Raw genomic sequence first — 288,358 nt, forward strand, 5'->3', positions numbered from 1 at the left:
TGGGAAAAATATGCAGCCAAGAATACTTTATCCAGCAAAGCTGTCATTCAGAATAGAAGGAGAGATAGTTTCCAAGACAAGCAAAAACTAAAGGAATTTAGTTTACTAAACCAGCCCTGCAAGAAATTTTAAAGGGGACCCTCTGAGTGGAGAGAGAGACCAAAAGTAACAAAGACCAGACAGGAACAGAGACAATCTACAGGAACAGTGACTTTACAGGTAATACAATGGCACTAAATTCATATCTTTCAATAATTACTCCAAAAGTAAATGGACTAAATGCTCCAATCAAAAGACATAGGGTATCAGAATGGATTAAAAAAACAAGACCCATCAATATGCTGCTTATAAGAGACTAGTTTTAGACCCAAAGAGACCTCCAGATTGAAAGTGAGGGGATAGAGAACCATTTATCATGCTAATGGACATCAAAAGAAAGGTGGAGTAGCCATCCTTATATCAGTGAAACTAGATTTTAAACCAAAGAACTGATATAAGAGATGAAGAAAGACACTATATCATAATAAAGGGGTCTATCCAACAAGATCTAATAATTATAAATATTTATGTCCCTAACTTGGGAGCAGCCAAATATATAAACCAAATAACAAAATTAAAGAAACTCATGATAATAATATAATAATAGTAGGGGACTTTAACACCCCACTCACAGCAATGGACAGATCATGTAAGCAGAAGATCAACAAGGAAACAAGGGCTTTGAATGACACTCTGGACCAAATGGACTTAACAGATATATTCAGAGCATTTCATTCTAAAGCAGCAGAATACACATTCTTTTCAAGGGCACATTCTCCAGAATAGATCACATATTGGGTCTCAAATGAGGTCTCAACCAGTACAAAAAGATTGAGATCATACCATGCATATTTTCAGACCAAAATGCTATGAAATATGAAGTCAACCATAAGAAAAAATTTAAAGGACCACAAATACATGGTAGTTAAAGGATATCTTATTAAAGAATGAATGTGTCAACCAGGAAATTAAAGAAGAATTTAAAAAAATACATGGAAGCAAATGAAAATGAAAACACTCTTCAAAACCCTTGGGATGCAGCAAAAGCGGTCCTACGAGGAAGTATATAGCAATACAGGCCTTCCTCAAGAAGCAAAAAATGTCTCAAATACACATCCTAACCTTATACCTAAAGGAACTGGAAAACAAACAGCAAATAAAGCCTAAATCCAGCAGGAGAAGAGAAATAATAAAGCAGAAATAAATGATATAGAAATAAATTTAAAAAAAAAAAAAAAACAGTAGAACAGATCAATGAAACTAGGATCTGGTTCTTTGAAAGAATTAATAAGATTGATAAACCCCTAGCCAGACTTATCAAAAAGAAAGAGAAAGGACCCAAATAAATAAAACCATGAATGAAAGAGGAGAGATCACAACCACCACTGAAGAAACACAAACAACTATAAGAACATATTATGAACAACTATATCCCAACAAATTAGGCATTCTGGAAGAAATTGATGCATTCCTAGAGATGTATAAACTACCAAAACTGAAACAGGAAGAAATAGAAAACCTGAATAGACCCATAACCAGCAAGGAAATTGAAGCAGTAATCAAAAATCTCCCAAAAAAACAAAAGCCCAGGGCCGGATGGCTTCCCAGGGGAATTCTACCAAACATTTAAAAAAGAACTAATACCTATTCTTCTGAAGCTATTTCAAAAATAGAAACGGAATGAAAACTTCCAAACTCCTTCTACAAGACCGGCTTTACCTTGATCCCAAAACCAAAGACCCTACCAAAAAGGAGAATTACAGACCAATATCCCTGATGAACATGGATGCAAAAATTCTCACCAAGATACTAACCAATAGGATCCAACAGTATATTAGAAGTATTATTCACCAAGACCAAGTGGGATTTATTCCTGGGCTGCAAAGGTGGTCCAACATTCTCAAATCAATCAATGTGATACATCACATTAATAAAAGAAAGGACAAGAACCGTACAATGCTCTCAAGTGACGCAGAAAAAGCATTTGACAAAGTACGGCATCCTTTCTTGATTAAAACTCTCCACAGTGTAGGGATAGAGTGAACATATCTCAGTATCATAAAAGCCACATATGAAAAGCCCACAGCGAATATCATTCATAATGGGAAAAGCTTAGAGTTTCTCCTAAGGTCAGGAACCTGACAGGGATGCCCACTATCACCACTATTGTTCCACATAGTACTAGAAGTCTTAGCCTCAGCAATCAGACAGCAAAAAGAAATAAAAGGCATTCAAATTGGCAAAGAAGAAGTCAAACTCTCCCTCTTTGCAGATGACATGATACTCTATGTGGAAAACCCAAAAGACTCCACCCCAAAATTGCTAGAACTCATCCAGGAATTCAGCAAAGTGGCAAGATATAAAATCAATGCATAGAAATCCGTTGCATTTCTATATACTAACAAATGAGACAAAAGAAAGAGAAATTAAGGAATCGATCCCGTTTACAATTGCACCCAAAACCATAAGATACCTAGGAATAAACCTAACCAAAGAGGTAAAGGATCTGTACTCTGAAAACTATAGAACACTCATGAAAGAAATTGAGGAAGACAAAAGAAATGGAAAAACATTCCATGCTCATGGATTGGAAGAACAAATATTGTTAAAATGTCTATGCTTCCTAGAGCAATCTATACATTCAAAGCAATCCTTATCAAATACCATCAACATTTTTCACAGAGCTGAAACAAATAATCTTAAGATTTGTATGGAACCAGAAAAGATCCCGAATAACTAAAAGTTGAAAAAGAAAACCAAAGCTGGCGGCATCACAATTCCGGAATTCAAGCTATATTACAAAGCTGTAATCATCAAGAACAGTATGGTACTGGCACAAAAACAGACACATAGATTCATGGAACACAATAGAGAACCCAGAAATGGACCTTCAACTCTATGGTCAACTAATCTTTGACAAAGCAGGAAAAGAATATCCAATGGAAAAAAAGAGAGTCTCTTCAACAAATGGTGTTGGGAAAACTGGACAGCCACATGCAGAAGAATGAAACCATTTTCTTACACCATACACAAAATAAACTCAAAATAGATGAAAGACATAAATGTGAGACAGGAGTCCATCAAAATCCTAAAGGAGAACACAGGCAGCAACCTCTTTGACCTCAGCCACAGCAACTTCTTGCTAAACATGTCTCCAAAGACAAGGGAAACAAAAGCAAAATTGGGACTTCATCAAGATAAAAAGCTTTTGCACAGCAAAGGAAACGGTCAACAAAACCAAAAGACAACCTACAGAATGGGAGAAGATATTTGCAAATGTTTTATCAGATAAAGGGTTAGTATCCAAAATCTATAAAGAACTTATCAAACTCAACACCCAAGGAACAAATAATCCAATCAAGAAATGGGCAGAAGGGGTGCCCGGCTGGCTCAGTCGTTAAGCGTCTGCCTTTGGCTCAGGTCATAATCCCAGAGTCCTGGGATCGAGCCCTGCATGGGGCTCCCTGCTTAGCGGGAAGCTTGCTTCTCCTTCTCCCACTCCCCCTGCTTGTGTTCCCTCTCTCGTGTTCTCTCTCTCTGTCAAATAAATAAAATAAAATATTTTTTAAAAAAAGAAAGAAATGGCAGAAGACATGAACAGACATTTCTCCAAAGAAAACATACAAACGGCCAACAGACACATGAAAAAAATGCTCAACATCACTCAGCATCAGGGAAATACAAATCAAAACCACAATGACATACCACCTCACACCAGTCAGAATGGCTAGTATTAACAAGTCAGGAAACAACAAATGTTGGTGAGGATGCAGAGAAAAGGGAACCCTCTTACCCTGCTGTTGGGAATGCAAGCTGGTGCAGCCACTCTGGAAAACAGTATGGAGGTTTCTCAAAAAATTGAAAATAAAGCTACCCTGTGAACCCAGCAATTGCACTACTAGGTATTTACCTCAAAGATACAAATGTAGTGATCCAAAGGGGCACGTGCTCCCCAATGTTTATAGCAGCAATGTCCTTGATAGCCAAGCTATAGAAAGAACCCAGATGTCCACCGACAGATGAATGGATAAAGAAGAGGTGGTATATATATATATACAGACACACACACACACACACACACACACACACACACACACACAATGGAATATTACCCAGCCATCAAAAAGATGAAATCTTGCCATTTACAATGACGTGGATGGAACTAGAGGGTATTATGCTCAGCGAAATAAGTCAATCAGAGAAAGACAATTATCATATGATTTCACTCATATGTGGAATTTAAGAAACAAAACAGGGGAGCATAGAGGAAGGGAGGGAAAAATAAAACAAGATGAAATCAGAGTGGGAGACAAAGCATTAGAAATTCTTTTTTTTTTTTTTTTTTTTTTTTTATTTATTTATTTGACAGAGAGAGACACAGCGAGAGAGGGAACACAAGCAGGGGGAGTGGGAGAGGGAGAAGCAGGCCGCCCACGGAGCAGGGAGCCCAACGCGGGGCTCGATCCCAGGACCCCGGGACCATGACCCGAGCCGAAGGCAGACGCCCAACGACTGAGCCACCCAGGCGCCCCAGCATTAGAAATTCTTAACCATAGGAAACAAACTGAGGGTTGCTGGAAGGGAAGTGGGTGGGGGAATGGGGTAACTGGGTGATGGGCATTAAGGAGGGCATGTGATGTAATGATCACTGGGTTTTATACAAGATTGATGAATCACTGAACTCTACCTCTGAAATTAATAATACATTATATGTTAATTAACTGAATTAAAATTAAATTAAATTTTTAAAAAAATGAAATCTTGCCATTTGCAATGATGTGGATGGAATTAGAGGGTATTATGCTAAGCAAAATAAGTCAGTCAGAGAAAGACAAATACCATATGATTTCACTCATATGTGGAATTTAAGAAACAAAACAGATGAACATAGGGGAAGAGAAGGAAAAATAAAATAAGATAAAAACAGAGAGGGAGGCAAACCATAAAAAACTCTAAACTATAGGAAACAAACTGAGGGTTGCTGGAGGGAAGGTGAGTGGGGGGACAGGGTAATTGGGTGATGGGCATTAAGGAGGGCACACGATGTAATGAGCACTGGGTGTTATATGCAACTGATGAATCACTAAATTCTACCCCTAAAATTAATAATACACTATATGTTGACTGAATTTAAATTAAAAAAATTTTTTAAAGAATATTTCAAACCTGTTGTGACTTTTTCATCACAAATTAATATATTGTAATACTTGTTTCGTAGATAAATCTTATGAGCCTGATGTATGTGAATCTGGCCCTGGGGGATGGATATGCTTTTTGAAACTGGAAAACCAAGAGATAGACCTTAGATTATGGCAAATCCACAGGATTAATAACAACCCCAGAGTCAGATATAGTAACATTACCTCTCCCTTCAACCTCTACATAGCTTTGCTTGTATAATGTCACTTTTTTATTAATAATTCTATAGTGGACACTACCTGCTTGAGTGATGTTTCAGTGTAAGGGGTAAGCCAAAAGAGGTGTTGCCTAAAGAGCTGACTGTCTGAAGGTAAAGCCTTCTAACTTCCTTAACTCTAATCTTGCCCCTTAGATCCATCGCGCACAGGGCTGCTGGATGGATCTATCCAAAACGTATATCAGACCGTATCATTTCCTTGCACTTCCTTCAGTAGTGCCTCTATAATATATTGAGTCTACATTGGTTAAAATCTCATTCATGGTCTTTTGTAACTTGGCTCTTCCTCCCTCTCCAATTTCATTTTAACTACACCCACATTTTAGCAATACATAAATATGTGTTTATATCTGCACACACCACATTCTTCTATACCTTTGTGCCCTGATCCTGTGAATCTACTGAGTTTTCCTGGAACCCCCTTTCCTGTACTTCCTGGTTAAATCTCACTTATCCTTAAAGATTCTACTCCGGGGTATCATCTTCTCCAGGAATCCTTTTCTGTTTCCCCCAAAGCTCAATTTTATGCACCAAGTTTCCATAACATCCTGTACATTAAACTACCAGAGGGCAGCACCTCCAAAGGCTCAGAAGGGTCAGAAAGCTCCAGCTCAGAAAGCACCTGCTCCAAAGGCATCTGGCAAGAAAGCATGAAGAGCATAAGAGGCTATTAAAAACAAGTAAGAAAGGTTCTTTGTGACAAAAAATAAAAATAAAAAAATAAACTACTGTAGCTTTTATCTCATTATACTAAAATTATAACCTTATGACCTGTGTGACTGTGAGGGCAAGAATCTTCCCTCTACAGTAAGTCCCTGGAACGCCTCACTGGGCCTGTTATGAACTAGAGTGCCACAAATGTTGACCACACTAAACTGAACTGAATTTCCCTCTTTTTCTGTTCTCTGGAGCCCTATATTTCCATGCTGGAAATAGATGGATGTACTGGATTTCTCCTTCACACTCACAGTGATGGCCCTTGCATGTTTCCCCCCATTGGGTTTGTGCTTCGCTTCTTACAGATATGAGTGAGAAAAGGAAAGGTGGGCTGAGGATTTGCTCACAGTTATAAGTAAGGCTGAATATTTGTCACATGCCAGATTCCTGACCAGTGTTGCAGAAGTGCCTTTCTCCACAGTGCCTTACAAAAACCCATGGAGATAAGGACAGTCCAGTTTGTTACAACTGTGCCAAGAAATTTGAGGAGGAAGAGACTTAATTGTCCATGGGGAAAATCATGTTTTGTAGACAACCTGGCAGAGACTAAGGAAGAACGCAAGCTATCCCTGGGGACTTCTGGGCACTAGTCCCAGTGGCATTAGGGCATCTTGAAAGCAAGCACTGAGACCTTTCTTCCCTGTGTGTGGCCAGAGACCCGTTCCAAGCCAACATCTCCTCACAGAATGTCCTAAGACTCCAAGCATAATCAAATTTTGCTGAAGGTAATAAATGGATTCACCTGATTACACAGCCCCTTCCAGGCAGATGTGTCTCTTGATCACTTGGAACAACCAGGTCTCATTTCCCTCTCTGAACTTCTGCAGGTGCAGAGAGTGATTTCTTTATTATCCTCATGTTGAAGGAGCTGTTATGTGTAACCAGCTGGATTCTTCCTGCTTGGGTTGGAAGTTGGGTTTGGTCTGAAGTCATCTCTCAGAGCCTGTAGAGTCTCAGAGAGACTGAAACTATAATCTTACCCTCACTCTATGCCCTGCTCCAATATACAATTAAGGAAACATAGTGAAAGGGTAAAGTGTTCTGGACCATGTTCTAGAAGAGCCAAAATTTAAGGCAAGTTTTGCCAGTAACAGAGGGGTTGTTGTGCTCAGGCCTTCATTCCTCTGGTCTGAAGTCCCCCAGTTGTTAAGGAGCAGGCAGCAATGTACTCTCACCCTCTAACATCAGTGGGTTCCCCCATCAGCTCTATAGGGAAGATCCAATTTAATTAAGGCCAATGACTGGCCATTAATGGCATAGTGAGTTGTAAAATTCTGTCTGAAAACTACTTAGCAAAAATACTACTTCTAAATGGTTCGTGCTAGACTGTGAGATGGTTGGGGATCTGGAACAACGGTATAAAATGCCTAATGGGAGGATCAAAGCAGGAGCTAGTTGTCAATTGATATAGAAGTATTTCAACATTTTAGTAACCTGGTGCATATTGGCTGAATATCCATACCTGACCCTTATCTGAAATTTCACCAAAGGAAAAATGATATGTCTGCTAGAACAATCAGGTTCTTGGTAATTCTATCAGGATTTGGGAAGTATATAGGCCACCCACAGGGATATTGGGAAAGGGAGGAAATTGGCAGAGGGCCCAACTTATACAAATCTGATTTAAGAAAAACAATAGTACATTAGGGAAGCACCAACTTGCCTGAGTCTCTGTTGTTCTTTTCCCATCCCCCTCCTCATGCAATTCTTTTGACTTATAGGAGTATACCAATCTGGTCAAGCCCCTTCTCTTTTAATGATAAAGAGAGGAAAAAGCAGAACTAACAATGACCAAAAACCCACAGTCCTTTTTTTTAAATTTGTCATCTCCATGTCATTTCTCCATATGATAACTTTATAACAAGGTACATTTATTTTTGTTTTACAGATAAATAAACCTAGATGCAGAGAAATTAGGTAATTTATCCAATAACACATAACTTACAAGTAGCAGAGCCCAGATGCCCATGCAAATCTAACAGAAGCCAAGATTTATGTTCTTTCCACTGTACCATAGGGCCTCCTTCAATGGAACATTGTTAGAGAAGTTTTGGAGCTTATAAAAAAGACCATCCTATCTCATTTATTTCCATTTGGATCCCCTCATTGAAGTATCTGAGCATGGACCCTATACAGAGTGAATCTTCTTTGATCTTTCCTACTGAATGAGACTTGGTTTCCGCATGTCTCAGCTCCTGGAAGTCAAGCACTGCAATAGCACAGCTTTCATGCCTCTGATGCAAAGTTTATGACTTCTTTATTATTTTGCCTTTTTTATCCCCTATTTGTCTTGAAAATCTTCTCTTTTTCTTGGGTAGGTTGAAGACCCTGACAGATATTTCTAACATAAGGCCAACCTCTGTAGCAGACAATAATAGCAAATAATGGATAAGAGTCAGGTCACTTTGGTCCAAATCACAACTCTTTTGATTGTATCTCATCTCCCCAGGCATCAATTTCCTCAACTATAAACTATAGATTAAAATATACCTACCATATATAAGTATGATAAGAGGAAAACTAGAATGAACACTAGGATTGTTCTATTAGCATTGAAGATAATATAAATAAAAAGTGGTGTGTATGTATGGTGTGTGTTTGTGTTGTGTGTGTATATATATATATGTATATATATATATATATATACATATATATATATTTCTTAGCTCAGTCCACTGAGAGGGTCTGGACAAAAAGCACTCTAATAAAAATGAGCACATCTAGAACCCAGATCTTGGCTTCTAAATACCAGTCTCCACCAAACAAAAGGAGATATTCTTGAATAGATGGCTGATTACAAGTCTAGGACAGGGAAAGAACAAGATAAGATAAGCCTGGAAAAATGTGTTGTGCCAGAAAGTAATAAAGTGCTCAAGAAATAATAGAGACATGTCAAAAGGAAACAGGGACTGGCCGAACTGGGAAAAGTTAAGCATCAAAATAAATAATGATAATAATAGATTAAACCTCATTGAGTAAAATAGCAATTCATGAGTTCACACTCATATACATACATACATTTGGAAAAGACAAAGCCTTTCTCACAGTAGAATGCCAACTAATAAATGTAGACATAATAATGGAACTTTTAAAATCACCATTTAGTAACATTTTATAATAATTCATACAAAAAAAATCAATAGATGTACAAGCTAGTGAGTAAAAGTGGAATGAAAACAGTATTTTACATTGCCCCAGAGTGCATTTAACATTTCTCCACCCACAAAATATTTATTAATTATGAAAAAGAAAAAAGTAACTTTAGAGTGGAAAACTTGCAAGATACAACCTTAACAAGGGAGCAAAATTAATGCCACTAATGATGGGACAAATCACCTAACAATGAGAAGAACACAATTTCACTTCTAGGATATTCTGACAAAAAAAGGGCGGGGGTGGGGGGCGGTGTGGAGAGTGCATCATCAAGATCCAATCATGAAGAAAATTCAAACTGAAATTGAGAGACATTCTACAAAATGATTAACCAATACACTTCAAAAGTGTCAGGGCCATGAAAGTCAAGGAACAGTTGAAGAACTGTTTCAGATTAAAAGAGATAAAGAGATGTGAAAACTGAACGTAATGCATGGTCTTATACTTTCTTCTGCTACAAATGACATTACTGGGGCAGTTGGAGAATCTTGAACAGGATCTCTGGGTTAAGGGTAAACAGGGACTCTTTTTACTATTCTTGAAGTTCTTCTGTAAGTTAGAAATTATTTCAAAATTAAAAGTTTATAAAATGACCCACCTCAGAGCGTTACGAAGATTAAAGGAGCACCTGTATATAAAACACTTAGCACAGTGCCAAGCATATGGTAACCCTCAACAATGGCAGCAAGAAAGAAAAGGAATGTTAACTTCCAATTCCAGAACATATATTAAATTTAAATCAATAAATATGTTTTGAACTTCGTTCATAGCATTACACTGAAACTAGAGAGTACCCACTTATGTGGAAGACTAGACCTAACCCTATCTGAGTTTACAAACTGCTTAAGAAAATAAGACTTACAGGAGGTTGCAGAATAATGCCAAAATGAAAGGCAATATTTAATAAAATGGAAGAATAGTAGTAACAATATAATCACTACAGGCCAGCAAGGGAGGAAATAGACTTGTGTCTTCTCTACTACATGCCAGGAAATCACTAGTCATTTTATAAGCTTTCTCTCCTTGTGTCTCCTTAAAGACGATATTCTTTGATTTTTTAGGTGAAGACATTGAGGTCAGGGAAGTATGACAACAATTTCTAAACTCCACTTAAGAACCTATGGCTTGACAATGCAATAGAATGATTCAAAAGAGACTGTCCTGACAAATTCAAGATTTCTGGTTGGCAGTTTGACAGATTTGCTATACCTAGCGACCTTCTGTTGATGGTCTTTTCTTCAATTGATTAAAAAGGAAATGTAAATTGAGTGAATACAAAAGAATTAGTAATAAAAAAGGAACTGTAACTGGACCCTGAACTATAAGAATTTTCTGGGTGGAAGAATCATGCATAAAGATGTGGTGGAAAAGTTCTACTGTGTTCCTGGGGAAACTAAGGTTGTTTGTCTAAAAATAAAGGTATATCTTGGGAGCACTGAAAGGCATGACATAAAAGAATACAATCAGGAATGCTTTTCAACAAATACTTATTTAGCTTTTATTTTGTACCAGATGAGGAAAGTAATAAGAGGTCCCTGCTCCTCTGGGAAGTCTTTGTAAAGAATATTAGTAACAACATTGATACCAGCATCAATGATTGATGACTTTTTACCAAGATTTTAGTTAAATCCCACTAAGACTCCAAGTGGTAGAAAACACAGTGTATTACAAAGAGTACTTAAATAGAAATCTCCACTTCTGGAATGTGGTGGACCAATTATTCTGAAACATTCTCTATCCACACACACAAAAAAATCGGAAGCTACATTAATTACACAAATAATATTTAAATGCATTATTACCCTCACAGAAAGAAAATAAGGGAAATTACCAAGGAGCAATAAAAACAAAAATAAAATAAAGAAGAATGAATAAACTGAATCTAGAGTGACAAACAAACACAGAAGCTGAGATTGCCTTGGTACCAAATGCTGATGTCAGGAACCAACAGCTTTGAGGACTAACACTGGTTGGGGAAGGACAGGAGACTAAGCTTTGGGTCTGAGCAAAGTGGAGGAACTGATGTTAAGACCCTTGATAGAGTTGGAACACCCAGAGTTTATACTCTCAGGGAAAGTTTAGGATGGGGGGCTGGGGAATCCATCTAGCAAAAACAGCCACTAAGATATTTGTCTATCTCTGTCTATCACCCTCAAGAATTTGCAGCCAAAAGCCTGATATTCAGCCAACATCCACCTGATTGTTAAAATGCTGAAATACTTCCATATCAATTGACAATGAGCTACTGCTTTGATCTTCCCATTAGGCACTTTATGCCCCTGTTCCAGATCTCCGGCTATCCTAATGTAGCATAAATCATTTAGAAGTAGCATTTTTACTGCTAAGTTGTTTTCAGCACAGAAAGTGCTTCCTTTAGACCAAGTCTGAACCAACCATGATATTTTACTTTTAGGATTTACAGTTGAAAACAACTCACTATGTCATTGATGGTCACTTGTTGGCTTCTATTAAATTATATCTGCTTAACCAAATTGATGTCTAATTCTTTGTAACCAGAATGATCTGTCCTGAGAAGTGACATCAACAAGATGATGGAATAGGAATCTCCAGACCCTCCTGCCCCCACAGAGACTCTGACTCAACAATAATACACAAACCAGTTCCCTTTGTGATAAATCCAGAAACCAGTTAAAAAGCCTCCTGCAACCCAGGCGAGCATGAAAATAGCTGAATCAAACCTGGTAGGAAAATTTGTAACACTCACTCAACATTGTCCCTTCCCACAGTCTAGCATGGCACAATCAGGAGAAAACTCCCAGATCCTGGCTTGTCCCTCAGGAAGGAAAGAGAAAACTGAAACATACATCCAACGTTCAAACTTTTGGGGGGCTACCCAAGAAACTAACTTCTGTCTTGTCTGAATCTAAGCACTGAAAGGAAAAGGTGCCAGGTTGGGAGCCACTGAGAACAAAGGCAATGATTTGGAGCACTCATTCAACACAGTCCCTCTTCCCAGCTCAGCACTGAGTAAATGAGAGAAAATTCCCAACTCCCAATTTCTCCCAGGGGAGGAAAAGAGTTGAAGCATGCATCCAATATTCTGACCTCTCAGGGGGCTGCCTCAAGGACTGGATTCTGTCTCACTTGTCTCAGATCACTGAAAGGGACCTACATACTCTAGATATCTAAGTGCTACTAAGAAAAAGAGAGCTAGGAGTCTTGATGCTTGTCCAGGAGACTCAAGGTAAAGCAGACAGAGGCCAGTACAGCTCAGCAGCCTCTTCCTCAGTGGGGGAAGAATTGTGGAGCACGCATCCAACATTCTGACTTCCCATGGGACTTGTTGTTGTCTTACCTGACACAGAAAGTTGATAGAATCTGGCATCCTCTAGAAGCCTGGAGGCTACTGAAAACAGATTGCTGGGTAGTTTGCGGTAGCTCCAGAGAATCTGCAGTGCTGCAGATAAAAACCACAGGGACCAAAAAATTTAAAGCTCCTGAACAAAGATGCCAGCAAGTACCTTTAATTGTGAATGTGACTGTGCAGGTCAAGAGAAGATGTATCCACAGAAAAGGATCAAGAGGCCCAAGAATCTCTAGCAAGGCTGTTTGAAAAGATCTTTTCTTGTATAAAGCTGGTCCAGGTAGACTGGAAGAAGTGGTCATTTTTCAAACATGCAGACCTAAAACAAAGTTACAAGCTACATGAAGAAACAGGGGAACATGATTCAATCAAAGAAACAAAACAGATCTCCAGAAACCAGCCCTAATGAAACAGAGGTATATGACTTATCTTACAAAGAATACAAACTAACTACCATAAAGATGGACAGTGAGTTCAGGAAACAGTCCATTAACAAAATGAGAATATCAACAAAGATATAGAAACTATGTCAAAAGAACAAAACTGAAATTTTAGAACTGAAGACCACAACAACTGAATAGAAAAATTCAATAGAGAAGTTAAACAGGAGACTGGATCAAGAAGTAGAAAGAATCAGCAAATGTAAGGACAGGTCATTTGAAATTATTCAGTCAGAGAAGCAAAAACAAAAATCAGTGAGAAGAAAGAAAGAAAGAAAGAAAGAAAGAAAGAAAGAAAGAAAGAAAGAAAGAAAGAAAGAAAGAAAGAAAAAGAAAGAAGGAAAGAAGAAAGAAAGGAAAGAGAAAGAAAGAAGGAAATAGGGAGGGAGGGAGGGAGAAAGGGAAGGAGGGAGAAAGGAAGGAAGAAAATTAAAGGAATTATAGGACACCATAAAGCCAAACAATATAAGCATTATTGGAGTCTCAGAGGAACAGGGAAAGAAAGAAGCAGATTGTTTATTTGAAGAAATAATGGCTTAAAACTTCCCAAATCTGAGGAAAATAAATGAATTTCCAGATTATTGAAGCCTAAAGGAAACCAACAAGGAAGAGTCTAAAGTCCAACCAAGATATATTATAATCATGTTGTCAAAAGTCAACAAGAGAGAATTTTGAAAGCAGCAAGAGAAGAGATTTGTCACATATAAAGGAGCCCCCATAAGACCCTCACCAAAGAGTGAGATAATATATTCAAACTGCTGAAAGAAGAAGGAGAAACAGATGATGAAGTAAAAAGATCCTGAGCCCACCTTCTCCCACAGACACACCAAGGCAACAACTACATGTAATGCAACTTACTCTGAAAACAACCTGAAGACTGGTAGAGCTAAAGACATAGAGAGAAAGCCACATCAGGGAGGGTATGGGGGCACCTGGGTGGCTTAGTGGTTAAGCCTCTGCCTTAGGCTCAGATCATGATCTCAGGGTACTGGGATGGAGCCCCATGTTGGGCTCCCTGCTCAGCAGAGAGCCTGCTTCTCCCTCTCTCTTTCTGCCTCTCCCCCCTGCTTGTATGCTTTCTCTCTCTCTGTCAAATAAATAAATAAAAATCTTTAAGAAGAAGAAGAAGAGGAAGAAGGGGGAGGAGAAGAAGAAGAAGAAAAAGAAGAAGAAGAAGAAGGGGCACCTGGGTGGCTCAGCCAGTTAAGCCTCTGCCTTCGGCTCAGGTCATGGTCCCAGGATCCTGGGATCGAGCCCTGTGTCAGGCTCCCTGCTCGGTGGGGAGCCTGCTTCTCCCTCCCCCTCTGCCTGCAGTTCCCCTTGCTTGTGCACTTTCAATCTCTCTCTCTCTCTACCTCCCCTCTGTCAAATAAATAAATAAAATCTAGAAGAAGAAGAAGAAAAAGAACGAAGAAGAAGAAAGAAGAAGAAGAAGAAGAAGAAGAAGAAAGAGAAGAAGAAAAGAAGAAGAAAGAGAAGAAGAAAAGAAGAAGAAGAAAAAGGAGGAGGAGGGTAGGAAGGTCAGAGATGTAATTGGGAACCCAGTCCCCCACACAGTGACCTAGAATCAGGGCGGATATCACAGGCATGAAGAAGTGGGGGGATCAAGCCCCACAGAGGCAGACCCAGCCCTGGGGGTCTGCACTAGGAAGACAAGCTCCCAAAATATCTGCCTTTGAAAACCTTTGGGGCTAACTCTGGGAGAGCCAAAGGACTGTAGGAAACCATCTCTATCTGCCTGATACCTAGCACTGAAGCAATATTTTTTAAAGGGCATGGGTGTATATGAAGGAAATTAATTGACTAATTTCAGGATATGTGCCAAAGGGGCAGGGATCTGCAGGAGCTTTCTCTGGGAACAGAAGTGCTGGTGAGTCTAAATTTTCTGACCCTCCTTTAGTCTAGCTGCAAGAGCCAGTTCTGACACTTTCCATCTACTTGGCTAGCACCACTTGCTCCATCTAACCCATTCACCCCAACAGGCTCCCCTCCAAAGTGGCTCCCACTGCACCACCTCTGGTATCTCTCCAGAGAGACTCCCGCCATTGGGGGATATACAATATGATATAATATACATAAAACATGGAAGAAGAAGTAAAAATGTAGTGCTTTCACAATGTGTTTAAACTTAAGTGACCATCAACTCAGTATTGATTTCTACATACATAGAATATTATATATGGACCTCATGGTAACCACAAACCAAAAACATATTAGATACATAAAAAATGAAGTATAACACCAAAAAAAAAAGTCAAAAATCACAAGGGAAGAAAGCAAGAGAAGAATAAAGGAACAGAGAAGAACTACAAAAACAATCAGAAGAGAGATACGTCCATTAGATTACTCCTTTCTGCCCGTGGACGCCGCAGAGTAAGCATCATTAAAGTCTCCCCTCCCACCGCCGTCATGTGTAAGTCAGAGTCTCCCAAAGAGCCTGAACAGCTACGGAAGCTCTTCATCGGAGGTTTGAGCTTTGAAACAACCAATGAGAGTCTGAGGAGCTCTTTTGAGCAATGGGGAACACTTACGGACTGTGTGGTAATGAGAGATCCAAATACCAAGCATTCCAGAGGCTTTGGGTTTGTCACGTATGCCACCGTGGAGGAGGTGAATGCAGCCATGAACGCAAGGCCACACGAGGTGGGTGGAAGTTGTGGAACCAAAGACGGCTGTCTCAAGAGAAGATTCTCAAAGACCTGGTGCCCACTTAACTGAAAAAGATTTTTGTTGGTGGCATTAAAGAAGACACTGAAGAACATCATCTAAGAGATTATTTTGAACAGTATGGGAAAATTGAAGTGATCGAGATCATGACTGACCGAGGCAGTGGCAAAAAGAGAGGTTTTGCTTTTGTAACATTTGATGACCATGACTCTGTGGACAAGATTGTCATTCAAAAATACCATATTGTGAATGGCCACAACTGTGAAGTAAGGAAAGCCTTATCTAAGCAAGAGATGGCTAGTGCTTCATCCAGCCAAAGAGGTCGAAGTGGTTCTGGAAACTTTGGTGGTGGTCGTGGAGGTGGTTTTGGTGGGAATGACAACTTTGGTCGTGGAGGGAACTTCAGTGGTCGAGGTGGCTTTGGTGGCAGTCGAGGTGGTGGTGGACATGGTGGCAGTGGGGATGGCTATAACGGATTTGGTAATGATGGAAGCAACTTTGGAGGTGGTGGAAGCTATAATGATTTTGGCAATTACAACAATCAATCCTCAAATTTTGGACCCATGAAAGGAGGAAATTTTGGAGGCAGAAGCTCTGGCCCCTACAGTGGTGGAGGCCAATACTTTGCCAAACCACGAAACCAAGGTGGCTATGGTGGTTCCAGCAGCAGCAGGAGCTACGGCAGCGGCAGGAGGCTTTAATTACTGCCAGGAGACAAGGCTTAGGAGGAGAGGAGAGCCCGAGGAGGAACGGGGAAGCTACAGGTTACAGCAGATTTGTGAACTTAGCCAAGCACAGTGGTGGCAGGGCCTCGCTGCTACAAAGAAGACATGTTTTAGACAATACTCATGTGTATGGGCAAAAAACTCGAGGACTGTATTTGTGACTAATTGTATAACAGGTTATTTTAGTTTCTGTTCTGTGGAAAGTGTAAAGCATTCCAACAAAGGGTTTTAATGTAGATTTTTTTTTTTTTTGCACCCATGCTGTTGATTGCTAAATGTAATAGTCTGATCATGATGCTGAATATATGTGTCTTTTTTTAAATGTGCTGTGTGAAGTTAGTCTACTCTGAAGCCATCTTGGTATACTACCCCAACAGTGTGAAGTTAGAATTCCTTCAGGGTGATGCCAGGTTCCATTAGAAATTGATTTGCAACCTGCTTGGGCACAGAAGCCATTGTCTCCACAAACCTTGGTGTAGTTGAACTGACAGTTAATGTGTTGTGACCTGGAGTTCACCATTAAAAGGGTCATCCAAGGAAAGTCCTGGAGTTTATTTGGTTATTAATATGATTGTTGGCACATCCTATGCAATATATCTAAATTGAATTATGGTATCAGATAAAATTATAGATGGGATTAAAGCTTGTGTATCACCCATTATCATGTGTAATCAATAAACGATTTAATATTCTCTTGAAAAAAAACAATCAGAAGACAATTAACAAAATGGCAATAAGTGCATGTCTATCAATAATTATTTTTAACATAAATAAACTAAATGCTCTAATCAAAAGACATAGGGTGGATGAATAGTTAAAAAACAAAAAAACAAAAAAACAAGACTGAATACATGCTCCCTGCAAGAGACTCAGTTCAAATCTCAAGACACATACAGACTAAAAGTGAAGGAATGGAAAAAGATATTTCATGCAAATGGAAACATAAAGAAATCTAGGGTAACAATAATTATATAAGACAAAATAGACTTTAAAACAAAGACTCTAACAAGAGACAAAAAAGAGCATTACATAATGATAAAGGGATCAATCCAACAAAGAGGATAAAACAATTGTAAATATCTATACACCCAACACAACAGCACCTAAATATATAAAGCAAATGTTAGCAGACATAAAGGGAGAACTTGAAAGCAATACAATAATAGTAGGGGACTTTAACACCCCATTTACACCAATGGATAGATTATCCAGACAGAAAATCAGTAAGGAAACAGTGGTTTTGAACAACACATTAGACAAGATGGACTTAACAGATATATAGAGAAGGGTCCATACAAAAACCTCAGAATACATCCTTTTCAAGGGCACATGGAACATTCTCTAGGATACATCACATGTTGGGCCGCAAAACAAGTCTCAATAAATTTAAGATTGAAATCATATTAAGTATTTTTTCTTTCTTTTTTTTTTTATGTTTTATCTTACACTTTTTTTTTTTTTAAGTAAACTCTGCGCCACACATGGGGCTTGAACTCATGACCCTGAGATCAAGAGTTGCATGCTCTACCAACTGAGCCAGCCAGGTGCCCCTCGGGTATCTTTTCTAATCACAACAATGTAAACTAGAAATCAACTACAAGGGAAAAAAACTGGAAAAAAACACAAAAACATGAAGGCTAAACAACATGCTACTAAACAACAGAAGTCAACAAAGAACTTCAAGAGGAAATCAAAAAATACATGAAGACAAATGAAAATGGAAACACAACAGTTCAAAATCTTTGAGATGCAACAAAAGCAGTTTTAAGAGGGAATTTATAGCAATACAGGCTTACCTCAAGAAACAAGAAAAATCTCAAATAAACAATCTAACCTTACACCTAAAAGAACTTAAAAAAAGAACAAAGCCCAAAGTTAGTGGAAGGAAGGAAATAATAAAGATCAGAGCAGAAATAAATGAAATAGAAACTAAAAACAAAACAAAACAAAAGAAAGAAAGAAACATACAACAAGAATAGAAAAAATCAAGGAAACTAAGAACTGGTTCTTTGAAAAGATAAACAAAATTGATAAGGCTTTAGCCAGACTCATCAGGGGGAAAAAAAGGAGAGAAGACTGAAATAAATAAGCAATGAAGGAAAAGAAGCTACAACTGAATGAATGAACACGGAGGGTGGGCCATGCCCTTGGCTTTAGGGAGGTTGTATCTTCACATGCCCACCTCCACTAGCAAGGTAGAGGATGAGAGCAAAAAAAGGCACACTCCAGCACCTCCATCCCAAGAAAAATCTCAACAAACCCCTGCCCCTCCAGCACTCTTTAATATGACCAACTGGATCACCATCACATAAAATCCAGTCCCCTCTTAATCTGCTGCCTTTGCACTGGTTCCTGGGACAAGTGAGTCCATGCACTAGCCCCTCAGGCTCCCTGGATGTAAACCCCATTGGTTTTCATGGTCTCTTTGGTGCAGGTCTCAACGGTTGGAGTGCCCAGTGTGGGGCACAAATCCCTCACTCTTCAGGGAGAGGCTTCAGGAGTGAGGTCCCTCCCTATTGTGTGTCACAGAGCCAGGGATAGGGTTTTGGTGAGACCGTGTCTCTGCCTCTCCTACCCAATCTAGATGGGGTCCTTTTATCCCTTGTGGAGAAAGCTGTTCAGCTAGTTTTCAATTCTTTTTCAGCAGGAATTATTCAGTAAGATTTGGTGTGTCTACAGAGGAGGTGAGTTCAGGGTCTTTCTAGGCTGTCATCTTGAACCACCACATAATTTACAAGTTATTCTTGTAACTTTTATTCCGTGAAAATAAAACACAATAGTTTTACAATTCATTCAATGGCAGTTGTTAATCATCAAATTAGCAATGGTTATCTTCAAAAGTTATTACATTAGCTGTGCCATCATTTCTTGAGGATGAGCAAATACCTAGAGTCACAGACATTTCCCATATAAGATGCATCATCTAAATCAGATTCAATTTATCACCAGCATTTATAAAACCAGACCTAGGAAGAGAACTAGGTCTGAGGACACATGCATGGTCTTAATATAGTGAATGTTTAGCCTGCCCTGATTATTACAAAATCAGAATAGCAAGAATATTCACAGTATAAATTATTCTTAATGGACAAACCAATAAGGAAAAAAAATGGACAAATGACTTAACTAGACTCTTATCAAAAGAGAAAATCCAAATAACCAATAAACATATGAAAAGATACCCCATCTTAGTTGTGATCAGGGAAATTAAATTAATCCGCCATGAGGGACCACTAGATAACCATCAAGTTGTCTAAAATGTAAAGGTCTGACAATACCAAGTAGTGCTAAGGATGTGGAATAACCAAAATCCTTATACATAGCTGATGGATATACAAATTAGTAAAAAACACTTTGCTAAACAATTTGACATGTAGGACAAATTGATGTCATGCATGCCCTGTGCCTTAGCAATTTCACTCCAAGGTATCTCTCCTCCAAAAACCAAGCCTGTGTGCACAGGATATAAGTAACAAGAATGTCCACAGCAGCACTCTTTAAAACACATGGAAACAACTCAAATACTTTTCAGCAGTCATAAATCTATTAAGTAGTCAATATACTGAGGTAAAAACCAATGCTGCACACAGAAACACAGACAAATCTTAAAAACATAATAAAGAAGGAAGCCAGCCACAAATAATACTTTTGTGCTGCCGCTTATATATAGGTCAAAAAGAAGCAAATTAAACCACCCTCTTTGGGGCGCCTGGGTGGCTCAGTTGGTTAAGACTCTGCCTTGGCTCAAGTCATGATCTCAGGATCCTGAAATCGAGTCCCACATCGGGCTCCCTGTTCAGCAGGGAGTCTGCTTATCCCTCTCCCTCTACCCCTCCCCCAACTTCTGCACTCTTTCTCTCTCCCCCTCTCTCTCTAATGAATAGATAAAATCTTAAAAAAAAAAACAACACTCTATTTAGCGATGCATACTGAAGGGAAAATCATAAAGCAAAGCATGAAAGAGATGATTATCCAGGTCAAAGCAGCGGTTGCCTTGTGGGGGAGGTGGTAGGCTGTGGTCACTTAAGGGTTCCCTGGGACCTTCCGTGATGCTGGAAAAGTTCTGTTTTCTTGATCTACATGGTGGTTACACGGTGTTTGCTATATGTTCCGTCACTAAGCTATGTACACGATTTGCTTATTTTCCTTTATGTGCATTAAATTTCATCATTTAACAGTGATTTATTTTTAAAGTTTAAAAATAAAAGCCATGGGTGAACATAAACCTGCACATAGAGGAAAAAAAGCAGTGAAGTCATTGCACTCAGGAACTGTGTGACTAGTCGAATGAGGCATCTGGGAAAGGGGCTTGCTCCTTCAACAGGTTAATTTATTAATGTAGCATAGAATGTGTAGTCATTGTGTTGTTGCTTTTTTTTTTTCTTGAAGGCAGACATGATACGGAGAGCACAAAAATTCTATGAAATGAAAAAAAGAAGAAAGCACCAACAGAGCAACATTAAATGGGAGATAATAAAGCTGTTTGTGTTTCCCTGGCACTTTTTCCCCAACAAGATCTCAGGCAGGAGGTGAGAACACTCAGCACAGTTAGGAAAAGCTCCTGCCCAGAGGTTGGGATGGTGATTTAATCAGGATACACACAGGTGGAAAGGAAAGGGTCCATCCTGCGCACATGCTAATCTCCAAATGCATTGTAGATTTGCTTTTCCAGAAACAGGTATAGGAGGGGTTCAGAAGTATTTGGAAGATGCTAGGTCCATTCTTTCCATATTCCCAAGGGCACGACTGATCAACTTAAAATACATGGAGAAGGACAGAGTTCTGAACTGAGAATCAAAAGAGCTGAATATTTTATGCCAGCACAATTCACACCTTGCTTCTTTCCTTTGTGCAAGCCCATTCACCCATTCAAGCCTCATGTCCTCCATCTCTAAAAGAACGAGAAGGTACCACTGAGTCTGCTCTATGTCTTGGCAGCAGATGGTCAGGCTACGGCCTGCATTCTATGGCAGGAATTTTATGCCCCATGCAGAGTCTCCTGGGAGTCTTCCATGGAGTCATGCAAGGGAACACTCAGCCTTGATCTAGTATTGAACTACTTACTTCCAGTCCACTAGCACCCCTCCTCTTCCCCAACCCCATGCCAATCCACAGTGGTGCTCTCAACAACACACATTGTTGGAACCCAGAATAAAACTCGCCTGGCTATTTTTTGCATTCACCAATAGATCTCTTGGAGAGAGTATGCTGCAAAAAAAGAAAGAAACACAGCCATAATGGTGGAATTTAATAATGAATAAAGAGGAGGAGGAAAAAAAGAAGGAGGATAAGGTGGTGGTGGTGGTGGTGGTGGTGGTGGTGGAGGGGGAGAAGGAAGAGAAGGAAGTGAATAACCTAATTTCTACCAGAATGAGTGTAATGGACTTCGTAATTTGTCATCCTCAGAAAACCTTTTACAATGCACTTTTTGAGAAGAGGAAGCTGAAGCTCAGAGATGCTAAATAATTTATCCAACGGTATGTGACTGCAAAATGGAGCATAACCAATAAAATTATGCTCTACTGTCAATTTACAGACTCAGAATCCTACGGCTGTGGGCTACTTGAGTACAAGCCTGCCTCAAAGGACAAGAAGATAACCAAAGTAAGTGTCTTCTCAACTTTTGGTCCTCCACCCACCACTTCAGGGAAGACAGACCTAATGACCCTTCCCCAGAGCTGTGTTCCTATAGCTCCAGGGAAGTGGTGTCCTGCTCTACTCTGAACACTGGGCATCCAACCTTGAACACCGCACTGATCTGGCTCTTCCTGTGAGAGAACAGAAGAGAGTTTCAACCCACCCATTCCAAGAAGAGTACCTTTCCCAGGACCCTCAAAGTTCCCAAATACTAGGCAACATTTCATACTAGTCATTTGGAAAATGAAGCCCCTCAGTGAATTTTTCTGGTTGGCAGATTCCCTGCACCATCTGCCTCTAGCCAGGTGAAAAAATCTGCTGCCCAAAGAGAAGGCTACCCCTTCTCTGCTATGTCTGAGCCCCTACCTAACTCTTGGGCAGACCAACAGTTGACACCTTGAGACCCTTTGTTTCTTGAAACACAGCAAGTTCTTCTTCACATCCTTTCTGGTCTTAAATTAAGCCCAGGTTTATAATATCACTTGTCTGGTCTCCTGTGTTCTCAGGGAACTCTGAAGGAAAGGAGAAACAAAATAGAAAGTAGACATTTCCTGCATTTTTCTATCATACACATGAAGTTATAGGATAAATATTTGGGCCTGGTCTCTGCACCTGTTCAGCCTTGACTGAGTTCCTTCTTTTCCCATGATTTGTAAAAAAGAAAGTAGCACAGACAGGACCAGGGACTCTTCTTCCCCTAACCCTGAAGAAGCCTGTCTCCCCTGGGTGCCCTTCCAAGTAGAATGAGGCCAGTGTCCAGCCCCACCCAACCTTGTCCAGCTCTATAAAGGAAGCTCCCAGGCAGCCACCCCCAGGAAGTTCCAGGTCTATGCCCTCTCAAGCAATGAGGTGCTCTCTCTCTGGATTACTCTTCCTCCTGTTGATCTCACTGCCTTCAGGTAAGATGGCGGGTACAGGTCTGATCATGAAAGTAGGGGTCTTCCGAGGACACAGGCACTTAAAATCCTTTATGGGCATAAGACCAGCAGGGGGACACCCAATAGCAGATGGACCAGCAGGCTAGGGATGGGATGTGAGTTGGTGGTCTTCAGCCCTTGCCCTGCTCACCTGTTACCAAATCCTGAAGGTCTACCCAAGCTTGAGAGAGAGGAGCCAATTTCATGACACACACATCACCGTTCAGCTATTCAAATTCCTATTTCCCTTAACTTCCTCTGATTAGCCTTAGACGTGGCGGCCCTCACTGAAATAGGATATGAGGTGAGAGGACAGGATGCAGAAGGTCAATCACAAAATAATAAGCCACCCACCAGGAAGAGAGGGCAGGTCTAGGATTTCTCCAAGCCCCGTAAAGCCTGATTTTTCTTTTCCATGTTTTTTTTCCTTCAGGGAATGGAATGTTTGGAAATGATGGAGTAGAAATTCGTACTTGCACTGCACTTAAAGGCAGGTGCTTCTTCGGTTGCAGAGTGGGATGGAGATGGGTAGCATTCTGTCACAACATATTGTCTTGTTGCATAAAAATGAAGAAAAATATCCTCCCTCAGGCAAATGAGCCATGACCCTCACCTCATGGGTCCAATTAAAAGGATATATGAATGGCTAAAAGGACAAAATCCCCTCTGTGTGTGTAAAGATCATTGACAAGCCATGGGTAGCAAATGAGGGGCAGATTCTCACCAACTTACTGGCAAAATTCCAGAGGTATTTTGTGAAGGGGCACTGTGGCAAAATGTATCTCCTGTTCTTTTTTCTGCCCTCCCAACCCCAATCACCAATTCCTATTTCAAATTTAAAGTCAGTTGATGAACACATGGCCATAGGCCCAAGGAGATGATGTATGCTGAGCTCAATCACCATAGCTTACTCTGTGCCAGTCACACTTTTAAGTGGTTCACGTATATCAAATCACTACATCCTCACCACAAAACCTTTTTTTTTTCTCCAATTTTGCAGATGAAGGAACTTTTCCAAGGTCACACAATCAGTAAGTGTAGGTTAGTAGTGGGTTTAAGCCCAGTCTTGATCCAGTGTCTTTACTGTCAATCTATACCACCTCCCAATTATAAGAATCAAGCTGGAAGTATTCACTGTAGTTTGTAGTGGTTGTAGGTTGTAGTCCAATGAGGAGTCAAGAATCCAGCTAGATCCATGGAACAGCAGACCCCTCAAAACTCTCCCTATGGCTTAAAGCTGTAAATGTTCCTGGTTGCTCCATTGCATTCCTGACTCTACTCAGCAGCTCTGATGCTTCAAGATCAAGGTTGCCCTAAGATTCCACACACCAACCATCGCTGCTCTCACCACTGTGGTGGAAGCAATGAGCCAGACATACCCACACCCAAACTTCCAGCTGTCTGTGGGGTAGCATTTTTCCAGCAGCACTTCCTTACTACCCCTCCAGTGCCCCAGCCCAGGGGCAGATGTAACAGAGCTTCTTAAAGACCCTTGTCATTAGCTGCTTAGGAGGAAGAACAATAGCTGAGTGTCAGTCAGGGTTTCCCTCCTCCAAGGATGTGTCTGAAGGAAACACATCTGAATGTGTGCACTGGAATGCTAAGCAGGGCTTCATTCTTTCTGGAAGTCCTGCCTGCTCAGACTCATCCACTTTAATCCTCAACGTTCCAACAAAAAAGAAAAACCAGAAAGCTTCAGTAGTCCACAGGGCTGGCCTCCTCGGGCATCTGTGTCTTAGCTAGTCCTTTTGGTTACATCTAGAGAGGTTCTGTGGTGTTGGGCTACCTGTATTTGCTAATTAAACCCACCCCCTAACCAAAAGAAAAGGAGAGGTGGGTGCAAAAGCTTGCAAAGTAATATAAATGCAATGAAATTAACATAAAAGCAGGAAATACAAAGAGAAAACTGGGTGAAGGGAGAAGGCTAATATTCTTTCACCAGATTTCAAAAGGGTCCACAACCCAAAATAAAGGCTAAAGATCTCTACCCTTTTCTTGTGGTTCCCAAAACCACGATCATACCAGCCTGAGGTGAGATACTGCTTTAACTTTGACAATGGGATGGCAGAATAGACACACAACACCGCCTTTGATGTTCTTCAGGACAGCTTAGATGAGGCTGGAACATTCAGTTATTCTGGCTAAAAACCCACATATGAAATAAATAAGCATACTGATTTATCACACATAAAAGCCATTTTGTACTCACCTCGTGGCTTCATGGGTACAACCTTTGAAGGAGTGGCCACCTGCTCTGAGGAAGCCAAAACTACTCATCTTTGTTCTCCACATCACAAGGCAACCATGGGGAAAGTCCATGATTTAGGTTTTGCAAATCAGATGTCTGTCCCCAGGCTCTGGACTTGAGTAAACAATATCACTACATCGGTGCCATTGGGAAGCTGGTTCATCCTAGCGCAACAGACTGCTTCAGGACCCTGCTCTAGCAGAATGACCCTTCAGGACTCCTTTGCTTATGGCCCTATTCTGAGCCTTCTCTATGAGGTCTCAGATATCTCTCTAGTGCATTCCCCTTAGGCTTAAAAATGCCCAGAGTTAATGTAAGTCACTGGAAATCAAGAAATCTGAAGGATATGGAGAACTTTTACTGATACCTTATCATACAGTCATTTTCTTTATTTTTTTTATTATTATGTTATGTTAATCACCATACATTACATCATTAGCTTTTGATGTAGTGTTCCATGATTCATTGTTTGTGTATAACACCCAGTGCTCCATGCAGTACGTGCCCCCTTTAATACCCATCACCGGGCTAACCCACCCCCCTCCCCTCTAGAACCCTCAGTTTGTTTCTCAGAGTCCATAGTCTCTCATGGTTCGTCTCCCCCACCGATTTTCCCCCCTTCATTTCTCCCTTCCTACTATCTTTTTTTTTTTTAACATATAATGTATTATTTGTTTCAGAGGTACAGGTCTGTGATTCAACAGTCTTGCATACTTCACAGTGCTCACCATAGCACGCACCCTTCCCAATGTCCATCACCTAGCCGTCCCATCCCTCCCACTCCCCACCACTCCAGCAACCCTCAGTTTGTTTCCTGAGATTAAGAATTCCTCATATCAGTGAGGTCATATGATACATGTCTTTCTCTGATTGTCATACAGTCATTTTCACGTTAAATTAGGTAATGTGTGGAATTACCCCAGCACTCCTGACCCTGATCGCTACCCACACGCTGTGAAGCCAGGATATCAGTGGCAGTAGGAACTGAAACAGGCATCCATCTACACATGCAAAGGGAAAGCAGATCTCAGGGACAATCAGACCCTGCCCCCCAACACTACCTCCTCACTCTAAAATTCTTTTTCCTGGATCAAACTTGGAGGTTTAAAGTTTTGGCTATGTTTCAGGTCTGGGTCTGCCATAAAAATTACCACAAACTGCGTGGCTTAAAACACTAGAAATTTGTTTTCTCACAGTTCTAGAGACCAGAAGTCCAAAATCAAGGTATTGGAGGGCCATATTCCCTCTGAAAGTTCTAGAGAAAAATCCTTTTCTGTCTCTTCCAAGTTTCTGGTGGTTATTAGCAATCCTTGGCTCTCTTTGGCTTAGAGCTACATCACTTCAATCTCTGTCTCTGTCTTCACACGTTCTTCTCCCTCATCTGTGTGTGCCTCTGTATCTTTACATGGCCTTCTATAAAGACACCAGTCATTGGATTTAAGGCTGGCCCTAATCCAGTATGGCATTATCTCAATTAATTGCATCTACAAAGACTTTATTTCCAAATAAGGTCACGTTTCAAAGTTCCAAGTGGACAGAATTTGGGGACAACACCAGTCAACCCAGATTCACAATTTCTTTGGGGCAGAGAGAATCCCTTCTTTACTCACGTTCTTTTTACACACAATAAGAAGAGCTAAGACCAGGAGAGGATTTGCAAATAAACCAATCTTTGCTATGAAAACCAACATTTTTCCCCTTCCTTTTTCCCCAGACTTCCCCTGGAGAAGACACAAAGAAGGATAAGGTGGTCCCTCACCTCAAATGCTCAGAGATTATTTGGAGAGATAGAAGTCTAAATAATCACAACATGAACTGGCAGAGTTCATAGTAATCCATGAAGTGACCTGTAGGCTTTCCTATAACACAATAAGCTTGTATTCCCCAGCTTTATCCGGGTATAATTGACAACTTAAGGTTGTATATATTTCAGGTATACAACTTGATGATTTAATACGCATTATGAAACAAGCTAATGCACATATCTATCATGTCACACAGTTACCGTATGTGTGTGTGTGCGCACGCACACACGCATGCGCGTGATGAGAACACTTAAAATCCACCCTCTCAGCAATTCTCAAGTGTACAATACCATATTGTTGATACATGAAGCTTTGAAGTCAAAGTGGAGGTGAGCTATAGGGCATATGGCAAATCTGGTATGCCTTATGTGGAAGCATAGAGAAAATTCTAGAAAAACTAGTCCATGCAGAGACAGCTAACCCAGCTGGAATGAAAGTAGAAAGTACATCACCAATTCTGTGCTCCCACTTGGGCTGTCATTTCAGAAGTCATATATTAAAAAAAAAAAAAGTGTAATTAGATAATAATGATAGCAAAATCCCAATCCTATGTGCTGAGTTGGCATCAAAGGGATCCAGATCTTGAGCCACAGCAACTCTTCTCAAAAGCCGGTTTCTGTACCCTTCTGTGCCCACAATGCAGAAGTAGCTCCAACTCTGTAAGCCCAACTTGAGATTCCTCTTGCCAGCCCAAACAACAGAACTCTCTCTCTCTCCTCAGCCCTCATTCCCAGCTTAACTTAGCCACCTTGAGTCTTCTCGTCTTTTCTCTCACCACCCAGTTCCCAATTTTGCATCTCAAGAGCACCAAAAACCACACTGGGAAAAAATGTTCTTGGTGGGGTGGGCGAGAGGAGGTGAAAGAAAGGGGAAAGGGGGGGAGAACAGGCTTGCACTAAACAGTGCCTCCGTGATGTCCCCCTGAGAACCAGTTCGTGCTCTCCGCCCAGCCAAGAGACTCAGAGTCATGGGTGGGGCCTAAGATGAGCAGTGAGGTCATAGAGCCGGTACTCTGCACACGGAACTAGTCATGTTGTTGTCATGACTACTACATCCACCATCACCGGGACTGTGATGAAAGGAAGAGTTCTATTAGCAAGACTAGCCAGCCACTCCCTACCCGTGGGTGCTCAGAGTTCCAGCAGAAGAGTACAGGCCTCTTAAGTGTCCCCAGACAAGTATTCAGCAGGGATCACAGGTCTCCATCCTCCACGATAAAAGCCCATTTATGCTGGGCACATGCGCAGACATCCAAGCAGACAGGAGTGAGTGAGCGCGACATGGCTGGGGGGGAGGGGCGGGTCACAAGCAGACACCTGGGGTTCAGGAAGGGCCTGTTGGAAAGTTCAGAGGCCCATTCCCTGCCTTCTTTCCTAGCCAGAGTAACCATGGAGCAGCAGTGAGCTCCACTGGTCAGGTCCAGGTGGGATCTTCTACCCACAAAATCCAGGTAGCCGCCTCTGCTGCTCAAGTCTTGTCCACAAGCCACCAGCAGAGAGGTTCTGACTCCGTAAGACGGGAAGTATTTTTGAATCAGCCTGTTGGGAAAGGAGTGTCTTCTACATACGTTGGTGGTTTGATTTGGGGATATGAGCAGTTTTTCCTTCAAATTACAAAATCTCCCAGCTCATTTTACACAGTCCAGGCATGGGCTTCTAAGGACAAGAGCAACTGCGCCATCACAGAGCCAGTAGGGTTAACAGTTCCTTAAGTTCCCCGCCCTCCAAAAATTCCCAAGTGTTGCATACGCCACAAGCAGCGCCAGCCCTAGTGTGTGGAGTTACAACCGGCAATGCTCACGACCACATGCCGAAGTGACGATGCCTTGACTATTCCAGACCTCAGGTTGCCTCTGGCTTGTGGCTTCTTAACCCAGACTCTGCTCAGGACCAGTGGGAAATACAGTGATTGATTGCCAACCACAAAGCTTCACACCTCTGGTCCCGTTCCCGCTCTGCTCTAATTCATTCTAAAGCACAATATTGCAGGCCTGTTCTGGCCAGCAGAGAGAAACCTGGAGCCACATCTCGTTGATTCTAGATTCCCAAATCCCACGAATGTGGCCTGAAGCCCAATTCACTTTGTGAGACTCACATCACTGACTCCAATGTGAATAATATAAATTTTTTGTCCACAAAAGCCACTTATTCTTTTTCTTGGATGCTGTCATTCATTAATCTTTATCCTCCCAAAATGGATACTTGTGTCATTTTTTTTAACCTCAGGGCACAACCTCACATTTATTCCACTTTGACTTTGTGTTATTAGATTTGGTCTCTCACACCAACCTGTTGAGCTCTTTCAGGATCCAGATTCCTTCACCCTGGAACAAGTCAAGAAATCCATTGTGGGGGTGGGCAAGATGCGCAGCACCATGGCCAAGCCCACCACCTCTCCCAGGAAGATAGGGGAGCTACAAGCCAAACTTAGGGAACATCTGCACCCCCTGACTCCACTCCTGAGATCCTTGCCTTTGGTCGTACGTGTAAGTTCAGGGCAATAATGAATAAACTATGAGGCAGATGATGCTGGTATTTGGAATTTTGCATCCTTCTCTTTGCTGCCAACTTCTTTCTCTTTACTAGCCCTCCTCCTAACCCACTCTAAGCAAAGCACATCCCAAAGTGCCCAAAGCAAGTTAACTCCATAAAGAGAATCTTAACTGCAAGAGTTAGCAAACATTTTCTATAAAGGGCCAGAGAGCAAATTATTGAGTGGCAGCTACTCAATTCTGTCCTTGTGTCATGAAAACAGCCACATTTCAATAAAGTTTTATTTATAAAAACATGAGGTGGGTGGGATTTGGCCCACAGGGCTCAGGTTTGCCAAATCCTGCTCTAATAGAAGGTTTCAGGTGCCTTGGTCCGCTGTGGAGCTCTGGGTGAGCCCCACACTAAATGCCAAGGGCCCACAGAAGCCTGGACCAGGATATCCGCCCTCAAAGGGCTTACAATCGACATGTGTTTATGAAAGATGAATATACAAATGGCAACATTCAATGGTATCCATTAATACCACCACTGTTCTTTCATTCACTCCTCAAACATTTGCTCTGCAACTACCAGGTGGTAGGTAAATGCACTAGTCTGTGGAGGATGTGGAGAGGGACGAGCCCCAAACACTGCCCTCGGGGAGCTCCAACCAACTGCAAGCCTCCTGGGACTTCTCTTCCAGGACTATCGGAGGGAGGATGCACGTAGATCACAGGGTAAAAGACAAGAGCAGGAAGTGGGGTACCTGAGTCATCCCCCATACACCACCCTTCTTTATCCTACCAATGTAACTTTGGACAAGGTATTGACCTTCTCTAATCTCAGCTTCTCCTCCCTATTTAAGATAGCAATACTACGCCAAAGGATTCTTATGATGCTTAAAGGATGCATATGTAAAACACAGGGCCTGACATATATTAGATGCTTAATAAATGACAGTTTTATTCATTCAGAAAAACAATGTTCCTTACAAACGCAACTCCTGACCATTCTATACAATTCTGAGTTATGTGTATTTCTTTTAGGGCAAGAACGAAGCTCCCAGAATACAAAAACCCATTCATTTCTTCATTTGTTTTTTTTTTATATTCACTTATTCATCTAATGAATAGATAATTCATGGCTACTATGTGAACAGGCACCCAAAAAGGGGGTGGGGGTGGGGGTGGGGGGAAACGTAATCTCTGTTCTCTTTTTGAATTTATAGCATAGCAGAAGTAATAAACCAAAAGTAATAAATAAACAAACAAATCAATAATCACAAAATGGCCACTGCTTTGAAGGAAGGGTGCAGGGATACACTAATATCTATGGATATGTGTGTACGTATATACATATGTGTGTGTATACATATGTGTGTGTGCGCATATGTAACCACACCCAGATCAAGATATAGGCTATTTCCATCACCCCCAGAAGATTCCTTCATGCCCGTTCTCAGTCAGTAACCCCTCTAGAGGTAACAACGATTCTAAATTCTATTACGATCCATTAGTTTTGCCTGGGATTGAATTGAGGTACGGAGAATCATACTATATGCAGTCTTATGAACCTAAGTTCCTTCATTCAACCTAAGGTTTATGAAATTCATCCATTATGTTACATGTAACAGTTGTTCATCCTTTTTTATTACTGTATATGTACCACAATTTATTTATCTATTCTCCTGTTGATGGGCATTTGGTTTATTTCCACTTTTTGGTTAATACTGATTTCTTAGTAAAGACTGACAGTTTCCAAAGTGGCTGTACCAGCGTAACACCCGTCAGCAATGCGTGAGAGTTCGGGTGGCCCTCCATCTTCACAAACACCTAGCATTGTCAGTGTTCTCAACTTCCAGCATTCTGCTGGATGGGTAGTGATGTCTCATTTGCATTTAATTTGCATTTCTCTAATAAGCACAATACAAGCATCTCACGTGCTTGTTGGCCATCTGGAGAGCCTCAATCGTGAAGTGCCTGTTCAAATCTTCTGCCAGTTTTTCACTGGGCTGTTTGTCATTATATTGTTGATTCATAGGCCTTCTAATACATTTGAGTTTGCAAATACATTGGTGGTAATGAAATGACGGTCAGCTTTAATGCAAGCTTCCATAGGGGCCCCTGGGTGGCTCAGGTGGTTAAGCATCCGACTCTTGATTTTGGCTCTGGTCGTGATCTCAGGGTCATGAGATCGAGCCTGGAGTTGGGCTCCACGCTGGGCATGCAGACTGCTTAAGATTCTGTCTCTCTCTGCCTTTCCCTCTCCCTCTGCCACTCCCCACTTGTGTTCGCTCTCGCTAAAAAATAAATAAATAAATGATAAATAAATAAATAAATAAATAAATAAATAAAATCAAGCTTCCACAGCCCTAGTGACATAAGGAAGCCATAAGCCTATCACTAAGTTAGTGACGGAGTCCAAACAAGAACGTGGGTCTCTTGACAGCCATCCCACACTTTTCCTACTCTCTAACACGCTGTAATGTGTATACACACACTTGACATGGGAAAGAGGAGAGAGCAGGTGAAAACAAGTGCCACAAAATGCTATTATACTGTTTGTCTTTCAAAACAGTGAACCGCTGTGTTGTGACCCTGTGCCAAGTCCTGGAAGACGTTGTAATTATTCAATGAATAAATAAACTTGACCTCTCATAGAGACCAAGTTTAAATAGACTACAGGGAAGAAAGAAATCAATCCATACAAAGGCAAAACAACTTTCATTTAAAATCCACTCGTTCCTACTGTTTCTGTGTGCCAGACATTAAAAGCCAGCTCTTCTGTCTCTTTTCGCCCTGTTTCTCTGGGCAGGCACTGCCGCAAGCGTCTCTTACGGAGTATGACTCTTTCCCGCCACCAGATGGCAGACTCTGTCAATTGTGCGCCTCGGCGGCCTTCCAATTGCGCAGTCTGCGGAGCGCACCAGCGGGCGGCGCCCCCGTGTCGGCTCCAGAGTCCTGCTTGACCATCGGTTACTTGCTTTCACTGGAACTGCTCGTGGTCAGAGCACTGCCGGGCACAGAGTCAATATGCAATAAAAAACCAAAGTAAACTAATAAAGGCAGAGCCCTCTCTGTGCTAATTTCTCCACAACACTGTCCGTTCTCCAGACTGCTCAGCGACCTGTATTGCAGAACATGACAGTTTACAGGAATAAGGCCGTCGCCTTGGCCCCACAGCAAGTGGAAGTCAGAAACCACATGAAAATTCAAGCCAAGGAGCACTGCAATGAGTGTCCTAACCCTGAATTGGAGGAGGGGTCCCAGAGCTGGGTGAGGTTATACCAAAGGGACCCTCCCGCCCTGCTGGGACTGACCCAAGGAAGGCAGCCCCACGCGCGGGCCAGTAGGGCAGCAGACGGGAGGATCTGCTGCTGGAGGCAGCTCATTATCTGAAAATACATACACATCAACGCCTGGATCCAGAAAGGCCCTCAAAAATCATCTCTACAGATGAGAAAACCGAGGCCCAGGGAGGGGAAGGGACTTGCCCAAAATCCCACGTGTATTTGGGGAAGGGAGCCAGCCAAAACGGCGGGCCACAGTTAAATTTTTTAAAATCTTTTTCAACCTCCCCATCTTGCAAAATGGATACATGCCAACTTGTGTAGGACCAGGAAAAAAAAAAAAGGACCAAAATTAAATACAATCTGATGATGGTGCAAAAGGGACTTAAGTCATTGAATCGCTTCTAAGAGCCTTTGGAAGCTCTCAGATCTAGCTCCCCCTCACTTGTCCACACTGCGTGAAGCAGAACCTGCACGTGAGAATGACAATGGGCGAGGGAAGGCCAAACCTCTAGGGCTCCAGAAGCTAGGGGTTACGGTTCCTATTTTCACCACCAGAGGGCGCAGCGTGCCTATTTTTCCCCTCCTTCCAGCCCCCAGCCAAATTGTCCACTGTTTTCCCCATCTGTGGCTCTTTCCAGGGCCAAGAGGACCACTCTTGCCACTTTTCCATTTATAGGAGGCAATTTTCAACAACGTTTGGAAGAGTGAGACAGAAACCTGGAAAAATCTGAATTTGGATATAAATCTCACATCATACAGTTGATGAAACTACCTGGTTTCGGGGTGGGGGAGGTTGGAACGGGAAGAGGGACATATTTATCCCAGTTTTGTAAAGGAAATCAATTTCTCACTGTTTAAGAGATGGAAACATTAGCAAAGATAAGTTCTAAAATGTATCAATTTGAGGTGAAGGAATTTTTTTTAAGAATGGTTCAAATCTGTGTTATTCAAAGGTCAACTGGACTTTAAATATTTTTTGAGGAACCCAAAAGACGTGAACAAATGGGAAGATTCACCATGTTCATAGATTAAAAGGCTCGATATGGGCACCTGGTTGGCTCAGTTGGTTAAGCAACTGCCTTCAGCTCAGGTCATGATCCTGGAGTCCCGGGATCGAGTCCCACATCGGACTCCCCACTCAGTGGAGAGTCTGCTTCTCCCTTTGACCCTCTCCCCTCTCATGCTCTCTCTCACTCTCTCTCTCTCAAATAAATAAATAAAATCTTTAAAAAATAAATAAATAAAAAATAAAAGGTTTGATACGATGAACATGGCAACTCTCCCTAAGTTAACCTATAAATTGAATGTGACCTTTTTAGTTAAGAATCAGACAAGCTAATTTTAAATCTCATAGGAAAATATTTGAAATTAAGAATCTTATCAGAAATTCTGAAGATGAAGAGTATGGACAAGTAGCCTTCCTGGGTGTTAAACACTATTACTTAGTCTCAGTAATTAAAACCAGACAGATCACCGAAGTGAAGATACAGACCCAATAAAAATGAGCATTTAGAAATGATAAAGAAGCCATCTAATCAAAGATTATTCAATAATGTTGGGAAAACTAGAGACCCATCAAAAAAATTATAAGGTTGGATCCTTATTTCACACACTACACTAGGATAAATTCCAAATGGATCAAACTTTTAAAGATAATAAGAGGAATCCATAACAGTACTAGAAGAATGCATAGAACAATTATTTTATAACCCGTGTACCTGTAATAAAGTTCCAGTACTACTATGGACTGAATGTTTGTGTGCCCCCCAAATTTGTATATTGAAATCCTAACCCCCCCTCCGAGGTGATTGTATCTGTAGGTGGGGCCTTTGGAGGTGACTAGGTCATAAGGGTAGAGCCCTCAAGAAGGCGATCAGTACCTTTATGAACTTCAGGAGAGAGCTTGCTTCTCTCCCTTCTGCCCTTCTGCCATGTGAGATCAAAACCAGAAGACAGCTGTCTACAAACCAGGAAGTGGTCGCTCACCAGACACGGCATCTGCCCATCTGCCGTCATGTTGACCTTGAACTTGCCAGTCTCCAGGACTGTGAGAAATAAATGTTGTTTAAGCAGCTGGTCTCTAGAATCTTGTTATAGCAGCCCAAATGAAGACAGACACCTTTTTAAAAATAATAAACGGACTGCACGAAACCAACAATTTCTGCATGTTAAAGTCAAAACACCTCAGTATTACAAACTGGCAACATAATCAGGAAACATCATGAATACGAAATTTTTAGAAGTTGGAGTAAAACTTCCAATTAAAATCTTTTAAAATTTTAATAAGACCTTTGAAATTACTTCTCTGAATGTATATTTTTCATATCCGTTTTTATATTTCAAACAGTCCCAGACATTTCCTGAGAGGCTATTAGTGATGAGATCCTCACATTTTTTTAAAAGTCCTTATCTATGAGAAATGCTGTTCACACCTGTGGGTGATAAAAATCAACTTAAACCATGTTTACAGTTTCTCAAAGATTTGCAACAGAATTTTACATGAAGACTCTAACAGCCCTTCTTTTCTTTAGTTGACCAATACAATGTTCAACTAGTCTGTAACAGTGAGAATCGAGTTTGAACCCATATGAAACATTCCAAAATCAGGATGCTCTGACTTGTTGAACGTGCTCTTCAAAATAATGAGGAAGCTCTAATATGAGAAGAGTCACCATTGGCGGGCCAGGTGGCCACCTCTTAAAGAGCATGTCAGTTGCAACCAGAGAAAAGCAGCTGGAAAATGTGGAGACAGATCCAGATCCAGATCCTGCCAGGAGCTCTCATCTAAAGCCTTGCACTCCCATCCCTTACCAGCCATGCCTTGGCAAGACACCTGGCGCTTGGCACAAGGAACACCACCTCCTCAGGCAGCTCCGTGGCCCTCGGCTATAATGGACCGGCCGGGTCTGCAGCGGCCTGGGTGGGTATCAGGGGCAGAGGGCCCCCCCTGCTGTGCTCGGCACTGAATCAGAGCCAACCACAGAGGGCACAGGAGGGCACAGGACTTGCTCCCTGCCCCCCGCCCCCACCCCCCGCACAGGATCTGCTCCCTGGGGCCCTGCCCACCCCGGTGCCCTGAGGGGAGGCCCTGGACAGCAAGGAGGCACCTGGCTGGGCTCGCACTGTTCCAGGCTCAGCCCAGGGCCGAAGGGCTCGTCCACATGCCAGGGCACCCCAGTTGGCTGATGTCTTAGGCTCTTGCAGCTACTGTCACAAAGCACCACAGATTGAGTAGTGGAAGTTTATTGCTCCCAGTTCTGGAGGTTGGAAAGTCCACAATCAAGGTGATGGCAGATTGGGTGTCTTCCTGATTCATAACCAGGCCTCCTTGCTGGGCCTGCACACCGTGAAGGGAGACGGGGCTCTCGGGGGGGTCTCTTTTATAAGGACACTAATCCCTCATGAGGGCTCTACCCTTAGGACTAGGCATCTCCCAAAGACCCCACCTCCTAATGCCATCACCTTCTGAGATTAAGATTTCAGCCTGTGAATCTGGGGGGACACAAACACTCAGAGCACAGTAGATGTGAGCTCTTGGCCTTAGCTGCTCCATCTTCCGGGCTTGTTTTTTGCTTTCTTTAATTTTCCCCCTATTTCCGACTCCTTCGCTTTGTACATTCACACGTCCTATCCTACTCCTCGGCAGCAGCAGAGGTTTTCATCTGCCTGGCCAAGAAGCCCAAGATGAACTTTCAAGACAGTCCAAGTGACTTAGCCAGTGCTGGACTCCGTTTCCCTGAGACCCCAGGATGCACAGACTGCTGCTGTGAAGCCCCCAATGCTGATGCTTCCTCTGCTCTTCTTTGCTCCCACTTTCCGAGGTTCCACCTACTCTTATCTACCTCCCATCAAGAGCTTGTCTCCAGCCCTTCCGTTCCCTGACAGACCCGTCTTTACCTGTGCCATGGGGCCCGGGACCCTGGCGCTCAGACGGTCCTTCTGATCTTGACCACTCTGATTCTTAGTCCATCTGGTCTTACACCCATGGGTACCCTCACCCAGAATGGGCTCACACTCCTATCACCCCTCTAATCTTACCTTGCAACACTCTCTGTTGTTTAATTTGGGTGGGAAGGGGTGACTTCCAGCACAATTCCTCCAGGACCACCTTCCTTCTAGGAGAGCAGGTGGGATTGGTCCAGACCCACCAGCAGCTGCCACGCTTCTTCCTCTTCCCCCCACAATCATGCTGCAGTTCTTGCTTGGGGATACTATATACAGAAACTGGGTTTCAAAAAATTAAAATATTATATAGAAAATGGACACCAATGTGAATCCACCCAGCTCATAAAGCCAACTCCAGACTGGCCTTTGGTATACAAACCAATTCTGTCCCCTCTGGGGAAGACCTTTGCCATTTGTGTTAAAAAACATTGCCTATCTCTGGCCTTGGGAATTTTCTTCACTCAAAAGCACTGAGCTGGGGCGCCTGGGTGGCTCAGTCTATTGGGCGTCTGCCTTCAGCTCAGGTCATGATCCCAGGGTCCTGGATGGAGCCCCAAGTCGGGCTCCCTGCTCAGCAGGGTGTCTTTTTCTCCCTCTCCCTCTGCCCCTCCCTGCTGCTTGTGAGCACTCTCTCTCTCTCAAATAAATAAATAAATCTTTAAAAAAAAAAAAAAAGAATGTACAATAGCCAAGAGTGAACTATGATGTAAAGTAGGGACTCTGGGGGATAATGACTTGTCACTGTGGGTTCATCGATTGTAACAAATGTATCGGCTGCTGGGGGAATGCGTTGATCACCAGGGAGGCTGTGAGTGTGGGGGCAGAGCACCTGGGAACTCTCTGTACCTTCCACTCAATTTTGCTGTTCAGATAAAATGCTGTAAAATTTTTTTTAGAAAAAGAGGAAGAGTGAACTATACTATTTATCGCAGTACAAGGGTAGAGTGAGTCTCCCGGACAATGATGGGGAAGGGAGCCAGATACAAAAGAGCAGTGCTTGATGACTCCATTTACATGAATTTCAAGGACACACAAAACTATGGCCGAGGTCCTGGTTGCAGCGGGGGGGTGGGGGGTCAGCACAGAGACACGTCTATGTCTGGATCTGGGCATCGTCTACAAGGTCCATTAGTAAAAGTGCATCGATCTGTACACATAAGATTTGTACACTCTATGCTAAACTTTAATTTTAAAAAAAATGTATGTGACACTAACAAGCGTGCCCACATCTCTTCAGAAAAATGAATCGAACCCAACCTTTGCTGAGGTCCAGAGAGAAAACTCGCAAACCGCGTGGGGCTCCTTCCAAGACAGTGACAAATAACAGAAGTCCCTATAGAGCAGGGCAAAGCGTTTACAGTTTGGAATGTCCTTTAGGTCGTTTTTTTTCTTCTGCAGAATGGCATCTGGTCAAAAGGAGTGTTCCTATCAGATCACGGATTAAATCATTCACGGTATCAGCTGGATGAAATTTGCAAGAGACTCACAAATTCCCCCATCTCTGACATTTCAACCAAACTCTCATTTTCTCTTCCCGATTTGCTAACAATGCACAGACGCTCCTCACCAGGCCCCTGCCCTCCCGGGGGAGCCCATTCCCACCCACCACCACCACCACCACCACCCCCCCAACAATGGGCACTCCCTAGATAAGACTCAAGATTTCCAACCTGTGGCGCCAGTCTGGGAAAGGCAGACAGAGCGCGGGCCTTGTGGCCCCTCCGCCTGCTCCCCTCAGCCCTTCCCTTCCCTGGCACCAAAACAGATGACTTCATCTTCGGGACCCAGCTCCTATCTGCTGCTCAGCCTCCCGGGACCGGAGCGGGAAGGGAGCCTGGAGGCAGAGGACAGCCCGAGCTCTGGTTACTTTGGCACAGGCTGGAGCTCTGTGGAGTGTCAGCTGCAGCCTCCAAATCGGAAGAGCCCCGACCTCCTTCTGGGGGTTCCTGCAGCCCCGGCCAGCCATGCCCCTGCATGCGGCCCCTTCTCCCGGCGCAGCCTCCACCCTCTTCTGTGCCACACTTGGGTACAGGGCAGCTGTAACTGACAGCCACCACTTAGCCAGGCGCAGAAGGGCAGAAGGAGTCTCCCTTTGTCCCTCGGTAGGAAGGTTCCATTCCTGGTCCTGAGGCCCCACGCCAAGGCAGACCGTTTATTTTTGTTCATGTTGGTAGTCTCAAACCAGCTAAATGTGTGACTAATGCAGCTTGGGAATTACAAGTCCCAGTCACTGTCCAGTGTCAGTGTGTGCTTTCCTGCCCCAGGGTCGTGTGAGCCTATGGAGACACCAGCGGGGAGCTCGGGGGGAGACCCGTCTGGCCACAGGGAAAAGGCTGTGTCCTGCCCGGTCATGTCACTGCGTTGGTGGTGTCACTCACTGTCCAGTCTGGTCCAGGGCTTCAGAGATGCTGGCTCCTTCCCCTGCCAGGGCGAACCTCATGTTGTCGCCCACAGACGACCAGCTCGGGAGCTGGGCTACTGGCTTCCCACAGCCACGTGACCTGAAGCAAAGTAAATTAGCTCTCTGACCACAGCTGCCTCATCTGTAAAATGGGGATATAATTGCTACTCTCCCAGACCACTGTTGTAATGCTCAAATAAGTTAATAAATTAGTACTTTATGCCTGGTGTGTAGTAAACAATAAATGGGGGGGCGGTTATTACTAGAGTCTGCCTGGTATCAGTGGTCTCATATGGTGGTCAGCTTCTGCCTTCCTCCTTCAGCCCCTACAGCCCATGCCATCTTTTCGGTACACAAAGGGGGACTCTATGACCCCCTCCAAGGGGCCCCTGGGCTCCCTCTTGCTGGATCACAGGAGTAACATGGGCCTCATGCTCCCCTGGACTCCATCCTCTCCTTCCAGGCCAGGACACACTGATTTCTGGCATCTCAACCACCTCCTGATTTCCGAAATTGCCAGATGGAGAAGTGGACTTTGTCAGGCAGACGTCTGTCAAACGTCAGAGGACAATTGCTTCGTGCCTCTTCCCCACCCGGGAGGGAGGGTGCCAATAGGTGGGGAATGTGCCGTCCTAGCAGCTCCCAGCTAAATGCTGTCCCCCAGGCCCTCTCTCTAGCTTTCCACTCACTTCCTGTGCCTTTCTGGAAGCACCAGACCAGTTTACTCTCTCGAACCTTTGTGCAGCCCCTGCATGTCCCTTCTTGGCCAAGAGTCATCTCCTAGAGGCTGGCCATGGGGCAGGTGGGCAGGGGGTGGAAGGGTCCAGGACAGTATTCCCATCCCAGATTTCACATTCTTACCCTCCCCAGAATAGCTCTAATAGCTCCCTGCATTTTTATGAGGCTTTCATCGTTCCATTTCCTGACTCTAACAGAACTTATCTCCCCCACAACAGCTCCATCTGGACCTTCTGGTTCTGGTTCTGGAGAGCAGGCCCTGTGTCCATCTGACTGCTCTAAGAGAGGAAGCTTGATCCTTCCTTTAGGGACAGCGGTGCAGGGGCCCATGGGGCTGGCCTCCAGAGGCCTGAGAGCCCACCTGTTAGGGTGATAACCATGCAGAGCCTCTTGCTAATCCCACCGAGGGTCTGCCACGTGCTGGGCACTGTGTGAGCACTAGGAACACCCAGGCACTAAAACTCCCCCCACACACAGATAGTAAGACCCTCGACCACAGTCTTCAGGGACATATCATTTTTTAATTATAATAATGAGTATCATCGAGAGTGCTGGTCAACAGGAAGTGTCACTTTGCTAGGAGCCGTGAAAACCAAAACTATATTTTACGGGGCCTTTGGACTCCAAGGCTCAAAAAGCTTTAAAACCAGGACCCCAAAATATTCCAGCTATTCTCCTTGACCCTCGCCTCTCATTCCAGACCTCACATCTAGCCCAAACCTCTTCTTGATCCAGCTCCAAATCCTTGGCTCTGCACTTCGGCTCCACTCCTGCTGTTGGTCCCATTGTTTGCATTCGGCTTTCCCAGCATTTGATATTTAACCCTCAATTTTATTTTACAGAATTCTGCCTTGGACTCACCTCTCTGATTCTCCCCAGTCTGGACAGGCTCTCGTGGGACAGTCCCAAGTTACAGCTCCTCACATCGGAGCACAAGGCCTCAATTACATGGGTTGTGACTGTAGTTAAGATATCATTGTTCAGTAAGAAAAGAAAAGTCTGAGGGTTTGGGGTCTCAACATGACTGGAGAGCAAAAGACTCAAACTGTTCCAGTGGAAAATTCTAGTAGCTTCATCAACCAGTGCTGGAACTATTAGGCCTATATACATACAACCAAACCCTAAACTCGCCTTCCAGACAAGTTAGCCCTCAAGTCCACCCCCAATGTTTCTTTTCCTCTTTTTAACCACATGGCCCCCGGATGCTCACGTTGGGGGCTGAGTAGGGCATAAATGTGACTTGCTCTGCCTCCCCTTGCACACAGGGCCTGAGCCTCATGAGAATGACCTCAAGAGCATCTGGCCTCCTCTACCCAAGGGGTGCTGTCATGTGGCACCAGCTTGCCAAGCTCCCATCGACCTGGTCCATGCCTGGGCTCAGAGTTCTCAAGTCCAGAGACCTGGGTTCTTCACTTCCTGGCTGTGCAACCTGGGGTGAGTCATTGAACCTTTGTAGGGCTCCGTTTCCTCCCTTATAAGGGATATGAGAAGCCCTGCTCCACTTCCCTCCCAAGTCGTGAGGACCAACAGAGGTCATTGGTATGAGGCACCTCATTGGTATGAGTGTAAAGGAGACTGACAAGGTCTCCAGCGACCCAAACAGAGTCTCAGAGGATCTGTCAGGCCTCTCCTCCCCAGCCCTGAATATGGGGCCATAAAGCAATCTATTCCTCTGGCCTCAGGCCAGTATGGAGCTGCCACCATCTTGAAGGAGGAGCCCACCTCCCTCCCCGCCATCACTGCTTGTCTCTTATGTGCCCTTCTTCATGCCTTTACATGACATATAGAAGGGACTCAAAATGGATCCCAAGAGCACCCTAGACCCAGAAGGACCAAGACCATAAATGTCAGATACACCAGAGAGGAACACAAGGAACGCACTATACTAATTTTAGGATTCCCAGTGGGGAGACATGGTCTAGAATTATAATTACAATGCCAGAGGGATCTGGGACACCCCACCAGACCATGAGGGCCTTCCTCAAGGGCAGAAATGGGAACTTACTGTTTTCTGTATTTTTTAGGACTAGCAGAGTAGCCGGCACTTACTAAACTATGGCAGAAGGATGTCACAGGGTAAACCTGAGAGGTGTGGGACAGGAGGGGACACTGGCAGGACAGAGAAGCCTTGTTATCGGGGCATCCCGCCCAGATCACCTTGGGTAGAAAAGGAGGAAGGAGGCTTACAAACTTGGTGTACGTCCACCTCAAGCTGAGCCATATTGCTGACCTCCCTTCCAGGCCACGGTGATCACGAGGGCCCCTGTGGTTACTCTGATTACTCGGATTTGCTGCCTCCATCCCCCGTGATTCTGGCCACCAACGTATCCCCAGCAACTCCACAGTCATGGGCTTGACCCCGCTTCCTAGGTCACTGTCACCATCTACCCCTCGGAACGATCGGCCCAGAGCTCTTCACCACTTCCCTGTCCTGGCCTCAGCTTTAGGCACGGCCTGTGGAGGCTGAGGCTTCTCAGGAGGGGCGGGGGAGGGCTGTGGAGAAGCTGTCAAGCTGGGTTTTATTGTCCAGATCTGGGAGGCCACTTATCTGGGACACCCACACAGGGAAGTGAGATAGTCCGGCAGCACTTTTCCCACCAATATTCTTATCTTGACTGGAAAGAAGACTGTTTGTATGTGAAGACATGTGTTTTTGCAAACTCCCGTGTATGTCTTTTGAGTGTTTTTCCCTCCATGACTTCTGACCATATGGATTATGTTTGTGTAATTTTATGACTTGAGTACAAAGTAGGAGTCTGGGAAGCACGTCTGTGGTTGATATGTTGGAGAAGGAGATGCCCCAAAGGGAGACGAGAGGTGGGAGATACTAAAGGGGTAAAATGACAGCAGGGGAAAACATTTAAGAGATTGAAAACGACCTGTTTCAGTGAAAGACTGAAAAAAAAAATAGGTATTTTCACATATTAACTAGGTAGCTTGTGTAGTGGTGTAGCCCTTTTGGAGAGCAATCTCCAAATGTTAAAAGGTTGAAAAGTTAAGTGTGTCTTCTCGTCACTGGTAAGTTTGATTTCCATATCTACCCAAAAGAAATGCTTGCATATGTACACAAAGAGATATACCAAAATGTTCATTGCTGAATGATTGTAGTAGCAAAAATTATGAACAACCCAAATGTCAATCGACAGGGGAGTGGTTAAACATATTACAGTTGGTATATCAACACTCTGGAATGCTAAGTATCAGAAAGAACAAGAAAAATCTTCATACCAAAAGATTCCCCCAAATATGTTAAGTTTAAAAAAAGAACAAATTGCAGAATTTATATGGATTATACTATATAAAGAACAAAAAAAGAAATATATATATTTCTAGAAAGAGAGGTATAGATATCTATCTATATCTATATCCTTGTATATATATTTGTATATTCATTACATGTATTTATCATATATATCCAATATATGGATATATGTATATATCATATATATCCAATATATGGATATATGTATATATCATATATATCCAATATATGGATATATGTATATATCATATATATCCAATATATGGATATATATTCTCATATATATCCATATATTTTAGAGAGAGAGAATGGAAGGAAAGAGAGAAAGGCCTGGAAGGCGAACACCCCACATGGCCACATTGGTTCTTCTAAAGACGGCTGGAATTAAAGGCAGGGAAATGATCTGCTTTATGTGCATTATCTGAATTCTCCTATAATGGAAAGCTGTTTCCGTACAATTTGTGTGATGATAAATACTTTTTAATTTTTTTAAAGAAATTGGCAACACGAGAATCCACCCACCATAGACTCTATGATCTAAACAAAAAAAGGAAAGAAAATAAACATCTTGCTTTCTGTGGCAAACCTGTGATTCCGCCTGGTTCTCATCCTCCTGGTGAGATGGGGGAAGGAGCAGGGGCATGAGGAAGAAGCCAGAGGAAAGGCAGCTCAGTCACCACCATACCCTGGCCTACTGAGTGGACACGGTGGAGGAGGAGGTTATTTTCACCTGAGTTGTTCTGGAAAGTAGCTACCACTGCAGAGAACCGAGGGAGGGTGGCCGAAAGTTTTTCCCATAGAGTTAGAGTCAGAAAATGGTTCAATGTGGGCCAATCCTTTTTTTTTCCCCTTTATTTTATCAATACAGAACCTGAGGCTGGAAGGGTAGAGCACACATCCCTGCAGTGCGATAATTATTTCCCATCCTCTCTCTAGGCAATGGGGGAGATGAGGGAAATTCAATCTGTAGGCAGCAATTTAGAGGTTCGCTCCCCCACCCAAGGAGAAATGAAGGCGAAGCTCGCAAACAGGCACACTCACAGAGACTGCTAACGTAATCCAAAACCTCTCACGACCTGGGGAGATGGGAGCCAGGGAGCCCCGGACCCAAGGGAGAAGACTAAAGCTCTCAGGCTCCACCTACCATCTCCCCAAATCTCTTTGCCCAAGATGGAACCTCTACTCGCAAGGGAGGCGCCAAGGTGAAGCAAAACGAATAAAGAAGAAATCATCCTGACTTCTCCCCCTCAGGTCCAAAGCAGTTGTCTCAAATCATAGTCGGCTGGGTACAAAATTCTGGGTCACCGCTCATTTTCCTTCAGCGCCTGATTCCATTGTCTTCTGGCTTTTGCAGCTGTTGAAAAGTCTGTTCTCCATCTAATTGCCATACGTTGGTATATCAATCCATCTTTTCTCTCTGGTTTCTTTAGAAATGGCTCTCCTCATCTTTGATGCTTTACAGTGTGTCTTGGAATGGATTGTTTTTAATCCTGTTTAGGACTGTGTTTATTGAGTCTACGAATACTTGTCTTTCATTAATTCTGGAAAATTCTCAGATATTATCCCTTCAAATATTGCCCCTTCAAATGATGCCTCCTTTATATTCCCTCCTTTTGTCTTAATTTGAATTCCCTGACAGCAGAGCTTGAGCGAAGAACTTAAGTGCAAGTCGTTTATTCAGGAAGCGAGATCCCAGTGACCAGCAGTAGCGAGTTATGGAAAGTGAAATAGGAAATTCAGTACAGTTTGCAAAATGGAGCTGATTACCACTGTGACTAACTAGGGCTCTCAATCCTGCAGAGAACTCTTTGGAGAACTTTACCGTGTATGCCTCAGATTGTTTCAACAAAGGACAATTGAATTGAGACATTTATTTACTTACTTCTATCCTCCGTTGGTTGAGGGCTGCTGCCGGAAGTTTTTAACACCTTCAAACTTCCGAACTGTGTTGATGTGTAAGCTGAGTTGGCTTTTGCAGTGTTGGCAAAAGCCCGGAGTCCGAACAGAGAGACACTGCGCACGTGGTTATGAAGGGATGTTGGCACTGTGCATGGAGTAGCCACCATGACCGCGCTACGTCAGGTGGGTCGAAAGCATTAGCACGAGGCAGCACCAACGTCAACTTCCAATTTATGGTGAAACTTCTCATTCCATCTTGCAAGTCTCATAACCTCACTCTTATGTTCTCCATCTCTTTTTTGTTCTGGGCTTCACTTGTGGCAGTTTTTGCAGATCTGTATTCTCATTTGCTAATTTTCTCCTGCTGTTCTTTTGCGCAATAGTATGTTATGTTCTTACGGTTTCTAGTTCCTTCATCTCTGACATATCTGTTTATTTTCTTTCAGATGGCTTCATTGTCTCAACTCTTAGGTGGTAATCCTGCTGCTCATCATGTCTGCTGACTTTTTTTCATGATAGGCTATTTTCCTATGTCTGGGGGTTTATTACTATGAACCTATCTTCAGTGAGCATAGACCCTCCCCCTTCTACCCCATCTCGATGCTCTACTGTGGGAACCACATACACTTTGGAAAGAGGATTCCTCCTCCGAGCAGTATTTTATTGGATTCTTCCAAACACTCCAGGAGTATCGTAAATTTGGGACCAATTTTTTTTATTGTGATAATATATACATGACATAAAGTTTACCATTTTTAACCCCTTTTAAGTGTACAGCTCAGTGGCATTAAGTATATTCAACATTGTTGTGCAACCATCACCACCATCCATCTCCAGCACTTCTTCACCCCAAATGGAAATTCTATACTAACTCTCCACTCTCTCCTCCCTCAGTTAAACACTAACTCTCCACTCTCCCTCAGTCCCTGATAACAACCATTCTATGAATTCGACTATGTCTTCATGAATCTGACTATTCTTGGTATCTCATGTTAAGTGGTGGAATCATACAATGTCTGTCCTTTTGTGACTGGCTTATTTTACTTCGCATAATATCTTCAAGGTTAATCCATGTTGTAGCATGTACCCAAATTTCTTTCCTGTACACCTAAAACGAATACAATGTTATATGTCAATTATATCTCAATTTTGAAAATAAATAAAAAGAATTGCATTCCTTCTTAAGGCCAAATAATATTCCATTGCATGTAAGTGCCATATTTTGTGCATCCGTTCATCCATGGATGGACATTGGGTTGTTTGGGACCAATTTTAAAGTGAATTTCTCAGCTGGAGTTTTGGGTTATCCTGGGAGATGTTTTTCCCACCTAGAGCCCCAGGCAAACAAAGTCTCCCTCACCGGTGGGAAGGGGGTATCTAGCCCCTTTGCACTGAGCCTCATCGTTAGTCCCTATGAGAGTATAAAACCAAGCCTCTAGCCAAAAGGACCCATTTCCTGCTGAGAATCCACCCCACCCAGACTCCAGAGCACACAGTATCAGCTCTCACACTAACGACCCTTGTTTTCAAATCTCTCTTCATCCCCAGAACCCCAGGATTGCCCCTTTCTTGCTTTGAAGAAGTGGTTTTCCACCTTGGCTCATCTCAGAATCAAGTGAAGACATTTTTTTAAAATCCCAGGATACAACCCAGACCAATCACACTCAAATCTCTGGTAACCAAAAGCAAGTTTATTTAAATAAGAATATATTATGTAAATAATTGTATATGAGGTACCTGGATATGTAAAAAATTATGAAGGTAAACCCGAACTGTCAAAATAGGGTGAGCCCTGCTTTAGCCTTGCTGCTTTGTTAGGCAGATTCCGGGTTATGCTCCTAATTAGGTTAATTTCCTAACAGGAAGTTGTGGTCTGTGATCATTCCAAGGCTGCAACCTTAATCTGGAAATAATATCGATTGTCAATTTTAACTATCAGCCTCCTACCTGGGATCTTCCTTGCAAAGCCTAGATTCAGGGCCATTGACATTCTGATGTTCCAGGACACATCTTATGGGGAATAGACCATTTTTCAACAACAGGAAGTGAGTCTGTCCAGTATCACGCCAGCAAATGCATGTGTCATCTTCATCTTGTCACCTCTGTCGAAGAGCGCCATTCTTCTTTAGCCCATATGTGAGTCTTTGGATGCTATTCAGTTACTTGCATCAACTCTAGTAAACCTATTAATGATGATTATGGTAGCCAACAAGTATAAATAACTTATGCTATAAATTGCTGCTACCTGATATCAAAGACAAGACCTGAACCCCAAATTTTACATTCTTATTTCTTATTGTCCTTACATAAATGTAATTAAACAATATATAATGAACATATAACTTATACCATATAACTAATGTATAGAATAATAAATATATATTATATAATGAATATCACATAATAAATACGATCATTATTACCATCATTATAAACTATTTTAAACAAAGAGATAGGTGCAGAAAATCAGACTCCAATATTACCACCTCCAAGATTTAATAGGTGTTAATACTTTGTCATATTGGCTTCAGATCTCTTTAAGAGAAAAAAATAATCATTACAGGCAGAGCTAAAACCGTTACCACACGCTCCATCCTACCCTCCCCAGAGGGAACTACTAACTTGAAGTTATATTTATCATTTGCAGGCATATTTCATACTTTTTCCACCTGTGTGTATATTCACAAATAACATATAGAATTGCATACATTTAAAATGTTTACATAAATTAAGTCGTGTTGAAATGAAGGGGTGACCGATTAGCCCGGGCACGCACAGCATCCGCACATTCCAGTAGATGTCGCTAGAGTTCCAGTCAGGGAGGGATACGGGCGTTTGGGGTTTGGTGTGTTGTTGTTGTTTTGGTGTTTTGTTTTTTCTTTTTCTGTTCTCAGTGACAGGTTTGGGATTTCCTTCTGTGGAAAGTTTAGCTCTCATCTGCAGTTTGTCTACATGCAAGATATTGGAGCTTTATTTTTCAAAACTTAAAAGCCGTCCAGTAAGCAGTGATACTTCAGAGGATTGCTTTCAGTCCTCTCCTTAGAGGGAAGGCTCATAAAAGCAGGGTGTGGACAAAGGCATGAGCAAAGAGGGGGAGATCTGCATTCTAGTCCCAGTGCCTCAACCATGCAGCTGTGCCAACCTCCCCGGGCCTCAGGGCCCCCCTCTGTAGAATACAGGAGTTGGGACTCCTTCAGAGACAGCAAATCCTAGCATCTCACACACAGACTCTGGTCCTTTGATAGTGGCTCCCTGGGGGCTGCTCTGGGCAGAAAAAAAAAAGGTTCCATAATCTACCAGCGATAGAGGAGAGCTGGCAACACGCATGCCCCGTGTTTGCCAACCCTGGAGGACAATCTCCAAATGGAAGTCCCCCCCACCACCCAGCTCTAAATCTGCCACCTACCCTTCCCACGTGGCTGTGTAGCAGCCCCCAGAGATTGGCAGGTCTGGGACCACCACCATCATCCTGTCTGGGTGACACACAGATTTCACTTTATTTTCTTTTTAAGTGGGCATGGCTTGTTTTAAGTCCCAGGAAGTCTTAAGGGCCACCGGTCACTAAGTCATAGGTGGCCAATTCAGGGTCAAAGAGCACAGAAGTTGAGAAACTGGACTGTGATCAGGCCTTAGCTTTTTCTGAGAAGACCGGGCAGATTAACCCTGGCCACCCCAGATCCATAGCAGGGCCCTGAATGCAAACATCTCCTACTTCCCCACTCACTAAAATTTGCCAACAGATACTACAAATCTGATGAAATCAGAAAGAGTCCAGGGAAGGAAGTGCTACCAGTTTGATATTTTTCCAGGAGTTAAGGGTGGCCAGTGTCCCGCCCATTAGACATCTGTTTGTCCTAACAGCTCAGGTCTGGAGACTGGGCCATAGACCAACAGTGTGGGCCATGAGCCCCAGGAGGTCTGGGTCCCCCTCTGGCAGGCTCCACGGGCCTCAGAGCAGGCTCCCAGTCCACGTTCCTCCTGCTGGCCCCTCCCTGACCTGCCCTCTCTCTGGCCTCAGGGCCCTGGGGGAGGCCCGAAGAGGCCGTGGGAGTTTGGCTACCATTATCCGGCCCTTATCTGAGCCCACTTAGTTCAATGACTAGGAGCCGACCTGAGGGTCACGCCTGTCTCCAGAGAGCCAGTGCTATCTCGGTGACCTGTGGAAACCTTGGCATGAGCTCATGTTTTCTGACGAAAGAGAGGACCCCTGCCATATCGCTGCCCTGTGCCCCCACCCCCAGCGTCTGGCATGAGCCCGGTGAAGGCTCCACCATTACTCACTGAAATAGCAACACTGATAACTCCTGCAGACAGAAATACATTGATGAATTCCCATTCAGAAAAGCACCTCCTCCCTCCCTCCTTCCCCTCTGCCTTCATGCAGTGCTGCTAGAATGGACACTCAGGCACACAGGCAGGGCCTGTCTCGGACACAGCCTCAAAACTGTCACTACCCCCCACCACTCCCACCATGTAGATATGGTGTCACCGTGAATTCCTAGAGAAGTCTGCATCCTAGAATTCACGCCAAGACATACTTTCTCTTCATTTTGGGAAAATGCTGTGAAGACAGCAACCTTATTCCACTCATCTGTATGTTGCAACATCTGACACCATCTGACAAAGAGTTGGCTGCTCAGTATAAATGGGCTCAGTTGAAGTGGATCGGGTAGGCTTGAGAGAATACAAGACTAGGAAGCAGGTCACCCAGTTGCCGGCCCTGACTCCACTCCCCAGGGGACCTTGGGCAGGTTAGTGCTCCCTCTCTGGTCCACACAGAGTTACTTTATACAGTCTGAAAATCTTTGCCTGTTAACAGGAGCATTTAGTGCATTTATATTTAATGTAATTGCTGGCATATTTGAGTTTAAGTCTACCACTTTTTGTGACTTTCTTTTGTCCTGGCTTCCCTACGTTGGCTTTTCCTCTCTCTTCTTGCCATCACTTAACTTGATTAATTCCATGCTTTTTCCCCCTTCTACTACCTTGGAAGTCATAAGCCCTATTTTTATCATAATAATCCCAGAAACCATAACATGTAAAGTTAACGTCTTATCAAAGTCTAAGGTTGAATAAATGTTTATCTATAAAAATTTATCTATAAACATATATCTATATATATAAACATGTATCTATAAACTTATAACACTTTAATTCCACTTATCCCTCCAGCTTATATGCTATTGTTATATATTTCAATTTTTCCAGTTTTTTTTTAAGTCCCACAAATTATTATTATTGTTGTTTCATACCATGTATGGTACAAAATTTAAATTTACCCATACATTTACTCATTTTCTTTGACCTCTATTCCTGTATCTCAGTCGTGCCATCTGGATTGTCTTACTGTCTGCCTGAAGATATCCTATATAATTCCTTTACATGGCTAATATTGGAAAAGTCTTCTGGTTTTATGTGAAAATGAAGACATCTGTTTATTTTGCTCTTATTCCTTAAAAAAAAAATTCACTGTATAGAATTCTAGATTAACAGTTAATTTCTTTCAGCACATTGAAAATATTGGATTACCTTCTAGATTCCATTATTATTGGTGTGGTCATCCCCCCACCACCACCACACCCCAGCTACTTTTAAAATTCTTTCCTTTGTCTTTGGTTTTCTGCAGTTTTCCTAAGATTCAGCTAGTGTATCTTTATTCCCCTCAGGATTTATTCTATTACACTTGAACCTGTGGATTGAGGTCTTTTATCAATTCTGGAAAATCTGTAGCTATTATTCCTCAAATATAGTCTCTATTCTCTCATCTCCTCCAGGATTCTAATTAAACATATGTTAGACTCTCTTATTCTATCTTCTATATCTCTTCTCCTTTCTTCTCCATTTTCTGTTGTTTTTGTCGCTCTGTGTTGCAATCCAAGAGATCTTTTTCTGGCTAATTTCCTACTCACTAATTCTCTCTTTAGTTGTGTCTCATACGCTATTAAAGCCAGCCAGCTATTGAACTTCCTAAGTTTTGGTTAGTGTACATTTTATTTCTAAAAGATCTATTTGGTGTCTTTTAAGGCCTCTTATGTCACTTTAGAAACTTTTTTTTTTTTTAATTCCATAATTTCTTGTTTTCAGTGGGCTATTTGGTCAGATAACCTAATCTACCATGGCCTGATCTCTTGAGCTTATTTAACATTTATTTAACTCATGGTTTAGTGGTTTCCCTCAGCCAAATAACCTTCTATCTCAGAGGAATAAAGACAGATAACTGCTTGCAGCTTTGAAAGGACAGGTTTTGTGACTTCTACCAAGATATTTAAAACTAAAAGTGTTGTCTTTTAATCTTTAACTCATCTGGATAATATAATTCCCATAGGTTTTTTTTATGTTATTGAATGTACATCTATACTGGTTACCTATTTCCCCATAATAAATTTAGGGGCTTAAAATAACAAATATTTATTATCTTACAGTTTCTGTTGTTTGGAATCCAGGAATAGCTTATCTGAGTCCTCTGCTTCAAGTTCTCTTAGGATGCTGCAATCAAGATATCAGTCAGGACTGGGGACTCATCTGAAGGCTCAACTGGAGAAGCACACTTATCTGGTTTTTAGCAGAATTCAATTCCTTTTGGAATGATGGACTAAAGGCCTCAGTTCCCAACTGGCTGTTGGCTAAAGACTGCCCTCATTTCCTTGCCATGTGGGCCTTCCAAACTTGTTTCATCAAAGCCAGCAAGGGCAAGTCAGCTCGCAAGACAGCAGTCAAAATCTTTGTAATGGAGTCATGGAAGTGACATCTCCCCTTGTTGAGGTATTCAATTAGTGAGAAGCAAGTTACTCAAAGAGAGGGGATTACAGAGGTGTGAATACCAGGAAGCAGGGATTAATGGGGACCATTTCAGAGGCTGTCTACTGCAAATATTCTCTCAATAGGCTTTCATGTGTGGACACAGGCATGGCCCCAGGAAGTGCTAGTGTGACAGCTCTCCTCTCCATCTAGAAATTGTTTTGCTCCAAGGCCCATGCTTGGAAGTCAGCCAGACAGATGAGAATCCCGGCTCCATCACATAGTAGTGGAATGTTCTTGAACAAATTACTTAACTTCCCTGCACCTTAGTTTCCTAATCTGTACTAGGGTAATAGATATCCTCAAGGAGCCTATGCCATTTAATATTTAGCCAGCATGCCAACCAGTTCTTGAAACACTAAAATACTTCCAACACGTGTGGTAAAATACTTGTTTTTCTGAGCCTTCTGGAGGTCCTGTGGCCACCCCAGTATTCCTGATATTTTCTTCAGGAACTTCTTGAACCCTGCATAATTCAGCAACTACAGGAATAACATCCAGCATAACAGCAGGCCTCTAGGACCAGGGTCCAGTGTCATGTAGGCCATTTTCTATTCTGTCCAGTCCTGAATGTAAAATGTTTTTAATATCACCCTTGGTCGTAGGTACTGTGTAAATGTTGAGGTCTCCAGGACCATACTCAATAAACAGAACCCCACTTTCCTGCTTGTATTATGATCATTTTTGAGAAATGAAATAAACAAGTAAAAAGGGAGATGGTGCTCTGAATATATTCACCAAGTTGGTCTGTTAATGGAACTCCAAATGAGATGGCCTTGTCTGTCCCATGCCGGCCAGCAGTGGGTCAGAGCTGGCCCAGAGAGCACTGAGGGAAAACCTCTCCTTGTAGAAACCGGGTGTGGAAAAACAGCATTCTCGCTTCCCAAGATCACACAGGTAAACTGCTTGGCACAGCTTAGAGCATGATGCCGAGAAAGAAGCTTTCCCATGTGCACTTGGAGGAGAGAGTCTACCCCAGCTCTGACTCTGCCAATGTCACTAGAGCCTGAGTGCCTAGCTTCAAATCCCAGCCCCACCAGTAACTAACCATGTGGCCTGGGCCAGGTTTTACCATATGAGTCAGACTACCTGGTTGGAATCCCAGATCTGCGACTTCACTGCTCCGGCCTTAGGTGGTTTGTTGACCTTCTCTGGGCCCCCATTTCCTCATCCGAGCTACCTGACAGGGTTTTCATGGAGATCAAATGAGTTCATGTACGTACAGAGCTTAGAACAGTATCTGTACCTACTAAGTATTCAGTAAATAGAAGCCACTATCATTAAATAAGTAATTCAAATAAAGTACTGGGTATTTCATAAGTGTCCAATTATAATTATTAATCATGCCTCAGTAGACTCACCTGCAAAGTGGGAATAACAATATCTACCTCAAAATGTATGAGAAAATGCTGAATGAAATGCTACATGCAAGTTAGTCAACTTCATTTAAATGCCCATTTCACAAACATCTTTTATCCCTCCCCCAAGTGCTGGAGAGACTGGAAAGATGAGGGCAGTTATAAAACCAGAGAACCTGTCACAAATGGGGCCCAGGAGCTGGAGGAGGAATGGGGGATGGGAGCTAAGTCCGCTGCTTTCCAACACCACCTCCTGGCAGCCACCCACCAGCTCTGTCACACAGACCCCTTCAACGGGGACCTTTCGAGAGCAGATGTGGAGAGAGTGCTTTTTACAAGTCCCCTGAAGAGGCCAGAAGCTTTGACCCCAGAGCTGCGCGAGGCCAGCAGCCCCACGGAAGGCACCAGCTGACGCACACCCTGGGTCCTCTCTGCACCAGCTGTGTCAATATTTGTCCCCAGGAGAAGGCTGTCCAGAGGGACAAGATGCTGGTGAGAAGGCACAGACAGAACCCAGGAAAAGCCAAGACTGGGCTCGGCCCTGCCCCTGCCTTCAGAGCAAGCCGAGTCGCCTCTCTGAGCCTCAGTTTCTCCATTTTGTAATGAGCATACCGTCCTAGCCCCGCCTACCTCCCAAATGGCCTGGACCTCCTACTAGATGGTAACTTTGAACTCTTTGTATCTAAAGCATTTTACACACATGGCTCAGGCCCCCCTCCAGCTCCCCGACTCCTCCCTGCTGACACTGGCAGCAGCCACCACCCTCCTTGGCCTCCAGAGACTGCATGAAAACTCCTGGCCAAGTCCCAGTCCTGCCCCCATTTTCTCCCCAACAAGTGCCCCCTCTCATGGCACCCTCCTTCACCATTAGATGTCTCCCTGGACGTACTAAACTTCCAGTGAGCACGTTCCGGGGTTCGCTTTCTACACATTCGTTCACTAAACTAACAGTCTGAACAGCTACTACACGTGTCCAGCCCATGCTGGCTCTGGGGACATAGAATAAGAATGGCCTCCGCCACCAAGGGAAGCAAATGAGCTCGTTGAGGCCAGGACTGATCAAGGAAACAAAACAAAAAAGCCTGGGGTCTCTAGTGCGGGGGGGACATACCCACGCAGCCTCACTGGCCAGGACAGGCTGCCCGGAGGAGGAAGGCTTGAGCAGAGTCTTACATGAGCAGGTGGCACCTGGACCGAGGAGTGGGGGAGGGCTTGCCCAGAGGAACAACCTGTGCAAAAGGAGGTGGGGAAGAGGCAGACCTGGGGTGGGGGGTGGCGTCTACATGTCCTTGAAAGGGGGGGGCCATAACTCCTCCCCCCACAAGGAGCACGTCCACCTCCAGGGACTGAGGAGAAAGCCTCCGAGTAGTAGCGGCAAAGCTCGGAAGCCACCAGCTGAAAATCAGAGACCCAGACTCCATGTTAGGTCAAAACGTCAGGACCAATCTCTAAAAATAAGGTTCTTTTTTTTTTTTCTTCTTACCGTGTAAATACCCGCACGTGTTCCCCTAGGCTGAGACCAGGTCAAGTCTCCAGCTTCTGAGTCTTTCCTTCCTCAGGCCCTAACCCTTTCCCTTCAGTCCCGGGGGGCCATGGCTCCACACCACCACCACCACTGGCCCCTGTCAGCTCTGTGTCTGCAGCCACATCCGAGACACTGGTGTCCCTGAGGACAAGCAGACATATGGGGACACCATGGGGAGATCCAGGGTGCTGACCGGGAGAGGAAAACAGGAAGGTGGAGGTGATAAGGAGAGCGTCTCGAAGGAACTGGGAAAAACTTTTAAGAACAGCAGGTTTGGCAAAATCGTGGCCTGAAGAGTAGTAGTCCCTGGTCATCGGGATATCAGAGCTGGCCAAGAAATACCCTTTGGCACAGAGCAGGAAAGGAAGATGCATCTGTGTGCTGTTGGAAGTGGCTCCTCATGGAGACTGGCCCATTCATTCATTCATTCAATATTTAATGGAAGACCTATTTCTGTTATGTCTTGCACAAACACAAATCTGGCAGGTCCCCATGGGCTGAGGTGCCTGGGAAACAGCCCCGCTTACTTTTCCTGAACATGCCAGGCACATTCCTGCCACAGGGCCTTTGCACTTACCTTTTCCTCTGCCTGGAATACTCTTCCACAGAGATTCACATCACTCCTTCCCCCATCTTTCTCTGGTCTTTAGTAAAATGTCACCTTCTCCATGATGCCTTCCTTGATGATCCTGTTTAAAGTTGCAGTGACACCCCCCACCCCCAGAAAAAGTCCCTATCCTTATTCTCCCAGGCATGCCCTGAATATTTGTAGAGCCTGAAGCAAGAGCAAAAGTGATGGGCCCCAAAATATGACCTGTCCGCTTTCTCCTCCCACCCCCCATTTTTGACCCAGTACCTCAAGGAGCTTCACACATACATGTCCCTCAGGCATGGAGGGACATGCACCTGTGTTCCATTCCACTCTTCAAGGTCAGACCCAGGGCAAATCCATGCAAGCCCTCAGGCATGGAGGGACATGCACCTGTGTTCCATTCCACTCTTTAAGGTCAGACCCAGGGCAAATCCATGCAAGCCCTGGACGTGGACTCAGTGTCATTTGAACAGGAACTTTTGAGGTCCTAAGTAACTAGAGTGTGGTCTAGAAAGGGGGTTCAGTCTCCCAGGGGCAGATTCCCTTGGCCTGGCAAACTCATCACCCTTAAAAAGGGCCAGGGCAGGTCTCTAAGGTAGGGGTCCCACTTGCCCAGGTCTAAGGATGGGACTGTCCCTTTCCTACTTCATTTTCCTCCCTCTGGTATACTATCTATTTTACTTATTTAACTTGTCTTATTCCCTTCAGGAAACTGCAGGCCCCAGAAAAGGCCAGGATCTGTTTTGATTATTACTATATTTTCTGTACATTATCTGTCACATAGTTGGTGCTCAATAAATATCTGTTGAATAAATAATGGATTTGAGGGGTTCAAGATGCCAGAATAGAAGCCAGGCTGGGGGATCCCTTGTCTTCATAAAGCTTCTTTGCTCTCCAGAGGGTTTTGGGCACCAAGGGTGATATGGTGCATGGTGCCAAACTCCTTCTTTTCAAACCAATAAACCCTAGAGAGGAACTTATGAATTTCATTTTTTTCATAGATAGTAAAAAAAATAGAGTGGTGTGTTTTAATTATATGCTTGATACTTCAATATGTATACACTCAGTGAATATGTAGTGTGACAAAAACTCTCTCTGACTGATTTTAATCGGGATCCTCTGAGTCCCCCCTCTCAGCAAGGCCTTGACCTTGGCCCCCATCCTGTCTTCAGACTGCCTAGCTCAGTTTTAGCAAGAATCCTGCTAAGTCAGTTTAGCAAGAGGCCCCCACCCTTGATATCTGATCATCCTGAATACCTGATCAAGTGCCTCACACAGCACCCCTGATGTCTAAGCCTTCAGTAAGAATCCCGTTACATCATTTCAGCAAGAATCCCCCATCTGATGTTTCTTCTTAGTAATTTTCCATCTACTGACCCCACCCTGCTCCTTGGCTGTGAATCCCCACTTGTCCTGGTTGTATTCAGAGTGTAACCCCATCTCTCTCCCCTCCTGCCAAAGTCCTGACCCCTACTGCAATACACTTGAACCAAATCTTCCTTGCCATTTTAACAAGTGTCAGAATAGTTTCCCCTTAACAGTTAGGAATACAAAAATCTATCAGAAGGGTCCCCAGTCTCTGGGGTGCCTGGGTGGCTCAGATGGTTAAGCGTCTGCCTTCGGCTCAGGTCATGATCCCAGGGTCCTGGGATGGAGCCCCGCATCAGGCTCCCTGCTCATTGGGGAGCCTGCTTCTCCCTTTCCCTCTGCCATTCCCTCCACTTGTGCTCTCTGGCTCTATCTCTCTGTCAAATAAATAAATAAAACCTTAAAAAAGAAGAAGAAGAAGAAGAAGGGTCCCCAGTCTCAAAGATTCCCAGTCTTGTGGGGAAGTCAGATGCATAAACCAAATACAAAGTAGTAAGGACTGATATAAAAGTATGGTCAATGGGTCATCAACGCCCAGATAAGAGAGCAGTTCTATTGCCTGTGCCAATCAGAGTCCTGTAGGGAAGAGTGACATGGGCTGGGCTTTGAAGGGTGAGTAGGAGTTCCTGTTTTCTCAAAGCTCAATAAACTAGCCGCAGAAGCATCGCTTTTGCACATTAAAAGATGTTTAATATATATGATCTTATATCTGTAAAATGCACGTGTGTGCAGAGAAAAAAATTATAAGTTTAGAGGGTAATATATATTAATTAAAATGAATTTTAAATTAATAGTAATTATGTAGGATAATGGATGATTCCTTTTCTTTAAACATTTTTTTTTGTGTAAAACAGCAACTATATTGCCCTTCTGGTTAGAAGACATTAAGATAATTAACAGACGGCATCCACAACCCAATCTGAGCTTTTGGTGTAGGAGCTCCGGTAGCAGACTGTCTCCGGATGTCCTGGGGGGAGCAGGCAGAGTTTGTAGTAATGTGTTTCAGGGTTTCAGGGTCGATGCCTTCCGGGCCAGGGAAATGGAACCACCAATGGTGTGGAGATGGGAAATCATGGGGATGGTGTGCGGCCACGGCGAGCGCATCTGCTGGGGCAGAGTTAGGCTGGAAGACTAGGCTGGGGTCTGGAATTGCAGGCAGAGTCTTTTGTCCTCTAACCTCCAGGCTCAGGGGGCTCCAGGGCAGAGCCGGGAGGGCGCAAGCCAATCAAGGAGGCTCTATTTTTAATGGCGAGAAGACGTGGCACAGCTGCATCCGAATCCCAAGTCTCTCGACCGCACTCTTGGGCCATTCAACCGCCAGACACCTGGGTGTCCAAATCACTACGGAGTTTAAAGAAAAAAGGGAAGGACGACGTTGCGGAGGGGGAGGAGGGAGGAGAGAGGAGGGAGGCATTCCCAGGGAGACCTGAGGGGAAGGAGGAGATGGCAACCTGCAGGGACACGCAGTCTGTGAACGTGCTGCGGGCCCACGCGGGGGGCTTCCCCCCTGCACAGCCCGGTGCATGGGGGCACAGGGAAGGGGGGAAAGCTTCGGTCACAACAGCAGAGGCCACGGCGGTGGCTCCGTCTAGCCTGTGCGTCGCCATCCAGCCTCCGTGGGGAGAAAGCCCCGCCCTGCCGGGGATGGTTTCGGCAGGATCGGATCCGGATCCGGACCGACGCTGGGCTGTTCCACCCGCCCCGCACCCGAGCCTGCGTCACCGACTCCCGGCGATGGCGACTGGTTCGCCAGGCTGGCCGCTGGGTGGCGCTGTCGGCAAGAACGGAGGGCGCTGCTGGGCTCCGCGGCCGCACGCAGGACACCGGAGCTGTGACTTGTCCCCCTCACCCCCACCACGCCCCCACCCCCCGCCCAGCTCGGCCCCGCCTGGGTCGGGGAAGACCGAGGCTCCGTGGCTTCAAGGGGCCACCTGCGGGCCTGAGTTAGAAACAAATACAAGCCCGGACCGCCAGGTCTTGGCTGGTTTCGGTGTGGGGCTCCAGGAGAGGGTCCGTGGAATCTCCTAAGATGACAGGGCAGGAGTGGTGGCTGTCCATTTTATAGTGGTGGAAGCTGGTCCCTGGAGGTTAACAAGACTTAACTCAAGTTTCTTTGCTTCCGAAGTCTAATAGGCACAGTTGTTTCTCTTTTTGTTGTTTGTTTTGTGAACAGTGCTTGATTGTGCAATAAATCAACAGGGAAAAAGAGAGAAGAGAAGATAGGACTATTAAAAACAAAACCACAGGCTCCGAATGGTATCACTTAAACCAAGTTCCCAAACCGGGACTTGATACCTAATCTAATTGCAGCGTCAACCTACCCCGGAAATGTCTTAACCGGCCAGTTCGGAACTTCTCCATCAGTGCCAATGAGTGCACCACACATGGGCCCCCTCTGACCCCTAAAGAAAGATGAGGTAATCTGCATGATGAGACCCCTTGCCTTTCCCTCCCCGGGAATGCAGCCTTGCCTGGAATGACCCTTTTCTCTTGTTGATGACTTTCTTGCCCTGCCCTCCTCCTACAAAAACCTTCCATTTGGTACACCTCCTTGGAGCCCTTCTACTTGCTAGATGGGATGCTGCCTGATTCGTGAATTGTTTCACAAAACCAATTACATCTTTAAAATGTACTCAGTTGAATTTTTGGTATTAACAGGCCAGATCTATGATTTTAGAGCTGGTAAACATGGGAGATCGCACCGAGGTGATGCTAGGCATTGCCCTGGGAATGACTCCACCCAGGTCTCTGGACTAGAGAAGGAGGCCTGGCCCCACTACTCCCAACTTGACAGGACCTCAGTTTGTTTCACTGTAAAATGGACACACTGACCAGGGCCCTGCCCTTCACAAAGGGAAGAAATAATACTAGGCCAGGACTTACTCTCAAAATTGTTACATGCACAAAAAGTATAGAATCTCCCAATCCTTATCATCACTAATGGCAAAGTCATTGTCCCGTGATTTACAAAACCTCTTTGAGGCAGCAGAGTAAAGATCACCAAACCCATACTCCTGGCCGTTTTTACTTCACACAAATATCAGTTTGGAGATGGGATTAATTTACATTGTTTATGCTTTACGGCCAAATTTCCTGGTCATTTATGTTTGTAATCTGAAGGATTTTTGCCTGAGAGCCATGGGCTGGGACCAAAAAGTGGAAAGAGGTGTGCAGATGGAATGATCCTCGCAGTCACATGGGCCCCATTTTAGAGGTTCTAGAGCCATAAAGTGCCTGCCAACCTCATCCTTCCCTCTCTTCCACCTGCCCTCCTCCCCTGCTATGTGACCCTCTCTGCTGCATTTGCCCACGAAGTTACAGTTCCCTTCTACCACACCGCCCGCAGCTTTCCGGTCATGACAGGAGCAGCAAGCTACAGGCAGAATCCACTGTCTCCGTGCAAACAGTTTTCATGTTAATAACTCTATATACTTGGTGTTTTATACACTCAGAAGATGAAGAGCCCAATTTCAAAAACGGGCCAAAGGCCTGGATCAACACTTCACGAGAAAAGATACATGAATGGCCAATAAGCACATGAAAAGATGCTCAACATCATTAGTCATCAAGGAAAGGCAAGTTAAAACCGCAATGAGACACCACTGCGCAGCCCCTGGAATACTTACACTAAAAGACTACCCACACCAAGTGTGAGGATGGAGGACAACTGGAACTCTCATACACCGCCGGTGGGAAGGTAACATGGTTTGACCACTTCAAAAACCAGTTTTGTCAGTGCTCTTAAAAACCAAGCGACAGGGGCGCCTGGGTGGCTTGGTCGGTTAAGCATCCTACTCTTGATCTCAGCTCAGGTCTTGATCTCAGGGTTGTGAGTTCGGGCCGCGTGTTGGTCTCCACACTGGGTGTGGGACCTATTTAAAAAAAAAAGTCACCTACATATGGCCTAGCCATTCCACTTTAGTGCATTTACCCAAAAGAAATGAAAATATACATTCACACACAGACTGTACTCCAAAATTCATAGCAGGTTTCTTTAGAATAGCCCAAAAATGGAAACAACCCAAACTCTCATTGACAGGTGAATGGATAAACAAACTGTGGTCTATCTATTCAATGAAGTACTACTCAGCAATAAAAAAAGTGAACTATTGATACATGCACCTACATAGATGAATCTCAAAAAGAAGAGCACATACTACATGATTCCATTCCAGAAAATGTAGCCAAATCTATAGAGAGAGCAAGATCGGTGTTGCTTAGGGATGGAGACAGAGAGAAAAGCAGAAGGGAGGGACTACCAAGGGGCAAAAGAAAATTGGGGGAGTGATGTATGATTTCATTATCTTGTTTATAGTGATGTTTTATGGTGTATATTCATGGATCAGAACTTATCCAAGTGTGCATGCTAAATACATGCAGTTGATTATATGTCAATTACACCTAAATAAAGCTGCTTAAATTTTTTTTAATTTTTAAAAGGGAACAAACTAGTGATACACATAACAGCATGGATGATTGTCAGAACCATTACGTTGAATGAAAGAAACCAGACATAAACTAGAAGGCACTGTGTGGTTCCATTTATTTAAAATTCTTGGAAATGAAAACAAATAGGAACAGACAGTATATCAGTGGTTGCCTGGGGACAAGGGTAGAAGCAGGGATGAATTACAAAGGGCAGAGTAAAACTTTTGAGGGCGATGGAAGCATCCATTATCTTCATTTGGTGATGGTTTCATTGACGTAAGCATATGTCAAAAACTCATCAACTTGTACACTGTATATATGTATGTGTAGTTTACCATAAGTTAATTATACCTCAAAATAGTTGTTAAAAATGCTCTAGAGCATCAAAACATTATGAACACAGTTGCTTGAAACACATGAATCAATAAAAATCCACAAATCCAGGATGATAATCAAAGAAGAGAAATCCAAGGCAATAGGAAAAAAACATTCATTTGTTATTCTTTGGGTTGACTATAAAACCAACCCCTTACTTTGAAAATTAGTCATGTAAAAGAAGGGCATTCGCATTGATTCTACATTTCCAGCAGGAACTGTATTTCAGTTGATGAGAGAAAGCCTTGCCTTACAGAAAAACGCCAGCTTATAAACATAAAAGGGTTGACAGAATTGGAAAACCATCATTTTCCAAGCCTAATGAAATTATTGATTCCATCGAGGATTATTCCTTAATGTTGAAACTGTGAAGTGAATTGTAAGTGGGGAGCTGGATTTTGTGCAATGCCAAAGTAACATCCCCGTCATTACCATCTAGCCACAAGGGGTCCCCCCACGAAGGTACCAGGCTGCCAACCCCTAACCCTGGAGTTATCCTACACACTAAGGGAAAGCTGTTTCTCTGCTTACAACACTTCTGACACCAAATGTGTGGGGCTGTTTTTCCCAGACCAACCAATTCTCCAGTTCTCTGTGAACACCAACTGGGTGTCCTACAATTTGATTCAGTTGCGACCCTAACTCCCCAGAGTTAGCCCAGACCCCCCAGGTTATATCGCCCCCACTTCAGATGCCAATCGCAAGTCCAGGTCTCCCATACTTTTGACCAACCGGCTATATATATACATCAGGAGTTCCCACAAACCCCCTTCTCAGGTTCAGTAATTTGCTGGAATGGCTCACAAAACTCAGGGGAAGATTTGCCTGTGCTGACCGGTCTAGTATACAGGACATTACAAAGAATACAGACGAGGGCGCCTGGGTGGCTCAGTTGGTTAAGCGACTGCCTTTGGCTCAGGTCATGATCCTGGAGTCCCGGGATCGAGTCCCACATCGGGCTCCCTGCTCAGCAGGGGGTCTGCTTCTCCCTCTGCCCTCTTCCCTCTCGTGCTGTCTCTCATTCTTTCTCTCTCAAATAAATAAATAAAATCTTTAAAAAAAAAAAAAAAGAATACAGACGAAAAGCCAAGTGAAAAGGTACATAGGGCGAGGACCAGAAGGATCTCTAGTGCAGGAGTTTCTGTCCGTGTGGAGTTGGGGTGCATCATGTTCCCAGCACCAGGATACGTTCCAAGCCTCTAATCACATGGTTGATTCCACTGGCAACCAGCCCCCATCCTGAGGCTATGTAGGGATCCACCAAAGAGTCACTTCATTAGTATAAACCCAGGTACGGTGGAAAGGGGTTTTTTTATGAATAACAAGACACTCCTCTCTCCCATACCACTCAGGAAATTCTAAGGGTTTAAGAAGCGCTTGGGGTGCCTGGGTGGCTCAGTCGTTAGGCGTCTGCCTTCGGCTCAGGTCATGATCCCAGGGTCCTGGGATCGAGCCCCACATCGGGCTCCTTGCTCAGCAGGAAGCCTGCTTCTCTCTCTCCTGCTCCCCCTGCTTGTGTTCCTGCTCTTGCTATCTCTCTCTTTGTCAAATAAATAAAATCTTAAAAAAAAAAAAAAGAAGCACTCGTGCCAGGAACCAGGGATGAAGACCAAATATATTTCTTATTTTATCACAGACCAAATGCGTATTTGTTATTATATTACAATATCACAAACACTAGAGTTCATGTGTCTCTTGATATGCAGAAACATGAAGTCCATCTCTTATAATGTCTTCTAGTTTAGAGGGTTAACGTAAGCCTATCAAAACTTTAGACCTAACTTTCAATTATGGGAAATTTAAGGGATGGAGAAACCACTAAGCTTCCCAGCAAGGAAGCAATTAGACAAGCCCAGAAAGTGGGACATTCTGCAGAACTTCCCAAGTCAGGGTCATAATAGAAGGGCCTGCTTTTGAATAAAAGAACTCTAAGGGACATAACGACCAAATGCAATGTATGGTTCTGTATAACCAACCGAAAAGGACATTTGGCAGACTACTTGGATTGGGGATTAGGCAATGCTAAAGAATTACTGTTTTTTTAAATCATGATAATGTTAACTTGACTATATTGGGAGATGGTCTTTTTTTAAACCCATACTGAATGTTTAGGATTTTTAAATCATCAAATACCCCCCCCCCAAAATACTATCTATGTTTTATGTTAATCCTTTCCAATGTTTACATTATCAGCAAGCAAAAGCCCTTAAGTCCAATTTTTATTATAAAACCATAGAAACCTAAAAAAAAGAAAAAAAAAATCATGGAAACCTGAAAGCTTCATGCTGTCAGCTTCTGGAACCCAATTAACACTAGAAAATGCTCTCTCTGTGTTGGATTTTAACCAGCACCAACATTCTACGTTGCTAGGCGATGTAGGTAGTATTGTACCCAGACTCCAAAGTGGCCCCCAATAATTCCCACCTCCCAGTATCCACGCCCTGTGTAGAACCCTCCCACATCAAACAGGGCTGGCCTTTGCAACCAATGGGATATTCCAGAAATGACAGTTGTGGTTTCTGAGGCAAAGTCATAAAAGACACTGAGGCTCCGTCTTGGCTCTCTCGTAGGTCTCCCACTCTGGGAAGCCAGTCTCTACACGTGAGGACATCCAAGCAGCACAGATGAGAGAAACTAGGCCACCTGCCCATAGCTGGCACCAACTGGCCAGCCATGTGAGTCAGCCAAGAAGGCTGGAGATCCTCCAGGAAGCAGATCCTCCAGGCCTAGTCAAGTCCTCAGGTGGACAGCAGCCCCTAGGTGACATCTTGCCTGGGATTCCGTGACGGACCCTGAGTCACAGCAGCCTGCTACAACAGCTCCCAAATTCCTAATCTATAGAAACCGTGAGATCACAAATGATTGCCGTTGTTTTAAACTATTAAGTTTTGGGGGAATCAGTTGCTCAGCAAAGGATCACATAAGTAATGATGGGCAAAAGCACTGAACAGGAGACAGAGCTGAGTTTCAGATCCTGTTCTTCCGCTATCGCTGTGCCACTTTATTCTTTGAGCCTACTTATTGTCCTAGTCTGTTCTGGCTACTATAACAAGAATACCATAGACTGGGCGGTTTACCAAGCAAACATTGATTTCTCGCAGTTCTAGAGGCTGGAAGTCCAAGACCTAGGTCCCAGCAGATCCCGTGTCTGGTGAAAGCCTGCTTTCTGACGTGTGGAGAGCAGCCTTCTAGTTCTGTCCTCACTTGGTGGAGAGGCTAATCCCATCATGAGGGCCATGCTCCCATGACCTCATATAAACCTAATTACCTCCCACAATCCCACCTCCTAATCACATCCTCCTTGGGGGTTAGAGCTTCAACATAGGAATGGGAGAGGGTGAGCCAACATGCTGTCCGTAACAGTGATCTTTTAAAAATAATAGCATGAAAATACTATTGGCCTCACAAGTTTGTTTAAAGGATCGAATGGGCATAAAGTACCTAGAGCAGTGGTAAGCCCAAGGGAGATCAATAACACATGCTGGTTGTCTTCTTAATCACACCATGCCCCATTCTCTCACTTAACAATGGATCTTCTACTCTGTCAGATGGACCTGAACTGCTCACCAGTGGGATTGTTGCTGAGTCAAACAGGAATGTGTGTTTGGAGAGGCTCGGTAAACTCTCAAGTCCTTCGCACGTGCTGTTGGTAGCCTTTAAGGGCTGACTCAGGAGAACCCGCAGAGTGTGGCCTCCTCCATCAGTGGGTCAGATCAGGGGTCCACCAGGAGTCATTGGTGTCATGTGGATATTGACAGAAAGCCACAGAAAGACTTTTCCCAGCTGCTGACATCAGGCCCACATGCTATCTATTGCCAAAGAGTTGGAGCTTTAGAAAGCTCAAACTCCAAAGTAGAGAAAGGCATGTGATTCCACAGTCAGGAAACACTGAGGTCACTGCATAGACCAAAGATCCAGAGAGGAAGCAGAAATGCCAAAAATGAAAGATCCTTCATAACGACTTCCAAGAAACCAGCAGTTTTGCTGCACTGTGAAGTCTGGGGCCTTGTGCTGATCTGTTAGGTGTCCCTCATTCAAGGACAGTGCCCTCCCCCACTTTCATCCCGCCTTCACCACCTCCCAGAACAGGAACTGGCCTGAGATAAATCACGCCTGACAGGAAATAAGAAATATGCAAAGTGGTAAAGAAAAAGAGACAAGAAAACAACCACCATGACTTGGTCCAATGTGTCAGCAAATGCCTCCCTGTGAAAGTTTTACTGCCTCAAAATGGATCTTTGTTCTAAAATACCCAGACAAAGCTACGAATGCATACATTTTAAGACCAGGCGATACATCAGTGAAGTGTAACTATATAAATCAACACGTGTGGTTGTTAGGTGTATAACATTGGATCAAAAAAGCATGTCACAACACAAGGATGTCCAACCATGCTAATAAACCTCAAAATAAGGAGAACCAAACAGTGATCATTTACAGATGCATAATCCACAATAATACTATCATTTAAAAGACAAAATAGGGGTGGCCGCCTGGTGGAGCAGGCAACTCTTGATCTCGGGGTTGTAAGTTCCAGCCCCACCTGGGTTAGAGTTACTTAAAAATAATTTTAAAAATCTTTTTTAAAAAAGGCAAAATAGTGATACGTACTCAATTTTGAACAGCTGTAACCTCTGAAAGGGAGGGGAGAAATAGGGAAGGATATAGGTGAGGCACTTTCGAGGCTAATGGTGTTATTCATTTTTCTCTAAAGATTTATTTATTTATTTTGAGAGAGAGAGAGAACACGTGAGAGAGCGTGGTGGAGGGTGGGGCAGAGGGACAGGAAGAGAGTCTTAAGTAGACTCCGCGCTGAGCATGGGGCCTGACACAGGGCTGGATCCCACGACCCCAGGATCATGACCTGAATGGAAATCAAGAGTTGGATGCTTAACCAAATGAGCCACCCAGGTGCCCCTAATGTTGTTAATCTTACGTCAGGTAGCTGGGTCACTTCATTTCAGTCTGATGGTCCATAACCTGCATGTTTCTCAGATTCTCTCTCAAACTCTGGATTTCTTTTATTCCGTTTTCCTATGATATTATCCACAAAAGTGAATATAGACACATTAAAGAATTTTGAAAAATTAGAAGGGAGAAAAGCTCCCCCCCCCCCCATCCTACCATCTTATTTCTGTTTCAGCTCACGGCCTCTTCTTTTTCCTTATGCAGGTGGGTTTTTTTTAAACGAGTTATAAGCATACTATACATACTTTTGCTTTCTGCTCTTAACACTGAATCAGAAGCAGCTTTCCAAATTACCTAAAATCTTCAAAATCGTCCTTCTTCATGGCCACATAATGGGATATGTATAATTCTTCATGAAAATTCCAAGAATCGTAGTGATTCTATATAGTATATGCGAGTTTAAAAGAAAATAAGTGATAATGTTTGATTAGCCTCCTAATACTGACATAAAAAATTACCACACACCAGGTGGCTTAAAACAAGAGAAATTTATTCTCTCTCATGAAAGTTAAAATTCTGAAATCAAGGTGTCAGCAGGACCACACTCCTTTCAAAGTATCTAGGAAAAATTCCTTCTTTGCCTCTCTCCTAGCTTCTGGTGACTCCTGGCAATCCTGGGATCATCGGCTTGTAGCTGGTCACTCTACCCTCGCCTCTGTCTTCACATCTCCTTCTTCTCTGTCTCTCTGTGTCCTCTCCTCTTCTTATAAGGACATCGGTCATTGGGTTTAGTATCCATCCTAATCCAGTGTGATCTCAACTAAATTATATCTGCAAAGATCCTACTTCCAAATAAGGTTACACTCTGAGGTTCTAGATGGACATGAATTTTGGAGACGCTATTTGATCCACTCCAGCTGCCTTCGGCAAAAATATGAAACACCAAAAACTGGTTTTCAAATAAGGCAAAAATGTGCTGCCACCAGCCAACCAATCCAGGTGTACTGGCTGTGGGCTCTCAGTCCACGCTGTAGAAAGTTTGCATGCAAAGAGGCCTCAGAGATCTGTGCAGACTTCTCATTTCATCATAAGGAATTTGAGGTGGTCGGTGGTAAGGTGATTTATCCCAGGACACTCAAATTTCTGGTTACATTCAAGGAGACCACCTCAGGCCAATGCTAATTGGGCCCAAGAGAAACCTCAGTCTACATCTCAAGGACCTTTCTAAGATTGTATTATTTATCTAGCACTGAGTGACCAATTAACACACACTTAACACTTCAACCAGCACACATCTATTATCACACAGTTTCTGTGGGCCAGGTGTCTGGACTCAGCTTTGCCGTTTTCTGCTTCAAGGTCTCACAAAATGGCACTCAAGGTGTTGGTCAAGATTATGTTCTTATCTGGAGGCTCAGCTGGGGAAGAATCCACCTCTGAGCTCACTGATGTGGTCGTCAGCAGGATTCAGTTCCTTTTGGGCTAATGGACTCAGGGCCTCAGTTCCTAGCTGGCTTTTGGCCAGAAGTGACCCTCAGTTTCTTGCCTGATGGGCCTTTCTACAGATTGGATGACTTAAACAAGGAAACTTATTTTCTCATGGTTCTGGAGGCTGGAAGTCCAAGATCAAGGTGTTGGAAATGTTGGTTTCTTTTGAGACTTCTCTTTAGTTTGCAGATTGTCACCTTCTCACCGTGTCTTCTTATGGTCCCCTCTGTGTGTACTTGTCTGGTATTTACATTTCCTCTTCTTTTAAGGATGCCAGCCAGACTGAATAAAGGCCCACTCTAAAGGCCTCGTTTTAACTCAGTCACCTCTTTAAAGAACTTATCTTCAAATACAGTCACACTCTGAGATATTGGGGGTTAGGGCTTCAACATATGAAATTGGGATTGGCAAGTATTCAATTAAGGCAGTAACATAGACCTAATTTTATTTTAGCAGCGCTACAATCCTTGCCTGTCTCCATCAAACTGGTAGCTTCTGAGTGCGTCTGACTGAGGACAATTCCACCAGCAGCCTCAGAGCTCACCGGAGACCCTTCTTATGGGGGAGGGTCCAGGGACCTGGGGGATTGCTGCATTCCCATGTCTTGCCACTGTCCCAGTCTCCTTTACTCTGGTGCTCAACCCTAGTATCTGGAGCTCATAATGGACACTTCTGGACAGTTGTTTTCCCTAATCCACAAAGTCCACTCACTCCTCAGGGCTCTCTTCCCCCATACCCTGGCCCTCCCTGAACTGCTCTTCAATCCCCTTTCCTAAATGCTGGCTCACTCCTTGACTTACCAGTGACCCTCACACTCAGCAGGTGTGTGGAAAGATCCCATCAGGTACAAACCACCACCGATTGTGTAGAGCTCCATGGAGCACATTCTTCACTGGAATTTCATAAAGACACACCTTCTAGTTGTCCTTCCCTAGCTGCTTCTCTTCATTTTTCCTCCTGATTCCTCCTCGTATCCCTGACCTCCTAAACTTAGAGAGTCCTCAGGTTCACTCCCAGGACTTGTTTTTTTTTGGCCATTCTCTCTACTTTGGTAAACTCAATCAGTCTACAGCATTAGACACCATCTATACCTTGCTTGCAAATCTTGATCCTCAATTTGGTGTCTGTGAACTCCAGACTCAGCTCTCTATTCAACATCTCAGCTTGAATGTTTAATAAGGTATGTCATTCTGGATGTGTCCAAAACGGAGCTCCTGATCTTCCCCCAAAAAAGCTTCCTCTTCTGAAGTCTTCCACACCTAACTTTACCACAACTCTATTCTTCCAGTTGCTTAGGTCAAAAAATCCTTGATTTCTCTTTTTCTCTCGTAGCCCAGATCACATCCATCTGAAAGCCTTGTTTGCTCTGCCTTGAGAATATCACTTCTCACCACCTCCCCTGCAACCGCCCTGGTGCAAGGCTCCATCTTCTCCCACCAATCTAGCCTCCCTGCCTCTGCCCCGCCTCCCCTTTACATCTTTCTAAACACAGCAGCCAGATGTGTCTGTTGAAACCCAAGTCAAATCATAGCACTTCTCTGTTCAAAACCCACCAGTGGTTCCTATAACACTCAAAGTAAAAGCCAAAGCACAGGAGATAGAATGGGAGCTGCCAGGAGCTGGGAGGCAGGGGGCGGGTAGTGTCTCATGGATATGGAGTTTCAGTTTGGGACTACGGAAAGTTCTGGAAATGGATGGTGGTGATGCTTGCATAGCTATCTAACAAAAGATAGATAGGCTTAAAAAGAAAAAAAGCCAAGGCCCTACACATTTTTTGACTCCCTTTTATTTTCCTGACTTTATCTCCTACCATTTTCCATCTCATACATTCCACTTCACTCACATAGGCCTCCTGACTGTTCTTCAAACACATAGGGCATTCAGGGAATTTGCCCTCACTAATCTCTGTCAAAAATGTTCTTCCCTGGGGCCCCTGGCTGGCTCAGTTGGTAGAGCATGAGACTCTTGATCTCGGGTTGTGAGTTGGAGCCCCACGTTGGGTGCAGAGATTACTTAAATATAAAATCTTTTTTTTTTTTTTAAGATTTTATTTATTTCACAGAGAAAGACACAGCGAGAGAGGGAACACAAGCAGGGGGAGTGGGAGAGGGAGAAGCAGGCTTCCCGCGGAGCAGGGAGCCCGATGTGGGGCTTGAACCCAGGACCCTGGGATCATGACCTGAGCCGAAGGCAGATGCTTAACGACTGAGCCACCCAGGCGCCCCTTAAATATAAAATCTTAAAAAAAAAAAAAAATGCCCTTGCGCAAATATTTGGATGGCTCAACTGCTTACCTCCTTTACCCTCTGGTGAGGTAGGGTATATTCCCACAGCATCCTACGTAAAATTGCAAACCACACCCTGAGCTCCATTGGTACTTCCCATCCACCTTCTCTGCTTTATTTTTCTCCATAGTTTATCATCAGTGACACAATATATTATTATTTATTTGGTTGGCTTTTATTGTCGGTCTTTACTGCTATAATGTGAGTTCTGCGGAGTTGAGATTTTTGTCTGCTTTTATTTATTCCTGCATTCCTAGCTCCTAGCACACTGTCTGGCACATAGCAGATCCCCAATAAAATGTTTGAATTAGTATTTATCGTGGCATTGGCAACATTTTTTTAAACTAGAACTATTATAAATTCATGAAAAAATTACGGTCTTTCTCTACAAGTCTTCTGTACACAGTAAAAATGTGAGATCATGAAAGCTATACAGAAACAGAGGGAAATATTTCTGATCAAAGTGGACATGGCTATGTACATTACGATTGTAAAGATCTAACATATGTATTCATGTGGGCAAGAATGGAAATAAATATGCAAAATGAGAATAGTTGTTAGGATAATGGGAGTACATTTCTCCTCAAAAAACCAATTGGCTTTATTACGAATTAGAATATTTACAACCTACTGTGTGCCAGATAATATTTTAAGCAAATTACACAGATAGTCTCATTTAATCTTCGCAAAAATAAACTCTAGGCTATGGTAGAAGAGTTAAGTTACTTGGTCAGGATCACACAGGTTGTGGCAGAAACCAAGCCAAACTTATGTCTGACTCACATCAAAATATTAACCAATTTCTGCATGAGTCAGCCCCAGCCACAATGATACTGCATAACAAACCACCCCAAACTTTGGTGACGTGCAACAATAAGCATTTGGTCCCCTGCTCACTGGTTTTCAAGTTGACTCATTTGGCAACTAGACTGGGCTTAGCTCAGTGACTTGCTCCAAGCTACAGTCCGCACGGATGGTTCAGGTCAGCTCCGTGTTCATTCTGAGGCCCATCCTGAAGAGGCAGAGACTCCCAGGGGCATGTTCTTTACCAGGGTCCTATGCAAGAAGGGCCACCTTCTCATGTACACACCATGTTCTTCCCTACCTGTGTTCTTTGACTCAGAACATTGTTTCTTTACCTTTTGTGAAGACCTGGGGACTACACTGGTCTTCAAAATTTCATACTCAAAGCTGTTAAATATCTGAAAGTCATGTGCTGTCATGAAGAGAGAGCCCAATTAAGACCTGAGCTGATGGATGCCTGGGTGGCTCAGTGGGTTAAGTATCTGCCTTCAGCTCAGGTCGTGATCCCAGGGTCCTGGGATCGAGTCCTGCATTGGGCTCCTTGCTCAGCGGAGAGCCTGCTTCTCCCTCTCCCTCTGCTGCTCCCTCTGCTTGTGCTCACATGCTCTCTCTCTCTGGCAAATAAATAAATAAAATCTTAAAAAAAAAAAAAAAAGACCTGAGTTGATGATCTACCATTCACCAGGCAGGAGGTTGGTTATGGGCAAAACTGAGAAAACTTCTATGGTTCCTTCCTCAATCTAAAAATAGAAACCATGTGGATAATATTCAAAGTATTTAGTGACCAACTTGGTGTTTGGAGGCTTCCTGCTGTGCTAGATATTAACTCTTTAGTAATCTTTAGTTTAAAGGGTTCCAGAGAGGCCTTGAAAACTGGGGAGGGCACTCGGGGGCTCTGTCACTGTTTTATGACTGGTAAGGGCACACCACTGTATCCAAACTGACTGTCATCCCTGGAGATCAAATGTCCCCGCCCTGCCATAAGGACAAAGACAGGTTCATCAGGAAATTTAGAACAAAGGCGGGGGAAAGTGCTATCATAATAGGAAAATCCTGCACATCCCATAGGTGCCACCTGGTCAGATAGCCTTCAAAACTGCAAGATGCTGCCCGAAAAAAGTCTCCATCACCTACAACAGAACCTCTGCTGACAGTTTTCTTTCTCCGTGACAATTTCCCCCTTTGGGATTAAAAAGCAGAAATCACTATTCTCTGCAGCCTGTAGGACAAAAACAGTTCACAATCATTTCTCTTTGGTCCCATCTGGTATTTGTTTTTCATTTGAGCCAATATTGTTTTTAAGATTTTATTTATTTACTTATTTGAGAGAGAGAGTGAGTGAGAGACAGAACACAAGCAGGGGGAGTGGGAAAGGGAGAGGGAGAAGCAGGCTCCCCACTGATCAGGGAGCCCGATGCGGGGCTTGATCCCAGGACTCTGGGATCATGACCTGAGCAGAAGGCAGACGCTTAACCAACTGAGCCACTCAGGCGCCCTTGAGCCACCATTTGAAAGCTGGAGGCTTGGGAGCCTGGGTGGCTCAGTTGGTTAAGCGTCTGCCTTCTGTTCAGGTCATGATCCTGGGGTCCTGGGATCGAGCCCCATATCGGGCTCCCTGCTCGGCGGGGAGCCTGTTTCTCCCTCTGCCTCTGCCTGCCACCCCACCTGCTTGTGCTCTCTCTCTCGCTGTGTCTCTCTCTGTCAAATAAATAAAATCTTTAAAAAAAAAAAAAAAGCTGGAGGCTTCATCTAAAAATCCAGATTTCCCTCGCTCCCCGGAACCAGTTAGCCGCACAGTGTATGCCTCATTTGTCAGCACTGCCTTCTGGGTAAACTGTGTCTCCTCCCTGCCCCCTCAGATTTGAAGAACACGTGCATTTGGGAGCTCTTCCCTTTTTGCCTCGTTGAATCTGAGAAAGGAAGGTGGGTCACCAGCAGCTCTGCTAGAGCTATCCAAGAAAATTCGACCAGGGTTCGCGTTCTTGCTGCATCTGCTCAAACCTGCAGGGTCTGATCCAGAAATACGGCCTCAGTATGCGCCACCAATGTTTCCATCAGGACGCAAAGCACACTGGCTTCCTTAAGTTGGATTCAGTGAACTGCCTTGAATGGGTCATCCAAGATTCCCACCTTAATTCTAGCTCTTTGTATATAAAATAAAAATACTTCAACATAAAAAATAAATAAATAAGATCAAAAAAATAGAAAAATCCAGATTTCATTTTTTTAATTCTATTTATCTATTTTAAGTAATCTCTATACCCACTGTGGGGCTCAAACTCATGACCCCGAGATCAAGAGTCCTAGGCTCTACTCTACCCTGTGACCCAGAAATTGTACTACTAGGTATTATTTATCCAAAGGATATAAGCATAATGATTCAAAAGGCACATGCACCCCAAAGTTTATAGCAGCAATGTCCACAATAGCCAACACATGGAAAGAGCCCAGATGTCCATCGACAGATGAATGGATAAAGAAGATGTGGTATATATATACAATGGAATATTATGCAGCCATCAAAAAGAATGAAACCTTGCCATTTGCAACAATGTGGATGGAACCGGAGGGTATTATGCTGAGCGAAATAAGTCAGTCAGAGAAAGACAAATATCATACGATTTCACTCATATGTGGAATTTAAGAAACAAAACAGATGAACATAGAGGAAGGAAAGGAAAAATAAGACAAAATCAGAGAGGGAGAAAAGCCATAAGAGACTCTTAACTCTAGGAAACAAACTGAGGGTTGCTGGACGAGGTGGGGGGATGGGGTAACTGGGTAACGGGCATTAATGAGCACTGGGTGTTATATGCAACTGATGAATCACTGAACTCTACCTCTGAAACTAATAATACACTATATGTTAATTAATTCATTTTAAATTTTTAGAAAACTTAAGGAAGGTAAGGAAAAAAAAAGTCTTAGACTCTACTGACTAAGCCAGCCAGATGTCCCTAAAAATCCAAATTTCTACTTCTATCAAATAAACCAGAAGATAGAGCAACATTCTTTTGGCATCCCTTGCATGGCAAGAATCTGCTAGAACTGAATAGAAGTTACGCTTCATGTAAGGCCTATATACCCCATGGGTCCCCTCTCCTCACCATTCCTCAAGCTTCTCCCTAATACTGAGACAGGCACTTGTAATGAACCTTTTTTTCTTATAATAGAGAAATATATCTCTGTGCAAGACTCTCACAAATGGGGAAAGGAACTCAGAGCTGCCAACTCAGGGAAGCCTCTGAGGGACTCTGACATAAGAAAGAAAGTATATGAAGTATGGAAGGGGGCCCCCCAAGCCATTATGTACTGTTGTGCAATGCACCTCATTGCCTCTGTGAATGGTGCCCCCTAGGGTTGTGCAGTGAGCAACCTGCACAGCTGTTCAGTGCATTCTGGAGGCATGAGAAAGATACAGAGGTGGCACAGACCTGTGAGAACAGAGCAGGCAGGGGATGGTCCCAAATGGGGTAGGGGGCCAACAAAAGGAGCCCTTTCAGCTTTACTAGAAGAAAGAACAGAAATGAGGAAGGCTTGGGGTTGATTATGAAAGCAGACCGCAGAAGAAAATGGACGCATTTGACTCTTCTGCTTTCATCTTCAGGAAAGCACCTGATCCTCAAAGGGGAGAAGGCAGAGAAATTATCAGGAGGCCTCTGAAGTCCAAGGTGAGCAATGTGCACCTTGCCCTTGTCGGAGGGGCTTGAGGCTGGGGCTTGCAGAGGACTCCAGACTCGGGAGCAAATGAGACATAACTAATCTCACTAGATTAGGCCGCAACTTGATGTTTTTTATGGTAGTAAAGAAGAAGTTTCTAGATACTAAGAGACAGACTAGACCAAATGTTTTGTGTTCCCTTTATTTCCTTACCACTGGGCGGCTCTCCTTTGACCACAGGGTGACTTTGATGGGTCCTGTAGCCAAGTCTGGGGAAGCCACAGGGAGTAGCTTTCAAGCCCCTTTTTTCCTAACCCTAGGGCAGAACGGGGGCTCACCCAGACATGCTATCATAATTCACTTACTTCATTTATAATAACTCGGGGCAAGTGCTTTGAGTTTTTAAATGCAAATTGAAACATTAAAAAGCTTGCCTGCTTTATAGACCCAGAGGAGCTCTGCAAGAGGTTTTGCAGGTACAACACTTTCTCCTTTCTCTGCCCGGCATATGTTCTGAGAGAGGGGAGTCCAAACCTTGGTGAGGGGTCAAGACGAGACAATGGCCCTAGCTTAGTTCTGCCTGCACCCCAGAGTATAATGAATTTATTGCCCAGTGAGTGCCAAGGCCTCTTGGGATTGGCTGAAAGGCTGAGGAGCAAGACCATGGATTAATTTAGCCTCAGCGGTCTGAGGAGGCAAGGACTAAGGAAGGAGGCCGCCATGGGCCCTGAGATGCCCACGGGCAAGGTCAAAAACAGGGTCCTGAGAAGGGACAGAGACGAGCAGGGCACCATCTGTCCCTCCTGGGGCTCTCCAGGGTGCTCACCACCAAATAACCACAGGGGGCTGCCAAGGTGACTACAGAGAACCGAGAACTGGCTCCAGCAGCCTCAGGCGAGGGAGCAAGCCCTTCCCGCCACAGGGATCGATAAACACTTCAGGGGAAAGATGCGTTTATTCTTAGCCTAGAACTCCACGGTGGTGATGGAGAGAGGGAGAACATTTGAAGCAAAAGCACTGCAAAAACAAACTTCACGAGGCTGCTGAGTCTATCATTCCTCCTTCCTAGTGCTTAACCCCCTCCCCCAGGCCCGACATTCTCGATACAGCCGGCTTTCTTCAGGGGATGTGCTGCGCCATGTCCCTCCTCCCCAAACTCTGCTCAGGCTGATCCGTCACCTAAAAGGATGTGAGGCATCGAGTCCCGCATCGGGCTCCCTGCTCGGCAGGGAGTCTGCTTCTCCTTCTGACCCTCCCCCCTCTCATGTACTCGCTCTCTCTCATTCTCTCTCTCTCAAATAAATAAATAAAATCTTTAAAAAAAAAAAAAAATAGGGCGCCTGGGTGGCTCAGTTGGTTAAAAGGATGTGAGGCATTTGCTGTCCCACATCGGGCTCCCTGCTCAGCGGGGAGGCTGCTTCTCCCTCTGCCCGCCGCTCCCCCCTCTTGTGCACACTCTCTCTCTCTGACAAATAAATAAGTAAAAATCTTAAAAAAAAAAAATCCATAAAATATTTAGGACAGGGCTTTTGCGACACCAAACTTTCCCTAGCTGGTCAACATTTTTATAAATAAATGAATATTATTATTCATAATAATAAAGAAGATGAGAGACATGTGGCTTCGTTACGCCACCCCAATGTGGAGAAGAGAGAAGTCACGTGACTTAATAAAGCGTCTGACCATTAGAAATTTGCGGAAAAAGACTCTTGCCCTTAGAAAAACTATCCGTGACTTCACTGCCTCTGGTTTTAGTGGGGAGTGCTGTCTCCCCCCTGCCCCTGCCGCCATTCTACCCACCCAGGTGCTATACTGCTTCAGGGTTGGGTCCATTCTGGAGGCTCTGCTTTTAGGAAGATGGTGGCAAATGGTAAGAGGCCCACCCAGGCTGATGTCAGGTCTGGGAACTGTATCCCAGGGGCATGAGCTGATGGAGCTGAGGCCATTTGGCTCTTCACCAAAGGATGCGGCAGCCTCGTCTGGGCACAAAGTGATATTCGAACCTGAGGAGTGGGGCAGGTAGGGCAGAGATCCATATCAGGAGAAACTCCATATCAGGAGATTCAAAAAACGGAGAGGCCTCATGAGGTAGCAAGGATCCCAACACCCCAAATGTGCAAGCACTGGGCCATCAATCACGGGCCCGGGTTTACCTTATGTCTGGAAAGTGCCTTGTGAACTTTTGACCGTGTACATGCAGGATGTTGTAGAAAGTTGACCTCTTGGGGCACCTGGGTGGCTCAGTTGGTTAAACGCCTGCCTTCGGCTCAGGTCATGATCTCAGGGTCCTGGGATGGAGTCTCACATCAGGCTCTCTGCTCGGTGGGGAGTCTGCTTCTCCCTCTCACTCACCCTCTGTGTTCTCCCTCTCTCTTTCTCTCTCAAATAAATAAGTAAAATCTTTAAAAAAAAAAAAAAGAAAGAAAGAAAGAAAGAAGAAAGAAAAAGAAAGAAAGAGAGAGAGAGAAAGAAAGAAAGAAAGAAAGAAAGAAAGAAAGAAAGAAAGAAAGAGAGAGAAAGAAAGAAAGAAGAAAGAAAAGAAAGCTGACCTCTTGGAGAGCAGAGAGCCTGTCAAGGGCCAGTCTTATCCCCAATATCCACTACGGTACCTGGCACATACAATCATGTTTAAAGTGCCTTTCAATTTTAGATTACTTAAACTCTTTCAAGAATTATACACATAAATAATAATGCTTCTGAGAGAGACATTCTCACCAAAGAGCCTCCACTTATGTGGGTATATAAATATCCACGAAACCACCCTTTACTCTCTCATGCAGCAAACAGCCCAACACAAAAGGGACAGGTGGTGTGTGGTAACCACAGCATGTTTTTGACCTGGTCTCGACATATTTTCTGCATATTCCTGAGCTAGCAAATAATTTCTCAGTAATACTAGCCCAGGAAAAGTACCTGAGGGGTAGACTCTTTGCTTAGAGAGCAATGCTGAGCAGGCTTTTCGTGTTTTTCGTCCTGCCATTAATCGGCTTTTACTACTGAACTCTGTGAAAAACATCACTATCACCCCCTGCATAATTACCAACTCCCAAACCACAGAAACATTCCAGAATAGGAGCAGGGAGAAAGAGGCTGGGGAAAGAAATGTCCGGGTCTCCTCATAGTGAGCATCTAGGGGAGCCTCTACTTGGCTAGAAGCTTCACCTGGTGTCATGGGCTGAATTGTGTCCCCGCAAATTTCATATGTGCAAGCCTTATCCCTCAGTACCTCAGAATGTGACTGTATTTGGAGATAGGGCCTCTGTTAATTTATCTTAAGATTTTCTTTATTTGAGAGAGAGAGTGCACGCACGCACGCACACACATGAGCAGGGTGGGGGCAGGAGGGGCAGAGGGAGGGGGAAGCAGATTCCGTGCTGAGCAGGGACCTCCCCTATGTGGGACTCCATCCCAGGACCCCAAGATCATGACCTGAGCTGAGGGCAGATGCTTAACCTACTGAGCCACCCAGGCACCCCTGGAGATAGGGCCTTTAAAGAGGTGATTTAGTTAAAAAGAGGTCATTAGGGTAAGCCCTAACCCAAGATGACCAGTGTCCTTATAAGCACAGGAAGCTGGAACACTGGGAGACATGGGTGGTGCTCAAGCACAGAGGAAAGACCACATGAAGACAGAGAGAGAAGGTGGCCATTGCAAGCCAAGGAGAGAGACCTCAGGAGAAACCAAACTTTACGGACACCTTCATATCAGACTTCTAGCTTCTAGAACTATGAGAAAATTTGTTTCTGTTCTTGAAGCCCCCCCAGTCTGTGCTATGTTGTGATGGTAGCCCTCGCAGACTATTGTACCCGGGATATTTCATTTCATCCTCATAACTACTCAGATTATTTCCCTTATTTTGCAGAAAAAATCGAGGCTCAGAGAAGTCAGTTACACTTTCCCCAATTTTCACAGTGAGTGAGTGGCAAAGCCAGGATTTTATATTAGGTCTGTGTATTGCATTGTTTGCAATATAAATACAAAAGTTGTCTTCTATCAGGCTTGTGTATTACAATATGTTGTATTGTATTCTTTCTACCACATCAAGTTGCCTAGTAAAACTAACGTTTTGCTGAAAATACTCTAGAACCCATCCTGTACCAGAACAATCAATGTAAGATGCTCCAATGGAAGGGATTTCTTGCCAGTACCATAGGGAGATGGGACTCTGCTCCATTTAATCTCCCGGACATGCTTTACCACCACCCACTGCAAAGTCATCTGGGCCTGCAAAGCTGATGACAGCCTGACAGGGAAAGCTCCATCAGGTCCTCTCATGGCATTAGAGCAGCACGGCGTCCAACAGGACCTAAGGGGAAGCACTCGGGAGAGGAGCAGGCCTTCTTTGTACTCTCTCAAAGAGACGCGATTCCACAAACCCTGATCTCAGCCCCCCTCTCTGATGAATAGCAGAGAGTCAGGCTCCTTATCTAAGAATTATAATGATGACCGCCACCTAAACTTCCATCTACCAAGCGCGATGCTAGGCACTTGACATCCATATTCCGGGGTGAATACTATTCCCTATCACAGAGGACACAGAGGATGAAATTGAGACTTGCTCAAAGAGACACCAGCTAGAAAGGCACAGAGCCCAAGGTCCAGCTCCCCAAAGCCTGTCCTCTTTCTCCACTGCCCTGCCTCACGCTGAGAGAAACCAAATGACACACGGAGACCCACCTGCGCAGCCCACTAGTGCCGCTCCAAGGCCCCTAGGAAGACACCCTCAAGAGCCCACTGAAGCCTCTCCTTGTAGCCTCACCATCACAAGAGACAGGAGACCTCCAGGAATGGCAACATCATCATCCGCCTAATAAAATGGGAACCCAGCCAGAAGGAATCCAAAGATTGTTTACAGAGAGCACCTTCCTGCCAAGCCATTTCCCTAGCTCCTACCACCCCGTTTCTGTCCACCCCACGCCCTTAACCCACACTGCCACAGGCAGCCAGGATCGACACGAGAACCTTGGTGTTTGTTAACTCTGGCTCTGGAAACACCAGCACCATGATGATCCCTATCAGGTGAATGCCTGCGCCATGTTTGTTGTCATCAGTGTCAAGAGGTGACATCAGTCATCCACGTGTGCCCGAGAGGATGACAGCACGGCCAGTGGGTTCAGACCCACAGTGCCTCCCAAGAACTCGGGTTCTCGTCTGGTCTAGCTCGGAGAGTTTCATGTCTGTGTTATTTCTCTAGGCCTCATCCTCTTCAAGCCCCTATTAAGGGGTTAAGCTAAATCATCTCTGAAGATCATTAAAGCACTGGAGTTTGGGGGCGCCTGGGTGGCTCAGATGATTAAGCGTCTGCCTTCGGCTCAGGTCATGATCTCCAGGTCCTGGGATCAAGCCCTGCATCGGGCTCCCTGCTCAGCAGGGAATCTGCTTCTCCTTCTCCCTCTGCCTCTCCCCCTGCTTGTGCTCTCTCTGTCTCTCTCAAATGAATAAATAAAATATTTAAAAATAAATAAATAAATAAAAATAAAGCACCGGAGTTTTCAGATTTCATTCCCTGGATTTCATCTCTATCCCAGACTGGCTGTACCGAGCTCCTTATATTAGGCAGGGTTCTCCAGAGAAACAGCAATAGGATAGATCTACAGAGAGAGAAGAAGAGATAGATAAGAGGAGATTTATTCTTGGAGTTGGCTTATGCAGTTATGGGGGCCAGAAAGTCTCACAATGTGCTGTAGTTGGACAACCAGGAAACCTGTGGTGCGATTCAGTCCAAGTGCTACAGCCTGAGAGCCAGGGGACCCCATAGTGTAACTCTCGGTCTGAGCTCAAACCCCCATGAATCAGGAAGCCACTCGTGTAAGTCTGAGAGTCCAAAAGATAAGAACCAACAGCTCTGATGTCCAAGGACAGGAGAAAATGGTTGTCCCAGCTCAAGAGAAAAAATACTCACCCTTCCTTTGCCTTTTTGTTCTATTCAGGCCCCCGTGGATTGGATGACGCCCGCTTGCATTGGTGAGGGCTGATCTCTTTACTCAGTCAACTAAATCAAATAGTACTCTTGCCCAGAAACACCCTCACAGATACACCCAGAAACAATGTACTACCAGTTACCTGGACATCCCTCAGGACAGTCAAGTTTACATATAAAATGAATCATCACACCCCTAAATGAGAATCAGAGTCAAACTTTATAATCCATACATTTATCCCTTTACTCACTCATTCAGCCAACATGGACTAAGTGCCCCCCATGAGCCACGTGTCGGAATAGCTACAGAAAAACTTGGGAACAGAGTAAAATAGCACTTGCTAACCTGGTTTGCCACACCCCTCAAGGTATGCAGCCTCCAGATAAAACGGGAGCCCTGGTGTTTTCTGTTGGCAGGCTGACTGATTAACACCTGGCTCTCCACTTAGATCCTAAGTTCCACATGAGTCAGGCCGGCCGCTCAATTCCCAATGCCTAGTACAGTGCCTGGCATGTAGTGGGCAGAATCAATATACAATAAACACTGCAAACCTGAAGAATACATTATTTTCACATTAATACGAACACAAATATGAAATTGTGAATGAAAGTCAAACTTGCCATGCATTTGTAAGATGAAAACTTTGGGGCAAAAGTGAGGGAGGCATGAAGAGGTGGAGCGCAGAGGATCTTTAGGGTGGTGAAGCTCCTCTGTGTAATGGTGGACACAAGTACGTACAAGAACGTACAACACCAAGAGTGAACCGTAATGTAAACTGTTGGAATCTGGGCGATAATGATGTGTCAGTGTAGATTCATCCACTGTAACCAATGTTCCACTCTGTGGGGGATGTTGATAGTAGGGGAAGCAGTGGGTGTGTGGGGGCAGGGGAGGGTATAGGAAACATCTATCCCTTCCTCTCAATGTTGCTGTGAACCTAAAATGGCTCTAAAAAATAAAGTCTATTAAAAAAACAAAAAAAAACTTCAGGGCAAGTTTGTTGTCTGGGTAGGTGTGTCGAGAACACGTCCCCTCTCCCACGAGAGCTTCGGCAGCACCAGCAAAACCATTGTGCCAACTGGGAAGGAGCTGCGCCCCCCACCCCGGACCCCCAACCCATTGGCTGGACTCCCTGTAGCCAGCACGCCCTCTCTCCAGGCACACCCCAGAACTGGGAGGCCAGCACGGCGCTGGGTCTCCAGGCATGCCCAATCCCACCCGCAATCCTGCCTTGACCCGCTTAGTTCGACTGAGCAAGTTTGGAATCTCCTAAGGGAACTTTCCCAGAGAAGTGAAATTGAAAGGTGAGCCTACAGTAGGTGGCCCCAGAGCTCTAACTGCGGCAGGAACTCCTTAGTCAGGCCAGGTCTGGGTAGATGAGTCCTGTGGGACTTAGAACGGGGAGGCTACTGTGCAGGAGACACGGAAGGAATGGGTTGTTTGGCCCCTGAAAGGAAGGGGGAGAGATACCGGAAGGAGCAAGAGAGCCAAAAAGATGGAGAGGTTGGCAGTAAATGGAACAGTTGGGGTCACTAAATAACATTTTCTGAAAGGATATGCCTCAGGTTCTGGATGCATTTCTGCAAGATACAACCCTTCTCCACCTCTCAGCCACCTCCTGCCCATCCTCACAGCCTACTCCCAAATTTCCAGGAGGGTCCACTAAACTCACCAGGATTTGTGCAGATGTGTATGGAAATCAAGCATGAGGAGGCATTTTGGGTCCTCAGAAAGCAAGCACACCCTTGTCCCCATAGATATGCAAACATTAAAGGGACGGCTTTAAACAGCCAAAGGCCATGAAAACAGAAGATTTCCATCCATTTTACCTGGATCTAAATTAGAACTGGAAGCCCCAGTTGAAAACTTAAAGCAAAAGCAAAAAATAGAAAAGCATAAAAGGAACAACTTCCCAGAGCACAGATATCTTTGCTTTGACTAACTCAGGTTAATCTTAAATACCCAGATCCCGGGTCCCCTCCTGTCCCGTGGTCTTGAGCTCATGTGCTGGTTCACCAGGAAGGCTGGCTTCAGGCTTGAGCAAAGACCGTCCTCTTGACCTAGGCCACCTGACCTACATCTGGCTCAGTGCTACCAGCTCACCCTATGACAGGTCTGGTCACGCTACAACCCTGCCTCCTACCTGTCAGCTCTCCTCTGTTGGCAGGAGGCTCCATCCTTTTATGGGTTCTGGAGTCCATAACCCCACCCCACCTTCCAGGAAGCTCCTTTTCCAGGACTGAAGGCCATGTCTGGCTGAGTGAAAGGCAGTAAACTGAGTTGTGATTAAGGCTATACCCTGCCCCCTACTGAATGTCCAACCCCTTCTCAGCTCTCAGTACAAAATTCACCAACTTCCCCTACCTGATCCCCTGATGACTGAGCCACTACTTCCCTTCACACACACAAATGTGATGATTAACAAGTGAAACGTGCTCTATACGTTTACTCACGAACACATATATCAATTAGAGGAGGTCTTCTCGTCTACACATAACCCTAGATAAACAAACAAGGATGGCGTGCTCACACAGGTAAGTGTCTGGAGGAAACAAAGGATTTCATGTCTTACCATGGATTTCTAAAATCTGAAGACAGTCTTGGGTGCCTGGGTGGCTCAGTCAGTTGAGAGCGTGCCTTCAGCTCAGGTCATGGTCCCGGGGTCCTGGGATCGAGTCCCGCGTCAGTCTCCCTGCTCAGTGGGGAGCTGCTTCTCCCTCTCCTCCCCTACTAGTGCTCTCTCTCACTATCTCTGTCTCTTTCTCAAATAAATAAATAAAATCTTAAAAAAATAAAAAAGTCTGAAGACATTCTCAAGCAAAAGCAGAATTTATGAAAAATGAAAACGCTTCTTTGAAGATGACTTAATTTTTAAAAAGTACTTACTGGCTCTCTACAGCAAATGAGCCAATATTTCTAAAATGATGGAGAAATTAGGTCATTCTCTATGGCCCATCTCACCGATGTCTAAAATGAGCCAGAGCAATGATTATGTATTTAAATGGAAACAATTCACTCTTAACATTGCCTTTGGACCATGGGCTTGGGCCACAAATGACGGAGAAATCCTAAGTTGGGGTACCTCCCTACTGTCGCCCCTCCTGATAACTTCAGGATTTGGACACTCAGTATTCACTGCTGGAGGGCATGAGGCTGCCTTTTCACAGAGAGTTAAATCAGTAGGTCTGTCCCTAGGGGGTTATTTACCACCTAGGACAAAAACACTCTGAAACATTCCATGAGAGCCCAAGGTAGGAGACCCAAAGTAGATGCATCCATTCTCTTAGCTCAGACCCTCTTGTCAAGCTTCTTGGCAGCCTTGGAATGGGTCCAGGGGACCACATGGTGCTGAAGGTAGTGACTATGACCTCAGAAAACCAGACAGGAAGAACATTGGACTGAGTCAGGAGGCTTAGCTGCTTAAGTGCATGTGACTTTGGAAAATCGCCCAGCCTTTCTTTGGTTTTGTCATCTGGAAAAAGTCTGCCTCACAGGGCTGCTAAGAGGCTCCAAGTAGAAAAGGTTGAGGGTGAGAATATGTTGTAAACTGTAAGAAGCTATAAAAGAGTATAAATACCCTTCCGGGTATTGTTAGTGTTTTTGATTTGGAGCAGGCTCTTTACTGAGCTTGCTCTGTGCTGGGCACTCGGGGCTGTATGTGTTCTAACTCCCTGCCATAGATGGAGTTGTGTCCCCACAAATTTCAAATCTCAAAACCCTAACCCCCAATGGCACAGTATTTGGAGATGGCATCTTTGGGAAGTAATTTGGTTTAGATGAGGTCATGAGGATAAGAAGAGACCCTAGAGAAGCTGCCTCCTCTCTTTCCTCACCTGTCCACATGGAGGAAAGTCCATGCGAGGACACAGCAAGAAGGCAGCCATTTGCAAGCCCAGGAGACAGCCCTCCCCAGACAGCAACCCTGCAGGAACCTTGAGCTTGGACTTCCAGCCTTCAGGACTGTGAGAAATAAAGTCCTCTTCTTTAAGCCACCCTGTCTATGGTATTTTGTTCCAGCAGCCCAAGCTGAGTCAGACATTCCTTTGATCTCCTAACAACCCTGAGATAACCCCTATCATCACGGCCATTCTACAGATGAGGAAAAAGGAGCCCGGAGAGTTTAATGAACTTGTCCAAGGCCAAGGCCACCAACTGAGATGTGGTGGAAACAGGATTATGAATTCGTGGCAGAGACCAGCCAGAACTCACCTAAACTATTTCTTCTTCCTGGGTACACAATTAAACCATGTTTCCCAGCCCTGTTACCTGGAGCGTTTTCTTCCGTGGCGTGTATGTGAAAGACTGTATACTGCCCATCAGCCAGGGCGGTGAAGAGGACAGGGATGTTTTCCCCATTCTCTCCCTTTCCTTTGGCAGGGACCTCAGCGTCCACATGTAGGAGATAGCTCTGCAACAAGAAGGGAGCAGCCTGGGTCCCTCAGTGACATCAGGACACAGAGTACCTCCCCCCCAACCAACCCTCACTGGTCTCCAACTTCAATAAGAAATGAAGTGTTGTTGGGATAGGTCTATTTGTTATAGTCCCTAGTATTACTTACCCTGACTGATACGTCTCCAAGGGTCCCTCTTAACAGGGACTACTGAGCTCTCTCTTGACTATAGCCACAGGCAGCAAATGGGTCCTACCATTTAGGATGGTTTAACAATAGAAGGTTAGCTCTAAACATCAAGGCAACCAAACCAGTCTCATATGTGAAAATGATGAGGCTATTTGTTTGCAATGTAAAAACCTGAATACTACCTCTGATTATAAACCAGGAAACAACACAAAGACACTTCTACAAGGAATAGAGGAAAACTCATTTGCTGTTGCATTTGTCTTCAGGGACATGTATTTTAATTACCAACACGCGCACAACCTAACCCAATTTGTTTTGTAGCAAAGTTTCCTTTTAACTTCCAGTACCTGGTGGAGCACCTGTCCCATAATAGACTGTCAATTAACATTCGCTGAGAATGACTGGGTGTTTGCTCCCTCATTGTTTTCTGCTCACTTCCCAGTTCAAAAACATATAGTCAGGAATGTCCCCAGTCAGATTTTCCTCTGGGGTCACCAAAAAGCTGGCCTCTAAAAAAGTCCAAAGTAGCCCTGTCCTCTAAGACAGAGTTAGAGACTGAATTGCCTCCCCCCAAAATTCATATGTTGAGGCCCTAACTCCAGGACCTCAGAATGTGACTGCATTTGGAGACAGGGCCTTTAAAGAGGTGATTCTGTGAAATGATTCTATTGGGGGGCGGCCTAATCCAATCTGACGTGTGTCCTTATAAGAAAAGGAGATTAGGACACAAAAAGAGACAACCAGGGATTGTGTGTGCACAGAAAAAAAAAAGATATTTGAGCCTACCTTTTATTTTTATTTATTTATTTATTTATTTTAAGATTTTATTTATTTGTCAGAGGGAGAGGGAGAGCACAGGCAGGGGGAGCTGCAGGCTCCCCACTGAGCGGGAGCCCGATGCAGGACTCGATCCCAGGACCCTGGGATCATGACCTGAGCCGGAGGCAGACACCTACCCACTGAGCCACCCAGGTGTCCCTTGAGCCTACCTTTTAAATATAGTTTTGGCGGAGCTGTTTCCAACTTATATTATGCTTTGTTACATATGGTTAGAAGACCAGAGCTTTTATTCCAACGTGATATTAAGAAAAATTTCAAAGACAACAAAACTGGAAAAATTTTACAGTGAATTTTATGATGAACACTGGTATGTGTACCCAGTATTCTACCATTAATATTTTACTGCGTTTGCTCTATTGCACACCTATCCATTTTCCTGTCCCTCCCTCATTTTCTCCATCCCATCCATCATCTTAATGCATTTCAAAGTAAGTTGCCAATATCCGTAACTTCCCTTTCAGCATCCGTATCATTAACCAGAATCCAGTATTTGCTTATAATGGTTTCTTTTCATGTAAAATGTATCTACAATGATGAAATTCACACACCTCAAGTATATATTCCTGGAGTGTTGGTGGGGATATACACCTGTTGTTTTGGGAAAGGGAGGTATATGCAAGAAGACCTCTAAAGGCCAAAGGAGCCCTGTGATGGAAGAAAAAGTCTGCTAAGTTCATCTAGATGAGAAATGATTTATTTAGGGAACTTAGGAAAGAAGCAAGTCTTGTGTGGTTGCAAGACCGGATCTCTCTGAAACGTCATCTCCCTTAAGCCTTTTGTAGCCCTTAGAGGCTGGGAGTACTGGCTGGGGCATCACCCAAAAGGAGAATATTTAAAATTGGGTTTGTGTCACAGTCATATCTCCAGGGCAGATCAAGGACATTATGCCCTGAGGGTGTATTTAAGGATGTGGTTAAACAAAAGGAAAGAATGGGGGAGAGAGAATTCTGCTCAAGGAGGTTTCAGGCCACAGACCAGTCAACATGGCAGATTTGTCCAAGATGGCCCAGTCTCGTTCACACACCTGTGTTCCCAAACACCTATCAAGATGTACAACATAACCAACACTCCAGAAAGTGGTCAAGCCTCTTCTCAGTCGTTTCCACCCTCACCATGCCTGAAGGCAGCTACTATTATAACATTTGTTGCACTATAGATTAGTTTTGTTTGCTTTAGAACTTCATTTAAAAGGAATCATACAGTATGCTTTCTTTTTACTTGCAGTTTCTTTCACGCAGCATGATGTGTCTGAGACTGATCCTGTGGTTGTGTACAGTAGTCATCTGCCCTCTTTTTCTGTTTGGGAAGTATTGTTAAATACCAATGCGGCTGGTTGATCCATCTTCCTACAGATGAACACTGGGCTGTTTCCAGTTTTTCACTATGCTGAATAAAGCCACTATAAACACTCTCGTACAAGTCTTTTCGTGGCCATATGCCTTCATTTCTCTTGGATAAACACATAAAAATGGAATTGCTGAGTCATAGGGTAAGGGTATGTTTAGTTTTGTTATTAAAAAAAAAAAACACCCAAAACTACCGGAGTGATTCTTAAACCAAGGTGCCCGCGCCCTTTTATTCTAAAAGGCTTGTATAATGTACAGTTACCCCCATTGCTCCACATGCTTGCCAACACTTGGTGTCATCAGTGGTTTTTTTTTTAAGATTTTATTTATTTATTTGAGAGAGAAAGAATGAGACAGAGAGAGAGCATGAGGGGGGGCAGGGTCAGAGGGAGAAGCAGACCCCCTGCTGAGCAGGGAGCCCGATGCGGGACTCGACCCCAGGACTCCAGGATCATGACCTGAGCCGAAGGCAGTCGCTTAACCAACTGAGCCACCCAGGCGCCCTCGTCAGTGTTTTTAATAAAACCAGACCTTTCTATATATCTGGTTCTGGACCTTAGGAAATGGGAGGGGCTTTCCAGCACTAAGCATGTACAGTGGGCAGTGTGGTTGGTGTACTGTACAGAATCTAATTTAAATTTATTCCTCATAACAACTTGTTCAGAGGCTGGGGGAAGTAAGGTAATTGTAGAACTGAGATTCAAACCCAGGTTTTTCTGGTTCCATTTTTTTTTTCACCTTGGTTAGAAACAAGATGTTGAGAAGGGAGATCCCTGTGCAAAGGAGTGTTGTCAACCACTTCCCATTAGGGCCCTCCAGGAAGCTCAGAAGATTCTGGTTCATGTTAGAAGTTGATGCCTCTGACCCCCGATGACTTGGGGATAGAGGATAAGAGGGGGAAAGAGATCCTTCTCCAAACACTTGCTTCCTTCCACCTGCTAGAGGTCTTAGGAAATGAAGCTCTCAGGCCCATGAAAGGCCTGAAGGAAGAATGAGGGGCCCAGAGAGACCTTCCAAAGGTCTTTTCTGCCTCTGGGGCTAAGGGGTTCTGGGTGCAGCTCTAATCTCAGTTACAGTTCTGCCTTACTTAAATAATACCCCCCAACATGAGCTGTTTGACCCAGTGGGAGCCAATTATGCCCCTGGGGAGCTCCCAGATTTGAGGGAATATGTCATTGCTGGGGTTTGGGATATAAATGGAGAGGACATGGAATGCTTGGAGCCCCATCCATCCCAATCCACATGAGGTAAATACAAACATCTTCATTAGCCAGATGAAGAATCTGAAGATCAGAGGGTTTGAGTCACTTATCTCAAGTCGTACAGTTCTACATGGGAGATTGCAAACTCTGTCCACCTCCTAGTGGGAAGGATTGAGGCAAGGGCTTTGGAATCACAGGCGTGGAGCCGGGGGTGCTGAGAGAACACTCTTTGTAACCTGCCAGACCACACGTGAGAATACACACCAAGGTGACATTCTCAACAAGGCAGCCTCAGCTTCAACTGCACCCGCTCTGTGTTGAGACCCCACCTCTGAGTCAGAGTGCTGAAGCGTGTGGATCCTGAGGGAAGGCAGTGCCTTCCATGCCGTCTTAGCAGGGACTAGAGCCCGAGGCAGGCGGGGAAGGGAGGCTCCCCTGTTGATAGACACTTGGCACAGGGCGGAGCCCCAGCAAAGGGAGAACGATTCTTAGTCAAAAGTGTGCCAGGGGACCCTGGGCCCTCATTTCTCCAGGTTACCTATGTGCATTTCAGCAGCAAGACGTTGGCCGGGAAAAAAAAAAAAAAAAGCCTCTGTCCTTCCCTCAAATCCTGTCATAGATGCTATGACCCATGGGTGTGTGAGTGGTGGCCTCTCTTATTGCCTGATGAAGCAGGAGAAAGCCTGAGGCCGTGGTAAGTGCAGCTCTGCTCCTAATACATTGTCTTAAGACGTCTTTTGAGTCCCTTTTCCTTCATCTGTAGAGTGGAGGGAACTTTCCCACGTCCCAGGGTTTCAAGAATATTCTTTACAAGGTGCATATTATATAATAGAGTGTATTTCATAATAGATGATCAATTATTGTTTTTAATTCCCCTTTCCTCTGGTCTTTGGCCCAACAGATTGTTAAAAAGAAAGTAAACATTTGGGGATCATGAAAACAGCTCCGTGTTGTCCCAGTTTTGCCTTGGGCCTAGGATCTTCTTGTCATGCTGCTGTCCTTTTAAATCAGTCTGGGTGGCTAAAGATACAAATGTAGGGATCCGAAGGGGCAGCTACACCCCAATGTTTATAGCAGCAATGTCCACAACAGCCAAACTATGGAAAGAGCTTAGATGTCCATCGACAGATGAATGGATAAAGATGTGGTGTATGTATATATACAATGGAATATTATGCAGCCATCAAAAAAACACAAAATCTTGCCATTTGCAACAACAGGGTTGGAACTAGAGGGTATTACGCTAAGTAAAATAAGTCAATCAAAGAAAGACAATTATCATATGATCTCACTCATATGAGGAATTTGAGAAACAAGACAGGATCATAGGGGAAGGGAGGGAAAAATGAAACAAGATGAAACCAGAGAGGGAGACAAACCATAAGAGACTCTTAATCTCAGGAAACTGAGGATTGCTGGAGTGGTGGGGGTGGGAGGGATGGGGTGGCTGGGTGATGGACATTGGGGAGGGTATGTGCTATGGTGAGCGCTGTGAATTGTGTAAGACTGTTGAATCACAGACCTGTACCTCTGAAACAAATAATATATTATAGGTTAATAAAAAAAATTTTAAAAAGGAAAAAAAAGTGTATTTTCTTGTTTCAGTAGTGATTTCGAAATCAATTTTATAGCAAAGTGGCTTATTTTAGAGTCTTTTCACTGTGAGCAGCATTCCTGTAAATTATTTATACTCAATAAAACTTGATTATTGAGATTCTTGTATTTTAAAGGGAGTATTTAAATTATTTTGATTTGAAATATGTTCTCAAGGAGGAGCCAGTAGAAGAAATAGTATATTTATAAGTATAAAACAAGGTACAAATTTACAAATATGAAAGGAAAGTAGTTACTACTTTGGATCTTTGTGCTTCACCAATTTTTTTTTTAAGATTTTATTTATTTATTTGTCAGATAGAGAGAGAGAGACAGAGTGTGCGAGTGCAGAAGCAGGGGGAGTAGCAGGCAGAGGGAGAAGCAGGCTTCCCGCTGAGCTGGGAGCCGGATGCGGGGCTTGATCCCAGGACCCTGAGATCATGACCTGAGCCGAAGGCAGACGCTTAATGACTGAGCCACCCAGGCGTCCCTGTGCTTCACCAATTTTTATGATGAGCTTTTTATGAATTAAACATAATTTTCCTTTATCTTTTCAAGTTTCTGCTTAATTTTTGCCTTTAAGTTGATTTGTTGTATTTTAAATTTTTAAGTGGTCAAGGAATGGATCATTGCTTTTATGCATAGCAAAATTTTGACTATATGGTTATTAGTCATATGTAGTAAATTATTTTTTAATGTCACGCAAATATATTTGTAATGAACAATTCTTTTATTTTTATTTATTTGTTTGTTTATTTATTTATTTTTAAGGATTTTATTTATTTATTTGACAGAGAGAGAGATCACAAGTAAGCAGACGGGCAGGCAGGCAGGCAGGCAGGCAGAGGGAGAGGGAGAAGCCGGCTCCCTACTGAGCAGGGAGCCCGATGTGGGGCTCGATCCCAGGATGCTGGGATCATGACCTGAGCCAAAGGCAGAAGCTTAAACGACTGAGCCACCCAGGCGCCCCTGAACAATTCTTTTAAAATAATATATCAATTCAGCTATACTTATAGTCACTTTCTTAGCATTTATAATTTAGGGTTCTTTATACTATATAAACAAATCATTTGTATGTTAAAGATGATTTAAGGTACAAAAATGCATATCAAAAATTTCTAGAAGGAGGGCGCCTGGGTGGCTCAGTTGGTTAAGCGACTGCCTTCGGCTCAGGTCATGATCCTGGAGTCCCTGGATCGAGTCCCGCATCGGGCTCCCTGCTCGGCAGGGAGTCTGCTTCTCCCTCTGACCCTCCCCCCTCTCATGTGCTTGCTCTCTCATTCTCTCTCTCTCAAATAAATAAATAAATAAATCTTTAAAAAAAAAAAAAAAAATTTCTAGAAGGACCCACTGAATAGCAGGTGAAAAATCTCCACCACAGAGTCTAACCCCCTGGGATCTAGAAGCTGGCAGAGAGAAGCCAGAGGAAAACAAAATTTATAAGCGTTTACAAATAAAATGAAAAAAGAAATCAGGCATTTCTTCAGAAAAGGAACTTCTTAAAGGACAGCCAAAAAAAGAAAAAAGGGATTATTTCTACTTTAGCCTTTTCCAGTACTTCCTTCATCAATCCTGTTATTTGGTAATAGGTTTCTTGAAATATAAGTGACATGCTATAATATTTACCCATTTGAGGTGTACAAGTCAATGGCTTATATATAATTTTATATTACGTATAAAATTATATAAATATAGCATGTATATAATATAAACATATTTATATATAACATAAGTTATATATTTATAAATATAAAATATATTTTATATATTATAATTTTATATTTATAAATAAATTATAAATTGTAATTATTATAAATATAATAATATATTTATAAATTATAAAATATAGTAGTATATTTAGGAATAAAGTATAGAATTTATTATAGAATAATATAAATAATATCTATAAATAAATATATATATTATTATATATATCTTTTCTATTCATATATAATATATAATATTCTATATTATATAAAATAATGTAAATATATATTATATATAAACATAATAAATAGACATAATAAATAAAATAAACATAATATATAAACATAATAAATAAAAATGCATAAACCATCACCACAATTTTAGAACACTTTTATTATTCTGAAAAGAAATCTTATACCTTTTATCTTTCACCTCCCAAACCTCCCATCTCAGCCCAAGCCAATCACGAATCTTTCCACTGTACAGAGTTGCCCATTCTGGACATTTCATATACATAAAAAAATATGTGGCCTTTGTGACTGGTTTCTTTCACTTAGCATAAATGTTTTCAAAGTTTGTCCATGTTGTAGCATGCCCAAATATTTCATTGCTTTTTATGAATGAAAAATGTTCCATTGTATGGGTGTATGACGTTTTGTTCATCAGTGGGTGGACATTGGGTTTTTCCATCTTTTTGATGAAGGATAATTGGAAGAAAGGCAGGCAGGGACAAGCACCCCCTCCCCCTTAAAAGGATTTTTAAACCCACCCTGGAGGGAGCCCTCCACCGTCTTCTATGTGATAGATAGATGACAAAAACCTGATTGGATGACAGGCCAGGGAGGGTAAATCAGATTAAAACAGCCCTCCAACAAGCCCATAAAAACCCCTAGACTTAGGCTGATGGCAACCGTCTCGGGTCCCCTCCCTCTTTGGGAGCTTTGTGTTATCACTTTGCTATCACTCAATAAACCTTGCTTTGCTGCCCACCACTCTGGTCTACTTCTCCATTCTTTGAAGTGGTGTGACCAAGAACTGTGGGCAGCAAAGGAGAAGTAAATCCTGTAACAGTTGACAATATTGTAAATGTTGCAATGAACATTTGAACACAAGTTTTTGTGAAGACAGGTTTTCATCTCTTTTGAGTATATACCTAGGCCTCTTTTCCAGAGCTCAGCAGACAAATGGCTTTTGTATATACAAGCCCAGGCCTTCTGTAAGCTCTGAGGGGTATTCCCTGAGCCCCTGACCTCAAACCTGGCAGGTTAAGCCGAAATTCTACTCAACCTTCAAGGCCCACTTCATGCACGAATACATTCACTCAATAAATGTTTATTCATTCTATACTAGGTGCCAGGCTCTCTGCTACATGCTGGGGATGCAGAAAGAACAACATAGCATTTGGAAGCAAAATTCAACCAAGTTAATGTGAAGATCTAATAAGCTTTATTAAACAATTTATGAATTGACTAGCATCTCCCATCTGGGAAGTAAGGGGAGCTCCAAGGAGTTGTACAAAATGGAAGGTTTTTATGGGAAAGAGTTTGGGCAAAAAGTTATTAGCCAAAGAAAGGACTGTTCCAGTTAAGGTTACCTTCCCTTAGCCAGAAGGGCAGGAAGTCTTATAAGGTGGGTCATGCCATTTTCCTTAGGGAGTGGGAGACTGGAAAGGGCCCATGTGACAGATTACCTCACTGGTGCTGACCAGAAATTCTGCATTCATTGGCTTAAAATTCCATTCTTGGGAAGGTAGAAATTGCAGTTAAGTATTGGTTTGCTGTCCTGGGGGCAAGTGACTCTGAGGGAAAGGGTTAGGGTATAGGCAGGGAGAGATAGGAGGCCCATGACTCCCCTGACTAGGCTCATGCAGGGGGCTAAGTGACCAGGTTCACAGAAATCCCAAATAGGCTTACGGAAATCCCAAATGTGGAGAAATATTGAGGTGGACAAAACCAGGGATATGGGAGCAAATCAGACCACCTGGTCCTGAATGTTAGAGAGTATTTTGTTTTGTTTTGTTTTTGGCAGCTACATTGTAATCACAGAAAATGACCAGACCTCAAAGAAGTAAGCCATTAGGAGATGTTATCATTAGTCCTTGCTCAAACCAAGCCGGCAAAGAATTTCAAGGCCAAAAGCTTCCTGGTCAGTTCTCAATAAAAGACTGCCAGTAAAAGCCCACAGGGGCAACCCCATTTGGGACCCCTCTCACTCTAGAGACCTTTTTCTTTCCTTTCTGCTCTCACCTTCACTTAATAAACTTTCACTTTACCTTTTTGTGTCCACAAGATTCATTCTTCAACTCCGTGAGACAAGAACCCCACAACCCTATAACAACTCTTCCCTGGGCTTGTGGCTTTCTTTTTAACTATAGGCAAGAATCCTTACCCTCATGGAGTTTAAGAGCCAGTAAGGGCATTGAGGAGAATAAACAAGCAAATTATACGGTGTGTCCCTTTCTCCATGAAGCATTCCTAGATGTGGCAGGAAGGGTTAAATTCTACTCAAGTAGTACTTGTTTATTTCTCTTTTATTTCAAAAAAGTGATTTCTGTCTCTACAATGGCACCCATTCAAAATTTCATTAAAAAGAGATAATGTAAAGTACTCAGCACTCCTGTTACGATGAAGAGAGATTTACCATGGTCATCTGTGCATCCTCCCCATTTGGGTTTCTTTTTATGAGCTCCATTATGGGGTTTGAAAATGACTGACAACATGTGGGAGATGACATGTCAATAACACTGATTTGCAGTATAGAGTCCATGGTTCTCAAGATATGACAGGGTAAGCTTGCAGCTGGGACCATCATGACTTGTAGCCTCCTTCCCCACTGTTCCTCAGCTACCCCGCTCAACTGAGGGTTTAGTAACCGCGGGCGGACTCTGAGACTTCCTTCCACTCCTTTCTCTAATTGGGACCAAACAGGTATTAAGTGCATGTGTCCAGCTAGCTCTCTGCTGTGCCCTGGCAGGCACAGGGACTGTGTGACAGCTGGTGCCAGGCATCTGCAAGATGCAGCAGATAGCAGCCAGTGATACGGGAAACAGAGGCAGAAGGAAATGTAGAAAAAAATTAAATGTCCTTTTAACCTGCAGCCATATTGACAAATACTTGAGATCCGCAGAGTATAACATTCCTCCAGGAAGCTCCCAACTGTCTTAATGCTTTGCTAGAGGGAAAAACAACCTTAGCTCGACAATAGCAAGGCCTCCAGAATCCTGTGAGTCTTCTTTAGCCTATGAAAGTCATTTTGGAACTTCCCTTTTCTTTACTTCCCCCAACCCCAAAGTATATCATCAGTTGCTCCTCACAATCCTGGGGTTGCAGCTCTTTCTGCCCACGGGTCTTGTCCCGGTGCTTTAATAAAATCATCTTTTTTGCACCAAAGACTTCTCAAGAATTCCTTCTTGGCTGTGGGCTCTGGATCCCAACAACATTACTCAAACCATACGACATCACCAGGACCTCTTGGAGTCCGCCAGATCTACAGCTTCCTTATTACCAGGAGCACCTGGACAAAATACTAGACTTTCCTGAGCCTCTCGAATAAAACTGGGATCATACCTAGGTTGCAAAGTTGTCAAAAGGATTAGAAGGGGGGGGGGATGACACTTCTTGAAGGGGTGGGTCTTGAGCCACCCCATCTCCATCAGCCTCCCTAGTCACTCCCCAGATAAACTCCAAGTAAAATAGTGTACTCGCTGTGTGTGTGTCCCCTTTAGGACAGGTCTGGCACCCCTCTTCCTAACAGATTTTTGCCCCTAAGTCCCTTCTCTATAGAAATCTTGAGGCAGGTCCTGAAATTCATACCCATTTATTGTTAGTAACTGGAGGATCTTATAGGCATGTTCTCAGAATATCAACGCTAACAGAGCCTTTTAAGGCTCTTCTGGGAGGCCTGCTATCATGATACCCCAACTCAGTCAGTGGTTTCTGAAATGAATGAAATAAAGGACAGTCAAGCAGGAATCCATCAAGCTTTGAACCGCTGCTTTCAGGCGGCGGCGGCCCCTGGGGAATTTCTCCCCGCTTCATCTCCCCTCCGCTCCCCACTGGCCCCCCTCGGTCAGGTCGGAGGCGGAGGAGTCCCGGAGCGGGGAGCCCAACCACAGCGGCTCAGAGGCGGGCGCCGAGTCCGCGAGGGAGCCGGGCCGGGGTGGGGTGGGGGGGTAGTGGTGGAGAGCGGAGGGCGGAGGGCGGAGGGCGGGGGGGCGGGGGGCGGGGGGCGGGCCCCGGGCTCGCAGCCGTCACGTGGCGAGTCAGCCGGGCGCGCGGGGCGGGGCCGGGCGCGCGGGGCGGGGCCGGGCGCGGTAAATAGGCGCGGGGGCAGGCTCCGGGAAGCTACGGCGGCTGCTCGGCCCGGCGCTGGCGGGGGCCCCGGCGCGCTCGCAGGCTGCAGGCCCAGGCTCTCGGCTGCGGGGCTCGGTGAGTGCGGGCGGGCGGCCCGGGCGTGGCGCCGCCGCGGTGGACGTGACCTTGGAGGGGCAAGGGGAGGCCGGGGCGGGGGGGGGGGAGCTTTGGCGCCCCCGCCAGGCCCAGGCGCGGTCCCGCGGCATCCCCGGGGCGGGCGAGAAGGCGGGGGACTCTCGGGCCGTCACAGCCGGGCGGGCAGGGGTGGCAGCTCGCACGCTCCTAAAAGTCGTTGCGGTGAGGAAAGCAAAACACACACACACACACACACACACACACACACTCTCTCTCTCTCTCTCTCTCTCTCTCTTTCTCTCTTTCTCTCTCTCTCCCCCTCTCTCCCTCTGCCCCCCCCCCCAGGCGGGCAGCCTGGCACCCACCCCGACTCCGGCCAGAAAGCAGGCGCCCGCCGGCCCCCTCCGCTAGGGCTGTGTTCGCCACCCCAGGTGGGCTCACCCCGACCCCCACGGTCCGCCCGCCTCCGGGGTCGGGCCTGGGAAGCAGCCCGGGAGGAGCTTGCGGGAAGAGCTTGGCTTGGATCCAGGTGACTTTTGGCTAGAATCTAGCTCCCCAGCCCGTCGTGAGCTTCCGGGCCTCAGTTTCCTCTGGAAATTGCTGAGATCATAGTGTCTCCCTACATCTGTTTTAGGTGTTTTCTTATTCCAAAGAGTTTGCTTGGGCAACTTTCTGCGCACAACCACACGCACAATTCTAGGGACCCCGGAAGATAGAAACCAGAAAACTGGAACCTGGAACTGGGTGGAGCAGGGAGGGTGGAGGCCACAGGATGAGTTAAATCCACTGATGGGAGGACAAATTAAGCAGAGGGGTTAGGAGACTAGGTAAAGGGCTTGGGAGCCCCAGTCGCCCTCTCCCTGGGAGGTGGGGGAAGATGCCACTCCCTACTTCTCGACTTGGTGGAAGGGAGACCGTGCCTTCCATAGGCCAGGACTGTTTGAGAGAAGGGAAAGCAGGGCAGAGTCCCTGGGGCACCACCTCTTCCCTCAGTTAATGACCCTGGAGGCCTGGGAGAGGGAGCATCTGGGGAGCAGTGAGGGGTGGCTGAGTCTGGGGGGGGGCTCAGCAGGCCCTCCAGGTGGATGTGAATTGCATTTGCCTTAGTGGGCCTAGGTCCTTCTCTTCCCCTGGCACTGAGGAAGCCAACAGGCTGTGCAAGCGTAAGGACAATAACCCAGGCCCCACATCCCTCCAGGAGTCCCTCACACCAGTGGGAGGGGCGGGGGTGGGGTTCACATGGAGACCTAGCATCTTTAGTTAACCTCAGAAAAATGGATCAAGTGCCTCCACCAGACACAAATGTATCTGGGATGCATTCATCCCGTTGAGTCTATAGATTCAGAATAAGAAGGTGAAGAGGCTTAGAAGGGTGTCTGGTTGGGTGAGGGCTGCTTTTCTTCCATAACATCCTTAAATAATGGAGATTTTTTTTTTGGTGGGTTTTTGTTGTTGTTGTTGTTTTTGTTTTGTTTTAAGTAGGCTTGGTTACTTAAAGTAGGCATGGTTACCCACCATGGGGTTTGAACTCAAAACCCTGAGATCAAGAGTCACATGCTCTACTGCCTTGAGCCAGCCAGGCACCTTGAGAATTGTTTCCTGTTGGCACTGGTGAGGGTGACCTAGAGCCCTTGAACTTTATAGAGAAAGGAGCTGAGCTGCACCACCCCTCCTGCCACGCGCACACACACACACACACACCCTGTGTGGCTTTTCCCAAAGAGAGTTAATGGTGCCCTGAAGAAAGCTTCTGCTCCAATCTTTTTGGGCATCTGCCCCAGAGCTGGGGTATTGCCCCTCAGCAGTGGAAGGGTGTAGCTCCCTTATCTGGGGGCTTCGCAAGCCAGCCCAGCCCCGGCTCCAGTAACTCCCTTGCTGTTGGGTCAGGACAGCTCTGTTTCCGGACTGGTCGGGTGGTGAGGGGGGTAAGCTCTTGGGCCCCAGGATGAACCTGTCCATGTGCTGCTGATTCAGCATCTTGAGCTGAGGCCTTTCTCTTAGACTGGTTCTTTCTTTCCTCAGTTATAGGACCTGGGCGTGGGGATAGGAAGTTGCACACATTTTAGGGCTAGGAGATATTTTGTATTCCTGTTGGGCAGTTGGACTGAGAAGCAAGGGAGAGCACATTCAGGGGAGTTGTGGGGCGTCTGTTGGGTGATTTTCTTAAATGTGGTAAGGAGTTGTGGTTTTGTAGAATATCCCTAGGGTCCTTGGGAGGGAAGGACTGGGCTATTTCCGAGTAAGGGCTCGATATGTCTGCTGCCTGTTTTAGATAGTTTGACATAAGGAAAATGCGAAGATGATAAGAACTGGGGATTTTTCTAGATCAAGAAGGATGGAAATCAGGCACTTTTCATATGGTTCAGCCTCACGTGCAGAGAGGTGGTGGGGGTTGACAAGTTGATGAATGTAGATGGGGCACATGCAGGTGGGTATTGTACTCAGTGGATGTTGGGAGGCAGTCAGCAGCAGTGTCTACACCCGGTCCCGAGTACATCATCACCTCTTGGTTTAAGCTCCTCGCACACTCCAGAAGCTGCCTAAGAAAGGGTGTGTGGGCAATAAATCCTGGGTCTTTCCATGGCTGTTCATGTTCATATCCCACCGAGGGATCAAATGCCAGTATATATTTAGACTTAACCAGTCTCGTTTCTAACCTCCAGCCTCATCCCCACACGCTTTCCCCAACTCAGGCTTGTGTGGGGTTCACAAGGAGTGCATTTCCTCTTGGACACGGCCCCAGGCGGGAGGCAGGTTTCAGCTTGTTTGCTCTGCAAGTCCATTACCGCCCCCCCGTGCCTTTTTCTGCTCTTCTGCTCTTCCCCGGGGACGTGGTAGCTCCTATCTTGGTCCTCTCTTTATAATTCTCCTGCACGTTTTTGGGGGTACTTTTAATACTTTGTATCAGTCCATGAACAGTGTTACTAAAAGTGATATAACTGTAATGGTGCTGCTTGTATCCTTTCCCACTGGTGTTAATGAGGTTTATTATTTGCATTGATAATGCAACTCTAGTTCATGCATCTTAAACGCACAGTATTTACTGAGGGACAGGTTGTTTTTACTTTCTCACTGTTCAGGGCAGCCTGCAGTAAATCCTTGTACCTCTCAGGCACCCCCAAGGGTTTCTCTAGGGCAAAAGCAGGAGAAGGCCAGTTAATTCCTGGGTCATAAGATGTGTGCGTCTTCCGTTTTGCTAGATACTGATAGAATGCTGTCCAAGTTTTACCAGTATATCCTACCAGCAGTGGTGAGGGTTCCTGTTCCTCATTTACCACCACTGGATATTACCAGACTTTGATTTTTACCAACCAGATGGGTTTGAAATGGTGTCGCTCTTTTAATTTCTATGACCAGAAATTCAAATAATTCTTTGCTCTTGGAAATCATTGATGAGTGAGGATTTCTATTTTTGTTGTTGATCACTGACAGTGCTTGTAGTTGTTTTTTTGTTTTGTTTTGTTTTAAGATTTTATTTATTTGACAGAGAGAGAGACAGCGAGAGAGGGAACACAAGCAGGGGGAGTGGGAGAGGGAGAAGCAGGCTTTCCTGCGGAGCAGGGAGCCCGATGCGGGGCTCGATCCCAGGACCCTGGGATCATGACCTGAGCCGAAGGCAGACGCTTAACGACTGAGCCACCCAGGCGCCCCAACAGTGCTTGTAGTTTTAATGTGTTTGTTAACAGCTAGAACTCACCGAGATTTCTTTAGATCCAAACAGGTATCTGGACTTCTGCAATTAGATAACCTTTTCTAATTTTTTTCTTTTTAACTTTCAGAATGCATGTGAATTTTGGGTAGTGCAGTTTGACTCTTCCACTTTACAGATGAGAACACTGAGGCTCCTGAAAGCTTGTGACATGACAGGGGTCGCTAAAATAATTGTGGTGGAATTTTAGAGTTTGATCTCTTGGTAATTGTCCGTACCTACTCAGATACACTCTTCAGGGCACGCGTCTGGCGTTTTCTCAGGCACCACTTTATCCCTCACCTATAAAACAGAAGTTCGATGCAAGACCAAAGGTCCTTTCCCAGCATTACTGTCTTCAGACTGCGGGGTGCCAAGGAAGCTGCCTGCCTGTGTTATCTGTCTCTACCAGGCTCCTAATTCACTTCAGTCTGGCCATCAAGATAACCTAGTCACTAGCAAGGGTAAGGGGAGGAGGATGGGATAGATACCACCAAAAACAGTAAACTGATCCAGTCTAAAGCACTGCAAGAACATCCGAGTTACTCTGCCAAGAGACCCAGCAGGGGCTGGGCTTCTCCGTGACCTTCTGACCTGGGTTTGGGCAGGGTGTGCTTACACATACACAAGTCACACAGCCTCTGGGCTTGCACAAGCCCTGGGAGGGTGGTGCCAGCCAGGAGTCCTGGCCATTCTGGGGCTGAGGCATTGGCAGACATCAGCTGGGAGCCATCTTTTCCTCCACTGAGCCCTGTGGGTGCTTGGGAGTGCTTTGTTCTGGTGGGCAAGATAGCACAATGAACCAGTATTTAAGGACTTGTTGCTAAAAGTAGGGTGATGATAATTTTTCTGAGAATAAAAAAAAAAAAAATAGCCTGGGACGGCACGGATCGCCCCGCCTGTGAGTAGAGAGCTGTGTGTTCCCCTCACCAGTGAGGACACAGCCATTTCCTGGTGGCAGGCAGTCCATCGTCAGGACTGCCTACTACAAGCCGCGCTGCGTGGAAGGCACTTTGGAAAAGACCATCTCCTTCCATCTCCCAGCAGCCTCGTGAGGCAAGTACGTCTTCGTGGGGCCTCGAGAGAGGAGCCAGGACCAAGCTGGGGAGGCAGCGCCTTTCTGTTGCTTGCTTTTGTCACTGCCAGTGTCTCAGCCACCTGAGTACCCAGCCCGCCTGCGGGGAGATGAGATCTAGCCTGCAGTCGAATTAGAGCCACGTGCTCCTGTGAGCTGGGGAGGCGTGGAACGCTAATCTCGTTTAAATCCCCAAGGATTTGTGCAAGCTTGTATGAAGTAGTCCTAAGGTCTTTCAGAATCCAGGCGGTATGCCCATTTTAGAAACAGAGACTTGAGAATGTAATGCCCCCTTTAGCATCTCAGTATCAGACAGTATCAGAGACTGTGAGCAAAGCTGGTGAGCAGAAGCTTCCAGAACTTTGCCCAAATTCTTGTTTCTCAACAGTACAAAAATTTGCACCTGCCAAGGGCCTTCCCAGGGTCCATTATTTGAAGCCCAAGGTTGTAATTTTCCCGTTTGTGGGATGGGGGCTGCTGTGGCTGATCTTAAGCAGTGTTCCGTTTGTGGGCGCTATAACTAGATGGTTTCCAGGCGCTGTGGGAGAGGAGTTTGAGTAGGCCTGCCCTGCTCAACCCAGTGGGAATTCCCCGGTTTGGGGACAGATGGTTGGCAGGTGGGCAGCAGGGGGAGTACCTGTGAATGGCCTAAACTGTTTACGTGGGTGAGGCAGGTGGGGCCACCTTCCCCTTTTTTTTTTTTAATTTAAAGGTTTTTATTTATTAGAGAGCACAAGTAGGGGGAGGAGCAAAGAGAGAGGAAGCAGCAGACTCCCTGCTAAGCAGGGAGCCCAACGTGGGGCTCCATCTCAGGACCCCGGGATCATGACCCAAGCCGAAGGCAGACGCTGAACCGACTGAGCCACCCGGACGCTCCCGGGTGGGGCCTTCTCACTGCTTCCCCTGGTTCCCCTGGCACCTGCAGGGCTGTGAGCTACACTGCAGTGGCTGCCCTTTCTGGGTCACACAGCAGTTGCCTGGGGGCGTTCAGCTGCAGGGAGCCTGGCTCTAGACGCCAGCTGGTGCCCGTTCATCCTCACAGCTCTAAGGAGACAGTTGGCGACGGGGAGCCCTTTTGGTTTTGTTATTTTTAATTTGAAGGTTGTAAGCCATGAAGCAGTTGGACGCGTTTCCATTCCGAGCAGAGACAGGAAACATCAAGGCCGTGATTCAGACTCAGAGGCAAGGTCGCCTTCAGTTCGAGCGGAGCATGTCTGAGATGAAGGCGCTTGTGTCAGCCACCGCGGAGGCGTCGCTCGGCAAGTCGCTGTCGGAAGAAATGAAGAGCTGCCTAGTTCTGGTGTGTAGGTAGTGCACCGAAGGGCTCGAAACTTCCGGAACAGCTGCCGTGAATGTGAGAGAGAAAGTCGCAACCAAGTTCTGTAGCAAGAGCAAGGTCCCACTAGACCTTCCCAGTGCTCCTGCCTGCCCACCGTCCCCCTCGTCTGCAGGCACTCTGCTGATGATCTGCAGGGCACAGCCTTGCTCCGTGGCTCTGGGCAAAAACAAGGCCCTCGGGTTTTGGTCCTTTAGAGCCAGCTGTGAAGGGGGGCCCGCAGTACATGAACCCTGGCAGTGGGCGGGGCCGAGCGGAGGAGGGCATGAAAGCCGTGCCGGACACCCATTCATCTGTTTCTGTATTGCCCAGAAGATTGCAGCTGGGCGTACTTGGAAATTTCAGCTACCTAGGTCCTGTGTCCTTAGATTTGGGACAGATTGAGAATCCAGTCTTCCTGAGGGCTCTCCAACCTCCTAAGGAAGCTTTGGTAAAAATCAATCTCGGCAGCAGCCCAAACTGATTCCATGTCCTTAGAGAATATCAGGACCGAAGCCTTCTGCAACTTGGCATCAGCCCCTGCGTTCATTCCATTTCATTCTAGAGTCCCAAGGTCCACACTAGTCCCAGGAATGGCTTCAGAGTAGTCTGGGGAGTGATTATGCTATGGGGGGTGGGGGGGCTAATAGGATGAGCTAACCACCTGGCATTCAGTGGGATGTGCTTCCATGGAAACTGTCGAGTGCCGTAGGGGCCTGGAGAGGGAAGAAATGTAAGAGCCTGTCTTGTTCAGCCAGGGATTGGCTTGGCAGAGGGCCAGAGGGGTCCACCCAGGAAGACCAGCTGCCTGAGGGCTGGAGGTACCATCTGCCCACAGCTGTTCCCTCCACGGTGTCCACGCCCTGCAAGCGGGTCTGGTGACTTGCAACTCTTCTTACCCAGTTTGGGCCCTTCTTTTCTCACAGAATAAGGACTTTCTGTTCATTCTGTCCTGTAATTAAAAAAAAAAACACAAAACACAAAACTGAGAAAATGGGAAGTGTTCGCCCCAAAGAGGGGAAGCGAAAGCTGGTTGTGTTTCCAGCAAAGGCCGTAGGACCACGGCCAGCTTGCTGGGCGCACAGCTTGCGTTAGCCAGTTGCTGTCGCTGGTCCGCTGCGCACGGTTCGTGCGGATGCAGGAAGACGCGGGATATCTGCGTCTGTCCCTTCTAGCCGGAGAAAGCTCAGCAGTCTCCCAGGCTCTAAAATGGAAGCCCAGTTGGAGGATAATTGAGGTTAAACCTCATTTTTAATTCAGACTTTTGTGATGTAGAGGTAGGTACTGTGGACAGGTCTGGAGTGGACTGAAGTTACTTGGCACAGGCTAGCAGTGGGGGCAGGCGGGGGGAGGGAGGGCAGAAAGGAGGGTGGTGGGTGGCACCTGGGAATTGAGGGTGCCCAAGCGAACAGCCCTTCGCCGCTTTCTTACTATAGAGCAGGTGCCGTTGTGGCGCCCTGGACTTCCACCTGGAGAAATGAAAGGTCATCAGCCCCATTTTACAGCTGGTGACACTGAGGCTCAGTGCAGGTTGGTACTCAAGGTGTACAGTTAGTAAGCGGAAGATCTGAACCCAGGTCTCCTGACTCCAAGCCCAGTGCTCATCCTCGCCATAGGCTACAGCAGCTGTTCACTACCTGAACCCCAATCCAGACTTACTCCCAAATGCCACAGCCCTGGGATGCTGGGCTGAAAGGAAGAGTTGTCCAAGTGCTCAGTGCTAGGGGGGCTTTTAGTCAGTGGTTCAAGCTGAGCTCCCGCCCTCCAGGCTCATGGCTGTGCAGTTCGCTGGGGCCCCTGGTCTCCCTGACGCAGGGTTATGATGGGGAGAATGACGTTGACAGGAAGTATGGAGGAGGACCTGTGGAACCAAGAGAAGAAGGGCAAGTGCGTGAAAGTCTCACTTGCGGGGGCCTGGCAGGCCTCAGAAGTTGGCCTGGCTGTGGCCATGGCAGCCCTTGGCACAGAAACAGAACCGTCTGGGAAATGGGTGTGCCTGTGTTCTCTGCCACCAGAAGAACCAGAGAAAGCTTGTTTCAAGTCCAAGTTATCATGGAATTGCTCCCATTTTCCACTTGCTCATGATTTAACGTCTCAGCAGGTGGCAGAGCCCCTGGGGGGTCACCTGGGGATGGCCCTCTATGACCTGTAGGGAGCATTCACATGGGGCTGCCTTAGCACCCCACCACATTCCCACAGCTCACGGTGAAAGCCGGGGAGGGCGACCCTCCCAGGTGTGATTCTAGCGGGCTTGTCAGCAGGCCTGGCCCTACTGGCATGGGTCTGAACACCTATGTGCCCAGAACGTACCCTCCAGTGTTCACCCGCTAGGTTCTCCTATCGTGGGAAAATGTGGAGGTGCCCAGTGTAAGTCGGAGGGTGTCCAGATAAAGAAAGGGAACCCGACTGCTTTGCTTCTTTGCTCAGAAGATGTTATGAGAGAGACCTCAGCTCCCTTGCTCCTTCCACCGTGTGAGGACACAGCAAGACATTTACCTAACAGTTGGGAGACCATGTGGGTCCATGACGTGGTCATGGGAGCACCAGCCTCCCCGTGAGTCACTGAAAACAAGAAGATTAAGTGGTTTTTTTTTTAATTTTCTTTTTAGATTTTATTTATTTATTTGAGAGAGAGAGAGAGCACAAGTGGGGAGGAGAGGGAGAAGCAGGCTCCCCGCAGAGCAAGGAGCCTGATGCGGGACTCGATCCCAGGACCCCGGGATCACGACCCGAGCCGAAGGCAGACGCTTATCCGACTGAGCCACCCAGGCACCCAGGTTAAGTGTTTTGAGCCGAAAGTCACTAGGAGAACGCTTCACTTTGACTAGGAATCAACTGGAAGTACATTTGGGAGCTCAGGGTTTTGGGTAGCCCTAGCTACTCTTCTTCCTAAAAGAGCAAAACTTTGAATATAATATGTTCATTTAATTTTTTTAAAAAAGATAGTGAAAAATAAGTCTCTTCGCCACACATACTACTTTTCACGTTTTTGGGTTTTTTTTGATGTTTTGCATGTGGTAACGGTCATAGGCATGTACATTGCTTCATGGGCTCACACGCTTACCATGACTCATCTGCTACTTGCTTTTTTCCCACTTACATGTATCTTGGGCATATTTACTTTATCCGTACAGTATGATTCACTTCACCTAGTTCATTTTGAATGGCGCTTTCTGTTCTGTTAATCATTTACTGTAACATAACAGTTATTCAGTTACTAGACACTTGCTTTGTTTCTGGTCTCTCGTTATACAGAGAATATTTAGTAAACATCTGTATACCTGTATCTTTGAATTTGAGGCCAGTAGGATAAATTTCTAAATGTCAAATTGCTGAGCCAAAGGGCATACAGGTCGAAAAATTTATAGAAATGGCCCGGGTATCGTCTCCATGATTGTGCTTACCACCGGGGTTTAGCAGCCCAGCGTTTCTGCCTCCCCACGTCTGACCCCCGCCAGGAACCAGCCAGCCGCCCAGCCTTTGCAAGTCCTTCATTTAATCTCAACTAATTGAGTATCTTTTGATATCTGATGGCCATTTGTAGTTTTGTTTGTTTTTTTTAAGATTTTATTTATTCATGAGAGATGGAGAGAGACAGAGGCAGAGGGAGAAGCAGGCTCCCCACTGAGCGCGGAGCCCGATGTGGGGCTCGATCCCAGGACCCTGGGATCATGACCTGAGCCGAAGGCGGACGCTTAACGACTGAGCCACCCAGGCGCCCTGTACTTCTTTTTCTATAAATTCATTGTGTGTCCTTTTGCCATTTCTCTATTCTGGTTTTATTCAGGTTTTTAAGCGCCTTTTGCATATTAAGGAAATGAAGCTTTAAGTATATGGGAGTACTATTTTGTCAGTTTGCCACTTTTTATCTTGTTTTGTTTTTCTAGAAAAAGAGGCTTTATTTTCATGTAATCAAGCACTGTCTCTTTAAAGTTTTGTTTGTCAATCATAGATGGTTCTCACTCTGATACTACAGTTTTTTAAAGTGCATTTACTGTTTTCTTCATACAGCTTGTTTTTACTCAAGATCCTTGTTCCGTGTAACACTTCCTGTGTAAAGATTCAGCCTTACTGTGTATTTCGAAATGTCATCCACTGAAACGTGCCGTTTCCCCTCCCACCTGTGCCACGAAAGCTAAATCCCCCCACGGAGAGTGGTCTGTTTTGTTGAGCAGACTGTTCCTGGGCCAGTGTCAGCCAGGGTTTTATAATATGTTGACTACCCCAGAGGGCAGGCCTCCATCCGTGCTCTTTTCCAGAACTGTTTGCTGTTGTCACGTCTTTATTCTTCGGGATGAATTGTTGGCTTAAGCGGCAGTCAAGTTTAAGTCTTGCGTCAACTGTAATTCACTGTGGGAGGCTGCATGGTCAGTGCATCTTCGGGAACCCTGTGTCCTGGGAGGAGGTGGGTCCCTCTGGAAGCCGCTGGGGTCAGGGACAGGAAACCCTCCCCCTTCCACCCCCACTCCCCACACAGGTGTCCCACAAGGCCCCCGGGGCGGTGGCACCCGGAACATTGCTTGCTTTCATTAGAGCTCCTTGCCTAAGAGCATGATTCAGAGGCGGGGCTGGTCTCCTGACTTGCAAGCCAGTCTGAGATCTAAGGACTGTGGTTATAATGTCATGGCTTCCCTTCCTTCCTGGAAAGACCCATCTTTGAAACAGAGCCCTTGGCTGACTGGAAAAACCAGAGAACGTCCCGGACTTGTGCCACTGGCCAGACTGGCTCTGCCCCCTGGTGCTACTGAGACTGGCACATGCTGGGCTTCGTTGGCCTGTGTTGGCTTGTCTTATGCCCCGAGTGTGGCTGGGGAAATAGATTCTCTTTCGCGTTTTTCTTATCTCAGTGGTCCTCCACTTGGGACCTAATCACCCAAGACCGTTTACTGTCTCAGAGCACTAACCTGGAAAAGTCTCAAACTTGGTTCGACAAACCCAGGGAGAGGCAGTTGGGCGACAGCAGGGAGGGCCCTGAACCCCCGTTTAGCCCGAAGATCTGGGTCTGTTGATGGGTTGCGGATGCAGGCGTCCGTGCTGCCTGGGGCCTGGGCCCTGGGCTTCTGACGGACAGCAGGGCCGTGCCGGCCCCAGCCCCGCAGCTCCCGAGATAGCCGCCGGCCACCCAGTGAGCAGCGCCATCAGACGGTGAGCCCGGCTTGAGAACGGCCGGGGGGGAGGCCCAGGAGGCCCAGCTGCCCGCAGCTTGCTCTGTCCCGGCCCCGGGGCATCTGGAGGACACGCGGACGCAGCCCGTCTTAGCCCCTTGGGCGGCTCCCGACAGAACAGTACAGACGGGGTGGCTGCTAAGCAGAAGTTTCTCAGTTTGGGCCCCAGGGTGGGAGTCTGAGGCCAGGGTGCTGGCACGGTCAGGTGAGGGTCCCCTTCTGGCTGTGTGCTCCCATGGCAGAAGGTGAGAGCGAGCTCCCTGGGGTCTCTCTGATGAGAACACTGGTCTCATCCTCATGACGAATCACCCCCCCAAAGGCCCCACCTCCTAATCCCATCACATGGGGGTTAGGATTTCAACATGAATTTGGGTGGGGGGCTGGGGTGGACGAACATTCAGTCCACAGCACGGCCCTGTGTGCTACGGGCACGGATTGGGACTTTGCTGAGATGGGGCCTGGGAGCCCAGGGGCACTGTTGGTCTTCGAGGGCTCTCTGCCCCCCACACCCACACATTTCCGAAGAGGAGACTGAGAAATGGAACCCCTGAGTTGTTTCTGGCCCCAGAACCATGCTGCCTGAGATGGCACCCCTGTGTATGTTACGTACTTGAACTGAAGTATCCTGATGTCTTTTCTAGGTGAATCGAAGATCCAGCTTCCAAAATGTGGCAGCTCTTGGCCACCCTTGGCTGCCTGGTGGTGCTGACTGGTGCCCAGAGCAGGCCGCCTTTCCAGCCGCTGTCGGATGAGCTGGTCAGCTATGTTAACAGACGTAACACGACGTGGAAGGTGAGCTGTGGGGACCGCCGCTTCTGTGCGCGCCCCTGCCGCAGGGGTGCGGTTGGTGCGTTGCGCCTCCCGAGGGTGGTTGCTGCAGCTGTGGCCCATAGGACCGTCTGTCCCGGAGAGTCGGTCTGATTGAGATCGTGGCCACTGCGGACCGTGCCAACCTCCTCCCTGCTCCTTGCCCCCTGCGCACGCGTGCGTGGTGGTGCATGGGGGCTAAACGAGCTCTGGAAGTGCTCACAGCCAGGAGGACCCTGAACCTCGCTCCCCCACCATGGTAATTGTTAAGGCTCATCGGGCAGCTCCTTGCTTCTGCCCAGCCCCCGAGGCCTGGGACTGCAGGAATAAAGAGACGAAGAATGAGCCATGTTCAGGGCTGCAGAGGGTTTCTCTTGACCTCAGCAAATGTAGCAGATCAGAGAAGATACCCAGTGGTCTGGGAGTTGCGTGCCCGCCCGCCCGCGCCGGGTGGCTCCCTCGGGACGGGGCCTCGCTTGCTATGAGAGGTGCCTGTCTTAGTCCGTCCACACTGCTGTAACAAAGTACCACAGATTGGGTGGTACATAAGTAGAAATGCATTGCTTACAGTTCTGGAGGCTGGAAGTACAGTTTCAGGGTGCCAGCATGGCTGGGTTCTAGGGAGGGCCTCCCTTAGTGGGAGGGGCAAGCCAGCTCTCCTGGGGCTCCTAGAAGGGCACTAATCCCGTTCGTGAGGGCTGCACCCTCGTGACCAAATCGCTCCACCTTCATGACCAAATCACCTCCCAAAGGTCCCACCTCCAGGTACCATCACCTTGAGGGTTAGGTTTCAACATGAATTTGGGGGGATGCATTTGTTCTATAGCAATGACCCAAGTCCCCTTGCTCTGCTGAGCTGGTCGGGACCCCTGGCCTTGTCAGGCCTTCATCTACCCCCACCCCTGGACACCCCCTCTGTTGACTGCTGTGGCTGGGGCTCTCTTCCAGGCTGGACACAACTTCCACAATGTGGACCCGAGCTACCTGAGGAAGCTATGTGGCACCTTCCTGGGTGGGCCGAAGCTGCCCCAGAGGTGAGTGCCTGCTGCCTGGGGGTGGATACGGTGCCGCCCCTGCCCCGCTGCCATATGAACAGCAGGGGTGTGTTTGGGACCGCGGGAAAGAGGGAGTAAGAAGGCCTCCTTGGCATCCAGAGGTCTCCCTTCTCCCGGAGCTGCGAGACTCTGCCTGACAGGGCTCAGCCCCCAGTGCCGTGTTTCCTACTGTGCTTCTCGACGTGTCTCAGAGGCCAGTGGGCAGGGCCCTGGGTCTGTCCTGTATGACCTGGCTGGATCCAGTCTTGAATAATTGAAGGAGACTCTAAGAAAAGCCATCTGATCTGCCATTAATGTTTCATTTTTTCTAGAGAACTCTGTAATGGGCATTTTCAAGTAGATACTACTCTTATAAGAAGCATTAGAAATATCTGCCAATGTGGATGGAGTAGTTATGGGACATCACACAATGGGGAAGATATTAAAAATGTTGTGAGGACCCTGGGCAGACCCGAGATGGGGTGAGGGGAGTAAGAAACACAGTTATGTGGATCTTGTGGCCAAACTCCTGAAAAATATCCAATAAAATAAGACTAGAAGGAAGCACAGGGAACGAGAAGATGTGTGGAACGGTAGAGTTCTTGGTTTGGTTTGGTTGTGTAAAGTTCCCAGGGGACATCTCTGCAGATGTCACCTTCAGCTTGTCCTTCCTGTGCCTCCCTTTCCACGTGATGGCCCAGCCGGCAGTCGCTGATGTCTACGGGGACGGGGGAGGGTTGTAAGATGAGAGTTTGGGGATGCCTGGGTGGCTCAGTTGGTTGAGCGTCTGCTTTCGGCTCAGGTCGTGATCCCGGGGTCTTGGGATCGAGCCCTGCGTCGGGCTCCCTGCTCAGCAAGTTTGTCATGGAGGCCTTCCTTTATCTAGAATTTGGTTTGCCGAGAACATGATTCTGCCTGAAAGCTTCGATTCCCGGGAGCAGTGGCCTAACTGCCCGACCATCAAAGAGATCCGAGACCAGGGCTCCTGTGGGTCCTGCTGGGTGAGGCCCTGCTGGCTGGGAGGGGCCCGAGCATGGGGGGCGGGGGGCACTTGTCCGACCAGCCGTGAGTGACTAGGGAAGTTACGTAAACTTGCTGAGTCTCCATTTCTGTCAACATACAAATCATGAAGATCCCTGTGGTCATGAGTTATTGCAAGAACTAGGTGGAAGAGTCGATGTGCAAAGCACTCTGCATGGAGTCTGGGTGTGGCCCGTGTGTGGGTGGTGAAGCTGTTTTTACTTCTCTGTTGGACACGCTGTCCCGGGCCATCAGCAGATACCAGTAGTTTTGAGCTCTGCTCTGCCTCATGAAGACGTATCCCATCCGTATCAATGAGCTATCTTAATTTAGTTTCTAACTGTGGTAAAGTACGCATGGTATAAATTTAACCGTCTCAGTCATTTTTAAGCGCAGTTCGGTGGCATTAAGTACATTCACGTTATCGGAAATGCGGTCACCGGGGTCCATCCACAGAGCTCTTACCACCTTGTAAGAATGGAAACTCTGTCCCCATTAAACACTAATCCGCCCTCCCCAGCCCCCCAGCAACCACCCTTCTACTTTCTGTCTCTTACTGACCAGCCTAGATACCTCATATTAGTAAAATCGTACAGTATTTGTCCTCTGTGTGAGCTGTTTTATGTTAACAACAACCCACGTTTTAGAAACGAACTTGAGTGCGCACGTAAAGATTTGGGGCGGACTGGTCTCCCGCTTTAAAGACACACTTGAGCGCCAGGACCCTCACTGACATGGGGGGAGACTAGCCACCAAGAAGGTCTGAGGCGTCCACTGTCCTCCGCTGGGGTGGCTGGCAGAGCCCACGGCCCAGGAGTGGGGCTCACCTGTGTGGGGCTTGTTTCCGCAGGCATTTGGGGCCGTGGAAGCCATTTCTGACCGGATCTGCATCCGCACCAATGGGCACGTCAACGTGGAGGTGTCTGCCGAGGACATGCTCACATGCTGTGGCGACCAGTGTGGGGACGGGTGAGTCAGAAGTGGCCCCTGGGGATGGCACCCGGAGCCCCCAGGCTGAGGCCTCCCTGAGGACAGGAGTGGTACTCCAGGTCAGCAAACGGTCCTTTGCTGAGACAGCTGGGGTGGGGGAGTCTGGAAGCAGGCCCCGGTGTGACTGCTACCTTCTGGAAGCCGCCTGAAGCCAGGCTGAGCCCGCAGCGCTGGGTGTGGGTGGTTCGATGCGAGCACACCAGAGATGGTCTCAGAATATGCGGCTGAACTTCCGATCTCTGGCCTGGTTTTTGTCATCCTTGTTCCCTTTCCTTGCTCAGGGAAATGTAATGGGGCCTCGTTTCTGTAACGAAGAATGATGGGCCCCCAGCTTGGTCACGGAACCTAAATTCCCACCGTGGGTGCCTGCTTTTCTGCCAGCTCTGGCCTTGGTTTTACAGCCATGGTTCTCGGATACGGCTACGGAGTAGAAATACCTGGGAGTTAAATAAAAGCATCCAGGCCTCACCTCATTCCGATCAGCCCAGTTCCCGGCATTAGCGTCGTGTGTATTAAAACACCAGGGGATTGCAGCGTGCTGATTGAGAATCTGTGTGACGGCCTGGTTTGGGGTAGACATGAACACGGGGGTCCTTCTGTCTTGTTGGGGAGGGTGGTGGGCAGGCCCGGGAGCTGGGGCGATTCCCCGGAAGAGGTGACTATCCCAGGGAGGGTGAAGTGGGCTTCCTGGGGACCCGGGAGAGCTATTGGGCTAGCTGCTGAAGGTCCTTGTGGATCCATAAGCGACCCTGGGGCCTTGGCAGCAGGTGGTGTGGCCTGGGAGCAGCTAGAAGTTCTCTCACAGTGAATTTAAAGAGTGGCTCTTTTCTTAGCTGTAATGGGGGCTTTCCTGCTGAAGCTTGGAACTTCTGGACAAAACAAGGCCTGGTTTCCGGTGGGCTCTATGAATCTCATGTAGGTGAGTGTCTGCCCTCAGCCCCTCTCTGGCTAGCTGGATTTCATAAGCCACGAGGAAGAATGGTCTCCGCTTGCATTATAAAGTGCGGGTTGAGCGTTGAGGGCAGGAGGCTGAACAATCTGGTAGAAGCAGGCGGTCCCCTCCAGGGCAGAACAGGCAGGCTTAGCGACGGTGTTCGTGCTGCACCTTTGACCTCCTGTTCCTGTGGGTGCTGCCCTTGTGCCCACAGAGGGCTTCTGAAGAGACTGGCAGCTGATCCCTTCCTTTCTACTTGGCCCCCCAGGCTGCAGACCCTACTCCATCCCTCCCTGTGAGCACCACGTGAACGGCTCCCGGCCCCCATGCACAGGGGAGGGGGATACCCCTAAGTGCAGCAAGATCTGCGAGCCCGGCTACACCCCGTCCTACAAAGAAGACAAGCACTATGGTAAGGTGGGGCCCGCGCTCCCAGCACCCCGGGGCCGGGGACCCGCTGACACCCTTCCCGAGCCAGAGGAAGGGAGAGGCCGGGGCAGTCGACCCTTGGAGTCAGGAACACAGGAGGGAGAAAGGAAGGTCGTGACTGACTGTCTTGTCAGCGGGAGCAATACGCTGCGTTTTCTGCCTGTCTCCATGCCGAATCCGGCCCCAGGATCCCCGATGTGTTGGTCACAGACCCTTAGGGTTGGAGGGACCAGGCCCCTCGTTTTACAGGGGAGTGATCTGGCCTAGAACCTTCTGGGCACCACTCTGCCCTTCCTCTGGGGTCTCGTGCTCACCGCTCCTCCCGCCTCAGAGCTGTGCCCCGCCCCCCCAATCTCTGCTTCCCGGTCGGGCATCGTCATTCATTCCTCCCCAGGGAAGCCTTCCCAGGACCCTGGGCTGGACGAGTCCCCAAACGCAGTCTTCACCTGGCAGCTCCCCATAAGTCAGTGAAGAGCTGACAGATGGAGCCGCGGGGGGCACGTCTCACCCTCCCCTCCCCGCCCCTGGCTGGTTCATTTGCCAGGATGCAGTTCCTACAGCGTGTCCAGTAGCGAGAAGGAGATCATGGCGGAGATCTACAAGAACGGCCCGGTAGAGGCGGCCTTCACCGTGTACTCCGACTTCCTGATGTACAAGTCTGGTGCGTGTTGCCCCCTCATGGCAGTGGGGGCCGGGGAGGTGTGGGTTCCGGGAGGACCCACAGGGCTGGATCGCAGAGGAAGACGTCGGATTGTGCTGGCGAAGTCCCAGACCACGCCTCACATTCGGGGGGCCGGGGGGGCAGGAAGCACCTGGCTGTGGGATCCACCCTGGGGAACCCGACAGCCCCCGGCCCGAGAGCTGCCTTAGAAACCCCCCCATTCTAGATGAGCAGTCCGTGGCCGACCTCTGCTGTCTCCTTTCCGTTCTGCCACCTTGAACTCTTCAGCACTCTCTGCTCTTAGGAAACGTCATTGCATAAAGGGAGATGATTCTGGCAAGACGAGATTATAAAGCTGGTGCTTTTTTTTTCTTTTTTAAAGATTTTATTTATTTGACAGAGAGAGACACAGCGAGAGAGGGAACACAAGCAGGGGGAGTGGGAGAGGGAGAAGCAGGCTTCCCATGGAGCAGGGAGCCCGATGCGGGGCTCGATCCCAGGAATCTGGGATCATGACCTGAGCTGAAGGCAGACGCTTAACGACTGAGCCACCCAGGTGCCCAAAGCTGGTGCTTTTTAACAGTTCCCCCGCCCCCCCATAATTTAAAGGGGTGCATTTCCAGTTTGACAGACTGATTAACTCACCAGTGAGGCCATCGCCTGCTCCACAGGCCCCGTGAGCACGCTGAGCTCGGTCAGCACCGGCTGCCGCCACCCCGGCCTCTCTCTCTTCACCCCTGCAGGGTCCATCCCAGGGCAGCAACTTGAAACTCCTCAAGTTACAGAACCCTTTTGACAAATACATCCTTCCATGGAGTCCTAGCATGTAGAACGGATAGCTGGAATTGAATGTTAACGTTAAATTGACTTCTTAGATTAGAATTTATAACTTCAGTTTTCAAGGCAACCAACAAGCTCATTTTGTTGGGACTCCCCTTTAATATTTACTCAACATATTTGGGTGTTGGGCTTTCAAAAACCTATTGGAATGATTACCCCATGTGGCGGGAGCCCCTGGAGCCCTCTGAGAGAACGTCAGAGCGCTCTCTGTGTAACCTTGTTTGGGAGGGCTTGGTGGGCCCGGGGAGCCAGCTGAGTTGGAGCGATGCTCCGGGACCGGTCTCTGCCTGAACGGGCCGTCCCTTTCTCAGGAGTGTACCAGCACGTCGCTGGAGAAATGATGGGAGGCCACGCTGTCCGCATCCTGGGCTGGGGAGTGGAGAACGGCACGCCCTACTGGCTGGTTGGCAACTCGTGGAACACGGACTGGGGCGACAATGGTGAGTGGCGGCCCGCTGCCTGCTCACAGGGCGTGTGAGCCAGGACGGAGTGGTCATCTTGTCCTGCTCTGCTCCAGACACTGGGCCTGGGGCTCAGCAGTGACCTCCTGGGGGTTCCCTTGCCATGAAGGCAGATGCTGATGCCGAGAGAGGGTGGTAGGGATCAGGACGTGGCTTCGGGTCGCTTGTCCCTCACGCTTCCCCACGCCCCGGGTGCAGTGCTTGCTTATGTGGGTCAAACGGAAGTGGGGTCTAGAGGCCTCGTGACGTGGAGCCGGGCTACTGGGCAAACAGGAGAGGGGTCGGGAGAGCACCTTGGGGTTGGTTTGCTGACTGCTTTGGGGCTAGGCTGGTGTCTTCTGCTCCTAAGTCTTTCTGGGGTGAGTGTGAGTACCTTGGCAAGGGTCAAAACTGAGCACACTCTAAAGGCATATTTTTGCTTTCCAGGCTTCTTTAAAATCCTCAGAGGACGGGATCACTGTGGAATTGAATCAGAAATTGTGGCCGGAGTCCCATGCACTGACCAGTACTGGAAAAAGATCTAATCTGCTGTGGGACTGGTCCTGCCAGCCCTGGGGCAGTGTTTCCCTAAATATAGCCAGTTGGGCTGGTGAGGAGATGGGGAGGAATGTCTTTTATCCTTTCGAGTTGAGATAAGATGTAAGAGGTTTTAGACAGGGCCTGAAGGATTGGGCCAAACCTCGCGTCTACCATCAGAACCGTCTTCCAAGGAGACACGTCCAAGGCCTGGCTACCTCCCAGCCTGCTGGGTGGACTGCGGTCCCAGGGCACACTTAGACGACGTGAGCCACCGCCGCAAGAAAAGCAAGGCCTCCCACCCCCCGCCCCCCAGACTAGTGCCCGCACCCCAGCGCATCCTCCCCCCTTCCACGCACACCGGGAAGCCAGACCGAGACCTAGAGGGTTTGTTAGGCGTTCCAGAGGAATAGAAAGTGGAGTCCCTAACAAGACCAGTCCCCACCAGCGGCGGTACTTATAAGCAAGTAGCTCGCTAGCTGTGGACTAGGTTGAAAAGAAAACCAGTGGGGCGGCCCTTGGGGGAAAGCCGTTCTCCGAGGGCCCCTGCATCTCTTGAGCTTTGTGTTGTTGCTGCAAAGACCCTCTCTGGTCATGTCCTTGGCATGATTCCTTTTTAGGTGTTTTATTTTGTGTGCACCTCAGCTGATCATGTGAATGAGAGAACAGTTGGAGGATCTGTCCTCGCTTCACAGACCATGTCTCCCTCCACCACCACCAGGTGGTCACGACCCGATCGGCCTCCCAGCCTAATACAGTGAAACTCATTTGGGAGAAACCAGCTTTACCCGTGTAAAGATCACTGCTTCATTCTGTTAATTTAACCAGGAAAGGAATGACTGTGCCAATAAAACATTTTCTCCCTCAACGTGAAGTTTGTGTTCTGGTGGGATGCCACGGTCCGTCCGTCCTTACCCGACAGAATCCTGTTTTCCTGGATCCGGGTGTCCTTGAAACTCGAACCAGGGAACTCTTGCCTCAAACCATGGTTTCTCTCTTAGTTCCCTGTCACTTTCATCAACCCTGCTCTCTAACTGCATCCCCTACACTGTGTCTCAAGCCCGACGAGCTGCACCCCTGCTCAATTTCAAGAGCTAGGAACATAGTTGTAGTCCGTTTCGTACCAGCCGCAAACCAGCAGCAACCCGCGTGGGGCGTCACACAGGAGTGGCGTGGGGGGTGACGCCGGAAGCCACTTGTCCCAGCGGAGGGCCGGGTCGCCCTGATCGCTGCTGATGTTTGGGACGGGGTGGAAGCAGCCTGTGTGTCCTAGTCTAAGTTCCCTCTGTGTCTGGGTCACGTTGCCGGTTAAGAACTGTTGCTTTGCATAGTCCCGGTTAAGAATCCCAAGCAGTGAAGTACACTAGTGTTGGAGGGACAGGAAACTAGAAGAATTGCCCCCCCATCCCACTGGCCCGTCAGTACCTGACTTCTTTCCCAGCTGAGGGCTGGACTAGTTCTAGAAGCATGGGAAGTCTGACTTCCAATGGGAATTAGAAGTTAGGGATCAGAAAGTGCCTTATCAGATAAGCTCTTAAACACCTGCTGAATATGGAAGGGAAAATTTGTGAAAGCCGGAATTAAATGAAAAACTTAAAAATCTGTGACACCTGACATAATATTTAAGCGTTTAACAAAGGTTACCAAAGCCAAACTTTGCAATCACTTTATTCCTCAAATTTCATTTGGAAGACATTCATAACCTCAGTGTAGTTCTGACAAATTCGACCTGCCCCCAAACGCAATCGGATGATCCCATGTCCATCCTGTGCCCGTCCTGTGCCCACCCCGCACCCACCCGCAGCTCCGCGCTCAGCCGGGAAGCCGGTGGAGATGCAATACGGCAAGAACCCAGATGAACTACAGGGCATCTGCACGCTTCGCTTAAGGAGTCTGTTAGAAAACAAAACCAGCCATGTTTATTTAGGGTTGGGATCAATGTCAATACTTAAATAAACCTCAAATTACCTCATTTATCACCCTGTCACCTCAGTTCAACAAGTGGTACGCTTCTCTCGGGTGCCTGTCCGAACAAGGTGATCGATGGAAGGGACCATGCCTTTTTGTTCATTACCCAGAGGAGGGTGTGGGTTTAGTTTAGACTCAGAAGTCTGCGCACATAGTTGAACCTTTTCCACTTTTAAAATGCGTCGGATAGCTATGCTTCAGACCAAAAGCGTGGCCGTCACCTGGCAGTTTGTTAGAAATGCGGAACTTGGGCCAGAACTATGAATCTGCCCTTGCAATTTAACAAGACTCCTGCTGATTCATATGTTCATTAGAGTTTGAAAAATAAGACCTTAGAGCAGCGGTTCTCAAACTGGGCTCCTGACCAGCAGCATGTGTATCACCTGAGAACTTGTTAAAGATGCCAGTTTGGGGGCTACTCCCCAAGACCTGAGAGACAAATGGTCCTAGCCATCTGGGACCTTCAGGCAATTCAGATGCTAAAGTTTGAGAACCATGGCTTTAGAGCTTTGCTTCCCAAACTGCTAAGATTAATTAACAAATGGCTAACCATCCTTCCTCCCCCTACACACATGTGCACGCCAGCCCCAGGGAAAGGGTTCCGACAGAATGGGGCTTCCAGGTAATTGCTCCAAGCGCTTTCCCAAAGGGAGATGGGTGTGCATGTGTATCTGGAGCTCTAGAAGCTCCCAAAGTGTGGAGATCAGACTCTTGCTCCTGTCTGTTGTAAGGGAGTTCTTTAAATTTAGAGCCCTAGATTCAGATGGGTCAGATACTCCTCTGAGGAAAAGCTCAAATATTCCCCTGTAAGTAGAACTCAAGTAGACCTTAGGCCAGAGATCCTATACATCTGATTAATTAAAGTGTGGAGCGGAGGGTGGGGTTGGCAGATTTAACAAAAACAAAGGATGTTGCGGCGCCTGGGTGGCCCAGATGGTTAAGCGTCTGCCTTCGGCGCAGGTCATGATCCCAGGGCCCTGGGATCGAGCCCCACATTGGGCTCCTGGCTCAGCAGAGAGCCTGCTTCTCCCTCTCCCACTCCCCCTCCTCATGCTCTCTCTCTCTCTCTGTATCTCTGTGTCTCAAATGAATAAATAAAATCTTTAAAAAAAACAAAGGATGTTCAATCAGATTTGAATTTCAGAGCAAGTAATTTTTTAGTAGAAATATGTCCTGTGCAATAATATTTGGGACATAATTATACTAAACCAAAACAAAACTAGTGTGTCAAATTCTAGTTTAACTGGGCATCCTGTATTTTATCTGGCAATTTTAATAGAGAACTATATTTAGAAGGAAAATGATCTTCCAAAGCACTCAGGAGTGGGCCCAAGAGCTAAGACTTTGCACGAGTCCATGACAGTAAAAGCTACATAACTCTATGGCTGGGAGGGGCCTGGGAGATCTGCTAAACCATACAGAAACTCAGAAAGTCCCACAGGTCATGACTGAGCCAGGAAAGAACCTTCCAGTCCACCCACCCCAGACCACGATTTCCACCAGGTTGTTCTCTGTCCTACACGGGTTGTAACAGAACTCATCCGGCATTTCAGCACACAAATTTCTGACAACCCACCTTGGAATCTTAAACCAAGTTCTGATGCTTAAATTACAAGGAAAATTCCTGGGGAGCCCGGCTCAGAGCTGTAGCCCATGCGGCAAATGCCTGGCTTCAGCGTGGTGACAAGTTTGTCCAGGACCGACCCTCAGATGAACCAATTCACCACAGCTTCCATGGACCGAAACTAAGCCACTGTGTCCGGTGGCAGCCGGGGACACGAAGGGACAGCAGTGTGAGTACGTGTGTAACAACGCGAGGCCAGCAGTCCTGCCGGGGAAAACCCTCAGCTTCGATGATGACGTCACCGCACACAAAGGACTGCGGCAGAGGAGTAGGCTATATACACCGAGGGTATGAACGGCTTCTAGAAAGTACTTTCATGCCCCACAACAGTGATTCCTCAGCTTGAGGGGCTTTTTCAAACACCCTCCGAGAGGGGCCGTGTCCTCCCCGGCCCAGGCCTAGCTTCGCAGTAAGGTCCTGGGTGAGCGTGCCTCACACCCCCGGCCTGTGCGGGGCTCAAGGCAGACAGCGATGCTAGAAGGAGGCTAAATGCTCTTCGGCTTTCCAGCCCATCACCTGAAAACACATTTTGCCTTTCCATGTATAAACTGGTGATTTTAAAAAAAAAAAGAAACAAAAGACAAAAAACCCCACAAAAATCCTGGACATGGTAACATTTCTGCATGCAGCTAAGAGTCGGCCAAGGGGACAGCAGGCTGGTAGAGGGAGTGCAGGTCCCAAGCTGGCCAGGGACGCGAGGCTGCCGCATGCTCGTTTCCAGCAGGCACAGCCGTGCAGGGCCCAGGCAGTCGGGTCCTTCCTCTTGGTCCTGCTCTGGCTGGCTCTGCGGGGCCCGCAGACGGCCGTCTGTCCCTCCATCACGGACTCCATTCTTGCGTTCCTATTTGCCGTGCTCGTCCAGGCTTTCAAATGAGCTGCCCTCGACAGATGCAAAGTAATTCAGTTCTTCATTATAAACACATCTTTATATATGATGTCTTCTTAAAAAGTCAGCCTTAACTGGAGGCCAGTCTTCCACGATGGGGCCCAAAGCAATCCCGCCGTTTCTTTCTGAAAGCTAACCTCCTTTTAAACCAGGAAGCGATTCCAGAACCCCCAGAAGTCAGTCCTTAGCCTTCATGGGCAGAAGACAGTCTGCCTTCTTAGGAAACCTGGGGCTGTTGCCTAGACCTACAAACACGGACATCTACTACATTCAAGTCAACTGAATAAAACAAAATGATGAGAAAAATGGGAACCCAACGGAGAAAATTCACTTCGCTTTGTACAAGGACATGTATTCCAAGGTTGCTTCAAATTAAATACATTTAATTAGAACTCTAGCCAGGATTCACACTAAGTAAGCCCTCTCAGCAGCCCCATATGCCACCATGTCCCCTGACCTGCCGTGAGCGGCCCTCTGCTGCTGGCCACGGCACGCAGACGTGAGCAGCGCCCGCAAGGGCCTGCCTGCCGAGGGTGAGGTAGCCTTCCCTTTTGTTCTTAGCTTCTTGACTGCATGTCACAGTTTCTAAAAGTCCCAAGTCCACAGAGTTCTTTCAGGGATTAAAGAGGGAGGGAAAAACGAGGGGAGAGGGGGTACCAATATCCTTTTTCTTGAAGAAAAGGCCAATCCATTTTAGGGTGAACTTGAGCTTCCAGACGAGTACCCAGTCAGTGCTCTCCGGTCTGAACATAGTCTTCTGTGACCTGGGACAGGGTGCTCAGGTACTGCCAGCTCAGGGCAGCCAAGAGCATGACAAATGACAGGTAAATAGGGGAGTAGTGACTTCGGGAGATCAGCTGACAATTGGGAAGATTCTGTGTCCTGATGGTGGAGATGATCTGCCTTGTTTTACCAGAAGATGGGTCTGAGCTGGGGATTCTATGATAAATCTGTTTTAAAGAAAGGAGAAAATTTTAAGTGCCACTTAGTGAGTCCTAGAACCTTTATAAACACCTTCTGTGTTTACTTCTTACAGTAATCCTACACAGGGAGGTATCTGATGTCCCTCTTCCCAATGAGCAAACAGGCTCAGAGAACACGGAAGGAATAACCCAAAGTCACCCCACTGATAAGGCAGGATTGTCCACGGAGGCCTGTATCGTCCCGCAGCCTGATCTAGGGAGCACCAGGGCGTCCCTGCCCCCGGGGAGCCACCCAGGTCCTCTCCGGTCTGCGCCTCCCAGCGCCTCCCAGCGCCGGGCACAGAGGGGGAGCCTGGGAATGTCGGCAGAGCAGCGCAACACGCTGCAGGGGAAAGGCTACTGAAAAGGCGGGGCAAACACAGCCAGACAAGATGGAATCTGTGGTGTGGACCACAGGCTGGATGAAGAAAGGCGAGAGCAGAAGCTGGGAGCCGGAGAGTAGTCCTCCTAGAACCCTCTCGGCGCCTCTGCCCCTCCTGCCCCCTCCACAAACCTCCAAAGCATTTGCTGAACCCAGGCCTCACGTCCATGCTTCCAACTACCGCTGCGGGCGAGGCCCTCGATGCCTTTCACCTGAGCCATGACCAGCCTCCAAACTGAGCTCCTGACTCTACTGAACCCTGAAGTCCCCTCACCTGCTCGCCACACTGTCCCCAAAGAAACCGAAAACCTCTGCTTGACACCCCCACCGGCTCCCTATGGCTGCTCAGTTAAGGTCTGAGCTCGGTGATGTGGAGCACAAGGCCACCCGTGACCTGGGGCCACTGAACCTTTCCAGCTTCACTTGCTGCTGTCCACCTGTCTTTTCTCACCACTGGAACAACTCGACTGTTGTCTTACACTTGGATTGCTCTGCACGCTTCTGTTCCCCTCTTCGCTCACACTATTCCCCACTCCTGGAATGCCTGTCACACTCCTTCACCTGGCTAACTCTTGCCCGTTGCCCAAGTCTTAATTTAGATATTAGGTCTTCTAGAAAACCTGCCTTGAACCCCCAGGTTGGGCCACGTGCCCCTCTCCTGCACATAACTCCTACCTTACCACTTAACACTGAATTCAGCTATTTCTGTGTGTCTCCCTGGACTACAAGTGTCAAAGGCACCACATCTTCCTCATCTTTCTGCCTCCAGCCCAGCTCTGTGCCTGGCACGCAAATGGTCACTGACTCAAACTGACAGAGCAACTAGATGACGGAGGTGGGAAGTGACAAGGATCTGAGCCGAGACGGAGGCAAAGAGGAGGAAGACGACAGAGCAGGCATATTTTTAAATAATTTTTTCCCAAAATTTGCATTATATAATGGGTACTTTTTTCCATAGACATATATTATATTCTTGCCACCCTCCCACCTCCCCACCAAAAGGGCATGGCTGCAATTTAGTGTAACAAGAAAATAAAAGAATATGCCCATAGGGGCGCCTGGCTGGCTCAGTCGGGAGAGCATGTGACTCTTGATCTTTGGGGTCATGAGTTCAGGCCCCGCAACGGGCAAAGAGCTCACTTAATTAAAAAAAAAAAAAAATATATATATATATATATATACATATATATATATATATATGCCTATCAAAATACACTAATGATATCTAATATTATGCTACCAAGAATAGCTTTAGAGAGAACAACAGAAGCAGGGATGAAACTACAATTTCCTCTACTTTCTTTTAAAAAAATTTTAGATGACGGAGTTATGCTTATAAAAACAAGCAATACAGGGGCACCTGGGTAGCTCCGTCGGTTAAGCATCTGACTCTTGATTTCAGCTCAGGTCATGATCCCAGGGTCTTGGGATCAAACCCCACATCGGGCTCCCTGCTCGGTGGGGAGCCTGCTTCTCCCTCTCCCACTCCCCCGCTGTGTTCCCTCTCTGTGTCAAATAAATAAATAAAATCTTAAAAAAAAAAAAAGACTATATTCTATATAATGGATAAATATATGACTACATTGTGCATATAAAATTATACACAATTTTATTTTTAAAATAGTTTATAAACAGATTATGCTGCGATTTGACTTTTTTCACTCACATAATTTTTTAAGGACATTTCTTAATGCCAGAACCTAGAAAATGATGTCATTCTGTTTTTAAACACAAGCCACATCATGTGAATGTACTATAATTTAATCAATTCCTTCCCAATGAGGACTGAGGACAAAATGTTACAGTAAGCACCTCTGCACATTTTCTGGCTAATTTTGCACATAAAGTCCTAGAATTGCTTGGTCAGAGGGTAATGCATGCAAAATTCTGACAAGTCAAGTCTACAGGTAGAACAGGTAGGATATGGAGATTCCTATGGAGGAGGGTTAGGAGGAGCCTGGGTGACCTGGATTCCTTGATTAGGCGAATGGCAATGTCATTAAGCAAAAAAAAAAAGTTTATGACCAAGTCCTGAGCTGGACTAATCAAGTCAGGAGGGATGAGCATGTGGTGGAGAAAGAAGCCGGGCCATCAAAGAGAATACCAGAAAGCTTTCGTGCAGTGAGAAGAAATGAAAACCAAGACAGAACTCCAGGAAATACCAGTATAAGGAGCCAGAACGGCAGAGGAGTCGACAGACAGGTAAGAGGTTAAACTGGAGGCAAGAGTCACAGAAGCCTACAGAGGAAAAGGCTTTCTTTTTTTTTTTTAAAGATTTTATTTGACAGAGAGAGACAGCGAGAGAGGGAACACAAGCAGGGGGAGTGGGAGAGGGAGAAGCAGGCTTCCCGCGGAGCAGGGAGCCCGATGTGGGGCTCGATCCCAGGACTCTGGGATCATGACCTGAGCCGAAGGCAGACGCTTAACGACTGAGCCGCCCAGGTGCCCCAGCAAAAGGCTTTCAAGGTGAGGAAGAGCCGGTGTCAATAATACAGTGGGACTGGGGAGAATGCTTTAAAAACTGGTCATTAGAAGGTCATCAAATCACTTCAGTAAGAAAAGTTTTCATGACAAGGTAGGAACAAAAGCTAGCTAGCATAACGAGGTGGGTTGAGGAAAAAATGGGAATAAATAACATGAAGTACACGTATCTTTCGAGAAGCTTAAGGGGGGGTGGGGGGGGTGGGGGAGTAGATAGAAAGGAGCAAAGTCAAGCCAGAGTCATTTTTTGACTTTTTGAAGCTTTCTGAAGCTGAGCGGCCTGAGCGCACATACAAACTAGAGGAGTGACGGGGGGAGGAGGGGGCTTTGGATAAAGAGGCAGCGGATCTCGAGGGGGCGACGGGTGGGGGGTGCGCAGGAGCGTGTACACGCAGGGCTTAGGTTCGCACCGGGGAGGCGGACACAGAGGAGCGGAGCGGGTTCACAACACACCACCTCGCACTTCCTCACATGGGGAAAAGGCAGCGGCAGCTGAGGAGAGGGTGGGTTAACAGCAGTGCTTTTCAACCTTTCTGTCCACAGGTGATCCCCTGGGGGTCTTGGTAAAGGCAGATTCTGATTCAGTGGGTTCGAGTCGGGGTGAGACTCCAGCAAGTGCCCGGGGCCCCGGATGCTGCTGACCCGAGGACCACACTTGTGAGTCGTGAGCACAAGAAGCGCCTGAAGGGCAGGACGATGCTCTAGACGAACCACAGCGCAGGGTGAACCCGGAAGCTGCGTCAGCTTCAAAAAGCTTGCCCTCGCCAAGGAACGAGCATTGGCAGAGAAGGAAATAATAGTTTCTGGCTGCTTGCCGGAGCATTTGTTTCTGCCCCAAAATAGCTGGTGGAGCTTCTCGCCAGCTGACAGGTATCCAGACTGGTTTGAGGCTGAGGCTGCTCCAGATGACGCAGGACACTGAGGAGCAGTGCCCACCTACTCAGCAAGGTTCGGCTGTCACTCTGACTCTTCCACTAAACACTAGAGCTGCGGGAGGAAAGCCTTCAAGTCCCCTGCAAGGGCATTACGGTTACCACCAGTTAGGCCCAGAGACCTGACAGAATAAATGTGTCTTCCTGTCTCCCTGCAAAGGACAGACTTGATCAGTGAGGAGAAGTGTTAATAATTGGACAGCAGCAAAGAGCCAGACAACTGGGGGCGCCTGGGTGGCTCAGTCAGTGAAGCGTCTGCCTTCGGCTCAGGTCATGATCCCAGCATCCTGGGATTGAGCCCCATATAAGGCTCCCTGCTCAGCGGGGAGTCTGCTTCTCCCTCTGCCCCTCCCCCTCACTCATGCACTCTCTGTCTCTCTCTCTCTCTCTCTCAAAATCCTAAAAAACAAACAAACAAAAAAACCCAGACAACTTGTGGACTTGATACAAAAAGGTTTCACTTGAAATTTCATTCATGCTGACATCAAAACCATTATTATATTTTATTCCTTCAGACTTGGAAGTCTTCAGAGATTTTTCTCAATCAAATCAACTCAAGTATTAACATCTCCCCCAAATTACCTTGAGTAGCTTGAAACAATTGATGCCTTAACTCAGGGGTCTGCAAATGTTCTTAAAGGGCCAGAAAATATTTTCAGCTTTGTGGGCCACTCAACTGTTGCAGCCTCTCAACTCAACTAAAATCGTCTCTGACTTACATACTACATTATATAAAACGGAGACAAAGTGCCTAATACGGTACTGCTTAGTTTGCAAAGAGTCCTCCAAACCCCTTAGAATTGTAGTGAACAGCGTAGGCTCTGAAGTCAGCCAGATCTGCTGTGTCCAAATTATGGCTCCAGCTCAAGTTTCCTTGATATTAATAGTATCCACCTATTCAGTTGCTCTGCCAGGCACACAGTAAGCTCAAAGGAAGTGCTGGTGAGACGGTGAAGCAGACTGTCCCAAGTCTCATTAGTAGCAATTTTTTGGTCAATGGCTGAATGAACACTATATCTAGTCACTACAAGAATTTTAGGATTTTTAAAAAAACTTTGGTCTTCTGTCTTTTTTTTTTTTTTAAAGATTTTATTTATTTATTTGACAGAGAGAGAGACAGCGAGAGAGGGAACACAAGCAGGGGGAGTGGGAGAGGGAGAAGCAGGCCTCCCGTGGAGCAGGGAGCCCGATGTGGGGCTCGATCCCAGGACCCTGGGATCATGACCTGAGCCAAAGGCACACGCTTAACAACTGAGCCACCCAGGCGCCCCTGTCTTTTTTTAAGATTTTATTGATTTATTTGAGAGAGGGAGAGCACGCACGGTGGGGGGTGGGAAGGCAGAGGGAGAGGGAGAAGCAGGCTCCCCACTGGGCAGGGAGCCCGACGTGGGACTTGATCCCAGGACCCTGGGATCATGACCTGAGCCAAAGGCAGCCGCTTAACCGACTGAGCCACCCAGGATCTCTTATGTCTTCTATAGGTGCCTCTGGTAGAAATGCAGAGGTCCAAAGCTTGTCAGATAGAAGACAGGGAGGAACTCCAAGGAGAATGTGCAATATGCAATAGAAATCAGAGGAAATCATTGTTTGGCAGAATTCTGTTTAGGGGAAACCACTATTACACATCACATCCCTGTAAGGGTGTAACCAGAGGACGGGAAGGAGGCAGAAAATTATTGACAGCAATAGTTCTCTCTGGCAGAGAGGAAGGAAGAAGGTCTTTCATGTTTCATGTATTTCTGTAGTAGTTCAATCTTCAATAAGAATCTAAGGATCTCAGGGCCTCCACTAACCAGAAGGCAGCAGACACCCCCCTCGCCAGTGTGAGCATCACAAAAAATGTCTCCAGACATTGCCAAATGTCCCCTGGTGGGGGGGGGGGGGGTTGGGGGAGGTGCAAAAGCCCCTTCAATTAAGAACCACCATTCTGGGGCCTAGTGATTAGTTTCAGCCTCTAAGAGAAAGTTTTTTGAACCTAGTCATAGATTATATTCTCCATAGTAGGAGATCTGACTTGAACAAGTACGTTTTGTTTTATAGGGTAGTTTTGGCGTTTGAAACAAGATTTGCATTAGAAAATTGAGAAATCATTGCAACTTGATGATTTTCCTTTGCTGAAATTCCCTACTGTGGTTTCTCAGTTGAGGCCTATGACGTAATAGAAAGTACTGGACTGGATGACAGGCAACCTGGCCTGGGCTCCGAGATCCACTCGGTCAGATGTGTTAGCATGCACAAGCCTCGGCTTCACTCTCCTCACCCATGAACCAAGAAACCTCGTTGGTCTCTACCATCATCTTCTGCCTCAAAAAACCTCATCCTCCTTAGGGGCTTCCACCCTAAAGGCTCGCTGCATTTACACCCTCCCACGGGGTTGCCGTGCGGCTCTGATCGATCAGCAACCTGTGCACACGCTTTTTCCTAATAAAGGACACCAGCTCCTGTCTCTTTATACCATAACACAGTGAGTTGTTAGGATCATCAAATATCCAAATATCAACTGTTTAAACAGTGACATTATTTAAATCCTAAAAATAGCTACAGATTCTCCAGGTAGTGAAATAAGAACCCACCTCTTCCATGTACTGGTAGATTATAGCTTTGACCGCCGGCATATTGGTGGCATCCATCATTAGAGTTACTGCTTGCCCTTTTCGGATCTTCACTACGCCTTTGAACACCTGCTGATTATTGTAACAGGCAGCCAGAGTGGCAATGGCCATCACCTTCAGATATAAGGAAGGAGGGAGAAAAAGAAAAAAAAACACTACTTCATTTCATTTCATGAAAAAAAGAAATGGCACGCTAAGCAATCACCATTTTGAAAAGGTGAAAAAAAGTTCTGTAGAATAAGAAAGTGACAAAGGGCTAAGATGGAACTAACCAAGAAAAAATCACCATGGAGAAAGCATGTCAAAACTTGGACCTTTCCCACTCCTCCCTTCTCCAACAATACACAGAATCAAGTGGTCTTTGTGTCTTAAACGATTCTTCAGTTTGACCACGAAAGTTCCTTTTTATTTGGAAAAAATAAGTCCATTAAGTCCATACATCATTTTCTATGCTAGAGTAATGAGTTAGAGAGCCAAAAAATGTATCTCAAAATAATATCTACTGGGGCACCTGGGTGGCTCCATCGTTAAGCATCTACCTTCGGCTTGGGTCATGATCCCAGGGTCCTGGGATCGAGCCCCGCATCGGGCTCCCTGCTCAGCGGGAAGCCTGCTTCTCCCTCTCCCACTCACCCTGCTTGTGTTCCCTCTCTCACTGTCTCTCTATCAAATAAATAAAATCTTTAAAAAAAAAAATCTACAAATAATTTTCTATTTTTCCTACAACAAATGTAACTATTATACATGAAAAAATAGCATGGAGGGGTGGGGGACAAATGGGAAGGGGGGATAGTTCCCATGCTCAATGGCAAATTACTTCTAAGATAAATGGGAACCTAAATCAAGCATGCAGAATTTAGTTCCAACAACCACTCAAGATTGGTCATTAAAAGATCAAATCAAGGGGCGCCTGGGTGGCTCAGTCGGTTAAGCATCTACCTTTGGCTCAGGTCATGATCCCAGGATCCTGGGATCCAGCCCTGTGTCGGGCTCCATGCTCAGCGGGGAGTCTCCCTCTCCCTCTGCCCCTCCCCTTGCTCGTGCTCTCTCTCTCTCAAATAAATAAAAATCTTTAAAAAAAAATCAAGTTTCCAAATCAGTTAAATCCTATGACTTTCTTGTATTTGAGTTAAAAACTGAAATAATTGGTAAAGGCATTTAAAAAAGTGTAAGCTCCTAGAGGACTGAGGGGCTAGGTCCATAGGACCAGGTTGTGTTATCCTGAGTCTGGGAAACGGACAGCAAAAACTAGGCACTGGGTGGCTCAGTCGTTCGTTAAGCGTCTGCCTTCGGTTCGGGTCATGATCCCAGAGCCCTGGGATCGAGACCCGCATCGGGCTCCCTGCTCAGCGGGAAGCCTGCTTCTCCCTCTCCCACTTCCCCTGCTTGTGTTCCTGCTCTCTCTCTCTCTGTCAAATAAATAAATAAAATCTTTAAAAAAAAAAACAACAAAACAAACCTAGGCGCTTAAGTAAGACTCTGTAATGATAAACCTTCACCTACATTTTACCCAGCATTCCCCCTAAATCCAAGCCAAAGCCCTAGATTTAATTGTGAGGCTAAGGATCTAAGGAGGCTGAGCTGGGTATCGTGGTTTTGGGGTAGAGGGGAGATGTGGTGAAACACTGCCTTCCTCCCCCCAGCAAAAGAAAATAGACCAGAGTCATTTTTTAAAAGGAACCATATACCTGAACACAGCAAACCAAAATAGTAAATGCATTCTCTCCACCCCCATCACCACCACCACGCCGCTCCTTTTAGCTTCCACCCCTCATATACAAGAATAGCTCCATTGCATACCTGTGGAATTGCACAGAAGTTAAACACACTTTGGTTTCTAAGTCTTGAAAGGTAAGTGATGACATCTGGGATGTGGTGTAGTGCGTTGGTTATAAGTTCGTTCAGGCACTTCACAGCCGAGTCAATATTCTGTGGCTTAGCAAAATCGCCCAACTTCTTAACATATTTGCTCCAAACCTTAAAAAATAAGTTAGCATGTGCATAAGGGAAGAATGTACAAGCAATAGGAAAGAATCTTTGTGAATAAGAACTATGATCTACAGTAAAGTTTTTCTTAGCTGCGGACTCCTCTTTCACCAAGATCAAGTCCGTTTTAAGCTCCACGCAGTGGCTATTTATGACGACCAGTCAGGGTCTGATCACAACCTAGGAGTCACTTAAGTATTTGGGAAATTATCCCTTAGGGACACATAGTACAGCATGTACTAAGCAATACTTTGACGACTCCCGTTATTCCAGAAGGCATTAGTCTCCTCCTGAAAAAAATAACCAGGTAGATACAAAATCAGCTACAACAGTACTGCAAGCTAAACGTTAAGCATTCTGAAGATGGTCAGGCCTCAAAGTAAATCATGATTAACATGGCATTCCCAATTCTAATAAGAATGCTGCTGAACAAGTGTATTGGGGGAGAATGAGCTGAGTCTATACTATGAGAACATTACCTCCTTGGATCTTAGTAACTCAAAAGCGAAATAACATCTTCAACTCCAACAGTGGGATTGATTTGACAATTTTTAATGATATTATTTAAAGGAGTCTCTGAAGCTAGCAAAGAACTTACTTCCATTTTTGGTCACTCTGAAGCTTCCCAAAGAATAATGCTTATTGTCACTTTATACACTCCCCCAAATACATGACTGGCCACCACCACTACCATTTTTACAAAATCCCAAATTCCTGCTAAGAGACGCAGAAAGGATGAAAGAATTAGGACATCACTTTTCGGCATCTCCAGTGATAAGGGATCTAGGCAGTGACCACCAAGTAAAACAAAAAGAACCCATAACTTACAAGGAAAAGAAAGTTATCCTTAGATTTTCAACAGCCAGTCTGTAAAGCGGAAGAAAATGGGATACTAAAAAATGTGAGCTAAAAATTTTATATCTAGAAAAACTAACCTGCAAACATCAAAGCCACAAATTGCCATCAATCTGTATAAACATGGGGAATGACTATTCTCATGGGTCTTTCCTATCTATCAGCGTGCGAGCTCCAGACAACCAAAATGACTGGAGACATCAATATAAAGACTGGTGAGGAGCTTAAACTAAGACGAAGTAAGGAGGAAAGGGAGATATTACAGTGGCGATGGCTATCTAATCTGACGATTCAGAAATAAATACAATCATAAAAAATTGGGAATTAGTATAGCATATGCAAAAAATGTCTTCAATTATTTTCAATAATCATTTTGGTGGTAGTTTAGTATCATTATTCAGAGACTGCAGGATCTGTAATGAGGGAAAAAAAAAGGAAATGAGTAATCATGGTATATACTAATTCTAGCATCTCTGATTTCCCTGAGAAGTATGAATCCCGATGAGGAAGAAATGAAGTAGAAATGTAATACAGAGGACATTATGTAACAATCCTACGGTCCTGAGTTTGAACTGGAAATATCAATATAAACTTACAAGGCATTTGAGCTTTAAAACTAAACACACACACACAGTGACTATCCCAAGAGCAGTGAACTGTCCCTAGTGCCCAAGTGCAGTGTTGGGTACTATTTCCCATTAGCCCAGGTGTCCTGGACGGACTTCTTAAGAGCTGGAGGAGTCCCGAGCTCAGGCAAGAAATGTACAAAATGAGCTTAGAGCATCTTCACACACCAAATGGCAAGGAAGCTATCAAAGACTATTAAGGGTCACCTCATGAGGACTCAGGAGCCAACCTGAACCTCTTCCTGACCAAAGATGGGAAATTTTGAGCTTTAGTAGCAAGAATCATTACAACAGATTAAACCCAATCAGATATGAGGTTTTTTTTAAGATTTTATTTATTTATTTATTTATTTGTCAGAGAAAGAGAGAGAAAGGAGAGAGAGCACAAGCAGGGGGATCGGCGGCCAGAGGGAGAAGCAGGCTCCCCGCTGAGCAAGGAGCCGGATGTGGGACTTGATCCCCAATAAATTAGCAGAACTAGGCATGAAGCCTAATGACTGCTAACATCAAAAGTGGGCAAAGATCAGATGTTGTGTGCCTCTCGGTAAGAGAATACACCATCTTTCGAGAGGCACATGCTCATTTTTCTTTAGATTTAAACATATTTGGTGTGTTTTAACCCACTGCAGTCTTTATTCTTTTTGATACTCAAATTGTTCCATATGTGGTCAGTGAAAATGCCTTTGAATTGGATCCTGTACCTTTTTATGCTGTACGTTTTACTTTGATAACTCCCTTATTTCCTGGCGTGACAGTATATTCCAAGCTCATTTTGTGTATTTCCTGCCCCCACTACTCTGTGTGGTGGGAAATGGTATTAAAAGACCAAACAGGAACACCAGCGGTACACATTACTGCTGGTTTGTTTCTACACCTCTTGGTAGAGGGAGCTAGACATTTTTTTTTTTTTTTTAAGAGAATCTGTATCAGGAGTTCATACAGATATTTCCAATTTAGTTTAGGATTATGGGAGTTTTGCTTAACTTTATTAATATTTTTATATCTGTACCTTTTATTTTAGAGTGAAAATCTTGGTTCCTAGACTGATATGAACACAATTGCCTCTTTGCTATATTATAGAGTTTCTATAATAGTTTCAGTATTTCAGTAACAATATTATTCACAGTATAATTACTGAAAACATTTTATTACCTTGAGTTTACATTGCTGTGCACCTCGCTTTTTTTCACTTAATAATATAACCTGGAGATCACTCCCTAGTTGTTTATTTCTTTTTGTGCTCCACCAAGTGAATATACCATAGTTCAATCAGTCCTGTATAGATGGACATCTCAGTTGTTTATAAACTGTAACTATTAGAAACAAAGCTGCCTCAATAAACTCCCATATTATTCACTTGCCAAGCTGCCAGTGCTCAGGGCTGTTTGCACCAGGACACACTCTCACCAGCCACACACAGTGCCCGTGTCCCCAGTCTTGCTTAGCGATTACCAAACTTACGACTTTTTGCCAATCCGACGCCAGAAACAGACTCTCAGGGTTCTTTTCTTTTTTTGGTTAAGCTATTTTTTTTTTAATGTTTTATTTATTTATTCATGAGAGTCAGAGGGAGAGAGAGAGGCAGAGGCAGAGGGAGAAGCAGGCTCCCCACCCAGCAGAGAGCCCGATGCGGGACTCGATCCCAGGACCCTGGGATCATGACCTGAGCCGAAGACAGACGCTCAACCATCTGAGCCACCCAGGCGCCCCTGGTTAAGCTATTTGAACTTACATTTAGTAAGCACCCTGGCCAAAGTTTATCTCATTTTATTCACACCACTATTCTGTGGTCTAACAGCTATTCAATATGACGGAAGAGGGAAGTGAACCGTGTGCAGACCTGCAGAGCTGGTGCGCATGACCCACGCTGGGGGGACGCGCCTGGGTGAGACGCAGTGTGGTAACAGGGGGCAGGCCCCGGCTGGGACCCAGAGACCGAGGCGGCCCTTTCAGGTGGCCACTGACTCACTGCGGGTCCTCACACAAACACCTTCCCTTCGCTGAGCCTTGGTGTCCAAGGAAGGGTGGTCAAGAGCTCTTTGGCGACCCTGCCTGCACAGGAGTCACCTGGGAAGCTTGGTAAAGTAGGATGTCTCAGCCCAGGGTAGTTTTAATGTGAATTTTTCTTATTAGGAGTGAGACTGATCATCTTCTCAGCTGTTTAAGGATCTTTCTTTCACAAAACAAAGATTTTTCTTTCCGTGAACAATCTGTTCTTATCTCTTCGCCCGGTTTTCTATAAGGAAGCTGGTCTTAACTTTTAGCAGTTTTTGTATTAGGAATATGAGCCTCATATCTGCGGTATAAGTTGCAAATATTTCCCCTACTTTGTCACCTGCCTTCTACTCACTTTAAAAGCACTTGGTTGGGGCGCCTGGGTGGCTCAGTCAGTTAAGCATCTGACTTCAGGTCAGGTCATGATCTCAGGGTCCTGGGATCAAGCCCCACATGGGGCTCCCTGCTTACTGGGGAGTCTGCTTCTTCCTCTGCCCCTACCCCTGCTTGTGCTCTCTCTCTCTCTCTAATAAATAAAATCTTTAAATTTTAGAAAATAAAAAAGTTAAAAACACTTTGTTGTAGGAAACCATTTTATGGAAAGCAATAGGCAAATGCTATAGTAAAACCAGGAAATAGTCCTAAGATTTTCTAGTTTTCCTTCTGAATAAAACCAATGTCCAAGCCTTTGCTTTGCTTATCCGTTTCTTAAAATTAAGTCAAAGATCAACTCTTGTCTCTTATAATGAACATCCTATAATTTTTGCCTCTCTAGCATCTTCCTCCTTCCCGCCACAGAATCCTTCTTTTTTGGTGGTGGGGGGGTAGTAAATCCATTCTATGTGTGTTGGGAAGATATAATGCAGGTGTGGTTCGAGTACTCAGCCCTCTGGCTACGGTAACTGATTATGGGTTGGACACAGGATCCACGCCCCACCAACTGGCCTTCCTAAGAACTTCTTTGTTAAGCTAGTAGATTGTGAGTCATGAGTTGTTACATCCACCACTTGGAGAAAGCCTATCTAAGAGATAGAAAGAACAGGGACACAGTCTCTGTGTGAGTGTGTGTGTTTATGACGATACATAGTCTGAACCCCTGGATTTAGCCAATCTACTCTGAAGCAAACTAAATCCTAACCTGTTTTATACATTCTCTTACATTGTCTAAGGTAGTTTGATTCACATTTCTATCACTTACAACCAAAAGATTTGATTTGTTTTGTTTTCAGAAAGTATTTAAAATTATTTTTCCCAAATCCCCTACATCTGTTACCTCTTGAGGCCAAAACTCTCTTCCTTCTCGCTGGTCTTCCAGATAATCACGAATGATGTTTGTTTTCTGCAGAAACAGGCCCATAGAATTGGCACACTCTATGTCTTCACCAACTAAGGGGTCTTCTAACTCTGAGGCTGAGAACAGACGGGAAAGGCCAATTCCCACCAGCCCGGCGACATAGTGACAGTACTGTAAGAAATAATGAAGTATTTACTAAAATGGAAACACCCGAGATCATTAGCTACAAAAAAAACCCCAAAAACAAAACCCCAAAACAGGTTCCAAACAGAATGTACAAGATCTCATTTTGATTAAAAACCGCAAACATATACACAAATATACACTATGTACATGTAAGGAAAAAAGAACATCCAAGAAGGGTGTGCACAAAAGATTTAACCAACGTGACCTCTGATCTCTGGCTGGTGTGATGGTTTTATTCTTTCACCTGAGTTTTCCGCATTTCTACGCTGGACATGCACTACTCCTAGAATAAAAGGTCATTGAAAAAATAAGCTAGTACAGTAAGCTTTTTGATATCTAAAATTGAGAGTGAAGGCAATGATGAAATAAGGAATATTCTAATAGAAACTAGAATAGTAAGTGGAGCTTAGTCTTGAAGACACTTCAAGATCTTGCAGTGTCTCAAAATCTTCATTACCTAGAAGAACAAAGTACCACGGTCTGTTCTTGCCACTGCTTTAAGCATTCTGCATATTCAATCCTCACCGACACCTTTATGAGGCGCGTATCATTACTATCACCATTTTACAGATGTGCAAACTGGGGCAGACAGAGGGGTCAGTCAATTAATTGCCCAAGATCACTCATCTGGAAGTCAGGGGGCCAGGGACTCAAAGCCAGGTAGTCTGGCTTAGGAGGCAAGCTCTAACAACTTTGCTGAAACATCCTCTTCTCAAAAGAGATCTTGGTAAACATCATTCTCGATTGTCAACGAATTTTTTTCCCATAAAAGTGGTTTGTCAAAGCTATCCTCTCCTGAAAAGAGTATTCCAAGACAACTTAATGCAATACTCTTATGAAATGAATGTCCATTACACAATTTAAGAAGTGGAGAGCAGTTAAAGAAGGTACACTCTGGAGGGGATACTAGGAAGGGTAAAAGTTAGGGAAAGACCAGAGGAGGGCCCCTGGTTGAAAGTAACACAGAGCCAGACTAATCAAAGGGCACAATGAAATGGCAAAGAGAAAGCACTTGAAATATGGTCTAAGAAAAGAAGAATCTGCGAAAGAGTAAAGATATGCTAAAATATTTGGGGGGCCTGGGTGGCTCCGTTGTTAAGCGTCTGCCTTTGGCTTGGGTCATGATCCTGGGGTCCTGGGATGGAGCCCCACATCAGGGCTCTGTGCTCAGCGGGAAGCCTGCTTCTCCCTCTCCCACTCCCCCTGCTTGTGTTCCCTCTCTCGCTGTGTCTCTCTCTCTGTCAAATAAATAAATAAAATCTTTTAAAAAAACAAAAACAAAACAAAACAAGACATGCTAAAATAGACAGAGAAATGACCTGTGGACAACTACAAGAAATTTAAAAAGAATTACTAGAAATTAAAAAACATCAGTATGTCCTTAGCACTGCCCAAGGAAAAGTAGATTTTAAGATAATAGTTCTTTGCATAGAAATAATTCCTAGAATGGAAGTAGTCCTCTTCCCCCAAAGTGAAGGGGGGGAAAATCACTAAAAGTACTGAATTTCATCTAAACAGAACTTGTACTCAACAAGCTATCATTGGGTCTCTTGAATAGGTCTGCACGGCAGAAAAGGGAGTCACCATGCAGCTAACCAGTGCTGATTCTTGGCCAGGAGTTTCGGCTTTAACTTTAAATTCATAAATGGATAATTCCAGCAGCAGCCTCACTCATGCTAACTTGGAGAGCATTAGCCAGCAGCCCCCAAGATGTTGCCAGTAAGTTTTGAGGATTGAAGGATTAAGAGGCCAGACTTTGAACCTACACTCACCCAAGGAATATGTATATAGTCGCTTCTCTTCTGAGATCCTAACATAAACACTATTAAGGATAAAAAAAATACACACGTAGTTCAGATGTTTAAAAGGTCTTTGCTTCCACTGGGGTGATGAAGAAGTCTCACAAACATCATTCCTATGGAAAATGGGCAAGACCCCTCCTTCCTAGCCCGTATTTTGGTGTTGTTTAGGCCCCATTGTCAATTAGGTCACTTTGTCTAGATAGGCACTTTCTCCCTGCCCCCCAACTCCTCCCCTGGCCAGTATCCTGGCCACAGCTGCTGCTCAGGAAAAACTCGGGCCAAATAAAAGCCCAGTATAATTTTATCTGCCACATCATCTGCTCTCATTGCCCTTCCCAGCTACTCTGTCTCCTGAGGAAGCCAATCTCGTCCACGTGAGGTCTCCCAGTGCTAATCCCCACACGTATTCGTTTATAACCACCAGATGAACTGGGGGAGGGAGGTCGAGAAACTCGGAACTTCTCCTATTGTGTTAATTCTGTAAGGAGCTGATGGGAAAGGAAGAAGTAAGGCATTGGAGACGTACTCACTCCTCAGCACAACACACCCACGATCCTAAGTTAGTACCTCTGGATTCTCATAAACTTGGAAAGGAAACACACATATAATTTAACAGTTTAAGTGATACCTACTTCCCGTCAACAAACAGGGTCAAGCTGGCACGGAGTTTAAAAGTCATCTTGTGCTAAGATGGAACTGCAGATTGATTCAGATACTAAGGTGTGTCCACAAAACACACATACTCCGTGATGGAAGAAAGTAAATAACAAAAAACACATTTTTAAGATTTGAAAACATCGAATATCTCTATATTACATGGAGTAATTTAGCCATTTATCTAAAATTTCACAGCAAGTCAGAGACACTTTTAGAAGTTTAACGTGTGGGGCACCTGGGTGGCTCAGTCGTTAAACGTTTGCCTTCGGCTCGGGTCGTGATCCCAGGGTCCTGGGATCAAGCCCCATATCGGGCTCCCTGCTCCGTGGGAAGCCTGCTTCTCCCTCTGCCACGCCCCCTGCTTGTGTTCCCTCTCTTGCTGTGTCTCTCTCTGGCAAATAAATAAATAAAATCTTAAAAAAATAAAAGAAGAAGCTTAATGCGTGTAACCTCTGGGACAGGTTATAGTCACTTTGGCCTGACTTAATGGTAAACGCCCTAGGGCACGGATTATTTCAAGTATTCAATTATAAGCCCCTTTATTAAGTGTTTACGATGAGACATTCAAGCTACACAGGTGGGTTATAAAATCAGAAAACGTGGAACTGGTAGACAACCTTCTTCCTCACTCTGACCTTCACAGCGCGTACTACCACCTCTGTTCTATGCACCACACACCCACGCTACTTTGTACACACTGACCTTGTCCCACTCCTGTTCAGATGTTACGTGTTTATCCAAAAACTCCGCCATCCCAAATCCCATTTTCCGGCAAATGTCAACAATCACTGTTTGATATTTCTCAGCCAAATTTCTAAACTCAAGGGAGATCTGAAATGGAAATCACAAAAAACGGAAAATATGAAATACGTATTTACACTGGGAACCAACATGGTACCTATAGATCATAAAACAAAGCAATAGCAGAACTCATTAAGACTCCCAAATGATTCATCTATAAGCCTAACATCTAGGTTGTACTAGTTTTCTACATATTGCATAATAAGCTCAGAAATGTTATAATTGTTAAAATAGAAGGGTCTAAAAATGCTAAAGTTTCTAGACTCAAAAGAAAATCAAAGTCTCACTCTACACTCATCTTTCCAATAGATAATAAATGAGGTGCTTCTACATAAAGTGGACATAAATGTAAGAATTTTCGGAAGAACGCGCCCCATTTCAGACAAACCTCATGATAGGGAAGACTCATTCTGCAAACGTGTATCAAGCACTTCCTACATAGCAAGCTTTGTTCTAGGCACTGGGGATACACAGCCTGGAAAGGAGCAGACACTCAGCCCCTGTACAGTTTACATTCTACTAAGGAGATCAGCCAACCGTTTTCTATCAATTCCCAGATTTCTATCAGGAAGTTATAGTGTCTCCCCTTCTATTAGGCTATACATTTTAATTCCTTAAACAGCTCAATTTAGCTCAATCGGAGGCATGCTATCCAACATTTGTTTTCACAGCCCAAGCTCTAATGTAGAAATTGTACTGATGGTTTTTAAATTCATTGCTGTTGCACAAACATCCTATTTAAGTTTAAAGAAGTGTCTCTAGATGATCAAAATACAGTACAGACACACCACAAAATTTCTTTAAATGCTACAAATATTAATAGAGGCAACACATAATACTGAAAACAAGTGGGAGGAATACTTGGTCTACATTTACAGAAAGGTTAGAAAAGCTTCCTCAGGAAACACCTCTATTTAAGGACCTGAGGGCAAACCAGCTGGCTGCACAGCACCAAAGGGATTCAGAAGCCTAAGAAACTTTAGGCTTCTGAATATCAATTGTGAAACTCCCCCAAATCCATAAAATCAATCCAATCTTTCCAGAATGCTATTCTTTCCAGAACAGCTGTTCCAAGACAGAGCCAAAATGTCATTCCTATTGTGGACTGAAGCAAATGAGTGACTCTACCAAAGGGTATTTGAATCCCTGAATCTCCCTAGGACCACATTCTTTCAACAGACCTTGGACTAGGTCATTCTATTTATGAGAGCAAAGCACAGTCTCACGTACTCTGTAGGAGTGACAACAAGCTCTGCCGAGTGAAACGAGCCATAAGGGCTTTTTACTGTCCCTCCAGGTAATTCTGTTTGACAACTACAGTAGATTTGTAGGTCCTGCAGTCACTCTCCAGTGACTCAAGTACACGAAGGAAGGATATGGTGAATCCACCAGTATAATGGAGGAGGACCAAATACCAAGTAGGGGTCGAAGGGTAGCACGACACTTCCATTCACCTACAAAGACAAATTCCCTATAAACTTTAGGATGTTATGATCAAAACACTGGGTAATTCTACCTTCTTCACTTATATGCAAAATTCTGTTTTTTAACCAATTTTTTTTTCTGGAAAAACCAATAGTTTTATCGTTTCTCACCAATTTTTAAAAGAGCAGTAAAGTATGTCAGTGATTAAATGTTAAAACTACATTACCATAAAATAATACAAATATTGAATGAATATTGAAATATATTTCGTAACTAATTCATAGCTCAATAAATGTATGCTATTATGGCTATTAGCATTTAAAAATAACCCTATGCCATTCCTTAAGTTGTGTTTGGGGTGGATCTCGAAGACTACTAGTCTCCCCTAGTACCAGGTGAAAAAGATATACTCTAATCTAATCCATAATATACAGTGAAAGTTCTAGAAAGCCTGGCTTCAAATGATACCAACTAATGACCACTAAAGCATAAAACACGAGGTTCAATCTCAATGCACACACATTGGGCAGGGGCTCACTTGGTAAGAACACTCTGTCTAGCCTTATGCCTGAAGTCTGTCTTGCCTGGGAGAGGAGCACCAATGGAGGCCCACATACCATACTGGCTCAAAATCTTGAAATTACCAGTCACACTAGTAACTTGTTAAACAGTATGCGCTATTCTCCTGCTTTTACGAAGACACCTTCACCACAACCTGAAGGACTCAGGTGTGAATTTAAATTTTCCTCAGGGCTTTGTTCCAAAAATGCAGCAGGGCAGAGACTGCTGAGCCCCAGCTCCCAGCCTGCACCCTGGCCTTCCCACTCCCGGCTCTGCCTGGCCCCAGAAGGCCTAGGGGCAGGGTCACTGGTGCATGATTCACCCTGGAGAAGACAGGCCAGACCCAACAGACTGCAAACCCGGGAAGGGAGCTCAGGGAATTGAGGGCAGGGAATTCCACACACCCAGAACATAGTCTAGAAGGGGAGCTGCGTAAGCTCTGGGCAGGAACACTCCCATGGCCCTGGGGACCCCTCACCCTTTTGAGTGGGGCCCTGTAAAGTGAGGGGCGGGCCCTTCTTACCTCAGTCTAAGAGCAGTACTATGTGAGTGAGGCCAAGTTATCTGTTCTGCCTTAGGGCCTCGCCCGAAACTGACGGTACACCTAACCCAAGGAGACGGCTTTACCCTTCAAATTGGGCATCTTGTCTCAAGGAGATGCTGGGATTGACCAGCATGTGCACAAAGCATTCCCAACGAAAATAAGACACTATGACTTTCCATATATTCCTATCTCAATCGGAACGACAGGCTGAACGGACCTCCGATTCAAACGGACCTCCAGTTCAAAGTTGCATCCTCACAAAACACAGAGCTTCAGATGTTTCACATTAAGGATATAAAAGGTTAGCACCAGCAAAACAGTAATGCCTGGCCTGTGCCCCCTGGTCCCTTCTACTCCGCCAGGGCGAGTCTCTGCTCTCAGGAGGGGAGTATGTGCGCTCACCCTACTCCCCAACACAGGAAGATTGACTGAATGTTGAAATTTGCTTGAACAAACTGTTGTTTTTCCATTGGAATGCAGTATTTATAAAGAAGACTTTTGGTTTTCTAAGCATATTGAAATATTATCTAAACATCTACTAGCTATATCCCCCCCCAATTATTCTGACATTCACACATTTTCATATTCTTTCATTTTTGCTGAGTGGATAGGGCTGCCTTGATTTTTCAAAGACCTACGACACTTATCCCACGACTGGAAATTATTTTTTATGAATCTACTCAGTTTGAAAATAGTTTGGAAGGGTTTTTTGGTTTTGGAGGCTCTAGCTAGAATGTAACTTTTGTAAGTGCGAACACACATCAGTCATAAATGCTATGGGACCCCGTCTGTAGCACTTCTCCTGGGTTAGCAGACTTTCACAAGCTCATCAGTGAATGGCCACCGATTTCCAGTCAGAGGAAACCCAGCCTCTGGTCACGTGACAGGTGTCCTAGGAGAGCCAAATCACTGGTACCTGCTCTAGGTGAGTGCTCTCATTCCCTACCTAATTATTCTTCACAGGTTCTTCTTCCTTCCTTCTCTTTTCTATCGTATTGTACTGTATCAGCTCCACCTAATTACTCCTAACAGATTTTTTCTTTTGGTTTGAACTTTATTGTCTTTTATTTTTGTCTCTGACAGCAAAGACATGATCTCAGTAATCTGAAATAGCCCTTGCTCTAAAGGAGTCTCTCAAACATTCTTTTGTATTGGGTGGATTCCTCCCCTCCCCACTCAGGAATATAGATCTGTTTCAGTAGCAACAGCCACATGAGGACTATTCCCCCCAAATCCTGGCAACTGTGTACAAAAAGAAGGGCTTCTTTGGTCTGTTAGAGAACATGAGACTTCACTAAATCAACCTTTTATTTATGAGATATGAAAGAAGCAGTTATTTGTGTGATAAGACATGCAAATTCCAGAAAAGTCAGACCTAGTCACATATATAACATAACCTTGTCAGTTTTGAAACACAAGATTTTAATTATAACCCACTTTAGTCCAACGGAATGGACTGAACACCTAATATTTACAGAATACTTAGTATACAGCAGGCACTCTTCTAAGTACTTATAAATAGGAACTTGTCAACCCTCAGAGCTCTAACTTTACAAATGAGGAAGCTGAGGCAGAGAAACTTAGGAACGTGTCCGGGATCACACAGCTGTAAGTGGTAGAGGATCACCCTGCTCCTCAGTCCTCCCCCCAGCTGGACCCATCCTGAACAGCATATCCATGCTACCAGGCTAAGGGTACCAGAAGCCAGAAGCCCTCTACACTTAGGCTGTATTAGATAGGGAACAGGTTTTGTGAGCAGGCCCAAGAATCCATCTTTTACAACACTGGAATTAGAATGTATCTTTCCAAAGGAAGAAACACTGGACTTTTAAGCAACATAGTGGTAACGGTAATAGTAGCTAATACCATTCTAACCTGTGTCGACTCTTTTAAACCTCACAACAATACTACGAGGCGAGGCGGGTACTATTATTATCTCTATAGATGGAGAAACTTAGGTTTACACAGGCCACGTCACTCCGCACCAGTTAATAAGTGGAAGAGGTGGGATTCCAACCCAGGCAGCGTGGCTTCAGTCTCGGCTACCAGAGCTCTTACCCATCACATTAGATTACACTGCCCTCACACTGCTTATCTTACTGTTCTCCACGGGGATGAGGGCTGGCTGACAACTATATCATCAATTATACACACAACCATAGGCAGGAGAGATTTGTAATTCCGCTACCGTTGGGAAGTCCTCTAGCACTTGTCGATCCTTCTCCTTGCTCTCCATATACCGCCAGTCTGGTTCATAAAGGTAAGAGTGAAAGTTGTGTAGCAGTGGAACTTTTTTTTCTACACTGATGGTCATGTCATCTTCAAGAGTGTCCAGAGCTCGGAGGACCAGATAAAATATGCATACCGCATGGCTGTAAAAACAGGAGAACTATTAATATGATGGGACAAACGTTCCAAGATATTTATTTCAAAATAACATGTCATTTATGCAAACCCTCCTACGGCCCTACCTCTAAAGAACTATGGAAAGATAGCCAAAGCTTTTTGTACTCAACAAGACATCTTAGTTTTCCTTTCTTAGATGGGAGCAACGGACTTCAGTGGTTTATTTATAAAAAACAAAATTAAAAAACCCTACCAGCTGGATGTCACAACTACTCCCAGAATGAGTTACATTTAACAAACGTAGAACAACTGTACAAAAATCGACAGGCCAAGTGTTTACATGGATCTGGTATTTTTGCAGATAAAAAATAAAGTCAAATTAGTATAATAGTATAAATAGTCAAAATAGTATAAATACTATCATACACAAAGGAAATTGGTCTAGGTTCATGTATGCAATCTGCCCAGAAGGAACTTGGGCTGGGTCAGTCAGAGGAGTCCTAAATTTGAGCACCAGGTGGGGTATAGAGATTACTTAAACACAACTTTAAAAAAAAAAAAAAAAAAGCTACTTCATTGGAATTAACCCCATATACTAGAATTGCAAAGTAGCATAGTGAAGCCAAGAAAAATGCATGACCTACTCAGAGACAGGTTCAGCCGCCAGGACTAAAAAAAGTCAATAAACACCACCATCCCCCATCCCCCACCCCCCCTTCCTCCCCTCTTCCCTGAAAGAGCTGGGCCCACAGGGACACTATTAGATGGCGAAGTGCCTGGAAGGGCATTCTAAAGTAAATACATGGGTGTTCCAACCAGAACATTTCCTTCACTCTGGTGGGGCACGCTCTAGCTGAGCCACAAGCGGAGACTGCAACGCTAGGAGCTGTCAGAAAGTAGTGGCTCAACGTCCCAGTCCCGGGAAAAGCTCTCCTCCCCCAAGTGAAAAGGAGCTGTCTGGCCACTCACCGCATTTCCCCATCCAGCGCCTCAATGACAGCTGCAAAACTGCGACTGGTCTGATTGAGATACTTGTAGCAAGTTTTCAAGCTGCTGCTCAGCGAGTCCTGGGGGCAGAGAAGACACACGGAGGTGGGAGATGCGGAGGAGCAGGAGTGGGACGGGGGCAGGCGGCCGGCTGCCGGCGGGCTCCGCAGCCTGCCGCAGACGCCCTCCCCGCGCAGCCAGTCCTTGGAGGGCCAGGCGGCGGGAGACAAGGGGCAGCCGCGCGGCGCGGAGCCCACGGCCGTGCCCGTGCCCCGGGGTGCCGCGGCGGGGCTCAGCACCAAGGTCCGCTTGAACAGGGACATGGCCTTGGTGCCGCAGGCGGCCACGGCCATGGGAGTCGTAGGGCCCGCGTAGAGTTTTTCCTCCATAGACCCGAGCGGGGCTGGGAGGCGCCCCCGAGGGGCGGGACCGACTCTCCCTCCACCCAGCAGGCTCACGGCTGGCCCGCCCCGCCCCCCCCCCCGGGGCCGAGGTCAACCCCGCCCGTCGCCCCCCCCCCACCAACGCTTGCCACCCCTTCGCTCCCGGTGCCTCCCTCCAAGTCTTCCCCTTGTCCCCGGAACCCACGGGCGGCTGTCAGAGCCCAGTCCACTTGAGAAGCTGGCTCGTCTTCCTGGTGCCAGAATCTTTCACCGAACTTTAGTCCGGCTCCTCTGAACCCTCCACTCTTGTACTTCTGTGTCTATCCCTGCATCGCCCAATTTTAGCAAGAATCCTGCTACTGATCCCCGTGACTGTCCGGCAGGGTTCCTCAGTCCCCATCACCCCATCGCCCTGGTCTGCCTCCGGCAAGAATCCTCCTAGGTTAGGTCGTTTGGTGAGAATGTCCCTCACCCCAGATGTTCCACCTTCATCATTTTCCATCCACTGACCCCTCCACTCTGCCCCCATTTTTCCTTGTATTCAGAATTGAGCCCAGTTCTATACTGAGGTCTCTTTTTCCCTACTGCAATGGCTATTCTGAATAAAACCTGTTTTTATTGCTTTAACTGCTGTTCACCTTTGGCTTTTCTTTAACACCTGTTAAAGGTCTTCTATCCTCTGGAAAGCTATTACTTTTAAGATTTCTAATCCTCGGGGCACCTGGGTGGCTCACTTAAGAGACTGCCTTCAGCTCAGGTCATGACCCCAGGATTCTGGGATCGAGCCCGCTCCCCGCTCAGAGGGGAGCCTGCTTCTCCCTCTGCCGCTGCACCTGCCTGTGCTCTCCTGCTCTGTCAAATAAATAAATTCTTAAAAAAAAAAAAGATTTCTAATCCTCTTTCTCTTTCAAATTAGTGAGCTGTAATGAGCTGCCTCCTGAACTTTACTCTTCCCTAAGGAAAACAAGAATCATTTTTTCCAGGAAAAAAAAAAGCGCCATATTTTCAAAGCAAGCATATCTGAAAGAATTGCTGTGGGTTTGTTTTATACAGACTTTAATTTTTTTACAGCTGTTTTAAGTTCACAGGAAAACTGAGTGGAAAGTCCAGAGTTCCCATAAACCCCCTCAACCCCCAGTCTCCCTTACTCTTTTTTTAAGAGAAGGAAACATTTGAAATATCTAACAGGAGAGTGGTTTAAAATATACACATGGCTTATCCACTAGTGGGAAATACCACAGGCACTTTGTAAGGTTAACAGTGAACGCTGAACCCTAGTGGACTGGACCCATATTCTCTTTTATATGTGTATTATTTCCTCAATTTCCTATCATGGATGCATATCATATTATCAAGAGTAAAGCTTTAAAAAAAAAAAATCACATAATCATGAGAATTTCATTTCCTTGCCATGTTCAATAAAAAATGATTAGTAAAATTAATGTTTACTGAGCACCATATATTAGTAAAATCATTTCATGCAATGTCTGGCATATAAATATACTCAGTGAAAGTTTGATGAATAAATGAATATGTTCAGAGTATTTATTTATTTATTTTTAAAAGATTTTATTTATTTATTTGACAGAGAGAAAGTGCACAAGCAGGGGGAGCAGCTGAGGGAGAGGGAGAAGCAGACTCCCGCTGAGTGGGGAGCCTCCCAGGACCCTGGGATCATGACCTGAGCCCCAGGCAGACGCTTAACCGACTGAGCCACCCAGGCGCCCCTGTTCAGAGTATTTAAAAACCATTCACCAACTCCTTCCCTCTCAAGTGTAGAGAGGCCAGGCTTTGCAGTCAAATAAAAGAAACAGAATAACAGCCATTATTGAGCTCTATGGCAGCTCTTCACAGAAACTGTTGTTACCAGGCCACAATGATTCCTTTCACTGCATTGCCAAACGTTTTAATCCTCAGCTACAACTAATGGTTTGGGGGCTGACTTCTGTGAGCTCCAATAAAAGCTGGACAGGTTTTTGAAGAGCAACAACCTTAAGCAATACTACCCCTCCTTATCAACATACCTCTTCCACTCCTAAAATGAGCAAGGTCAATAAATCCCTTCTCTGTGTCCTTCCCTCATCATTCTTTTCCCTGTCACCTATTTGCTTCAGTTCCTCACTCCGTAACAATAATTTCCTCAAATTGCCGAGAAGATACGGGAAGATACAACTATTAAACACTGGAAAACTCGACTCACTATGAAAATTTCCACTGCTTCATTCCCATGAGCTGGCAGGGAGGAGAGGGCGGAAAAAAGACCAGGGCTAACTGCTGCCTGTCTCTAAAACCTCCTGACGTGTTCCACTGCTATCTACATGAAGTATGCTCCCGAGAACTCTCAAGTGAGAGGAAAACAGGGAGGAAGGGCATCTGCAGGAAGAGTGTGCAGTGGCTACAAGTGCGAGACTGAACTCCCAGGACTGGGACTCCCAGGAAAGACGGCTCCACAGGTGAACAGCTACCAACCATTCCCACAGCTTTCGTTAAGACTTGAATGCAGATTCCTCAGAATGGGGAGAAACCCCACAAACTTAACCAAATTTATCTAACAGTAAGATTAATAACTACCATTTACTGGGCAGTTACCGTATGCCAAGCACAATACAAATACTACTTTTTATCCTTACAAAACCCTTTAAGGAAAATATTACAGACCTATATCCACTTTCATTCAACTTCATGGCCAGATGTGTAGCAGAATTCAGAATTTTTAGTGCTTTAGAAAACAGGAAATAAGATGCATATACAGCCCCAATTGCTATGGAGTAATATCCCATAATTAATTGTTAATATTTCTTCAGCAAATCATTTGAATATTTATACTAAGCCAGGATCACTTCAATTCGGGGCACGTTTGCTGCCAAATGACTTTGAGCCAGATTTATGAAAACACTCCTCATCTTCAGACCATTTCCGAGTTGGGAAATGTGGTTCAGGGACTGTGATCAGTATCTCTATTTTATAGATGAAGAAACTGTTGCCTGGAGATTAAGTTACCAAAAGTTATTCAGCTAAGAGTCAGGATTTAGACTTAACAGAGGCCAGAAATGCATGATTACAAAACACCTGCTTTTTCCATGATGTGCCCTCTGAGTGATCACACAACTTTCAGGTGGCAGCATCCCTATTTATGGATAAGCTCCTAAAAATTCAGTAGAAATCAAGTTTACCGAACCCTGAATTCCTACAGCCAAATCCTTCTGTGATAGAAATGGTCAGCCATCAACATCTGTTAGTGCACAATTTCCCCCAGTTTCTTTGTTACTTAAGACCGAAACTAAGGGGGCGTCTGGGTGGCTCAGCCGGTTAAGACTCTGCCTTCAGCTCAGGTCATGATCTCAGGATCCTGGGATCAAGCCTGGCATCAAGCTCCCTGCTCAAGGGGGAGTCTGCTTCTCCCTCTTTTCACCCCCTCCCCCTGCTCCTGCTCACTCTCTCTCTCTCTCTCTCTCAAATAAATAAAATCTTAAAAAAGAGAGAGAAACTAAGATCATGTTAAGCGAAAGAAGAAAATGTGTATTCCAATGTTTCCTCTATTCAACCATTTTCTTTTTTAATGGCTCTTGGGGCTTTTAGGACTCAGAAAAACTGTGAGCAACAAACAAATAATATTATACTGTATTGTTCATCAAATCTTAGAGCTAGAAGAGTCTCACTTAAAAAAAAAAATCAAGAGATTATACTGTGGAAAGTCTCTCTCCTACCCCCTTACCACTTCTCTCTCTGAGGGTAACTAATGCTACCATTTTCTCCAACAGTCTTACTTTATAGAGAGGAAAAGGAGTCTCAGAGAGGTCAAGTCTCTGGACCCAAATCACAACCCTGTAAATTGTGTCCCCTGACTTTAGACACTCAGATCCTTTGCCCTGCTACTATTTTTCTTTGTAGTATTTACCTCCACCTGAAATGTTATATACAACAGACCCTTGAACAATGTGGGGATAAGGGGCATGGACTCCCGGACAGCCGAAAATCTGCATATAACTTTTGACTCCCCCAAAACTTAACTACTCATAGCCTGCTATGACCAGAAGCCTTACTGATAACATAAACAGTTGATTAACACATAGTTTTTTGTATGTTATATACTGTTCTTACAATAAAGTAAGCTTGAGAAAAGAAAAATACATTTACAGTACTGTACTGTATTTATCGGAAAAAATCCATGTATAAGTAAATCCACACAGTTCAAAGTCATGTTATTCTGGGACAATTGAACTTGCTTTTTTTTCATTCTGTCTTCCTTTAGAATGTAAGTAAGGTTCATAAAAGCAAGGTCTTTGCCTGTCTTCTTCACTCTTGTATCTCCAGCACCTAGGACAGTATCGCCATGCAATACTAACGAATCACATATTCGTTAAAGAAAGGAAAGAAGGAAGGAAGCTAATATACACCAGGTTGGGAAGGGAAGAAGGGACCTAGGAATTATGGAGTGTCTGCGATGTGCCAGGAGCATGTGTGATGGAGATGGGATCTGATCAGCTGTCTGGGGCCAGTCAAACCTGAGCTCTTCCTTGCAGGCAGCCTCCAAACCAGGAGCGTGGAGGTTCTCAGACTAGCCTGGGTGGGCACCCTGGAACCACTGCCTGAACAAGTTATCTGATTATTTTATGCCACTGTTTGCTAATCTGTAAAAGAACTTTAGGGTTGTTGTCAAGATTGACTAAGTGTGATGAGTTACAAAAGGGCCACAAAAGTTTGTGGCTCTTTCCATCAAGGGATGGGGTCTCTCTCTCTGACTCCCTGAATCTGGGTTCCCTTGTGACTTTTTTTGGCCGACAATTTGGCAGCAAATGTGATTCAAGCAGAGGCTTGGAAACTCCAGCTGCCATGTGGAACCCCAGGGCCAGCCTGAGGATTTTGAGACACATGGCCCGGTCTTCCCTTGACGCTCCAGCCTACAGTCTGCCAAACACCAGACTGTCCAGCCACAACCCAGCCGGCCAGCTGAGCAAGCCCAGAAGAAATCAACCAAATTGGCCCAGACCACTAGAACTCCTCAGCTCTCCCAGGGAACTGGGAACTCAAGTTGCTGGTATTTTAAGTCACTGAATTGCTTCTTTTTTTTTTTTAATTATGGAAAAATATACATAACATAAAATTTACCATTTTAACCACTTTTTTTTTTTTTAAGATTTTATTTATTTGTCAGGGAGAGAGCAGGAGGCAGAGGCAAAAGCAGGCTCCCCACCGAGCAGGGAGCCCGATGCAGGACTCGATCCCAGGAAACTGGGATCATGACCTGAGCAGAAGGCAGACTCTTAACCGACTGAGCCACCCAGGCACCCCATTTTAACTGCTTTTAAGTATGCAGTTCAGTAGTGTTAAATACATTCACATTGTTGTACATCCAATCTCCAGAATTAAGGCACTCAGTTTTGGCAGGATTTGTTACTCAATGAAAGTTAACTGATACACTGGAGATAACAGACTTGAAGAGCTTAGCATAGTGCCTGGCAAACATAAAAACTCAATTAAGTGCCGTCTATTGTTACTAGGACATGGTTGTTATCATTATTACTTTTATTAGTCTAACTCACAATATAATTTCTTCCTAATCCCACTCACTTGCCAAATTCGTGTTCCAAAAATATTGCTTTCATCATGTCCTTGTTCTGTTCTTTACCATTACATGCTTCACTGATGAGAGCTCAGCTTTCGGACTCCCACGCGCCCTTAATGAACTTCATATTTCTAGCTCGTATTCGTCAATTTCAGGTTGGTTTTCTCATCACTCCATACAGGTCATGCTCAGTCCTCTATAACTTGGCTCACAGTAGCTTTTTCAACTGAGGAGCCTCCCCACTAAATTAAATCTAATACCTTACAAAGCACTTTTCCTGTGTTTTCTAAAAACTTTTCGCTTGAAGACATTTCTCATTTCGCTAAAATTTCCTGAAATCAAAATGTACTTACGATTACTTGGCACTTCCTAGGTTATTTGACTTTTGGACACCTATTCTCCACGAAGACTGTGAACATATTCAGGGTGAGCATTTTCCATTCTGTATCCATTACATGAAGTGTGTCAATTTTTAGCTGAATCTGGACAATCCTCTGCTTAATGTGTTTCTTCTGCTTCATCATTTACCAACCTGGCATCTCTCCTTTTAAAGTCTAGTGTTCAAAGTTGGACAGTGCTCTTTCAGTGTGGTCTGGTCCATCACGTGAATGATGAGCAGCACGGTGGGGGTAAGACAGTGAGCTCTGAGTCAGAGAGCCAGGGTCAAAGACAGGCTCTGCCCCTGAATAACTGGGCCTCAGGCAATTAATTAGCCTCTCTATGCCTCTGTTCTACATCTACAAAACAGGAAAAATAATAGTACCTTCCTTATAAGGTTACCGGGAGGTTTAAATAATAGATGTAAGGAGGTATATAAAATAGTGTTTGGCACATACTAAGAGCTCAATAAATGTTAGCCATTATTATGATACCATTTATCTAAAAGGTAAAGATCTAGGTTGAAAAAGTCTCTCAGCAGGGTATCAGAATGGAAGAAATCATCCTGAACAAGTGCAATTAGGAATCTGACTGACTACAATTCTAAGCCCACAGCATGATGAGACTACCTAAAACAGATAAGGAACACTGATGTGGTGGGGAAGTGGGTTGGGAAAAAGGACTTTATTTGTACATGGCCATTTTCTTTTTTTTTTTTTTTTTTTTAAAGATTTATTTATTTATTTATTTGACAGAGAGACAGCGAGAGGGGGAACACAGGCAGGGGGAGTGGGAGAGGAAGAAGCAGGCTTCCCGCTGAGCAGGGAGCCCTATGCGGGGCTCCATCCCAGAACCCTGGGATCATGACCTGAGCCGAAGGCAGACGCCTAACGACTGAGCCACTGAGGCGCCCCGGCCATTTTATTTCTTAAGAAAAAAAAAGATGAAGCAAATATAGCAAACGCTATACATCTAATCTTGGAAACAGACACAAATTGGTTACAGTATTTTCAATATTTTTCTATTCGCTTGAAATATTTTATAATTAAAATATATTTTTTAAAGTGGAAGCAGTCTTAAACTATGTTACATAGAAATACAGCATCCATAAGAGAGGAATTTAAAGTTCAGAAATGACCAGACCACAATGAAAGAGTACTGTTCAACTTTGAACACTAGACTTTAAAAGGAGAGATGCCAGGTTAGGTAAATGATCTGGAAAGAGTAACAGATAATGATAACTAAAGGAAGAAGATAGAACATTTGGCTTGAATATCAGTATTCTCAGAGAGAATATGAGAGTTCTCTTAAAATATGTCAAGTGCTGTATTACACAACAAGGATTAGACTCTGGTTCCAGAGAGAGAACAGAGTGAAAAAAGGATAGCTTACTGTAAGGTAATGCTTCCTAAAATCCAAAACTGTCTGGGGATGGAGTGGGCAAGTCTCCAGAGGTAACTACCTGTCCCAGGAGGTGTTCAGAAGACTGTACAAACTGTATTATAAAGCAGTGACTATCTGTTCTAGGTCACAGATCCCAGGAAGAATATGATGACAGTGGACACTGTTCTCCTCTCAAAACACACAAACGTGCAATAACATAAATACTTGCAAATAATTTCAGAAAAGCTCCAAAAACTCTTAGTAAGAATCTCTAATTAAACATCTAGTGAGCAAGGCACAGGAGCAATGTAAAGTTGTAATTCCTTCAGGCATCCCCCAAAAGATGAATCCCCTAACCCAGCCAGAAGTGAGTTTTCCCTTCTGTAAATTTCCTTATGGCATTTACTATATTCTGCCACAGTTACTTAAGTTTAGCTTGTTTAAAAAGCTAGAGGTTTCTTGAGGGTAGTGCACCCACCTTTTATTCATTAATTCACTAAGGGGACATCAAACAAGGTTCCTATATCCGTATAGCTTTAAAATCCAGAATCAAATATAAAATCTTAAATCTGAAAGGGATTTGGGGGATCATAAAACCAATACACAAATAACCACAGTACAAGACTATGGGACTGTTACAAAGTAGTACAAGAGAAAATGGTGGAAGGAGTTTCACAGGTAACTTGTTATGGTGTCTACCTGAATTTTCTATGAATAATCTGGTAATGTTTTATTGACCGGACAAGATGGTGAGCTCTTTGTAGGTCTTATTTGTCTATACACGCCATCCTGCCATGGTGCACCCAGCATAACACCTAGCACAGAACAGGTGTCCAGAAATGTCCGCTGAATGGTGAACAGAGGTGGCACTTACTGAAGCTAGACCTTGAAGGATGAGAGGGATCCTGAGTTATGAGGGAAAGAGAACTTTTTTCTGATGGGAAATTGAAATGGTTTAATAAAGGACACCAATTAAGAGTACATGTAAACAAAGAATAGTCCTTGTGATGTTCCCGTTGGAAAAAGAATTTAAAAGTTTTGATATAACCCATGAATTCGGCTGAATATGTCTATTCATTCAATAATCACTTAAGAATAATTTTCTTGTTATAATGAATACCTTTCTAAGCATTCATTTAGCAAAGGATACAAGAATGAGGCAGATGAAATATAAGTAAATAAAACCAAGTTTAGCCTTCAAGCGACCAACAATGTTGCTCATCGACAGACATACAGATAACTAATAAGAACTTGGAAGAGTAAGTATGTGTTCTAAAAAAACCGAGAAGCACTGAGAAATAGGGATTGATCAGACTGCAGGACTGTGAGGGAAGCTTTTGGAAGAAGTGCAACTGAAAACTGGAAAGATGAGCAAGGTTTCATTCCAGAAAAGGTACTGGGGCCATATTTGCATAGTTCATTCCCTCCATGAAATCCTCTCCCACGCCTCTCCCACTTAATCTACCCATATAATCTCAAATTTGCAACCACTTATTAAGACACCGATAAACATCAATGCTCAAAGACAGAAAGAAATATAAAGAAAAACTACCTGACAACCAATGTCTTGGAAGAACAGAAACATTTTAAGCCCCTGAGGGAGGGTGGGGGAGAGAGGAGGAGGCCGGCCGAAGGGACGTCGGCCAGCTGGGCCGGATTTGGGGTAAGGAAAGCGGAACCAGGCTGGGCGGGTGGGGCCGCCAGAAGGGGTGCGGGTCTGCTACCCCGAGAGGAGGGCGCCAAAGGCGTTTGGCACCCGCTCGCCGCGCCCCTCGCCCTCGACTGTGGGCCCTGCCGGCCAGGACCTAGGCCCGGGCACCGAGCGCAGCCGCCCCGCCCCAGCCGGGATGCAAGGATACTCGGCCCACCTGGTCCATCTTGGGTATCACCTTCCGCCGGCCCCCCATCTGGAAGCGCAGGAGGTTGTAGAACTCCTCGGGGCGCCCCAAGCACTTCACAAACTCCATGCTGGCGGAGGGCTGCTGGGGCTCGGCGCTCAATTCCAACACACCTCTGGAGGACACCGGCCGGCACTCTGCGAGGGATTAAACCCAGGAGGCGCGACGGCTGGGGCGGAGCAGAGGCGGGCCCAGAGCGGGGCGCCACGCCCACTTCCCCGCCCACCTCAACGGGTCTCTGGCTCTCGCGCCACTTCTCTTGGGCTCGCAGGGTGGACTGACGGGCTCTGATTGGCTAGGACCGCTCGCACCAGGAAGACGCCGGCCAATTGGCGGTAGGATGAGGCTGGCGTGACGACCGTACCCTCTAAGCTAATTGGAGAAGAGAAAGGGGCGGGCGAGCGGGATTGGTGCTTCTACGGGGGTGGGCCTTTTCCTCCGCCTCTCCTATGCAGAGGTTGGATCCCGAACCCAGACCCGAGTTGGGATGCTGCAACATGGGTGCAGTGGGTCCTGGCTCAGGTGTGCGTAGCCTTTTGGTGAGAGACCAGCAGGCGAGAGTTCGTTACGATTTTGTCAGTAATCCCTCCACGTGTGTAGTCGTGTTTGTCCTGCCGGCCAGACTAGCTCTTCAGTGACGCACACCTCCTGTGCCGTATCTGCGCGAGGCTGCGGACCCTTTAAAAGGCGGGTGGGCCCCCGACCATCGAATGGTCTGTCCGCGGTTATCGTCAACACAAGAGAGCAAAAGCCATCCGTGGCACTTACAGCCCCACAGAACACCGGGCACCTGGTCCAGCAGTAACACCCTTCCTTTTCCCGCTTCACAACCCTCAGAGCTTTTCACTTCCCTCTGGGTGATGTTACTCACTCCTAGAATTTCAACTCTAGGACCTCTTTAAAATGTTTTGGATCCCACTTTGTCCCCAAAATGGATCTGAAGCGTTTCTACCGCTATGTAAAGAGTGATGTGGAAATTTATATCTCCATCGTATTTTTTTTACTTTTGTTTGTTTTTTAATTTGAGAGAGCGCGCGAGCAAACAGGCAAAGAGGGAGAGAAGCGGACTCCTGGCTGAGCGGGGAATTCCCCGCCCCCCAACTCCCGCTGGATTTCCCCACCCTGAGATCATAACCTGAGGCGAAATCAAGGGTCCGATCTTTAACCGACTGAGCCGCCCAGGCGCAGCTGATCACTATTCTAGACAGCCCTTGTCCCCCCCCCCACCACCACTGCTAATTCCCATCTGTTCTAGTTTTTTTCCCATAGTATTTATCACGTGCTAATATAATACAAAATTTACTTATGATGTTCAATGGCTGTTTCTTCTTGCTAGAACGTAAGCTCAATGATGGACAGATCTTCATTATGTTCACTAACATACTCCTAAGCATCTAGAACAGTGCCTGGCACATACTAGGGGCACAATGAATATTTACTGAACTGACCTGAACCTCCTCTTCCTCCTCTTTGATGTCCCCTAAAGTTATGATGTCCATAACTGAAATCTCTCTCCCATTGAAACTGCTTCTTTGGTTAATGGCACTTACAGCGTCCCAGTTGCCTAATTATCAAATCCTGATGTCATCCCTAACTTCTTTCTCTTCCTACACGTACCTCCTTTGAAACCATTCATCAAGTCTATGGAGCCTAAGAAACAAACCTCTTTAGTCTTAATCTCTCCTCTCTGATCCATCTTGGTTTAAGCCCCATCTTCTCTCCCAAGCTATTTTTCAAGGCAACTTCCCATCTCTCTCCATGCATTCCCAAGTGACAGCTGGAGTAATTTATCTAAAACACACACTTGATTATATTACTCTCTTGCCTATAATTCTTCAATTTTAAATTTCTTAAAGGAAATGCCTTTCAGGATAAAATTAAGGATTCTGGCATAAAATAAAAACTCCATCATTTGGCATCTACATTCCCTTTTTTTTTTTTTTTGGATTTTCACCACCTTCTATCCTATCACTACCCTACTTTCTAGCCCTGATCCAGCCCTGGCAGCATTTGCAGTTCCCAAACAGGCCACAGTATTTCATACCCCAGTCTCTGCCAGAGTAATTCACCTCCAGGATGCCCTTCCTTGCTCTTCACCTAGCTACCTGCCTCAGGGTCATCACAGCTCAAATAGAAAATCTTTTCTGAAGTTTCCTGGCCTCTCCTTTATCTGTTCTTCAGATTCAACAAACATCCACTGAACACCAACAATGTGGCAGACACTGAAAAAAAAACAAAGATGAGCAAGATGAGGTTTGACCCCAAAGAGCTTCCAGAGGCATCAGATCAGAGAAAGAGACCGACATGGCTGATGTAATTGTGTTGCTGTTTATTAGAGACATAGTGGGATCCTAATCCAGCTTCCTGGGTCTGACCTTGGTGCCCTGTCGGAGACCACATATACAAATAGTGGCCAGGCCATACACCATAGCAGAACTCTGACCCACAACCTCTGCAGCAATAGGCCCAGAGTAGTCAGGACTCGGTCAATAACGTCCCTCTATTTTGCCCCTACTTTCAACTCAGGGCCAACCACAGAGAGCCAAATATACTTCATAAGCAAATCACATAAGATACCCCCTACTGGTTAGCCTGCTTCCAGTTCTCCATGCCAGCCTCCTCCAATCTGGAGCGCACCTGATTCTTTCCCCTTTGTTCATTATAAAGCTTGTCCACTCCCCTGCCTGCCCCTGAGTCTCTGCCAAATGCAGGTGACAGGTGACAATGGCTGATGCCCTTGTTCTAGCAAGCTCTGAACAAAAAGCCTCATTTGTTCTTATTTCAGTAGTCTTTATTTCCACAGACCTCAGTACTTGCATCATGTTCAGTGGATGCTCTCGCCCTGAACTTGGTGTATTCCAATGATCCCATTTCCGTCTCTTCACTCTGAAGTCCTCAAGGTCAGAGACCCTGTCTAAACATAACATCTGGCACAGTGCTTGCCACATAACAAGTCTCCACTACTTTTTGTGGAATAACAATACTTGAAATTGGGACTGTACTGGAACTTTTTTTTTTAAAGGTTGCATCTATTTACTTGAGAGAGAGGAAGGAAGAGAGAGAGAGCACAGAGGGAGAGGGAGACTCCCTGCTGACCAGGGAGCCTCATGCAGGGCTCGATTCCAGGACCCTTAACCTGTGGCAGACGCTTAACCAGACTGAGCCACCCAGGTGCCCCTGTACTGGAACTTTTAGAACACACTTCTGTCCTCCCCACCCTCACACAGCATTCTTTCTATAACCTACTGAAACACTTTTAACACTCTTTGTAATAAGCCAGCCTCCTCCTATTAGTGTAGGGTTTTCTTGTGTTTTTTTCTCCTTGTGTTCCCAGACCCAGCATTTAGGAGGCATGTCAGAAATACTTATTGAATGGCTAGGGCCACTGAAACCAAACATTAAATATCAAGTGTTTCACAATATCAATTATCACAAAACTCGAGTTCAGGAGATAAAAAAATCTTTCCCCTAGAATCTGTTGAATACAAATCTCACCTCTCCTTACTTCTGAGTAAAACCTGGACTCTCCTTCGATGTATCCCATCTCTCACCTGCAACTCTGCCAAGCAAAAGCCTCTCCTTCTGTCCAAAAGGCACAATGACAATCCGAGTAATTCTCACTCTTCCCCCTCCCCGCCCCCATCACCTCTCTTCTAGCGCCCATTCACACTACTTATGCCATCCCTTCCCTCCCTCCTTTCAGGACTAACTGAAACTTTCTGAGAGCCTCCTGCCACTATGGATAAAATCTAGGAAGGGAGACATAGTTGGTCTCGGTGAGGAGACCTTCCACTAGGAAGGGAGACATAGTGGTTTCGGTCTGCGATCCACGTTTCTGCTTCTACACTTCTTCCACACAGAACCCAGTCCCTGTACTTCCGCTAGAATTCTGACGATGCCGACAACAACCCCTACAACTCAACCGCTAGGTGCTCTATTTTCCCCACTCTACAGACTTTAGTAAGTCCCTGAAATCAGAGGAATAAGAAGTCTGCTCCTGAGAGGACAGAGCAGGTGTGAGAGTTATTCTTCCATGTTCTGTTCTGTAAACTTTTATATCACTTGAATCTTTGGGTATCTGTAATTTAAAAATAATAATAAAATCTTTAAAGAGTAAGGATTCTCACTCACCCTCCCGGCCTTCTCCCATTCTTACCCTGACCACCTTCAACTGTGGGTTAATACAGCATCCATTTCATTGGTTTTGACCCTCGGCTACTGGATACTGCGGGAGAAAGTCTGGAGGCGAAGCAATCTAGCCTGGATCTCCAGTGTGGCTCTAAATTCCCAGAACAGCTGTTACAAACCTTCCCCTTCCTCCTTTGTATTTCAAAAGACCTCACCTTCGGCGGATTTTCTCTGGATCTATTTTTCTCTCACGATCCTGGCCCCGGTCAGCTTTAAGTGCTGGCGCTGGCAAGGTCTCTCACCCTCCTAGTGTTTCCTCTCAACTCCTCATACACAAATCCTCACATTATAGCTCCCTTTAATAAGTGACTCTCCTCCCTGACCTCCTCTTTCTCATTCCTTCTGGACTAACCTTCTTAAGGGCAGACCACCCTCGTCGCTTCTACTTCCTCAGTTCTCATGCAGGTCTCAGCCCCTTTGGACTGGTGGCCACTCTGCACAAATTGCTCTCCTGGAGGTGATCATGACCGCAAATTTGATCAACTGACAAATCCGAAGGCCTCTTCTCATTCTCCTCCTTCAGCTCAGCATAAGCCAGTATTATGGACCATTCGCTTCTACCTGAAGCTTATTTTTTCCTCCTGTTATATTTGATCTTTCATTGACTGCCTTCTCTTTGTGCTCTTGCCCCTTCAACACAAGACTTTCTCTACGGTTCCACTGTGATTGCTATCTTTTCTCATGCCATGTGATGGCCCTTGTTAACCTTCTCTAACTGACCATCACACTATGAGGAAAGCTCCCAAATCTGTGCCTCCCAGCCCAGCCTGCATTTGTGGAGAGCCAGGCCTATGTCCTAACTATGCTGTCTCCCCAGCTGGGGTGCCGCACAGGTACCCCCAGGTCAACATGCCTCACATCTGATCACCTTCCCCCACAGAACCTGCTCATCTCCTGGCTGACTTTCCCTACCAGCAGCTGGGCGGGGCTCCTCTAGTGCCGGTGCCGGGCCTGAGCCATCTTCAGCTTCTGCAACCCCCCATCCTGGCCCCGAGTCTGCACAGCTAGTCACCCAGGAGCCCGACCCCATGATGCCCTTGTACCCCTCCTCCTTTCCATTCCCACTGCTGTTTCCAGGTTCTAGCACTTTTATCAACAACAGCAACAGCGTTTTTCTCTTTCCTTTTCTACCCATCACGATGGGTGCAGACCCACACGCAGGCCATGGTGCCCAGCCCTCCCCTCGTGTCTCTAGAGCCTCCCCATCCCATTCCCCTCCTGTACTCTGGACCCACTGTACTGATCAGATGTTGACTTCAAGGAAACGCGCCGGACAGCATCTTTGCCCCAGCTTAGGCCTAACATTCCACACTCCTGTTATCCTGTATGGGTTAGAGAGGTCAATTCGCATTAAGGATACATATGTATGTGTATATGTATATACACACACGTACACACACACATAATTTTTTAAGATTTTATTTATGAGAGAAGTGGAGGGAAAGAGAGAGAGAGGGAGACTCAGAACAATCAGGGGGGAAGAGCAGAAGGCGATTGAGAAGCAGATGCCCCACTGAGCGGGGAGCCCAACGTGGGGCTTGATCCCAGGACCCCAAGATCATGACCTGAGCCGAAGGCAGACGCTTAACTGAGCCACACAGGTGCCTCCCACACATATATTTTCACGTAACATACACACACACACACACACACACACACTTAAGAGTAAATATATTCTTGTAGATACAAAGAGCAATCTATTACTCAAATAGTATTTTCAGAGCATCTGGTGTGGAAGTAGGGTTTTACAAACTAATTTAAGTTAAAAAAAACAAAAGAAAAGTGCAGAGAGATGGCCTCTGAGAACTTGAAGATTCTCTCCGAAACCCTTTTGTATCCTATTATGGACTGAATTGTGTCCACAACCCCCACCACACCCCTCAGCCAATTCTGACATTGAAGCCTTAACCTACCATACGGGATATTTGAATAGGACCTTTAAAGAGGTAATTAAGGTGAAATGAGGTCATAAGCGTGGGGCCCTAAGCCATCGATAGGACTAGCGTCCTTCTAAGGAGAGGCAGAAGCCCCAGGAATGCCTGCACATAGAGAAAAGGGCCTGGGAGGGCACAGCAAGAAGGCAGCTGCAAGGCCAGGAGGGAGAGCTCAGGAGAGGCCAACCTGCCGGCCCCTTAATGGGACACTTCCAGGATCCGGGACTGCGGGAGCAGCAATTTCTGTGGTTTAAGTCCCCCAGACTGTGCTGTTTACTTAGGCATACATAATCTAAGGCCAAAAGAACTGGCACTTCTGTCAAGTGAAAGAGAGAACTGAGGTACAGTTGTGTAAGATATTTAAATATGTGACACAAAGGAAACATAAAGCAGGAAGGATTTAGACGCGATGTGAGAACTGTCATGATTGAACGGGGTTGCTGAAACTGGTTGCAGGGAACGATCCAAAGGAAAAACAGACCGTGGAGAGGCACATTTGAAAGCAGGTTCAAAGGATGTGTGTAGAAAAGTTGGATCTTAATGGATTACAGCCTTTTCTACACTCTGTTCCAAAGAAGAGTAAAGGTAAAATGGGCTTCATGGTAAAATAAGGTTTGAAAACACGAAGTGTTATACTTTGCTCTACTGCAGAATTTCTTGGAAGCTTTTATGAGCTCCGCAAAGCTCCAAGAGGGAGATAGAGCAATATTTGATGACAGAACCCGTCATCTGAGACACCACGGTGATGCTTCTTCCTAGGGGCCTATTCTCAAAGGAGATGGATCAAAAGAAGTTTGGCTACTTTCAGGGACATCCCCCTAACGATGTCAGCCAGCTCTTGGGGCAGTACTGGGGTACAGTTACGGAGGACTGACACAGAGGGGACCACAAAGTGGTGGGTGATAGGTGCGTGCCCTTGAGCTTTGTTAACCGTGTGATCTTAAGCAAGTTCCTCAGCCTCCAGTCTGGAGTTCAGTTTCCTCACCTAGAACACACTGTGAGTACTCATCACCATGGGGATTTCTGCAGATGATATGGCAAGAACTAAGCTACAGGCTTTCCACGGAAGTATTCAGTACAGATGAACTATTCTACAGGTTATAGGGTGCCATAAAGTGGCCTTTCCCAGTGTTAACAACTTCTGGGGAGGTGCTAGGGCACAGTACATTCACCCATGCAAATCACTATCTTCTGCAGGCCAGAGGCTGGTGCAACAGGAAGAAATCCATCTGTGCTCTGCCTGATTCCATGTCAGGGCAACGCACCTATGGGCAGAAGAGCAGGTGGGTGTTCATCCCCTCCCTACCCTGTTCCTTTGAAGTGGCCCCATCAGGCCAACTCAGAGAGCCCTATGTAGCCGCCTTCACTGGGAGCTCAGTTATTCACAGTGTTAAGAGCCTTGACCGCCAAATAAAGACGACAACAGAAAATAACAAAGAGCTTTATTTTCATGTCACTGTCCTACTTTCTTCTAGTTGTTGCTAACAACCTGACAGTGTGTCTCTACCCGCTCGATTCCTACACTGTTCAACATACCAACAGTCACAAATATATCACCTTATGGAGGAGGTAAGTAGCTTTTTTCTAAAGCCCACTGGGCACAGCAGGGAGGTGGCCAATTCCCTGGTCCCTCTCCTCCTCCCACCCTTCTCTTGGGGTCTCCATCCCATGGGAAAGGATCCAGGCAGGAGGCTGACCTCTCACCCGCTACTCCATCCTCATCCCTGGATCCCTCTAGGGGAACAAAGAAAGAGAATTCCGTTGTCCTGCTTCTCAAATGGAGGGCCTTACAACCAACCGAGGTTTCAAACGCAAAACCAAACACCTGCAAAGCAATGTTGAGGCACAGCTGTTTTCCAGGTGCTTTCATTTTCACTGCCGCACTGCGGAAGTGTTTCCCTCTATCGTCCTCATGACTTTTCCTCATCTTTCACAATGGCAGAACTGGATGGGAAGAATGAACCGAAACGAGATAAGGGGGAAAAAAAATTCTAACCCTGTAGGAACCGCCTTCAACCTAACCAGTGAGATGGCTGGCAACACTCCTGATGTCCACCCCTCTGCCCCACCCCGCCCTCTAGCTCCTGTGGCCAGGCCCAAACACTGACAGCACCCCCTTTCTGGACATTCAGGAATCAGGGCCCTTAAGGGGCTAGGATCTGTGAAGACGGGCAGGAGCCCCCTAGGAGAGCTGGACCTGTGCCTGCTCGTCGGGGGGCAGCCTGGGCTGGCACTGCGGGCACCACCACGTGAGCCTCTGGAAGCCACCCGGGGGCCCAAAGGCCTCTCTCCTGAGCTGGTGCCCCCCAGGGCACTGCTCCTTCTGGTAGATGTGCGTGTGCTGCTGTCTGCCCTGGAACTTGCCCTGAAGCCAGTCCGCACTGAACTGCACCACGTGGTCCACGAGGGCCTCAAGGCGCTGAGGGCTGAGGAGCGAGCCCAGAGAAAGGGGATGGATCCCGGCTCTGTACAAGGCTTCATTCTTAATGATGTTCCCTGGGGGGAAGCACAGAGAGGACAAGGGAAGGGGAAAGAACACACCGGTCAAGAGCCCCATCCACAAAACTAGCAAAGCAAACGGAAGCTGGCATGATGGCGGCGGGAGGGCTCCAGAGGATGACCTGGTGCCAACCCTGCCCTGGCCTGAGGGCTCTTGGGCAAGTCACCGACTCTGAGCCACTTCCCTGTCTGCCAACTGGGTTTGCTCACACTTACCTTTAAAGCTGTTGTGGAGACCAAAGAAAATAAAACTCATGTGTGGCCCTTGTTACAGCAAAGAGGTTATCAAAACAGCCTGTGGAAGCTGACTGCCTGCGATGGAACCCTGCTCAACCAGATCAACCAAACTATGTGACCCTGGCAGGTTCCTTAGCTCCACATTCCTCATCTGTAAAATGGGGATCGCTTACCTGGCTTTTGTGAGCAGTAAATGAGAATTCTCTCTCTCTCTCACACACACACACACACACTGAGCACTGTGGCTGGTACGGAGAGAGTACTCAATAAATATTAGCCATTTAAAATTAAAATTAAAATGTCAAGCATAATGCCTGAGATATAAAGCGTTTAGGAGGTATTATTTCATTATTTTTCTACTCCTGCCTCATTCTTGGTGAAGCCAGCCTTGATCCCTCCTTCCGGAATCAATAACTCTCTTCAGAATGTCCCAACGGTGCACTTCCTTTAACCTCTACCAGGCATTTGTCACAACCTATCTGAAGTTGCAGTGAACTGAGCCCATGCTTGCCAGGCCATTAATAATCTCCTGAAGGAGAGACGTTGAACTTGGTAGAAGGCAAGCGTTCAGCATGTGTGGGATGAATGGATGAATGAAATCACTGCTATCTGCAAGGGCTTCATAATCACACCCATAGTCACACAGAAATGTTTCTCTACAATTCCCTGGCAAACTACCTGGATTCCGAGCTCAGCCGCACCACTTACCAGCAATGCGACCTTTGCTTTGGCTTCTTTGTGTGAGTAAAGGGAAAACTAACAAGAAGGATAAAACTACGTGACTAGCACGTTAGATTCATGCGACAGATGTCGGCTGTTATTACTATTGTTAGTAACAATGACGTGTCAGTAGAGCATGAGCTCCTGCTATAAATATCGCAAAGGCTCCTTCTGGAGATCTCTTTCTCCCGCAGGGCGCAGGGGCTCCCACAGTCTCGATGTGAAAATGCAAGCCGCTGTCTGGGGAGCCCCCGGGGCCTCCTCCCCGCTCCTGAGGGGAGCTGTGCCTGCAGCAGGCACCTTCGGGCCTTGGGTATGAGGTGATTTTGTCATCAGCTCACTCAGTTGCCTCAGCAGCCAGTCGCAGGGGCACTTAGGCCTCTGCTGGGGTAGTAAGGGCAGTGCTCAGAGTTCCGCTAGGTGGCTGTTCTGGTTTTCAGATCGCTCAGCTCGTTTCCCTACCTGAAACGCTCACGGTTTCATTGCTCAGGACACTTGAACAGAGGGAGGGAACCTGCTTCTTCACTCGTGTCTTTTAAGATCTTGACGGAGGCCTGAGGCATCTGTGCTTTGCCAGCAGGCAGCTCCATCTGCCCGAGAGAAGCCCCATTGGCGAACGCAGCGCTCTCCCTTAGCAAATTGCAGCTTCCGGTTCCCAGCAGATACTGACCGAGTAACCGAGCACCTCCTGTGTTGCAGGCACCGCACCAGGCGGTGGAGGAGTCAAGGAGAAAGAAGACAGGGCTCCCGCCCTTTAGGAAGTTATACTGTGATGTGGCCACAGGCAGCCTCCAGCTGATAATATAATTAGGATGTGAATTCTGAAGCCAGGAGAGAAGTTAGAGATTGCCTAATCTAACTCCCTCAGTTGACTTATTTATTTTTTTAAAGATTTTACTTATTTATTTGAGACAGAGAGAGAGAGCATGAGTGGTGGGGAGGGGAGATGGAGAGGGAGAAGCAGACTTCCTACTGAGTAGGGAGCCCAATGTGGGGCTCGATCCTAGGACCCTAAGATCATGACCTGAGGGGTGACTGGGTGATGGACACTGGGGAGGGTATGTGCTCTGGTAAGCGCTGTGAATTGTGCAAGACTGTTGAATCTCAGATCTGTACCTCTGAAACAAATAATGCAATATATGTTAAGAAAGAAAAAAAGAAGAAGAAGAATGTAGCAGGAGGGGAAGAATGAAGGGGGGGAAATCGGAGGGGGAGAAGAACCATGAGAGACGATGGACTCTGAAAAACAAACTGAGGGTTCTAGAGGGGAGGGGGGTGGGAGGATGGGTTAGCCTGGTGATGGGTATTGAGGAGGGCACGTTCTGCATGGAGCACTGGGTGTTATGCACAAACAATGAATCATGGAACACTATATCTAAAACTAATGATGTAATGTATGGGGATTAACATAACAATAAAAAAATTAAAAAAAAAAAAGATCATGACCTGAGCCGAAGGCAGATGCTTAACCAACTGAGCCACCCAGGCATCTCAAAGGAAGTGAAGCTAGAGAGATTAAGTGACTGCCTCAAGCACAGCTGAGGTGGGTCCCATCCCTTTCCCATCAGTCATACCTAAGCCTGAGAAGTATCTTTGGTCCAACAGTGTATAGCAGACAGGCTGCTCCTGGCCCAGAGCTTCCAAGGCTTGTCCTCGATCGAACTTTTCCGACAAGATGTCAGAGGTGGGTTTGACCGCTGGGGAAGAGCTCCAAGACATCTGACAATTATAAAATGCCAGGAAGCCACCACCACCAAAGTACAGGACCAACCTGGGAAGAAAGAAAAGATCCTAAGTGCACACAGTTCAGGGCACGCATACATAGAGCTTCCACTCGAGACTCAAGTCACATGTCCACAGCGCTCCCACTCCACAGTCAAGATTCACCCAGGGAAGCTAAGACCCCAAAAGAGAAAAGGGATGGCTCTGCCAGAATCATAAAAATCTCAGGGCTAAATGCAGTAATTAAAAGAAAACATATATATTGCTCCATCTTTCTGATCACAGCCATGCATGTTCACTGAAGACAATGTGATGTAAGGAAGTCTCAGAGCTCAGGAGGTATGGCTACCTGCATAAAAGCAGAGTTTGTTAGGAAGGACAGAGAAACGGATGCTAGAGAGGCACCACTCCCAGTCCAGGTTAAGATTTACCAAGAAATACATACCCACCCATACGCCCATGGACTTCCTGAATTCCAAGGACACAGGAGAAACTTCCTGAACTTTGATAAAGAAATAATTGGTTACTGTGTAAGGGCAGATAATCAGACTGTAACTGGACTCCGTACGTGAAGGGGAATATCCATATATCTGACCTAGATGGTATTCTGATGTGGAAGTAAAAGGACAACTTTATTTTTTAAATTTTATTTATTTATTTGAGAGAGTGAGCGAGCATGTGCTTGGGGGGAGGAGCAGAGGGAGAGGGACAAGCAGATTCTGTGCAGAGCACGGAGCCTGAAGCGGGGCTCGATCCCACAAGAGATCACGACCTGAATCAAAATCAAGAGTCAACGCTCAACCGACTGAGCCACCCAGGTGCCCCTAAAAGGACAATTGTAGAGGAAAAGGCCTCAGAGACACATCTACCATAGTATCTGAGGTAATTACTCAAGGAAAAATAAATGCCCAATGGAAATGCAATCAGCAGGGACCTCAAGCCAAGGGGAGAGGAAAAGGGTAGGACATAAGGGGCGGCCCTGGGGTGCATAATATTTATGGTGAGAGATCTAGAGGACTGGACGATAGCACAGCTGAGAACTGTAACGTGTTAGGAAGGAATTCTTGAATCAGAAGATACCCGTGTTGACCACTGGAAGCGAGAGGTGCTGTGTGATCACTAAGGAGCTGAGGCACTTGGCGCTCCTAAAATGCCAGATTATCTCAGTACTGACCAGCGGAAAACAAAGAGGATGAGGAGGACGAGAAGCCCATCTGAGCTCTGGATGAGGGGGATATCGCCCTACTGAAAACGTATGGTCAGAGCACTGACTCTAGGCAGATGAAGCAGGTTGAAGATGACATGCGACAACTTCTTCAGAAGCTTCATGAGCTCGGGGCACCTGGGTGGCTCAGTCGTTAAGCGTCTGCCTTCAGCTCGGGTCATGATCCCAGGGTCCTGGGACCGAGCCCCACATCGGGCTCCTTGCTCAGCGGGAGGCCTACTTCTCCCTCTCCCACTCCCCCTGCTTGTGTTCCCTCTCTTGCTGTGTCTCTGTCAAATAAATAAAATCTTTATAAAAAAAAAAAAAGAAAGAAGCTTCATGAGCTCACTGGTATGACATTGAGCCTGGCCCCACCAGCGCTCTGGGATCTGGCTGCAGAAAAGCAAACACTGCAGAGTGAACAGCCTTTGAGGGTTGCGAGGTGTACAAAGATCACCAGTGTGGACTCGGAGGACCCAAAGCACATTATCAATGTGAAGCAGTTTGCCCAGTTTGTGGTGGATCTTAGTGATCAGGCAGCACCCGTGGACACTGAAGAAGGAATGAGAGTCGGCATGGACAGAACTAAGTATCAAACTCACATTCCGCTGCCTCTTAAGACTGATCCAACAACAACAACAAAAAAAGACTGATTCAACAGTCAACCATGATGCAGGCGGAGGAAAAACCTAATGTCACATACATCGATGTGGCTGGCTCTAAGGAACAGATTCAGAAACTCTGAGTAGTAGTTGAAACCACATTACTTCATCCAGAGAGGTTTGTTAACCTTGACATTGAGCCTTCCAAGGGTGTGCTCCTCTTTGGTCCACAGGTACAGGCAAGACACTGTGCTTGGGCAGTTGCTAACAGGACTGACGCTTGCTTTTCGAGTTACTGGATCTGAACTTGTACAGAGGAATGTCGGTGAGGGGGCTCGAATGGTTCATGAACTCTTTGAAATGGCCAGAACAAAAAAAGCCTGCCTTATCTTCTTCGATGAAATTGATGCTATTGGAGGGGCTCATTCTGAGGATGCCGCTGAAGGAGACAATGAAGTGCAGAGAACGATGCTGGAACTGATCAATCAACTGGACAGTTTTGATCCTCGAGGTAAAGGGCTCACGGCCCCCACGAGACCGGACACTTTGGATCCAGCACTGATGAGGCCAGGGAGACTGGACAGAAAGATTGCATTTAGCTTACCTGATCTAGAGGGTCAGACTCACATTTTTCAGATTCGTGCTCGTTCAATGAGTGTTGAAAGAGATGTCAGATTTGAGCTGTTAGCGTGACTGTGCCCAAATCGCTCTGGTGCTGAGATGAGCAGCATCTGCACGGAAGCCGGTATGCTTGCCATCAGAGCACGGCGAAAAGTCCCTACCCAGGAGGATTCCTTGGAGGCTGTAAATAAGGTCATTAAGTCTCATGCCAAATCCAGTGCTACTCCCTGCCATATGACATACAGCGGAGCCCTGAAGGCTTTCATGAAAACCCTGCTTCTCAGTGGAACCCTAACCTTACTAAATAGACTTGTTAATAACCATTACATACACAAAAATAAAGGGTTTCAAAACTGAATAAAAACAAGTAAGATACACGTTACTGTGTTTTTAATGTTAATCAACTTAATTACACATAATTAATAATATTATATAGTTAACAATCTGGAACTAAAATTCTAAACTATCTCAGCAAACGCAGGAGATAGGGTGGGCAAGACAAAAGAAGTGGGGAAGTAGAAATATTTCAAAGACCTCCTCTCAGAAGGATGAAGGAAGGGAGCAAAAAACCAGTTTCAATAAGAAGGGAGACATGTTATTAGTTTAATGTTATTAAACATTTGGTCGTTATTAACTAAGAAAAAATATGGGTCTAATTTAAAGGGAATATTATTACCAACAAAAACAAGATGAATAGCAGTACTCGCAATTTATACTCAACAGGAGTTAAAAAGGGGGGGTAGGGGGAAAGAAAGACACTTGAGAAATCCAACAGAAGAAAAGAAACAAGGTATAATAAAATGGCAAACGGAAGAAAATCCAAATACCACAGTTACCTCATTTCAAAACAAAGAGTTTTGGTTTGAGTTTTAAAAGATACAAAAGCCAGATAGGTGCTATTTGTAAGAAATATACCTAAAATAAGTGAAAAGGCACTCCTATAAAGCACACCCTAAGTGGAAAAAGACCAAGGGGGCCAGCCAAACACAGAGTGGCATTATTACCATCAAGAAAAGCAGAATTCAAGACCAAAGGCAAATAGAGGATCTGTTATTATTTATTTTATTTATTTATTTATTTATTTTTGAGAGAGAGAGAGGGAGGGAGGTGGATGGTAGGGGCAGACGGAGAGGAAGAGAGAATCTTAAGCAGACTCCATGTTCAGCGTGGAGCCTGACACAGGGCTCGAACTCATGACCCTGAGATCATGACCTGAGCCCAAATCAAGAGTCGGATGCTTAACTGACTGAGCTACCCAGGTGCCCGGAGGGTATGTTATTATTTAATAAAGCTGCAAAGAAGTCAGAGACCTTGATGCTTTGGACAACAGGGCAGCAAACATATAAACACACTAGAAAGACAAGGAGAAACCTCATAAAACCACAATCACTCTAGAGGATTTTAATGCTCTTCTTCCCACATTTGGCATATGAAGTAAACAATAAACAAGCAAGGATAGAGAGTTTGAATTATCAAAGCAATAACCTGTTCTTAATAGTTACATAAGATTTTACTTTTTATGAACATACTACCTTCATTTATGTACATAAAATGTAAGAAAAGATCAATGATGTGTTTGACTGCAAATTTTAATAGATGCCCAAAGCAGAAAACTCACAGGCTGATATCTTGATCACAATCCAATAAAAATAATGACAACAAAACAAAACGATGACCCCACTCAAACATTTGGAAAATTAGAAAATACTCTTCCCATATAGAGTATATAAAACTGATATTATTTATTTGAAAGATCAACAAAGTTGATAAACTCTGGTAAGCCTAAGTAAGTAAAAAAGGGGGGTAGGTGACAAAGGAAAATAAAGAACATGAAGAAGAAAAAGGCAGACATAACTTCACAAGAGATTTAAAAAATAAGAGAATGATATGTGTTAACTCTGTGACAATAAATTTGAAAACCCAGTTAGGGATGAGGCTTGTTGGTGAAGAGCATTTCAACTGCCCTAGCTGGTGACTAATTTAGCAATCAGCCCATGAACCAGCTTCAGGCCATGAAAGGTTTGCTGAGAGTTTCTGAGAAAGCTCTCCTCGCTCGTCTGAACTTCTAGAAATGACCCTCTCTTCCCCTCTTCTCTCTTCCTGTGTGGACATAAGCCTGGAACTGCAAGAGCCTCTTGCTGCTGGTCTAAGGATGATACCAACATGTGGGGAAAGGTACAGACAGAAGAATCACAAGAACATGAAGCCCAAAGCTGGGAACTGAGTCAACACCATAGCCCACCCTCGCTCGAAACTTCCAATTATGTGAGCCAAAAAATCTCCTCCCCCTTAATCTAGTCTCAGTTATCTTTACATCCAAAGCATCTTACTAGCCCTACATCATATCGTAAACACACACTACAGTTCTGAACATAAAAATATATCATCATGAAACTTTAGAAATGGAAGAGTAGTGTGGCTTTTAGGTAGAAGGGGCCTTCTTTAGCAAGAGGGGAAAACTCAAGGGCTATCGCGGAAAATACTGACCACTGACTACATAAAAATTTAAAATCCCAGGGGGTGGGAAGATGGGCAAAATAGATACAGAGGATTAAGAGGTATACACTTCCAGTTATAAAATAAGTAAGTCACAGGGATGAAAAGTACAGCATAGGGAATATGGTCAATAATATTGTAATAACATTCTTTGGTGACAGATGATGACTACATTTATCGTGAGCACTGAGTAATGTCTAGAACTGTTGAATCATTATGTTCTACACCTGAAACTGATATAACATTGATGTTAACTATACTTATATAAACATTTTTAAAAATAAATAGAAATTTAAAAAAAAATTTTTTTTAGGTTTATTTGAGAGAGCAGGAGCGCATGAGTGGGGGAGGGGCAGAGGGTGAGAGTCTCAAGCTGACTCCCTGCTGAAAGTGGAGCCCGACGCGACGCGGGCCTCCATCTCATGATCCCTGAGATCATGACCTAAGCCCGAAACCAAGACTTGGACACTTAACCGACTAAGCCACCCAGGCGCCCCTAAAAAATGTTTAGATCTTGAATGCCAAAAGGCACAAATACTGTCAAAGGACACAGGTGGACTTGAAACAACATTGGCATCACACATCACAAAGATTAACACACAATGTACAAAAGCCTCTACAAATTGATAAAAAGTATACAAACAACTCAAAACTAGTTAAGAATTCAGCTAAATGAGCACTTAGGCAAGGCCGTAAGGGTGTTCATTCTCAGTGACCAGCAATGACTCTTCTGGGAATCTACACTGAGGTAATAATCCTGAGCATGGACAGAGTTCTACACACCAAGATAGTCTTCTCACCAATAGCAGATGAAAACTAAGACAATTCTGTCCCTAAATTCAGAGTGCACTAGTCAAGCCATAAAATGTCCTTCAGGGCCATCCCACTCTCAAGAGCCATGCTTGTTGGGAAACTTCTTCCCTTTTACTAAGCTGCCCCAGTACGTTTCCAGCCCTCTCTGGATGCAGACCACAGTCTACTTTCTATCATGGGTACTCTCTCCTAGAAGTGGGCTGCGGGAGAGCAGTGGGATACCCACCTGAGTGAGCCCACAGAGCCCAGCCCCAAGCCTGCACACGGGGGTCGTGTGAACCACCACAGACCCGACAGAGCCACAGCCTACAGCCTGCCCAACCATGCCGTTACCTGGGAGTGGGGTCCCTCCAGTCGCCCCTCTTGTTTGCTTTCTTCGCTCTGGAGAACTCGTTCACCCAAATGCTGCCAAACAAACCAAAGCGGACCTGCAGCCACCTCTCAGCACCTCCCGCAGGCACGTCTCCCCGCAAATGCTCCACACCACTCTCTCCACTGGGAGCAACAAGCTCCGGGGACTGAGAGGACTGCTGAGAGGTCTTCTGGCTGCTGGGCCCCGAGGCCTGCTTTTGGTCCTGAGCCTCTTCCTTCCTCTCTCCTTTTTCTACAGACTCTGGCAGTGAGATGTTGCCAAGGGACCCGAGTTCTTCATCTGGATCAAATCTAAGGAATAATTTCTTTCCATGGACCTAGAAGAAAACGAACATGATCTAAGTCTTTGCTATGGACTTGTTTGTGCCCCTCTCCCCCCCACCCCAAATGTGTATGTTGAAACTTAACCCACAATGTGATGGTATCTGGAGGTGGCGCCTCTGGGAGGAAATTAGGTCATGAGGGTGAAGTCCTCATAAATGGGATTAGTGTCCTTATGAAAGAGATCCCAGAGAGCTCCCTTGCCCCTTGCACCATGTGAGGACAGCAAGAACATGGCTGTCTATGAACCAGGAAGCAGGCTCTCACCAGACGCCGAATCTGCAGGCTGTCTGATCTTGGATTTCCAGCCTCCAGAACTGTGAGAAATAAACTTCTGTTGGTTATAAGCCACCCAGTCTGTGGCGGTCTGCTATAGTAGTCTGAATGGCCTAAGACAGCCTTAGGGAATGCTAGAAGAGGTATATGCAGATGTTTATCCTAATGCAAACTTATCCCTTCTTGTCTCTTCAAGGAAGCTTCCCGAAGCCAAGTATTTTGGACCTGCCTTTTGCTCTTTGCTCCAGTGGTGTGGGCAGTTAGCACACGGTTTTCAAAGTGATTGAAAGCAAAAAGAATTGGATTAGCAGTAACATAGATCCATGCTAGACAGCAGGACCACCCTAGAATAACTGAGGGGAAATGCTGGCAATGTTTTCACAGATTAGCTGAGATATAAATACAAATTGTCATCCTGTATTTAATTCATAATACCTTTTCTTTGTTAGAAATAATTAGCTTGTACGCACACATACGCACATGCACCATCCACAAATTGACAGCAGCTAAAGTATTGCATTTTATATACTGTAAATAGACAATGTATGTTACACATTGTAAAATTTGGTACCTCTCACTCACTGAAATTGGATTTGGTAGAAGAAATGACCACAAGAGAACTCACAATTAAAAAACGACTATCAATAGAAATCGAATACTGACATAAAAACTGATCAATGGATCAAACCATAAAATGTACATAAAATGTACAAAGGAAAAGAATTCACCTCATCCCAATGAAAACGATTTTAGGAAAAGAAGATGAGAAAAGGAAATGTATGTAAAAGAATGTTCCACGTGCTTTGTATTCTGTTTTCATACTGCTAGCCCTACTACGTAATGTGCATATCCAGATTCCAGGATGAGCCTGTTCTGCATGATCTGAAATTTAGGCAGCCTTTCAAAACCAAAACACCTGGCATCAATAATGGAAACGCCTGTGTTACTTTTTTGGCCTTCAAAAGTACATACTTAGAGATCATAGTTCTGATATGATCTCCAATTTGTCAATCAGTATAAAAATTTTAACTGTAGCAGTCCTTTGAAATCCTCTCCCTAAAAGAAGGCATTACCTTTCTAAATAATTCCAGAATAACTCATCTGCAAATGTGAGCACAGCAGTTTGCTGCCACATATTAGAAATGGCTTAACTGAGCTACATAAAAAACCGAGCAAGAATTAAGTGGGCATAATAGAATTTGCTCCAGAAAATACTTTTCTGATGCACATTCACTAATGTAGGTATAATGCTGATGAAAGTATCTGCCATATGTCCCTCAGGGTCAAAACATTTAGCAGGTCAAAAATGCCTAGCTCAGGACATCTTTGTGTCCTCTCCAACTATGGCAATTTCTACTGTCCCTCTTTTAAATTCCTGGGACATCGTTTTTACTTCAATTAACTGACCATTAATTGAGCTTTTACAATGTGCCAGGCAGTGTGCTAGGCTCTGAGGGGCATACAGAGGAGGAAGGCTCCACTTGTTCCCTCTGGAAACTCAGTATTTGAAGAGAAGGAAATTCTGACACACACTACAACATGGATGAACCTTGAAAACATTATATTCGGTAAAAGAAGTCACAAAAGAACACACGTTGCATGATTCCATGTATGCGAAATGTCCAAAAAAAGGGCAAATCTATAGAAATTGAAAATAGGTTAGTGGTTGCTTAGGGCTGGGGGCGGAAGGCAGGGGTGAAATGGGGAGTGACTGCTAATGGGCACAAGGTTTCTTTCTGGAGAGATGAAAATGTTCTAAAATCGACTGTGGTGATAGTTGTACAACTTTGTGTGAAGACACTAAAAGCCATGAATTGCACACTTTAAGTGGGTGAATTGTATGTTATGCGAATTATATTTCAGTAAAGCTGTTACGTATTTTTTAAAAATTGGAGGACTGGTTAAAAGTCTAAGTATGTAGGGGGGTTGGATTGGAGCTCCCACACCACCCAAACTAAGATGGAACAGAAACATTAACAGCCATGTAAGGACTCAATACTTATCCCCCACGCACTCTTTCTCAGGCAGCTCCTGGAATGTGTGCTTTGCAAAATGAGGGTATAACAAAGGAGAAGATAATGGACCAGGTGTAAGGAGACTATGACTACCTCCCAATATCCCTCTCCCCTCTTCCCTACTAACAAATCTACCTATTTACAGGGACCTCAGTAACCTCAGCTACTGATTTGGGGGGGACCTCAATGTCCTCAGCTAAAAATCTGTCTCCCAGACTCTCTTAGAGATGGGGCAGCCAGTGAAATATACACAGGAATAGTCAAATGTAGTTTCCAGAAAAGCTCTTTGAAACAGGTGAACCAGCTTCCAGGTCCCTTCTGCCCTATCTCCCTTCCTTCCTTCTTCTTCCTGCCTAGAACGTAATGGCTGGAATCTCAGCTGCCATGTTATCACCATGAGGATGAGGGTCACACCCCAGGGAGGGAAAAGCAGAAGGAACTTGGTGCCCAGTGATCTCATGTTGCTCCCATACCACTCTGGACTTCCCATTAAGTCAAGGGAGAAAAAAAAAAAAACACAAACTCCAGACATGAATAAGCTGTTCTTCTGAATCCGTTACGAGTAGTCAAACACAATTCCACTACAGAAACTGGAGAACCAACAAGGAAAGACAGGGAAGGAACTTGCCAGAAAAACAGGTGGCACAGAATGGAGCCAATCTCTTCCCTGCTTCATTAGCCCACTGTGCTCATTCTATCTCCATTTGCCTGTCTGTAACTGCTTCACAAACCTGAAATACGCTTTCTTTTCCTTTTGGTCCATCTAAATCCTCCATCCTTCAAGGTCCAACTCAGAACCCACCTCCTTCATGAAGTCTTTTTTTTTTTTTAATATTTTATTTATTCATTTGAGAGAGAGAGCAGGAGTGGAGGGAAGGGGCAAAGGAAGAGGGGGAAGCAGACTCCCCGCTGAGCAGGGAGCCCACTCGGGGCTTGATCCCAGGACCCTGGGATCATGACCTGAGCCGAAGGCAGACGCTTAACCAACTGAGCCACCCAGGTACCCCCATGAAGTCTTTTACTCCAGGCTACAAGGACCTCTTCTCTGCTGAGGCCCTCAAATAGGCCTTAATTGTATGCTCCCCTCCTTCCCCTTTACTGTTACCTAACCATTTTCCCCTGTTGTAGATACAGGTCGTACTTTCAAAATTCAACTCTCAGCTACTTAGGAGTTAGAGGTGCAAAGAAGGGAGCACAATGATGAGAACTTAGCCCCCACATGCCAGGCAGTGCCCCAAGGCTGTGTCCCTCAGGGTTCTTGGGCTCCCACACCGATTTCTGCCTTGGTTTACTAGGAAACCAGCTCCCAGTTCCATCTCAAGGCTCCCTGTCCACACATTCTTCTGTCCACTCAGCCAGTCCGTAAATATTCTCGGTGAGCCAGCTCTGGGACAGGCTCGGGCTAAGTGCTGGGGTTCCAGAGATGAAAGGATCTAATCCTGCCCCTGCAAACCTTGCAGTAGTCTGGTCAAAGAGTCCAAAAGCTCTCACGGTAGGAGCACAGACCTGGAGGTCAGGTGGCCTGGACTCCAGCTAGCCATGTCAACTTGGGTTGAGTGTTCTCCCTCTCTGAGCCCCCACCTCCAAATGTAGAAAATGTAAGTGAAGGTCTAGAAGACCTCTTTCAGTTCTAACCAAGAATGGTTTTATAACCCGCGAGGTGTGTGTGAAGGACAGGGTGGAAAAAAGAGAATCAGCATTTACTGAGCCCCTGCGCCAGACATAAAGTCTGTTTAATACAATTTTAACTGCTAAGTGATTTATCCCCATTTTACAATTGCACAAACTACAGCTAAGAGATTAAGTAACTTACTTAGGAGCACACAGCTCAGCAGCAGAGTTCATTTATTTTTTCTATAGCCAATTATCATATGTATGCTTCCTAAGAGCCGGCACTCAACGAAGGGCTAAGCATACAATACTGTGGAGGGCACAGGCCCCGCCCTGTTGCTCCTCTCCTCCATTCAACCAGCGGGACAAGTTCAGCACTGAGGATCCACTAGGAGGAAGTATGGGGTGCCCAGTAAGCAAACAGAAGTCTCTCCCCACCCTTAGAGCAGACAGGCCAGGTTTCTCAGAGGACGTGATGGCAAGGCTGAATCCTGAAGACAAGGAATTACCATGCTCACAAGAAAAGGATGGGAATGGGGACAGAGTTGGGGGAAAAAGGAAGATCTGCCCAAGCAGGGGAGCAGCATGTCAAAACCGTGGGCAAGAAGGATTGGTAGAGGAGCCCCAGTAGTTCAACATGACTGCAAGAGAGATTTGGGACAGGGGAAGAAGCGGGCCTAGAGAAGGAGGCACAAATCAGACCACAGGAGCCCTGGGAGCCCGTTGAGGCAATTCTGCCTTATGCTCAGGGCATGGATGAGGCCACGAGAATCCAGATCAGAAGGCTATGCTCTTTCCTCACGTCCTTGCTAGTTCCTAACCATAGGTGCACATCAGAGTCCACTGGAGTGACCGGAATCACTCCAGGCTCTGAATCAGAATCTCCAGCTCATGCGTGCACAGGGTACTTTTTCTAGTTCCATAGGCCACCGAGATGCCCAATTCTGGCTGAGAAACATCAGACCTAAAGAGGAGGAGCTGCGTGGGGGTCCTGGCGCGGTTGTCTTGGGCTCAAGGAAGTGATGGCATCAAAGTCTTGAGATAAATTCTACGGGAGTCATGGTACGTGCCGACGGAGCCAGCCCATTTACGTGAGGTATCGACCAAGCCCCGATGAACTCACCTGGGTGTCTTGGAGCCACAGGGACTGAAAGCTGGCAGGGTTCAGCTTCTGACTACTGCCCCCTGTCTTGACCACCTGCTGCCCCACAAAGGGGGAGACCAAGTGGTGGAACTTCCTCACAGATGGTCCTTCTGGCATCCCTGCAGGTAGAAATGGGGAAAAGAAGCCACTGACTTCGCTAGTTCTCTAGCATTTCTGGTGGGTGCCAAGTTCCAAGCTTTCCAGCAGCTACGTTTTTGCCATTGACTCGAAAAGTATGTATGGCCAAAAAGGGGGTGTGGCTGAGAAGAGGGGTCAGATCAAAGAGAAAGACCAGCTGTGACAGGGTGTGGGTCGGTTTCCCAGTAATAGTTTCCCTTTCCAGCCCCTCTCACCTTTCCTCATGCAGCAAACACTTATTAAGCACCAACAGTGTGCTAAGACATCATGTCCTGGGAGCCCTCCACTTTGATCTTGTGGCAGTCTGAATGGGAGCTGGCCCTGGGTACTTTTTGCCTGCACTGTGGGCCCCAAACTCCTCTCCACGATTTCTCTGTCCTCCCCCTTCAGGAATACCAATCATTCCAACCCACTGCTGCTGATTTATCTCCCCACTTTTACGGGAGAAATGGTGATAGAAGAGAAGACTGTAAGGGACACAGAGACACAGATGTGGATCTGGTCTTCCCAGGACCACCCCACTAGTAGGGGCACTGTGTATGTGTTGACAATGCAGAGCTCAGAACCATGACAAGTGCAGACACAGGGTCATGTTAGTTCAGAGTATGGAGAGGCCACCTCCAGCTTAACAGCAGATAATTATCCCTCTAACCGAAAACAGCTGGGGTTGTTTTAACCCTGATGTATGGTTATCTGTGACTCCCATCTCTCTCTGCCCCCAATCATCCAAGTTCACTCAGAGTTTATGTATAAAGCATTCAGATGTTTGAGTCTGAGTGGTCCGTACCCTGGCTTCTGGAAGCTAAGAGTCCCTCCCCACCCCCCTTAGCCAGGGCACACTACTTAACCACCTGTTTCCCTCACCTGCACATGACTCTGCAAGTTATGATGAAAACCCAAAGAACTAAGTAGGTACCTGGCAGAGTGGTAGCTATTGTAGTTCTGCAATTCTAAAAAACAAAAGTCTCTAAAATGAGGATGCCTCTTACTATATCCATGCTTTCTCATAGCTGAATTAGCAGCATATTCAATAATGTGTATTTTACATCTGATGGTGCTTTATACTTGCTAATAACTAGTGCTGTTTCCCCCAATCAGACCCTCAAGGCACTGGAGAGGCCATACTGACAAGTGCTGGGTTGCAAGGAGACTTGCCTGACTGCAGCCCACCACCTTAACCTCAACCAGTTCTCAGTGTCCAGGTCATCCCCAACAGAGGAAGCTTCTGGAAAAGCTTTCACCTGAAATGCACCTAATCCTTGAAATCTCTTAACACATGGGCACATTTTTTAAGGTATACTTACGGAGATTTAAAACGGGGCAGCAAGTTGTCTCTGCCCTAGCCTTAAGGGAGTAGAAGCGGAAAGGACACAGGATTTGATGGGGACGTCTTGCCTACCCTCAAGCCCCCTCCCTCAAGAGGCAGACGGCAGTGAGGCTGGCTACTGGCTCCTAGCGGACCACACTCAAAGTGGCAGAGGAGAGCGGCGTCAGGGCGTCCTCCTTTCTACGGCTAACCACTCACTCCCCCAGGGACTCTAAAATGGCTGCTTTTCCCAACTCTTTCTCGGGGGTGAGGCGGGGAGATGGGGGGCCGCGGAGACAGGGCTGAGGGGCACTGAGGGAGGCCCCCAGGGGTAAATGCTGGGCGCTGGGCGGCACAGGGGTAAACCAACCAACCAAAAAACTGGGCCAGGGGTGCGGTTCCGTAAGGGATGCTTCTTCTAACTGTCGGTCACTGCGCTGTCTCGCCGGTAGCAGGTACCATCCTCCCCCGGCCTGCTCCCCTCTCCCCGCCCGCGCGGGCCACAGCGAGGGGCGGGCGGCTGCACTCACCGGCTCCGAGCCCGCGCCCCGCGGCGAAGCCCGCACGCCGCCTCCAGCGCCGGGCGGAGAGGACTCAGCAGGCCAGCGTCCGCGCACGCTCTGCCCGGGGACCGACGCGGAACGACCCCGGGAGCCGGCAGCCGGGATAGGTCCCGAGCCGGGGAGGGGAGGGGTGGCGCGAGGCTCCTCCTCCGGGGGGGAAGGGCTCGGGGTTCCGCCAGGGCGTGGGGTAGAGCTGGACTCCGCCCCCGGGGCAGGGGCGGGGCCCCGCTCTGGCTGCAGAGGGCGCGAGGCTCCTCCCCTGAGGGGCGTCGCTGGAGGCGGGGCCGCGGCCGCGCGTGGGGAGTCGAGGGAGGGAGAAAGTGGGAGAAGGGCGGAGGGACGGAAATCCCGCACACGGCGGAGACGAGGCAAACCGCCTTGGGAACGTTTATTGTCTTACGGGGATAGGAGGTTATGGAGAAAAGTGAGGTTCCTGAATAAAACTGGGTGGTTCGGGCAAAGTCATTGAGTTGATTTTGAACGGCTTCCAAGCTCAGGTCATTTTGCAAAGGAAATAGGTTGTCAAGAAGTTCTCATGAAAGTTTTAAAGAGTGGGCTCTTTCACTTTATATTATTTGAATATTATTGATTTTGCCGTAAGCAAGTTTTGCTTTAAAAGCATGATTTAAATTTTTGTTTCAGAGAGTAATACAGATAAAACGGTAGACTATTCAGAAATAATTATGTTCCATTGTGAGTTCTCCAAAGAGGATGGCGAGCCAGCCATTTCCAAGAAGACGGCAGGGAAGTTTGGGGAAGCGCCGGAGGAGGTGTTCCGGAAACTGTCCAGGATAGCCCGCACCATGGACCCGAGAGAGAGAGTCCTGAGGAGGACTTGGTCAGCACAGGAGACAGGCCCCGTTCTTTCTCGGGTTGTGTCCTGCTGAGTAAGAGGGAGCAGTGCAGGTGGCCTGAAGGGAATAGGGGCAGGAAGTGAGGAGAGGGAGGCTAGGAAGACGTGGGGTACTGAATTGCCTCAACACAGGGGGACCCTAGAGACAGAGGGGATGAGGTTTGCAGGTGCTGAGTTTCCAGGAGGGATCCACTGAGAACCTTCTGGTCTTCCTCTTTCTATATCTGTCCTCTTCTGGAGAACAACATCCCCACCGGGATGCCCCCTGCTGTAGGATCAGGTATACACCAACAGCAGCTTCTGGAGCCCCTAAATGCCCATTCTCTAGACCGCAGCTGAGCTGGGAAGGAAGCCAGAGCCACAGTCATTGCCTCACCCCTTGGAACGAACGCCTGATGCCTCGGAAGGCTCTGCAGAGGCCAGAGGACTAGAGAGTCAAGAAACCAGATAGTTCACAGCTTGACTCTGTCATTTGTAATAATAGCTATTTGTTGAGCACATACTATGGGCAAAGCACTGTTGTAAGCTCTTTATGTTAAACTGCCTCATTGTTAGCTGTGGGAACACAAGTCACAGTATCTCTGTATCCATGTTTTAAGTGAGATATATACGGCTTTATCGTGGAAATATCAAAAAGCAGGGTTTCTCAAACTTTAATATGCCCATGAATCACCTGGGAATCTTATTTAAATGAAGATTCTGACTCAGGTTTCTAGCAGGACCCAAGAGTTTGCCTTTCTAACAAGCTCCCACGTCCTGCTGCTGCTGCTGGTCCAGGGACTGCATTTGGAGCAGCAAGGTCTTGGCAGTTGGTAGGCACTCAATAATAAGTATTCTTTGAATGAATGATTAAATGAGATATTAGAAGCAAAACGCTCATAAACTGTAGAGTGCTATGCAAGTGTATGTAATCATCATTCTAAGACAATGAGGTTGGGGAAGGACAAATGCCTAGAAGAGTAACTCTGTAGAATAGCAGTGAAGAATATTGTTTCTGCATCAGACTCCCCGAGTCCAAATCTCACCACTCAGTGGGCAGAGCTTGGGCAAGTAATTTTCCTTTCTGTACCTCAGTTTCTTCATCTGTAAAATGGAGTGAAATTCCTACCTCACTGGGCTACTGTGGGATTTATTGAGGTGATTCACATAAATCTCTTAGCACTGGGCCTGGCATAGGGTTCAGTATGTTTTAGTTATTATTGTCTCCTGGATTGGGGGCAACCCTAAAACCCACAGGAGCCTGGGCCTCAGCATCTAGCTTTCTAAGGGCCATGGAACCAATTTCCTCCATCTTCCTTTGTGCCCCTGATTTCTCCAACAGGATTAAAGTTACAGTGAACATGAAAATCGATTAAAATGCAGCCACTTCAAAGACAGCGAAAAAGGAAGTGAAGGAGAAAAGCAGTAGAATCTGGTGAGGAATCAGATTGCCAAAGAAAGAGTTTGGGGATTCTGAACCACAGAGAGGAGGTTTTCTATGTCTCTAGAGGCGTATGAGTTCTGTGACCTTCAGTGAGTTACTTAAAATCCATGGGTCATATCTTCTTCATGTTTGAAACATGACTGTGAGGACATATACATGTTTTATGTGGATATATAAAGCTACTAGCAGAGTCTGACCTGCACTAGTGCTTAATAAGCAGTAGGTACTTTTTTTAGCACAATTTTTGGGCTGGCCTCAGGTTGCTTGAAAATCAGGATTTTATAGTCTGGTGGTCACAGGCGAGGAGAACGCTGGTGCCCCCCCATGGTGAGTGCATTAACTGCAAGGACAGGACTTTGATGCGATGACCATCTCAGAGCCTCTCTTGAAGGGTAGGCGCTTAAGAGTGGCTCTTCCTCACACCAGTTCCATGGCTTTGGGCGAGTCCCCTCAACAATGGTGAGACAGGAGGGCTTGGACCTGATGATCCCTGAGACCTCTCATGATCTGTAAATGAGTTAGCCTTGGCCTCCCAATCCAGGTATCCTTTTTCCTCCCAGCGTTCAGTTTTCTTTCAGTTCGACTCTCCCAGGCCAGCTATTGGAAACCTTGGCAATACTAACTTCCCCAAATCCTTAGCAGCTTGTGTCTTGTAACCCCATTGTATTCCTGCAGACTCCGGACCCATATCCTCCTGTAAGGAAGAAGCTACCAGGAATTCCTCAGTGCGCTGTCCTTGGGGGAACAACTGGATTTTAGGCCGCAGGGCTTCCTGGGAGCCTAGAGCAGCACCAGGGCCCCTGACAACTGCCCTGGGATTGTTCGGTTGCTTGACTTCATAGCTTAAATAGGAAGGTCCTACCAAGTGCCAGGATATCCTAGATGGAGCTGACCTGGTCAGTCTGACCAACACAGCCTTGCAGCATTGGGCTAAACCAGAGCGTTGAGAGCAGGAGTTCTTAACCTGGGGTGTATGGAGACATTTCCAGAGTTCATAAAACCCCTAAAATGGTGACTAGTGTGCAAAATCTCAGGGTATGGTACCTTTCTGGGAAAGCGGACCTGGCTTTTATTATATTTTCAGAGGGGTCTGTGACCCCCCAAGTTAAAAAAAGCCACTGCCCCAAATTGCAGAAATGACTTACTAAAACGTTCTCTATGCGGGACCCTGCAGGAAGCCTCAGAAGTGCGTTCCAGTTCCATGACCTGCGGTTCCTCTCAAACCTCTTCAGTGCAGCTGCATAGTGAGGGAAGACACCAACTTCCCTCACTATGGGAAGGGTGTTGGATGGATTTAAGAAAACACATAGCATGCTTTCCTCTGCAGTGTGGCAGCCACAGAAGACCTGAAAATGTTTCCCATTTCAACCCTGCTTCGTTTGCTGGCATCAGCTTTCAGAGTCTACAGAACATTCCTCAATAGCTCTTCACTGATAACAAATTCCTATCCTATGAGGGGCATTTAGAAAGCACTGGTGACAAAAATTGGTTAGGCGATGTAATTCTACTTGGGGCCCCAAACTAAACATGGCTAAGAAGCCATTAGCCTGGTTCTCTTAGGTTGATATGAGCAGATTCTGGATGTCACCTAAAGGGAATTCCAATGTTTTTGCAATGGCGGCAACATTAGAATAAGTAGTCTCCAAGGTGGCTACTTTGTGAGACAATACTTATTGAATGTATAACTTCTGAAACATTTTTAAAGCTCATTACTTAGGTCACAAGAAAAAGGTATAGTTTTCCATTTGAAGAAAATCAATCTGGAGTCTCCAGAAGGAGCATTTTCAGATATTGGGACCCTGAGGTTTCATGTGTACCAACAAGAATATGTAAGATTGAGAGAGAGGTGGGGTGTCTGGGTGGCTCAGTCGGTTAAGCATCTGTCTTCAGCTCAGTTCATGATCCTGGGATCCTGGGATCCTGGGTTCGAGCCCCACTTTGGACTCCCTGCTTAGCGGGGAGTCTGCTTCTCCCTCTCCCTCTGCCCCTCCCTCTGCTTGTGCTTTCTCTCTCTTAAATAAATAAATAAATAAATAAATAAATAAATAAATAAAATCTTTTTAAAAAAAGATTGAGAGGTGAGCCACTTTCTTATAATTTCAGAGCTGTTGGCCCAGTGTCCTGGATGCTAGATCTAATTCAGTGTGTCTCTGGGGAATAATGTCTTTAGGTCTTTTCCTGACCATTCTCACAACATGACAAAAAGGAAAGGTAGCCTGTGTTCCTTGTATGATACCAGATATGGTGAGGATAATTTCAGATTATTGGAGCTATCACGACTGCTTAGAACTCAAAGGGACCTTGAAGATCCCCTAGGTCCAAAACAATTTACAAAGATGCTGAGGTGAAGAGCCGTTTGGTGAACTGCCCCAAGTTATGCACCTAGACGACAGCCAAACTGAACTACAATTCTGAAACCTCAGAGTCCATCTTTGACTCTTTCTGTTAGACTTTCTCCCTCAGTGTTTGAGGAGGCAGAAGCATGGGTAGAGATGGGTACGGAATCCAATGCAGGAGTATATGACAGTGGTGCCCTTCTAGAGCCCCTGGGGCCCAGAGATTCACCCAATAGGAACCCACAAGCCGTTTTTAATGAGTCAGAATACCCCAAGGTAAACATCCATCCAGTTGCCATACCAAGATCGTAAAGCAAACCAAACTGAATGTCTTTGCGTTGGGTGGGAACAGTATCAGCTCAGTGTATCAACTATCTGGCACTTGTTAGCGGAGGTTAGCAGTTATGTCTTTGTGCTTTTAAAAACGGAGGTGTCATTTACATGTGGTTCTGGTTTTGATCTATGAAAAATGAGGAAAAGCCGAAATAATTATGTAAGTAAAACAATTTCAAATCATGAGAATTCTAGCAGGGGCAGGGTGGGGGTAAAGGGGACTTCGGCCGTGGTAAGGGGGAAGCCATATTAAGGAAAGCTGCAAGGTGAGCTGTACCAGGAAATGGCATTCAAGGATGTCACAGAGCCAGGGGGGAAATGGGTTGACCTCCTGAAAGTGTTTCCCACCCACATCATTATAGCATTGCTGGGGAATTCTCTGAATAATATAGCAACACCTTTAGGATGAAAAGCACATTACCTATTGCTTTGTTCAGCAGAGAGGCCTGCTCCTAGGTCTACTGAGGATTCTGTTATTTCAGTCTTTTCTTACCACACCTGTCCCTCATTCCAACTCAAACGTCTCCGATAATCAAAAACCCTAGAAATAACAAATAGTGTCAATTTTTTATTTTCTTGTGTTCTAAAGGAAAAGAACAAGGGAGGAATGATAAATTTAATTTTTTTACATCTCTAATTAGAACCCATTTCACTTGAGCAAATCCATCTTAAAGAAGAGGACACACAAGAGACTAGAGTCATTGTAAGGGGTCTATAGTATGGTCTACTAGTACTATTTACTAGTACTGAGCTTCTTCTGAACTAACTCCTTGCAATCAGAGATTCACTGGTTAGAAATCTGCCACTCCTCAGTGATTAGAACAGCAGGTGCCCCTATTTAAAAACCTCTTATAAACCCAGGGTGGAGGCGGGCACATCTTCGTTTCTCAGGTGAAAGGGGCCACCACAGCTGTACGACAAAAGGCAATCACCAGAAAGCACAGAGGGGAGGGGAGGGGAGGGGAGGGGAGTGTGTGTGTGTGTGTGTGTGTGTGTGTGTGTGTGTGTGTGTGTGTGTGTGTGTGTGTGTGTGTGTGTGTGTGTGTGTGTGTGTGTGTGTGTGTGTGTGTGTGTGTGTGTGTGTGTGTGTGTGTGTGTGTGTGTGTGTGTGGTGTAGGCAAGGGGGTCTCATTTATCACCCAAAAAGCTCTGTTTTTGCGTCCATCTGAAGACCTCCCCACATGGAGCCTGCAACCACTTCTAGAGCCTGGGCCCAAGAGCGCTGGGTGCCTAGCAGGCTTTTTCTGAACTCTTCTGTTCCTGGCAACCCCCAGCACTGCTGTCAATCACCTCTATAAAACTGTGAACCCACACGCTCCCAGGCTTCAGACCAAAAGCAAACTGGACTTGGAAAAATGAGGTCTGTTTTAATGTCCTCTTCACTTGGATTAGTTAGTTCTCCCTGTTACTAAATAGTCTGTTTGCAAGCGCCATGCCACAGCTCCTGGAGGGGAGAAAAAAGTCATCCGGGAGCCAGTGTGGTTTAGAATAGCAGCACGCCCCAGGAGGCTGCAGGACAGAGGCTTCAGTGGCTGAAATGAAAGAAGTGTCCAGGGGCAGAGAGACCTTGGGAATTCAGGTTCCAGCTCCCAGGCTAAACCTTGAAGCTCCAAGGCTGGTGCTTGGTTATGGGATGACACCTATTGGGGTTGTTATGGGAGGTGGCATTTTGGTGTTCTAGCTTCAAGTGAGGCAAGGATGCGATCTGAAGAGTAGCCTCCAATGTCAGAAAATGGTTAAAAAGCCAAAAAGACCAATCACCTCCACTCCAAAAGCAGCTTTCCAAATGGCGATTTCTCATGCAGTCAGTATTCAAGTGTGTCAAGTTCTGGAGGCTCGAGGGGTGGGAGGTTCATCCAAATAGCCCGTACCCCAGCTCCATTAGGTGTAGGTTCAGTGAATATATTTTCACTGTTGTCATCCCAAGCCAGATACAATCACAGCTAAATGTGCTACAACTCATCCGCTAAAGGCATTCAAAAATGTTCTCCGACTGTTACTTTAAACTGTGCTTCCAAAGGTTTTGTCCTAGCAAGAGGTGAGATAGTAGGGGAATGTAAAGGATTGCTTAACCTGGACACATGAACTGTCTGCTTCACTCACATCAGGCCAGACATTCATTGTAATGACGCCATCCTTGTGAGTGTCCCCCCCCATCCTTCCACACCAGCCACTTCCCGCCCCTCAGGGAATTGCATCCTTTAGAACATCCTGATTGGGGGCGCCTGGGTGACTCAGTCGTTGGGCGTCTGCCTTCAGCTCAGGTCATGATCCCAGGGTCCTGGGATCCAGCCCCGCATCGGGCTCCCTGCTCGGCGGGAAGCCTGCTTCTCCCTCTCCCCCTCCCCCTGCTTGTGTTCCCTCTCTCGCTATGTCTCTCTCTGTCAAATAAATAAATAAAATCCTTAAAAAAAAAATAGAATATCCTGCTTGGTAGCAACTTAACCTCCTCTGAGGATGGATGCAATCTGGGGAAGCCACCAAGTCTGGTGAGCAGGGAGGCTGAATCAGGCTTCCATATACCATCCGGGGGGAAGCGCCAAGTTATGACTCTTTTAAGGAACGAGGTTGATCTGGTGGTGTAGGTCATTCTGTTCTGAAAGCCATTCCTAAAGGGAAGTGGCAAATGTCTTCAGCAAAGACTTCATTATCAGAAAACATGCACTTCCCAAGGCCAGCATAAATCCTGGTAGGTTTTATTAATGTTTCTGAATCTCTTGTTACTCGTAGTTGTTAGTCATCTGCTATGCGTCCTTTTGGATGGTAGCTACGTCTACTTAGTAGGTTTAACTATTCCTTAGCAAATTTAAAAGCTTTTCTGATTTTACATAAAATATTGGTTGTCCTAGTTTTTTTCCCCTTCCCTGCTCAGAAACATTAGGGGTGCTGTGAAAGGTCAAAGCCACCAGTTGCCCATGGGTTTGGCAAAAGCCAGTTGAGAGCAAGAGGCAACCACCAGCAGCAGTTCTGAATGGGGGCAGGTTTGCTTGTCTGGGTCCCATCCCACAGGTACTGAGTCAGAGGGTAGCCTCGGGACCCCCGCCCCCACTCCCAGCCCACCTTTACAATGAAGCAATTAAGCAATTCTGTCGCCCAAGCAGGTGAAGACAAATGGATAAAGGAGAAGTTTTCATCTCCTCTCTAGAAGCTTCTTTGGATCAAACCATAAAGAAGTGGAAGAGGGCAAGAACAAGTCAGGGTGATCTTAAACCACATGGGCTGGATGGACCACTGCCCTGCGCTCTGCCTCATGCCCCAGCCCCTGCCAGTCCCGAGGAAAGCTCTAGAAATGGCTCCCTTCATCAGGCAACAACTGTTGGGCCTTAGGAACTTTAGTTAACGGCTGGCCCGTCTCTTAGGAAACCAAAGCCTAGAGGTTACCCGGCAAGGTCGCAAACTAGTCAGTAGCAGGGTTGGGATGAGTGTTCTTTTCACTAGCCACCATCACATACAAAGGAAGTCCTGGCCAACTGCCATAAACGACTGAAAGGAGAACACGATTTTATGCTGCCTGTGAGCAGATGGGCGAAGGGGCCTCCGTGGCTCAAGATTGCCTTGCAAAGGGCAGCATCGAACCTCCCAGTACTGACCTCTGAGGGAGGAGAAGGAAAAGAGGAGTACAGATAAATTTATTAGTTAAATACTGATTTTACAGCCATTTCACCTTAAGACAATGTTAACAGGTTCGTGGGTTAGGGAAGGTATACGAGGGTGGCCTTCATGGAAGAAAGCAATGTAAATGATGATTAAAACAGAATCTTGGTTTAAAAATATTCTCTGCTACAGCCAGTAGGATTTGGGGGTCGGGAGCTGGGCATCTGGGGGGAGGATGTAGGAAGGCCACAGTCAGCTATAGCTCTGCTGATGATGAGGACCAGGAAGGAGGAGTCTCTGTGAGCCCCAGCATCACGGGTAGAAACAGCAACATGGAGAAAAGAAGGCCAATTCCAGAAGAGCACAGAGCTGGAGACTCCCTCAGGGCCCACCCTCGGTGTCTTCTCTTATCGGTCATCATCTTTGCGTCTGAGTTTGGTTTTGTTGTGTTTGTTTGCTTTGAAGTGATGTTGCGACGTCCCTAGTTTTCTGCCTCTGGGACAAGAGACTTCTGCTGGGGAAAGGATGCGGGTGCCGCTGCTCACCACCCCTTGGATGAACTTAGCCGGCTGTCTGCCCAAGAGGCCCAACTCCACAGAACAAGAGCAGCGTCCGCGAGATCCAAGTGCAAGCGAACCAGAATCCACGGAAAGCCTCTGCCCGCTCCGGGGATGGTGTCCACCAGACACGCTCTCCAGAAGGATCTCAAGTCTTAGATGAGTGTTTGTCAAACTTGCTTTAGCAACAGAACCTTTTTGTACGTACTCGGGACCCACCTGTGTGTGATGGGGTGGATGAAGGATTGGGGGACAGTTGTGGGGGAGACTGCTGTGTGGCTAAACTGCCGAGCTCTTGTTCTGCAGAGGGAGAGACCTGTTCAAGCCGAAGGCAGAGCTGAATCACTCAGCAGTGGAAAGGATTTTTATTTTCAGAGGCCTTGTGGGGTGAGAAGGAGTGGAGGTTTGAGCCGTGAGCCAGGGAAACGAACTTGGGAGAGGCGAAGTTGCCAAGTTTTGATTTTGCCAAAGGCTCCTGCAGTGGGTGAAGCGGCCCTCTCCTCCATCTCCCCATGAAGCATTCAGTAACATCGGGGCTAAACTCAACGTTTCTGGGGGTCAATATTCGGTACTGAGGAATGCAGGGGTGTGCCAAGCCTGAAGGGGGAGTGCTGGACAGGGGCAGCAGCGGCCTGGAGGGGCTTGTTGCATCCACATGCGTGTCAAACAGGTGCCCTGGTTCAGGCTGGACCAGAGATCCCAGCGCCTTGACCCCTCCACCCACCCTCAGATCCCCAGTGCTGGGAACACCATGGAAAAACCACCATCTTAGGCCAAGGTGGTGGAAGGGTAGGGCAGAAGGACATCTCGTCTCTTGTGCGGGAGGGGTGGGGTGGAAAACAAGAAACAAGTCTCTTACTCCACAGAAGGGACTTAAATGTGCTCATAGTGAAGGGTGGGTTCTTCCAGATCAGAGTCTGGGCTCTTTCCAGTAGCCCACCCTTGAAAAGGCATCCGATAAAATCCAACACCCACTTCCCCTAACCAAATTGTCAATTTCAAGTTTCTTCCCAGTTGTTCTTCTGGAGTCATTCCCCAACAGAGCGGCTTGGCTCCCAGGAGCCCAGAGCCTCATCTCTGCTGTCCTCCAAGTCCCAAGTCCGTGCAGGAATCTGAGGGGAGAAGGAGGTGACATTATGCAGTGATTATGTCCCCATGACTGTCAGCCAAGGCCAGGCTATTCCAAGGGTCCTGCTTGGAGCTGGCCTGCGGTGACTGGCTGACGGAAGATGCGTAGCCTTGCGGGGAGAGCTTCAGGGCCGAGAGGACTGGGTGGATGGAGGGCCCGTGGCCAGACATCGCACTAACTGAGAACGTCTGAAAGCAAAAAGGGCAAGATGAGCTCAATGGAATCACTCCTGAGGGCTCAGGAACGGGGGGGGGGGAGGGGGTCTGGGCTGGGGAGGGGAGCCCCATGACACAGATGTCCCTAAGCTAGTTCCCACCCCTAGGAAAGGGATGAGGGGAGAGGGCCCGAGGACAAGGGCAGGATAAGACACAAGCAGCCCTTGTCTCTGTTTTTCCTAACCCCTGTGCTGTGGGACGTGAAGGGTCTATGTGATTCATTCACTTCTTCTGAGCACTGGGACCCAGTAGGTGTGTGGATACTGTGGCTTCTCAGAAGGCTCTGATAAGTTACATGAGACATTTTCTATGGTCTTATCACCACTGGATCTCCATGCCCAGAAGAGGCTCCTGGCTCTCCTGGTTCTACAGGACCAGCCTCTTTACCCTGACAGTAAAAAGCTCTTTAGGATACAGCCTCCCTCAATCGCATGCAGAGAACAGATCAGAATTAACGGGAAACAGTAACCAAGTGTGGGACTATTCTAATCCCAAACAGGGGAACCAAAGAGGGAAGGAGTCGGGGAGTAGGAATACCATCATATTCGAAAGAGGGAAATGACAGTACTGCCAACCTGTCTTCTGGACACATGTCTGAGGCTGGAGCTGTAGCTGACCTTCATTAAATGGCACCCTGCCTGTGACCTCCTCACCAACCCCCTGTGCCCACCCACCCTGCCCTCTATAGTTTCCACACCTTTGCTCATGCCAGGAGGGTCCTCTTCATCCCCCCCTCCTCCTGTTAAAATCTATCCATCCTGGGGCACCTGGGTGGGACACCTCAGTAGGTTAAGTGTCCGCCTTCAGCTCAGGTCATGATCCCAGGGTCCTGGGATCAAGTCCCACATCAGGCTCCCTGCTCAGCGGGGAGTCTGCTTCTCCCTCTGCCCACCCCCACTTGTGCTCTCTCTTGTGCGCATTCTCTCTCTCTCAAATAAATAAAATCTTAAAAAAAAAAAAAAATCTATCCATCCTTCAAGGTCAAGGTCAAACCACCTCTCACTTAGGAGACAGACTTGCCTAGAAAGCCCATGCGCCACCTTCTACAGCCCGCTGCGGTCGTACCGCCATCCCTCAATGCACACAGTCCGACTCAGGTTGTGGTTGTGCCCTAATGTGTCCCTCCCCATAACCTGTGTCCGAAGGTCCCGGCATGGAGGAGCTACTCAACATTTGTGTGTCACAGCTGTGTGCCCCAATCATTGTAACTTGATCCGATGTGCTGAAATAGACCCTCGTGCAGACAAGGCCCTAGGCTCGGGTGGGGCCCCAAGGGCACCAAGCAGCTCCTGCTGCCACCTGCTGGGGCCCAGCTACAGCCCCCATGTTCCAGGGCTGACCCAGCCACCTGGTCCTTGGCAGTGTACCGCTGTCCCCCAGGCGGTCCCATCTCCCCGCCTGGGGGGTGTACCTGGGACATGGAGCTGCTGTGCCCGTAGTGGGACGACAGCCCGGGCTCTGTCTTGATGGGGCGCATCTCTTCGCTGCTGCTGGTGGCGGCATTGCTGGAGTTGCTGGAAGCGCTGCTGGTGGGAGGCAGGCTCTCACCGCCCGAGGGACCTGGAATGAGGCAGAGTCAGGCCACCCAGGCCAGGGGCAGGGGCGAATGGACGGCGGTCCTTGGAGACAGCCAGGGTAGGCCTGTGCTAATGGCTTTATTTAGATTTGCTCGGGAGTGAAGCAGCGTCCTTCATCAGCACCGGGCAACGATTCTCAAAATGGGACACATGAAAATACCAGAATTTCAAGGGAACTTTTTCAAGTGATGGGCTCACCACCCCTTATTCCAAATCCTTGAGACCACATGTGTTTCAGGATTCAAAAGTGTTTGGATTTTGATACTGTATGTTAGAGTACTTCCAGTGGATCCTGAGACAACACCCCATAATTAAATACATTCATGGTTCTGCAGCAAAACATGTGAATCTTCACACATGGGATAAATAAAGACTATAAATAGCTGGAGTCTGTTCAGATTAGGTTTCGCTGCCAGATCTAGCTCCCTGGATTTGGAATTTCGGACTGAACCAAATGCTTGCTCTCCCTGTCACCACAACATGTAAGGAGATGAAGTTCCCCAGGGGAAGGTGCTGTACTTATAAAACAGTGTGGACACAGGCAGAAAGGCTGAGGACCACTGGTGTGAGACACAGAAAATTCTAATGAGACATACTGCCAGAAGCGGTAAGCTGTTGTGGAATCTGGGAATGGAGAACTTTGGTCATGTTCTTGGTAGTGGAAAGGGGAAATTTGTCTGTTTCTCATGCCTTAGATTAAAAGATAAACTTTCCATCGGATCAGCTGATTTATTTTCTCTGCAATGGCAGCATGTCCCCATTGAAACCTTTAATTTGGTAGCAGTATTGAGGAGGGTGTGCTCTTGATGGGAACATGAGTCGTCCTCATTCTTCATCTAGAAACTGAGAAGGCAAAGTGGCACATGGGACAGAATATGGACCCGGAAGTATAAAAACTTGGGTTTTAATTCCAGGTCTACCCACTCACAGCTGTGTGACTCTAGTTAAGTCACTAACCTCTCTGTGCCTCAGTTTGCTCAGGAGTAAAATGGGGATAATGGGTCACATGGGGGTCTTCAAGGACCAATGAGCTACTAATGGTAAAGTAGCTTTCTAAAATGCTAAGTACTACATGATGTTAACTATACACTGGCTTACAAATCAAGCTGTTGTGAACAGGACTAACGGGATCCTGTCCTCCTAGATCCCAGTTATCTCAAGGAGAATAGAGAGGAACTGAGCTCTTGAGTGGCTGGCTGCAGCACCGAAGATGGAGGGATGAGTAGTTCTCCTTCTGGCCCCCAACCGGTCCAGCTGGTCCACTATGGCCTTTGCAACTGGCAGTGATCATGCACCTTGAATTGAGCCTGCTTCAAAAGCTCCCCAAATGTTGCATGGTGATGCTACCTTTCCCTGGGTTATCATTCTGTGCTGAATAACTGGGGCTGGACAATGCTATCATGCCTCCATAGCCTGGGCTGGCCCACCTAACTAAGAATACCTGATCTTCACATACTCCAAGGGCCACTGAGTTAGTCCTATAATTTACACACAATTCTTTTCCTCACCTGCCGGTGTCTTAGATTTATTAAGGTTCTTGGGCTTCCGTTTTCTGGTTTGAATCCCCTCTTTCCGCATTGCAAGAGGCCTTGGGACCTAGAGGGTTACAAGTCATTATATATGGTTTTCCACTTCTACATGATCTGCTACAGTATTTAAGGCAACATCTAAGCAATTCCTCCACAAACCTTGGGGCTGGGACTAGGTGAATCAGCCCCTTGCACGCCTGCTGAGAAAGAAATCAAGTATGTATTGAGCTCCTATACTACATGCTGTTTGTTACACTCACCCTGGAGAAATGGAGGCTTAAAGGCACCATTCCTTCCCTCCAGAGCTTCAGTTGACTGGGAAAGACAGACAAGCAGGAAACAACCAGACTCATAAGTGATGTGGGAGAACGGAGAAGAAACACTAAACTGTGTCCCCGGCTGGGGAGGAGGGGAAGTGGCACATGACCATATCAATGAAGGCTTCACTCAGGAGGTGATGCCTAAGTTGTGGGAGGTTGTCAAGCAGACAAGGGGCAGGCATTTCAGGCAGCAGGAACAGTATTTGCAAAAGCCTTTAGTTTATCAGCAAAATCAGGACACTATGAAAGTGAAAAGGGGGTGCTATTAATAATTATGCTAAGAAAATAGGCAGACACGGGGACAGCCCCAGTGAATTGAGACGTCAAGTCACTCTACTTAGAGCAGCTCAGCATTGCATTAAGTCTGGTTGGAGCCAACCATGGTCTTTCTGTGGGGGGTGGGGAGCAAAAAGAGATCATGTTGGGGAGACTGCGCTGCGGCCAGGTCCTGAGATAAACAGTCCATGGACAACACTTTTACTGCATTGACTTCTCATAAACAAGCAGTGACTGTCAGGTGCCATGCTCTTGAACCACTCACAGGTGCCTACACAGTGTCTGGGGAGGAGGCTTGCTGGATCACCTTCCTAGTATTTTTAAATAGTGTGCCTTCCCCACGTCTGGTTTCTCTTAGGTCAGGCCAACCAAATCTTTTAGCTCCTGGTCTGTGCTTGTCTCCTGTATGGGACTCATAACGGCCATGCTTGAAATACTGAAAGACAAGTAATTACCACTTCAGAGATTAAACATGGAATGGTTAAGAGAGAGGTGCAGCAGATTAGGTGAACTTGAACCTGCCTTCTAGATCAGTATTTCCACCTCTGGAGGGAAGTGTCCTCTCCTCCCTCCAGCCCCCAACCCCGACCTTGGCCCACTTGAAGCCCATCCTGACCTCAGAAGAATATAGCCCTCATGTTTATCCCCACCAACCTCAGTACTTCTTTAAAAAAATTTGTAGTAAAATACACATAACATAAAATTTATCATCTTAACCCTTTCCAGTTGTGTTAAGTATATTCACATTGTTGTGCAACCATCACCACCATCCGTCTCCAGAACACTTCTCATCTTGCAAAACTGAAACTCTGTACCCATTAACCACAAACTCCCTATTTCCCCCTCCGCCAGCCCCTGGCAGCCCCCATTCTACTTTCTGTCTCTATGAGTTTGATTAGTCTGGGTACCTCAAGTAAGTAGAATCATATGAGACTTGTCCTTGTATGATTGACTTCTTTCAGTTAGCATAATGACTTCAAGGTTCATCCATCTGGTACGATGTGTCAAAATTTACTTCCTTTTAGGGCGCCTGGGTGGCTCAGTCGGTTAAGCGTCCACCTTCAGCTCAGGTCATGATCCCAGGGTCCTGGGATCGAGTCCCACATTGGGTTCCCTGCTCAGTGGGGAGTCTGCTTCTCCCTCTGCCCCTCCCCCCGGCTCGTGCTCTATCTCTCTTGCTCTCTCTCAAAAATAAATAAATGAGGGGCGCCTGGGTGGCTCAGTCATTAAGCGTCTGCCTTCAGCTCAGGTCATGATCCCGGGATCCTGGGATCGAGCCCCACATCGGGCTCCCTTCTCCGCGGGAAGCCTGCTTCTCCCTCTCCCACTCCCCCTGCTTGTATTCCCTCTCTCGCTGTCTCTGTCAAATAAATAAATAAAATCTTTAAAAATAAATAAATAAATAAATAAATAAATGAAACAACAACAACAAAAAAGAATTTACTTCCTTTTAAAGGCTGAATGGTATTCCATTACATGGACAGATCACATTTTGCTTACCCAACCGTGGACACTTGGGTTGCTTTCACCTTTAGCTATTGTGAAGAATGCTGCTGTGGACATGAGGACACACATTATCTGTTCAAGGCTCTGATTTCAATTCTTTTTGGATCTATCCCCAGAAGTGGGATTGCGGGGTCATATGCTAATTCTACTTTTTAATTTTTTGAGGATACAATTTTTTTTAAAGATTTTATTTATTTATTTGTCAGAGAGAGAGAGAGAATGCACAAGCCAGGGGAGCAGCAAGCAGAGGGAGAAGCAGGCTTCCCACTGAGCAGGGAGCCCAATGTGGGACTCGATCCCAGGACCCTGAGATCATGACCTGAGCTGAAGGCAGATGCTTAACTGCCTGAGCCACCCAGGTGTCCCGAGGACACAATCTTTTTAATACCTGCATAATATTCCTTTCTCCATTTCTTCTACCATTCCCCTATAGAGGAACAAGAGTTTCTTTAACCATTTCCCTACTGAAGGTTTTTTTTCTCCATTTTCTCTATCATGGTGATTCAAGAAACATCCTTGATACACTTTTCTGCAGAAAGAAGTATGTTTTCTTATGAATGTTCTTAACTATATTTTTGGCTAATTTTTTTCTCACTAACAAGAAAACATGGTACACTTCTCATGATGAGCACCCGAATAATGTACAGAACTGTTGGATCACTGGGGCACCTGGGTGGCACAGTTGATTTAAGTGTCTGACTCTTGGTTTTGGCTCAAGTCGTGATCTCAGGGTTGTGAGATCGAGCCCTGTATTGGGCTCCATGCTCCGCGCCAAGTCTGCTTAAGACTCTCTCTCCCTTTCTCTCTGCCCCTCCTCTCCCTCAAAAAAAAAAAAAAAGAATTGTTGAATCACTGTATTGTACATCTGGAACTAAAATAACACTGTTATGTTAGCTACACTGGAATTAAAATTAAAGAACTAATAAAAAAATAAAGAAAGAAGACATGAAAAGATTCATGAAGACTAAGGTAGTACTGCCCCTCCCACCCCTCTGCCATCAATCCTGTCCCCACGGGGCAATTGGAGGACCAGCCTGTTATGTTTCTTACATTTGAAAACATTCTCAAACGTGTATGCACACCTACAGATCTATACACGTATGTACGTGTGTATTCATCCATCCATCTATATCTGTGTGTATTTAACACACCCTCACCCCCATAGTATGGGGTCATACTATGTGTTTTACTTTGCAATGTGCTTTTTTGTTACTCCAGGTCAAGATACATGGCTCTAACTTAGTATTTTTTAAGTTTCTGCACAATATTCCACATCACAGTACTGCCATAATTTACTCAACCATTCCTTTATGGGACTTTACGATGGTTTCTAGTTTTTGCCACTACGAATACTGCAGCAATAAACAGGTCAAACATCATTACCTACTGATTCTTTTATTGTTTTACAGGCTCGTTTCCCAAAAGCAGAGCTGCTATATCAAAAGATATGTGTGTTTCTTATCCTTAGTAAATATGGCCAGGGGCGCCTGGGTGGTTCAGTCAGTTGAGTGTCTGCCTTCAGCTCGGGTCATGATCCCAGAGTCCTGGGATCGAGCCCCGCATCAGGGAGCCTGCTTCTCCCTCTCCCTCTGCCTGCTACTCCCCCAGCTTGTGCTCTCTCTCTCTGTCAAATAAATAAATAAAATCTTTTAAAAAAAGGTACTGTCGGGTTAATTTCCTAGTGAATACTTGCAGTAAGTCACACGCAAATCAATAACAGATGAGAGTATTCCCCCAAATCCACACCAGCATTTGACCACGGCGGCACCTGAGCTGGGACTCCCAGCCTCTAGGAATGTGGAAATGAATGTCTGTTGTTTACAAGCCACCCGTCCGTGGGGTTTTGTTACGGCAGCCTCTAAGGTCCCTTCCGAATCCAAGTGTCTTTGCTAAGAAGGAACAATGACGTCGAGTCTGCAAGCGAGCGAGAGCGGAAGGCCAGGAACGCCGGTGCGGCGGCGGCTGAGGGGCGGGGCGGCTACTTACGCCGTGGAGCTTCATGTAGAGGCCGCAGGCATTGCACACCGGCTCACCCTCGGCGTTGCGGCGCCACAGCGTGGTCGTGGTGGTCTGGCAGTTGGCACAGGACAGGCCCACTCGGCGGGAGGCGGACTGCAACAGAGAAGACAGACCTTTGGAGTCCAAGCCGAAGGCAGGCGCTGCTGCTTTTGCTTTTCCGTCACGGGGAGCGCCGAGGGCCTGGCCGGCCCTGAATGGGTGGCAGGGTCAGCCGTAAGAGCCCTGAAGGAGAACCTCAGAGCAACCGAGGCGCTCTTTCTCCCCTCACCTAAGCCACTCGGGGCGGGGATGAGAACAAAGACTTCGGCGGCAGGGGGAGTAGAGTGGACTCTAGTCCTCACTGGAATCAGTGGCATATCAATCATTCATCAGACAGAGGACCCTGGGGGCAGAAGAGCTTTCCTCAAAAGGAGAATAAATGGGGACTTCGGGTGGGGGAAGGGCGCTGGGGGAAGAACTGTATTCAAGTGTCTTCAAAGGCTGGATGGGCCTTAGGACCGCAAGAAAGGTAAACGTCAGGTTTTAACCTCTCCGTTCCTCCCTCCCTAATATACATGAAAGCTAATTTGTGTTGGTCAAAATCAAATCATACTAGAAAAGACCACGGAGCCGAGAACCAAAAACCCCTTTACGTACTCTTTCCGGGCCATAGGGCCCAACACACACTGCTTAATCTCCCCCCTGGGCTTCAGGTTTTATTAACTGATCAGCTGAAAACAGGGTTAAGGAAGAGTCCCCCATCCTCCTGGGGCAGAGGTGAAAACAGGAGCTGTCCAAGGCAAGGCTGGACTGGGAACTGGGAAGCCTGCACTCTGGTTCTAGACGGAACACTCGGTATCCCTGTGACCGTGGGCGAGGCTGTTAGCTTTGCTGGGCCTCACTTTTCACTTCTGCATAATGAAGGGGTTAAACTAGATGGTCTGGAACATCCTTGCATATGGAGCTAACTCTAAAGATATGAGAAATTACTGCGTTGCCACCCAGCCACCCAACCCCTCCACAAACACCATCTTTTAAAGATGACTTGAGGGGTGCTTGGGTGGCTCAGTCAGTTAAGCATCTGCTTATGGCTCAGGTCATGATCCCAGGGTCCCAGGCAGCAGGGAGCCTGCTTCTCCCTCTCCCTCTGCTGCTCCCCCGGCTTGTGCGCGCTCTCTCTCATTCTCTGTCAAATAAATAAATTAAATCTTTTTTAAAAAATTAAAAAAAAAAAAAAAAAGATGACCTGAAGTCCAAAATTCAGAACCTGGGAATTCAGAACCAAAGCGTGAGCCCCAAAGCCAGATGAGAAGGGTGGACTTGAGTAGTCGGCGCACTTGCTTACCAGCCGGCGCTGAGGCTTGATGAGGGGCCGGTTGATGCCGTTCATCTTGTGGTAGAGGCCACAGGCATTGCAAAGGTAGTGCCCCGTCCCGTCGCGCCTCCAGAGTGGGGTGGACATGGCCCCACAGTTGACACACTCTCTGCCTTCCGAGAAGTCATCAAACATATCTACTGGGTGGAAAGTAAGACAGAGGATTAATTCTTTCAGTTTGTGCCCAGAAACCTTACCTCGGAGAATCCGGAGGCCAAGGAAATAATGCCTTTTCCTTGCAAGGAGTAAAAGATGGATCAGCTTGGGCTGCCTCCCTTTTCCTGACTCGGCTCGGCTCACAGGACTGTCAGGGGAAGTGGACATTCTTACTCTTGGGCATCGCACACACAGCACAAGACCCGGGTCACAAGAAAAGGAAGACTCGGGCAGCGACCACCAGCAGCCTGCGTTTTAGTCCCTCTCTCTCCTCCAGAGCCGGTGGCCCTGAGGTTCTCACCCAACACTGAATTCTGCCCAGACCTTTCTCCTCTCTTTTTTCCCTTCAAAACTGAGATTCCTTTTCCCTTTCAATACAAATACAAAATCAAACAACAAAAAAAAAAGGATTTACTCCAGGGAAATTAGAAAATAAAATGTGTAAAGAAAATACAAATCATATATAATCCTGTGACTTCAAGATCACCAGTGTTATTAACATTTTGTTCTATTATATCCTTTGCAATATTTTATATATTGACACATACTTTGCCTAGTCGAGGTCAAGCTATATAATTTTGAGCCTATTTTTTTCACATAATACCAAGGCATTTTTCCCACATTAGAAATTCTTCATAAACTCATTTTAGCATAGTATGGTATCCCATCTTATAAATGTGCCATCCTCATTATCATTAAACTTTTACTTAATCCCTACCCAGTTTCTGATTCTTGTTTTGTAAATACTGCTCATTTTGTGCACAAATCTTAGCATTTCTGCCTATTCCTTAGGATACTCCCCTAGGAGTAGAATTACTGAAACAAAGGGACTACATTTTTGGAAAGTTTTTGAAATTTTCAAACTGCCCTGCAAAAAGGGCTGTGATCCATTTTCGTTCATTTTTGCCATTTCAATATATCTGTATGATATGCTGTATCACAGTTTGACACTTTTTCCTGCTTATTGGTACATAAAATACAGGTCCATATTGCAAGCAACTGTGACTTAGAGTCACTCACACTTCCGTGGGCACATTGCCACCATTCAGTCTCCTGCACTCACTCACCACCCCCCAGCCCCGCTCCCCACCACCTCTATTGCCCAAGTCTATAGGATTTTACAATCGACAAATTTCACTCATGCCCATTTCAGTTGCCTTGCTGATATAGGCTGGGCCAAGTTTCTTATTCTCTATGATCTGTATAAGACCTGGCTCAGAATTCCAGAAGTCTCCCTGACTCCATGTACACTGCTTCCTAGCCTGAAAAATATTTTATATCCTATCCAGATTTTCTGTCCCTAAATGCAGCTACCTGGTGTTCAGATTGTTCTTGTCCTACCACCAGAGGCAAGAGTGGATTCTCCTCTTGTAACGGGGTGGGGAATATTTGGAGAGGAGGGGTTTTCCGAGCTCTCCCTCTACCAGGACCTAGCACTGGGTTTTAAGGTCACACATTCTGCTAGTTCTGTGGCCCAGCTACTTGCTCTAAGGGAACGTGGGCTGAAGAAGAGGATGGTGGGGGGCCCTCCCCTCAACTCTGGGTACACAAACAGTCATTTGCACCTGCAAACAAGTAGCTGTGTGTCCACACCGAGTCAACAATGTGCAGGTGTGAGGGGCTATTTGCTCAGGCCAGGGAGCTGAGCACACACCCGTCACAAGAGAGGCTATTTTTGCACCTGGGTCACACCGAGAACCCTCTGGCAAGGTCACCTGCTTTCAGAGCCGCACACAAAAGGACAACTCCCGTCCCAGTTTGCTTCCCCGCGCCTGGGTGAGGCAAGGAATGAGCCCGCACGCCACCTCCACCTCCAGACCCGCAAGTGCTGCCCTTGTCCTGAGCCGGTCAACCCCGTTCCCTCGGCCAAGGCCTTCCCCTGAGGCCAGGGGAGTTCACAGGAGGACTCTGGAGCAAGGAGAGGCGCTTGCAATGTCAGCCTTTGGTTGGGGGTTTGCAGCGAACACTAGATGGCACTACAGCCTCAAAATTGAACCAATACACGGTATTCTAGCCTAAACCATGCTTGGGGATGGAGGACTCTTCCAGATCATGTTCCCAGTCCAAACCTAATGCGACCCTCTTATTCTTTTTTTTTTAATGGAAAGATTTAAACACGCTCAAAAGTGGACAGAATGAACTCTTATTTTTTTAAAAAGATTTTATTTATTTGACAGACACAGCGAGAGAGGGAACACAAGCAGGGGGAGTGGGAGAGGGAGAAGCAGGCTTCCCGCGGAGCAGGGAGCCAGATGCGGGGCTGGATCCCAGGACCCAGGGATCACGACCTGAGCCGAAGGCAGACGCTTAACAACTGAGCCACCCAGGTGCCCCATGAACTCTTATTTAATCATCATCCAGCTTCCAACAATTTGTGGCCAGTCTTGTCCCATGTATCTCTCCACCCTCTTTCCTCCATCCTGTATAATTGAAGGAAATCCCAGACATCCTACCATTTCATTCATAAATATTCCAGTACGGAGCTCTCACAGATAAAGAATCACACTCTCCTCCCTTTAAAGATAGTAAACTGGGGGTGGCTGGGTGGCTCAGTCTGTTATGCACCTGACTTTGGGTCCTGGGATCGAGTCCCACATAGGGCTCCCTGCTCAGTGGGGAGTCTGCTTCTCCCTCCCTCTGCCCCGCCTCCCTGCTTGTGCTCTCTCTCTCTCAATCTCAAATAAATAAATAAAACCTTTAAAAAAAAATCTAAAAAAAAAAATAAAGATAAGCAAACCGGTTTCTTTCCCGTGTTCTGGTTTACCTAAAGAAGCCTCCAGAGACAAAAATCTCATAATCTGGTCCTCCTTTTTGGAGGGGAGATCTCGTCTCTTCACACTTCTGGTTTTATATGAAGGGGTAGAATCTCATCGAAGGAGCCATCCAGGCAATTATAGGTTTCTCTGCTACTTACTGGCCTTAACTGAAACCCCAACACAAAGATTTGCCTTAGAAACTCCTTCACATTTGCCTCACAGAATAGGTTACACTCAAGGCAATTATTTTACTGGCCAGGGAAAGGCACTGGAGGTTGGCAAATATGTATTTGTCACCGACAAATATTTACTGAGCATCTGCTATTTAAGCACTCTGATAGATGTCCCAGAAACTAAGAGGGAAACTTATTCTCAGAAGGCTGATAACTGAGGTGGGCAAATTGGGCCAAAATACCAATAATGAGTTAACAATACTGCTCAACTCATTTTCAGAACATACCTTAACCAATGTGGGATTTGGATGGCAGATACTTCTTGTCTACGGTGGGAAATGCAGAAGTCAGACCCAGATTGAAGGGTCAGGTGTTAACAACAGTAGCCAAAGAAGAAACGGCAAAGGAGGTCAAGGCCACGCTTCCTCAAGGCACCCTGTCAGATGCACCAAGTCTCTCTACAATCCACAAACCCTCCAAATTTACAGAAGTTTCCATGTTTTCTACCAGAAAGTCTTGCCATCCAACCTACTCAATAACATGTTACCAAAGTTTAAATGCTTATTACAAAGACACTGTAACAATTGAGGAAAATGTTTACCCCTCACGTTAAATGAAAAGTGCAACACATGAACTGCCAGACCACCCTGATGGCAGCTAAGGCACTGTGAAGGAAGAAGTTTTTGTTAGGCTAGTTATTGTAACGTGGACTTTTCTTTCTTAAAAATGCCATTCTAGAATGCCATAGTTGCCTGTTTTAAAAAAAATCTGATAAAAAATTAAAACAAAAACAGAAAGACTTTTGATCACCTTAAGCAGCTCCCAGTCCACTATGGGGGGACTATTTTACTCTCTTGCATCACACACACACACACACACACACACACACACACACACACCTCTACCTTGGGCTGAAGAAAGGAGAGAACGAAGTTCAAACCCTGCTGCTTAGCAGCCACCCTGCCAGAAGTGGGAGCTGATAGGCAGTGAGCCCCACACCAGCACAAACATCTGGTGGTGTGAACCCTGGTAACTTACTCCTTCATTAGAAAGGTGCTGAGTGGAACTTCCCAAAGGGCAAGTGGGCAGTGGCCTGAAGCCAGTTTCTCAGCCTGATTTCTAAGGGCACAGCTGTGACCTTCACTTATGAAAGCCCTACCTCTCCAGTGCTGGGCACTATGGCCACTGGTCCAACCACTTAGAAGGCAGTGGCAATCCGACTCTCTCGGAAATGGGTCAGCATTACCCCGCACTGGAGGAAAGACTTGTAATAATAGTTGTAAAGTACTTTGCAAATAAGAGGAAAAACTCACAACAATGGCTGTAAAGTGCTTTGTAAACACCAAATGAGATAAGAGTGATGGATTATTGTTAGGTTTGGAGGGGTGGGGAGGGAGTGGGAAGACCAGGGACAAAGCTTGGTGCTGGGTTTTCGCAGGGGGAGGGAATAGATAAAAGAGCTAGGAGATTTGGGAATCTGACCTTTTCACCAAGCACGGGGGTGAGGGGGGCCGTGCTCAGAATTGTAAATTGCGTCTCACTCTCGGACTCCGCCAACTTGGAGGCTTGCAGGCAGCCTGGCTGACAGTCTAACACCTATGAGGCCACAAGACTACTGCTCATGGGAAATTGTAGTTACTGATATTTAGCAATGAGACACACAAAATGAACTGGGCCCTAACCCCAGGAATGGGGATCAAACGCCTCACCTCCATCCATGACCCACTTAGGAAAACACTGTTCTTAAAGAGGGAAGCAAACTCAGCCTGATTTCTGAGGCATCCGATTTCGTAGGGATGTTCCTAGGAATTATGGCAGATTACTTCTACCCAAGTGCCTGAAAAGAAAAATGTGGGCCAGGAGGTTGAAGGATCCCACCCCTGACTTCCCCACAGAGAAGTGACGCAATCAAAGGCAAAGACTCCGACCTCTCCCCTGACCTGCTCCATCCATCTTGGGGAACCCACCCACAGGCAGGGCTAACAAGCAAGTCAGGGCTGGTGAAGGAGGAGGAGTTCGGCTGCCTCCATTTTGACCTCAAACTCTTTAGTTGGGTTCTTCTTTCCAGCTTGTCTCTGGGCTCAGGCAGAAGACCCTAAAGGCAAAGCATCCCCTGCTGGGAATCAAAACTATCCCCTTTCTTAAGGAGGATTACCCTGAGCCAGCAAGACCCTGCCCCTGATGGACTCCAGGACAGTGATGGGTTTGACTCTCCCTGCCTACTTGCACGCACCCACCCATGTTTGCCCCCCCTCCCCCCCATTTTCCTTACCTAAACCTGAGAGTATGTTCTGGGCTTTGGAGACAGTCTTTGAGACGCTAGTCCCGTTTCCCGGTGTCGGCCTCACCGAAATAAACCCCTTTCTTGCTTTGCCTCAAAACTCGGCCTTTGGATTTTGTCAGTGGGGAGTGGCCGAACCTGGCCTGTGTAGGGCCCCGGAGCCAGGTGCTCTTGCACCCCTGCGCCCCAGCTACACTGGGAGAAGGAAAGGAGGAAGAAGGAGAGGAGAAAAGTAGGAGGAAGAAGGGGAAGGAATCAGAGGCCAGGTTCATGGCTGGCACCATGTGTTGGGCACTGCCTGAGAGCTGGATTTGTCTGCCCACCGCTGCATGTTGCCGGTGTAAATGCCAGCCAAATGGGTGGATGCCACAGAGCCTGGTTCTGCTCGGCCGTGGAGGTGCCCCTCAGGCCTTCCGTCTTTTGAGTGGCTTGCTCTTGCTAGGGAAAGCTGGGTCTTGGGCCAGAGCCCATGTTGAGCCCCCTCCTTCACCCTCACCCTTCACCCTCCTGACACTATCTGACCTCGGGCCCCACCACTATTTCTGTGCAGGGCACTGAAGCCCAAACATTTGTCATGTGTCTGCTCTCCTGGCCCCTGTAGCAAGTGCTGGACATTGAGATGTATCGGACAAAACTGGGGCAAAAATCCCTGCTCATAGTTGTTTTGGTCTAGCTGGGGATACACAACCCAAAACAAAGAATTATGAAATGTGACAAACTGCAACGGCGCCTGGACTCTATCACGCACCCCCACCCCTCCACCCTTAGCTGCACGTCTTCAGTTGCCCTAGACCACGCTACAATCTATTTGGGGAGAGAAGACACGTGAACACAGTGGAAATTACCCATGCTCTGGGCAGCTATTCAATGCTCCAAAACAGAGGCCAGCAGGGATCCAAGGCCTGGGCACAGAGAGAGGAGGTACCTGCCCAGAGACCTCCCCAGAGCCAAAGGGGCTTCAGGAACAAAGTCCCGAGCCCCACCCATATGTCCCTTGCTGAACCCCAGCCCTGTGTCCCATCCAAAGTTCACCAGAGACCGTGCCTGGATTTCCTGACAGCCCTGGCTCAGTCCTCCGGGCTGGCGCCTGGGGCTGGGGCACAAGGAGCAAACAAATCCTGAGGTTCTTCTGGCAGCCTGAGCCTTCGGTCTTCTGGGCTTTGTCAGGCTTGGCCTGTGACAGGGGGCTGCCAAGGGGAAGGCGGACACAGCTCAGGCAGCATCAGGCTGGCAGGGGTCAGTGCACCGAACCTGAAAGCTCTTGCAGCCCCTGAACAGAAGCGGCTCCTGCCAGGCCTGGCCCGAGCGGCCCAGCGGAGCCCGGGGCCTCTGCTTCTGAGCGCGGAGGGACAACATGGCAGCGCCTCACAGGGGTTGTCCGTCCCATTCTGACCGCGGTGCCGTGGGGTGCGGAACACTTCCAGCATCTTACGGACAATAATCTACATGAAACGTTTAGCGTGCCACATTTCTTAATAGTCACTGAATAATATGGGAGACCTTTAAACTTTTCTCCAGGTGAATATTGTCACTGCACTGGAAATAAACTTTCACCTTCACACACACACAAAACACTGGCGTTCATCTAGGAGCCTGGCTTCGGGCTTGGAAGGAAAGTTAAAGAATGTGACTCAGGTTCAAAAAAAAAAGAACACCCCACAAAAAAGCAAGAACATTCCGAGAGAAAGGAAAAAGCACCAAAAACAAGAAGGGAGGAAGAGAGAAAGAATGAGAAAGCAAAAGGAGGAGGTGAGAGAACAAATGAGACTGGAGAAAAATATTTACAGCACGTTGCCAAGAATTAATACCCCCTAACACGCTAAGAGAAATGACAAATTCCAAGGGAAAGATGAAATGAAGGCTCCACCAGGTGACTGGTGCCCCATCACTGAAGGGACTATGGAAAGAGTCAACCATCTGTCTTTCCTTTCTGTGACCAACTGCCCCTCCCTTGCAGATCTCCAAGCTCCGGAGTATCTGCCTCTGGTCCTACCTGGTCTGGGCTCCTAGCAGGGGCAGAGTGGGAGGCTGGCCCGGAGGGCAGGCAATGGAAGAATGTTAACGTGGTTAACGTGGCTCAGAGAAGATCTTGCTGAATCAACAGCAGAGCTGGGACTGGAAACCCACACTCACTGCCCAGTCTCTTAACTGTGGGCCCAGAATCCCATGAGCTCCAGCTCCTGACTTCACCATCCTGTTGGGGACCCACCCTTTCCCCCAGCAGCAGACAGTGTCAACATGAGCAGTTCAAAAATCAGAATATGGAAAATAGTTTAAGGTCACAATATCCCATGTTAGCAGCAGGGGCTCAAAAAGTCCAGGACCCATGGGTGCTCTGTCTTCCTGACTCATCTGTTCACAGAAGTGTCGGAAGGGACATCTGTTTCAATGCTCTTCAGCACACCAAATTGAGAAGTGCTCCCTAGCCTTCATTTCTGTGATTAGATTTTGAGACCTTCGAGAATCCCTACATGTGAGAATATAATTGCAGCATAAAGATTTCCCCACAAAATGCAGGGTCACTACCACTAGCCATTTCTCCAAGGAGAAATTTCTTGGTGTTTTACTATTTGAGGTTGATCCTCAGTGATGATTAGGTCCTGGGCTTTCAGCATCCTACAAAGTTAAATCCATTAATGACAGAGATTGCCACATTGCTATTCAAAGTTCCACAATGCTAGGTACTGACAATATGACTTCGTTTGCCAGATCTGGAAATTAAACACTCATACACTCCCAGGAGAGGGTCACCACGGCCCCTTCCCACCTGTGATCCACAGGCTGGGATACCATCTTTAAAGGAGCCAAAAGAACAAAACAAAGAAGGGAATACTCAAAGATTGTGTTGTGTTATAATTTCTATTTGTAAAACTTTCCCTAATGTTATTTTTGTCCTTCTAACAGTAAATGTTTTTACAAACACTGTTTTGCCCAGTTGTCTCCTCTGGGCTTCACTCTCCCTGCCTTCTGCCCATTACCATCCAGTGAATGAGAAGTCTAGAGTCTTCCCTGTGGGACCTCGGGAAGAGGCCCACGAAGTGTAACCTAAGCCCAGTTAGTGTGCAAGAGCCTGAGTCTCTACAGGCTGCCCTGTCCAGCGAGCATGGGGTCCTGAAGCCCGCCCCCACACACCGACCCTCTTAAACCTGGAACCACGCTGGCTTTCCTCTTTTCTGCCAGGTCTGACTAGGAGGCCATGTCTGATTCGTCCTCCAGAATGGGACACTTCTGAGGGAGAGGAGCTGATCCCTAATTACTCTGGGACAACAAATTTAAAATCAGGATGTGTGGCCACTCTCAGCAGAATGTTGGTTGTGAGACCTCCAACTCTGACACTTACTCCCACTGCAGTCCCTACACTCGTTTCTCCCCAGTGTCACCAAGTGACTTATTACTGGGCTGATTTACTCCCTCCCAGACAGGGTGCATGCAGAATGCAAGGGAAGAGGTGCGTAAAATCACTCTAAATGCTGGGCTCCCTAGTTGGCGGCTGATATCTCACAGCTCCCTGAGTTCTGGTTGGCTTCAGCTGCCTGGGTCTGGCCTTAGGCTCAGCTCCAGCCAAGAGAGCCCTGACTGGGCATCAGCAATTGAAAATGTCTGCCACTTTTTGGAATCTGAGTACTGAGCCCAAACTGTAACCTCCCTTCTCTGGACCCTGCCTTGTTCAGTGACTATGACCACTGGTTAGCTCTGAACATCCCCTAATCATTTTTGCCCCTGGGATGACTTGTCTCCTTTAAGTCTCCATTAAGTCTCCTGGAGGGCAGGTGGCCCAGAGTCCTAAAAACTGGAAGTGATGCTTGGGTGATTCCATGAACATTCAGGGGAAGAAACCAAGGTCCAGAGAAGGTGAGTGACTCACGTGAGATTCCAGAACATTCTGTGACCTGATCCTTGCCCTCCCCAGCACCACGCTGCTCTTAGGCTGAATCACTCTATCTGCAGCGCTGGGCATACAGCAGAAACTCATTGCACATTGACCGATCAGATTTCAACAAAATCCAGCATCCTAAAGTATCTAACAAGACAGTAGAATGGTATAAATCTGAGGGCTCTGCTTGACAGCCTGGCCATGCTCCTGGACACACGTAATAACTCAACTGAGAGTTAATTACACAGGACCAGAGGTTTCTCATATGTATATAATGTGTGTATATACAATTATATATAACGGATGGATAGATATGGAAAAGAACTCCATGACGCAGTGACAAAAATGCTCTAATAATACATTGGAATAATCAAAGGCATCCACCCCCCCCAAAAAAAGAAAGAGAAAAAGGTTTACTTTTAAGATGTTCATGGCAAAATACTGGAAATAACCCAAAGGTCCATGGATAGGGAAATGAGTAAGAAAACTGAGATGCGGTAAAAAAAAAAAGAAATATAGGAAAATTTGAGTTGATTTTAAAATGACAATTATGTGGACTATGTTAAGATATTCTCTTCCTGTAGCACAGTTTAAATTCATTAATGAAGCAATTAATTAAACAAGCATTTCTGTATCTGGGGAGGCGCATAAGAGGCACTGGGAACAGCAGGGCAAAGGCCCGAAGCTTGGAGGGAAATGGACAGTTAACAATAACACCAAGAGACCACTGAGTGTGTGGTTCCATTTACATGAAATATCCAGAATGGGCAAATCCACAGACAAGACATAGATAGTGGTTGCCAGGGGCAGGGGGGAGAGGGACTGGGAGTGACTGTTACTAGGTACGAGGTTCTCTTTGGAGTGATGAACATGTTTCTACAATTGTTTGGGAGATGAATGCACAACTCCGTGAATATACTAAAATTCCCTGCATAGTACACTTTATTTTACTTTTTAAGTATGCTCCACGCCCCATATGGGGCTTGAACCCATGACCCCACGATCGAGAGTCGCATGCTCTACCGACTGAGCCAGCCAGGCGCCCCTGAAGAGTACACTTTAAATGATGAACTTTAAAAAAAGAAAAAAGAAAAAAAATAAATGAGTGAACTTTATAGAATGTAAAGTACCTACTAATAAAGCTGTTACAAAATAACTAATAAAAAATTGAATTTTAAAAAAGCATCTCTGCTTAGGAATTAGAGGATTGGAGATATCTATTTAATGTCTTCAATTTCCTGGGATCCTCTCATTCCAAAACCAAGTGCCTCCCTTCCCACAGGGTTAGCCCCTTGGGGCTCAAGTATCCACTATGGTATCAACTATTCTTCCCACCCCACAGAAGGAAAGAGAAAGGCTCTTTCCAAGGTACAGGACCAGAAAGTGCGGGGATGTACATGATGAGCTTATCAAAAGCTGCCTGGCCAATCACACTGCGGACAAAGTCCAACACTGGTCCTGCATCCTCCAAGTCACTGGGGCGGGTCAATGTCCCTCTCTAGGCCTCCCGCCAACCTGCGTCAGTCAGTCATTTAAATGTACCCTGGGAGTGGGGGTGTGGGGAAACAAGCAGTCCCTGCATTGATGGTGTGACATGGTACAGCCTGGGGCTGGGGGGGGGGGGTAGGTGGCAATTGGACAGTATCTTAGCAAAAGCATGGGCCATGTGATCTAGAAATTCCATTTCCAGGAATTTATCCTACAGATGCACTTGCACTTGTGTAAAATGGCTCACATATGAGAATATTCATTGTGGGTTTTTTTTTTTTTTCCAATAGCAGGAGATTGAGAAACAACTTATATGTTAATCAATATAGAACTGGTTAACCCAATTAAAGTACACTAGCCATAAAAAATAAAGATATTTCATATACTAATATGGAATCCTTTCCAAAATATGCTGTGAAATATGAGCAGGAAGGTACAGAACAGTACATACGATACCCTCTCACAAAAGAGAAGAGTCTATACACACATTTGTTTGCATATATAATAAATACCTGTAGAAGGACAGACAAAAAACTGATAATATTGATTGCTTCCAGGGAAACATCCCGGTGGCTCAGGGATGCTTTTGTTCTTAGAGTCTTGTGAATCTTTTGAATACTGAACTATGTTAATTTATTTCCTATTTGCAATAAATAATTCTTTTGTATGTAAAATAAGTAAATAAATATGCCGTTAACATCACCACTGTTTCATGTAGCATTATTTTTAATTTAGAGCAGGTTCTTTATAGGCCAGATTCCATTTTCTGATTTCCCATAAAAGCATCTTATCGCCTCCCATTTTCCAAGTGGGTTCTCGGTCGCACTGACCCACTGTCTTGACGCACAGTGCCCTGTTCCTGTCTCAGGGGGTCCTCAGACAGGCTTCCACAGGCAGACTCAGGCTCCAGCCCCCACTGGATCTGGCTTGGCTTCAAATGCTCGATTATACCCATGCACACTGCCTATTTAGACCTCGTTCCTTGTGTTATAATTAGGAAGACTGAGTGGGAGCTTTGGCCAGACCCTCTCTCAGGGCCATTTGAGTAGACTTAAACCAGGCCAGTCTGGACCCCGCTGGACTCTGAAATCCCTGTCCGGCTTGTTATAAGCTGGCAGGATAGAAAGGAAATACTGAACAAATTGCCAGACCAGCTCCCTCAGGGACCAAGACAATGGGTCTGGAGGGAAAAGGCTTTTCCTTCAAGCCCAGCGGCTGTCGAGAGGAAACAACTTCCCTTTCGCCTCCTGGAACTGCAGCAGCCAGCCGGCCAGCCAGGGAGATTTATGGAGTTATAATGTGACCTCTTTATTGCTCTGAATGCTAGGGAGGCATTTCAGGGGAGATTTACGCCTTTTAGAAGGGGAGGGGAGCCAAGGTGTAGAAACATATACAGGGGACTATCAGAATGGGAGGGGAGCCAAGGTGTAGAAACATATACAGGGGACTGTTTTCCCCTCTGGGGGTTTCTTGAGGATTACTTAATCAAACCAAAGTTCAATTCAATCACCACCACTTTACATCTTCTGCTAATACACCTAGTTTTCCTGCAAGCTTGTTGCATGAAGTGTGGAGTCTAAGGACAGTCGGGACGGCTCTGCTTTGAATTCAGTTAAGACAAACAACACAGAAAACCAGGATGAAGACCGTGTACAGCAGTGCTAGAAAACTGTGCCTCCCTAGCAACGGACCTGGGCTATATTCATTTTACCTGTCTCTGCCTAGGATGAGGGTGTTAGACCAGATAATCTAGGTCCTTCCTAGTTTGAATATTATCCAGATTAAGGTCAGATCAAATGTATGAATTACTCTGCACCAGTGGTTTTTCTGTCACTTGCTTTTTTGAGCTGCAGAACCCTTTCTTCAAAGAAAATTTTATTTGAGGAAGCCCGACATAAAACAACAGAAGAGCACAGCGAATTAGGTGAAAGGATGTACCAGCCTCTTCTCAAATCCCCCTCTACACACACCTAGCGGCCCTGAGGAAGGTCCTCCAACCACTAGAGGGCGCAGGAGCATAGCTGCAGGAGTGCTACTCAGGACTGTACCCGTGATGTGAATGGGGTCCATCCATTGCTTCAGTATCACAAACTACATTTACCAAACCTATAGGCTGGGAGCAACGAGAACCAATTCCACAAGCAAGCAGGGGTGGAAATGTTTACCAAGAGTAATTCTTCTTCTCTTGCTCTGGTCTCCACAGCTCAAAAGAAGGAGTATTTGGAAAAGATGATTTCTAGCTCCTTACTTTTGAAATCATCCAATTTGGCACTACACTGTAACTCTTCTCATTTATGTATTTAAAAAATTTTCCTCCTTAATTTAAGTTTAACTGCTATAAAAATTCAAACACTACGGAAAGATGTCACATGAAAAAGAAAAAATCTCCACCATTACAATAATCACACTCCCTCAGAGGCAATGGCGGCTAACAATTTTTCTATCTTTTCAAACATTTTGTATCTTATTAATTATAATTTTATTTTAAAAATTTAGAAATTACATAGAAGTACCAAGAATAAAATAATAATCCCTGTCACCATCTCTTGTCCAGTCGCTATTTTGAATTTGGAATATATCCTTCCAATTCATTCTTGTATTTTGACACACATGTATATGCACCTCTCAACATCGTAAGTCTGGTTTTTTGTTTTTTAAATTTACTTGAATGCCTTCACACTGTACATCACATTTATAAATTTACTTTTTTTAAAAATACGAAGTGTTTCAGTAATTGAGAAAAAAGAATATAAAAACACTCTTAAACTCACCACCTAGCTTTGTCCATCTTAATATTTTACCATATTTGCTTCAGATATTTGTAAAGGAAAAAAAAAAAAAACACTGCAAATACAGTTCATTCCTCTGTGCCTCCCATCATCCCAGCCTCTTCCTTCCTTCAGTGGAAATAACCTCTATTTTGAATGTCATGTTTATGATTCATGTGAATGTTTTGACTCTTGCAATACGTTTGTATTTTTTCAAACAATACATAATATTCCTGCGTGTTTTAAACTCCATAGAAATAACATGCAAGTTTTATTTTCTGCCTATTATTATGTTTCTGAGTTTTAATTATGTTGATAAGCATGGAGGTACTTTGAGTTGCTTTTATAGTTTTCCACTATATTAACATATCATATTTAATTTTTCATTTCCTTATTGATGTATATTCAGGTTGTTTTTCAATTTTCATTGTAATAAATGCTGCAGTAGTCATCCCTGTTCATATCTGTTTATATACATAAGAAAAGTTTCTCTAGGGTATATTAGACATGTATAGACATGCTTAAAAATATATTTATAAAACACTTATGTTTGGTTTGGGTTCTGTTTAACAATGTATCAATTAGCTTTTGCTAAGTTATGCTATAACAAACTGCCCCCAATATCTCACTGGCTTACTATATTAAAGATTTATTTTTTTGCTGTTCCACATGACAGGTCAGCTGCAAATGGGCTGAAGTTCTGTCAGACTCTGGGATCCAGGCTGAAGGTCCAACCTCTATCTGGGTCTTGCCAGCCTCATGGCAGGGGGCAAAAAGTTATGTCAGAACCACATAATGGCTTTTGAAACCTCTGCTTGGAAGCTGTACAATTGACTTCTAGTGCCATGTCACTAATCAAAGCAGGTATCATAGGCAAGCTTGTGTGATCAGGGTGGAGGATATAACCCTCCCCCAGGAAGGGGCTGGTGGGAAGAACAGGGCCATCTGCCTGAACACAAATGAGATCATACCCTAAGAACTCTTCTGCAGCTTAGTTTTTTCATGGAAGCACATCTATTTGGACATCCTCCCATATCAGTACAGATCTACCCTCACTCTTTTAAGAAGATTTATTAGTTCTACATTTCATTTTTATTTATTTATTTATTTTAGTTCTACATTGTAAAGGTACATGACACTTACGGGGTGCCTGGCTGGCTCAGTAGGTGGCGCATGCAACTCTTAATCTTGAGATTGTTAGTTAGAGCCCTACATTGGGTGTAGACTTCACTTAGAAAAACAAAACAAAACAAGGTACATGCCACTTACATTCTATTCCGTACTTCCTACAGTTGTTTAGCTGTACTTTGATATTTGAAAGGATCCAATGCTCAATGGCCGTCTTTTTATGCCACACCTTCCCCATTTCTTATGCCTGGGCCGTATTTTGGCAGGCCATTTTTCACTACTGCACACAAGAGGGCTGTAATGAACATCACTGCATTAATTTCTGCCCCAGGACCTATTTATTTTCATCTTTTCTGATTTCTGACAGGGCAACTTCTCCCTTCTTGTCTTTTTTATAAAAATTATCTCAGCTATTCTTGTACAATAAGTCTTCCATATAAATTTGACAATCAGCTTGACAAGCTGCATTTAAGAAATCCTGCTGGGGGGTGCCTCGATTAAGCAGCTGCCTACGGCTTAGGTCGGGATCTCTGGGTCCTGGGATTGAGCCCCACATCGGGTTCCCTGCTCAGCGGGGGATCTGCTTCTCCCTCTGCCCCTCCCTCCCACTCATGCTCCCTCCCTCACTCTCTCTCAAATAAATAAATAAAATATTTTTTAAAAAAGAAAGAAATCCTGTTGGGATGTTTGCTGGGACTGCATTAAATTGATGGATTTGCTTGGGGCATTTGGAAGAAAGAACACTGCTATATTTTCCATCCAAGAACATAGTATCTTTTGCCATTTAGTCATGTCTTCTTTTACATCCTTTAGCAGTTTTGATAGCTTTCTCCATAGCGATCTTACAGATCTGTTTACCAAAGCTGACCATTCTCTCATTTGCAGATAATGAATACATTGCCTCTTTCTTTCCAATCCCATTTATGTTCTTACCTGGGAACTTTACAGCCTGCTGGAGAGCTGAGAGGTATGGATCCTCAGTGTGGTCCGAATTTCCATTGTATTTGATAGTATTTCTATAGATGGGGGTAGGAGTTGTTTCCTACTCTCACTGGAGATGAAATTTTTACTTTTTGGGGTTCGGTTTGGTTTTTTAACCTGATCTGTTGGTGTTCAGGGAGGTCTGGGAGAAAGCAAATCTTTCCTCTGCTTCTTTCACACAAAGTGTCCACCCCCTTCTTCACAATATCCTTCTCAAATCCTATCACCGGCTCCTCTCGGCTCACTGGACTTCCTAGACTAACCCAGCACTTCCATGGGTTTACTTGACAATCAATCACATCGATACTGAATTACCTATTTTATTCTTGTCACAAAGTATCATTTAAATCATTCAGTGTTATTTTATTCTTTTCTACCAAACTACATTTTGCTCCTAAGCCAAATTATAAGCACACAGAGATCAGGCTATATTTCATACCTTGTTTATTGAGTTAGTTTTATTTTCTCTCTCCTTTTGCACTCTAGTCTAGAAGTGGAGATTCCCTGCACAGAGGCTGCGCCGAGCTCAGCTCTTGGCCTTTCTTCCTCCTATCCAAAACAGCACCGCCAAGTCCCAGCGCTCCTGGAGCGTATTTGATGACAAAGGTCTAGTCGTTCAGTGCATCCTTTTACAGCTTTCACTTACTTGGCAGACATCTAAGGAAAAGTGTGAAGCTGCTGCAGAAAAGCGTCTGGTACAACAAACTCAGGAAGGACAGTACTACCAACTATTACATTCATACTGCTCACACCTTTGGAGAAGGTTATAGAATGTGGTCTTGAGGAGAGAGAAGTTTTACAGTTTACTCTCTATTCACTAAACTTTCGCATCGTCTCTTTGTTTTTTTTATTTTCAATTGTAGTAAAATATACGTAACACTAAAGTACCATTTAACCATTTTTAAGTGTACAATTCAACAGTGTTAAGTATATTCATACTGCGGCACAACCCATCTCCAGAACTCTTTAATCTTGCTAAACTGAAACGGTACCTGTTAAATAACTCCCTTCTCCCTAGTAGCCCCTGGTAACCCCCATTCTACATCCTGTCTCTATGGATTTGACTACTCTAGGCACTTCATATAAGTGGAATCATATGGACTTTGTCTTTTTCTCCCCCCTTATTTTAGAGAGAGAGAGAGAGAATGCAAGAGGGGGTGGGGAGGGGCAGAGGGAGAGGATCCCAAGCAGACTTCAGTGCTGAGCGTGGAGTCCGATGCGGGGCTCAATCTCACAACCCTGGGATCATGACCCGAGCCCAAATCAAGAATTGGACACTTAACCAACTGAGCCATCCAGGTGCCCCAGAACTTGTCTTTTTGTGGCTGGCTTATTTCACTTAGCATAATGTTTTCAAGGTTCATCCATGTTGTAGACTATGTCAGAATTTCCTTCCTTTCTGAATAAATATTCCATTGTATGTATATACCACATTCTGTTCATTCATTCATCCATCTAGGGACACAGGGACACCTGAGTTGCTTCCACCTTTTGGCTACTGTGTCTCTCTCTTTTTGGTCAATAATGTATTCATCTTTACAAAAAAGATGACCCAGCTGGGGAGAGTGCTCATGGCAGAGTCATTCCTAAGACTCGGCCTTCCAGGAAGAAACTCAGAGGTAGCAGTAGCTGCAGAAAAGCCAGGATGGAAGGAAAATCCTGTGGCGGCAAGACCCTGAGGGAAGGAAGACTGCCCAAGTAGCCCAGCCCTGATAGAGCTGCTCAGGAGCACGTCTGGTGGCCTCAGCGCATACAAATCCTTGAAATGGGAGGACCTGCGCCCTCAGTGCAGCTGATGCAGGGAACGGGAAGGCACGGGCCCAGGATGTCAGGCTGACTCGAGGCCACCAGCCTCAGTGCCCTTGTGGCCTCGGGCACCTTGCAGCCTCAGTCAGTTCACCTGCTAACAGACATTGCAACTCCTGCCCGCAGGACAGTTGTTGCGAATAAATAATGAAACAATGCCAGAAGAGAGCGGTGAACACCGTAAGCTCTCAGAGTGTGTGCTGGGCCTCGATGCTACCACCAGATCTCTCTAAACTGCCCGGCGGCTAGTCAGGCCATTCACACAGGCTGCGAATGGAGACCCAGGCTTCATTCTCCTCTTGGCTGCTTCTAACCAGTTGTTGTCCTCAGTCCAAAATGGAGGGCCAAAGGGCCCCGCTCCTGAAAATAACAGCACAAGTAATTCACTTGTTCCTGTTTTTCACCTTCTACTCCTATTTTTGGTAGAGTCATTAAAACACCCCCACAAGTCTTCACCCTCCCGTTCCCATTCATTCATTTTTGCAAAAGAATTGGAAGCCTAGAAAGCCCATGTGGACAGTGTGCAGCTTCCACCAATGCTCCTGGAAAGACAGCCAGATCACTTCTCAGATGGACACCAAGTCCACATCTCTCCTCTCGGAGAGGCAAAGGCACAAAGAGACCTAGGTCCTGGTTCCAGCCCATAATATCAGTCAGAGACGAATGCCCAGGCAGGTGTATACATCAGGTTATTAGAACGACTACAAAATGAACGAATAAGCCACTCGTCCTCTTCTTCCTATCTTTCTCCAAACCCTCACAGTCTGGTAGCCCCCCTGGGTTAGATGCATTTCCTGGCAGAAACCCACAATGCAAGCGACTTGCCCCCTGCTCTCAGCAAACACAAGGTAGCACTGTGATCATGTTAACCATAGTGGTGCTGGATTCGGACCCTAGGAGAGGCTCTAGGAAGCAGTTCACGGTGGAAGGAGCGGGGGAGGGAGGTCTCACTTATTCTCAGAGATTCCCAGAGACAGACCCCATCATGGCTTTCTCCAAGGACAAGCACACACACGCCCTCCCTGGCGGCAGCCACACCACCTTTTCTTTCTGAGCACAACTCAACGTGGTTTTTTCCCATATCTAGTGAGATCACTAGAGGCAGACAACTGGTTCCAGCTCCCTTAGGAGGAGTTTTAAAATATTCTAAAGCTATGACAAAAGTCACACTTCAGGTATCTACAACCCCAATTAGCCTCTGTTTATATAAAAGGCCCCCCTATGTGGAAGGAATTATAGACACAACTAAGTTGGATGTGGGGTCTATGTCCCTAAGTGTAGATTAACACTGAGAATGAGGGCAAATTCTAAAACCCTCATTTAATTCAACTTGGTAGCAACCTAACTCTGCCCTTTATTACTGGGACAAAACAGATCCTATTTGGTCCCTTTAATGATAATTGTGAACATTTACTAACGGGTGACTAATGGCTAATATTTAAAAATACTCCCTGCATGTCAAATACGATGGTTTATGAACGCTATTTCCTATTACTCACAATAACACTATGAAGTGGCTTTCATTCAATCATATGCACATGATAACTGGGGAACACTGCAAGAAGAGCTAGAATTGTAAATCAGGTCCGGACCCCAGACCCTAACCACAGGATGCTTCTGCCCCTCCTACTATCAGCTGCCCCATAGTAAAAAGTTGGAGGTCCCAACAAGGAATAGAAGCAAAAATTTTGAAAGTGATGAGTGAAAGTCTGGCTAATGGGCTCTGCCTTCACCACGAACAGCTGTGAGATGGCCAGCTCCCCCCTCCCCAGCAGATCTGTCTTCTCTGTCCTTCTCCCCCTGACAGCCCCTTCTGCCTCGCCCTGGGGAAAGGGTCCCCTTTATTAATGCCATTCCTGGAGCTGTGTTTACACAGGGCAGGAAACTTAATATCAACATTCCCCAAAGGAGAGTGTCTTGTCACCTCTGTGAAGCACTTCAGGCAGGCGAGACCAGCCTCCTACCCAAATCAAAAGGCACTTACACCCTTTAAACAGAGTCTGATGGGAGAGTTTGTTTCTACAGAGACTCTTTGAGTTCCTGAGCCTGTCTGTTATGATGAGGTTGAGAGGCAGTCACTCGTATACACAAAACTCTCCCTGGTGCCTCAAGAGGCTCTCTAAGAAGGATCTTGGGAATCTGTTCAAAGTGGGGAGGAGGGAACACAGTGGATTCGGGCACTCAATAGGTAGGAAAAGACAGACTCGATGAGCAAAATTCTATGAGGCTCTGTAAACTGGTAGGGAAAGATTATAATCGATCTGGCTCTAGGGGCAGAACACTGATAAGATGTGAAGACTTTGGGGGGGGGCGCTTAGGAAGCCCAAGGGGGCACCATCAGGTCCCAGCAGAGCACCATAGGATCAAGGAATGAACCCAGGTGATTTTCAAAAGGTAAAACATGGAGGGCACCTAACCATATTTTTAGCTTCCTTTCCTGGCTTCTCTTACCCAACATCTGTTACCCTGGACTGCCCCACACTCCCCTCCCACCTTCAGCAGAGCAAAAGTTCAGCTCTGCAGATTTCCTCTGCCCCTATTGCTCTCCCCCATACCCCAGGGGCTCTCTCCTGTTCCCAAGGCTTCAATCAGGGTGATGAGCCCACAGCCTCAAGCCCATGCCACCTGTGTCCTGGAAACCTCATCTGCATGTCCCTTACCCTTAGCTGCCTCTTCCCTTGTTGCTACCTTTGAGAAGACCCCTGGGGTCTTCCATGCTCTTCTCTCTCCTCCTGGCCTTCTGCCTTTGTAAGATTCTTAACAACCCCTCGATCTCCTTTCTCCCCCAACCCATGCCAGGCCCCTCTCCCTGTAAAACTGGTCATGGATGGGGACATGCTCATCCCTGGACTTCTGTCTCTCAGGTTCCTCCCCTTACAAGGATGCATCCTCTCCTCCCACTCAATGTCTCAGTTGGGCCAGACCGCAGGTATGAGTATGGGAGTCCAAGGGCCCATACATACACTTTCGGATGAGTTCCAGAATTTATCTTTTCAGATAATGAACATTTATTTAGTATTTACCATTTAATTGTATCTCAAACACCAAAATGAATGAGGTATACCCTGAAAACACTTCCAGTCTACTGGAACTATAATCCAAATAAAAAGATAGCACCATAAGATACAGTGAGAACATTGGCCCTATTTGATTCTTGGGAGTTCTGCCTGGAGATATGTCAAAGGCTGCCTGCAGGGACACCTGGGTGGCTCAATTGGTTAAGCATCTGCCTTCAGCTCAGGTCATGATCCTGGGGTCCTAGGATTGAGTCCCACGGGCTCCCCACTCAGCAGGGAGTCTGCTTCTCCCTCTGCCTGCCGCTCCCCCTGCTTGTGCTCTGACAAATAAATAAATAAAATCTTCAAAAAAAAAGGCTGCCTGCAGAGATAAGCCCACTGCAGAGATTCCAATGAGAGATCTCATTCCAGCTTTCACAAGATCCACCTTCTGCTCCCTCTTTGATACCAAGAGGCAGTGTGATCCTATCTCCTTTGATTCTTCCTTGTTTGTTTCCAGTTTTTCCACAGTCAAGTGAGTGAGAACAAGAGAAAAAAGTTGTCTGCATAAAAAGCCATTAGGGAACTATTAGGGTAGAAAGAAAAAAAACCAAGACCATCAGATATCAGATACTGTTTGCCAAGGTGCTGGGTAATAATCGCTAACATCGGGACATACTCCCAGTGTGCAGCACTCCAGGGTCATGCTCTTCACCACCAGGAGAGACAGCAGCAACTCTGCCCTCTAGAGTCAAGAGCTAGATTCAGAAGCTCCAATTATCCTGGCCTTCCCGTCAAAGACCAAGACCCACTGAGCCTAAGCGGTAAAACCCAAGGGACTTTCCAGAAATACAGAATGTGTTCTTCTCTCCATAGGAAAGCAGTCAAATAAGAGACTCCCAGTTCCTGCCTGGTGTCCTTCCTCGAAGTGCCATTTATTTTCCAGGCTGACCCAGCAGTCAGAGGCTGCCAAGCAGAAGGGGAAAGTGATTAATCAGATCCCCCAGCCCCTGGGCCATGGAGGAGGCTTAAATGCGAATGTGGGGTGAGAAACTGTACTCACCAATTCACTAAATTCCCTATTCAAAAGTTACCCCAGACTTTTTCAATCCAGCAAATTAAGGTACTGGGCAAAAAAAAAAAAAAAAAAAAAAAAGGGGGGGGGTACGAGTTCCTGATGGGTAGTAGAATCCCAGAGAATGAAGAAATGACTTGGTCCACATGAGTGGTCAGTGATGTGAGGCCTCAATCCCAGGGTTCCTGCCTTGATCTCGCGTCCCATTTGCTACTATGTGTCCCCTCCTTCGCACCCCCCACCCCCACCAGGAGATTATCAGCTAAGCAGGAGGTCTATACAGTAGGACTCACTCTCCATGACAACACGGAAGAACGGCTCAAAATCCAAAAGAAATGAAGCAAACTCGAATGCAGTTTCCAGGTGGGCAACTTCAAGATGACCACCCCCGGGCCTCTGTAAACTGGGGGGATGAGAGGTGCATGAAAGTCATCTTATACATACCTCCCACACCACTTTGTCCTCCAACTAAGGCTGTAGAAACTCAAAAGAAAGATAATGAGGTCATTACCATGGTTTTCACCCATGCCCTTCTTTGGCCAATCTGGCCTGATGATTTTCTCTTGCCTTTCCTTCCATGTCTTTTGCCTTTACTCACTCATTCTCCAGGCTGGACAATACTTCTAACAGCCTCTCATTGAGCCACTGCTTTCTGTCTCCATGCCAAGCAGTGCGAGAAACAGGTGAGAAACGGGTGATAATGTCCAAAATGCCCAATGTGACCATCTGGGGTGGAGCACCGCATCAAGAGGCAAGATGCAGGGGGAGTCTACCTGGAATATCCCAGCTCAAGTAGTTGAAGAGGAGTACAAAGCCAAAAGGTGGAAACCCTGGCAGTAACCCCAAAAGCAAGGCAAGGCATGACCAAAACAAACGCACTAAAGTGGTTTCGGTAACAGACTGTCAGTCAAAGTGTTGATGTTTTATATCTGAGACTCTATGGATATTATGACATATAGCAAATGTGAAATTACATTGGGGTGGTTGATAATGTAATTTTGGGCGTGGATGAAAAAAGTTATAGCTGTAAAGATGCATGAAAGATGTAAAAAGGTGCAGCTTCCATGGAAAGCAGTATGGTGGCTCCTCAACACCACACAGAGTTACCCTATTACCCCACAGTTCCACTTCTGGGTGTATGTCCCAAAGAACGAAGAGCAGGGACTCAAACAGATTATGTGTAGACCCATGTTCACAGCAGCATTGTTTACAATTGCCAAAAGGCAGAAGCAACCCAAGGTCCACCACAGATGAATGGATAAACAAAATGTGGTGTATACATACAATGGGATATTATTCAGCCTTTAAAGGAAGGACATTCTGACTCGTGCCACAACATGGGCGAACCTGGAGAACATTATGCAAAGTGAAATAATCCAGACACAAAAGGACAGATACTGTATGATTTCACATACCTGAAGTAACTAGTATCAAATTCATAGAGACAGAAAGGAGAAGGGTGGCTGCCAGGGGCTGGGGGAAGGGGGAATGGATACACAGTTTCAGATGGGAAAAAAGTTCTGGAGAGGGATGGTGGGTGATGGCTGCACCGTAATGTGGATTCACTTAATGCCACTGAGCTGTACACTTAAAAATAGTTAAAATGGTCAATTTTATGTTGTGTATATCTTAGCACAGTTAAAAAAAGATGCATAAAAGGAAGTAAAAGCATTTTAGTCTTAAATTTCAATCAGAAGTGTGGTATCGGCACATGATGTCTTTTATCATAAGATAAATTTGGATGGGATGGAGGAAGTTTTTCCTGACTCTATATGGAATGACTAACCCAAGAGCAAAAAACACAACTAGCGGAGCTAGCTCTAGGAGTGGTGTCCAAATACCGTTCCTCACTAAAACGAGCCAGCACTTCCTAGAGAAAAGGCCAAATGCAGGTCTGGGAGGAGAAGATGCTAAGAAGAGCTTGGAATATTTTGTCATATGGAAAGCAGGAAAGGATCAAACTAAGATTTTATCAAAAGAACTCAGGAGCCAATTTGGACAGGTTCCCACTGGCAAAGACAGAACAATCTGAGCTTCAATCAGTATAATAGCTACATGGATTATAACACATCATATATGTTTAAATCTCTGAATTCTTAACGATACTAAAAAAAAAATTCAGGGCACCTGGGTGGCTCAGTTGGTTAAGCAACTGCCTTCGGCTCAGGTCATGATCTCAGGGTCCTCGGATCGAGCCCCGCATCGGGCTCCCTGCTCGGCGGGAAGCCTGCTTCTCCCTTTCCCAATCCCCCTGCTTGTGTTCCCTCTCTCGCTGTGTCTCTCTCTGTCAAATAAATAAAATCTTAAAAAAAAAAAAAAACAACTCATTGGTAATCTTTGAAGGATGTCAGGGAACTAATTCATTATTTTGAAAAGTAAAGTGAAAGCAGCAAGCATTCATCCTGCCTTTCCTATACAAACTGTATCTCAGGCTAACCAAATATTTGGTAACTGAAGTATTTTTTATTGTTACGGATGTATTTCAGCTAATAAATGAGTGCATTAGAATATCACCATTTGCAACCCCTAATGGAATAATGGATCTAGGCAATGTCCATCAATGATTGCTGAATGTGATCAAGTGTATTTTTCCAATTACAGATTTACATGAAAAAACAGGAGGACAGAGGAATATGTTAAATGTCATGAAGGAAATGCAATCAACAAAATCGAGGCTGTAGAGTAGGAAAAATCTACAGGAAAAGCCTAATTTCTTTAGCAAATACATTGCAAGAAAAAGAAGAAAGGGTGAAAGGAGAGCCTACAGATTAAAAGAAACTTGAGGGGCACCTGGGTGGCTCAGTCGGTTAAGCGGCTGCCTTCGGCTCAGGTCATGATCCTGGGGTCCTGGGATCGAGTCCCACATCGGGCTCCCTGCTCAGCGCAGAGCCTGCTTCTCCCTCTCCCTCTGCCTGCCTCTCTACCTACTTGTGCTCTCTCTCTCTCTGTCAAATAAATAAATAAAATCTTTAAAAACAATAAAATAAAAATAAAAATAATAAATAAATAAAAGAAACTTGAGAGACACATCAATAGAGGCAACATATGGACCTGATTTGGACAAATAATCTAAGAAATTTAGACAAGTAGAAAATTTGAACACTGACTGGACACTTAATGATATTAAGGAGTGATAGTTAATTCAAATCAGGGTGATGCGGGCATTGGGGCTATATATTTTTTTAAGTGTCCTTATATCTTTTCATACAGAAGTATTTATAGATGAAATGATAAGTTGTCTGGAATTTCCTTCAAAATAACATAGTATGGAGGAAGGGGGGCATATAGATGAAATACAGCTTGCCACCAGTTGCTATTTGTTGAAGCTAGGGGATGAAGAGAATTGAACTTCAAATCTTTATCTTCACCTTGAAACTTCCTGGGAGGTAGATGCTCTGGTTAATCTATCCTATGGGGTCTAGTGATGCATAAACAGTATTTTTCCCCGTAATTATCTATATTCCTAATTGAGGCCACTCCTGGCACCCTCCTCACCTCCAGAGACAGTACCAGGAGTGGGTGGGATTACAAAAGAGGGTGGGACCCCGCCTCCTGGATTAACCAGGCCCCTCTTCTTCCCAGGGCAGGGAGCTGGTTTGGGAACTAGGGTTGGCCTGGAATTTTGCCCCTTCTTTCCACCTCAGCCTAGACACAAACCACACAGCCCTACTGTGTGCCCTACTGCTAATGCACATATGCGTAACTCCTCCAAAACATCCTTCTAGCATGCAGCCCCTCCTTTCCATCAGACTTCCTTCTCTAATTGGGAGTGGGTGCAGAAATACAGAGGGGAGGCAGTCATTGCCTTGCGGACACAACACAGGGGTCCCCTCTGCCAGGAAGCCTGGTCTGGGGTGGCAGGGCCAGTGTAAGTATACTAATGGCTCCCAAGGAACCCAGACTTACCCTGCTACCACCCTCCCTGCACCAGGAGGGCACGTTCACTCTTTATCTCCCCTCCCACGCTGTAAGCTGCTGGGATAGAGGGCCATCTTGCTCATTTTTGATCTCCCAAAACTAACAAGTGCCCAGCTCACAGGAGACAGGCAAAAATATCTGTTGGCTGGTGGTTGGCTGACAAAACAAATGACGTGTCTGGATCTGGTGGTTGGAATGGAGCTCTACCCTCTATGGATCTCCATGGGCTCCTAGAAACTCAGACGCCGAATGGGTTTAGTAATAATAGAAGAGCAAAACCAAAGGAACAATAAACTGAGACCAACTCTGAGGTAACTTAACCCATGGTTTCCAAAAGTTGTTCTTACATTTTAGGAGTTAAATATTTTATTATGTCTAATAAAAAATAAAACTGCCCATCAAACCCCAAATTTCACAGATACTGTTGCCTCAAATGAGGCAGGTGGCCATGGAAACCGACATTACTGAGACTGCACGAATTTGAGTTTGATGCCCAGGCAAGCTCAGGAAGGTTACAAGTTATAGGATAGTTCTGGTATGAGGAAAGACAAAGCCAGCATGAACTATTATCCTGGGGGAAGTATAATACCCTGGATTTTAAATACCCCAAAGGGCCCTAGAGCAGCCCTTCCCCTTCTTAACCATTTCTGCTCCTGGACTGATATCGGAACCTTACAAATGTTGGCACTGGAGCCAAGAGAGGCATGGTAAGCTGTCCAAAGTCATGCAGCAGGAAATTTGGAGGGCACAGGACAGGGTCCTAGGGACCCTCAGTGCCAGACTGATGGGCCTTCACCTCACTGACTTCCCTTTCTAAAAAGTGGGTTGAAAGCTACAGCTCACGGTTCACAGCAAATCAGAGCCTCACAAATCAACACATCTTGCAACTGGTCACCTCTCTTCAAGGGGGAACCACCTAAAACATATACATATGTTCCAGCTTTAAATTGGCTATATACACAATAAACTAGAAGATGGAAAAACTAAGTTTTTACACACAACTCTCCCATTTGATTGGCTATGTATTATTGACAGTTCTTTCTGCCAATTTCCCATCTTTGCTCTGCTTAAGGGATCTGACTTCAGGAGCCAGTCTGGGTCACTGATCTTTAAAAACTTTCTTCAGTGCTGAAATAACTAAACAGTAACTTTTATGACTGTTTAAATATATACATATACACATGCCTGTATATGTATGGTAACCAAGAAGTCAAGGATTAATGCCTAACGGTGGTTATCTTTGGGTGGTAAGATTACCAACTATTTGTGTGCTGATGTGTATGAGTTTTTTATTTTTCCATATTAAACATGCATGGAGTTTAATAAAAGAAGGACAATTAAGTGTTACTGATACTATTTGAAAAAAAAAAAAACTATTTGCTTTTCTGAAGCCATTTTTGACCTGAAAAACATTTTCTTTTTTTGAATAAGCAGTATTTTCCTATTAAGTGTGTACTTTGTAAGAACCACATTCTTTATTTAGGGTCAAGTTAAGTTCTTTCTATGTGCTAGGGAAAGGTTTTATTTGTTGTTTGTTTTCCCCCCACCTAGTCAATTTCGAGGGGTAACTTGTATTATTGCCTCTCTTTACCTGGTTTGATTTATGATCTTGGAAGTCAGGTCATTCTTTGCTAGGTCGAAGAGAGAACGAAAAAAAAAAAAAAAGGTTTCCCCACCTAATACCTGATAAAATATCTGAAAAGGTCGTTGCAGACCTTGACAGAAACATACAATTTCAACCCAATCTGATAAAACAACAACTCTGAAAACTTTTATCAGAAGAACACGTAACTTACCATTTCCCAGCTCAATTGACTGAACTTTTTTATCTGAAATGACAGACATCGTAAGATAGGAAAAGCTGCAGATAAGAAACCAAATTGAGTTGTCTTGAATCAGATCCGATTGTCTGCCCCTGGTTCAAACTCCCACACCTGCTCTGAATGGGTCAATGAGAGTCTCTTGGCACCGTCCCCGAGGGGTTTGGAAACATTGCAAAAGTGGTGAACTTTGAGACTTCAGCGTTTATTCTGCGATTATAATTAACCTGCTCACCAGTTGCTATTGATCAATTCTGAATAGAGGTGATAAAGTTTGACTGGATTTCTAGAAGTAAAAATGGAGCTTTAAACCGGGAGGAAAAAGGGAAGACTACAAAAATAATTTAAGAATCAAATTCCATTTTAAGATCTGTAATTAAGGAATCCCAAAGCCTATGGTTTAATAATCTACCATATTGTGGTGGTATCTCCTTGATTTCTCATCCTCCAAAATAAAGCATATCTATGACTATTCAACGCAAAGTGAAACACAGCCTCAACATTCCACTCGCAGAGGCTTTTCGATGACTTTAAACGTATGGAATGGCTTACCTGTCTGGATTATATTCCTCCCTTGGTGAAAAAAAAGATACTTAGAGTCATGAAGTCAATTTTGGGACTTCTGCAAAATGCTGAAGGCCAGAAAACCAAATTCCCTTCATTCAGATAAGAGGCTTGAATATCCTGGCTCAATTCTGATTACAGAGCAGTAATAGATAAAACCATAGGCCCCCTGCCAGAAACAAGAAAGCTTCCACCGATGGCTTCTGTGTTCAGCTCAGCTCAACTCCATGGGGCTCAGTCACTGTCCTCATCCATACCCCTATTCTCATCTTCATTAAAACCATAACTACTACAGTGCTTTTCTCCCCTCAGATATATCTGAATCTTCAGAGGAAAGGGAATACAGAAAAGCTGGTTCTAGGTTTCTTTGAGGAAAAGGATTTTTGATAGAGCCGTATGTTTTTGTCCTTCTTTTGCAGCCAGCAATCCCCCCCAGAATGAGAGAATCCTCTAGCTTGGAGGGTCTGAATTCTGGGAAATCTCTCTTTAATTTGCCGCACAGCAGAATCTGGAGGCTGAAAAGGAAGTTGAAGTAAGGCAGGGATTCCTAACGTCATACTCCCCAAGTGTAGGGTGGGCAGAATCAGAATGAGATGGAAGGCCACTAGAGAAAATAGGGTACCTGGAGAAGCATTGGTAGGAAGCAGGAACACAGAGGAAAAACTACATTGGCGGAGACCAAGTAATAGAAAATCCTAAAGTTTGAGGGGCCCCTGGTGGCTCAGTCAGTGAAGCATCTGCCTTCAGCTCAGGTCATGGTCCCTGGGGTCCTGGGATCAAGCCAGCGGCAGGCTCCCTGCTCAGCAGGGTGTCTGCTTCTCCCTCTCCTTTTGCCTCTCCCCCATGTTCTCTCGTGTGCTCTCTCTCAAGTAAATAGTCTTTTAAAAAAAAATCCTAAAGTTTGAGTCTTTCAACCACCATGCACCTTATGGTACTGAAGGGATAAGCGCCCTCATCTTAAGGTTGGCAAATGCAAAAGGAGGTAAATGAAAGGAAAGCATGTGAGTCCCAGAAATTGGGCTTCCCTGCGTTCTAAGCCAGAGCTGTTGCTTACTACCACTGGGAACTTGGGCAGACTACTTAATCTTTCTGAGGATCAGTTATGTCTCCTGCAAAATGTAGAACATTTCTGCCTCTCAAGAAGGACTTAAAAGTCCCTTGGGCGCCTGGGTGGCTCAGTGGTTAAGCGTCCGCCTTCGGCTCAGGTCATGATCCCAGGGTCCTGGGATCCAGCCCCACATCGGGCTCCCTGCTCTGCGGGAAGCCTGCTTCTCCCTTTCCCACTCCCCCTGCTTGTGTTCCCTCTCTCGCTGTGTCTCTCTCTGTCAAATAAATAAAATCTTTAAAAAAAAAAAAGGACTTAAAAGTCCCTATCACCTGACAACTTCCCCATTGACCCTTGATAAAGGATCCAACTTACTATATATAAATTGCATTATAGAGAGCAAGATACAGACACATATATAGCACAAGATAGAAGCTCCTGTCCCTAAAGAGTTGTTAGCTAGTTTCCAAACATGAATGTATCCAAACTTGTAAATTTATTTTGCACAAATTAAAACAGATCAGAGGTTATTCCTATTATAGCCCCACCCATATTATCTTCCCTACTTGCTTTAGAAGGAGACAAAGAAAATAGCTCTATAGATAGCCAATAAAATGTTTAAATAAGCCTTCATGGACTGTGTTACATGACGCCATGTCATGGACCATAGAAAGTCAATAGAACAGAGTGATACCCATTCCCAAACCATGAGAGGGCCTTATCACCTGCACCTTATTCAGGATTTGCAGATCAAAAGAGTCACCAGCGGACAAATACTTCCAAAAGTCAAAAAGGCTAGGTCAAGTTCTTAAAGCAGCAGCATCCAGGGGCCTCCAAGAATTGCCCTCTAGAGCAAGGCAATGAAAGAACCGGCAGTCCTTCCTGGCAGTCCTTCCTCCTTCCTATGCAAACAAAAGCGGCAACATTTGCAGCCGGCTTCAGCTCTATATTCCCTACAACTCAATTGCCTTAAAAGGACAGGCTCAGGGGGCGTCTGGGTGGCTCAGTGGGTTAAGCATCAGCCTTCGGCTCAGGTCCTGATCCCAGTGTCCTGGGATCAAGTCCTGCATTGGGCTCCCTGCTCAATGGAGAGCCTGCTTCTCCCTCTCCCCTGCTGCTCGTGCTCGTACTCTCTCTCTCTCAAATAAATAAATAAAACCTTTAAAAAAAAGGACAGGCTGAAAAGAATTGGTTAAAAGACTTGCCTTGGGGGAAGGTAATTTGTTTTTCTAAGATCATCCTATCACTGCCTTAGTGGTTTTCTGGCTCTCACCCCAGTATAACCTCAGGGAGAACTGCCACACCAGGAAAGGGCACCCATCTATGTGCCTCCAATGCCAGTAACTTGACATTTGCTGAGATTTGCTACCAATAGACATTACTGAGCGTAGGATAAGAGTTTTTTGTCCCCTCGGTAAAGCAATCTCCTGTTGGATAAGCAAAAACCAAAAGCTAAATTCAATAAACAATCTGTACTACAAAGTACTTTTTCTGTGCATCTATAACTCTAAATATAGAACCCTGTTTTAAACAAAAAGAGGGCGAGAGACTCTCAGGAAGTTAATTCATGAATGCTGTATGTCTCTTTGATAACTTAATTGGTTTAGTATGTTTTTTTTAAATTGGTAATATGTTTAGTATGTTTTTTTTAAATTGGTAATATATTCACATGGTTCAGAATTCAAAAGGTTCCCTTTGCACACCAATGTTCCCAGCAGCATTATTCACAAGAGGTGGAAACAACTCAAGTGTTCGTGATGGATGAATGGATTTAAAAAATGTGATATATACATACAATGGAATATTATTCAGTGTTAGAAAGGAAGGAAATCATATGACATGTTACAACATGGATGAACCTTGAGGACATTATCCTAAGTGAAATAAGCCAGTCACGAAAAGATGAATACTATATGATTTCACTTACATGAGGTACCTACAATAGTCCGATTCACAGAGACAGAAATTAAAATGGCAGTTACCACGGGCTGGGGAGGAGGATATAGCTGTTGTTTAATTGGTATAGAGTTTCAGTTTTGCAAAATGAAAAGTTCTGACAACCTGTTTCACAATGATGTGAATATATTTAACACGACTGAACTGTACACCTAAAAATGGCTAAGATGGTAAAGAATAAAATCAAATAAAACTTAACTTTAACCTCCCTATATTTTTTTAACCTCCCTATATTTTAAAAGTATTTTATTATTTAATGTGCTAATAAAGAAGCATAGAAGTGACTTAAAAAATGGTTAAGGGATGCCTGGATGGCTCAGTCGGATAAGCGGCTGCCTTCAGCTCAGGTCATGATCCCAGGGTCTTGGGATCGAGCCCCACATTGGGCTCCTTGCTGGGGGGTGGGGGGGGCCTCTTCTCCCTCTCCACTGCTTGTGCTCTCTCTCTCTCTCTCTCATGCGCGCGCGCTCTTTCTCTAAAATAAATAAATAAATAATCTTAAAAAAAATAAAAATAAAAAATGGTTAAGTTGGTTACAAATTCAAAAGGTTCCACAGGGGCGCCTGGGTGGCGTAGTTGGTTGGGCATCTGACTCTTGGTTTCGGCTCAGGTCATGCTCAGGGCCACGGAATGGCGCCACGGAATGGAGCCCCGCATCGGGCTCCGTGCTCTGCCCAGAGTCTGCTTGAGATTCTCTCTCCCTCTGCCTCTTCCCCTGCTCGCTCTCTCTCTAGATTAAAAAAAAAAAAAAAAACTTAAAAAAAAATCAAAAGTTTCCAAGGCATATGTGGTAAAAGTGCTTTCCCACCCTTATTCTTCATCTCCCTAGTTATCCTCCCCATGGGCAATCGACATTACAAATTCCTTGTATTTCCAGAGATAAATTAAATATTTTCAAATGCATATACTCTTCTTCTCTCTCTCTCTCTTTTTTTTAAGTAGGCTCCACGCCCAGCACAGAGCCCAACACAGGGCTTGAACTCAGGACCCTGAGATCAAGAACTGAGCTGAGATCAAGAGTCGGACCCTTAACTGAATGAGCCACCCAGGCGCCCCTGCCCTTCTTCTTTTTTATTTACACAAGTAACATGCAATATACATATCCTGTACTTATAAATATCTTTGGAGAGGACTCTATACCATCACATAATGAATTTCCTAATTTTTTAAGCCTACATGCTATCTATTGTTTGTATGTCCGATATGTATACAAACAGTTCCCTGATAATAAACATTTAGATTTTATTTATTTATTTGACAGAGAGAGAGACAGCGAGAGAGGGAACACAAGCAGGGGAATGAGAGAGGGAGAAGCAGGCTTCCCGCTGAGCAGAGAGCCCGATGCGGGGCTCGATCCCAGGACCCTGGGATCATGACCTGAGCCGAAGGCAGACGCTTAACGACTGAGCCACCCAGGCGCCCCTGGGTTTTTCCCAATTTTCGTTATTATAAACAGGGCTACAACTGTGCCAGTGTATTTGCATTTAAATTCCTAGAAGTTAAATTTCTGGGTCAAGAGTAGCTACTTTATAATTTGTTGGATATCACCAAGGGCTCTTCAATTTACACTCCCACCCACAGGTATCAGAGTTCCTGTTTCCCCACGCCTCAGAGTATGTTTGTTTTCTTAGCTCATTTAAGTTAAAAAAAAAAAAAAAATGGGAAGGGATACAGAAGAAAGTGTTATCTAAAACTGTCTCCTGTGCATCATTCTACCTGAGTGCTTCGAAAGTACCTAGCAAATGTGGCCTGACCTTTTGGTGGGACACAATTGGGCAGGTGACAGATCTCACTGGAAGCAGTGACACACCCCTGGCCAGCCCGCACACACCTTCCTCACTTAATTGGTTCTCAATCTAGCAGCACAGACCAGCCCCAGCTCTGACTGACCTGCTCAGGGTGGTAACCGGAAAGTCAAACAACTTCGGTTTTCTCAGAGACTGACAAATCATTCTCTAGCCAAACAAGCTACTTCAGAGTTGATCTCGCAAAGTTCCCTATATAAATGAACTGGCTCTGAAAGAAACCGGCTTCATTGATAAGCAGTTCCCCCAAAGATCCAGAAAACACTTGAGAGAGTTTTCCATTGACCTGTACCGTAAACAAACTCTCATGACCCCACGAATGAAGCAAAGCTTTTAAAGAAACCACCTGGCTGACACTGGGTGATGCACGTGTTTCACCGTGTTATTTTTTTAAATCAACCCTTAAAATGATTTTAAAAATTTGAGATCCTTTGACAGCATTTTAACTGCTTGTTTCTCTATTACCCCAAAGAATTGTTATTTCATAATAAAGCATATTTTCTTCACTTTTCCAGTAACATCTGCTACAAAACTATTTCCTTCATGGCATATTTACACATAATTTCCACGGTTTCCTTTTCTGCTTTAAGTATTTGCAAGCATTAATTAATACAAAAATCAGCTTTATTGTGGTATAACGTACATACAATCAAATACTCCTGTTTTAATAGTGCATTTCCATGAGTTCTGACAAACTGATATACCTGTGTAACCACCCTGATTGGTTCCTTCATGAGGAGACACAGCTCTCTTACCTTGCTCTAGCTATCTCACGTGCATACAAACATGGGCTCTAGCCCTTGAAATGCAAGAATTCCCTGCCCAGCTCCACGGGCAGATGGCAACCCACCATCTCCTTAAGCACTATCAGTGCCCAGGGGGTTATTATTAAGAGAAGTCATATTCCATATTCCATTTCAACAACCACAATCATGTGTGAGAAAGTGTTCGTGTCAAACCTAATGTTCGCTCACCTGGAGCAACACAATGTTAAAAGGACATAGGCTTTTGCCTTTCAGATTATTATTATTTTTTTAAGATTTATTTATTGGCGGGGGGGAAGGGCAGAAGGACAGAGAGAGAGAGGAGGGGCAGAAGGAGAGAGAATTTCCAGCAGGCTCCCTGCTGAGCCCAGAGCTAGACACAGGGCTCAATCTCATGACCCTGAGATCATGATCTGAGCCGAAAACAAAAGTCAGACGCTTAACCTACTGAGCCTCCCAGGCACCCCATCAGGTATTTTTACACAGTCATTCTCTCTCTCTCTCTCTTTCTCAGACACCCTGTAACTTCTCCAACCTAAAACAGCTTCAGTGGTTTCTCAAGGGTTCCAGAACCCTCTCCCACCCTGCTCCCTCTTCCCCAGGACTCCTCAATGGGCCTCTGAAGCAGCCACTGTGTGTATTTTTGACCTGGGCAGAGTACTGTGGCAACTGCCTCCTAGATCTCTACTCAAATATTTGCCAAGTGCCCAGCATGTGCCTGGCACTTAAATATGAGTAAGACTCTGTACCTGCCCTCAGTAAGGTCACATAATTCCATTAATGCAGCCCAATTAATGATGTCAATGGTTGTTTCAGGGTCAGGCTCATATTGAACTTGGAATGAGCTGAAGTTCATATACATTGCGGTCAAGGCAGAATAACTCCTTCCAACCTAAGTGCACGGCTTTACAGAGGCCCTTGTTAGCTTTTATTACTTTGATTTTCGTCTTTTCCAATAACCAACATAAGAACTCTGGCAAGATATTAACTATTGTTAAAAACGAGGCAGTTAATACTTCATAAAAAAATAAAGCTGTTCCCTTATTTCTCCTCATTGAAATTGAAACTAGTTTCTGAGGTGAAGAGTGAATTAGTCTGTGTGGTTTTACCTATGGCTGTAAATACATTATTTACGCAAAAGCCAAGCTGTGTTGTATCATTTCATGGTACTACAAAATGTGATGGCAAATGAGGGTTTAATTTTCTTTTCCTTTCCTTTTTTTTTTTTTTAATTGCAGGTTCTGTGCTTTTCCTGGCAAACTCCTACTTATCCTTCCAGACCAAATACAGATGACACCACTTAGGTGAAGACTTCCAGATTCCTAGACAGAAGAAAGAACCACTTCTGTCTTCTCTCCTTTGCTCTTAGCTCATTACTGCAGCATGCTACAGGATCATTTACCCATTTTCATGTCTGTTTAGGGTCACCAACCATCCCTGTGTATTGGGGACTGCCCTAGGTTTAGCACTAAAAACCCCAAGTCCTGGGAAACCCCTCAGTCCTGAGAAAATCAGGAAAACAAGTCACTCTACGTGATAGTGAGTAGCTGCTTAACAAAAGAGCCATCTTTTATGAGGGGCCAAAACCAACTACTTCACAAACACTGCCTGATATTTGTCTAATATAAGACAACACTAAAAGGAGTTAGGATTGTCCCATTTTACAGAAAGAGAGGGGAGACTGAGAGGTAAGTAACTTGCCCAAGATCACAGGGGTACCTGGAATTGAATGAACATTCGCCTGTCATACAGCGGCTCTCAATAAATATCATGGAATCAGTAATCACTTGTCATCATGCTTCTATCACTCAGCATCAGCCAATATGCCAGTGTTGGTCCTTGATAAACTAGCAGGCATTTACAGGAGGGTCCGTATGATAGGAGGAACAGATAAAATATATATATATTTATTTACATGCACTGCTTTTAAATGAACTTGCTTTTAGGTAAGTGCCACCTGCAGAACATGCTGAAGATATGAATGCCAGCAAGTTCCACATGCCTCATGTTCTCTCACAAAGATAACATGGAAGTTTCCTGAAGACCATTTAACACACTTGGCTATGTATAGAGGAGATAATCCAGCTGCTAGGCCAGACCCAAGGGCTGTTTTCAGGTGGGACTTCCTGAACTAGTGGAACAGAGCAGAGTACTGGGAAGACAGGCCACACTTCTCAGCAAGGAGGTGCTCCTTGGAGGTCAGCTTGTCATTTGTTGACCCTGAAATTTGGGAAACGTTACTTACTCCAGCACCCTCCTAAGTGGTACGGGTTACATTTTAGAATTTAAATACTGTGTGCATTCATACAGTATCTTTTTTTAATTTTTTTAACATTGTTGTGGTTGTAACTCTGAAGACCAGAAAAGCATAGCCTCCATTTTTGGACTTTGAACTTTTTTTCTCCTAATCCAACACCAAATTCTCATTCCAAGTTATAGGGGTTAGAAGCAACCTTTCCACTCCCACCACAAGTTAAAAGAAGTGGAACTCTGGGGACCATTTCTCCCTATTTTAAAACGTAAGTTCCAGAGAGAGTGTTCCAGAGACAACGGAGAGTTCTGAGAATGCAGAGCCAAAGCGCCGCACCGCGCCCCCCCCCCCAACACACCCACCCCCAGCTGCCATTGTATGGAGATGCTTCAAGTGAGCTATCTGGCTCAGGCCCTCCGAAGGGCTCCGGAGCCAGTTGCTCCTCCCCCCCGGGGGGGTGCCGTCTGGCTCCCCTGAGAAGGGGAGGGGGAAACTAGGAGCCACAGACCCAGCCCCGGCGCCACTTCCACGGTTAATCAGTTTACCTGGGATGTGTATTTGGCTGGACCCCCCTGGGGACCTTCCCTGGCCACCCAGGGTCAGAGGATGATTTAAAAGCTCTTCAAAGCCGGGACCCTTCTCAGAGCCAGCCTAAGACTGGAAACCTGGGAGGGACAGGCTTTACTCTTCAAAGTGAGAACAAATGTGAAAGGATTTAGCACTTAGTAGGTAGTCAATAAATGTTAACTTTGTTTCTCAGGTCTGGGCTTCCCCTCCCCAGCAAAAGTCATCTCCAACCAAACCCGATCCTGTCCCTTCCTGAAATTCCACAAGGCCACAGGTCGTTTGCATTTTGAACTAGTGATTGCCACTTCCCTTACTTTGCCAGCCCAAAGCAACCAGACCCTTTTTCAGAGTTCATTCTGTTCAATCTGTAAATCGGAGCAAGAGAGCACACGTTTGCCGGCGTTCCCAGGTCTGTCATTCACAGGAAATATTAAACTGTGCCCATTACGATTGTTATTTCTAACCTCAGACCTACAGACAAGAGGACGCTCAACTTATGGAAGCTGCTGCAAAGTCTCCATTTAAATCAGGTAATATAGAGAAGCCCCTTTGGGGTTCCGGTGTCCCCGGACGCTGACCAGGCGTGCGCTCTCAATACACCCCGCACATGCGCCGCCGCAGACCCGCGCAGTGCGCAATGCGCTCTGGCCCCCAGGCACCCACAGGGTGCCAGCCCCAGTTCAACCCATCTCCACTGCTCCAGTCCCTCCTTTGTACCAGGTGTGAAATCCCGACAGGAGAATCATCTGCCACTGCGAAGGATCCTCCAACTGGGCCGCCAAATGGCCCAGAAGATCTTGGGCCCTAGCCAATGTAATCAGTTCCCTGCTGAGGACTCCAAGGGAGGGCCGAGAGGAAATGGGAGCAGAAACCCCGCGATCGCTAACGCTGTCCACCAAGGGCTCCCGGGGCTGCTCCTCCCAGCTCTCCAGTGAGCCTGTCAGCCTCCCGCGGTCACCTACAGATGGGCATGGCGGGCTCAGACACACCCGACGTCTGGGGCTTAATGAGGGCACACTCAGACCCTGCCACCCCTTAGTCCTCTCTCTTTGAGAAAAGCATCCCGAAAGCAGGCTCGCCCTCGCTTAACAGAATCTGGGCTCTTTGGGGCTGTGACCTTCACCGCCGCCATCGTTCGGCGCCGCCAGCTTCGGTCTTCCAGTTTGCTTTCCTTGGAAACTCGCGCGTCCTGCCCCTTCCCCACCACCCGCCACCCTACACACACACTTGTGAAAAATTAAATGCCCCAAACAGTGCTCAGGACAGCCTGTTCCGATACCCAGCCGGCCCGGGTGCTTGCGCTCAGTACTCACCGAGATTGGGGTGTCGGGCAGCGGGGTTGGCCCTGCCGGGCAGGCTGTGCAGGACCGGGCTGTCGAAGGGACCGGCGGAGGCGGCGGCGGCCGCGGCCCAGGACGCGCCCACGTCGGCCATGTAGGCTGGGTAGGGGCTGGAGTAGGAGCCTGCGAAGCCCGCACGCCCGTACTGCTCGCGGCCCGTCAGGCCCGCACCCGCCGCTGCGCCACTACTGCTATAGGCCGCGGCTTCCCGGGCCGCGGCGGCGGCGGCGGCGGCTGCCAGGGACCCAGTGGTTCCCGGGAAGGAGAAGCGCGGCGACACAGGCGGGGGGGTGTAGGCGGCTCCCTCGGCTCCCGCCTGGCTCCAGCCCGGGCTGCCCTGCTGGGTTCCGGGCCCGGCACCCGACGGGGCCCCACCGGAGCTGCCGCCGGAGGTGGCTCCGGACGCGGCGCCCCCGCCTCCGCCCTGGAGATAAGACAGGCCCAGCACAGAGGAGGGCACCCGCGGCGTGGGCACGTAGACTGGCGAGGACGCAGCGCCCGCGCTGTGCATGAAGGCGCCAGGGCCGCCGGCCTCGTAGGCCCCGGGAGGGGGGCCGTGGTTGGCCGCCATGGCCAGGCTCTGGTACATCGCCCCCGCGAGCTCTCAGCTTCTGAGTCCTCTCTCCCACGTGCGAGTCAAGGCGCAATGCAGGGACAGAAAATAATAGTAGAAAAAATAATAATAATGTACAGGTGAGAGCCTGTCACAGAAACGAAGATCAAAAATCAAAAGTAAAAAAAAAAAAAAATCTCTCAAAAATATATACGTATTAAATCCAGCATCGAGCAAAAAAGACTCTAGGCTCTTGTTTATAGGAAAATCCCAAATTGAATTTTTGGTTCTTCCTGGAGGTGCTGGAGGAGGGGCTGAGTCTACCCCCAGGCCTAGAGGTCCTGAGCACCCACGAGTGGCAGAAGAGGCGGGGTAGTGCCTGGGCGCCTGTGTGGGGCACTGGCCTTCGGGTCACGCCGGCGGCCGTCGCTGCGCACGGTCTTCAGGACACCTGCAGACTCCGGCGCTGGGTGCGGTAGGCTGGTTCCAATGCGGAGGGTCCGGTTGGCTCTTTTCCTCCTTTCCTCCTTGCTGCGGTCCTACCTAAATGAGGAACGACAAAAAGGGGAAGTTCATCAGGAGCATTCAGAGCACACTCGCTATGCTTGCGGTTGCTTCTCTCGAACTGCTAACCCAAGAAATCGTCACCCTCGGCTCCCAGCTTTGGAAGCCGTGCGCTTCCGAAGGAAGCTGCGGTCTTGGTTTTGCGGAGGCCGGGGGCTGCTCCAGGGAAGCCTACGGAGGGCAGCTCTAGGGACATGGGGCTTCACGGTTATTGGACATGTAATTACTGGTTGTGACCGAGGTCATTATTATTATTATTATTATTATTATTATTATTATTATTATTATTATTTTGTATTGCTTGTCAGGAAGGACTTTAATTTTACCTTATTTTTCAAGCATATTCTTGTCACAGTATTTTTTAAGGTCAAGGGTTTTGGGTTTCCGAAGTGCCTGGGACACAAGAAATATTGCTCATCTCTGTCCCGCCTAACCCCAAGCGTCCCTGGCTGTGAAAAAACTTTAGATTGCCCACGAAAGACAAAGACAAACTTTATAAAAACCAGCAACCTAAGAAATTTTTGTTTGTAACCTTTTTTTTTTTTTTTTTAGCTAGAGGCAGAGTCTAAATGTTTATACACGAGCACAGGGTCTGCTAAATCTCTGTGAAAAGGATTGTGAAATCTCTTATCCATCCACACACTTTATCATGTGGAAGTCAAATCAGATGAGGTATTTGTTTCCGGCAAATAATTATATTTTAGCAATTTTGCAGATTGGGTATCAAAACCAGAAAAGTGAAAGGGATATCCAAGTTCACTTTACAGAACTACTCACTGGGCCATTCAGATTCACTGAATGGGTTTTTCCATATAGAATCCCTGGTCATCCACCCATGCAGGGAATTAGAACACCAGTGACACTGCTTCGAGGGGAAGAACAGTTCATAGGACTTGGTTATATCCTTGTATCCTGTGTTTTTATTTTCTCAGGCAATTTTCCTGATAAGAGCTCGACGTTCTGAAGCACCTGCTCTGTTCCAGGTCCTTTTCGTCACAGCTCCACTAAGGAAAGTGTGTCGCCTCCATTTACAGAAGACAACTGAAGTATCGGAAAGTTTGGAAACTTGTCAAAGATCAAAATACAATTAAAGAGGGGTGGGGGACAGAATCTGTGGGCCTCCAGGGTTTGAGGTTGACCACTACACTCCCACTTTTCTCCTTAAGATGAGGCAACCACTTTAACAGGCGTTTCTTTTTCATTGCAATAGTAGAATTACAAAGATATTAACTGACCTTTATTACACTAAATACAGGCTCTGTCACTCACTGAATGGATGCCTTTCGACACATTACTTAACCTCTGTGCCTCAGTTTCCTCATTTGCAAAAATGCAAATGTTAAAGGTATCTATCTTGTAGAGTCACTCGAGGATCGTGAGGATTATAAATTAATGTATATAAAGCACTTATAACAGGGTTTTATAAAACTTATTAACAGACACAAAGTTCTATATAATTGTTGGCCATTATTATTACAGATTTCTAGTGTGCCATAAGACAGTGTCTCAGATATAATCATACTATAATAAATGGGCATCTTAAGTTTTATAAAAAATTCTGAAAGTGGAATTTCTAATACTATATAATGCTTTTAACCATTTTTGTAACATCACTAATGATAATGGAGTTAATAGCACTGTATTCTATAGTCACATGTTAACTCCTAGACGGTTTATTATTTGCTTTCAAAACTATACAATAAATTATTGGTTTGTTGGACATCTTCTTCAGTAAGAAGTTTGGCTAGAGGGTGGATAAAAAAAAATTTGATCTGAGGGGTACCTGGCTGGCTTAGTTCCTGGAGCATGTGACTCTTGATCTCCCGGTTGTGATTTCAAACCCCACGGTTGGGTGTAGGGATTACTTAAAAGTAAAATGTAAAAAAAAAAAAAAAAACTGATCTGAGATCACCAACTTCACTCTTTGAAAATGAAGGCAAAAAATTAGTACCTCATAGGAATTTCTGGGCTTCAATAAGTAAATACATAGGCTTACCTTGATAAAATATTCAGTATTTAATTTTTACATCAAATAGTTGACCTATTTCATTGTATATTCTGTGATACTCAACTTCTGCAGTTCTAAAACATAACATCACACTTTTTTCTCACATAACTGCAGGAAAGGAACATTTATAATTTTGTAAGCCAACTTCCAGTATACATACAGACGCTAATTTACAAGCTTTAAAATGTAAATGCTAAAACTGCCATAAATCTAACATTTGTCTTTATTACATGCTCTACCTTTTTAAATGGCTGGTACATTACCTGGGCATTGGATTACTGAACAATAGACGGTGGAGAAAATACCCCTCAATACCTTTCTGGAAAGACAAGAAATCATTCTGCTTGTTTCTATTATTAAGCCTCGGTTCAGATATCCGCAGAGGTAGCAGAACGAGCTACTGAGAATGGCAGGTCGGGCCTCGCTATGGGGGCTCAGGCCTGCTCCCCAGTTTTTCTTCTCCTCTTGATCACTCATTCCAGTTCACCTCAAATTCACAGACCAAACAGGAAATGCTTTCTTCGTGATTTAGCTCACAGCCCTTTTCCGATCCATGTCTGATTGCGGGAGGATCGAAAGCTTGCCCTAATGTCCGCGTCCATTCACAAGTCACTCCTGCTCTTTCGGCTCAGCTCGCGTCCCTGTTCTCGGCCTGCTGCGCAGAAAACTGTCACACACGCACCACACTGGCCGGCAATAATAAAGCTGGCCGCTGCTGGGGAACGTGGAGACTCAGAAGTGTGGGGGGGGGGGGTGTATCCCAGTGAAACCTTTCGTTAAAAGCCTGAAACCTGCTCTTGGCTGTCCATTCCTTTTCTGAGAAACACAGGAAATACTTCTCTGCCGCGCTTCCCCAACCTTCCCCGGAGCGCCACCGCGCTGCCCCAGATCCTACCAGCCCTGGGTCCCTCTCCACCCTGTTTCCCAACCGAAAGGCCTCTTCGTTCCCTCCACCTGGTGACAGTTCACCACCCAGGCATCCTCCTCTCCCCTGAAGGACCCCCTCGCCTTTCCCCTGAAGGAAGGAGCCCAAAGCCAAGCGACATAATACTATGGATCGGGGCAGCTAACCGTGGCTGGCGGAGGGACGTCACTGCTTTCCTCCCGGGTTCCGGCCCTCAGCTCGCCCAGATGTAGTGTGAGTGGGTGGGGTTGTTAGCTTCGTGGGTGGTGTTTGACTCCCTGGACCCCAGTCAGGAAGGCTAGGAGGCTGGCCAGAAGCGCATAAAAAGTCCGGGCGCTCAGTAGCCGTTCCCGACTTGGAAGCGCCTGCCCCGGGCCGAGGCCCAGTCGCGCTGCCTCCTACCGCCACTCTGAGTCCCCGGAGCCACCGACGGGCGACACTGCTCCGTCTGAGCCCCTCCGTGCGGCCTGTCCCGGGTCAGTTGGTCAGTGTGATTTCGTACGGCCGTCATCCCCATCCAGACCCTGGCCTGGGAGGTGCAGAAACAAGGGCTGGAGAATATATACGCGGGGGCGGGGATTAAAAACGTTCAAGTTCACACACACACACACACACATACCCACACAAATCCAAAAGCACTTCGAATATCCCTCTTCGCTTCACCCCCCAATCTTACTTTGATTTAAAGACGTTATTAAGCCAATGCCCAAAGTTGAGCAGTCTTAGACCAATTTGGGGGCGGAGAGAGAGAGACCAACGTCTCCTTTCCATCCACCAGTTCCCTCTCTGCTCCCAGGCAAACAGCGCAGAGGAGCTCTGAATTTCGCTGACGGCGGGAAAGAGCGTGGCGGGGGAAGAAAAAGCCGTACCTGCCGGGACTTGAGCTTCCTGGAGGGCCGGCGCGCGCTCCCCTGGGCGCCCCGGGAGCTACGGCAGCGGCGGTGCCTCTCGCGGCCACTGTGCCGGCCGCCTCCGCTTCCCCCAGCTCCCGGCGCGGGTCCCCTCGCCCCTGCGCTCGCGTTCTCGGGCGCTGACTGGCCTGTGGGAGTCACGTGCAAGGGCGGGGGGCGGGGGTGCGCCGCAGAGGCTGCACCTCCGCTCCGCGCGGAGGCTGCGAGGCTGTACAAAAAACTCCCCCAACAGGCAAAGTCCAGGCGCAAGGATCTCGGAAAATGCTCAAGTGCCACTGCCGGGGAGCCGGGCTTCACCCACCGCGGTGCCTGAGGTCGATTCGGTTTGCAGTTTTGCCCAGGGTCAGCTTTATTCAGGAGCTCCCCTCTCCTACCTCCTCCCTCCACCCCATCCCCCACCCCCGCCTCCTGGTGGTCCGAGTCCTGCCCCAGCCCTGGACTCGCGGGGCAAGGGGCGGGGCTGATAGAAGGGAAGGTGACCTCTTGGGCGAGACCCCTGATCGGCGGTGGAGCACAGGGTCACCAGGAGAGCCGGGCTGGCTGCGCGTCTCCGCGAGGTAGTGGATAGTGGGGATCCTGCTAGCCCCAGACTGCGAGTGGAAAAGACACGAAACCTGGGACTGGCCCACTCAAGTCAGAGCGCAGTGACAGCAGCTTCCCTTTCGTCTTCTCAGCAGCCTGGGGAGGCCGCAAGGCGGCCTCTCCAGCCCTCAATGTTATGTATTTATGCAAAACGTGCACCCTTTCCTGGCGAAGCTTCCCATCTCCTACGGCCTCCCACCTTCAGATCTTTCCGTTTTCCCTGCAGCCTGCGGCGCTGCTGCACCAATCCGTGGCGGGGGGCTTGGGGGAGCTTGGCAGTACAGCAGGGCTTCTCAGCGGAGAGGTCTTCCAGCCAGCTCAGCCCCCTCCCTAGAGCTGGGGGCGGGGAGGGTGGCAGGCCTGAGTCTGGAGTCGGCGTCAGTGCCTAGAGGCCCCAGCGCAGCGGGGCTGCGAGCCGGAGAGTCCCTCAGACAGGTCTAAAGGTTAATAGAGCAATCACAGGGCCCTATTACCGCGTAAAAATAACCCATCGATTACCGCAGCCTTCAGCCCCAGATAACAGCCGGCCGGTGGCTCTCACGCTTTCGGTTAACCTTTTTTTTCCCCCCCCTAAAGCCGAGTTTCTCTCTCTAGAGCAGGTTTTTCATACCAGATTAGAGGGGTCGGGAGGGGGCCGGGATACCACCCTACACGAAACCCGTGCGGCTGCGAAGGAAGGGTAAGGGGTTACACCAGCTTCCGCTCTTGGTAATCGGCCGTGGATTCCTGGCCTGCGCGAGGGCAACCCGGGCGCAGAGGACGAGACTAGGACGCGGGGCTGATTGGAAGGAAACCCCCAAAGGGATCCTGGCCAACTCATGGGGATTCTCAGGAAAATCCCGGAGGAAGGCCTGAGCGCGGCTGCGCGGGGAGTTCTCTTTCCTGAGCGAAACGTGCGGAGGTTCAGAGGGGCCTGAGCGCAGGAGAGAAAACTGAGGCACCCCGCGGAGCCGCGGAAGGTCTGCGCGGGGGCTGGACGCACCCTCGTCGCCCCCACCCCGACCCCCAGGCAGCTGCTCGCCTAGGCCCCTTCGCGCCCCGGAAACTAAGAACGGTCTGTTTAGGGACCCTGCTCCAGCTTCCCTCAACTCCTCGCTAGCGCCTCTGCAGAATTTGGCGCTGGCAGATCCCAGATGTCTGGGAACTTAAGAGGGAGGGGGTCCTGGGGACCTGGGAGGCTGGAGCGGTTTGGGGAGGACACTCGGGGAGTCGCCCTTTCAGACGAATGGCGGAGAAGGGTACGCGACCCCTGCGCGGTCGAAAACGACATCCCCATTGGCTTACGAGGGCTTTCTGGAGACTGAAACGTGTGGGCTTGGACAAGCGGCAAGCTGTTCTGGCCTCTCTGTTTTCGGTGGGGATTTGTGGCTCCAGCGAGGCCTGAGGTCTCAGAGCTGCCTTCCGCACGAGACCCTCAGAGCTGAGCCTGCGGCCTGTGGGCAGTGGGTTTTCTTAGCAACAAGCCAAGGGCTTGGGGTTTGGAGTCTGGTGGAGCGGCCATCCAAGCGTCCTCACCAAAGCCAAGGACACAGACCACTCCCAGGCGGGCTTCTACCAGTAGTGCGGGATGACCCGCGGCGCAAGAGCGTTTGTGCTGAGGTTCGCTTTAGCTGGGTGCCCTGAGGCGACCCCCCCCCACACTGCTCCCACACTAGGCCTCCCGGAACTTCAGTCTCCTCTTCTGTGGGGGGGGGGGGCGGGGGGGGGCGGAACAGGCCCCGCCTGCTCTAAGTGGCCGTTGTGAGACCCCAGATGGAAGAGCCTGGTTTTTCTAAGCTCTCGCTTGCTAGGAACCCCGGATTCACCGAGAGTCCTCTTCTGGCAAGGGACCCGACAGAGCTCTTTTACCCACGGCCGGTTCTGGCGCAGTTCAGGTGGGCTGAGGCCTGGGAGCCTTGAGAGATTCGCTCCTTCTAGGAATGCGCCTGGGATAGAGAAATTTGTGTCTTTCCTGTGGCTCTTTTCTCTGGACCCAGCGCCCCAACTTTCTCCCCAAAGCGTTTAGCTCAAGGACGGTCCGGAAGGTGGTTGGCAAGCGGTCTGTTCTTTTGGGGTGTTTGATTTTCCCTCGCTCCCTCCCTCCGTCTTTCGGTCGGCCCCCTCCCTCGCTAGGGCAAGGCGGGAGCCCCCGCGTCCGCCGCGCTGTTGCCAGGAGCAGGGAGCATTTCAAGGCCTCCCTGGCCCGCCGGCTGGAGGAGATTTATCGGCTGCCGCTAAGTTCCCAGGCTTCTCTCTCGCTCAGGAGGCCGCTGGGGGGCGGGGGGGGGGGGGGGTTGTGTTTGAGGTTCGGATTCTTGGCTATTTTTAAGGACATGTCCCTGGGCTGGCCTGGGATGGTGGCCCAACCCCACTCACGTCCTCTTTCCGCTTTTCTTTCCCATAGTCAACAGGGAAAATTTAATACTGTAAAAATCTTTGATCTCTTTTTACTAAGGGCCTGGATCTAATGAAGAGTCACGTCATGAGATTTTAGACAAATAAGAATTACTTAGATGTACTGCACACTTTTAAAAAATCTCCCCAGGACACAAGAATAAATTGCATTTTCTTGCTCCCTTAAGACCTCGGGGACTTGAGCGGGTCCATACCCTAGTAAAGATGCAATTGTAGACTGGACATGGTGTACAGAGGAATCTGAACTCTATTTCCCTGAACAAAAGAGTTAATAAGCTGTGGACGATGGAAATCACGGTGACACCAGCCAGGGTCTCCCCTCGTGGGGTAACCGGATTTCCTGGCGGGACCCGAGCCAGCTTATTGTAAACGCAGCGCAACCTCAGGTGCCAGAATCTCAGATTTTGGTTGATAAAGTCATTTGGCACCCTGCGGAAATCAGCCTCCGCTGCCGTCTTACAAAAACCAACAATGCCTGAAAAAACACGGGGCACCCAAAGTCTTATAATCGGAACAAGAGACCCCCACAGAGAGAGAGAACCAGAGAGCGGACTAGGAAGTCCCCCGTCGTCCTTTGTAACGAATTCCTCTGAGATGTAGACGCTTCTCTGCGGACTTGGGCGCAAGGGCTCATGACAGACATGCAAAGTGACCCGCGCTGAACGTACGCTGGCTCCGGTCCCCACACGGCCCTCGAATTCCCCCACCCGGCCCGCACGTTTCCTCCTCTGAGACTCTTAGTCTTCGCTCGCGTGACCCACCCTGCCCCCTGTGCAGCCCACCTCCCCACCCCCCACCTTGGGCGGAGCTGGGAGAACCAAACTGCAGAGCCGGGCTAGTCCCCGCTGACGCAAAATCGGAGAATGAATTAAGCTGCTGGACTACGTAGACCTTCTTTCCCTCCTTGTGCCTGGCGTTTGAACACCCAGAATTCTTTGTGGGGTGGGGTTGGCGGTGTCGGGGACATAGAGACCCCCTCCCCCTCCCACCCGAATTAGCTCAGCACCCCAAGAAGTGATCAAGCTTTTTCGTCCTGTCTTATTTTTAAAAATACTATTCGATGGGGCGCCTGGGTGGCTCATTCGGTTAAGCGTGGGACTCTTGATTTGGCTCAGGTCATGATCTCAGTGTCCTGAGACTGAGTCCCTCTTCTGCCTCGGGCTGGGCGTGGAGCCTGCTAAAGATTCTCTCTCTCCCTCTCCCTCTGCTTCTCCCCCTCTCTAAAAATAAAATAAAATAAAATAAAATATTTTAAAAATACTATTCGGTGTTGCAAAGTGAAGCCAAGGTCTCGCTCACAGACCTCCCCGAAAGCCTCCTTGGTGCTTCTGGCCCTGAGGATCAGAGTTTTTGGCACACCCCTTAATATTTTATAGTCATTTCCAAATTACCAAACACTCTCAAATTCCATTTTTCTGGAGGAAACAACAACATTGGGGAGCTAGAGGAAGGAAGAGAAGGTGTTACCATCTCATACAAACAAGAACTTAGAGACCCAGAGACATTAAGACACTTTTCTGAGGTGACAAAGCCAGTGCACTGGACAATAGGTCTCAGATCTAGATTCCTGAGTCTTAGTTCTTTTTTCCACTCTATTTAATGTTGAGTTTCTATAATGAAACGCTTTTCTAATTTTTTTTTTTTTTAAGTAGGTTCCGGGGCGCCTAGGTGGCTCAGTCGTTAAGCGTCTGCCTTCTCCTCAGGTCATGATCTCAGGGTCCTGGGATCGAGCCCCGTGTCGGGTTCCCTGCTCAGCGGGAAGCCTGCTTCTCCCTCTCCCACTCCCCCTGCTTGTGTTCCTTCTCTCACTGTGTCTCTCTGTCAAATAAATAAATAAAATCTTAAAAAAAATAAAGTAGGTTCCATGCCTAGCTCGGAGCCCAATGTGGGGCTTGAACTCAGGACCCCGAGACCAAGACCTGAGCTGAGATCAAGAGTCAGATGCTTGGGGCGCCTGGGTGGCTTAGTCGTTGGGCGTCTGCCTTCGGCTTGGGTCGTGATCTGGGGGTCCTGGGATCGAGCCCCGCATCGAGCCCTACATCGGGCTCCCTGCTCGCTGGGAAGCCTGCTTCTCCCTCTCCCACTCCCTCTGCTTGTGTTCCCTCTCTCGCTGTGTCTCTCTCTGTCAAATAAATAAATAAAATCTTAAAAAAAAAAAAAGGAGTCAGATGCTTAACCGACTGAGCCACCCAGGCACCCCTGAAACACTTTTTTAAACCCGCCTTTTGTTTTTCAAATATCTCTAAGATTCCTTTAATGAATACGCCTGACATTTAAAAATGAAAATCAATTTAAAATAAAGCAGGTCATGTCTCATAATCTAAGAGCCTGGGAGAAGAGAAAGAACAGTGAAAAGGAGGCTCCACATTTTCATTAAATTCAGGAAGGATGCCAGAGGCTTTTTAAATGAGGAGGGTGCTCCTCAGTCCCAGGGCAGCAGAGGACAGAACTGAAACCCGCCTCGGCGCCCACAAGTCCGGGCACTTAGGCCAGCGGGCACCGAGCGGGGAAACTTCAGCTTGCTGCGGCCATGCTGACGCCCTCGCACACGCCCCTTTCCCCCTTCCTAGCCTGGCTCCCTCTCTCCCTCCTCATCCAAGAACCTTAAGAAAACTGCTGCAAACGGGAGCTTCCCACCCCCACTGTCCAAGCTGTGGGGAGACCGGCTCCTGGCCTGCAGACTCTCTGAGCTGTCGCGAGGGCACCTACTCTTTGGGGACGAAAACTGTCACCTCTGGGATCTCTCTTGGTGACGCGGGCCTCAATATGTTCACTTGTAGTCCTCTGTCAGGGACTTTTAGAAGTTGCAGATCTGGCAGCCTCGGGTCCAGGGCAAGAACTCTTGGAATATGTAAAATGTGAATTTGCTTTATTCATAGGCCTTATGTTCCCTGGAGTTATAAATTCGTTTATCTGTGGTTGGTTATACACTTCCCTCCCCGCACACACTCCAGAAGGTAAGTTCCAGAAGGGCAGCGACTGCTGCTGGCACTTAGTAGATACTCAATAAATGTTTGTTGAAGGATTAAAATAACAAAAGGGATTGCTAACGGCATCTCTCTGGGCTGTTGGGAGTTGCAGAATGGAACACTCCCCTCCAAGGGGAATGTGTCCCCTGGCACACAGTAGGTGCCCAGGGTCACCACCAGGACACAGACGCCCCGGCTAGACACCAAGATTTGGGTCACTCGAGAGCGTTTATCTGTGTGGCTCTGCCCCACCCTGGCCGACTACGACTCTCCTGACCAAATCTAGGTGGCCCCTAAGGAAACCCGGGAGTCCCTGCACTCTGGAGTCTGCAGGAAGAAGGGATTTCCGGGCGCGGGTGCGCAGTCAGAATTTTGGAAGTTGAGTTGGTCTAGACAACCTGATTAGGCGCTGAGACAGCGGCGATTAGCAAGGGAGGCCTGGGGCTCCCCGGAACAGAGACCAACGATGGACAAACAACGACAGGTGCCAGGTGCGGGGTCTCCTGAGGCACGGAGGGCCCAGACCCATAGATCCTGCAAAGATGGAAGGACCCAGCGAAACACTAGGACCAAGAAAAAATGAAGGAGAGGGCGTATGGAGAGAGGCAGAAACGAGAGAAAGGAGGGGAAGAGGGGTGAGAAAGAGGAAGGCAGGCAGAGACAAGGACAGAGAAAAAACTAGGGAGAAGGTAGAGAGAGAGAGAGGCCTGAGAAAGCCAGAGAGGGACGTGATCATTCATGCCTTCCTTCCTTCCTCCATTCTCTATTTACTGAGCACCTACTCTGTGCCCCCGAACTTTCCAGGAGCTCGGATTCAGCATGGAACAAAACAGAGAAAATTTTGTCTCCAGGAGATTACATTCTATAAGAGGAAGCCGGACAATAAAAAAGTCAAATCTATAGAGTGTTAAATGGTAAAGTGTTATGGGAAAAACAGAGCAGGGAACGGAGATGCAGAGAAAGGAATTAGAGCTGGAGACCGGAGAAAAGAGAGAGGGGAAGATAGGAGAGAAAAACACAAACCCAGAGAAAGAAGGTGAGATGGGGTCAGGAGACGTGGCAACAGAAAGAGAGAGATCGAGACCCCCAGGGAAAGGAGAAAGCCAGCAAGAGAAAAGGGAAGGAAAGCGCCAGGGCTCGATCGGGATGGGGGCGGGGGGGGGGGGGGGACCAGATAGGGACGAGGTCAGTCCGGAGTCGAGGGTTCCCCCACCCCCATCCCGCCCAGATCCCGGGGCGGGCAGTGGTGGTGACGAGGACACCAGCGGCTGGAGCGCTGCCAGTCGTCAGACCCCGACGCACATATCGGGGGACTTGTGGGGCCACCAGAGACATGATGTTCCCATCGCCAGCTCCGGCGCGTTTCCGCCCAGGCTGCCCCCTCCTCCGCCAGCCCCGGCACCCTTCCCCTGGCCACGGAGCCCGAGGTGACCCGGAGCTGGAGAAGACGCCCAGGCAGGCGCCGCGACCTGGCGCGGCAGAGCGAGAGACAGGAAAGTGTCAAGGAAGCAGAAGCCCAAGTGCGAAAACAGCGGGGGGGGGGGGGGGGGGTTGCGGAGAGGGGGCGGGGGCGGCAGGGGGTGCTGGCGGCTGGAGGCCTTGAGGTCCTTCACGCCTGTGCGGACCCACTCCACACAGGCCTGGGCTTCCCTGTAATGGACAAAAGGTGGCTTCACAGGCCACCACCCCACAGTTGTAGCAGGTGCCCATAGAGAGAGGTCTGCTCATTCTTCTAACACCCATCAGGGCTTGAAGGTATTTATTGTTTGGGAATAATTGGTTTCTTGCAACAGCAGGAGGAAAGGGGAGGCATGGAGCTTGCAATAACTAGACCGACATATTTCTCTCCAAGGGTATGTACTGAACTCTGACCTGAGAGAATAAAAAGAACGAAAGATCCCTGGCATTCCATTCCTTTCCCACCAGTTTCAACTTCCCCGCACATTCAGCAGGATTGAAAGACAAGGGTGCCCTCCCTTTAAAGTTTGCTTTCTTCCACAACCCCAGGTCCTCTTCAGCAGAGGTGCTAATAAACAGCAAATTGCCACAGGGCAAGGAAGTACTGGGAGACAAAGCAAGAAGCCAAGGTCTGAGTGAAATGGAATGAATAATCAGCACCTAGGTAAAGGGGAGCTTTTCACTCTTGGAGGTGCAGAGCTAACCCCAGGAGTCTCTGCTAGCCTTCTCCCATCCTTCCTCCCCCCTCCTACTACCTCGCCTCCGGAGCTGGAGCCTTTCCCTGGTGAGGGGAAGAATCTCCCACCCACCCTCCAGAAAGTCTCCGGAGAAGCCCACACTCTACTTGGAGGGCTGAGAGCAGATAGTATGAAAATACAGCCTCTTCAGTCAAAAGGGATCAATTTCTCAATTGCTATGAGAAATGTCTTTACTCCACTTCAAAAGCCCTAAATTCTCATCTCATTCCCCGCCCCCTTTCTCTCTCTCCCCCACCTCTGGTTCAGTAGCTAGCACACAGTCATTCCTCCCCAGATTCATTCATTCATTTTTTTTCTCTCCCCCCCACCACACAACTTCATATAACACTATTGTCAGGGACTCTGACATCTTCACCCCAAACTCTTTGAATGTGGCTGCTCAGCAGATGTATTCTTTGCAGTATGATTCAGGATAAGAAAAGCTAAATGTAAGTTATGTTTTCATTTATAAAAGAGGATTGCTGGTATCTTCAAAATCTACAGTTGTATAATTAACTGACCCAAACTTGAAACCGCACAAATGATCCTCAACTGGGGAATAGATAAAAGGATATACATCCATACAACAGAATACTACTCAGGAACGAAAGAGAATGAAATGCCAGTGCACACAGCAACATGCGTGAATCCTAAACGCAGTAGGGCTGCACAAAAGAGACCAGACTCAAAAGACTAAATGAATCCATTTATATAACACTGCCACAAAGGTAAAACCATAAGGACAGAAAACAGATCAGAGGTTGTTGCCAGGGACAGGGGGTGGGGCGAGAGGTGACTACAAAGGGAAAGGAGGAAATTTGGGGGAGTGCTGGAACTACTCTATATTTTGATTGTGGTGGTAGGTACACCATTTGTGTATTTGTCAAAACTCAAAGAACTGGGGCGCCTGGGTGGCTCAGTTGGTTAAGCGACTGCCTTCGGCTCAGGTCATGATCCTGGAGTCCCTGGATCGAGTCCCTGGATCGAGTCCCTGGATCGAGTCCCGCATCGGGCTCCCGGGCTCCCTGCTCGGCAGGGAGTCTGCTTCTCCCTCTGACCCTCCCCCCTCTCATGTGCTCTCTCTCAAATAAATAAATAAAATCTTTTAAAAAAAAATAAAAAAAGAAAACTCAAAGAACTGTACACGAAAAAGGGTGAATTTACTGTAAGTAAATTTCATCTCAATAAATCAGATTTTTCAAAAAGCAGGGGGAAAATCGAGTGTTGCTGGGGTAGGATGAGATTCTTCAGCCCTTATACTCTCTCTCTATCTCTCTCTCTCCCCACCCCCCACCCACTCTTGTGCATGCACCCATCCCCAGTCCTTAGCGAGACTCCACATCCCTGGTACATGTTCAACTCCCACCTAAAATATTTCAGAAGAGTGATTTATATACAAAAGAAAGCCTTGCATCTCTTTCAGAAAGATCCAGTTTCCAAGGTTGGTCCTCCCTATTGCTCATCCTTCCTGGAGGCCAGCAGGAAATGCTACAGCAGTCTATCCTGGACACAGCTCCAGGGCCTGTTTCACACATGTCCCACGCCTGCATTCATGTTTCACAATGGGCTGCAGGGAGGGTGACATGTGAGGGAGGGTTATTCTGTTTTTTCATCCGGAGGGTCCTGGAGCCAGGTAGCAGAAGCTCAGAAACCGCTAAGTCACTTTCAGCAACACCACCATTCCCCAGGGAACCTGCAGACAGTGGAGGATGGAGAGCGAAAGACCCAGCTGGCCAGAACCCAGTCTGTCTAGGGAGACTGGGTTTTGTCCAGCTGTTCCCATGAGGCAAGAATAAGCCAAGGCATGGCCTTGCAAAAAATGAGTTTACCCATGAGAGTAAAGCTGTATTTCTGAATGGACTAAAGGAAAAGCATTTGCTGAAACATGGCCTTTCAGTACATGATTCTACTCAACCCACACAACAGTTCTGCGGAATAAGTGGTTTTGACTCTGATTCTTACATCCATTGTCCTTACACCCAGCTGCAGTTTATGATATGCACAGATATGGGCAACCATTGGGTGGGTGGTAATGGGAAGAAAGTATGCTCCGTGGCAGATAAAACCACACTTTGTATGTGTATTTTATAGAAATGGTCTAGTGGACATCACAAGGAGCCCAAAAGCCACTAATCAGATGGCTCTGCTACCTTTCCTGCTCAATATAAGTGTGTGTGTGTGTGTGTGTGTGTGTGTGTGTGTTGATTTCTACCCTTTCCCAGAGTTGTTGATAATATCACTATTTCTAACTTCAGTCAAACCACTGTGGTCATGAAGGGAAAATGAATGTTAAAGTTAACAAGCACCCATTGGTCGTTGGCTTTAATCTTATCCTTTTCACTTGAATTAAAAAACCAACAATACCAACATTAGCAAAACACCATCATAAACAAAAACAGAACAAAACCCCACAAAATATTGTGTTTCCTGTTAGAAACAAAGTAAACAGTTTGGCTTTGTCGATTTCCCTGTTACTCTCATCCCCATCCTTGGAGAGCTTGCTAATTAATCAGTGGAAGCACCAAAAGGTGGGAAGGGAAGGAAAGATGTGAAGTGGATGCAGGAATCACAACTAGAAGAGCATGATGGTAGGCAACATTCTGGGAAACAAGGAAAGGAACCCTGGGGACCACCAAGGATCTGACCTTAGCCCCTGGGAGGCCTTGGGTAAATCAAGGACAGGGCTGTGGGCCACAGTCTTCCTCTTATGAAATGAAATTGGACACCGTGATCTGATAGTACTTTCAGCCTTGATGTCTTCAGAACCTGAATTATTTAAATTCCCTTACAGATGTTACAATTCATAGAGCAAACATTTATTGAATACTTACTATGTGCCAGGCACCCTGCAAACTTTGGAGAGATGTAAGGATGAACACAAGCCTCTACATTTAACTGTTCAGATCACTGAGAAACGGTCCAGCAAACAGGCAACGGGAGAAAGTTCTGGAACAGATAAATGCATGAAGAGAAACCATGTACACTCCTTGTGTGTGTGTGGGGGGAGAGTAGATGGGAGGAGGAAGTGAATGAATTCAAGGAACTGTATTATTTGTCTGTGTAGGTGTCTCCCAACCCCCATACTTTTGACTCATTAACTATTCTCTTCTCAGACCTAGGAATGCGGTGGCTTGACTTGGGAGCAGGAACTGTGAGGACCCTGCACAGTTTATGCACTGACAGGCACACCCAAAACTTCCAAGATGGAAGACTTCGCCCATTTCATGTGTTTGATCCCAAACATGCATATCGACATGGCTCCTGCAGAGTGCCAGTGCGGCCGTCGCATGGGCTGAGAGTCGGGGTCAGGAGATGTGGGCTCTAGTTTCTATCACCACCCGGTAGTGGGACCTCAGGCATGCCCGCCCCTCCCCCCACTTCCCATCCGGCTCTCAGTTTCCTCATCTGTGAAATGTACAAGTCGTGCTAGATCATTTCTAAGCTCCCTTGCAGCTCTTTAAAAACAAATGAACACATCCTTAAAAGACACTAGGATAAAGAGGTGGAATAAAGTCGAATATTTGTTGATTGATAGCAAAATGCTTCCTCCGAGCCATGCGGGTCTGTTTGGGGCTCACACAGAGTTGCCCCAAACGCAGGCCTCCCCCGGGTCTCGCTCTTCCGAGGGGGTCGCCCGCGCGGGGTGCCCTGCGCCTCCGCCCGCGCAGCCCGCGCCGGGCCAGCGTGATGGATGGCAGCGGAGCCGGCGGCCTGTCAGGCCTTATTGATGAGGTGCGCGCTGACGGCCGCCGCGTAACCCGAGGCGGCAGGAGGCGAGCGCGGGGCGGCCGGCGGCCGCAGACTCGGCGGCGCTCGGGGTCAGCCCCCGGCCGGCCGCGCCCGCCCCTCCGGCGCGCCCCGGCCCCGGCTCCGCGGAGGGGGCGGCGGGTGCGGAAGCGCCGCCCGGGGCCTGGCGCCCCCGTGCGCGGGGCCAGCTTCCTCCCCGCGGCCGCCTCGCTTCCCGCCCCCCGCCCGCGCGCCCTCCCGCGCGCCTTCCCTCGGGGCAGCGGCCGCAGCCTCGTCCGGGCGCCGGCCCCTCCCCGGCGGGGCCCCCTCTGCCGCCCGGCCCGCGCCCGGACCTCCGCTCTTACCCGGGCGGCGAGGCCGGCGCAGGCGTCCGAGGCCGCGGTGACCACCGGCGCGGCCCCCTCGGAGAGGAGTGCCTTCCCAAGCGAAGGGGCCGCGCCCAGCGAGGCCGGACTCGGCCGCCGCCACACGTCTCAAAGGCGACACAGTCTAGGGGGACAGTAGTCGGTTTCCCCGCAATCACGGCGTGCGTGAGAGGAGAAAAGTCAGGACGCCGGCGAATATTCCATTTGAGTTCATTAGACATTCACACAATGACAGATAAGAAGACAGGCAGGTAAATAAAAGTAAATACATCTCCATGTAAAGACGGTAATGTTCCCACGTGGCATCCCCCCCATGTTTGTACACTTCTTTTCTTTTCTTTTTTTTTAAGATTTTATTTATTTATTTGACAGAGATAGCGAAAGAGGGAACACAAGCAGTGGGAGAGGGAGAAGCAGGCTTCCCGCGGAGCGGGGAGCTGGATGCGGGGCTCGATCCCAGAACCCTGGGATCCTGACCTGATACGAAGGCAGACGCTTATCGGCTGAGCCACCCAGGCGCCCCCACTTCTTATTTTCTAATTGAGCAAGTATTCTCTTAAAATAGCAAAGACTCTTCACTTGCTCTCCTTGTGATATGATCGAGCTTAGTTCATTCTCACCCCTCCGGCTTAATCTCTCCCAGTGCCTCCTTCTTCCATCTTGCTTTGCCTCCTTTTCTTCCCCCTGCCCTTTCAGAATAAGAAAGGCTGCCGGGCTCTTAGGTGAGCGCCTGACAGGCTGCAGAACAGGGACAAGTCAACACTGGAGACAACTTAACCTGATGAGCTAAGGGGCACAAGTTGTTGTCTTCCCCACTTGGAGACAGGGACTAGCCCTAATTCTGCATTAGATGTGACCTAAGAACTGGAAAACAGGTACTCTTTTCTCTGGGGCACAGTTGAAAGAGTGGAGGTTGGTGTGACCCAAGAAACTCATTGGAGTATGCAGCTTAGGCCAGGAAGGTTAGGGTTTAGGCAGCAGGTGGTGGAAGCTTCATTGATCTGGGAGTCCCGAGTCTTGGGTTCTAATGTGACCACCGCCACCCAGTGAGTGGCAGGACTGCAGGCAAATCACTTAACTTGTCCAAGCTTTCATTTCCTGTCTGTAAGATGAAGAGACTGGACCCCTTCCTACATCAACATTTGTAACATAGGGGGCTCCTGAAGTAGATATCACCAAATCATGCCATTCTGTGCCCCCCAAAGACTTGATACCAAGAGGCTCATTTCTGGTCCTGCACAGTCGAAGGGTGGGTATGCCAGGCCTCTAAGGCTGAACCTAATCTTAGTTACAGATAATGAGCGTGTTGAGCGAGGAACCCAAAATATGAGGCCCGTCTGAGTGTGTGATAAAAAGGCCTGCAGATGAAAACTTCAATCCATTTACTAGGCAAACATTTATTGAGTAACAGCTAACACTGGGCACTTACTATATCCTGGGCATGGTGCCAAGTCGGCTGCGTGGATTGATTAGCTCATTTATCCACACAATCACTCTATTTCCCCCATTTTATAGATGAAGAACTGAGGCACAAAGCTCACCCAGCTTGATAGGTAACAGAGCCAAGATTCACAGGCAAGTAGTTTGCCTTCAGAACCCAAACACTGCATGGGGTGCCTGGGTGGCTCAGTCTTAAGTGTCTGCCTTTGGCTCAGGTCATGATCTCAGGGTCCTGGGATCGAGTCCCACATCAGGCTCCCTGCTCCAAGGGAAGCCTGCTTCTCCCTCTCCCACTCCCCCTGCTTGTGTTCCCTCTCTCGCTGTGTCTCTTTCTGTCAAACAAATAAATAAAAAATCTTAAAAAAAAAAAAAAAGAACCCAAACACTGCCAATATGAACAAGGCACTGGTATTGTGAGGGACACAGAAGGGAAAAAGCAAGGGCTTTCTTCTTATATATCCTCCTTTAAATTAAAAAAAAAAAAAAAAGTTTAAACTTCCATTCCCAGAATCAATCGCTTTCCTCCCTCTGGTTTCACAACCTTGAACACATTGTATTTCAGTTCACTATCTCCACGTGTCTGCCTGTCTCCACATCCCCCTCTCTCCCAAATGTCACTCTTCTTGAGGGCAGAAAGCCTATATATATTTTTTTAAACTTTTTTTTAAAAGATCTTATTGATTCATTTGACAGAGAGAGAGAGAGAGCACAAGTAGGCAGAGCGGCAGGCAGAGGGAGAGAGAGAAGCAGGCTCTCTGCTGAGCAGGGACCCCGATGCGGGGCTCGATCCCAGGACCCCGGGATCATGACCTGAGCCCAAGGCAGACGCTTAACCCACCGAGCCACCCAGGCACCCCAGAAAGCCTATATTTGATATCTTTGTATTTTCCATAGTTCCTAACAGGTAGTTGATGTTTTAAGAAGTTTGTTGAGTTAAATTAGGAAAATTGGAGTTTCAGCTTGTCATTACGTAGTGTAAAATCCCTCTCCTTTATGACTGAAAAAGTGCAACTGAGTGCAAACATAGAGAAGCTCACGCGCAGGAGATGCCCTGTGATGCCCCACCAGCATCTCAGCTCGAGTGCACCTGTTGGTGGGGTGACTGTGGCTCCACGTGTGTATCTTTGGTTCACTTACTGGTCACAGGACAGCCTCTCTCTGACACTGCATCGATGTGGTGGGCTGGAGTTGCAAGGGACCTCAGGGATTCTGGTCCAAACCACTCATTTAATAGATGAGGCAGTAAGGACCCAGAAAGGGCTACGGACTTATCCAGAGTCGCACAGCTATTTCATGGCAGGGCTGGGAACAGGGGCTCTGGGACCCTGGTCGTATACCCTGTTCTTCCATTTCAACGTGTAGGAACTGATATCTCTCCTCTATAAATCTGAACCCCAAGGCCATGCTTTCCTCACCCTGATACAATCACTAGGGTGAAAGGATTAGTGATAAGGCAGCCCTGAGCTCTGGGGTAGTCTGGGAACCTGGTTAGCACTGCTGGGCCCGCCCTTTGCAGGAAGGTGGAAAGAGTGAGCCTGGCTCAGCCCCAGTGGAGACAGGTGCGGGGGTATGAGGATGTGGTCCAGGGTCTCAAGGAATCATATTCAAAACTATAGTCATTCCATGCCTCTCTTAGACTGAGGATAAACCAAGCCAAAAGGGGCACTCGATACATATTACATTTCCAAACTGAGTATCTTCCAAATATCCTTTGGACTTATAAATATTCCAGGCTTCACAATAAAGAAAATGAGACAGCAATCTTGGAGGGCACATAATGGGCAGGGTTCTGGACTTGGTCGTTGTTTTTTGTTTTTGTTTTTTAAGATTTTATTTATTTGAGAGAGAAAGAATGAGAGACAGAGAGCATGAGAGAGAGGAGGGTCAGAGGGAGAAGCAGACTCCTTGCTGAGCAGGGAGCCCGATGTGGGACTCGATCCTGGGACTCCAGGATCATGACTTGAGCCGAAGGCAGTCGCTTAACCAACTGAGCCACCCAGGCGCCCCTTGATCGTTGTTTTGACTCTCACCGTCTCAGAGGGTGATCCTATGTTCCAGTTTATGCCTGCTATCCTGGGCAATTATTAGTAGCACACATAATCAAATTGTCACTTGAACTCTCTGAGCCTCAGGTCCCCATCTACAAAGTGAAGGGTTTTGAGTAAATATCTTTCATTTTCTTTTCACTGGAAAATGCTTCAATTGTATGAATGTGGGGCTCCAAGAGAAGCGTCGTAGCTTCTTTTGTCTGGGCAGCTGAGAGCAAAGTCACTTATGGATTGGTGATTGCTGTTACTGACATTGAACATGGGGATTCAGGTTCACCATTGACAAACTGGGATTGATTAAAAATAATAAAATAAACCAGTCCTTCTGAATAAATTGTGAGAATTCATTAGAGCTCACCTCCGAAATAAGCAAATCATGTTAATTTTATTCATTTTTGGCATATGTTACAAATATTATAACTGCTCTTGGCCCCCCATGAGTCCTTCTTCCATCTCTCCACCAGTTTGTATTTAATATCTAGCTAAAGGGAAGAGACAGGATCTTTTTGATTTGGTTCTTAATTGGGGTAATCAATTCACTGTCTCATGTTTTGTTTTTGTTTCTTTTTTCCCCTGCCCATGACGTTTCCCAACCCCATTTTCATGATAAAGAAATGGTGTTGGGGACAAGGTTGTGGCAAGGCCACCTCCTCAGTGTGCTCCTTGTTGTGGCTACCCCAGCAGTCGGCAGTCTCCCCTTTCCTCCTATTCCCACATAAACATTCCCCTTATGCCCGCTGACTCTTCCCTTCGAAATTCAAGTGTGTGTGTATGTGTGTGTGTGCTGTATTTTGTCACCCCATTAAGCTTAAGAAGTCCTTGATGGCTGGAATAGTGTTTAGTAATTCTCCAGGTCTCCCACAATGCCCTGCACATAGTAGGTGCTCAGTCCATACTTAAAAGAATGAATTAATGCTTGAAGAAATCTAGAGACCGAATCTGGAGTTCTGTATAAGAAATTGCCTATTTGTGAAATGCAAAAATTTACCTCAATTTCTTTCTTTTTTCACATTTCAGGAGACCTCAGGCACAGCCACATTGTAAACGTACGGCTTTGTAAACCACTTTATTTTTTACTGTTTTGATCTCACGTGTGTGGGGGCTCTTAAAGTGCTATTTGCTTCACTTTATACCTTGCACCTTGGAGAGGCTGGATGATAAATGAGAGATGAATAATTCCTTATTGCTACTTATCTGCTAAATCTATAAACTAGTGTCAGCATTTACTCAGTTGGGTTTAAAGCCATGTCTGGTATACTTATTAACCTGCTTAAAATAAGCCATAAAAATGGGCTTGGTAGGCAGTTTTTTAAACTAATTTTTAAAAATCACATTGGTCATTTTCCACTAACTCATGGGGTGACCTTTGGCAAATCACTTAACCTCCTTGGGCCTCACCTGCAGAATGAAGGCGGGGGTGGGGGGTGGGGGGTGAGGGGGCTGGGGTGGGGTGATGCGGGTGTGCTAGATCAGCTTTAAGAGACTTGCAGCTCTGTTATTCCTTGATTCCATGATTTTCAAATGAGGAAATTAAGGGATCCTGATAACACCTATTAGAGTAATTACAAATCAGTTCATATGGACTCTGTCATGAATCCTTGGCATATCCCTGGCGGGTGGGGGAGGCAGCACTTGGTAGTTAGAGCAGGGCATTTTCAGTTGTATTCTGTTACTTATTAGTGCTGTGACCTTTGGCAATGCAACACTTCTGAGTCTCAGTGTCCTCATCTATAAAATGGACACAATAATCCAATAATACACTGATTACTCCAGAGAGCAATCAAAAGTGAAGATGAAGTGTGACATATATATAAAAGCACTTTGATAAATGTTATTCACTGTCCCCAAATTTACATATGAGGGGACCATTCAAGCTACTGTTTGGTTAATCAGTTTGTAGCAGGGCCAAGGGAAAGATTGTTTGACTTCTCTTATTCTACTTTGATTACATATTGAAATTATTTAAAAATTATATAGAGATTACCTAATCTTTTTATATATAAAGGTTGAGTCTTCAAGAAAAACCTGTGTCTGATGGGACATTTCTGGGATAGTCATAGTGATAAGAAAATCAGTCAATATCTTACTGGCCTACAGACTTAGGAACTCCCAGCTAGTAGAAAATAGAGCATTTTCCAAAGGTTTTGAAAATCTGCGCCCTTCCCAGCTCTGGTTCTCCTCACGTCTCATAGCCCTTGCTCCCTGGCCATGTCAAGAGTACCTATGGTCTGTCCAAGGTTTTGAGTTTGATTCCCTTTAGACACATGTGCAGAGAAGCCGGTTGTTGCTGAGGATTTTTGTTACAGAGAATTCAGTCAGCAAAATGTCTGCAACATGCCCCTTCGAGAATTATTCTTCAAGACAGAACTACCACCATGTCTGTAACGTGTAGGGGGCTAGCAAATATGACCTGAAGATAAACGTGATGCCTGACTGGGTCCTGCTTGCCTTTTAGAGGAGAAGGGCAGAGAATGGACAGTCTACAAAACTGTAATTCTGCAAAAATGAGAGTTCTGTGGTTCTACCAAAATTCTATTCGTATTCCCTTACCACCAACCAGCCAACCAAACAAATACACAAAGGCTCACCTCAATGTTAAAAAAAAGTATAGAATGCAGAGAAAGAGAATAAGAGTGGTATTTTCAGTCTATATTTCCTACTGTACTCAGACTACAGTTTTTATTTGCTAAATGTTTATTTGCTAATTAACAACAATGAAACAATGAAACTGACCTTTAGTTTGATGTTACTTTTATCTTCTGTTGACCAAATGTGTTACATTAAATTAAAAATCTCAGTAAAAGCTCTTTTGAAGCTTCACTAAGGTCTAATGTATTTTTTAAAGATTTTATTTTTAAGGAATCTCTATATACCCAGCGTGGAGCTCGAACTTACTACCCGGAGATATAGAGTTGCATGCTCCACCCACTGAGCCAGCCAGATGCCCCAAAGTTTTCCTAAATTTATGGTGGGGTTTTGTTTCTTTTTGTTACCATTCTCCCTCCAACCCCATCTCACACTCTGCTTATAAAAGGGGAGGAAAGCAGCCTTCATCTTTATAAACTGCTACTCCTTTATCTACAAATTAAAACTATTTCAGTTCAATAGTGGCACCTGACATTCATTAAAACTTGTCCTGTAATTCATCTGGTCCTCAGTCCCATCCTTAGCGGGTAACTTTCTTGCTTCCACAAAGGTCTTTTTTTTGAACACCCTCTCCAGCTTTTGGGCCACCATTAAAGGTCTGTCTTCCCTCCCCTGTCCAAGCTCTCCTCCCCTTCTCCCCGGATCTGAATAATCAGCTTTTATTTGCAGTTGGACCAGCACCTGGCCTCACATTCCAGCACATCCTTCTGCCAGCAAAGGGAGTTTTGAGAAGAGGAAAAGTTACAAGAACTTAGACTATTGTTTTCAATTTCAGAAACACTCAAGGTTACAAGTGAAATTCTGAGACAATCTGGATGGCTTTGAAAACATTTTCTAAAGGGGGAGGGGACTCCTCTTTGTGGAAAAATCACTCCTACTAATTGTAAATGTCTTCAGCCAAGAATCAAGAGTCCAGGACTATTCTTGGAGTTTAAGTCCGTTGAGTTTTAGGAAGGCTAAAGCTGAATTCTCTAAAATGGATAAGCTTTAGTCGTAAGCACAGTAGTCATGAAATCTTAGGAAGAGATGTATCTTGGATCTGATCAATCCTCCCCATCCCTCTCAAAACATCTCTTTCTCTAATTGCAAATAAACAGGAACTCATTGTAGTTCATTTGGAAAATACAGGAAAACATATCAAGAAAGGAAAATCTATCCCTCACTACATCACCCAGAAAGAACCACTGATATTAGTGTTCTCCCTTCTTCCACCTCTCTCCACCAGTTTCACACTGTAGAGTGTTTTTGCAATCTACTTTTTATTTTTTAAAAATATGAGACATTTCTATGTCATTAAATATTTTTTAAAGATCTTATTTATTTATTTATTTATTTATTTATTTATTTATTTATTTATTTGGGGGGGTGCGGGAATGCGGGGGGAATGAGAGGCACAAGCCGACTGGGTGCTAAGCATGGAGCCCAGCCCCATTCAGGACTCGATCTCACAACCCTGACATTATGACCTGAGCTGAAACTGAGAACCCAAGGCTGGCTCAACTGACTGAGCCACCCAGTGCCCCTCTATGTCATTAAATATTTTAAGGAAACAGTGTGATGGCTACATTATGGGTTTTGCATTATGTAAATAAACTCTTACTGTTCAGAGTTCATGTTATTTTCTATTTTTTGCTATAATAAATAGAAGTTTGATGTATCCTTGTCAAAATGACATAAATTTTGGTAAGTAGAGAATCTTGTAAACCTCTGATTATTTCCTTGGGATAAATTTCTATTACTGGAAAAGTGGATCAGAGAATATGAACACTTACAGGGTTTTGGATCCATATTGCAAACTTGCCTTCTAGAAATGTTGCATCCAAAATTTCCACTACCACCAGCAGCACTCAATTTTGGGCAAGATAACTTAAAAATATATCTATCAATTTGTCAGGCAGATTTACGCCCTTTATCAGACAAATTTAATTTCTGAAGGGCTTTGAAACTGCAGGTAAGAAACAAAACAAACAAAGCCAAATGAAACCAAGGGGGACATTGATGCCCAACGGAATGAATCACACTGTGAAGATTATTTCAGGGACTAGGGAGAGGTCCTGCCTGTCCTGTAAAGTTTTTTGTTGTTGTTTTGTTTTTTAAAGATTATATTTAATTTTTTGAGAGAGAGAGAGAGAGGCAGAGAGAGAGAGAGAGTAAGCAGGAGCAGGGGGGAAGGGCAGAGGGAGAGGGAGAAGCAGACTCCCTACTGAGCAGAGAGCCTGATGAAGGGCTTGGTCCCAGGACCCTTGGATCAAGACCTGGGCTGAAGGCAGACGCTAACAGACTGAGCCACCCAGGTGCCCTGTCCAGTACAGTTTATGAGGATTTCAAAATATAAGAAACTGAAAAGGAAATGTTAAAAAATTTGCCCATGATAACACAGCCAGTAAGTAGTACAGATGGGATTCAAATCATATTATTGTAACACTGGAGTCCAAACTCTTACCACTGACCCAGGGACAATTTGAACTTAGTAGCTCATCAAATCTAAAGATTCCAGAGCATTCTTTGTCATGAGCTTACTGTCCAGAAATTGCCTTTTGTAGCCATTACAGTTTTAACCAGCAAATGAGAATAATCTCAGATTATCTGCAAGGGGAAAGTTTATCTTTGAAGAAGGTGTCACTCAACTATTGAGAAGCACATTCATACATCTTATTTCTAAGATATGCCAGAAAGAGAAGAGAAATAACTTGCTTGAGGTCACCCAGTTTGCAGGTGGTTGCATTAGGGCTACAATCCAGGCTCTGGTGATTCTTTGACTACTGCCTATAGTGTTTTCTCTGCCAGCAGATATTCTTTGTGGGCAAGCGAGGATTGACTAAGGCCCATAGAGTCTTAAGAGTTTCATGGGTCTTAGTGTCCAGGACCCGGGGTTTTCCCTTCCCAGGAGAAGTCTGAAGGGAAAGTGGCACAGCTGCGTTCGTAGGTATTATGGGTTGCAGCAGCTTGAGGGATTTAGCCCCGTGAGCTTAGATGTGGGCAGGCAGAGATGGTCTTCTCTCAGGGAAAGACCTGCCAGTCCAGCGAGTCACTTTCAAGTGGAAAACCCAGGCGGGAGTGATTATTACTGAGCCAGTCGAGGGTAGAGCCTGTTGCTGGCCTTCTGGGGAGGGGATTCCTGCATTGAATGGAAGGCTGAACCAGATAACCTCTGGGGCCCTTCTAGCTCCCGACGTCTCTGATTTGTATGTGTTGGAGTAAAGAAGTGAGCAGTCACGGGACTGGAATAGTTGATTTAGGGTCCCACCCCAGTCGCCAGTGGAGTTCTCATCTTGGGCAAATAATTTAACCTGTCAGTACAACGCACAATGCCTGGCGCAGAGTAAAGCTTTGTAAATGTTTGCTGAATGAATGAACGAAAGAACGGTGGATGGATTTAAGTCTCCCAAGTCCCAAGGAATACTGGTGAATATTGGATTCTTCCAGTGCCCTTTGACTGGTGTGGAGTTTGAATGAGACAATGTAAAATATATTGAACTTCTTAAAAAGAAATGTGATCCACCGAACCCAAAGGGATTCTAATTCACCCTTATACTGACAATGGGTAGAATTTTATTTACCAGCATCAGGAAGCATACCATGCAGTGGTCAGTTTTGAGTCCACACAAAATTCTTTACTTCATTAATCCCTCCTGTCGCCAAATGGGGCAGCTCAAAGCCTCCCAGAACAGGGTGGGGCAGCCAGACCGCATCCCTCCCTCCACCCCCGCCCCGGATAAATGCCGAGGTCTAATGGATTGTTCAAGCTGCTGTCCAGATTAGATAGCGAGCCCCTTCGTTATCGTGGCTGGAGCAAACCCGGGCGGTCACTACGATGAGAGCTTTCTAAGGCAGTCCTGAGAAGCCTGGGGAATCTAGAGGGCAAGGGAGAGCAGAGAGCTGCTGACAAATCCTGGGGCCCCAAGGCTGTTTCCACATACCGCGGCTTCTCAGAACTTGCCCTGGACCCTAGATCCTGCCCCCCACTCCTATAGCATTTAAGGAGGCAGGTATCACTCCTATGGCATTTTAAGGAAGCAGGTATCCGAGGTGGTCGGTAGTTACTATCTGAATTCTAGGGAGTACTAAGACAGTAGTAACTCATGGATTCTGCTTGTCAACTTTCGAGAAGCCAGGAACACTTGGACAACACCCCCCCTCTTGATACCAGAGAGATGCGTTTGTACTGCGACTACTACATCAGGAGGGCTGTAACTCTCCTAATTTTTTGTTGTTCTTAAGTTACAGCAGAGGAAGCATAGCTGACTTTCTGATCTCCCTTCTTAATTCTCCATGGTCAAGTTTTTACCCGTTAATGACCCTGTTTCTTAAGGAAAAGTTTCTTTAGAGTTTTAAATTTCTTAAATAAACCTTAAGTTTTTTTCTTATGAGCTATTTTTTGTCTCCAGTCATTATCTTTTTAAAAGCAAAAAGGATCTACTATTTATCAACACTATTATAAAAATAAAATTTCATGTATGCTCTAACAACAAATTCTACATAAAACAATGATAAATGCTCAAAATCATTATTTATCTACAAGGATATACTAATTGTTCTATCATTATTATGATAGAACTACTGTGATATAACAGAAAGCAAATAAAATCTTAGCTGGTGAACAAGGAAAAGTTATCTATTTATACCATATCAATTTCCTGTTAAATCTTGCAGTTAGTGAAAAGCCATAATACATGGTGTGGCAGGACAAATCATCTGGCTCAGTATGAAATGTTTCTACAACAGTAAAAAAAGACCCTGCATCATGTTTTTTTTTAAGTGAATCAGTCTTGTTAGACATCCACCTAGCCATAGGAAAATGATTTTATAGTGCACTATTTATTTAGAGGTGGAAATTAAAGAAATTTCTTCAGGGCAAACAACACAGCTACTGCTTAGTTTAATATCCAGAAATTAAAATAACTCGCCAACAGGATGGCTTCGATTCATTCAACAAGACATCTTTATCCAGTAAGTTCTGCATGCAAGCGGCACACCCAAATTAATAAAAACGAATTTACCACGAGGAGTAAGGATCTAGGGTTGGGATGAGAAAAGAGCAAGCGAGACACGGGAAATTTTAAAGGTGGAACGTGTGTCTGTTAGCATCCCGTAGTCGCTAAAATCAGCGGGGTCTGCAGCCGCCAAGGACCGGGCAAAATAGAAAAGGCACGCAGGTTAAAAAAAAAAAAAAAAAAAAAAAAAAAGAGCAAATTTTATAGATAAAGAACAAAGTAAGGGGGAAGGATTTTGATTAAGCAAGAAAAGGAAACTCAGGAATTAAAGGGAGGAGAACGAGAATCGGAGAGGGAGGTGGGGTGGGTGGGGATGAACAAGGAAAGGAGAAAACCGGGAAAGTTAAGACAATACTAAACGAATAAAGAAAATCCCTAAGACGCGTACGTAGGGTGGATGAGGGAGAACAACACATCACTGTATCTAAAGAAAAAGCAGCAGCCATTCCAAACTCCGCCCGGCCAAACGCCGAGCCCCGCGAACGCCGCGCCCGGCGCCTGGACACTGGCCCCGGCGCGGGCATCTGCTCCACGGATGGCCGCTGCTGCCCCTGGGCTTAGCGGAAGGTGGTTTTGGAAAGGTCTGCCGGCAGTCTTTTCTAAGACCAGGAGGACGGGCGCTGGGAAACTGTCGAGTTTGCGGCCGAGAAATGATAAAAAGACAGTGCCCTTCCCCAGAACTCCAGCTTGCCCAGGCCTGGGAATCCAGTGGCTTCTCCCCAAGTCCCAGGTCCTGAAGCTTCGAGAAATCTCTGCTTCCGGCCTCCGCGCCAGCCGGGGATCAGACAGAAAATATCAAGGCTCTTTGAACGGGGCAGAGGGAGACTCTCTGAACTCTGTGTCTGTAGCCACTAAGCCCGCGAGCTCGGGGTGTCATCCATGCCCCTTAGTAACCCTCCAAGAAAGGATTGAACCAGTGCCTTGCGGACTGGAGTCGGGTTCGCTGCGACCCTCCACTAGGGCGGGGAGGCGATGTCTCTCTGCACTGAAATGTAGAACAGCCTGACTCAGGGGTGAGGTGTGTGTGCGTGCAAGGAATACCCGTTTAGATGAAACTCCTACTGTAATTCTTGGCCTGTTCTGGGACCTTACGTGGGCGGTAGCGACTGGAAAGACAGAAGACGGACGCGGCTTCGCTACCCTCCTCGCTGCCCTGACCAGAGGGGGCAGCGGCGTGGGGGCGAGCGGGTCCAGGGTCGCGCCAGCCCCCACACTTGGAAAGGCGCGCGCAGGCGGCGGGTGGAAGCTCTGCCCACCTTCTCCGCGGCTCCCGGGTCCATGTGTGCGTTGAGCATCCCCCGGGCTCGGAGCTCCCCAAAAGGGTCTCCCGCCCAGAGGGCGATCCGGGACGCGTTTTGAGCAGCACCAGGCCCAGGCCCAGGCCCGAGGTCACACGACTGATCGAGACCTGGACTCTGCTGTCTGCGGGCCTGGGCTTTCTCGCCCATTAGCCCTGCTCCGGGACCCAGCCTATGGGTCCCGCCGGGATCCTGGGGTTGAAGACGCGACCCTGGAGACCGCTGGAGCAACCCCCGTCCGAGGTGACCTGGCCTATGTGGCGCCATAATAGTGGAAGGCATTCAAACCAATCTAACCTCGGCCTCGCCAGGAATAGAAATGATAAGAGGAAGTTCCGCTGCAAAGTAGCAAAGAACTCAAACGGTCTAGTTGTTTATTTGCAAAGATCCGCTGGTTCTAGAACGTGGTGTCGCGCGCTCAGAGTTTCCTCCGAGCCTCCTGTTGCTACAAGAGCCCTCTCCACCACCGCCGCCTCTTTCCCCACCTGGCCACTCGGGCTTTGCACCGACGGCTCAGCCAGAGGGACCAGAGACTCGGGACGTTAAACCCGATGGGAGAGCAGCGTTCTTTCGGGCTTCCATCCCAGTTTTCCGCGAGGGCTGCATGCTTCTCATTGGGGCTTTCCCTTGGGAAGGTCGTCTCTGATGAGAGGTCGTTTAGCAAATGGTTTGAGCCCCTTTGCGGGACGCACAAGCGATGTAACTTTGGGCAGAGTAACTTCTCCTAATCTTTCTTCCCGTCATGCGAGGTGTGGGAGAAACGCCACCTCGATGTGAAATGAATTTATAAACCTTTAAGCGCTATCCAAAAGAGATTAGAATTGATCACTAATAATACGGTCATGGTCATCATCTTCCTTTTTTTTTTTTTTTTTTACTTTAGGGGCAATTCTCCGCCTCTTTGAGGGGTCCCTGAAGCTTTATTGAGTGTTCCCCTCATTTGGGAGTCTTCATTACCCATCCCCCCCTCCTCTGTCCCTTAAAAAAAGTTACTTTTCATTTCCTTCTACAAACTTTTGACACGGTTACGACCGTTAGCGCCAGACCCGGCCCATTAAGGCCTGCTCGGGACACTTTCAAGGTCGTCGTCATTCCCGCTGGGCCGCGCCGCGGGGACCGCACCCAGTCGGCTGGGCCGGCTCCCTGTCCCCGCCTGCGCGCCCGCACTGCAGGCCAGGGCTTCGGCCCCGCGCGCCCGACGCTGGCGCCCACATTCGGAACTCAGCAGTTCTTCGTTCCTTTTCATTTCGCCGACAGCCCTAAGACTGCTCCCTTCCCTTCCCTCCCCTGTCCTTTCCTACCCTCCGCCGGAGCCTGACGCCGCCTGGTTTATTGACCTTAGATCGGCTTCGGGGCTTTATCAGACCCGGCGGAGCGTCCTGCAGCGCACGACCCCCCGCCCCCCAGAGGCGCGGTGGGAGCCCTTCTTAAGCTTTTCTAGAAACCTCTCTTTCTCGCCCCATCCCGACTCCGCTCCAAGAACCTACAGAAAAATCGTCTGAATTCTCGTAACCGTGGAGAGAACCGAGACAGAGCCTTGAGGGCCATGGACATTTTCCTGTGTCTCCCCTTTATCTAGATAAGGCAGGTGAAAGTGCCTCCCTCCCTCCCTCCCTCCCAATTATTCGGATAATTGTCTCGAATCTCCACTTGGTGCTGTGTTTAGACAGTTGGAGATTGATCGTATGAATTTCTTCAGTATCTGTCCTACCTCAGCCCTCAACGCCCTCTTCTCTACTGTCCCCAGCCCTAAAACATCTCTGGGCTTACACTTACAAACCATAATTTTACTTCCTATAAATCACTTGGCAAATATAACTGGGCATTAGAAAGTCATTTGAAATGGATATGTTATTGGGCTTGAGAAATAGAACAGGGATAAAGAGAAACTTATTACCATTTCCTCAATACCAACCCCACAAAACTGTCTTGAAGTTCCCCCACCCTCATTGAACTGGCCAACGCAAAATCACTTTCACAGACAATTTCTTTAGAAGACAGAGGAAATGTCTATGTCACTAAAAATGAGCTACAATGTATTGTGTAAAAAAAGTTCATAAACGGAGACTTTCAAATATCCTTTTACTCTAGGCAGATTTATCCAAATAAGACTAATAGAAACTAAACACTTATCACTACTACTAATAAAAAAGCCAAACCAATTTTGTGATGATAGGTCGTGGGCTTCTAGCAGCCTTTCACAGTAAGGTTTTCACTCATTTTCAGATCGGCACTTCCTTAATCTTGCCCAGCTAAAAACCTTTCAATTTCCCTTAATTTTGGTGAATATGCAGAGGAGTGAGAATCTCTGCACGAAGTGGGGGGGGGACGAGAAAGGGCGGGGGGAAACAGGAGATGGGCAGGGGAAAGATAAGTAAAGCAGATGAGTGTAAGTTTTGAGACAGCTTTTGAATTCATCCCGCTGGAAGCAAGGCTTCGAGAGAGGGAAACATACCAGAAGGAACAATTTTCCATTCTCTGCTAATATTTGTAGTAAGTGCACAGACACCAAGAAACTTTGCACTAAATCCTACCCAATTCCAAAAGAGCACTTGCTTAGTCCCCCTAAGGCTACAGAGTTAAAATACACCATTGTCTGTTTTCAACCTTTGGGCAAGGGGAGGAAGCTCAGACAAGTGGTTGGTTTCGAACTCTCCCAGAGCTTTAGCTGTTAAGTAACGCTTCATTGTGGACTCCCGGTCTTCTCATTCTTCACCTGTGTCTTCTCAGAGCTGCTCCTCTGTCTTTACCTTTGTCTCTCCTTTTCTTTTGGACTCAGCCCTTTCCCTCAGCCACAAATAAGATTCAAAGCTCATTTGCCCCAACTCTGGATTTAGAAGAAGCAGAGGTGATTTTGACTTGGGTGCAAAAGCATATGCAAACAAACTCTTCAAAGCACGAAGTGGGCTTTGTACAGTCATTGCTGAACACTTGCAAAACCCACCTCTCCTCCTCCTTCCCATCACATGCCTGGCTCCAGAATAAATGAAAAATTAAACCCTACACCTAGCCTGGCTGACCCTTGGCCTGTAAATAGGCAAAGAAAAGTATCAGATCCTGAAGGCCATGAGGCCTATTCACTAACTCACCAATGAAGCCAACAGGAAACACTGGTGAGGCTTTCTGCCCTGAAAGCATACTGGGCAGGTCTGACATGGGTCAGGAAGGGCTTTCCTAAGCTTTCTCAGGGGGTTCTCAAGATTGAGCATCAGCAGCACGGACCCCCTGGGCGGGGGAAAGACAAGTGATCTGGGTGTGTTGGAGAAAGCAAAGGCAAGAGGGCCCAGGGGCACCCGGTCAAATCCATTTGATTTTTGGTGTGGTATGTATTTATTTACTTTTTCTTAGGAGACTGACCATCCCCATCGATTTCTGATTGTTGGAGTGGGAGGCTGAACCCGGAAACAGAGAAACTAAAATGCTACCAAGTTGTGAGAAAGAGAAACAGAAAAAGTGGGAAAGGGAGCCTTCCCTCCGTGGTTTGGCCTGCCAAGAATCTCCTCCTTTCTTCCTGTCCTCAAAGGTCTGAGAGCCTCTTGCTCATCCTCAGTCACTCACTGGTAGGTCCTTTCCCTCCCCCTTTCCCTCGCCTCCCCTCTCCCCACAGTCTCCGACTCGACTCAGCGCTCCCACCGACCTTCTATTCCTTCCGCCCTGCTGCTCCCGGCCCTCCTGGCCTCCTCCCGGCGCCCTGCATCTCCCTCTCTGCCCAGACGGAGGGTCCCCGGGAAGGCCAGGAAAGGACTCACCCACGGTGGGAGTGGTGTCCCTGCGGCTCCCCACGGCCCGGGTGCAAGGCAGACTCTCAGGGACAGTCTCTGTCCCTCAGTCTCAGGGATTCCAGGCTGTTCTCAGCGGTGTGGGAGGGAGGCGTTGTGAGCTGCGTCTCCCAGCTCCCTCGGAGCTCCCAGCTTTCCCCTCGGAATTAGATAACAGGAAAAATAGATAAGAGAAGTGGTTCATTAATTCAGCAAGCATTTTTTTTTTTTTTTTGGGTATGTGTACAAGTGGAAGAAACCCTGTTAGGGAATATAGCCCTAGTTGGACATTTTTTTAAAAAGTCAATGTTCACAAGGTTCCAGAGATGCTTCTGGAAGGTCACTCAGAAGGACTGAGATGGACAGGAAACAAACCTAAGGAATTACCATTTGTGGGGGGAAAGTGCTGACTTCACAGCAGGAGGCTTCTCCACCCCAAGTCTCTCTCAGAGGTCTGTCCTGCCTTTCTGAGGAGTGGGGCTGGCTGCTTCACGTTGCCTGCTTGCGTGCTGTCGTCCCCTGAGGGTCGAAATCACGGTAACCGCAGTACTGCTCTTCTTAGTATGGCCATACAAAAATAACAGATTTTCAAAGCGCTTGTTCGTGTAGAATTTCCTGGGCTCCTCACGACAGGAGCAGGTCGGCAGATCATATAACAGTAAGAGAGAATTGAGACAATTGAGCTCAGAGAGGTTAGAAATGGGCCCGTGGCCCAGTCACACAGCAAGGAAGGGGTATGTGATTAATTGATTCCTCATCTGGCCATAAAGAAATCACTAGATTCTTAGAGTTGGAAGGTACCTCAGAATTCCAATCTCCTACCCAGAGCAGGAATCCCCAGTGAGGTGATTATCTGTACTCTGTTTGAATACTCCCGGTATGGGGAGCTCATCACTCTACACTGCATGGAGGTACAGCTCTACTGGCCACCACATTTCCCTGTCCCCCAGATGACCCAGGATTGCGGGGCTGTGCCAGGCACACAGGAAGAAACAGGGGGCAGCGGCTGTGGCCTGGTTGGAGGACATCAGGCAAACCAGGCGGGAGTTCTACCCTCTCGGGCCCCGCATGATTTAGGGTGAGTCTCATCTGTGGAGTCGGTATCTCCCAAGGCAGTTCTTAATAAGAAGAAGGAGAAACACAGCACCTTTATATTTTAGCCTATTTCCCACTTCCCAGACTCCCAGACTCCTTACAACACTCTCTCTGCAAAGTGAGGGGAGAACGCGCAAGCGATGACTTTCTTCCATCTGGAGAGCAGGGAACCTGAAACAGAAAAGGGAAGTGAGCTGCCAGCAATCAAAAAGCACGTGTCCAGTGGAAAAGAAATGAGACAGATGAAGGCCTGGGAAAAAAGGGAAAACATAAGGGGAAAATGAATATTTTTCCCTTCTAAGAATTTTCAGTTACGAATGTTTTTGTAAGTGATGAATATGGTGTCTATTATTGTTATCTGCTACTACACTCTTCCCCCGCCAAACAGCTTGTAGAAACTACGCCACAGGAAGATTTTAGTATAAAACTCCCTGTGGTGTCAGATCATTAAAATTCCTAAAGAGTGAGCTGAACAGTGTAAGGCTGAGATGCAGAAGCTTGGGTCCACCTTCTTTTTCCAGGGGCAGGGTGTCTGTTGTTTCACGAGAGGATGGCCTTGTTCCCACGTGGCTGCCCTTTATGGACTTCGATAAAAAAATTATTATGATAAAATATATATAACATAAAATTTACCATCAGAACCATTTTTAAGTATACATCCTCTTCCCAAGCTGAAACTCTGTCCTCTTTGAACACTAACTCCCCATTTCCCTTCCCCTAGACCCCGGCAACCCCCATTCTCCTGTCTGTCTCTATGAATTTGAGTATTCTAGGTAGAAGATAAGTGGAATCATATAGCATTTATCCTATTATAACTGGTTTATTCCATTTAGTATAATGTCTTTAAGGTTCATTCGTGTTGTAGCATGTGCCAGAATTTTCTTCCTTTTTTTTTTTTTTTAAAGATTTCATTTATTTATTTGACAGAGAGAGATACAGCGAGAGAGGGAACACAAGCAGGGGGAGTGGGAGAGGGAGAAGCAGGCCTCCTGCTGATCAGGGAGCCCGATGCGGGGCTCGATCCCAGAACCCTGGGATCACGACCTGAGCCGAAGGCAGACGCTTAATGACTGAGCCACCCAGGCGCCCCCAGAATTTTCTTCCTTTTTTTATGGCTGAATAATATTCCATTATATGGATAGACCACTTTTGTTGACCCATTCATCCATGAATGGACATTTTGGCTATTGTGAATAATGCTGCTCTGAGCATGGGTATGCAAATACCTGCTTTCAATTCTTTTGGGTATATCATCCGAAGTGGAATTGATGGATCATAAAACAGTCTATGTTTAACTTTTGGAGGAAGCTCTATACTGTTTTCCACTCCTCATGGAGTTCTGATCTAAAATTTGGAGAGGAGCTCTCCATCCTCCTAAGTTGCAAAGACCTGGGAGCAGCAACTTCCACTTACCCTAGTTAGGGTTCTGCCCAGGGACAGACTGCCCTACTTGCTCAGAAGTTTGTCAAAGAGAATGATTTTGCAGTAGGGCAGTAAAGGTAGTACATGAGGTTCTCTTGCGAATTGCATTGCAGCAGAGAAAACACTCACCTCTTTATTTAAAGATTAAGGGACGTAACTTCTGGCATCAAGGTGCCGTGACCACGATACCTGGGTTCGAATTCCAGCTCTGACATCTTTTTGCCTCAGTCTTCTACACGCGATCCCAAGAACCCAGGAGCCTCACAGCATAAACGCCGGGGCTAGCAATGTCCAGGAAGGAAACGCAAGCTGTAGATTGCACAATTTTTTGTGTTCAGGAATTTTATTTTTTATTTTTATTTTTAAAGATTTTATTTATTTATTTGACAGAGAGAGACACAGCGAGAGAGGGAACATAAGCAGGGGGGAGTGGGAGAGGGAGAAGCAGGCTTCCCGCTGAGCAGGGAGCCCGATGCAGGGCTCGATGCGGGGCTCGATGCGGGGCTCGATCCCAGGACCCTGGGATCATGACCTGAGCCGAAGGCGGACGCTTAACAACTGAGCCACCCAGGCGCCCCATGTGTTCAGCAATTTTAAAAACAAAAACAATCATGGGAGGGTTAATGAAACTTGACATGTTTTCATTTCTCCCTCCATTTCTGAATTTTTTGTGAGGTGGCCGGAAGCCCATTTTTGTCCCCTGTGGTTTCAAAACTTCCCAGAGGTTTTTATATATTTTGGGGAACCTGAAACTTCACCATCCTGAGGCCTCGCTTGGGGCTCTATCCATCTGGTCCAGACTAGCCAGCGCTAGCCTTTCCTGGAAGAGATAGGAGCGCTCGGGCCCCTCATGGCCCAGAAGGGTGGAGGGTGACATGGGGAGACGGGACCAGGGAAGCCAGCTGTGCTTTGGGCTCAGACTTAGCAGAGCCTCCTGCCAGCTACACCTTAGTGTGCACATCTGGCCGAGAGCTGAGTATCATTCATGCTCACGTGCTTGTCCTGTTCAGACAGAAAGTAACCCCCCAAGATGAAGATGATGGAACTGCTGATAAAAGCAGCCAGAACCCTCTAAAAATCACTCAAGACCCACACCAGGGAGAGAGCTTGAGAGAGACTTTCTGAGCATCTGAGGAACACCTGTTTTTAGATCTGCTTTCCCTATTCCTTAAAACACACACACACACACACACACACCCAGACACGCACAGACACACACAGACACACACGCACAGACACACACACACACACACACGCAGAGTGTTTATTAGTTCTTTTTTATTATCAAAGTGTTACATATTTATTGTTAAAACTAAAAGTACTATAGAAGGTAGAAAACGACAGTCCTTCTTACCACCTGCCCCTCTTGTCTCACCAAATAACTCTTAAATTCTGACTTCCCTTCTGAAGACTGTCCTTTCTCTGGGGTGTTTGACATTGAACATATGATGAAGAGACAGTCTCCAGAAATTACATTTCTTCCTCTTGCATGAGTAAATTAATTAACATTTTTAAGCCTCGGTTTTTCAAATCTATAAAATGGGCATGATAACAGTTCTTATCTTGTAGGGTTCCTATGAAGGTTAAATGAGATGGGAATCACTTAGTGTGAAGCCTGGCATTAAAATGAATGAATGAATGGATGGAGGGATGAATGAATAAATGGATGAATGAACAAATGAATGAATGAATAAACTTATTAATATTATTAGCTTTGGGCAGAAGAGGAGGCTTGCATTTAGCCCAGTGACCCTGCTCTGACCACCAGGCCGGAACTCTGTGGACAGTTGCCTGGCAAGTGTTGACCAGCTGTCCAAGAACCCTTCCAGGCTCAGGAGCTCATGGCTGTGCTGTGCTTAGCAGGCAGTTCCTCGTATTGTGATGGCATTACTGCTGGTAAGTGTCTCCTTGGGACCAGGAAGCCCTAGGGTGACTAGCTTTTGATAAGGGTGGGCACTTTATTTGGGCCTGCGTCTTTAGAAGATCTCATTGACTCTAGAAGTACCCGAAGTCCTGGTAGCTTGGGCAGAGGTGAGGACAGTGGGAAAACAAGTGGTCTGAGGGGCCAGGTTCTGACTTAATTGCATTTCCACCCTGTTCTGAACTCTCTCTCTTCTCTAGCCTGTCCGTTTCCATTTTTTTTTAAAATTGAGATATAACTCACATATCATAAAATTTGCTCTTATAAAATGTACCGTTCAGTGGTTTTTAGTATATTCACAAGGCTGTGCAACCATCACCACTATCTAAATCCAGAACATTTCCATCACCCTGACTAAGATTTGACTGGATTCACTAAATGTTTGCTGAAAGTTTCTTAAATACAATCCCAGGCTCTCTAGTTAGAGCAGTCCTTGGGGTTTTCTTAGTGTCACTTCATTCTAGCTTAATCTTCTGTGTCTGCACCCCCTAGTCTCCCTCCCTCTTGCCCTGCACTTCGACTTGATGAGCCAGGTCGCTATGAATGGCGACCATTCCTTGGGTTCTCATCATGTACCAAGCACAATGCTGAGCACTTCGTGTGCATTTTCTCTTACCCTTTATCTAACTCCACAGAAGGGCCTTGAACTCAGGGCTGCTAGCTTCAACCCTCATATTCTTCTTGCCGTACCAGCGGACTCTGAACTACTCATTGGGCCCCTTCCTCAAGGATGTTCTCCTCATGCTCTCTGCTAGATAATAGTTGTGTAGCAGTTTACAGTTTGGCAAGCATTCACCTCTGTTCTCTCATGTGACCCATTAACCTTGTGTGTTCAAGAGCCAAAATTCTTTCCTTCCTTGGAAACTAGATTCCCTCCTCCCCCACTAGATCCACCAGATTACAGGCCCTTCGGTCACATCCAAGACCAGTGCAACATTTTGTTATTCTCACCTTACCGACATCCTACTCAGATCAGTCTTTTCATAAAGTTGGGGTTCAATGTGTACATATTTGCAAGCTCCTATCTCTTGTGTTATATAAATTGCACGTTTGGGTTTGTCTTGTTTCTCCTTGTGGAACATAAAGTCTGCAGGGGTAGGGACTGTCTGAAAATTTCCTTTTTAAGGGCAGAGAGGACTTTCATGGAGGGCTAGTCCCAGCACTTGGCCTCTCTCATCCCCTCTTCAAGTGGCAGAATTTTCTTTCCTATGGGACATCTATTTTTTCTGGCTTAGTTGGAACAAGTGTCCCAAATTGGCCAATTCGAAGATGCACTCAGAGTTTTCCTGAGAATTTTCAGCCAGGGCTAATGATGAAAAAGCCATCTGTCTCTTGGGCTTCCAAAGTTGGTGGAATGTTCATCTTAAAGCTCCACACATGGAAGAGGGTCTGTTACGTAATGAGGACCCTGATGACATATTTTGAACCCCTAGATTCAGCTAAACCTTTACTAAGCTGATATGAATTTTTTTAGACACTTGTAATGGGAAGAGTACTAACATAGGGCTGCACACACAGAATAATCTGGAATTCCGTTAACTGGCTGGCCTGCATAAATGAGGAGGCTGTGGAACTGAAGAAACCGAATTTCCTTTCTTTTCATGGTTTGACAATTTCTATCAAATTCTAAGTGATCAAGCCTCCTTTGACATTACATACTTTAAAAGGAAGACAGTGCCATCATTGTTTTCATCCTTGACCATCCTCCATAGTTTATTAAAAGAGATGTGTGCAATTAAAATAGAGGAGGAGCGCCTGGGTGGCTCAGTGGGGTAAGCGTCTGCCTTCGGCTCAGATTATGATCTCAGGGTCCTGGGATTGAGCCCCGCTCAGGCTCCCTGCTCAGCGCAGAGTCTGCTTCTCCCTCTACCTTTCCCCCCTGCTCTTGATCTCTTCTCTCACTCTCTCTCTCAGATAAATAAATAAAACCTTTGAAAAGAAAATAGAGGAAAGGACTCATTATAACCCAAATATTCTTCTCTTTACAGGCCTTAGTAATAGAAAAGTCTCTTGGCTGCTAATACACCACTGAGTATATACAATAATATAATTTTTTTAAAAAGATTTTATTTATTTATTTGACTGAGAGAGAGACAGTGAGAGAGGGAACACAAGCAGGGGGAGTGGGAGAGGGAGAAGTAGGCTCTCTGCTGAGCAGGGAACCCAATGTGGGGCTCGATCCCAGGACCCTGGGATCATGACTTGAGTCAAAGACAGATGCTTAACGACTGAGCCACCCAGGCACCCCAATATAATGTTTTAATATAATAAGATTATATATATTCACGGAAAGATGAAAAGATAGTACAGAGATGTTCCTGTACTCTACATAGTTTCCCTCAATGATTACATCTTACGTAAGTATAGTACAATATCAAAATCAGGAAACTGACAGTGTGTGTGTATCGTTCTGTGTCATTTTATCATATGTAGATTCATGTAACCCTTGCTACAATTAGGATACAGAACTATTCCATCACCACAAAGACCCCCTCCCCCTTATACTACTACTCCTTTCTAGTCACACCCAACCCCCTCCCTAACCTCTAGCAACCACCAATATTCTCCATCTTTGTAATTCAGTTATTTTGAGAATGTTATATAAATAGAATCATACAGTATATGACCTTCTGAGATTAGCTTTTTAAAATCAGCATAATGTCCTTGAGATCCATCCAAGTTGTTGCATGTATCATTAGTTCATTTCTTTTCATTGCTGAGTAGGATCCCATAGTACAGATGCACCACTGTTTGTTTAACCCTTAACCAACTGAGGGACATTTTGGCTGTTTCCACTTCTTGGCAATTACAAATGAAGCTGCTAAAGTAATTGTGTACAGGTTTTTGTGTGAACATAAGTTTTCATTTCTCTGGGATGAATACTGAGGAGTGTGATTGCTGCATCACATGGTAATTGTATGTTTAGTTTTGTAAGAAACTGCCAAACTGTCTTCCAGAGTGGCAGTACCATTTTATATTCCACCATCAATGTGTGAGAGATCCAGTTTTTACATCCTTGTGAGTATTTGTTATCTCACTATTTTTAATTTTAGCTATTCTGATAGGTGTGTAGTGATATTTATCATGGTCTTAACTTGCACTTTCTTGATGGCTAGTGATGTTTCTTGAAAATTTTTTCATGTGCTCATTTGCAGTTATATGTTGTCCTCAGTGAAATGTCTCTTCATGTCTTTTGCCCATTTTCTAATTGGATAGTTTCATTTTTTCCCTGTTGAGTTTGAGTGTTCTTTATATATTCTAGATATGAATCTTTTGTCAGATATGTGACTTGCAAATAAGTTTTTCCTGTCTCTAACTTGTCTTTTATTTTATTTATTTATTTTAAAAGATTTTATTTATTTGTTTTGAGAGAGAGAGAGTGCGTGCAGGAGCAAGGGGGAAGGGGAAGGAAGAGGGAGAAGCTGACTTCAGCCCAGCAGGATGCGATTCAGAACTTGATCCCAGGACCCTGGGATCATGACCTGAGCCCAAGGCAGATGCTTAACCACCGACTGAGCCACTCAGGCACCCCTCTAACTTGTCTTTTAATTTTCTTCTTTCTTTTTTTAAATTTTTAATTTTTAAGTAATCTCTACACCCAACATGGGGCTCAGACTCACAACTCTGGGAGCAGGAGTGGCATGCTCCATTGACTGAGCCAGTCGGATGCCCCTGTCTTTTAATCTTCTTAAGGAGGTTTTTCACTGAGAAAAGTTTTCAATTTTTATAAAGCTCAATTTATTACTTTTTCTTTTATGGATCATACTTTTGGTGTCATGTCTAAGAAACCTTCACAAAACCCTGGGTTCTGAATATTTTCTGTTATGCTTTCTTCTAAAAGTTTTATACCTATATATTTTACATTTAAATCTATGATGATTCATTTTTTTTTTTTTTTTTTTTTTTTAAAGATTTTATTTATTTATTTGACAGAGAGAGACACAGCGAGAGAGGGAACACAAGCAGGCGGAGTGGCAGAGGGAGAAGCAGGCTTCCCGCGGAGCGGGGAGCCCGATGCGGGGCTCGATCCCAGGACGCTGGGATCATGACCTGAGCCGAAGGCAGACGCTTAACGACTGAGCCACCCAGGCGCCCCTATGATGATTCATTTTGAGTTAGTTTTGTATAAGGTATGAGGTAGTTCAAAATTTATTTATTTGTTTTACCTATGAATATCCAGTTGCTTCAGTACCATTTGTTGAAAGAGCATCCTTCCTCTACGGAATCGCACATTTGTCAAAAATCAGCTGGTTGTACTTATGTGGGTCTATTTCTGGATTCTCCATTCTATTTCATTGGGCTTGTATGTATTTCTTTAAAAATACTATACTGTCTTGATTACTATAGCTATATAATAAGTCTTAAAATCAAGTAAAGTGATTTCTCCTATTCTGCTTTTTCGAAGTTTTTTTAACTATTCTAATTCTTTTGCCTACCTACATAAATTTTAAAATAATCTTGGCTGTAGTTACAAGAAGTCTTACTGAGATTTTCATAAGAATTGCATTAAACCTAAATATGAATATTGAGAGAATTTACATCTTTGCTATGTTGAGTCTTCCAGTCCATGAACATGGTGTATCTCTCCATTTATTTAAATCTTTATTTCTTTCTCCAGTGTTTTGTAATTTTTAGTATATAGTCCTATACATATTTTGTTAGACTTACTCTTAAGTATTTATTTTTTTGAGCAATTGTAATACTCTACTTTTAATTTCAGTGTTTTCATGTTCATTGTAGCATTTATAAAAATATAATTGTTGATCTTGTATCCTGTAACCTTGCTGAACTCATTTTTTTTAGTTCTAGAAATTTATTTTTGTAGATTCCTTGGGGTTTTCTATGTAGATGATCATGTCATCTGCAAATAGGCATACTTTTGTTTCTTCCTTTCTGAACTGCATTCCTTTTTTCTTTATTTGCCTTATTGTTCTGGCTAGACCTTCTGGTACTATGTTGAACAGAAGTGGTGAGAATGGATATCCTTGTCTTATTCTCAGTCTTAAGGAGAAAGCATTCAGTCTATCACCATAAGTATAATGTTAACTATAGGTCTTTTGTAAATGATCTTTATCAAATTGAGGATATTCTCCTCTACTCTCAGTGTTCAGAGTTTTCTTTGTGAATGGGTGTCAAATGTTGTCAGAAGCTTTTTTCTGTACCAATTGATATGATCACATTATTTATCTTTTTGTGCTTATTAATGTGATGGATTACATTGATTGATTTTCACATATTGAACCAGTTGTGCATCCTTGGAATAAATCTCACTGGTCATGATATGTAATTCTTTTTATATATTGCTGTATTCTATTTACTAATATTTTGTTAAGGGTTTTGCAATTACATAAATGAAGGATAGTGGTCTGTAATGTTCTTTTTGTTTCTTAGAGTTGTTTTGGTGTCAGGGCAATACTAGCTTTACAATGTTTCCTTCATTTTTATTTTTAGGAAGAGATTTTTATTTTTAGGAAGAGATTGGTGTTATTTCTTCATATTCATAATATTTGGTAGAGTTATCCAATAAAATAATCTGAGCCTGGATATTTCCTTTTTGGGTATTTAAATTGCAAATGCAATATTCTTAAGAGTTACAGGGCTATTCAAATGATCTATTTCATATTAAGTAAGTTGTGGTAGTTTGTTTTTTGGGGAATTCGTCCATTTCATCTAACCCGTCAAACTTGTGTGTGCAGAATGGATTGTAGTATTCACTTTTTGTCTTATGATGTCTGTAGGGCCTGAAATAATATTCCTTGTTTCATTTCTGATCTTTTTGCAATTTGTATATTCACCTCCTTTTAAAATTTTGATAGAGTTTTGTCAATTTTACTGATCTTTTCAAAGAACCAACTTTTTATTCCATTGATTTTTTCTCTATTATTTTAATTTGTTTTCAAATTCCATTGATATCTATTTTTGCCTTCATAATTTCCTTCCTTCGACTTGCTTCCCATTTATTTCACTCTGATTCTTCTAGCTTCCTGAGGTGGGAACTTCGATTATTTATTTGAGAACTTTTTCTCTTTTCAAATACAAACGCTTAGTGTTATAAATTTCTTTCTTAGCACTGCTTTAGCTATGCCCCTCAAAATTTTTCTTAAAAAAATTATATCCCCCTTTACAGATTGGAAAACTAAGTCAAAACAAGATTACATGTTCAAGGCACACAACCAGCCAGTGGCAGAGAAACCTCTGTCTCTAGGACTAGTTATTTCTCCTATATTCTACAGCTTACCTTGTGATTTTATTTATTTTATTTTACCACAGTGCTTTTTTTTCTTTTTTAAATTTTTTTTAAATTGAATTATAATTAGCATACAGTGTTACATTAGTTTAAGGTGAACAATATAATGATTCACAATTCTATATATTACTTAGTGCTCATCAAGGTAAGTGTACTCTTTTTTTTTTATTAGTTTCAGAGGTAGAATTTAGTGATTCATCAGTTGCATATAACACCCGGTGCTCATTACATCAAGTGCCCTCCTTAATGCCCATCACCTAATTATCCCTTGCTCCCACCCACCTCCCCTCTAGCAACCTTCAGTTTGTTTCCTAGAATTCAACGTCTCTTATAGTTTGCCTCCCTCTCAGTGCTTTTTAAAAATATTGAGATATAATTGAGGTAAAATATTAGGTTCAGATGAACCATGTAAGGACTTGATATTTGTATAGATTGTGAAGTGATCACCATAAATAAGTCTAGTTAACATCCATCACCATACATAGCTACAATTTTTTTCTTGTGATGACAACTTTTAAGATTTACTCCCTTAGCAACTTTCAAATATGCAATACAGTATTATTAATGATAGTCGCCATGCTGTACATTACATCCCTTGACTTATTTCTCTTATAACTAAAAATTTGTACCTTTTGACTTTCTTCACTCATTTTGCCCACCCCTCATCCCCCACCTCTGGCAACCACCAATCTGTTCTCTCTATCTATGAGTTCATTAAAAAAAAAAAAAACCACATATAAGTGAGATTATATGGCATTTATCTTTCTTTGTCTGACTTATTTCACTTAAAATAATGCCCTCAAGTTCCATCTATGTTGTCATAAATAGTAAGATTTCATTCTATTTTATGGCTGAGTAATATTGCATTGTGTATATACCATACCTTCTTTTTCCATTCTTCTGTTGGTGGACACAGGTTGTTTCCATGTTTCGGCTATTATAAATAATGCTGCAATGAACATGGGATAGCATGCATCTCTTTAAATTAGTATTTTCATCCTTCAAATTTTTTATGTTGTATTTTCATTGTTTTATATATTTTATGATTTTCCTTGAAACTTCCTCTTTGAACCATGAATTATTTAGGAGTGTATTGCTTAGTTTCCAAGTATATACAGATTTTCCAGTTATTTTTCCACTATTGATTTCTTGTTTTTATTTCACTGTGGTCAAAGAACACATTCTGTATGATTTCAATTCTTTTAAATTTGTTGAAGTTTGTCTTATGAGCCAGGATATGGTCTATATCAGTTCCATGGACATTTGAAAAAAATGTGTATTTTGCTGTTGTTGGGTGGAATGTTGTATAAATGTTGATTATATCCTGTTGGTTGATGGTGTTCTTACCATGTTTTTAAATGGGTCTCTTTGTACAATTTTTTTTAGTAGGTGCATAAGTATTGCATTATATGTACATAACTTATCACTATCTACTGGTATCAACATTTTACCAGTTTGAGTGATATCATTATCACTAGTTTGAGCGACTATCATACTTCCCTTTATGTTCCTTTACTGTCTCCCATTTATAGTATAATTGTCTTAAGTATTTTCTCTACATGCATTGAGGACCAACCATATCAATGTTATAATTGTTGCTTCAACTGCCAAATATAATTCTAAACATTCAAAGAGAAGGAAAATCTATTGTATTTACCCCTATTTGTGTTGTTCTTTCTCCCTTCCTGATGTTCCAAGATTTTTTCTTCTGTTTTTTTATTTTTTCCCCTCCTGTTTAGAGGACTTCCTTTAGTCATTCTTTCAATGTAAGTCTTGGGCAAAAAATTCTATTAGTTTTCCTTCATTTGAGAATGCTTTGATTTGCCTTCAATTCTGATGGATATTTTTGCTGAATATAGAATTCTGAGTTAACCATATTTTTCTCTTAACATTTAGAAAATATTATGCCACTTTCTTCTGGCCCCTGTGGTTTCTGCTGAGAAATATGCTGTCATTCCAATTGTTTTTCCCCACAAGTAGGGTGTTATTTTTCTCTCATTGCTTTCAAGACTTTGTTCTTTGTCTTTATTTTTCCAAAGTTTGACTATAATGAGTTTTGACATGAATTTCTTGAAATTTATCCTGTTTTGAGGGTCACGCAGTTTTTTGAATCTTTAAGTTTATGTCTTTTACCAAATTTGGAAATTTTCAGTCTTTTTTTTTTTTTTTTTAATACCTTTTTAGCCTTGCTCTTCTCCTCTCTTCTTGGGACTCCAGTGACATGGATGTTATTTTTTTGTTATTGTCCCATCATCTCTGAGGTTCTCTTCATTTTTTTTAAGTCTATTTTCTCTCTGTAGTTCAGATTGGGTAATAATTTCTACTGTTTTCTTTTTTTTTAAGATTTTATTTTTAAGTACTCTCTACACCCAACATGGGTTTCAAACCCACAACCCTGAGATCAAGAGTTGCATGCTCCATTGACCGAGCCAGCCAGGCACCCTTACTGTTCTATTTTCAAGTTCACTGATTCTTACTTTAGTCCCTTCCATTCTGCTGCTGAATCCATCCACTGAATTTTTAATTTTGGTTACTGTATTTTTTAGTTCTAAAATTTCCATTTGGTTCTTCTTTACCTGCTCTTATTTGCTAAAAGTTTCTGCTTTTTCATTTGTTTCAAGTGTGTTTGTAATTGTTTATTGAAGCATTTCTATTACGGCTCCTATAAAATCTTTATCAGATCGTTCTAACGTGTGTCATCTTGGTTGATTGTCTTTCCTTATCAAGATGAATTTTTCCCTGGTTCTCCGTATAAGGAATGATTTTCAATTGAAATGTGGACATTTTGCAATTTCATTACAGGACTGGATCTTATTTAAATCTTCTTTAGAGTAGGTTTCTGACACTGCTGCAAATTCGGGCTCCCCACTATGCCTCTATTGATGCCACCCTGTGTGAGATCATCAGAGGTGTGTTGTTACTCTGTGGGGCTTCCACTTATGCAAGAAAAAGGGTGGTCTCTTATCAATGTGTGGTGGTGAAAGTTCTGACTCCATTAGGCTTCTCTGACACCATTCCACTTGAGAGTGTGGTAGCTGTGTTGCTATGGGGTGGGATTGTGAGACCAGGCTTCCTATGTGATTTTCATTGACAATGCAAAGTGGGGGACTTCACAAAAAATGTTCAACTTTATTGAAGGAGAAGGAAGAGGGGGACTAAATGGAGAAACATACTGTTCTCTTAGATGAGAAAACTCAATATTGAAAGATATATGAATATTTTAGAACTTCACAAATTTATCTAAACATTTATTTGAAACAATAAAAGGATAAAAATAGCCATGAAAGAAGAGTAATCATAAGGGACTTGACCACTAAATGTTAAAATGTATTATAAAGCTGTAACAATAGCAATGAGGCACTGATGTAATAATATGCAGAAAGATCAATGGAACAGAAATAGGTAGTCCAGAAATATATATAGGAGTTTGCTACATTCTAAAAGTGGCATTTCAGAAAGAATAGATTATTCAATACAAGTGTTTGGGCAACTGCTAACCATTCAGATGTAAACATTTGATGACAAATATTATCTCACACTGTATATATAAATTTATTTGGATCGAATATATAAGAAAATAAAACCACAAAAGTTGTAGAAAAAATACACTGAACCTTTATATAATCTCAGTATAGGAACGACCATTCTATGCATGACAGATATATAAAAAGATCCTACAAATCAGTAAGAACAAGACAAGGCTTCAATACACAATTAGATGAAGGATATGAATAGACATTGCACAGAAAAAAGAAATAAAAATTGCCATACAGAGTTTTAATTACCTGGCAGAGACCAACGTGGGAGCTCAATCTCACGACCCTGTGATCATGACCTGAGCCGAAACCAAGAGTTGGACACTTAACTGACTGAGCCACCCAGGTGCCCCTAGACTGTGCTTTTTGAACAAATAAAATTATCAGATAAAATTATCAAATCATCTGGCTGGTAGAGAGTATAGCATTTGGATAGAGTTGCCAGGTAAAATTCAGGACATATGGGACAAAAATTTTTTTTTTTTTTAAGATTTTATTTATTTATTTGACTGACAGAAAGAGACAGCGAGAGAGGGAACACAAGCAGGGGGAGTGGGAGAGGGAGAAGCAAGCTTCCCGCGGAGGAGGGAGCCCGATGCGGGGCTCGATCCCAGGACCCTGGGACCATGACCTGAGCCGAAGGCAGACGCTTAACGACTGAGCCACCCAGGAGCCCCGATATGGGACATACTTAGACTAAAATATGATTGTTTGTCTGAAATTCCAATTTAACTGGGTATCCTGTGCTTTTATTTGCTAAATCTGGCAACTCTAACTGTGAAGAGCCCACTACTAGTGTTTTGGGGTCAGTAGATGGGGGCATGTGTTTGATGGGGAGGATGGCATGTAAATGGGGGTTTCCTTATAGTTGGAGGATACTTAGGGCACTGCATTATGAAAGTACCCTGTTCCAAAATTGGGATTAGTACATTATGGCAACCCAGAGTTAAGAATAAATGAATATTTAATGAAAGTGGCATATGAATTGGGTCATGAAGGATGGTGGATTTCTCAGGAATATTATCCAAGTACATAACATAATATGTTGGACATAATCCCTGTCTGCTCCACTTACTATTCCCATAACTCCTGTTTTATGATTTGTTTTTCTCAAGTCACTCATGCACACTGATTCACTGATGTCTCAGAGCCTCCCTCTATCAAGCTGGCCTGTGACTAAGCCGATGGGGGTTGAGCCCACAGACTAACACACTTGTGCTTTCAGGCTAAAAGGGAAGGAGCTGGGCCAGGAGGAGCCATGCTGAGTTGGTGTTTTTCTGGGAGTAAAGTCTCCTCTTAGGAAGGTGAATGAACTCTTTTCTCGCCCTGCTCCACACGTCACCTTTACCTGGTCCCTTGGTGGAGAGTGTATCCTCTCCCCTTTGACAGCTTATTGTCACAGGATGATTTGCTCCCAGTTGTTAAATAGTGTGACACTTGAGAGTCACCATCTCATGCCCTTTTCATTAAAAAAAAAAAAACAAAAAAAGCCAAAAACCTTAAATACAAACATTGAGACTCAGGTTTCTATCTAAGAAAGGTCTGGAAATTTGCTGCAAATTTAAAGCTAATGAACCTGGGAGAATGGGATTAAGAGATTAGGGCCTGAGAGTGGGGTAGGCACTTTTACTTTTTATACCTTATACACGTTTGTATTGCATGCAAAAAAAAAATCTTTTTACAAAGAGAATGTAATGATTTTTTGATAGGTCAGTAACAAAGCGGTAAAATTAGAGACCAAATTCTAAACTAAAAGCCACTCCCAAACACAATTATTTTCATTCATTTTGAAATACTGCATTTCCCATGCACACACAGGGCACAGTTATAGTTATAAAATGTATGCAACTTTGTATTCTGCTATGTTGCTCAAAATTTTATCACAGCTGTTTCTCTACATTGCTATAAATTCTAAGACTCACTAGAAGTATGGACTTTGAGTTACCAGTGACTTGCATCACCAAATGGTCTTCCTTGACCAGCGGAGGAAGGTGGGGGGGGGTGTTCCTTTTTTTTCATCTGGAAAATGAGGCACTGGAAGTAGGTTTTCTCTGGGGTCCCTTCCAGGTGTCATCTATTACCTTCATGAAGCACATCATAAATAATGATCCTTTGGACATAATTCTTTGTAAATCTTTATTTAATCCGCCAGTTTTTCTGTTGTAAGATCACTTGGCATAACGCAGCTCATCTATCCTCATGATAGATACTTGGTGGTAGATATAATTTTCGCTTTCGTAGATGGAGAAACTGAGTCCGGAGGTGTGGGATGATTTACCACAGCGTTGGCTTCTTATCAGGTCAGCCCTGGGATTCGGCTTCTCCGTGTTACGGGTGATGGATAGCAGACGAGATCTCCGAAGAGCAGACAATATGAGGCGGCTTAGGTATGATTATTAAATAGATCCATCATGCTCCTGTCATCTCCCTTTTTTCTCCTCTTTAGATTCCCAGTCACTCTTTTTCTGTGGCATTTCTTTGGGACATATTCATGAATGGACCCTTGGAACCAACACACACACACACACACACACACACACACACACACACACACACACACACGACAATTTGGTCACACCTACGAGGCCGATAAAGCTGAAGGGAGCCTGCAAAAGGATCTGTAGATAAAAAGTCCGGTATCTGGGCAGGTAACACCCAATTACAACAGAGCAGTGTTGACTTACACTTTTCCTTATCGGGGGAATCAGGTATTTGTGTAAATCAGAAAAGGATTTGATGGATACTACTCCATTGGAGTTTCCAGCCAAAGGACAGGTTTGGTTAAACAAAATATATATTCTCCTTATCTACAGTGGCGACTATCATGCAACTCCCCGTCTCCCTTCTCCTCCGAGCCTTATAAAAACGAGGGCCTTATCTAGAGTTTTCTAAGAGCCTAATGTCTAGCAGGGTCTGTGCTAAAATCACTCTGACAACGCTGCAGCCCAGGCTCAGCTTGAGCCGCTCAGGCAGACAGATGATCTTTCCTTATCTCCAATTGTCCTGGTCATAAATGTCTTTTTCTTAAGATGCGTGTTTAGACTACCCCAGGGGAAAAGAACAGGTACCATCTCACTTGATGGGAGAAGATCTGGAGACTTGCTCTGTGGCGTTCAAGGGTGGTGGTGGGAAAGAGCACAACTCGGAGGAGGACGAGGCGGTGGGACAACACGGCCACCATCGCATCCAGAAACGAGAATGCCTGAAACAATGATGAGATGGGGAGCCTCAGGCAGGGCAGGAAGTCTGAGTTTGGGTAATAAAGACATAGGCATCCGGGACAGACAAGACAGGGGAAGAGGGTCAAAGTGGGGAGAGCGACTTGCATTAGGCAAGACGAAGTTGCTGAGATGTTGGGGCCCTTCTGGAAAAAGCTGGTGGCCTCTCAGGCTTGGTGTCAGGCAATAGCTGGGGGTGGTGAGCGGACACAGCCCAGTGGAGTCAGAGACCTGCGTGAAGCTCTGCCTCTGACCTGCTGGGAGGCCTTGAACAAGGCCCTCTCCCTCTCTGGGCTCCAGAATTGGTCTTTTAGGAGCATGCTCCATGGTGCCTGGTGCCCCGAGGCGCAGGAAGGCAGCAACCAGGGTGTGCATTGCTCGGGCTCAAGCTGCGTGGCCCCGGAGCTCACACAGGGGAATACTAATCCGCCTTGAGCTTTTTCCACGGATCCAACTTGAGTTTGCCTCTCTTCTGGCTTATAGGCGCGCTTGGTTTTTTTGGATACAAGTAATGAGCTTATCACAGTGAAAACCCTGGGGCAGCCCAGAGTCACCCCAAGAGCATCCTATGAGAACTAGAACAGCATCTCCACCTTTCCCCCAAAGAGGGGTGTCCAATCTCATGCTTCAAATGACCCAGTGACACAGATGCCTCTCTCTTCCTGGGAAAACTGCTTCAGAACTAGACTGGCCAGTTTGCATCTTCCTTCCAGCTACTTAGTCTAAATATGGTTCCCCTTCTTAGTTTTGATTTGCATTTCCCTAATAGTGATGCAGAGCATCTTTTCAGGTTCTTATTGGCCTTTCTTATGTCTTCTTTAGACAAATGTCCATTCAAGTCCTCTGCTCAGTTTTTAATGGGGTTATTTGTTTTTTTCTGTTATTACTAAGTTGTAGAAATTCTTTTTTTTTTTTTAAGATTTTATTTTTAAGTAAGCTCTACGCCCAATATGGGGCTCGAACTCACTACCCTGAGGTCAAGAGTCGCAAGCTCTACCGCCGACTCAGCCAGCCAGGCACTCCTAATTGTCGAAATTCTGTAGATATTCCGGGTATTAGCCTCTTATGAGATATAGGATTTGCAAATATTTCCTCCATTCTGTAGGTTCCTTTTTCAGTCTATGGATTGTGTCGTTGGATGCACAGAAATTTTAAAGTTTGATATAGTCCAATTTCTTTTTCTCTTTTGTTGCCTGTGCCTTTAGTACGATCCTTTCTTAGTTTAAAGCCATTCTTTTTGGTCCTGGTAAGGCAATCAGGGCTTGGAACATTGACCCAGCTTGGAGAGAGAAGCATTCTGTCATGTATCTCCTCGACATTTATGTAGTGTACTTGGGGGGACCAGATGGTGACAATCCAGGACTGTCCTCTCTCTGAAGCCACAGGCAAAATTTGAGATTCACTCTCCTTGTTTATTTACTCTCTGCTCAGCCAGCTCAGCCTTATTTCAACTATGCTGTCATCTTTCGCCCCAAAGCCACAATTTTCTGGATTTTGTGACCTCTTGCTTTCCTGAGAGACACACAGCATAGAGATCACACTTGTGAACAACTTCAGGGTCCTTATGGTGTCCAATGGAAGGACTCTGAGACGTGGACTGGACTTGGAGAGCCAGGGACACAGGGATTTTCATGAACATGGGGCCCCACACAGTGGGGGAGAACAGAGCATCATAGCCCTGTCTCTCCCTGGCCCTACAGCTCCTGGGGTATGCGCGTGTGCGTGCGTGTGTGCGTGTGTGCGTGTGAGACGAGAGAGAGAGAGAGAGAGAAAGGGAACACTTGTAGCTACTTTGTTCCTTTGCCAGGGAGGAGACAGACCCTTCTGTTCATATTTGGGCCAGAATCTGCCTTTTCCTTTCAAGGCTGACTCTGGTTTGAGAACTCTCTGACTATTTTGTTCAACTTCAGGTACCAGCCTGTAATTCATTTTGTTTTTACTATGAAAAATTCTATTTTAACTATTAAATTAAGTCACACTCACTGGACAAATTGTGGAAAATATAAACATACAAGGAAGAAAACAGGAGCCAGTGGTAAAACCTCTGTTGAGATGTCGCCTCACATTACCTTCTGATATATTTCTCTCTAGGTTTGGTAGAGGGAGAAGTGGGTGGGTATGCAGAAAGACAGTTAGATAGACAGACAGACAGAGCTGCATAAGTAGGTGTGTATTTTCATAGTTGATGTTGTCCTATATTTCATTCCTTCTCTCTCTTCAGACCTCCACACCTCCTCCCCTTCCTCTCTCTCAGCTTCTTCTTATCTCTTCGAGAAAACGGAAGCCATCCATGTGCTCCTACCCTGACATCCACACACCTACCTCTCTCGGGGCCTGTCTGTGACCCTCCTTCCCATCTGTGCGTGGCCACACTGCCCTTGCTCTTCTGGAAGGCCACTCTCTCCTCTCCTGTGGACTGGACCCCATTCCTTCCCGATGGTCAAGGGGTGGCTCCTACAAACCTCCCCTCTCTCCTTTGACTCACTCATTCTTTGTCTCCTTCTGGATCATTCCTGCCACCATCAGCCAAAGAAGAACAGCTGCCTTCTTTCAAAACTAAAACCATGCACATTCTATGAAGGAGGAGTAGGTGCATTCAGTTGTAGTACAAGGTGCACTGAGGTTGTGGGAGGTGATTCTGGAAGGGGAGGCTGGCTTCGAGTGCTTTATTGTAGAAAAGATAAGGAATCATTTAGGGTTTTGGGGGAAGGGGGCCATAGAGGCTTCCTGTGTTGGCTTGCTGAGGTTGTTTGGCAGCAGTGAGGAGGAGTGGGGAGAGCCATTGGGTGGTTGGTGTCCCAGCCCTGGCCAGAGATGACCAGATCCCCAGTGACGGAAGTAGCTTGGAACCCAGGAGAAGTGCTCTGCAAGAGACTTGGTCTACTATGAATTTTTGTCATGAAAATAGGTTGGATATGAGTGGAGAAGGAGTGAGGAGTAAAAGATACCTCCAGCAGTGGGACGGAATGTTTATGAAAATGGGGTTCTCTCCCTTTTAAAAGTAGGCCTGAGAGGAAGATGAAAAGACAGGTGGTTTCTAAAATGTGAAGGTGAGAAGCTGGTTCTGGAATGCTCCCACCAGGGAGAGAAGCAATGAGGGTTTTGTCAGCTGGGCCTTTCCAAGAGTTGGCTGGGTTGACTGATGGTGGGTGAGAGATCGGAAGGGCTCTCTGCGCGCCGGGGGCTGGCCCTGCCGTTCCGCCAGTGGGGTCTCCTCCCCGGGGGAGCAGGGGCAAGTGGTGCATGGTGACGCATGGTGCTGAGGAGGTCGGGAGGATGCTTCTGGGGAAGGGCCTTTAGTTTGATTCTCCTTCACTTACAGACAAGGTGAGAAGGGTGCCATGGAGGGGGTTTGTTGGGAAAGCAAGAAAAGGATCTTGGTGGAGGGAGAAGTCTAGGATCCAGGAGGGAAAATGGGTGGTGGGGAGGGCTTATGGTGAGGATTGGGGGCAGCTCTGGACACTTACCAGT

The 288,358-nt window shown here is 45.8% G+C and overlaps 5 protein-coding genes, 2 non-coding genes and 3 pseudogenes across 10 annotated transcripts; 5 read left to right on the top strand and 5 right to left on the bottom strand.

Moving 5' to 3' along the window:
- The first annotated feature begins 15,499 nt into the window (after positions 1–15,499).
- Positions 15,500–16,458, top strand: LOC118535788 (heterogeneous nuclear ribonucleoprotein A1-like; annotated as a pseudogene).
- A 2,961-nt stretch (positions 16,459–19,419) lies between these two features.
- On the bottom strand, positions 19,420–19,551 carry LOC118535845 (small nucleolar RNA SNORA72). Its single transcript, XR_004917374.1, has one exon. It is a non-coding gene; the product is annotated as a small nucleolar RNA SNORA72 (small nucleolar RNA).
- Positions 19,552–22,963: 3,412 nt separating this feature from the next.
- Positions 22,964–23,642, top strand: DEFB136 (defensin beta 136). Its single transcript, XM_036092402.2, has 2 exons — positions 22,964–23,018; positions 23,470–23,642. Exons 1-2 carry the CDS (start codon positions 22,964–22,966, stop codon positions 23,640–23,642), a joined length of 228 nt encoding a protein of 75 aa, XP_035948295.1.
- A 36,752-nt stretch (positions 23,643–60,394) lies between these two features.
- LOC118535823 (small ribosomal subunit protein uS14 pseudogene) lies at positions 60,395–74,645 on the top strand (annotated as a pseudogene).
- Positions 74,646–96,164: 21,519 nt separating this feature from the next.
- CTSB (cathepsin B) lies at positions 96,165–116,105 on the top strand. The gene is made up of 10 exons (XM_036092398.2): positions 96,165–96,302; positions 108,187–108,337; positions 109,301–109,386; positions 110,273–110,387; positions 111,257–111,375; positions 112,230–112,315; positions 112,599–112,742; positions 113,304–113,420; positions 114,572–114,700; positions 115,148–116,105. The coding sequence occupies exons 2-10, from the start codon at positions 108,212–108,214 to the stop codon at positions 115,243–115,245; spliced, it is 1,020 nt and encodes a 339-aa protein (XP_035948291.1). The 5' UTR covers positions 96,165–96,302; positions 108,187–108,211; the 3' UTR covers positions 115,246–116,105.
- Positions 116,106–116,889: 784 nt separating this feature from the next.
- FDFT1 (farnesyl-diphosphate farnesyltransferase 1) lies at positions 116,890–152,933 on the bottom strand. 2 transcript variants are annotated; one of them, XM_036092396.2, is made up of 8 exons: positions 152,728–152,933; positions 143,132–143,229; positions 142,005–142,188; positions 137,188–137,316; positions 133,820–134,011; positions 128,885–129,061; positions 127,046–127,198; positions 116,890–120,665 (listed from the first exon to the last, which is right to left on the bottom strand). In XM_036092396.2, exons 1-8 carry the CDS (start codon positions 152,824–152,826, stop codon positions 120,444–120,446), a joined length of 1,254 nt encoding a protein of 417 aa, XP_035948289.1. In that variant the 5' UTR covers positions 152,827–152,933; the 3' UTR covers positions 116,890–120,443. The 2 variants fall into 2 exon arrangements, with proteins under 2 accessions (XP_035948289.1, XP_035948287.1); XM_036092394.2 differs by lacking the exon at positions 152,728–152,933 and having other exon boundaries at positions 143,132–143,569.
- Positions 152,934–160,304: 7,371 nt separating this feature from the next.
- On the bottom strand, positions 160,305–177,641 carry NEIL2 (nei like DNA glycosylase 2). Of its 2 annotated transcripts, none has more exons than XM_036092400.2 (5): positions 177,507–177,641; positions 175,512–175,651; positions 170,127–170,482; positions 163,910–164,106; positions 160,305–161,375 (listed from the first exon to the last, which is right to left on the bottom strand). In XM_036092400.2, the coding sequence occupies exons 2-5, from the start codon at positions 175,647–175,649 to the stop codon at positions 161,062–161,064; spliced, it is 1,005 nt and encodes a 334-aa protein (XP_035948293.1). In that variant the 5' UTR covers positions 175,650–175,651; positions 177,507–177,641; the 3' UTR covers positions 160,305–161,061. The 2 variants fall into 2 exon arrangements, with proteins under 2 accessions (XP_035948293.1, XP_035948294.1); XM_036092401.2 differs by lacking the exon at positions 177,507–177,641 and adding an exon at positions 177,351–177,489.
- Positions 165,208–166,841, top strand: LOC118535817 (26S proteasome regulatory subunit 7-like; annotated as a pseudogene).
- Positions 177,642–186,102: 8,461 nt separating the features above from the next.
- GATA4 (GATA binding protein 4) lies at positions 186,103–234,697 on the bottom strand. 2 transcript variants are annotated; one of them, XM_036092347.2, is made up of 6 exons: positions 234,046–234,697; positions 196,531–196,697; positions 195,174–195,299; positions 191,065–191,152; positions 189,391–189,539; positions 186,103–187,952 (listed from the first exon to the last, which is right to left on the bottom strand). In XM_036092347.2, exons 1-6 carry the CDS (start codon positions 234,659–234,661, stop codon positions 187,770–187,772), a joined length of 1,329 nt encoding a protein of 442 aa, XP_035948240.1. In that variant the 5' UTR covers positions 234,662–234,697; the 3' UTR covers positions 186,103–187,769. The 2 variants fall into 2 exon arrangements, with proteins under 2 accessions (XP_035948240.1, XP_035948239.1); XM_036092346.2 differs by having other exon boundaries at positions 196,531–196,700.
- TRNAE-CUC (transfer RNA glutamic acid (anticodon CUC)) lies at positions 206,769–206,841 on the bottom strand. The gene has a single exon. It is a non-coding gene; the product is annotated as a tRNA-Glu (tRNA).
- Positions 234,698–288,358: the final 53,661 nt, after the last annotated feature.

The sequence above is a fragment of the Halichoerus grypus genome, chromosome 3 (assembly GCF_964656455.1).
Source record: "Halichoerus grypus chromosome 3, mHalGry1.hap1.1, whole genome shotgun sequence".
Lineage (NCBI taxonomy): Eukaryota > Metazoa > Chordata > Mammalia > Carnivora > Phocidae > Halichoerus > Halichoerus grypus.

Bases quoted from the DNA above. Each gene is read 5' to 3' on its own strand.
- DEFB136 (XM_036092402.2), top strand. From the start codon at position 22,964: ATGAGGTGCTCTCTCTCTGGATTACTCTTCCTCCTGTTGATCTCACTG. The intron at 23,019-23,469 runs GTAAGATGGCGG...TTTTTCCTTCAG, and splicing joins GTTGATCTCACTGCCTTCAG to GGAATGGAATGTTTGGAAAT.
- CTSB (XM_036092398.2), top strand. From the start codon at position 108,212: ATGTGGCAGCTCTTGGCCACCCTTGGCTGCCTGGTGGTGCTGACTGGT. The intron at 109,387-110,272 runs GTGAGTGCCTGC...TCCTTTATCTAG, and splicing joins GGGCCGAAGCTGCCCCAGAG to AATTTGGTTTGCCGAGAACA. The intron at 112,316-112,598 runs GTGAGTGTCTGC...TTGGCCCCCCAG, and splicing joins GCTCTATGAATCTCATGTAG to GCTGCAGACCCTACTCCATC.
- FDFT1 (XM_036092394.2), bottom strand. From the start codon at position 143,538: ATGGAGGAAAAACTCTACGCGGGCCCTACGACTCCCATGGCCGTGGCC. The intron at 142,189-143,131 runs GTGAGTGGCCAG...CTGTTTTTACAG, and splicing joins GCGCTGGATGGGGAAATGCG to CCATGCGGTATGCATATTTT. The intron at 127,199-128,884 runs GTATGCAATGGA...TTATATCTGAAG, and splicing joins ACTTCTGTGCAATTCCACAG to GTGATGGCCATTGCCACTCT.
- NEIL2 (XM_036092400.2), bottom strand. From the start codon at position 175,649: ATGCCAGAAGGACCATCTGTGAGGAAGTTCCACCACTTGGTCTCCCCC. The intron at 164,107-170,126 runs GTAACGGCATGG...CTTTCTTCCCAG, and splicing joins TGGAGGGACCCCACTCCCAG to GTTGGTCCTGTACTTTGGTG. The intron at 161,376-163,909 runs GTATGACTGATG...GCTTCCCCCCAG, and splicing joins AAGATACTTCTCAGGCTTAG to GGAACATCATTAAGAATGAA.
- GATA4 (XM_036092346.2), bottom strand. From the start codon at position 234,661: ATGTACCAGAGCCTGGCCATGGCGGCCAACCACGGCCCCCCTCCCGGG. The intron at 195,300-196,530 runs GTAAGCAAGTGC...TCTCTGTTGCAG, and splicing joins TCAAGCCTCAGCGCCGGCTG to TCCGCCTCCCGCCGAGTGGG. The intron at 187,953-189,390 runs GTACACCCCCCA...TTTTGCTTTCAG, and splicing joins ACAGCAGCTCCATGTCCCAG to ACGTTCTCAGTTAGTGCGAT.